General features: G+C 44.9%; 3 protein-coding genes across 7 annotated transcripts; 1 reads left to right on the top strand and 2 right to left on the bottom strand.

Moving 5' to 3' along the window:
- Window positions 1-47,242: 47,242 nt before the first annotated feature.
- MID2 (midline 2) lies at window positions 47,243-205,856 on the bottom strand. 2 transcript variants are annotated; one of them, XM_063313502.1, is made up of 10 exons: window positions 205,721-205,856; window positions 174,260-174,981; window positions 99,388-99,483; window positions 83,968-84,075; window positions 73,153-73,301; window positions 69,247-69,374; window positions 65,720-65,863; window positions 58,984-59,145; window positions 53,059-53,266; window positions 47,243-48,215 (listed from the first exon to the last, which is right to left on the bottom strand). In XM_063313502.1, the coding sequence occupies exons 2-10, from the start codon at window positions 174,923-174,925 to the stop codon at window positions 47,813-47,815; spliced, it is 2,064 nt and encodes a 687-aa protein (XP_063169572.1). In that variant the 5' UTR covers window positions 174,926-174,981; window positions 205,721-205,856; the 3' UTR covers window positions 47,243-47,812. The 2 variants fall into 2 exon arrangements, with proteins under 2 accessions (XP_063169572.1, XP_063169573.1); XM_063313503.1 differs by lacking the exon at window positions 99,388-99,483.
- A 39,233-nt stretch (window positions 205,857-245,089) lies between these two features.
- Window positions 245,090-265,734, top strand: OCRL (OCRL inositol polyphosphate-5-phosphatase). Of its 3 annotated transcripts, XM_063313499.1 has the most exons (24): window positions 245,090-245,269; window positions 246,894-246,964; window positions 248,747-248,826; window positions 249,543-249,581; window positions 252,987-253,097; window positions 253,192-253,284; window positions 253,683-253,803; window positions 253,878-254,045; window positions 254,373-254,474; window positions 255,557-255,671; window positions 255,772-255,888; window positions 255,994-256,181; window positions 256,820-256,931; window positions 257,579-257,688; window positions 258,335-258,470; window positions 258,738-258,848; window positions 259,169-259,334; window positions 259,486-259,721; window positions 260,133-260,156; window positions 261,501-261,620; window positions 262,802-262,886; window positions 263,153-263,280; window positions 264,678-264,789; window positions 264,877-265,734. In XM_063313499.1, exons 1-24 carry the CDS (start codon window positions 245,225-245,227, stop codon window positions 264,999-265,001), a joined length of 2,715 nt encoding a protein of 904 aa, XP_063169569.1. In that variant the 5' UTR covers window positions 245,090-245,224; the 3' UTR covers window positions 265,002-265,734. The 3 variants fall into 3 exon arrangements, with proteins under 3 accessions (XP_063169569.1, XP_063169570.1, XP_063169571.1); XM_063313500.1 differs by lacking the exon at window positions 260,133-260,156; XM_063313501.1 differs by lacking the exons at window positions 245,090-245,269; window positions 246,894-246,964 and adding an exon at window positions 247,522-247,540.
- Window positions 265,735-271,174: 5,440 nt separating this feature from the next.
- On the bottom strand, window positions 271,175-283,190 carry LOC134504338 (uncharacterized). 2 transcript variants are annotated; one of them, XR_010068644.1, is made up of 3 exons: window positions 283,000-283,190; window positions 273,322-273,493; window positions 271,175-272,684 (listed from the first exon to the last, which is right to left on the bottom strand). XR_010068644.1 is itself a non-coding variant. In XM_063313498.1 (2 exons), exons 1-2 carry the CDS (start codon window positions 273,389-273,391, stop codon window positions 272,068-272,070), a joined length of 687 nt encoding a protein of 228 aa, XP_063169568.1. In that variant the 5' UTR covers window positions 273,392-273,587; the 3' UTR covers window positions 271,175-272,067. The 2 variants fall into 2 exon arrangements, 1 of the variants encoding a protein (XP_063169568.1); XM_063313498.1 differs by lacking the exon at window positions 283,000-283,190 and having other exon boundaries at window positions 273,322-273,587.
- Between the last annotated feature and the right edge of the window lie 5,168 nt (window positions 283,191-288,358).

Raw genomic sequence — 288,358 nt, 5'->3', positions numbered from 1 at the left:
AAAACACACTGAAGATTCAAAAAACACTTTTCTTTTTGATGACCCAGTGCAAAACAACCCATTTCCCTGTTTAGAAAGCGATCTGTGCTGATATACCAGCTGGATCCCAGCTTGGAGCCTCACCTGCTTTGGTTTCAGTTGATTTCCTTGCATTAGCACGCAGAGAGGAGAAAAAATGTCACTCAGCAGCAATCAATCAATGTCAGTTCTGTTTGGGATGACAAATGCCTTTCCTCACTTTAACTTGGTCGATTGAACTGGTAAAGCACCTACAGTAGTTTATGTAGGTATTTTAAAAAACACACCAAGGGCGTACAGGTAGTCCTCGACTTATGACCATTTGTTTAGCAACTGTTTGAAGTTACAATGGCACTGAAAAAAGTTACTTACGATCGGTCCTCGCATTTATGACTGTTGCTGCATCCCCGTGGTCACATGATCAAAATTTAGGCACTTGACAACTGGCTCCCACTTACAACAATTGCAGCATTCCAGGGTCACATGATCGCCATTTGCAACCTTCCCAGCTGGTTTCCGACAAGCAAAGTCAATGGGAGAAGCCAGATTCAATTAACGACCATGGTGATTCACTTAACGACCACAGCAAAAAAGGTCGTAAAATTGGGCGTGACTCACTTAACAACTGCCTCACTTAGCAATGGAAGTTCCAGTCCCAATTGTGTCATAAGTCGAGGACTAACTGTATTTCCGGGGCTGGACTGTTGCCATGCATGTTGTTAGGGGTTCTCTGCTAGCACATCTCAAACAATAGCAATTGCAATGGCTATCTGCTAATGCAAATTTTGGATCACATAGCACTGAAGTTCCAGTAACTTTCAGGAATATGTCAGAATATTCACATTTTAAAATGTCATATTTAGGAATATGCCTAGCAGCAAATCAGCTTCTTTCTCCATCTTGCACAGTTTTGTCTCCTCTGATAGACAAAACACCCCAGAGGTGTGGTGTTGTGGAGGTTGTTGTTGCAGACACAACTCTTCTCCATCATCTGCTCCTTGATCTACTTTCAGCGAGAGATGGTGGGGATTTCTGCATGCAAAAGAAATAACCCATCTATTGAGCATTCTCTTAAGGGTCCACATCTTGCTTCTGAGCTTGAACTTTCAGGAATCTCTCCTGCTGGGAGTCTCACCAGCAAAACCGAGCATCTTCTAAAGCATCAGTGAGACCTTGTGTCCAGTTCTTGCTCTGGTTCCCTTCCTGTAGCCAAGGGTACCACAGTGCATGCGTGGAGTTGAAATGTTTGTCAACTTTCCTTTGGTTGTTAATATATTGATTTACACTCCACCCTTTCCCCAAGAAATGTAGGATGGTGTATGGAGTTATCTAATTGTGTTACTGATAGTTATCATTATCCCAACACTCCTCTAAGGCAGAATTGTGCTGAGAGAGACTGATTAACCTAAAGTCGCCCATGGAACAAGCTGGGTTTTGAGCCCAGATAATGATGCAGGTAAGTGCTTCACATCTTGGGCTCAGCAGTTTTCCAGGGATGGCACTTAGGTTTCACTCCACTCTCCACCATTCCAACCTTTACAACTGCTTCTATACTCCTGAGGTTGGAGCAATCCAGTGACTATTTTCTCACTCTAAGGAGGAGAGTTCTGAACAGGTATTTTAATCTTACTTAAGAATCATGTGGGGAGGGGGGAGGGAGGGAGGAAGGAAGGAGAAAGGAGAGGGTGAGATAAGGGAAGGGAGTGGAGGGGAAGGAAGGAAGGAAGGAAGGAAGGAAGGAAAAGAGAAAGGGTGGGACAGAAGGGAAGGGAAGAAAATGGAGAAAGGAAAGGAAAAGGAGGAGCAGGGGGGAAAAGAGATAGGGAGAAAGTAATTTGAAGAAGCAGTCCAAGACCAAATGCAGCTGCCCATCACCTGTTATTCTGAACTATCATTTGGGACTACCTAAGCTGCAGACCCCTGGAATTCAGCCCTCCAATCTGCCCCGAATCTTCCAGTACTTTCCCTGGCAATATCTGTACCTCCCAAAGATTACATTCTGTTCAGGAAGGCCCCCCTGGGCCTCCAACTGCCGGCATCCCAAAAACAACATTATGGTTTTTGACATCCTGAATGCAGCAGAGCAATCTTCTGGTTCCACTCTCTTTGCCTGTCTTTGGAAAACTTCTTAGCTGGTCTTTTTTTAAAAGTAAGAACTGTTGCTGATGGTGGTGATGTTAAGGATCTTATTTCAGAAAATATCAATTGTGATCAACACCCAGTTAGAGCTTTTTACACAAGCTGGCCAGCAGAGGGAGCGGGACACCAATTCACTGACAGCCTGTGTATATATGTGCTTATCTGTGTACGTACCTTTATATAAATATAGATACGCACATATATAAACACACATGCACACATAAACAAACAGCTCTGGTAGAAATTCTGACTTTGCAAGAGCAAGTTGGAAACAACATTTTTCTCCTGCTGGACAATCTCAGACTTCCAGACCTATGGCAATTCCTTTCGTCCTTTCCTCAGCGATGGAGATTCCGCCCCCACCCCGCCACCTTCTTTTATTTATTCTTCTTGTTCTTTCCCCAACGATATCTGAATTTCAACACAAAGTGTTCCAACACTGAAAAAATGGTGCAAGCTGATCCAGTTCACAATCCAGCTCACGAGGGACCTATTTCTTCATTAAGAAGTAGAAAGATCAAAGCGACGCTCCCTCATTTCAGGACAAGGATTGCTTCCTCTTGCTTGCTTCCAGCATCTGTTTACAAAGATATACTATTCCTAAATGTGGAGAATCTGTTCTTGGTTCTAGTGATTAAGAGCCATTGATAAAAGGAACAGAAGAATTAAATGGCAAGAAATAAGGATGGAGGTGAGGGGGAGAGTCAGGAAATGATGTAGTTGTGCATTGACTATCTAAGAGATGTTATCACAAAAATGAAAAAGGAACGACATTTCTTTGCCAAGAGGAACCCTGTGGCACTGTGGTGGTGAGGAGGAGGAGGAGCTGTCTGCTGGGTAAGTCAAAAAATTCAAGATGGTGGCCATGAGGTTCCAATCAAAGCTTTGCCTGTTTTTTCTCTGTGTTGTGTGTGATTAAACACAGACAAAGCTTTGACTATGCCCTCGTGGCCACCATCTTGACTTTTTTTTACCATATCCTGTGTTCAACTCTGTCAAACAAGCAATACAACTTTTTGTACAACTGCAGAAGCCACACTGAGCTTTTGAATGGTAGCTCAGCTGGTCCCACTTGAAAACTGGTCAAGACCAGGACAAAAAAAAGAAAAAAAAAAGAATGCTGAGGTTGGGGGTGGGGGGACCCTACTTTATTCATTTCAGTTTAGCTGAATCCAGTTAATCATAAATGCTGTTGATACAACCTCTACCCACATATTCAATAACTTTTCTCTTTTTTTGACATTAGTTGAGTTTCCATCAGTCTCACTGTCAGCCCTATGAGGTAGACCAGACCAGGAAGTCAGGTCTACAGGAAGGCTAAAACTACTTTTAATGAGATTGGCTGTAATAACAAGTCTTGATTCTGCAGTACCTCCTCCCCTTCTTATTTTCCAGTGAATTAGGGAAGCATCTGCCTGATCCACTTCTGAATGTTATCTTGTTCCCCAGGGCTTAAAAAATGCTTCAGCCCCTTTCACCTCCATCAAGGTCATCTTTCTCACTCTCTACACCCAGACAGCATGGCCAGTGGCAAAAGCTGGGGGGAATTATATTAGAACAGGCATCTGCAGGTGGAGTCAAAAAAGTCAAGACAGAGGCTGCAACTTTTGCAATTGAAAACCAACTCCTTTTTATGGGCATCACACACACACCAGGCGCATAAAACAGGGCAGGGCTTCAGTTGTGTAGTTGTGGCCCCCCATCTTGATATTTTTGAAATTGGCCCCAATGTAAGGGTCGGACATGACAACAACTGAACAACAACAAAAATCTGGCCAAAGGGCAGAACCTGAGCGTGGGTCTCTTGCCAAAGAATTCTGATTTTTAAGTGTTTTTGGCTGATTCTGTTGCATTAACAGGAAGAGGAGGAGAACAATTCTGCTGATGGCAACTGGCAAAAATAAAATCTGGTTCTTTCTCTCTGTCTTTCCGGCAGCATTGACACTGCCTGATCTGTCTTTCTGGATATGGTGGGAGCTGAACTATTCTCCTAATATAGAAACATTTGATGGTTATCTTTCAAATTGAATAGGACTCTGTCAATCCTCATTAGCGTTCAGTAATGAGGGATTATGCAAACTCCTGAAACAGAAAAAGGGTTATCTTTTTTTATTTGCTTGGCTTTTTATTCCACACACAGCCATGCACACACATACACACACACACCAGCCACTGCTTTCTGGCAATGGATTTTAAAAAAATGTTATTGTTTCTGCAATCCATTCTGATTCTATTACGGGTGCTAATTATCTTCCCTGCATCGATCAGTTCCGAAGTCTAATGAATTCTATCCAACATAGCATACAAAACAAATCAAACCCCTTTCCAGCTGACCCATCCATCACAGTTTTCTACCTGTGTGGGTTTAGGGAGGTAATTTTATATATTTTTATATTTTATATTTTATTCTCAGTCTAGATTTCATCTCTGTGTTTCCTGGTGGTTCCTCATCCAAGTCCTAACCAGTTCTATTCTGCTTAGTTTCTGAGATTTGCCAAGGTCGACGAGGGTACTCATTATCTTTGCTGAATTAATCACTTCCAAGGCTTGATGAATCCTACCCAGCATTGCTGTAAAAGAATTTGATGAGCAAATTTCATCAAAGGAGTCGCAACACATCAGACCTTAAAAAAAAAAACAGAAGAGAAAGAGAGACTGATAGTTTGACTTTCAAATTTTGGCCATTATCCTTCATGCAGATCAGACTTAGATACTGTTAGAAGCACCATCTCCAGCATCTTTGTTATTTTGACTTCTCCTCCATATCAACCCTGCAAAGTTGATTCAAGTTTAGAATAACTGGCTCAAGCATACATTTCTAGATCTGTCGGATGGGAAGATGGGAACTGTAGTCCAACATCTCTGAGTAGGGCCTACCTTCTCTGCACGTCTCTCTATATGAACAGGTAGCATTTTGTAGAGAGTAAGGATGATGTCCTTGATGGAGGTATGCAGGAGCTGTTGTCTCAGCAAAAGGGGCTGAAACATTTTTTAAGTCCAGAACATCCAGATAATATTTGAAAGTGGCTCAGCAGACACCTCCCTAATTCACTGAAGTATAAGAAGGGAGAAGAGATACAGCACAATCAGACTTGCAGGATTATTTTATTATAGTCAGTCTCAATAAAAGTAGTTTTCACCCTGTGGAGTTGATTTCCTGGTCTGGTCTACTTGGCAGGGCTGACACATCTATGGAATTTGCCTTGCTGCTCCTCAGTGATTAAATAAGTAGCAAGTAATGTAGTAAGTATTCTAAAGGCTTCTTCTTTCCTCCAGAAGGTCCTATTACAGGATTAGGAATCCTATTCTTCCATCTGTGAAGGTGAAACTGTGGCTGAACTCTTGGGAGACATTGAAATCTCACAAGTTTGTGAGACAGGCCTTGTGTTCTATTTTTACATCATCTCACTGTCTTCTGAGATTTCAACAACTCATGATGCTGATGTCCCTCAGGACTAAACGAGATTGCCGATTCTCTACTGGAGCAATGAAAATCTAACCTGTGCTCTTATGGCCTGCTTTTTCCATGCCAAATGACACTCTGACAAAGATGTTATTATTATCATCAATATAATCCCTTCCACTCATTGACAGAAGAAGCTAAGTCTTACTTGCTTCAGCTCTACTGCTGGGCTCCAGGGAGTCTTTTGAATCAATATTATGAATGTTTCCTCCTGATATAAGATGGCGGTAAAAGTTTAATGCTAATATTAAAATTAATAGCCTGCCCATTTATGTGCTTCACCAATTTGATTACAACACACTGCCATTATGGAGGGCTGGGAAATAAAAAGGGGAGATGAAAAGCATTTCAACTGCCTCTCCAAAAGATCTGTGGCATTCTCACCCACACAGCCTTGCCTGAACTTGCTTCTTGGCCTCTGTCTGGTCAGAAGGAACCACCTTTGAGCACGAGAGACACACCAGTGGTTCTGTGTTGGTCAAGAGGTGTATCTTTTGGAGGAAAGAAATCTTCTGGGGGCTGCATTTGGTGATGCAGGAGGCTGCAGCAGAAGACAGGGCCAGAAGCAAAAGTCAGCCAAGATATCTATTTATCCCTGGGCCTGTTCTCACCACACACACATCACTGGATCAATGGAATACTATGTTATGGAAACACCCCCCCCAAAAAAAGGCCACCAATCTCCAAGGAGTACAATTTATGCACATGGTAAAACAGACTCAGGCACTGGCAACTGACATGTATTTATGAGGTTGCAGCATCCCAAGGTCACATAAGCAACATTTGTGACGTCCCAGCTGGCTTCTGACAAGCAAAGTCAATGGGGGAAGCTGGAGTTGCTTAACGACCACGTGATTCACTTAACAGCTGCAGTGATTCTCTTAACAACTGTGTAAAAAAGGTTGTAAAATTGGGTGTGACTCACTTAACGACTGCCTTGCATAGCAACAGAAGTTCCGGTCCCAATTGCAGTTGTAAGTCGAGGACTACCTGCATGCCATTGCACGTATCTCAAAGGAAGCTCAGAGGGCAATCCGTGAAGGGGTTGCAACTAATGGGTAACACGAGACTCCAAAGAGGCCTTGTTCGCTCTCTGTGCTGCGATTTTCCATCCCAATAAAAACAGCTTCTCAGAATCTGCCCTTTGCCTTGGGCCCAAACAGCAGCTTTGCAAAAGAGAGGTCTCTAAATGTTGCAGGAGGGAAGGTGAGAAAGACTCTAGTAGTTATCCCTGTTGAGGGAATGATTGATATTTCTATGTTTGGTTTTTCTTTTAAAAAGGCTAAATACGAAGCATAAATAAAGCAGTTAATGTCACGGCTAATCCAAGCAACAAAAAAGGAGTGTGAACATAGGACTCTTTATCTCAGCTCACCTTTGTTCACCGACCTTTGTCACATGGGCACAGAGGGGGAGAAGGGTTAGAAAACCCTCTGAATGAAGAAGTCACACCAAAAGATCTAAGGCAGCTGGAAAGCTACTTCCCTGTCCTGCCCTTTCTTCTTCAGCTCGCTCCTTGCGCTGCAGACATCAGCCTGCTGGGCTCCCCATCCATCTTTTCCTCGTCAAGCTTTGGAAAAAAGGGGATCAAACAGTGACAAATGCCCGGCTGGAAGCAAAAGATCAATCTCCTTCTTGACAGCTAATCCCATCAGACTCTTTCAAGGCTTTCTCAGTGGAAAGTTTTCACGAGGAAAGGGAAAGAATGGTCTTAAAAGGGAATGTCTCCTGATACTTATTTTAATAGTTTGTCTGATTCCACTGCTTTATTCTTGAATTATTTAATATTCATCTGAAAGAGAGTTAGCTTCCACCACAGTCCCACTGCTATGCCAAATACTATATTCGAGAGGGTTAGGTTCTGAATTTATTCTGCGGTGCTTGTTTATTTCTGTCAGCCCGGCCAGGTGAACCAGATCAGGACATAGACATCTCAAGTAGTACTCTATTTGATTGAAATAGGCTATGATGACCGAATCTTGAAAGTGTGACAGAGTTTTCTTCCCTTCCCCTCATACCAAAGAGCAGGGTTCCTCAGCCAGGGTTCCGTGGCACCCTCGGCTTTCACGAGAGGTCACTAGGGGTTCCCTGGGAGATCACAATTTATTTAGAAAATTATTTCAAATTCGGGCAACTTTACATTAAAGAGGTCATTCTTATTCTTTATTTTTAGTTTAAGAACACTGTTAGTGCACATATACAGGCCTGCCCATGAGCAAATAGAATAATCTTGTGACTTCTGGCTTACATTTCAGCCTGAATGTGCAGGGGTTCCCCAAGGCCTGAAAAATATTTCAAGGGTTCCTCCAGGGTCAAAAAGTTAAGAAAGGCTGCCAAAGACAGTGAAGGTGGGACAATCTTGAGTTTCTTTCTCACTCCTTCCTGTTTTTCTGAGCCAAGTTCATGTTTTCCTGCTACATATTTTCTGCAAGGCTATCTCTGTCCTTATGTATAATTCCCTATAGATTTGAGGGCAGATTTTGAGGCAGGGGACTATATCAAGGAGGGAAAGAGTTAAACATTCATGGGGCCTGGAAAAAGGAAGAGAGATTACTGGGGCTCAACAGCCATATTGTAGATATTGGGGAATGTTCTTTTAATCTCTTGTGGGGTATTTCCTTGCTAGTGATTCATAATGTTTTATAGCATCATCTAGCATTTTTTTATGCTGACAGAAAGTCTGAATTCATTACTGATTTATTGCCACAGTGGTGGCTGGATGATGCCCAAGCCAAGCTTGGCTCCTGGTGACTACATGAATATATCTGTATACTTTTTCTGGCAGCAATATGGAAGTAATTTCCTAGTGATTTCTGGGATTTGTTTTATAACCCAGAGATTTGCAGATAGGAAGAACAAACCAGGTCTGACCCTCCCTATCTTCTTCTGGGAGCAGTCAACATTGATTGAAATGGCTTGGATTATCCAGACAAACATCCCAGAAAGAAGGACTTTCATCAAAGTTCTGGGCAGGTAGGAATTAATATACTCATGTCACCAAGTCACCTGACACAGTTACAAATAGCTTTGAGGTTTTCAAGGACAATTCTTGAAGTTACCCTTCTTGGGTGAAAGAAAAAAAGAGTTCAAAGGAGAACTTACATATAAATAGGGATAATGAAGTCCTTGCAATGGTTTACTTGGCGACCATAGGTGACCATAGATAGATAGATAGATAGATAGATAGATAGATAGATAGATAGATAGATAGATAGATTTATTTATTTATTTATTTATTTATTTATAGTATTGTTTACATTTTAAATTGTTTTTTTTTATATAATTGTATGCCACCCACCCAGAGTCACTTGTGGAGATGGGTGGCTATAGAAACCAAATAAATAAACTTCCCTATGGCTTCTCTTTATGTACCAATCAAAGCAAATATTTGTAGCTCAGGGTTGAGCTGTGGAGTCCTTGGTGCTCTCTGAGCCTTGTTGTTTTCTTGCAGACGTTTCATTGCCAGACTAGGCAACGTCTTCAGTGCAAAGAGGGAGGGGGCCTTGCTCTCAGTTTATATACTGTGGCTTGCCCTGCTTGTGCTGGTAGGGGTGTTGTTCTCTCCTTGGGAGTTCCTTGATTGGGCTGTTGTTTGCTGCTTGGTTGATTGCCTGAGTTAACAGTTTCTTGATTAGGGTGTCTTGTGCTGTTTGATGGTTCATCTGGTGTTAATCCTAGTGCTGATTTTTGCATATCTGGGTGTTGATTGCTGGCAAGGGAGTGTCCTGGTCTTTTGGCTTTTCTATTGTCTCTTTTGAATGGTATGTAAACGTTGTTTACCTCTATGTGTCTGTTGATGGCTGCTTTGTCTGAGTGCCAGGCTTCCAGGAAATCTCTAGCATTTTCGGATTTGGCTTGGTTTAGGATGCTCACAGTTTCCCAGTTGAAACTATCGTTGAGTCTGTTGATATGTTGTGAGATTAAGAAGTTCTCATCGTGTCTTCTGACTGCTAGTTGGTGTTTGTGGATGCGCTCTGCTAGTCTCCTGCCTGTCTGTCCTACATAGTGGCTGAAATGTCTCCCTACAATAGGAGAGATTCACAACTTCTTAAGATTTTGTGGGGCTTGCCAGAAGATGTTAAGTCCTCCAGTGATTTCTCCAGAAATGACCTTTCTTAATTTCTATAAAATCCTATCTTACCCTTCTAGTGCTTATGCACAATCCATTATGTTAAAGACACATAAATAAATAAAATAAAATCACAAATACAATGAAGAAAGGTGCTAGATGCTCTCTCTGTCTTACAAGATTTTATTATCTTTAAACCAGATATGAATCAGACAGCCCTGTAACAGAGGCACACCTTCAAATAAAGGACTATCTTCTATGAAGTAGGATCCATAGCCTTGTTCAATATCCTGCCAGACAAAAAATGCTCAGGTATATAGACTCACCTCTCAAGGTCAATAAAAGTTATCTTTCCCATCCTGAGCAATTAAGGGTTAAGAGAACACCAGCCCTGGGATGGGGGAATCAAAAACCTGATCAGAACTTATTGAAAAATAATTTCACACTATTTTTCTCTTTCAGTACCAGTCTCCCTTTTTCTGCCTTGCTTAAAAATGTTGATTCCCATTCTTTTCAATTCTTGCGTCACCTGTACTATGCTCTCTAGTGATTCCCACTGCAGGAGCACAATGTTCTGTCCAGCCCCACACCACCCACCCCTGGTTAACATGTGGCCAATGGAATTTTCAGCTATGGAATTTTCTTGGCCTAAAGAAATCCAGATGTGGGTTTATTATTTCCCCAGTCCCTCATCAGACCTACTTTTAAAGGCTGCAGGCAGCCATTGCTTCAATCACAATAACGCTAGCCAGAATGTTGTCTAAATTATGGATGCTGTTTCAAATGTTTGGCTCTTGAGTTTAGGCCCATCCTTTGGTCCTTGACAAGCTACTTTGCAAGGTATTTGATCTGTTGATCACATTTCTATCCAAGAAGACAAGGGAAACTGGTAAATGGGCCTCTCCAGGTACTTTGAATTCCACCACTCATCAGCAGGAATTTGCGGGGGGTGGGGAGAGGGTTGTACTCCCAACACGCTTGAAGAGCACATTTTCAAAACTCCCCCCCCCCCCCCGCCCCAGGGAAGTGCAAAGGCTAGCGATACTTAATTCCCAGTAACATTCCTTCAGCTCTAGACTGGTTGGTCATGAAAAACCCAAGTCTTCTACCAGCAGACTCTCTGGTGAAATTCTTTTACACCCTGAGGTCTAAATTCAGGTACTATCCAATGTGCACCATTCTGCTTCCTTTCTGACGACCCAACATAAAAATAAAAACTTTGGATGGGGGCAGCTAAGCTGATGTGAACTCTCACTGCAGGGAGAGATGGATTTGTTAAAGCTGGAGCTCTGTGGTGCAGCATGAAACATCTTTTGACTAATGGTTGGGTTTTCTGTCCAATTCCTCTGTCCCATTTTGTGGTCTCCCAACCCTGTTTCAGTGCATAGGAATAACACCTTGATATGAGCCTTAATGACAAGGCACTTCTTCCCTGCAGGCCTTGAGGTGAGAGAATGCCAGGCGTAGGCTATAATTACATTATATTGGTAGAGGGACATAATTCTTAAAAGGAGCAAATATCACGCTCCTGAGAAAAGTGACTTTGGCAGCCCAGTCAGGGGATAAATATCACCAGTGAAGTGGATTGTGAAATTCATCAGTGCCACTACCAAGGACGATGGTCTGGATGATACCACCCCATCCCTTCCTAGTAGTCCAGGGGCAGAATTTCTCTAAGAGCCAAGAGACAGGAAGGCTGTCTGGGCATCCAAGACTGCTGAAGGTCTTCTTCAGGCAAAGGGGCTGATTAACAGAATGAATCGTTAAGTCAGAACAGCTACATTCCCTCTTGTGTGGTTGGTTTTCCTCAACACGTTTAGCCACGTCAGTTAAGGACTGAGCAGAGCATTCTGTTGGGTTAATTTTATCTGTGGCTTTACGTATCATGTGAACTCTTTCTATTTCCTTAAGACAGGATTCAAGACATTATGCAAATCCAGAAATGGGTTCATTTTGTTACTAAGTTAAACGTGGTGCAAAAGCCCAACCACTACAAAATGTAACTAAAATAAAGATATGGACTATGGCTGAAAGTCTTCTCCTTCTTTCTCTTTCATTATTTTTTAAACTTATTTTTTTAATCCATTCAATCGTGTCTGATTCTCAGAGACTGCCTGGACAAGTCCCTGCAATTCCCTGCAGTTTTCTTGGCAAAGTTTTTCAGAAGTGGTTTGCCATTGCCTCCTTCCTAGGGCTGAGAGGGAGGGACTGGCCCAAGGTCACCCAGCTGGCTTTGTGCCTAAGGCGGGACTAGAACTCCCAGTCTCCCGGTTTCTAGCCTGATGCCTTAACCACACCACCAAACTGGCTTTCTTTCATTACTTGATCAAATCCTAATCCAAAGATTGTGGTAAACAAGAAGAAATCAGTAACAATAAAGCAAGGAAGCTTCAGGTTTGAGTAGCAAGCCATTCCTTCTACGTGATAGATCTCACCAACTTTGCCAATCTCCAACACCAGCCTGGTAGTTTTTCCTTACAAAATCTATGTGGAATAGTTGGAATCAGAGGAAGTGATCTGCCCAAAGTCTATTTGCTTTATCCACCTGTGGTCCTTTTTCAGTTAAGCCTTCTGAATGATGGCATTTGTTCTATTGTTACAACAGTACCCAGACAATCCTCAGCAACAACAACTCTAAGCAGAGTTAGACCTGGTTAGGTCTGGATGGGAGGCTACCTGGAGACATGTATATCAATAGAATAACCCAGAAGGAAGGCAATGGCCTTCCATTTTTATCTTGTTGCCATGAAAATGAGATGGATGTGTTCAAATAGTCAGCAGGAACTGAACTTGACTTTCTTGGGGCTGTCTTTCTCTTTTGGCTCTAGTATTATCCTGTTAAGTATTATAGTTGTCCTATATTTTCTATTCTGGCTTTCATTTATTTGTTATATATACAGTATTTTATACATTATTGTAAGCACCTTCTGTACTATTTTTATTTGATGGAACAAAGCCTAATCACCTTCATTATCACCATCAATATTCCTTATCCAAACTGGCACCAGCTGGTCAGATGTAATGGTATGTGAGAATGACCTTGAGGGATGAGGAGAAGAGATGCTGCCCAGGGAATGGTCAGATAAAAGAGGGAGGAGCCCATAGCTGCTTAATGGTCAGAAAAAGAAACTTAGGAAGGATCTGCCCTAATTGATCAGGCTGTAAAAGAGACGGTAGGAGATTTGTACTTTCAGACGTGCAAGATTCTGTTAATGTAGTCTTATAATAAAGTAGAATTAGCTCATCTGGTTGTGTTTCCTGTCTGGCTTGCCTGGAAGGGCTGACGTCAGAGGTCTTATGCTGAGACCTTTGGACAAGGGATCCTATGCAAATAATTATTCTTTTTCTTCCATCTGTTATCTGATCTTTTTTACAGGCTATGTTGTGGACTGAATCCTCCTGAGATCTCCTGCATGCAAACCTGGTCTATGGAATCACACCTACCAACATTCTTTGCTCCACATTCAGTAACAGGAGAAAGATGGACACACTCAGTGCAGATGGGCACATTCACTCACTTCTATGATAAAGCAGAGAAAATCAGCCTGAAGATTAATCACTCACAAGCATTATCTACTACCTGTCGGTGAGCCTGAACTCCCTTCATGATCAACCATTTCATGGTGCTCTGGTTTTAAAAGAGAAATCTTCCCTTCAGAGCCATTCCTGGGGGAATTAAAATTCATCCCCTCCCAAGAAAATGACAGAGTTTTAATCAAGCCTAGAGTTTTCTAGGTCCTGGCTGCAGGCTTTTTCTCCTGAACTGTGATTGCCAAACCCTTTATAAAATGCAAAGTCAATATTTTCATTCAACCTACCTGTAATAGCTTGGCAAATATCCCATTATCAATGGGACAAATATTTCCTGCTTTGTAATTCTGTTCATTATTGGCAGTGCAATCACGTCCAGCCAGGGCTCACTCAGCCTGCTCTAATTTTGCCTTCATTTCCTATTGGGTCCAAAGAAGGATTCTGTGAAGCTCTGGGGTCAGGAAGCATTTGCATTAACAGGAGGACATTCAGTGGACTACCTGATGCTGTTGAAGTCCATCCCCAACACCTTCCAGCTAAAAGGTCCATGTTCTCAAAACCGTGAAGAACCAGACCCAAATGTGTCCTGTGGATTTAACTCCTGATCAGATTCAGTTACCAGGAATTAGGAACATCTGAAATGTTTCCTTTGGCTCCATATTGTCAACATGGACTACAAGCATTTCTCCGGTATTTCAGTTTGGAATTTTTCCATCCCTAACTGGGATGTTCAGCTGGGAACTGAACATGCAACCTACTGCATAAAAAGGAGATATTTTACCACTAAGCTATGGATTCTACTTAGAAAGCCAGTTTGGTGTAATGGTGAAGGCACCAGGCTAGAAACCAGGAGACCGGGTGTTCTAGTCCTGCTTTAGGCACAAAGTTGGCTGGGTGACCTTGGGCCAGTCACCCTCTCTCAGCCCTAGGAAGAAAGCAATGGCAACCCACTTCGGAAAAACCTTGCTGAGAAAACTGCAGGGACTACTTCAGGCAGTCTCCAGGAATCAAGGCTGACTTGAAGGCACCCCCCTGAAAAAGGAGGGGGGCTGGACGTTTGGAAGCAGAGATTCTTGTAACAGGGACCAGGGCCAATTTTTAAGCCACAGGCATATTTATTGCTTGAATTTATTTTTTTAATGTCATTATACTAAATGGAGTGTCACAGAAAAGTACAGAAACATCCCACAGGGTTAAAGGATCAATGCAGTTTTAAACTTGATAAGCATAGCAAGGGGGAAAATTGGAACTTATTTTATAAACCCTGGTCAAAACCTTTGACCAAATTCCACTGCTTTCTTGTAAAAAAAAACCTAATTAAAATGTTGACAAACACTTATCAGCAATCCATTGCTGCTTCTCAGGTATATACAGTATTTCTCCTTCAAAAGTTGTTTAATAACTTTTAACCAACCCTCATGCCTGAAAAACCCACAGTTCTTGATACCTTGAAAGACCCCAAATAATGGAGATATAATCAGGAAGATTATAAGTATCTCTGACACATAGTGACTAAGTGAAAGTTATCTTAACAATTCCATTGATGTCTGCCCCAAATGCAACAATAATAGGACAAGACCAAATGGTATGAGTTAATGTTCCAACTCATGAGTTGCATCTGCAAAAGGAGAGTGATTATAACCAACTCTGAACTTTTCCTGAGGCATCCAGGACACATAAAGTGATTTTTGTTGCTGTATTAACCTCATTTTAAGATAATAGGAAACTCATTTTGCAACTCTCCATTGGTTCATGAGGAATTATCAGCTTGAACTTGTCTGGGCTACAGTAGAATCCATCCAATAACATCTGTTGCTCTTCTGTCCAACCAGAGAGCATCCCAGGAACCAGGAGGCATTGATGGGCAACTTTTGGCCATCCATAACTGAGCCTCCTGATCTTAGACTTTTCCATGCATTTGGTAACCTTCTCTGCTATCATGATAAAAATTACAAGGGGGTGCAAATTTTTCACCCCTTGTCTTTACCATAACTATAATAAAAGGTGAAGAGATGATGTTGATCCATAACTGGATGGGAGACTGTTAGAGAAGATGATAGCCTCTTGAGTTATTTAGGAAATGGACAGGAGACAAATGAAATAATTAAATATCAGAGGAAGAAAGAGTTTTTAAAATCCTCTCTGGATCCATTTTGTGCTGTATTTGCTTCATCAATAGCTAGGAATGCAAAGTGGCTACAGATAAATTAGCTACAGAAGATTTACCCCCCACCCCTGTCCCTTGAATTAGGCTTCTAATCCTCATTCCTCTCCTGAGATCTCTGGGACTCCACTGCCTTGACAAGGGCCTGGAAAAACTATAGAACCTAGGAGTGGAGGATTAAGAGAAAATGCCACGCAAACATTCAACAAAAAAAAATCTCAGCCTTCCAAATGTTTTCTCCCAGGTGACCCTGCTTGACCTTTATGTTAAATTGCCTACTCACTAGAATATATTTCATATACTGTACAAAGAACTGACAACGGAAGAAAGGGCTGAAGAAAAAGAGAGATTCTCACTGAAGTGGCTTAAATTGCTTTCGGTGAGAAACCTGCAGAAGATGGGTTTGGTGTATGATATTGACTGTATTCACACCTTGCACTAAGCCTAAGCTATAACAACGTGGTGGCGCTGCAGGTTAAACCGCTGAGCTTGCCGATTGGAAGGTCAGTGGTTCAAATCCGCGTGACGGGGTGAGCTCCCGTTGCTAGTCCCAGCTCCTGCCAACCTAGCAGTTCGAAAACATGCAAATGTGAGTCGATTAATAGGTACTGCTTCGGCAGGCAGATAACAGCGTTCCATGTAGTCATGCCGGCCACATGACCACGGAAGTGTCTACGGACAAACGCCAGCTCTTCGGCTTTGAAATGGAGATGAGCACCACCCCCTAGAGTCAGACACAGCTGGACTTAATGTCAAGGGAAACCTTTACCTTTACCTATAACATAGTTGGTTAGATTTTAGTTTAACATATTGTGCAAGCTGTGCTTGCGCCAGTCATGGCTTAGCACGGTGTATGAACCCAGCCCATATCTCTATGCCCTTGCCTAGGGAAACTTATACATCTTAATAGCAACAAAAGAGACACTGATTTTCATGAAAGCACAGATGCTAATTTATACCAAAAGATGCAAATTTAGAAATGGCAAATTTAAATCGAAAGACATATCCCCATAAGGGAGAAGTTTGTGAGCAGGTGACCTGTGACGTCTGCCATCTGGTTCTCATTCCTGATCAGCATAAGGAGGATGTTGCTAGATCAAGCCCAGAGCAGTTAGGAAACATCCAAACAAGGTGACGGCATTCATCAAATGTTGCATCCAGGATTTAGAGCATGCTGTTTTTGATTCTACAGGTAACATTAGCTTTCTGAAACAGTAGCCACTGAAAGAATGTAAGGGGACTGCATTGTCAAAGTACAACTTCCACCACCAGCTCATTTTTCATGGGGTGGTGGCTGGGAGGTTTTAGAAGACACCACTGGTGCCTTGGGTCTCCCAAGTTTCCAAAGACCTGGAAAAGGGCTCAACAGTTGTGTTTCTTTGCACCTTGAGGAAGTTATTGGGGGCACCAAAGGACACATTTTTTGCACCCTGAAACAAAAGGATTCCTTCAGTCCTTCAATCCAGGGAGTGTTCACTTGAGAGTGGGGAAAGATTCATTTTCACCCTACCATTTGTTTAACTTGAAAAGTTGCTTTAAAAAGTTTGAGGTGGCCGTGTATTACAGTGGATCAGTGACAAGTAGGCTCAAAATAAATCATATTCCATGGAGACAATCTTGAGTTGGAAATCTTCCCACTTAGGTTCCGGAGTTGTAATTGCTTTCCAATCTCACTGATCCCCAAGCAACTTCAGGTTTTGCAACAACAATGAAGATACAATTGGACACTGCCATGTCTTGGGTGTGAGCCAAACAACATTAGAGTACATTATTCTTGCTATAGTCCAACAAGCCTTTCTCAAAACCAGATAGTTGGGATATTTGCAAGTCAAGCAGGACAGCTGTTTGCTTTGTTTGGCAAAAATCTGCTGGTGGCATCTTCCTGCCCTTTATTTGTGTAATGAGCTAGAAAATGAGCATGCAGGAAGGGGAAGCAGCTCATGACACCACTAAGCTAGGTACAATGAAGCACATGGCTAAGGAAGATAGTTAGAGGAGTGCCTGAATCCCCGATAGGCCATGGAATGTCTGGGCACCAGTCCAAAGCTCTTAGGCATTTCTAGGTGGCAACTCTACACTTACTGAGTACAATGGGATGTACCCTTGGGAACGAAATAGGAACTCTGCCTATCTTTGCATGACACATGGAACCACTAACTAGTCAACCACAGTTTGCCTTAGTGTCATAGGTGAACCTGGCCTGCAGTTTATGGTCTAGTATCTTGCTCAAACTGAGGTTGGGATGAGCAGACCACATATCAGGTAGGCACATCATGTGGATGTGCTTACCTGAATTGTGGCCTACTGATCCCAAACTTCCAAGAGCTAATCTTTATGTAGATAAAATGGCAATTCCATGCATGGAAGGCAAGCATCTGCATCTGCATGACAAGCCTAAAGTTTGCAGAAGTTCAGCACTGGCCTAAAGAGGACTGAATATGCTCAGTGGACACAGTCAGCTGACCAGCTATTGCAGGATGGAGCAGGGTGGAATGAAATGGAATGGAATATCTTAGGAAAGGTCCTGGTTGGCTGGAATTCTGAAAAGAACCATTTGTTGTACAGCCATTTGGGTAGGTGGGTGAAGAGTTGGAGTCCCATTGTTTGAAACAAAATTTTCTGTACCTTGATAGTTTTAGATTCCTCAATTCCTCTGAAGGTAGCCATAAGAACATGATGTGAAGGAAACCTACTTTGTGGTGGTTGCCTTACTTTTTGAACTCTAAGAAGAAAATGTACCTTATCAAAGCAGCGTGGGAGAATTTTCACCTTAATGGAAGAGGATAATGCATGTATATTAATAGCTTTCGTTGAACCAAACATTTTAAGCTTGACAGATCCACTGCACTAATCACAAAATTACTATTATTATTATTATTATTCCCCCAAACCTTTCCTCCTCCTGCAGAATCATGAGCTTAGATGCCAGAAATTTCATACTTAGTGCAGGGAGGGCACCTTTGTTCCTGGAAGGAACTATTGCATGAAGGTGTCGCAAATTGTCCAAGACTCAGGTTAATGGAGGGTATCAAAGTCAATTCTCAACCTTACATCTATAGGCCAAGGACACTTGGGTGACCTAGTTCATCTTGTAGTTCCTCTTCCATACAAAGCAGTTTTTATGGCAGATTTAGTGCACCTGTCCTGATGGCAGTTTAAAAAAAAATTCTGAGAGATCAAAAAAAGGTAGACAGGAACAAATCAACTCTTCATAGTTCTCAGTGACAAAGGTGGAACTTGGGTCCTAAAAATGATGGCATTATTAATTCTGTACTTCTTAACTCCACACGTACTATTTAGTAATATTGGCAGAGATCCAGTTAAAGGTCTAAATTCAATGATGTGTCCTACTTCACAGAAGATGGTTTGTTACAGCCCTTGCCCTACAATAATTTTCATGTCGCCGCATGGCAACCAGGAAAAATCCTTATCTATCCACTTGTTCCTGGCCAGTGCTCCTCTCAGCCTGTGGGGAGAGTACCAAAATTACTTGGCCAGGGGCATCCTGCCACCTTGCTCTTCACCCTACTGCATTAGCTTTAGTGATGAAGGAACAGCAAGGCAGCTAGCTGACCACGGTTGCTGGAACAGTAAAGCTGCTCATCCATGCAGAAGGAAAGGATGGGGAGAAGAAGCCATGGCATGTTGTCTTCTGCAGGGAGGAAGAATTCCAGAGGTGGGAGTTTGCAGAGGATGGGAGTGCCTGCCAATGGGAAAACACTCACCATGTGGTTCCAGAGAAGGCATCAGGAAAGAAGACTTCCTCCCTGTGGAACAAGTTGATCAGCTCAGCTTTCCAAGAAGGCTGGATCCTTTCTCACATCGTCAGAGGGACACACAAAAAAGCACTAATCTTAGGTGCATCCCTCACATGTGGAATGGGCCAGATTTGAGTTTGGATCCACCATTGAGTTTCAGCATTGTTTTAGATAAGTCTCTACTGGCACCTAGTCAAATAATCAAATGAACTGTGCGCAAATAGCCCAAAAGCATGTGGAAGGCATTAGAAAGAAGACAAAAGTATATTTTTAATATTATTATTATTATGGTTGGTTGTACAGTTAGCCAGATGTTTAGACTGGATTTGGCATTTTTGTCCCCCTATCAAGTCCCTCCCAAGGACCTGGGATAGACAGATGTTGTTTAAAAATATTACAGATATCATCGCTGGAGGTAAGCTGTTCCAAGTAAAGTTGCCTTTTGCAATTGACTGATGGTGATTTTGTCAATGCTGATGGTGTCAAGTGGTGTTCCAGATGTTTTGAATTGCACCCAAGATGCCTATTACTATTGGTACTATCTTTGCTTTCTATTATTATTATTATTATTATTATTATTATTATTATTATTATTATTATTATATAAACAACAATGTGAATCTGCCAGTTCTTTTGCTGGTGTTGGTCTTCATTTGCATCGAGTTCTTCCCAAGAACCTAGGATGTCATATTATTATTATCATTATCATTATTTGTTTCCCTCATTAATAGGATTATAATTCTTTCAGTGTTGCCCAAATCTGCCACCAGTTTGTGAACTGCCTTAATGATTTCCAGCCTTTTAAGGTGGTTCCTGGGGGTAGAAATTTGGAGCAGCCCTATTTCCACCTGAAAGGATCCTCTGCTTGAAAGGCTGGTCAACCCAAGTCTGGTTTAAAGATCAAGAACCATACTAAGGGCGAACAGGAGCTCTGGAACTGCCCATTGCTTTGTTATTCAAATTACAGCCATCATTTCACCCACTTCTGGCTCTCCCTCAAGCCACTCTTCACTATGTTCTTCTCTGCATCCAGAGCCACATTACAACTCCTGCAAATTATCCTCAAGGGGCTCTTAGCAGAAAAAGAACTTCCAAGTCTACCATAGAGAGAATATCACAGAAAAGGAGAGGTTACTGAAACACTTACTGGCAGAAGAACTAACTTCACTGATGGTTTCCTATGGTGTAGGGCAAGGATCTGCAAGCCATGGGCTGCTTTGTTTTTCTCCTTGATCCCCATAAAGGACTTCCAGGGTTGCACTGCTGAAATTCAGCATTACATTGTGAATAAAGGTAGAAGGCTTGGCTTTCAGTCTTTCTTTGGAGGAGCAGGTTTAATAAGAGAAGAGGGAGGGAGGGAGGGAGGAAGGAGCTAAGGGAAGGGAAGGATGGTGAAAAGTGGAAGGTAGAAGGAGGGAGGGGAGGGGAAGGGAGGGGAGGGGAGGGGAGGGGAGGGGAGGGGAGGAACAGCATAACATTGTAATCTCAGGAACTGCAGTCTTCAGTGTGCAAAGATATAACAACAAAAGGGCAAATCCCTATGCCCATTCCAGAAGTGCTCACATCTGGCTTGGAGAAGCAGAGACCATACAATATAGACATCTGGTGTTTTATGCTCAGCCATGACCCTCCAAATCTCCATTTCTCCTTCAACAGCAAGAGACCAAAAAAAATGTAATTTTACACATACACACGCACGCACACCATGGCTCTTCTACTTTGCAATTCTGAAAAATGAGTCAGCCCAGCAATGCCATTTTTGTCTGGTTAAACGAAAGCTGAGCTGCCACCACCACCATCCACCCTTAGAGTGATCTGTTAACTGGGACAATTCTGGGACAACTCTCAGGAAGGGCCTTGTTAAATCTCAAGGATGCTATTGTGCGTTATAGTCCACCAGGATGATGAACAGCTTCAGCTTGGCTCAAGATGCATGTTGTTGTAAACTGGGAAATTATAGAAAGGCAGGCTTGCCATGAAAGTTTAAGGTGATCTTGGGTAACAGTGCCTCCCCCCCCGCCCCAAAAAAGCTCTTTCTCCAAATTATGAAACCAGCTGACATTTGCAGCATATTTCTAGATTCTATCCTAATTCTAACACTGGAAGAATTACCTTGACAGTACTCCCATCTGAAGTGACTGATTTATTCATAGATGTTTATCTCAGTCATTCAGTTTTGTAAAAAAAAGTAATCAAGCTGGCTTACAGAATATTCAATTAAAACTTCGTCATAAAGTACAATGAAATATGACAAGGAGAAAAAAAGGTAGGTGACAGGGCAGCTATTCCATTCAAACTCAGAGCTAAACGTTACAAAGAAGGAAAAGGAAAATAGATACAGTTTTAGTCATTCATTTTAGCGTCCCTGTTCAAAACAGAATTAAGCCTGGATCCAACCCTATAGTCAAGACAAGCCCTAATTTTCTTTTGCTACCCAAAGCAAAAGTTCTCTGGTTCCATTTACTCTAAAAAAGTGTTTTTTTTAAAAAAAATTGGCAACTTTAAGATAGAGAGCCAATTTGGTGTAGTGGTTAAGGCATCAGTCTAGAAACTGGGAGACTGTGAGTTCTAGTCCCACTGTACGCATGAGGCCAGTTGGGTGACCTTGGGTCAGTCACATTCTCTCAGCCCTAAGAAGAAGAGGACAATGGCAAACCACTTTCGAAATCTTGCCAAGAAAACTGCAGGGATTTGTCCAGGCAGTCGCCCGGAGTCAACACTGACTCGAAGGCATCTTAAAGTTGCCCAGTTTGAAAAACACTACTCTGAAAGGTCTGTCACCCCTTGCTTCCTTTGGCCAACTTTCCCTAAGCTGGCACCCTTCCAGCAATGCTGGGCTTGCAACTCTCAGAATTCCCAGATAGTTGCAGTCATGGCACATCTGGAGGGCACTTGCTTGGAGAAGGCAGACTTCGGTCATGATGTAACAATTTGAAGAGAGGAAAGCACACTTTTAAAAGACTCTCCTTGGAAGGGGGTAGATATTAACTCAAGAAGCAGATCCTCAGGTAGCCACTTTGCTGGCAAAATCCCAAAATATCAAGAAGGCACCTTCCAGAGATATTCTAACTCAGCTTTCCCCTCAACAGTTGAAACAATTTAGCTTATCTTGTAAAGCCAGCTGCTCTTGCCTGCATGGCCAATATCCCATTCACACTGGGCTTTTTGTTTGAAGAGATGGGGAAACATACTTAACAATCAGCACGGGGCATAATGAGAAGATCCAAGTGTCCAGATTTAGAATCTGAGTAGCAGATGAACCATACAGAGAAATTCTGCATCAAATTGGTGACATGGACTATAAATGCTGCTGAAAATGAGGCATTCAGAGACTGAATGAAAGGAAGAGGGATGGAGCCAAAGAAAATCCTGCTGCTATAGTCTTAGATGGTCTAAGGGTGTCCATACATCAGCTTTTCTCCCTTTCCATCATGACTTCAAGCTTAGTTAGCAACCCAAGTGAAAGACCCAACACCCAGCCATTTGCTAATTATTAACCTGGCTGATGGATATTAATTAAATTGGCAGAGATAGTTCCCCTTACACTGGCCAGTGATTTTTGTCCGCACCTTTAGATGGGTGCAAAAGGCATGGAAAATAGACAGAGGCTTTCCAGCCACAGAAACAAGCACCTTCTGAGCTACGTAGCCAAGAGAACTGTCTGTCTTTCACAGGAGATCATCCTAATTGAATTATGAAATTAACTGAAGGGCAGAGGAAGGAGAAATTCCAGGACATTAATGATAACCACCAGTCTCAACCATTGAGTATTCATTCACATTTTGGCACATTCTTCTCTTCACTTTGGACTGTGGGAAAGCTGACTCCTTATCCACGTAACAAAAGAGCCATGCATGCAGGATCTAAAGGCCCCAAAAAAATGTGGCAAAAGCCCAGCTTCCTTAATTGGCAAGCATGATGGCATGAATGCCTGGCCTGCTGGCTATATGCGAGTAATGATCTAATCAATCTCAACTCAACTCAGGTATTGAAGGCATATTGAAAGCGTGTTCTTCTTCCATGATTAAAGCTCCCAGCCGTTGCCCAGCAGATTTGCGCTGAGGAAAAATAAGGGAAGGAGAGGGATCTGGCTGAGCACCCAAGAGTCAGAGATAGTTCAGTGGGATTTCTGGAGATTGAACAGTGAGAAAAGACCCTTGGGTAAAGGGAAGCAGGTTGCACTGGAAACAACCCAATAACAGGATCTCTGCAATACAGAACAAAGCCAGGGGAGGCAGGTTCAAGTCAAATATTAGGGGGAAATTCCTGATGATAAGAGGAATTCAAGGAAACCAGTTCCCTAGTATCAGCCCCACTAGGGACTGTAGATCAGACCAGGAAATCAACTCCACAGGAAGGCTAAAGCTACTTTTATTGAGATTGGCTGTAATAATAGAATCCTGCAAGTCTGATTGTGCTGTGCCTCCTCCTCCTTCTTAGACCCCTTAGGGAGATGTCTGTCTGAGCCACTTCTGAAATCGTCTTCTTGCTCTGGACTTAAAAACATTTCAACCTAGGTAAGTTCCTACATATTTCCATCAAGGTCATCTTCCTTGCTGCAATGGGCTGTGAGAATAACCTTGAGGAATAGGAAGAAGAGCCTCAACCAAGACCATGGTCAGAGCAATCTGAATCCAAAGTAGGAATGGAATTTGAGAAAGCAACTCAGACTTGACCTTCCCTAGTTCTCTTGAACATGAAAGCAGGGAGGGGAGAGGCACCTTCAGACTTGCAAGAGTCCATTACTGTAACCTTATAATGAAAGTAGTATCAGCATTCATAACATTGGTTTCCTGGTCTGGACTACCTTGAAGGGCTGACACTCATTGTCCACACCTAGGGAGGTGATGGGCTCCCTACTGTAGGATGGATTCAAGCAGAGGCCAGACAGAAAAACTGTTGGGGATGTTTTAAGTTGTGGTTTGCTTGCAGATGTTTTATCACCCAACTAAGTAACATCATCAGTACTCATGATGTTACCTAGTTGGGTAATGAAACATCTGCAAGCAAACCACTAAGCTCAGAGAGCACCAAGAATTCCACTGTTCAGCACTGAGCTACATATATTCTCTTCTCCTGGGATATTTTAATTTGGATTCCTGCCCTGAGCAGGAGGTGAAACTTGGTGATCTCCTTAGCTCCAGCTCTATAATCTGGTTTACACAAAAGGGTAAGTCATGGTTCATTTTACCATGGTCTGAGAAAGTACAGGACTCCATATTTGCATGAGTAAAGCAATAAATCATAGTCTACAGACTACAGAGGCTGGGTTCATCAGCAAGCTAAGCCTCATTAAAGCTCAGTGCGTTATGTCAAACTAATCTGATTTTATACATGGGCAGCACAGAAACCCAAAGGAGGCAAGATAGACCTTCTATTGCTCACAAAGTCTGATTTTTTTTTTAATCGTATGGCATAGCAGTTCAGTGTTCATGCTGCTTTTCTTGCTGGGAAATCCTTGTGAGGTCCAGCAGCCAGATGTCTGATGGCCTGCCCAGGACTTAACAATAAGATTCACAACATGGTTTATATCTCACTGGTAAAACAAGCACATCACCTTTTAAAAAGGAAGCGGCAGCTTTTAAAAACATAGGAGTGGTGTTCAGTAGCATTAAACAAAATAAACTAAAAGGCTTTGGGGCTTTATTTCATTTTCAAATGCCTTTGCATCTGTTTTTCCCCAGACTTCATCCAAGAGATTCAAGGAGGCATACACGGCGCTTGGCCTCCTCTCCCAACTACGACCCTTTTATTCTCACCTCAGCCTAAGGAGGCAAATAAGTTGAGAGATATTATGGCCACCTACTTTTGCCCCAAAGGGCTCCAGCTTAATGCTGACTCACTCTCTGTTCAGTCTCTTTGGCTGAGAATTATTTGACCAGGCAAACAGCTAAATTGTGCAACTGCAGGCCTCCAGATGTTTGTTTGTTTGTCCCTCAGACTAGTCAGCAGCCATATTGGATCTTCTAAAGCAGTTGCTGAGGTTGAGAAACACTGTTCTAAAGTGACTATCAATGTTTTCTGAATCCTAACTATGTTGGGCACCAGGCCAAAACAAACCTCCCATTTTGGACGAACATGAGCAAACATAGCTTCTTGCCATCCTAGTTACCGCCTCATTAGCATACACAGCATAGAATCCTATGAGTTGATAATTGAGTTATGTCTTTCACGTTACAAGGAATTCCTTTTCCAATTAAGTGAGTCGTGTGTTTTCAGCTTGTTATTGGGGATAATTAGCACCTTTCTCCAACCCAGCTTAATTAACTTCTCACATTTGCTTCTACGTTGAATATTCTAGCTTTTGAGGTTGACAGTCCTAAAGCTTCAAATGATGTTTAATTACCTCTTTTTCCCCTTCTTCACAACGTGGCCCACTAATGAACTACGTCCTTTGCAGGTTGCTCTGCTCCCCATTATATTCTTGATGCATTAAGCTTCTCTTCTCATGCTATAAAACACCAGCGTGACATGCCCAGGAATTTATACACATGAAATATTGGGACATGCATAATTTGAGCCAGTGCGACATATTCATGGCAGCTTGCAAAATTAAAAATGAAAGCTTTAAATGTCTTCAAACATAGTGTGTGCTTGAGACAATAGCTCAATTTCTTGATTCGTTTACATGAGCCTTTAATCACCTTGTGACTCATGTACTGTAAACAACTCTTTGACATTCTAAATCAGGGATGCAAATGTAACTGTAAAAGCCAGCACTGAAAATTAAATTAATTCCTAGCAAATGGTTATCGCAAACCTTTCATTTCTAAAGAAGCCAATCCTGTCTGAAAGTTTTGCTACACATAGCTCCATTTGGTATTTAAATGTTGGAGCTGTTGATTGACCAGAAATCTATTCTAGTTTAATCAGGAAATGGTATTTTAAAACTGTCTTAAGATAATGACGAGATCCAGAAAAGAAATGTCTCCCATTAGTCTTACCTTAAGGAGAAAATATTTACACTAAGCCAAGAGTCTGCAATCGAAAATATACAACTAAACATAAGTCACTCCCTGCCACTGCAGAATTTGTTATTTTCTTCACATGCAAAATCATTTGATCAATCAAGGCTGTCAGTGAGGACATCTAATGAAATTGGCTGTAAATCTATTGTTCATAACATAGACAGACTGTGCTGGCTGCATCTTTTATTAGAGAAATTATGAGTAAGTAGCCCAAGCCATGTGGTAGATGCCTGTTTATGATAATCAATTGGGAGAGTAATGTTTTTATTTATTTTATTGTCCCTGCAATGCCAGTACCATTTAGGAAAGATAACATGGGCTTTCCCTACCTTTGCAGGCATCTTTTCTGACTTCAAGCTTGGGACTTATCCAGAGGTGTAATGGGTAGGATGAATCCAGGAGCATGTCCCATATACTACTTTTTGGTTATCCATTCAATCACATCCAATTCTCAGTGACTACCTGGATAAGTCTCTGCAGTGGAACATGTCCTCCCTCTGGAAATTAGTGTGATAGTGACATCTTTCCCATTCATGTCTCATTTTAGGTCTGCCTACAATTGCAGGAGAACTGAAACATGTATCTAAAGTCAGTGAAGAGAGCAACAGATACAACAAATTAAAGAAAGCCAGAGGTCATCCAGGAAATATCCCAGCAGGACCTTGGACAGTTCCTCTCTCTCATTAGGACTTGAAGATGTGTGGACTTCAACTCCTAGAATTCCCCAGCCAGCCATGCTTGGCCACACATCTTCAAGTGGCCAAGGTTGAGAAACACTACATTAGGACAACAGAAGGAAGCTGACTCAGAAAACAACCAGCACCTAAGATGCTGGCCACCTGGACTCATAAAGGACTCTCATCTGATTTTCCAAACTTGAGGAAGAGGGTTATTCTCAGAATTGAAAAATCATAGAGCATGTTCCTTGGCCAGAAAGGTCCTATAAAGCTTACCTTACCCTGGAAATTGCTTATGAAAATCTTCTGTCATACACTGAAAGGCCCAAGGGCTCAGAATCAGGAACTGTATTCCATTGAGCAAAACTTTCCTTTTCAAATCCTGTGATCAAGCATCTTTTGCAATGCTACCACCACACTCTTGTCCCTTCAACACCCATTCTGTGTCACCAGCCTAGCTCAGCCAGCAGGAGCTGGCTATATATAGGAAATATAGTTGTCAATGGATGTGCAGGACTTAACAGCCAGGAGTCATGGCTACGGAAAGAAGAACTTTTGCAAAAAATAAAATAAAATAAAATCAGGAAGAACAAACAACAGTGGGAGTCAGTTTAATGTATGAAGGTTTTCTCTGGGAACCCCTGCATGGAATATTTGAAGAGTAATTGTTTTGAACAGATGGGTCTAAACAGGGCCCAAGGACTTAATGAGACATGGGGCATTTCCAGCTGTCTCTTGCTTCCACAGCCTATTCTATTTGCTGTGCTAAGTGTGAGTTTAATTACTTTCACAGGTTTCTCTCTCCCTGTTCCTTCGTCTGTAGGAACTGTTCTCCTTAGTTCTATTCTGTGGCCATGCTATTTTGAATGCACCAGAGATTCTGGCTAGGGAATCCTCACAAAATATCTCTGAACACTAGATTGAAGACAAAGTAATCAGGGGATGGCATAGGCCTCGTTAGTGAGCTCCTAGTAGTCATGTGGCTGGCAACAGAAACTGGAGCTAGTGATTTGTATTTCTATTGCAGCCAAGTAGTAGAGCCCCCACTTTGCACAAAAATGATCCCAGCCCCTCCAGATAGATTGGAAATATCTGCTCTGAACTTCTGCACAGCTGCTTCTGGTCAGCCCCAACAACATTGGCCATCTAGTCAGGAAGGGATGGGTGGGCTCAGCCCAACCCAGTAGTGCTCAGCTGGCAATATCAGTTCATATGAAATCCTGTTGTACTACTCCCTTTTGAACTGAGTTTATTTCACATATTCATTTTCTTCTGGAAGTCTCGCTGATTTTTGCAGATGCCTATCTTCTTTTAAATTGTACACCAGTTGTTTGGAACTCAACAGAGGGACAACAGAAACAGATCTGGTGCTCTTAAGTTCTAGGATTATGGAAGTGAAAGCAAAATGAGAAGGAGGGTTTGAATCTGTAAGTGCTCTGAAGTATTATATTGGTGGTATGTCTTCCTGCTCACATGCTCTCAAAAATGCAGCCCTTTTCATTCTCTGGATCTGGAACTAAGTAGGAAAGTCACTACTGTGATATTCGTTTCCAGACCAACCAATCTGAAGAGCAAGCAATGTAATGTAGTCCTCAAGGGTGCAAGGACCCCCATCCAAAGCTTTGGGCCTGCCCCTGGCAGCTCCTCCAGAATCACTGTGGAGCTATCATTTTTAACACAGAAGGAGGTGCTAAAGTATTTTGAGCATAAGCCTATTCACCCTCTTAAATGTCACCTTTTCAAAATTAAACCAATGTTATATTTTTTTTCCTCTGGATTCTAGCACCAATCTCTGGCCTGCTATTCAAAGGTCAGATTTGTTCTCTACTCACCAGCAATACAAGCTTTGAAAACAACCCTACTTTCCTCCTGATTATTGGATCTACAGCATCCTTTGCTCTAGTCCTTCTTTGCTATATTTAGCTGGCTCACTCCAGAGAGAAAGGCTGGACTTCAGGTATGCCAAATGGCTACAACTTAGACTGGCCACTTGTCAAGATTCAAACTCCTCCCTTCACCATCATAAGAGCAGTCAGGACAGAGATGAGAAGAATCTAAAGATTCAGTGGCATATTACTAAGAAAGATACCAACATCCTTTTACATTCACTCTGCACAGCAGACATCTCCCAGATTTCCGCAGCATCCCATCTGTGTTCCAAATATTCCTGCTTCTGTCAGTTATTCATTCTAATAAAAGCTTCCATCATTAACTTTAAGTACTTTTAATGAGACCTGGTCAATCATTCCAGATGAAGCAAAGAGATGTGGTCAAGGTAATAGGCTGCTACCACATCTGAGGCCATTTTGGGGGAACTGGTATAAAAAAGGGATCATGTTCAATACTAATATTCACTAGGAGTGGAGCGGAGTCTTTTTCACAGAGTTGTCAAGAGGACAAACAAGAGGCAAAATGCATTTACTTAGCTATCTAGAAAAAAGTCTAGGGATGTAAAGTTAAGATCTTGATCTAATAGTTTCTTTGGATAACACCAAGGCTATTGATCTTGAATAAAGAAACAATAGTCCTCAATATAGTTAATTTAGGGTATTTAGTAACAATGGTCTCCCAGAATCTTTCACCTAAGGCCATTGTTCCACTTTGCCTCATGGTAGGGCCTCTGCATCTTATACAAGCCCAGTTCCCAATTCAAAAATTCCACCAAAAATCCCAGTAAGACATATTCCAGAAGCTGCCAGATGGGGAGTCCCTCTTGTAGCGAAGTCTGATTTTGAAATCCTGAAGCTTAAACAATCCACTTTGGGTATGACTTCCTTGCCCTCACCTTGTGCACAATTCTATTAAGTTAATGCTCCCTTTGCAGCCTGCTGGCTAAGGATGACATGCATTTAATGAACAGCTGCAGGCCCCCCTAATCACATTGGCAATTAGGGTTGTAATTAGAGCAACTTGCAAATGGTTTTCATGGTGATAAAACATGACAGAAAGGAACATTTTCACTCACTGTCAGCTGCCAGACAATCTGCTACCAATCTAATGGCAATTCAATTACAATTCCAGCACTACCTTGCCTGTTTTCAAATGCCCTGCTGTGTAACCTGGTGAGCCAGACTGAGCACCGTCTTACAAATCTAATCTTTGAATGAACTGGTTGGGTCTCTTCTAAAAGAATACACCAAATCAGCAGTTTAGGTTGGAGGCTGATGGTCAGATCTATCAAGAGGTCTTCATTCTAGCATATACAAGTCTAGTGGAATACAATGTTCAGGAAGGACTCAGAGACTAGGGTGGGGTATCTAGAAAAGTCCAAATTAAGCTCCTTAATTTTACTAAGCTCATTAAGGCAAAGTGAAGTTACTAATAAGTTACTCTGCACATTTTTAGGAAGTGAACCTAACTTTTGGAATAGACAAGTCCTCATGATTCAATGAGCCAATGCTGAGGGCAGTCTTCATATGATACATTTGTGTAAATTAGGAAGCAAGGCGAATAAGGGATGGCTTCTTAGCATAAGAGAACTCCTCAGAATCTGAGAAACAGAGTTTTGAAATATGACGGAAGAACGGATGGACATTTCAGTCTTACTCTTAACAGAGGTGTTAGTCTTTCAGTTAAGAATTAGGAGACTGTAGCATCGTTTCCGACTAGCAAATGTCAGTAAAATTTGTTAGTCAGAAAATGTGCTACCAGATTCCTCCTGATTGTTGGCTGCCATAGACTAACACAGAGTCTCCTACAAAGTCTGTCAGTTAAGGAATCTGAAAGAAAGCCATTTAAACAACTCACAAAGACCTACTTTAACCTTAGGCACCAGGCTGGGGTAGATTTTACTACCCCTATAAAGCTGCTCCTTACACAAGAGGGCTGGAGTTTTCCTTATTCAGTTTCCAAGGTCCTGTATCCTAACTCTTCCCCCCACCCCACGTTAAACTGGTTACTCCCTATGAATCTTGCTTCCTTGATCATAAGCTGACACTCCGCTGGGGTCTTAGCAAAGTGCACCCCTGGGGAATTGCTATTTGCATTAGGATGCAGTCTTCTATTTACATGTGAAAAGGTGAAAGGTCCCCTGTGCAAGCACCGAGTCATGTCTGACCCTTTGAGGGGACACCACTTTTGGTTTGCCATTGCCTTCCCCAGTCTATTTACATCAGTCTGTTTATTTATTTGTGATGGGGGCAGGCGGGGAGAAGGGTGTGGAAAGATGTTCCTTCAGATGCTTATAGCGACCTCAAATGTAAATGTTTATCAACTCTAAAGGAAAGTACCAAACTTCTGCCTTGCCTCTTTCTGCAATTCTGATCATTAACAGTCCCATCAAGGGCTGCTATTTGCATTAAAAAGGGATGCAAAGGGGGCATTTAACTAAGTTAAGACCGCACATAAAAGGGATTCTAGGGATTTATTCAACTCAAAACATTATAGCTAAATAGATTTGCAATTTTCAGCAGCTGTGGATGTTTGACTATCTGCTGCTAGAAAAACCTAGCAGGGGGCATGCCTGTTCTCCTGTTTTGCTTGAAAGCATCCAGCCATTTAATGTTGGAAACGGAATACTGATTTAGATAAAACTTTGATCCACTGCACATTCAAAAGTCATAAAATTTAGATTGTGTTTAAAAAAAAGGTGGGGGAGGCAACATTGTGATAGTTGCCTTAGCTTTTCCTTTGCAGAATGATTTTTTTTTATTGAGGTTGACTGATCTATCTAAGGAACAGAGCTTTCATTAGAAAAAAAATATTGACATTAGGTTGTTTGCTGTGGTAGTAGGTTGTTTTATAATTATATATATTGTGAGCAGGGGTTCACACACTCTGCTTTGGAAATCACTTGCAATCTCCCCAACCTTTGGCTTCCACTCTCAAATCCCTTTTTATTTATAGTTAGTTTTATTTTAAACATGATGTATCACCCATGTTGTGCCTCTGAATATACCTACTATATCATACTTCTTCATGGAACAGAAAGGGGAAGGGTTAAATACATAGGGTCTATTAATTGTATTTAGTGGAATTCATTTTAAAATAAATCAAATTTAGTTGGCCTGGCCCTGCTCACCTTCTGGAATGCAGCCACCAGCATGTCACTCAGAGGCCCAGTGTGGGCTCTTGGCCTAAACAAAGTTTCCATCTCTAATATAGAGCATAAATAAAAACACACATTACATTTGTTCCTGTTTGGGATTTGATCTAGTCTCTCCCATCAGATCTCCAAGAAGAGGTAACTGCTATCCCAACGCAAGCTCTTCTAAACTTTTGTATCAAGTTTTCTTTGATACTGACACTCAAAATGAAGCTGTCCTTCTGTCTCTTCACCAAAGCATATGTACTCTCTATGCCAAGACTGTCAAAAAAATTAGGGGTCTGGTAGCATCTTTTTCTGACTAATCCATTGGATTAAAAGTCCTAAACTTTTGTGAGCTGCATCTCCCTTCACCAGCTGCACAGAGTGGCTGGCTCAGAGTTTCTCAACCGCAACAACTTTAAGATATGTGGACTTCAACTCCCAGAATTCCCCAGCCATCATGGGGAAGACTGATGTACAGTCCTGGAGTCTGTGGAGTCTATGCATCTAATGAAGGGATATGCAGCAAACAAAAGCTTAGGGTTTTTTTTTTAATAAAATGGATTAGTCAGAAAAGGGGCTACCAGTCTCCTGGTTTTTTTGCTGCCATAGTCTAAGATGGCTCTCCTTCCATTATATCAGGGCTGGGCAACTTTTTAATGGCTGGGAGCCATACTTACTTAACGTTTTCTGGGTGACTAGGATCACAGTGGACAGGGTGATCATCCAGAGTGGGCAGGGCAGGATTTTAGGGAAGGATTTTTGGAGATTAAAAAAAATGTGAATCCTAATTAGAGATTACCCCACCGTTTTTGTTGCTTCCATCACAAAATGGCTGGAAACTAGGTTGTGCATGTTCTGCATTTGTGTCAGAAGTGGTTCCAGGGCCAAATAAAAGGTTTGGGGATCCACATGTGGCCATGGGCCATAAGGTTACTGGCCTTACTTCATGCCATTTCATTTAATTTGGGGTAATAGAAAGGAATGGTGGAGTCCTTGGTGCTGTCTGAGCTTGGTTGTTGGCTTGCAGTTGTTTCATTAACCAACTAGGTAACTGTCATGTTCACTGATTCAATGTAGTTTATACATCATAGCGTTTCACATGCCATGGCGCTGACGCGCGTTTCTGTTTGGGAGGGAGCTGCTGTGAGACCTTGTACCAAGCTCTGTAGGTGAAATCAGTACAATGGAATGTGTTTGGGTTATGTTCTCTGTTCAAGGACTTTTCCCGCAGACTATCAGAAACCGTTAGGAGCACCTGGGATTGTGAACTTGAGAAGATTCCACGGGGGAGGGATTTCACTTGCACCAAGGGTTTTTAGTTTGTATTTGGCGTGCTTTCATCATTCTCAGCTTTCTTTGTGATCCTGCACACTATTCTTTAATAAATCAGACATCTTTGAATTCCTGCTCATGAGTCTGATAGTGTTTTAGAATAGGCAACCATTACAGTAACACCATCAGGGTACTGCTCAGTACACTAAATAATCAGTGCAGGTAACAAAACATCTGCAAGCCAACAACCAAGCTCAGACAGCACCAAGGACTCCACAGTTCAACCGTGAGCCACTTATATTCTCTTCTATTAGAAAGAAATGGCATGCTCAAAGTTCTGAAAGCACCCCCTTTAAGACTTCCAAAACTTCCCAAGCTCTGCCTGATTGAATTTTTCAGCTGATGATTTTTGATGCTTTGAGGATGGCACTCAAATGATGTTTTTAACAGAGCTGTTGCACTCTGGAATCTGATCTGCTTGCTTAGAAAAGAGGTGCACAGTCGATTCTCCTTCTGCTTGCCCAAATGATATCCTGTTGATGAGAACTCAAAAGCCTGCCTAATCTAGAAAGCAATGAACCACCAGTCTTTAAAGATGATGTCAGCCCACTCTCAGCTGAGCTGGACCCTGACAGTTACCCAGAACAGTTAAAAGACCTGGGTGTATGTTTTGTTTGGAGAAAACATCTTAAGGAGGCACGATAATTATTTGCAAGTATTTGAAGGGGTGTCATGCAGAGGACAGTGCAGACTTCTCCAGAGAGCAGGACTAGAACCAAGGGATGAAAGTAAGATGGAAATGTAAAACAGAAAATGGATTTTTTTTTAAAAAAGGAAAACATTAGGAGAGCCGTTTTAAAATGGAACAATCTGCCCTTCCCTTAAAATCTTTCAGTAGAAGCTGGGATGGTCTTCTGCCATGGATATGGTAGCCTCCATTTTGAAGTGTTGATTTTTAATTAATCAAAGAGTAAATTATCTTCAACATTCCTTCCAATTCTACCAATTCTAAAATGCAACAGTTTTAATGTATCTAAGGATAATGGACAACTGATTCTTCTTGATATCTGAACCACACTTCTTCCCTGTTGTTCGATCTCCTATACCATTGTAATGCAGTTAGAAGATGTGCATGAACCAGGTTTATCAATGAGCTGAAGTTTTTGTGGTTTTTACTATAAGGCAGGCTTTCCCTGTCAGGGCATGAAGCTGCATGGCATTTTTCTTCTGTAAAACTTGCTGCTAACAAACGTCAGACCAATCCTTCTATTCCATTGAAATAGGATAGGCCTTATGGGGCATCTGTCACAGAAGGCAAGTTAAGTGGAAGGTGTGAGAATTTTTTTTTTTAATGGAGAGGTGAAGAATTCATAAAGAAAAAGCTGCAAGAGAGGTAAACAAGGAGTGGGTCACATCAGCACCTTCACTATAGTTTCTATTTTGAATATTTTGGCTTTACACCTTCAGAACTAGAATGCTCCAAGTTTAGTGAGCAAAAAAATTGGACCTGGAGTTATTGAAACAAAATAAGAGGTATGAACTGATATAATACAAAAAAGCTCAGGGTTTTTTTTTCTTATATTCACATTGCTGTATTTTGTAGAAAAAGCTGCCTTATTATCAATATTCAATGGATGCAGTTCTTATACTGCATATGCATAAAACCATATCCTGAGCACAGAATTCTATCCAGGAAACCTTGGTTCCTTACTAAAAAAAAAAAGTTCCCAATATTGAGATATTGACCTTGTTTTTGTATCATGCTAAGCCACAGTTTGTTTAAGCATGATTTGTTAAAAAGGAACTACTATATTGGCTGGGTTGCTAACCCACAAACCATGGTTTACAAACCATAACATAATTTCTGAATTGAGAACCTTCTGAAAGGCAGGTACATCATCTGCAATGTAATTGAGCTATTTAGCATTTGGCCAAGATCCAAAAGACAACAGGCACCACTCATAAACCAGGGTGGCTGGTTGTTTCCTGACACATTTTAGTAGTTTTGCTGGATGACTCTGATCTGTTTGGCCTTTGTCATGGCACAACAGCTGCTAATTGCTAAAACAGAATGTTAGAAGCATAAAAAGAACACACTTTGTTTTTAGAGTAGCAGAAAATGAGCAAAGCACATGAGCTGAATAATTCATGCCGCACTATTAAGTTGCCTTGAGTACCGCCTGTCAGAGAAGGACATACTTTACCTCAAGTGGGAGGCTGGGTCTGGAACATCTCAATAACCACACAGGGAAGTTCATACAAAGTTGCCTTCTACTGAGGCAGATCTTTGGTTCAGCTAGCTCAATATCATCTTCACCGATCTTCAATTTGGAATCATTCTCTCTTGTGACTGCAAGTGTCTTCCATGGTTGAAGGGAGTTGCAGTTGAGTCCCAACACATCTGGAGAACTCTAGCTTGAGGAACATGACTGGCAACATATCTCCAGTGTTTCAGACAGAGGTTTCTACCTGGATGTGCTAGAGATTGAATCTAGGACTAGGCTACATGTAAAGTATTTGTTCTACTATTGAGCTTTAACCCGTCCTGTTCCCTTCCTGTTGGATCAAAGTGAGAGCCCAACTATTGCAGAATCCTGTTTCACACAATGGTCAAAAGAGTTGGGCACCATGCCTTCAACCAAGGCTTGAGCAAAGCACCCCTTGAAGTTATTTACTATGCAACACAGCCCCTTCCCTTTTAAGAGTGAAATCAAGTGACTTCATTACTTTGCTTCAGCTGCCTCAATTGGCACTTCTGGGAAAGCAAGTGACAGCCATGGCATGCAAAATAATGCAAAGCACTTTGTTGAGACAAATCATGTGGCCACTTTTCTTTGCTGAAAAGAATTGCCTCAGCTTGGTGGTGCAGAGTTCTTTATCAAGGTGAATCTAAGCCACTTTGCAAAAAACTAGTGCTCAGCCAGATGTCAGAGCACAAGATCAAGAACCCCTAGAAACGCAGCAGATCTGAGGTGGAGGTGGAATTAATCCCTGGTATTTAGAAAATGAGGCCATCCATCTTGGTTTCTGTGGCTCATCCAAAAATCCCAGGGAGTTGCTGCTGCTCTTCTACTATGAGACACAGATTTCAAGATTCATGCAGTGACCTAGGAAATCCTGACGGAGTGCTGACTCTAAAGAAACAAACAAAAAAGGTGCAAGACTTACTAGAAGGCTCTCCTGGCCAGTATACAACTCTGCCAGTTTCTCAGAAATAACTTGTTCTACCTTGGCTGGAAAATTCCTGCATTTAGTTCTGAATTAATGGTAGCTGTCCAGGGTCCTGAATTTGTGGTCTCTATCCAGAATCCTGAATCTCTGTGTCCCAGGGTTTCTTGGATTAGTGTTCTTACATGCCTCCTATTGTTTTTATTTTTGTTTTTAAGCTATCTCTGCTTTGGATGACAGGAGCTCTGAAGGACCAGGGCGCTAGATGCCTTGGAATCTCACATGCAATGGATGAAAGCAGTAGCTGATCTTCTGGGAACCTCCCTTCCATCCATTCAGATAGTCCCTGCTTCCAAACATGGAGATTCCATTTGCATATACAAATGCATTCTACTAAGGCAGGCTATTGTCTGTCTAGCATAACTGACCCATCTGAGGCCAGAGCTGTGGTCTGAGTAATGCACAATCCAGCCTCTTTATACAAGTCAAGCAGTTATTGGTTGAATCAGGTTTTGGAAGACAGATTCTTAGAAAGCCCATCCAAGTTCTCTGGAGCTCCATTAAAAAATAAAAGTGCAATGTACATGCAATTCTTTAATACATACATCTCCAAGGACAGATTACCACCTCCAATGGATTTCTGGCGCATTCTCTGGGCAAGACCGCATGATGTCTCAAACTGAAGATCCACCCAAGCTACAGGAATGGGTGAGTTTTAAACCTGAGAAACTGGGGACTTGAATTTTTTTTTCCTGGCCTAATGCTGTTAATCTATGTTGGTCAACTCTGTTGCCATAGGTTTTCAAACAAAGAAAACTGCTTTATACCAAGTCAGACCACTAACTCATGTAGCTCAGTATTGTGTATAGTGGCTGGCTCTGGCTGTCTAGATTTTCAGACATGTCTTTCAGCTCTACTTGGAGATGAACCTGGGACCTCCTTTGTGTAAAGCATAAGTAAGCTAAGATCTCCTGGGTTTTCAGTGGAGCATTCAGTCTTCTGCAACAACTTGTAGAGTGGGCTTGCTTGAGAGGGTATGACTTGCTCAAAGTTACCCATCAAGAATCATGAATCTCTAGAAATATGAAGTGTGGAGATGGTGGTTTTAGTCATCCAGTCAATACTCTGTCCGTTGCTGTCACATACATTCATTGAGATGAAAGGGCCTCTGAGTGTTCCCCAAGTCCCCACAATGTTATCACAGATTCCTCCTAGTCTCGTGCAATATATAACCATGGGGCCAGCTCCTAATTCTGTATTTTTTCCCTGTCAGCAGGACATGATCCTGGTTGATATTTGACATGGAGCACATATATAACCAAGGACATGGAAAAGAAGTGTTTTTGTTCCTGTACTGCAGTCATCAAAATAGTAATGCTTAGCAGTGTTGTTGAACTATTGTTTTCAGCATCCCTTACCAGTGGTAAGGCTGATCAAGACAGGTGTAAATTATGGCTCAAAACCTGGAGGACCTGCTACTCACCCTGGTAAGTGACTCCACTGAATCAGAATCCAGTCTCTGTCTCCGTTGAAATGCAATGCAGAATTTTAGCTAGAAATGAATGAAATAATAGATATTCTCAGAATTTGTGCAGGCTGCCTTTACACCTCTCAGCTGAGTAACCCTTGATTGCTAAATCAAAGTAGGGGATGGGCTTCTGCAGCAAAGAGAGCAGGTCTCTTACCTCTTATTTTTAGGAAGGAAACTTTGGGAACATAATGTCAAATTTTGAGCATTAAAATTAAGAATAATTAAGACAAACTGGACCAGGTTCCGGGCAGCACATGTTAAGGACTATCTGGATAAATTGCATAAGGATGTTCAAGAGACTGGAAATTAGAGTCTGTGATGAGACTGAAGTGATTATGTATGCTGAACTTTGAGGAGACTGAGAGATGATGCACTTTTAAATGTCATCCAGAAGAAGAAGGCCAATGCCTGTTCTCTATCACAGTAGAAGAGAAGATACAGGATAATGGACTAAAATTAGAGAAAGGCAGATTCTGGTTCAAATGTTCCTAACGGTAAGATCAGTTTGATGGTGAAAACAACTGCCCAGAGAAGTGGTGGGTTGTCCTCTGCTGGATATGTTCAAGGAGAGGCTAGTCCTCGACCTCTCATGGAGGCTTTAGTTTAGATTCCTGCACAAAGCAAGGGTCAGTTTTGATGGCCTCAATGATCCCTTCCAATTCTATGAATCTATGAAAACACTGTGAGAAGCATTTATTTATTTCTCCTTGCCTGTCCATCCCAAAATACAAGAGAAGCTGATGGCCTTTCTCCTATTAGCTTCACTCAAAATTGGTGGTTGATGTCTATCAGAAGCATGCAAACATAGTTTGCTCTTGGCCTGATCTCAGCACTATGTTCAAGCTTTGAAAATGCCAGAGTTTCACCCTACTGTCAAGATGAATGTTTGACAGGAAAAAGCCCTAAGTAAAGGAATAATAAAAGAAAACATTTAATTTTATGGTATTGGCCAGCACTGTATTTGCTCTGCCATGAATATTTTACAAATGTACTGTATGTCGAACTAAGCTCTTGTTTCATCAAGAATCTTCTTTCCTCAGAGCAGCCTGGACATCACTCCTGCTCTTGCCTCATTTTCTACGGAGGGAAAAGAGAACCACAGCTTGCTCCTTCCATCAATATCACTTGATGCTGAGTGTGGTGTATTAATGAAGCTGTTCATCAATACTAGGAGTGAGGAGACCCAGGTTCTACTCAGCCTCTGCCACAGAAGCTAACGTGACTTTGGGCCACTCTCTTAGCCCAACCTACCTCACAGAGTTGTTGTCATGGGGAAAAATAGGAGAAGGGAGCACCTTAAGCTCTGAAAAGACATGTGAGATACATAAATAGCACATAGCCAAGTCACCAACAATGGCTTGGGAACAGTATTCTAGAATAATGGGCCAAGTTGGAAGGACATCCAAGGAAACTGATAGCTACTTTCCCAATATCCAGTATAACATCATACCTGGGTCTGCCAAGTCAGGGTGAGGGGACAGAATCATATGAGCAAGGGAGTTGGCAATAACAGAAGCCAGCTAAATCCCAGACTGACTTGGAATCTTATCACATCTACCCCAACTTGATTTATGAAATCTAGAGCTTAGTGTTCTAAGTGGATGGTTGTCCAATCTCCATTTGGAAATCTCAGGTCCAGGAGAAAGCAATGCCCTTCAGAAAAATTGATTCCATTGTTAACTTACTCCTTGATAGGAGAGATTGTTTATGGACTCAAAATGTAGCATTTTCCCCCCCAGACATATGCTTTACAATGCTTGGTTTCATTCTAATTTGACCTCCTTCTGGGTACTTCTGTCTAAAGCCAGAGGGATGAGATGTTCTGTGCTAATTATGTACCTGGGAAGTTTCAGGAACCAAAGGAGAGCATTTAGCTATATGGAGACACACAGTTGCTTCTTGAATAAGAAGTGAGTGCACTTACACAACTGTTTAAGTGCAGCTATTATTACAGACTTGGTGGCAGACATATTTTGACACTTTAAGAATCCTAAAGCCTAATGCTTTCAGTGCCATCAGCTTTGGTTACTTATCAATCAGTTTCATCCCAGCAGAAAATCAACACAGGATGTACAAGCAGCAGACAGACATTTCAACAGCGAGCCAATGGTGGCAAGGCAATTTCTACATCTGTAAAATGCATGTCATGTTTCCCCCACCCCCCAGACAAACATTAGCAGAAACAGAGGGCTCCATGGAAGCAGCATAGAAAATAGCTCCCTTATAGCATAAACAGAGGCAATCAAGTGTAGTAGAAACTGCTTTGAATTGCAAGGTTCTGTGGCTATCAGTGAGAGCAAAGATACGGAAAATGAAAACATTGCACAGCACAAATCCCATCTTTGTTTCTATGATATTCATATCCTCAGTTTCTGCCCCATGTTTTTCTTGGCAGAAGACCAAAGAGTAGGCTTGCTTGGAGCTTGAATAAGATTCCAGTATGGCTATAGGGATTTTTGAACTTACCACTCTTCTTGTATCAATGTGCACCAGACCGTACAGCAAAAGGACCTTTGAGCCTTTAGAGACCTCCAGGATGACTGTACACAATGAACATTCAACTATGGATAGCACATGCAAAAACACAGTGCCTGAGGGAAGCATTTCCTTTTCAAAAGCTGGAACTCAAAGAGGATGTTGTAATCGCACATTATGATACACCATTCTGAACAAGTGAGTTGCTAATTTGAGACAAAGGATGAAGATGTTTTCACAGCCTGCCTGGAATTCCCAAAGGCATCTGGTTAGCTACTGTGTGCAAACAGGATGCCGGACTTGGGAAATCTTTGGTTTGATCTAACTGGGCTCTTAAAGCAAGCAAGTGGAAGCTGACAACTGAGTTTGAGGTGTCACTGTAGGAAGGGTTGAATATTTCCCCCCACATTTACACTGAAATAATGCATTGGGATCTCTGTAGGCTGGATGCACTCCAGTTGTATCTACTGTGGTTACATATTGGAGGGATCAATGTATGTTCAACAGATGCCAGGTTTATACAACTTTTCCAGGGGTAATGTAGCCACCAAGAGCATTGACAACAATGGATGGCTTCATTCATGTGAGTCAGTTCAAATGTTCTTTCAAAGCAGAAGATCACTGAACCTTCTAATTGTGGATTACAAAGGAAGCTACCTTGTTCTTTGTTCAGGCGATTGGTCCATTTCAGAACACACCTGCCCACACATTTCTACCATCTAGTAAGCTCCTTATCTAGCACAATCTGTACTTCAAACAATGTTTCTGCTCCCCTTCTTTAAACACCAACTATTCTGTGAAGGTTGCACCCAAAATTCCAGATGTGCATATTGGGCCCAGATGGTTAGGGATCCTGCTCCTCTCCTGTATCTTCCTTTCTGCTGCTTCTACAACAGCCCTTTGGCATTTTAGGCATGGCTGTTCACCATCACCCCTGCCTGATTCTTTTTTTCTTTTTAATTGGAGAGACCAGATACTGAACTTTGGAACCTTTGGGATGCAAAGCCAGTGCTCTGCCATTAAGTGATGCCTCCACAAACCTTTGTTCCTCTTTGACCCCAACCAGAAAGATAGATAAAACAGGAAACCCTTTTCTAACTAAGAGGATGGGGGTCTGCAATGTCCCATTTAACTCTGTTCTGATTGTAACCTTCATTGTCAGCACTAGAATAATGTGTGGCAGAAAAACAACTCTGTGGCTTAGCCAGATGTTCCACTCTACACACACACACACACACACACACACACAGAGTAGCTGCAAGCTTCCAATTAGGTTACACATGAAAAGATCCTCTGACAGGTTTCATGGTAACCAAAATACCACTGCATCCTCTAATTCCAGCTACAATGCAGCTAATATGATACAGGTAGCCAAGCACTGCATGTTGAGGGTGTCACAAAGAGCCAACCAATGTTTGTAGAAGAAAAGGAAGCACCACAAATGCTTCAGCTGAGGACTCCAGAGCTCTCTGACCCATTGAAACAGACAGGAAGGAACAAGGAAGTGCCACCATCTCATGAGCATGAGAGGAAACCTGAGGACCTCCTGACTGAAGGGGCTACACTATATCTAACATCAAATTGTTTTCACCACCTTGCTAAAGTTGACACATTGCTTGATTCTTGGATCATTTATTTGGGCTGGAGGATGAGGGATGAATCTGAGTGGCCTACGGAAACTCCACAGAACCAAAAGGGTTTCCATCTCAGGACATAATCAGTACACGGTCCCAGAAATTTGTTTTATGACAGACAGTATTTCACCATGACGTCTCCCCACTAAGGCATCACATATTAGTTGCAACGTATTACTGTAGGAAAACTGACTTAGCACATGGACTTACCAAATCATGTACAGAGTGAACATTAACACGCTGAGGTTCAAAGGTGGCATAGAGTACCAGAACATGCTTGCCAAACTCCATTATACATTTTTAAAACCTGGAGTGGAGCGGGGAGAGAGGGGAAGAGCCCTGACACAAGCATCTGGCTGGCTTTCTTCATTATCTCCATCAAACTGCTGATTCAGAACAAGGGCTGGACAGGAAAACGAAATGGCTATTTCCCTCTCATTGGATCAGAGCCGTTCTGCTACAAAGCCCTGCTTTATTGGCACCTTCCCTCCGTGGCTATTGGGGGACTTTAAAAAGTGCCCCTTGAATCAGCTTGAATCTGTTAAGCATTACCTGAAATGACTCATACACCTTATAGTTAAGAGACTGCTGGGTGGCTTGCACACAAATATTTTGCTCAGTGATGGGTGTAGTCAACTATGCAACTTGGGATCTCTGACCAATGCATGAGCCAGCTTTTCATGGAAGCCCAGTTTACCTATTTGCACTACCTTTGGCTGCATAGTAGAAGCCAGGATCCAAGTATTCCTCGCTTAACAATTCATTTAGTGACAGTTCAGACTTACAGCACTGCTGAAAAAACCAACTTGTGACTGGTCCTCACGACTGCTGCAGCATCCCTGCAGTCACATGATCACAATTTGGGCGCTTGGCAACTGGTTTGCGTTTATGACCGTCACAGTGTCCCGTGGTCACATGTTCGCCATTTTTGACCTTCCCAGTCGGCTTCTGGCAAGCGAAATCAATGGGGGACCTCATGATTTGCTTAACAACCACATGGTTTGCTTAACACCCACAGTGATTTGCTTAACAACCACCACAAAAAAGGTCATAAAGTCCGGTTGGATTCACTTAATGACCACTTCACTTAGCAACTGAGATTCCGGTCCCAATTGTGGTCATTAAGTGAGGACTACCTGTAACGAGGGCCTTATGCTTCCAGAGGCCAACCCTGGTGTTCTTCAACTACAGCTGGAATGGCTGCTTCTTTTCCCAAAAGTGCACACATTTTCTGTCTCTTGCCCAGACAAAGAAACACATATAATGTTCTGATTCATAAGCAGTTGCAACAGCTTACTGTGCCTCCATTAAAGAAGGCAACTGCCCAAACTGTTAGATGGGGAAGGAACAGTTCTGGTTCCTTCTGATCAACCGTTCCTGCGAGTGCAGTCAGAAAGGCAATTCAGTTGATGAAAATGCATCCTGCAGCATCAGATGGTGCTGGGACATGCTTGCCTTTTGCGCAAGCTGGACTCAGCTGATCCTCTCCTCTCAAAGCTGGACGCTGGACCCCTGGGAAAGCGCTCAGACTCCTCCGCAGAAAGCCCCAGAAGAAAATGAAGCGCAGCCCAGAAGCAGCAGCAGCCTGGTCAGGGCAATGATGTGACAAGTGAAAGGAATGAGAGGACGGCCCGAGGCCAAGAACAAACATCTGCCAGCTGGAATCAGAGGTCAACACAAGAGGGAAGACAGACAGTATGAGATAGCCCCAGCAGGTTGCGTTGGGTCAAGTCAGGACACTGTCTCAAGGTGTCAGACCAGAGAAAGATACAGAAGCAGCTGTATTGTGAACCCCTGGAAGACTTCTGTTCAAAGGCGCCTCACTCTCCCTTCATTAAGGTCATTGCCTGGAGAGACTTCATGCTGCATAATATTTATTCAGCTCATAATAATTTAGCAGAATATGCCATGGCTCTCTAAACAGACTTCATTTCCATGCCATTCTCTCCCAAACACCCATCTTTTCTTGGCAGATCATCCAAACCTGGACTCATCCAACTTTTGAAAAATATTCTAACCCCTGGACAAGCTCCAGCTTTGCCTCCAGACCCCTTTTGGACATGTTTGTGTCTTGAGATAAGCCAGGCCAGACCGATTAAAAAAGGAAAGGGCAATTTTTAACTCATTTGCCTCTCTAGGGCTGGGCTGGACTACATGATGTCCTTCCTGGCCAAGCTGCCTGGATGATGATATGCTTGTAGAATATGGAGAGAAAACATGAGCACTGGTGATGGGGGAGAAAAGAGCCAAGCAGACATACGTGGTAGAAGAAACAGGAAAACCAAAAGGCTGCTGCTCGGTTCTCCAGATGAGGAGTGGAGAACGGAGGGAAGGCAGCAGTTCTTCCCCACCAGAAGAAGGCAACTTGAGGTCCTTCCAATATTTTGGGTTGCAATTCCCATAATCCCCGGTGTTTAGGATTTATGGGCACTGTAGCCCACAATGTCTAGAAAGCATCAAGTTTCCAATTCCTAACCATAAACTAAGCCCTGGTTTTATTTCCATCTGGAAGTGTGTGCAATGAGGTAGTTCTGATGTGCAGCAGGAAGGAAGGAAGGAAGGAAGGAAGGAAGGAAGGAAGGAAGGAAGGAAGGAAGGAAGGGAGGGAGGGAGGGATTTAAATGTTACAGAAGGAAGCATCTATGAATAGAACAATGAAACTTGTTCAGTGTCTCTCCATGCTGTAGGAATATAATTCCTCCCAACTCAATATCAAGAAACGGCATCCTGAAATTAGAGCAAATCATCAAAATACATTGTAGCTATATTTTTCATCTTGCATAATGTCGCATCTCTACTGGTGGAATCTGAGCATTGTTGCAGAACAATGAGGAAGGGAGGCTGGTTGGTAAGAAACAAAGAGAGAGACCTGGAGTGGAGATACAAGAAGAGATTATGGGGATAAGGAGAGGTTATTATGGGTACAGAACACAATTGAGAGATGTGCGTCAGAGAAAGGAAAGTTATGAAGTGTACATATTTTCCATCTCTTAACTGCAGGGCCTTCTGGAGATGTTTTTGCTTGTACATTTTCAAGTCTCTGTTTAACGACAAAGGCTAGTGATCTAAGATACTCTTTGTTTGCTTTTTAAATGATGGCTGAGATTCTCAGAAGTTTATGACAGATTATTGAATTCTGTGCAATAATGTGTACACAAGTTGGCAGGAAATAAAACAGGAACACTACTACCACATCACAGTGATCTTGGACTTTGATATTTGGGCACAAGGACATTGGTGGTGGGGGTGCCCTCCCATTTATTTCAGGTCACCTCTTCAGACTGAGCCGACCAAAAACCCCTCTCTCTAAAACAAAGAGCCATTTCAGTCATGCAATTTGAAGGCAGTTGATCTTTGTAGCCATTGACCTTACATGTTTAGGGGTGACAAATTTAGCAGCAATCGTAAAAGTCTTGGCCATTGCTGTAGAGGAGACCCTGTTGGGTACCTTCCTGTAGCTACAGAACACCAAATACTGCGGCATGATGGCTACTTCTTTGTAACAGTGGCATCCCACTGAAATCTTCCAATGGCATTACATTTGACCTGCCAACATCTCAATTAACTTCTCCCTGCATTGTATGACAGAACCTGAGGGCAAATACAATGCAAACCTGAATAATATAATGCTCTCCAATGTTTTTCTTTGACCCCTAAAGCAACAGAAGCCACATTCCCCCAAGGAAGAAAATGCCCAAATGTTGAGCATACTGAGCAAAGAAGGAAGCCAAACCATTTCAAGCTTTCTTCCATATGGCAGTTGCTGCCACTCTGTCCCCAGACACCAAATGGTCTGGTATGACTTTCCCGGAATCCACAACAAGGGGCTGCAAACTAAAACAGCCTTCCCCAGTCTGGAAGACCATAGTTCCGATCTTTTCCTGTATCACAAGCGGGCATTTCATGGGATCCATGCCGCCCCCAGGGCTTGATCTGAGGTACCCAAGCCATGCCAAGAAATTCAGCAGTTCAGATGGCCTATGTCTGGCAGTGCAATGTTTAGCAATTTAGGGGATAGGGTTAAATTAAAGGCCAAACAGATGTGTTACACCTCTGGGAGGTTGACTGCATCCATTTTGGACCCTTGCAATCCCCCCCCCCAAAATAGGCTGAAGTTTAGTCTGCCCCACCAGGTGACATAACTGAATCACCTGATTTGCTCTCCCTAAGACAGGAACGACTAGAGGTGGGAGCAGCAAGGATGCCTTGTCCCAGGAAAATGAGGGACAACCAAACCCAGATCTAATGATCTGCACCAAGAGATGGGGCAAACTGAGGGACATCAGCAAATAGAATGGAGGAATCCTTTTGGATTCTACCAGTCTGGAATGCTAACTTCACAAAGTAAATTGTTGGTTCAGAGATGGTCCTAAATCTAAATCCCTCCTCTTATGTTTCCTGCCCAGGGTTGGGTTGGGGGGGGTTATTGGCCCCTTTTCCCCTAGTAAAGTTCCAGGCAAAGCACAGGTAGTCCTTAACTTATGACCATTCATTTAGCGAATGTTCGAAGTTTTGATGGCGCTGTAAATAGTGAGTTATGACTGGTCCTTGCACTTACGACTGTCACAGCATCCCTGCAGTGATGTGATCAAAATTTGGGCGCTCAGCAACCAGCATGTATTTATGACGGTTGCAGCATCCCGGGGTCACGTGATCACCATTTGTGACCTTCCCAGCCAGCTTCCAACAAGCAAAATCAATGGGGAACCATGTGATTTGCTTAATGACCGTGGCAAAAAATGTAAAATCGAGTCCAGTCATGCAATACATTGCTTAATGACCATAACACTTAATGATTAATTTTCCAGTCCCTATTGTGGTCGTAAGTCAAGGACTACCTGTATGCTGTGAGCCAAAGAAGTGAATCTGTTGCATCTCAAAGGCCAACTTCCTGAAGTTATTATAGCTTTTAGGCCAGCACCACATCACTCATTTCTGAATAAAATGCATTCTCATGACTCTTTGGACTTTTCACTTGTTTACAAAATTCCTGACCCAGAAGGCACTTCTGGGTAGGAAGAAAAGTTAGTCTGCCACCAGCAACAGTGGGCTCCCACTGTAAGTAAAAGTGCATGCGCAGAGCTTCAGTTAGCTAAGCTTTTCCAACATATTCACACTGGGTGCATATAATAGGTCTACACGGATCTCATCTCCATTCATTTAGACTGTGTTTGGAAGGAAGTGGATTGCACTCACAGAGCACCAAATGCTCTCCTCATGCCTCTGCATGTTCAGTGCAATGCCTGCCAAGGGGAACTGATGTACATGCAGCAGTTGATGGGCCAATCCTTGTGTATAACCACTGTGCTTGAATGTACTTGATGAGAAAATGTTTGGGACAGGGCTGACTCACTTTTCCATGTGTCTGCTAATGTGCAGGAGGAACATTTGCAGAGTGCTAAATTCATTCTGCCCCCTCCCCCATGCACAATTGTCATGGGGTAATAGGTGACCCAGACCTGTGCTTCCTAGGCAATAGCTTGGGTTCCAATTTGGTCTGGTTCCAATTCTCCCAAAATGATAGGTTAGAGACCTGATGGGGACCCTAAGAATGCTCTGGCTGTAGACAAAACAAAACTCTTGTTGGCCTTTTGATTCCCTTGCAGCTGAGATGGTATGACCCACCTCCATACCCTGCCATGGTGCCCTTCCTCTTGTCAGGAACAAACAAGACATGCCAACTCCATTGGAGACGATTCAGTAGTGCTATCAAAAAAATAAAATTAAGTTGTAAAAATCTGGTCCATGAAACACCACCCACACTCCTTGAACAGGGTGCACCATGAGTGGTGGAATTTCAGTAAGCAATAAGCTAGTGGGCTGCCAACTGCCTCCCAACACATATGAGCCCACCTCCCCATCTGGTTGCACAGTAGTTCCCGAGACTTGGCCGGAAAGAAGGGACTTCATGGATCCTCAATGGCAGGTTTTCATTCCTGATACATATGGGGATTCTTGGGGTCGGCAGTTGCATTCCTGCTGTTCTGGGTAGTCTATAAAGTCTGGGGCAGGAAGGCCCGTGACCACCATTAATGACTTGTTCCAAATGGTAAAGGTAGGGCAGACAGGCAGGACAAAAGCAATCTCGAATGTATGGAGATGGAGAGAGTTGGCTGGGTCATAGAAGGAAAGCACGTTATTGTCATAGTCCAGGAGAACGCCCAGGCGCTTCATCTGGGGGTGAACGTCAAGCAGCATCTCCTTATTGTTATGCCGCACGACAAAACTGTTGTTGCAGCGGGAGAAAACCCACGAAGAGGAGTTCTTGCCGACCCACTCGTTCTTAGGGGCTGATTTGTAGGCAATGCCAATGGCGTACCTGGAGAAACAAGAAGGGGACCAAGAGTCACTTATGGGAGATCACCCATTCATCCGTGTGGCAGAGTGGCTTCAATGCTGGGCATCCACAGGGTTCAAACATTTGTTCAACGACACTGCTCATTAGCTGACTTTATTTTGGGGTGCCTTCAAGTCAGTCTTGGCTTATGGCAATTACATGGACCAATCCATGCAGTTTTCTAACCAACATTTTCAGAAGTGGTTGGCCCTTGTCTTCTTCTGCCCAGGACTGAGAAGGAGGGACTGGCCCAGAGTCATCCAGCTGGCTTCATGTCTAAGGCAGGACTAGAACTCAAGGTCTCCTGGTTTTTAGCCTGGTGACCTTAACCCAGTATTTCTCAACCTTGGGAACTTTAAGATGGGTGGACTGGGGAATTCTGGGAGTTGAAGTCCACCTATCTTAAAGTTCCCAAGGTTGAGAAACACTGCTTTAACCACTACATCAAAGTGGCTCTCAGCTGACTCTACACCCACTGCTATTTCTTTGAGTCAAGTCTATCTCACAGAATTGTTTTGCAGATAGATCATAATAGGGAGGACAGACACGCATCCCACCCTGACTTTCTGGGAGCAAAAATGAGCAAATCAAGTAAATTTTATAAGCAAGGTCTACTTGGAGTTCCCCAGACTTTTAAATACCCTGCACAGTTTTTGCATGGCTTAGTGTTTGTCATTCTGCAGCACTTCTACATTGCACTGGTGGCTTCAATTTCCCTGTTTTAGTTCTTCTTTCACTGTAATGTTTTGTAAGCTGCCATGGGAATCTCTTGGAAGGTGGGCTACATCAATCAAACAAAATGAAGTGTGGTTCTGCATGCACATATAGGGGTGTATGAGAGAGGGAGGGAGGGAGTGAGGGCAGAGAAATCTCTCATCACAAAAAAGTAATTGCCCAGCTATGCCCATCAACCCCTAGTTGTTGTTAAAGCAGGTGTGCAGAATTCTTAATTTCATGCTGCGTCAAATGCAAATGATGGGAAGACAGTGAAGTGTGCTCTCCTATTTCACAGTCCAGCTATTACGGTGCATTTCACTATCTTCAGCTCTTGCCTTGCTAAGTTGGGTCTTTCTCTACAGGGCCTCAGCACAGAAGCTCCTCCTACCTTCTACATCCACTGCATATATCAGATGAAGCAGACACCATTCTTGAAAGGGGTTGTATTTCTATAACAGGGATCCCAGGAAACTTTTTTTTTTGTGAGAGATCTTATGGTTTGACATGAGAACTCTGTCTCTTTGCCCTGCCTTCTTCCTGCAATTCCTTTTGTATTGTGTTGCTTAGCCACAGTCATCACTGCCTGATGTCCAAGTCTTCACAAAGCCCAGAATCCTAAAGTGCTAGAATCCTAGCACCTCTGGGGCCCAACATCTTCCTGAATCTGCCTCCAGGATTCCATTCAAGGTGGTATTTATGACCCATAAGCCTAACAGGCATAGATTCTCGCTGCAATTTCTAAGACTGAAAGTGAGAAACCTACTCTTTGCTACCTATGCAGCAAAATAAGATGATCAGGGATGCCCACAAAGGCCTTCATGCTGAATGCTGTCCTTAGGAGATGTTTCAGAGTCCAAGCTCCAGCATTTTTCTCCATGTGTAATAACAGACTCTTACGTGGTCTATGTTATAGCTCAGCAATTGGAATCCTTTCCTGTGTGAAAATCTTATGAGAAAAATAAAAATTTGCAAGGAGTTGCATTCTAAAACTCTCCTCAAAGTGCAAGTCTCAATTAACTGATACAATCAGGAAAAGGTCTACTCTGGAATGTGCTGAACACACAGGGCCATAACACTCCCTGTGTGAAGACATCAGTTTTCTAGGGCCTCTCTTGATTATCTAATTCCAAAGAGTTGCCCAGCAGTGAGAAACAGGGCCAGTGAATCTCATAGTTGAGAAACCTGCCAGTTTGGACTCTCCTCAGTCAGTCAACTAGCTAGTAGCCATGTATGATGCTATTTGGCCTGCTTTGATTCCAGCTAGTCAAGATAAGAATTCATGTCTAGTCTTGTGTCTTCTCCCTCTTTCCATATCCTTTCCCCTTGTGTGCCCTATTATCTTGCTTGTTAGCCCACAGAAAGGAGGAATTGTCTCATCACTTGCATTTGTAAATTGCTTCTTGGCAAACCACTTCTTATAATAATAGTAATAATAACTACTACTACTACAGCAACAAGGGAAATTCAAGTCCTGAATGTCCAAAGGAATCACAAAAGGCCCTTTTTTTTTAATAAGATCACAGGAAAAAGTGGAAGAACCACTTTTGGGCATTACTAAAAGTTTTGTGTTTATCAAATGTTACAATACGTTCTAAGCTTTGGGGCAAGTGAAGCAAAGCAGCTGAACCTTTGATTCAGCTGCTCCGCTCCTCCAATGAAGGAGCTTTTCACTAACATTGTTAAAACATAATAAAAGACCCAAGGAATTGATAAAGTATTTTAATGGACACCTGATTTGAAGTAACTAACTGGCTCCATGGGCTAGCAAACAGCTTTCTCTTTAAACAGAACTCACAGGCTTTGTGGGAGGAAGACAAAAGAAGAATGGATATTGGCTTAGAGAAGGGCAACAAGAATTGCACGCAGGAGATGGGGGCTGATGACATTTCAATTGCAACTACCGAAAGCCGCAGGTCCCTGCTGTGCCTTTGATCAGTGAATTTCTGTATGACACACGCCTGAGGGTAGCTTTGAATCACAGCCATAGCCCAGCTCAATTATTTGTGCCCTCCTTCCCTGCAGTGCAGAGTGAGTGGGTGCATCGCTCATGAACCCTGGGAGAGTACGCACAGCCTATGCTGCTCCTGTTGCCAGTGCACTTTTAAATGAAGCCCTCCAGCAGAAGAGGCCGAATGGAAATGGCTTTCAGAGAAACACGAGTTTCCCAAAAGAAAGGATAGCTCTTCCTGAAAAACTACGTACCAGTGACATATCTATTTGCAGAGAATGTGTGATGGACTCTTGCTGTTACTCTACTGGGCAAGGGTTCAACAGCCTCTTCTGCTCCCTATAGACTTTGTAAAAGGATCTTGCCTATCAAGGGATGGTGGTGAAATATCCCTAAATTCAGAAGCCCAGAAAAGTCCTAAAGAAAAGTGAGTCCTAGGTTGCCCCAATTCAGTACCCCCTTTTGTGTAATCCCAGCTTCCAGATATAGCCATCCTACTATTAGAGAGCTCAGATTCCAAGGATGCCATCTTCATAGCCATGGCAGCATTTAAGACTTCAGAAAGGGCCACAGCTTTTATCTTGAACCAGCAGCCAGCAGGAAAGGAATTAAAGACTCGCCAGCTTTCTTAAAACCATTGTGGCCAAGGGCCAATGCTGAAACAACAGCTCTCTTCAAAGTTAAACTATTGTAGCTTACATTTCCATACAAAGAGCTCTCCGTGGTCCTGAAATGATCTTGCTCTGCAGGCACCTATTATTGGCATGTCTTTTCTCTGGGGTTATTTGCATGACACACTGAGCCACAAAGTAGCCAACCCTATTTCAGCCTGGTGTATTGTGCTAACCCAGAAAATAGAGTTAATTTAGTTTACCATGATTAAGCCCATCATGCAAACACTGTCAATGAGTACCAATCCATAGCTGGTTTCTTTGAGGTCCATAGCTGGAGATGAGGGGCAACTAATAGAAGATTTCTTACAGGTCAGCACAATACATCAGGACTCCACATCTGACTTTGTGTGGGAACTCTGCTTTTCTTGGCACCAAGATAATAACAGACGCACATCATATAGCACTTTAGCACAATTATTACATACTCTGTTGTCAGGAATGAGGCAAGGAAACCAGGCTGAGTCAGGAATGAAGCTCTAGTCTTTATTGTTTCTACCCTATAACAGAATCTTGCCAAAAATAAGCAGAACTAGCAAACTCTAAGGGGAAAACTCCAGAAACTCTAAGGCAGGTCCTCTCTGATCCTCTTGGCCAGGTGCCCAAGGCTTTCTACACTGTGCATGTGTTTTTCCCCCTGGAAGGGGCCTCCTCCTTCCTCACCAGCAATCTCCATAACATCTATTGCACTTTTCTTAAATCTGGGTGGGTTGGTAGCTAGTGGCATGGTTTACAAGGATGGAGCAGGCTGATGCTATAATGGGTTGAGTGATCACATGAAGAAGGCAGGGCCCTGTCATATACCTGGGAGGTGCTGAAATGTCCAAAATTGAAATATCTAGAATAAATAAATAAATTGTGTCTCTCTGTGCATGTATTCTACTTTAATGCTATGCTACAATTTTCCTGCATTTTGTTCCTCAAAATAACAAGACACCGTGTCAACAATGAAATGCAACTGCCTGGTCAGGGGGTGCTCCAGGAAAGATGGAATTAAGGAGCCACTAGCCTTTAATAGTTCATCTCTTTCTTAAGAATCAAGACAAATAAGCACAATAAGCCCCCCCCCCCTTTAAAGATGTCACTTTCTGGGATAAAAGACAACGTACTGATTACAAAAGGGGTTCAAGAGTTAATGGACCATTGGCTTGAGAAGGGCCATTAACCACTACCTTAGTGTCATTTTTTTTTTAAAAGTCATACTAATACTCAAATTATCAACCGCGAAAGTAGGAAGGGTCTCATGGCCTCTGAAAAGCTAGCATTTGCTTTCTCACATCAGCTTTGGTGATCACAGCCCACTTAAGGAAGCCTCCAAATTCAATATGTCTTCTAATATTTTGGAGACAGAAAACAGGGATACCAACGGGGCTAATACATTGATGACGTCTCTTGCATTGAATTGACGAATGGTGAGAAAGAACAGGGCCTTGACCTACCCATGCAACCTGTTAGGATAGCCCATTCTTACCCAACGCGGCCCACTTACCAGGTGGAGGTTCCCAGGGTCACCTCCCAGTAGTGACATCCACTGTCAATGAACACATTACCCACGACCCCATAGCAGCCTGTTCCACTGAATCTCTCAGGGGTGTGACTCTTTTTTAGGGAACTTTCGTCTTTCTCCATCTGGAGCCCATCGTTGGAGATCTTCAACTTCTTATGAGCCATTTTAGGGTCCAGCTTGAAAGGCTGGCCTGCAAGAACAGGAAGCAAGGACTGAAGGCCAACACAACCCAAAGGCTTTTTTAAAAGAGTTACAAAAGTTCCCCAACTTCCTGTACAGTTTACTGATTGGTCAATGTCTACGTGACTGATGGTTCTACACTGGCTTTTGAGTTTTAATTACAGCTATTGTAGCAGTTAATTTAGCATTTTGTTATTTGATACCTCCCATTTTTTATTATTATTTTCCCCTCAGATTCCAAGGGTGAGTATTCCTTCTAAAGGGTGGGAAATGATTGGTTAAACAATCTAGAAAATATGTTCCCATGTGGTTCTGTGGCACATGGAAATCACTCCAGAGGAGCCCACTATGGATCATGGAAGCTCCCAGATCATCATGACTAGAAGGATGCTACCACCAAGGTGTACATTTCTGAAGTCATCAGGTTCTCTTGAGGACCTGTTTCTGAACTGGTGCCTACCCTTGTCTGCAACATGCAATTAAAAGGAACTTAATTCTGCAAGCAACCCTTTGAGATTTCAGCAGAACTGACCCCACTGGAAACCAGGTTTAGTTTCCCCATTAACCATTGTGCCTTGTATTCTAGATCTGCTACAAGACAACCCAGGTGATGTTTCTGAGAGGCAGAAATGAAACATAAGATCTTGCAGAGCAGGAAAAACAATGAAATCTAAGTGGTGCAAATTCCTTGCAGCCTTTATTCTCTATTAGCATTAATATGAGTTACCCAGGCATACTGTAGGGGAAAGCACACTCCCCTTAAGTGCTGGTATAATAGCCTTGTGGAGCTGCAGAGAATACCAGGATATTGTTTAGTTTTTCTCTCCACATCCACAACCAGTGCCAGTCCTTCCCCACAGCAAAAATACTGTTATTACACTGTACAGGAAAGCACGCCCTCGTGGCTTCACAGTCATTTTTCCACCACTGATGGAAAGCCTCAGCTTTGAGGGCCTTCCCCTCACATGGATGGCTCTGGCTGCAGAAACCAATCAAAGGCCGAAAATTAGCTTTGTTGAATCCTGCTGGGTGGTGGCAATGAAATGCAACCCTCACTCATCGAAGTGCACAATTCCCAAGACTGGAAAAACTTGAGGTGCAGGGAGAGATACCCTTTTGCTTCTCCAAGCAGTCCATCAGTGTCTGATGCCACTTAACTGTATCAACGCTGCAAGCTATACTGAATCATCAAAGTCCAGATAGGTCTATAATGTGTGCAAGCAATTCTTAGATACCCTGCAAGGTTTTCTCAGTGGTCCAAGATTCCTTGCACCACTGTTGGGAGAAGGAATTACAGAGAACTGAAATCCAAAGTCAATCACCTTATCTTGGACATCAAGGGATTTTTGAAAGTCATTCCTATGTTGTGCCAAACAGACTGAGCAGCTTGTTGCCAGCAGATGTAACAAGCTGTATTCTCTTTGGGTTCCCACTTACTAAAAGCTGGACACTGCTTGTATTTCAGCTCTGCAGAAAGATCCCTTCCTGATTCATTGCACGCTATGATTTATTTCACAACCAAAGGGCCAAAAGAAGAGGAAGAATTGTCCTGGCTGTAATTAAATAATTGCAAGCAACAGACGTGGTAAGCGTTAATGGCCACAAACTGCAATAACTCAGTGGGGCCATCCATATGCCAGGGGACAGTCAACAGAGGCACAGTTCAACCATGAGTTTCCCAGAGCACCTGAACAGCTACTGCTGTGATAAGAAGATAGGACTTGATAGATTTTGCACAGAATTGGAAGGGATCTTGGCTTCTACCTAGTTCAGTTGCCCTTAACCTGGTAGTTAGTACTGTATTAGCTCAGTGCAAAGGAATATGGAATATGACTTCTCAAGGCAGGGGAGAACAATCTATGTGCTCATGGTTACCATATTCTTCCCTCCCCAAAGTCTTGGATAGGACCCATAGGGCCTCTCAAGATACGAGCTTCAAGCTATCATTTTAAGGTAACCAAAGTGGGTGCAGGGGAGAGTAAATGCATGGGAAAATAATCCTACAAAATCTACTGATTTTTTTTTAACACTGTTTAAACATTGACATTCAGGAAGACTGTCAAACTATCTGCTCTGGAGTAGTTTTGGGCAAGAGAGCTCCTGCATGTTTATGTATCCTTCCCTCTTTAATTGCTTTTTATAATGTTCTGGATTTTCTAAATGTGGTTATAAGCTGCCCGGAGTGCAGGCAAACCTATGTTTTGCAAATAGATGGGAATATTGCTCAACAGTGCGACGTTTAGATAATGTCTAAATTACATTAAAATTAAAGCCATCTGATTTCTTTTCCCCATCTCATCCACTGCAGGAGAAGGAAGGATTTAGCATATCCCTTACAAGGCCAAGCTCAGCCCTCAGCCTGAAAAAGTTTGGGGCGTGTGACTCCCTGACCTATGTCCATTAATTTGCCTTCCTTATTTTGATGGCTGCCAGAGGCCAAGAGATTGCAATTCACGTAGGCACATTTGGTCCAAGCTCCTGCACAGTGAAGGATCTGCAGGTGGTTTTTGGACCAATCCAAGAAGGCCACTCCATGCACTGCCGTTGGTTTGGGAAAGTTGTGCTATCTGATAAGTAAAAACAACAGAGCCACCCCAAGAGATGGGTACCCACCGTTGATTTTGGGAATCTGTGGTTGCAGTTGGCAGTTCCTGAAAAACAATTCTGGTTACCCTGCAATGGACAATGAACCTGGCTGAACCTGCAGTGAGCCAAGCTCACCCTCCAGCTTGGCAGAGTTACGGACTTGGCCTCAACCAGATTTAGGAAAATTCTGAACAGTATTTGACAGGAACATGTGTGCTGGGAAGGGGGAGGAATGACATAACCAATCAATTGTTATTCCCCAGCAGAAGCAGAGCTCAGCTGAAGTCTGTCAAAGCACATCTTCGTTGGCATTCAGGAAGGCTGGCAGACTATCTGCTCTGGAGTAGCTTTTGGGCAAGAGAGCTCCTGCATGTTTATATATCCTCCCCTCTTTAATTGCTTTTTATAATGTTCTGGATTTTCTAAGAGCGGTTATAAGCTGCCCGGAGTGGAAGAGAACCTATGTTTTGCAAATAGGTGGGAATATTGCTCAACAGTGTTGATGCCTCAATATAAATGGGTGAAATGTTGCAGGATTTTGGCAATCTCCCACCCAAAATCTCAGATGATTTCCTAGAATCAGCGTTGGAAGGGGTAACTGAGACCCGCTCTTTAGGGCAGGAGCCCAAACGAAACCATGCATCACAAGCATCTGTCCAGCTTCTCCCTGAACATGTTCAGAGGAGACCACACCCCTGCTCTGGGTGACAGGTCCCTAACATTGCCACAGGCCTCTTCCTGCAATTTAAGGCTCTATTCTTTGTCCCACATTCTGAGAGGCCACAGAACACATTTTGGACTTTGGATGGGATATGGTAGCACATGGAAGGACATTGACTTGCTTTCACGTGCTACCATATCCCATCTTCCACCTTCCTTTCTGAAGACCAAACCTTCCCAGCTCCCTCAATTACTTTTCCTAGGTGAAGGTAGGAGATCTCATATGAGAATTCAAAAATATCATGCATAAAAAGTCTTAAAGTCCTGTGGGTGTCATTGAGGAAGGTAACCTGCACGGGCCTTGCTGACAATCCCCTGTTCTAAAATGTGCCTTGCTGAGGAGCCACTCCATCTTTCTGTCCCAGCAGACTGGTCCAAGAGAAAGGATCATGGAATCTGGGATTTCAGACCTTCTTTTCCAGGTATCTCCCAAAGAAGCCTCTGGGGAACCTTAGTTCCCATGCTGGGCGACAACTCAGCACCACAAGTTGTGAATGGAGACTCCCCTCGTATTGCTCATCCCACGCTGGAAGATGCAAGTGGCTTAAAAGCACAAGCAAGCTACCCAACTCCAAGAAAGATGGTGAAGTCTACTTTTGCTAACAGGGTCTTATTACAAATTGGCGATACAATCAGAAGCTCCCCAATTTCCTAGTTTATGCTCCTTCTTTGACAAACGTAGCTAACAGGTCAAGAATTCTCAACTGGGTGTTTGGTTAATTTAACAAATGGAGTTTCTCTGCAATGTGGAGCATTTTGCCACCTCCTAATTACTCGGCTGACTGACAGACAAGGCAGTCCATCTCATACCCTTTTTCCCCCTACAACCCTTTCTTGCTAGCAATTTATTGACACAAGTCAACACCCCTCCAAAGGAGCGGTTTTTGCCAGGGCTCAGCTTATCCATCAAGCCGGCAATTCATCCCTTTTTTAAACCCACACAAATCTGTGAGCGCTGCATTTTCCTAACAAACAAACAAGCAAACAAAAAGAGGAAATTTTCATCAAAGCTGAGCTGTTCTCCTCAACTCATAGGCAAGATTTGATTTGGTTTTTATTTTGTCACACACTCTGCTTTCCAGGGAGTGAAGGGAGCAGTGGAGGCAATAAATCATTTTAAATGCCCAGTCAAACACTGAAGATAGGCAAGACTGAAATATCAAAGCGGGAAGGATCCTGGCATCCATAAAAACACACTTCCTACAGGCCAACTGAAGTTGGGTCTAAATATCCTCTAAAATGGGTTTGCAATAATAGGTTTTTGGATACAACTTTGTCCTTCTTCCTCTGACTCCATTCTTCCCATACATCTGGCCTATCTCTCTCACCTCATTCAAGTTAACTTTGAGATGTTCACCAAAGGAAGGTTTCTAGCCCTCCTCTCTTCTCACCAAACCCTCTTTGGATGGTCTTCCTGATGGCAGTAAGTGCTACTGGGGTAAGGGAGTGGCAAATATTTATTCCATAAATTTCCCTGTGTTATGGTAGGATTCAGGACTTTTAATACCCTCTGATGTAAGCTCCTTCAGCTTCAGGTTCCTCAGAAAATTTCGCTACAGATATCATAGCCCTGAGTGATGGGAAATGCAATCCATTATCTTGAGATTCAAGATGGAAAAGGTCTGCCCTAAAGCTTCTCTCCAGCCAGTTTTGAAAATGTGATCTGCTCTATTCATTGAAAAGTTAGCCAGACCTTCTAAGAAACAGCATTGCTTTCACTGTCATTCAAAGTGGAATACAAATGTCAGACAGACGTCACTAGGGATTTTGCTTTATTTTGGAAATGAGGGCCCCTAAAGTGCCCCCCCCCATCACTTTTTGCACTGTCTTTCATTTGGTTTCAGCAGTCCACACAAACGTTCTCGGTTTTGTCTTCATTGTTCCTTTTTCCCCTGCTAGAATAAAAAGCCAGATAGCAGCCTGCCATCAGGAGGGCTGAAAAAGACTAAGCGGCTGTGTTCAGACAACATTCTGAACTCTAAAGCCAGGTTAGCAAAACACAATGGCTATGTTCCTATAACATGCAGTGCCCAAACACTGACACTATTTTGTGGCTTAACATGATGACCCACTTTGCACAACCTAAGGGGGTGGCTAGGTTTCCCACAACACACTGAGGAACAGAGTACTTAACTCCATTTTAGTTTAGTGTAACACGGTGTGCAAACCCAGCCAGTGTTAGCCGACCTTTGTAAACAGTCTAGCATTCTCCATTCAAGCTTGACACCATTCCAGGTTCTGAACGACTAGGATCCACCCCCCTCTGTAGAAACTGCAAGACATTCTTCTAGAAGGCAGCAACACACTACAAGATTTCTCTGTTCTGCTTCCATGCCCCACGCATTTGCTTTGCCATCCCGCCTGTATTTTCCCCTCCTGGCTTTGGACCAGGAAGAAAGGCCCAGCCATGGAAATGCTTACTGTTAGTCTTGAGTCGTGCGGGCTCACTATTCCGGCTGCCAGCCTGATTTATTGCCTTGACGAGGAAGATGTATCGCGTGCCACTCTGCAACCCATGCACTGTGTAATGGTTCTGCTTGATGTTGGGGACAATCATCCAGCTGTCCATAGAATTGTAGAGGCCTGGGGAAAAGAAAGAAGCAGAGCACAGCCACCCTCAAAAAAAGTGTGGCCAGATCAAAACAGCATCTAGTTTGTGCCAAAATGGAAAGCCAGATCCTTTCAGAGGCCAATGAACAGGGTAAAAAAGGTAATATCCCTTCTTCCTCTTCACCTCAGCAACTATTCCTTTGAGGCATTTAGCCTCCATTGGGCTTATCTGGAACCATTGCCACACCAGGCCACTTCTACAGCTCTTTGGAATCCAGAGAGAAGGTACATCAATCACTAGACGCAACAGGAACAACCAAGGAACCAAGAGGAGGAGGGCGCACATATTTTCAGTTTCCTTAATCTCTCACCAGGCAGTTTGGAGAGTGTATGGGTTGAAAGGAAGCAGGTGTGAAAAGAAATTGTTGATTCCAATAGAAGAAAATATCTGTAGCTCAGGCTTGAACTGTGGAGTCCCTGGTGCTCTCTGAGCTTGGTTGTTTGCTTGCAGATGTTTCATGACCCAACTAGGTAACACCATCAGTGCGAATGTGTGTGGTGTTTGCTCCCTGTAGGAGATAATCAGATAATTTTGATCTGGCCACACTTTTTTTTAGACTGTATATAAACTACTGTAGATAAATATATACAGTAGACTGTATATATACTGCTGCATATAAACAGGGAGCAAACCCCACACTCACCAGCACTGATGATGTTACCTAGTTGGGTAATGAAACATCTGAAGAAAACAACCAACCTGAGAGCATCAAGGACTCCACAGAAATTATTGCTGATTGAATCAATTTTGCATAGAAATCTAAGCTCATGAAGGCCTATTTAGACTGCCAAGAGAATCCACCTATGAACATCTTAGTTGGAAGGGTCAGTTGGAAGTCCTAATCCTGTTTTCATAACTTTTACCCAGAGGGAAAGTGTACAGGAGAAGAACTCTGGGGGAAAAACAGAGGGGGGTAGTTTGCTCAAGCGTGTCCCACAAGGAACTGCTGGATACATATGGGTTAGGTGAACCTATAGCCTGATCTCAAATGGCAGTTCTTTGCATATGAAAAATCTACAGCAGCCTGAGATCTCAGGGCCATATGTATATCCTCACCCATGGACCTCCAAAAGTTTTCTGGAGTTCATGTTTAATGTGACCCAAGGAGAAAATCATGAAAAATATCATAGGAGAGTAACCCCATTTACTATACTATATATAATTATATTGTTATACAAATTAAACCAAAGGGAACAGAACAGAACAAATAAATAAAAAAATGCTCTGGCTTTCCCTATTGCATTTTTAGTGCAACTCCCAGCAAGACACTCGGAGGCCATCGGCTGCCCTTGGGCCTGAAAAAATGTCACACCTCTCCTGTCTGATCTAAGGCCAGAAATCAGCAGAGAGATAACAAAGCCAGTAAGGAGATAAGATGGACAACCTAAGTGCAGGAAGTGGATTATCTGGCTTGCTTTACAAGCCTTATAACACTGGATAGCTTTAGTACTAGAAACGGGAGATAGCATCTCTTACGAATTGCCAGGGCCCAATTTTACACCTACTTCCTTCACCCTGTAATCCCAGTTTAGAGAATGTGGTCTTCTGGAGTGTCCAAAAAGAAAATGAACATTGCATACAGAGGAACAGGAGATTTTGTACTGGCAATTCCCAAATTACAAATTATAGCATGCGTGCATGTGTGGTGTGTACAGGTGCCTCTGAGTCAGGGTGATCCTAGTGAATGCAAATATTTGCCATCCTGAACAATCTCTGTAGCTCTTCCAGTGACACCTCAGAGATCTTCTTGTCCTCGTCCATCAGTCTTATCTGCTTTCTTCTCCTTCTCCTTCCCTCAACCCTGCCAAGCAGAGTCATTTTTTTCCTAGACTATCATCTGTTTGCATGACAAGTCCAGAGTATGTGAGTTTCTGCTTGCTGATCACTGCCTTAAGGGAGCAGCTAGTCTTCTGTAGGCCCAGCATTGAGGAACTGATTCTTCTTGCAGTACACAGTACTCTTAGCATCCTTCTCCAAATCCATAATTCAGAAGCATCTCCTTTCTCTTGTTCTTTCACAAGGTACAGCTTTACACAAACGGAGACAACATGCAACTTTACACCAAGCAGACCTTGAGACTCCTCTACACAGTACTGTCTACCCTGCTGGCATTCTGTCCAATCCACAACCTTTAGTCCAGACCTTGGATTAAAACATGAGTTTGGACTGGACAGATATTTTAACTTTATCCAGAAGGCTTTTCATATGGAGAACCATTTTTGGTGCTTAAAAAATCCTATGGTCTAAGCAAGCTTTTTTTTTTTAATCCATTCAATCATGTCTGATTCTCAGAGACAGCCTGGACAAGTCCCTGCAGTTTTCTTGGCAGATTTTTCAGAAGTGGTTTGCCATTGCCTCCTTCCCAGGGCTGAGAGAGAGGGACTGGCCCAGGGTCACCCAGCTGGCTTTGTGCCTAAGGCAGTATTGGAACTCACAGTCTACCGGTTTATAGTCTGGGGCCTTAACCACTACACTGGGAAATAAACCCCAAGAAACAAAACTGGACTAACTTCTGAGTGTACAAACATCAATTGTCCCAAGGAGTTTCTTTTCTCATTGGTTAGACTTGAAGTCCAGTCCCTGGTCCCCAAAGTGGAAGATATTCCCCATTGCAGCTTGTCCAACAGACAAAGCAAATCTGGAAATGATACCAGTCAAAGCGAATATTTGTAGCTCAGGGCTGAACTGCAGAGTCCTTGGTGCTCCCTGAGCCTTGTTGTTTTCTTGCAGACGTTTCATTGCCAGACTAGGCAGCATCTTCAAATCATCTTCAGCTGAAGATGTTGCCTAGTCTGGCAATGAAACATCTGCAAGAAAACAACAAGGCTCTGGAAATGATGCCATGCAGTATGCTCCCTGTTCTCCCCCTGCCCACCACAAGCAGCAAAGATCTGGATGGGGAATAATGAGCTGCTAATTTTTTGCTCTCAGAAAGTGTAGAATATCAAGGGTAGCCTGTTTCAGCCGGAGCCCCTGGCTTTCTTTGAATCCCGCTCCCCCCTCCCCCGCTCTCCCCTTGCCAAATGAAGGTTTGAAATGATTAGACAAGACAGGCAGTTCCTGAAAGAATTGCCTGGAGGCCTTTTATACTATGACTGGGGAGAAGCAAGGGAAGAGGTCAATCAATCCCTCTTCAATTATTAGCTCTCAGGGCAGCGCCAGCCCCTCTCCTGTTTACATCTGTGTGTGCAATGCAGGGAGTGGCAAAAAGAGGCTACTGTGGCTGGCCGCTGCAGCACGTTTCTGAGCAGCTGGTGCCACCAGAGACTTGACTTTATTGCATGGGATGATCTGCTGGAGCACCCCCTACGATTCGGTTGCACTATGATTCGAAAAGCTAAGGAGCTCTACAAAAACCTCGGAGGCTTGTTTTACTGTTTCCATCCCTCTCTACTCTTCAGTCTTCCTGCTGTCTGCTTGGAGACACAGCCTTTCTAACCTTTCTGGCAAAGCTCAGGTTCTGCTAAGGCTGGCAGAGAAGAAGGAAATACGATTGTTCCTCTCCTGGGTGGAAAGAAGAGAAGACCAAGGAAGGGCATAGAATATAGAAGATAGCTCCAGGCTGAGCTATGCTCTGTCGGGTTCCCAGGCAAAACCATGGCAGAAATTCACAGTGTGGAACAACGTAACTGCTAGCTTTCAACTTGGCTTAAGGGTCTCAGAGACACAGCAGTGCTATATAAGAAGCTTCACTGCATGCTAGGATGAAGCTTACATAACAGTTGATTGCCCTCTGTCAAAGTAAAGATGCAAAATCCTTCTTATGCCCCAGGGCAGTTCAAACCTATTGCTTCTTCCTCCTGCTACATTTCAACAGACTTTAAGCTCCATGACCTTGAAATGGAGTGATTGTTGATCATTCATATCACCATCATCTTTGCCCTGGAGGCAGTGGGCTCTCAGCTTGACTTTCATCCACCTCTGCCTTTCCAGAACTGTTGGGTCTACAATCTTTACTGTTCCTAATCTGCAAGGCCAACAATTGGGGAAAAGTGATCCAGGGCCACAGATTAGGAGCAGGCAAACTCTTTCACTTATGCTTTTGACTGATGTGCTGGGGACCAAACCTGGAAAAGCAGGCAGGGTCAGACCAAACCTAACTTTCATTCCAATCACAACTGAATTCCATATAGCGAACCTGATTGTTCCCCATGAATGTAATGATCTTTCCCTCCCATTACATTGACTATTGCCATCTAGCATCCACATATCCAGGAACTCCAGCTCTGGCAGAGAGGGCCTATCCTCATGTGACATCACCAGTTGTGCACCAAGACCATAAGATGAGAGGTTGTGCCCCTTCCTCCCTAGCACTGAGCTCATGTATGCTATGCTGTATCATCCCTTATCTTCAGTGGGCCATGCTTGGCCAGAACTGCTCTCTCTGCCAATAACAGATTAAACCTAGTGTCTACTGAATGGTTGAGATTTCTCAAGAAAGTGCCATTTGGAAGTGTCCAAAGGGAGGTCATCTGAACTTTTCTTTATGCTAAATCCCAGAGGAAAGCTAGCACATAAGGGTGAAGCTAGAACACTGTCCCAGCCTTGCTTTCCACAGACAGGGTGGGGAAGCCACCATAAGAATTCTTTGCTCTCTAACAGGACTCTGCAATGCATTCCAAGCTGACACAAACAAATTGCACTGTGCTCTTTCTCTGATTATCTGAGTTGGCTTTTAGCCAGCAAATGAAATCATGGAGGCTTTTGTTGCTGGAGGAGGAAGGTTTTAAAGTTGATGCAAGCAGGAGGTAAGAGGTGCAGGATGACAGAGTCTGAAGCTGGGGTTTTGCAGCCATGTCTCATTGCTTACAAACAACAACTGTCTTGGACAGCCAGCATCTGTCCCTTCTTGCTTTCACATCAAGTTAAGCAGTACCTGCACAATTTGCAGCTTAACTCTATTACCTTTCTGATGAGTTGTCTTCCAGATGAGCCGTTAGAGCGACCAGCAACCACCAAGCCACTCTGAAGGTTGCTCCCACAGTACTGAGTTAAAATGCTTGCAGTTGACTCCCTCCTTTTCCCTGTGCTGTGATGGTATTGTGCTATTTCTGATGTTGCTAAGGGTCACCCTGAGAGTTCAGGCTGAGTCCAGAAGTCAACAGGTTGGGGTAGAATGGGCCCAGTCCCTAAGTATAGACTGAGCTACAGGTTTCACTACAGCAATCAATTTGAAGCATATACAGTAGCCACAGAGCAAGTGGCTACTTCTGACATCTGCCTAACCATGGGTTCAACTCTGCATCTATCGCCCAGCAAGCCAGATTTGCTCCTACGCCTCATACAATTTATAGTAAGTCATAAGATTTTTTTTAACATCAAAGTAGTTCCATAGGACAATAATCCAATAAATCTCTTAGCATCCACAAATTGTCTTCCAGGAGCCTTGAAAGAGTTCAGTGGCTTATCAGGGAAAGCTTGATGGAGAGATTAATTACACTGCCTGAGAAAGCGCTAGAGAGGATGCAGCTTCTCTACGAGGCACTGGGGAGACAAGGATAATTCTTGCTGGACAACTGTGAAGGCCAAGATCCCTGATGGATTCATACTCTACATCCCACAGATCACTCAACCGCTGATTCACTTCTGATGAGACTGACTAGTAGAACTACCTATCTTCTCTAGCTTGGAGATTATATTCTGTTCTGTTCTATTTACTATCCCGCCTTAATTATTTTTTATAAATAACTCAAGACAGCGAACATACCTAATACTCCTTCCTCCTCCTCCTCTCCCCACAACAACAACCCTGTGAGGTGGGTTGGGCTGAGAGAGAGGGACTGGCCCAGGGTCACCCAGCCAGCTTTCGTGCCTGAGGTGGGACTAGAACTCACAGCCTCCTGGTTTCTAGCCCATTGCCTTACCCACTAGACCAAACTGGCTCTGGTTTGGGCAGGTCTGAAGCCCAGCAAGACTAGAGTTCTGCATCTCCAAGCTGGGCAAGGAATGGGCTAAACATTCAAGTGATGCCTCCATCACCCACCATCTAAATCTTTTTTTAGGAGCTGATGGAAAACTAGAGGGACTCTCAACCAAGTTTGGAGCTGGTAGGAAGCAGATGGGTAGAGATTCTAAGCATATCTAATCCAAACATTTTAATGTGCTTCCCCCAGAAATGGGGAGCATTGCTTACATATTTGCCCAATTGAGCGCAGAACAGAATTCTTTTCCCTCTTATGGAAAAAATCCCCCATCCCACAACACAAATAAAATAAAATTGCTTTTCCCAGCCAGCAATTTCCAGTGATGTCTAAGTATCTCAGTGGACTCGAAGTACATTCATGAGAGATGCAACACTTTCTTCCCTGGAAAACCTTCCTTCAGGTCAGCAAACATTTGAGCCCACCCCACTTCCTTCCTCTCCAACCTGTTTGGTCAGGAGATGAAGAAGGTGAATCTGAGGTTGCAAGCCATGTCTCAGAAGAATTCATTCAAGCTAGCTGCGGCTCTGGCAACCTACACTGCCGTGGGTACGGTTGAGTAGCAGCCTACATCAAGCACGGCCTCAGAGAAGCTGAAGAAACAGGCTAGCCCTCAGTGACTTACTGATGAAGTTGGCCTGGCCGGTGAAGATGGTATACTGGAGCTCATATGAGCTGACGCTGAACTCATCGTCTGAGATCCAGTGGACAGTAATGGTGTCGTGGGAGGCAGTGCAAAGTTCTTCTCGGACAGAGGGTGGGTTGGGCGCTGTAAAAGCAATAGCAGACAAGGTGTTAGCAGCTTCGTGTCCTCTTCACGAGAAAGCATTCGGGGAAAGCAGACTGTATGCACCTTTGTTCTATACTGCATGGATTCGCTGCAGTTTACAGCCTAGCCGTGACAGAATGTGTGCTTGACTCGGAGAAGGGGGAGGACAATGCCGAGCCATTACAGAAAGATAGTTGAGTCTTGGGAAAGTAGAGAGTGGGGAAAGAAACTCAAAACGTCTCTGCCTTGATTGCGTTAGGTGTCAGTTAAAGTGGACAGGAGCTGTGGCAGGCTTTCAAGGTTCTGTTACAATACCCTAGCTATATTAAAGTACATGCTCCAAGACTCCTAGCAAGTCCTGTTTCCTGACCATGCTGACCTCAAAGGCCTGACACTACAGGAAGTCCTCACTTAACGACCATTCGTTTAGTGATGGTTCAGACTTACGACAACGCTGAAAAAAACAAACTTGCAACTGGTGCTCACACTTATGGCCATCACAGCATCCCTGTGGTCACGTGATCACGATTTGGGTGCTTGGCAGCCAGTTCACATTTATGGCTGTCGCAGCATCCCATGGTCACATGATCGCCATTTTTTACCTTCCCAGCTGGCTTCTGGTAAGCAAAATCAATGGGGAACCACGTGATTTGCTTAACAACCACATGGTTTGCTTAACGACCATGGTGATTCACTTAATGACCGCCACAAAAAAGGTTGTAAAATTGGGTTAGATTCACTTAAGGACCACTTTGCTTAGCAACCGAAATTCTGGTCTCAATTGTGGTCATTAAGCAAGGACTACCTGTACTGCAAATTGGCTAGAACTTGCAGCCTAGCAGATTTTCTGGCAGTTGTACTATACCGTTAAGAGCCGGAATCTGCAGTGTTACCCTACACTTCCAAATCCTGAAGCTCTTTTGAAGTATTTATTTCCTCCAAAGACATTAAATGAAGTGTTGATTACATATTAAATGCACCCAAGAAGCACTGTAGAAAAATTACAAGGCACAAGTCCAAGTGAACTATGTGGAGAAAGGATAAGGCAGAACACTTAATTGTTCGTTGTCCAATATTCATTTGGTCTTTAACTGACCTGGTCAAACTGCCATTGAGGTTTTTAAGGATATCCAAGTGGCTTGAATGACGCATGACTTCTCCAAGTCCACACCTATCTTTTATGTTCCATCTCTGGGTAAACCGGTTTTACAAAATGCTGCCGAGTCTCTTGTTAGAGGTTGAAATGAATATATGCAGCACATCTATCTCTCTACCTCTCCATTCATCCATCCATTTGGATGACCTTCAAAATAGAATTATTTATTTTTATTATTTTATAATGCTTGTAACCTGCCTCAGTCAGAAGAGTCTCGGGGGCATACAACAAAGTATGCATAAAAAGCTGGCCCCAGTCATACCACTGGTTCATCTAAACTTGAACATTCCACTCCTGGATGCTACAGCTCGGTACCTGGTTCTTAGAGATGATCAAAGTTTGGTGCACAGCAAATTCAAGATTTCCTCTGCCATTCACCATCACTTCTGCTCAAAACAGGGGCGGTCCTTTTGCGAGTATGAGCAAAGGTCTATCCAGCTTTGTAATTATTCAGGGTCTCAGGAGAAGAGTTACTTCTTGACCCTCTTTGCCCTAAATCTTTTAACTAGAAATGTTAAGAATTAAAACTAAGGTTTTGTGCACACAATATCATATGCAGTTATTGAATTAAGGGCTCTCCTTTAGCAAGGACAGAATTGACATTGCCCAACGAAAGACGGTAATATCTCTGGCAGTAAAGAAGAGACCAGCAACCTTCAGTGGTTGGGAGGCCACATTTTAATAGTCTGGAGGTTGGGTGGAGCTGAGCGAAGTCAAGATGCAAAATGGGAGAAGCCATGGGTAGGGTTCAATGTTCATTTTTTTTCTCCTGGATTTGAGACTTTCTTTGTTTAACCAAGAACCCTACATCCTGCTCTGCATTAACAGCTTACATGTCTTGTATGCTTCCACCCTCAACATGGCAGGAAACTGTACCATTGATTTTCAGTAATTGTGGCTGGAAGCAGATCTGGAAGTTGCCAAAAAGAGAGAGAAAGAAAGGGTGTGTGTGCAAGTTCAAAGACCAGATTGTCCACCGCTGCACCAAAGAATAGAAGAAAGCAAGAGATGTTCTGATATTGGCTTCCCAGCTTTCATTTCCTGCAGAGCAAATGGTTTTATCGCAATTCAGTGCCATCTTTTGTGCCTTTCCCGGCACAACACAACATCTCTTAGATATTTCGCTCATTTCCCAATCCCTGCGTCATGGATCTGCTGCCACTTTTCATTACTCCAGACAGTAACACAAAGCTAATTCTCTCTGCAGCTAATGTCAATCAGGCTGGGTTTTTTGTCAGGGCGTCTCCATGGATACATGCACAAAGTGATACAGGTAGTCCTCACTTAATGACCACAATTGAGACCAGAATTTCGGTTACTAAGCGAAGCCAACCCGATTTTACAACTTTTTTGCAGTGCTCATTAAGCGAATCACCCCAGTCGTTAAGCAAACCACGTGGTCGTTAAGAAAATCACACAGTTCCCCTTTGATTTTGCTTTTCAGAAGCTGGCTGGGAAGGTCGAAAATAGTGATCATGTGACCATGGGATGCTGCAATGGTCATAAATGTGAACAAGTTGCCAAGCACCCAAGTCATGATCACGTGACTGCAGGGATGCTGTGATGGTCATAAGTGTGAGCACTGGTTGTAAGTTGTTTTTTTCAGTACTTTCATAAGTCTGAACCATCACTAAACAAATGGTCATTAAGTGAGTGCCAGAATTTCCATTGCTAAGCGGTGCAGTCACGTGACATTGTGCTTTACGATGTTGCTTAGTGACGAAAATTCCAGCCCCAATTTCCATCATTAAGTGAGGACAACTTGTACTTTTATGCCATGCTGATGTGAACTTCGCAGCAGATACCAAACATCCCCTGCGTTTGGGATATGGCAACCGGTTCACATTTATGACCATCGCAGCATCCCATGGTCACGTGATCACCATTTTTGACCTTCCGGGCCAGCTTCTGGCAAGCAAAATCAATGGGGAACCATGTGATTCACCTAATGACCATGTGGTTTGCTTAACGACTGCAGTGATTCGCTTAATGACCACTGCAAAAAAGGTTATAAACGTAGTCCTTGTTTGCCGTTGTCCGGAGCTGATAGAAATGAACCCCCCTTGAAATACCAAGTGGGCTGTACTCCCGATGCTCCAAGGTGCAAATGGAAAGAAGTAAACTGCACCCCCTCTACCCACCCACAAAAGTCCACAACCTGGGGGGGAAGCCGAACAAGGCAGGGAAAGGAACCACAGAAGACCAAGACTGCAGAATCGGCACAAACCTGTTAGATAATCCAGCCCCTCCAGCACTTTCTTCTCTCTGGAAAAATCTAAAGCAAAGTTTTCAAAGGCATCGTTAAAATTGATATCGGGTATCAAAACTTGAGAGGATGCAGTTGCCATGGCAACCCTGAAAGACAGAAAAAAAAAAAGCATGCTATCCATTAGGTGGTGCTTGTCATTCCCAGGCGGCACTTTGATTTTTGATGAAAGGACTGGAAACAGCCTTGCGATGTTGTAAACTCTTGTAGCAAAGGGGATGTGGGGGACGGGGGGGGGGGGAGAGACCAGCAGGAAGAGGATGGGGGAGAGTCATCCATGAATTTGGAATGGAAGACCTCTGTGGTCTAGGCAGGACAGAAGACTGGAAGCTGGATGAGGGTATTCTGACCCACCTAACCCAGTTCCTGATTCATTATTTCACTCATTCATTTATTATTTACTTATTACTGGTATTTCTATGCCACTCTGCTCCAAAATGGCTCCAAGAAATATACAGCAGAAGTAGAAGTTAAAAACATGAAAACAGTGACAATATAACTAATCAGCAAAGACAGATCGTTCATCTCAGCAAGAGTTACTTGCCTGAAAGGACGGTTGGAATATGTTAACCACATACAACCACGTTAATTACTAAATTGTGTATCGGTCTATAAATGCCAGTATATTGCCACTGGCCTATAATGCTGATCTTCATACAATGCCATTGCACGGTGACTCCGTGTAGCTTTATGCTGTGTTGTTTTGAGAATGGACATGCTTGGAAGATGGGGTGAGATCTGCTCAAAGCAAACCCAGAGGGGAAAAAGTTTTGCTGAGGAAGATTTCAGTTTATGCAACACGTGGGAGGTGTGTGGCATAGGGGTTTTAGTGGCCTGCTATGGCTGCCAGCCAGGTCCCTCCTTCCCATTCTTGGGCCTTGGGTGAGTTCTTGTCCCTCTGGGTCTACACTTCCCTTCTTCCAAGGAAGCCACCTGGACCCTTCTTCTCCCTTCCCAACCAGGAACCAACAACTGCTCTGTATACTTAACTTCTCTCTCCAGCTTTTTTCTCCAGACCTTCCATTCACTCCATGCACAGATCTCCCCTCCCCTGCCCTCCCCTTTTTAGGTTAGACCAGCAGCATGTCCCCCAGCAACTGAGGAGGTGGGTGTCCCCCCAGGGCTCTAGTCCCCAGCACCTGTATACAAGGCTGGACCAATGAGGCTGCTGTCTCAAAATCTCACCACACCAGCCCTGGCTAGCAGCCAGGTCAGCTCAGCAGGACATGGGCAGCACAGCTGCCCATCAAGGCCAGAACTGAGCTGCTTTTTCTCCTTTTACTCACTCCATATGTCAGCAGAACAGCAGCAAGCCAGGCCACTAAAACCCACAAACCACATAGGGTTGACTTCAAAGAAGACACAAGTTACAGTTCCTCAAATGACAGTTCCTTGTGAACTGGATGAGGTATGGTGAAAAAGTACCAGGAGGTGTGAGAAAAATGCCAAGACAGAACTGGCCAAACTTTGCTCAAGCCTTGTTGGAAAGTGCAAACATGTATCAGAACAACTTGGAAGCCATCATGAAGAACCAGTGTTCTACCTAGGTGTCCCACCTTAATTCTTCTGGAACTCAAATGTAGCCTGGGCAGTTAGAGTTTGAGGTGGGTAGGTGTGCATGGGTGCACGAATGAGTGGAGCATTTCATTCAGGAAGTGAACAGTAACTGTTGTAAACCTGGATTTGTTTCCATGTGTGAGTCTCTGGATAGAAAAGAACGCATAGCACTGGAGGTGCTCTTTGGCCTTCACTGTGACATAGTGAAGACCAAACACTAGAACAAATTAAGGGTGTGAGCGTGCATGCTAATGGGATGTCAGGCTTCACCAGGCAGGTTAAGCTGGCTTTCAAGCATACAAGAATATATTCAATAAAATTAAATATATTTATTGCAGGAAAGCTAAAGGAGTCATTATGGAAGAATTCCAGTGGCTGCATTGATGCAAGATAACACTAGATCTATTTGTATTGAAATCAAAGTTCAGATTCTTGCACCTCTTTCTTCTGCCTGCATGATGTAATGGACTAGAAGCCAATCTCTTTTGGACAGGAGAAAAAGTTACCATCGTCTCCTGTTTGGTAACTGACTGACCTAGTACTGACCTGTTTGTGACTGTCTTAAGCACTGGCTCTCCCACGGAGGCCGGGCAAACCTCTGCAGAAGATGGATACCACTCCAAAGAATCCAGTAAGACAGTGCCTCCCAAACCTGGGCAAATTACCCAAAATTGGGTAAATGTGGTTTTTCTTTGGGTAACGATGCATGAACCCATTACTCAATCTCAGCAGGGTCATTTAAATTGACTTAAAGTGTTTTACCTACATTGGGTAAAAAGGACTTTCTGAGAAGCAGTTTTGGGTAAAAAAGGAAAAAGTTTGGGAAGTGCTGTGGTAAGGTTTTGGGATGGATCAAATAATTGTTTTTTTCCAGAAAAGGACACTTCTAGGATTTCCTAGTTTTCTAGGGTGAGTACTTTACAAGAGGAAAAGATGGTGCATGCCTTCCCAGTCTTTAACTGGAAAAGTAAGGGCATTACAGTGGATAGCACTTCCAGCCTAAAAAAGTGGAGTAATTGAAGAATATTGTGGGCATATAACTTTACTGGGAAATTAAAAAAAAATAAATTTGCAAGCTGCTCAACAGGGTTGGAAAAGTGGGGGGGGGGGACTTCACAGGCAATGTTTTGTGTGTGTGTGTGTGTGTGTGTGTGTGAGAAGCATCTACCAAGGCGCTTCTGTATTGAAAGGATTTGCCTGTGAGGTCACCGTTGCCCAGGGGATGCCCGAGGAAGCTCCTTTCATGTCCCTGTTATTTTCCCACCGAAGTGGTACCTATTCATCTACTTGCATTTGCATGCTTTCATACTGCTAGGTTAGCAGGAGCTGGGACAAGTTGATGGGAGCTCACTCCGTCATGCAGTTCGAGCTCTCAGGTTTCGAACTGCTGAGCTTCCGGATTTAGTGGTCCTCTGACTCAGCGTCTTAACCACTGAGCCGCCGCAGCCCCTTTCGGGAAGTGTTCACACAATACCTACAGTCTGGTTACTGAATTAACTCAACTTCTGATTTGCACAACATACCAATAAAATGGGCACACTAAGCCACAAAAAGCAAACCAAGTAACATTAATCAGGTTTAACATATTGTGCAAATTCAGCAATCAATTCTTCACCTAACTTGGTTGACTTCAGAGTGAATTTAAAACTTTTTAAGCCAGTGGGCTCCATCCCTCGTTGTTTTTTCTGACCCAGCATAGTTTCCCAGTCTTTACATGAATGAGTAACTGGATGTCTGCTCAGGGAAGGCCCCCCTTAATGAGGATGAATGAGTTGTGTGATTCACTACTATTGATGCTTCCCATTACACAGTGCTTCTGCAACCTCTAGGTCCAGATCCCTCCTTTCTCCAGAATCTGGAAGCTGCACAGAAATGGTTGTGTAGTGGCAGAAAAATACTCCTATGTTATTTGAAAGAGAATCCAAAGCACTGCACAGCCTTGTGAACAGCCTGAACATTCTGCTGATTTCTACGGTAGATAGAAAAGCCTCTTTAATGCTTTTGAGCCATATTAGGAGGCCAGAAGTTTGAGCCATATTAGGAGGCCAGAAGTTCCATGAGATTAAGGGCAGTAGACCATCTTCGAGCCTTGTCAAACACGCTGACAGTCAGCTTCATTGTATGGCATTTATTGCCATGCTATCCAAAAGGATGAACAAATCCTCATTCAAAGCACACTCAAAGAATATTCAGGAGCTTACAAAACCTGGGATCATGGTCCCTTGGGAAGGACAGCAGCTGGGGGGGGACACTCAGAACTCCTAGCAGAACCACACCTGACTCACTGACCCATTATCTTTGGAGTACTACCTTTCTGCCACATTCTTTGCTGTTTGCAGGAACCGCGCATGGTCGCTCTCTTTCAGGATGTGCTCAGCTTGGTTGATGAGGACCGTCGACCGCTCCAGGCACTGTCGGCAGTTGGCTACCTGCTGGGCTAGCTTCCTCAGCTTCATCACCTTAGAGAAGAAAAACAGAGGATGCTACAGCAACAACCGGAATCTCATTAGCGTGCACCACATTGGGAGGAAACAGCAAGGTGCCGGCAAACACTTCTAAGGCATCCCTTTAAAATTAAGGGATAGGGGAGTGAAGTACATGAATGAGCAAGTACATGAAAGAAAGCTGATGGGGGGTCAGATCCCACAGGGAGCTGTCATTGCCAACTTGATGCTAGGAAAGGAAGTGTTGCAGCAACTTCAGGCAGGGACCTTCCCAATGGGGTCCAGACTTTCAAGACTGCAGGATAATCAGTTCTTAACAGCTCACAGAATCCTTAGCAGGTTCCACAATGCTTCAGTAATGAACGTATGGAAACATTTTTCACTCTCTGTCCATCCCTCCATCAGGTTTAGCTAGTCCCTGAGACAGAAATTCTTTTTTTTTTTTTAACTCCCACAGTTTTTCTCTGAATTTCAAATTTGCTTCAGAGGGACAAAGAGAATTTTATGGAAATACTCATGGATGGCCTATGGTTTTCTTGCACTAATTTGACGAGAAGACAGCTAAGGAGTTGATGTGAATACCCTCACTTTCACTGAACACCCGCAAGTCACTCCACTTCTTTAGCTTTCCCTGCTTCCATTTGATCCCAAAGGAAGACATCCAAAGGACAATAAGGAGGAAGGGTCCCATCCTTGAAAAACTGGAGACTTTCTCCTTCTCTTGGAGTAATCTGGGGAAGCTGTCCAGTCAATCTCTGTCTGCAAATCTAGTGTAGAACATCAAACAGTCACCTGTGTCCAGCTATACTTTTAGCTTGTTTGTATTTACATCCCTCTCCATCATTTCTGTATCCTTCAGCTCTTTCTAAATACAAGTGATAATGTAAAGTGGTCACTCATTGAGTCTGGTCATTGAGTCCTGGTGCCTCCTGGTGGTCAGTGTCACTGAGACTGACTATCTCTTTGTTTTTCTAGTTTTATTCTACTTGGTGTTAGTGCTAAATACATTGAATTAGAATGAGGACGGACACAAGACACCTGGTCCAAATTCCTCCTTGATGAGTTTGGTGAACTAGGGAGGTGTCTGTCTGAGTCACTGAATATTATCCGGGTGTTCTGGACATGTTTCAGACCCTTTTGCCTAGGCAACAGCTTTTGTAGAACCTCATCAAGATCATCTTCTTTATAGCACTCTCTACAGAAAGGCCAAAACTGGACATGTTTTGCATAACCAGTTCTGGGCCAAGCTAAGGCAACATTGGGAAATCTATATTTAAGCACTGGAAAAAACCACAGATGATCTCCCTCCTCCCAAATGTTGGCTTCTGAGATTTCAAGACGTTGAACCTCAGGAGTTGGACACTCTTCTTTGTTGGGGCTTCGAGAGCCAGAAATGCAGTTCTTGGAAACAAATGACTAGAGTTCACCTCACATTTCCCAGTTTCTATTCTTCTTAGAAAGCATTCTTCTGGAAAGCCAGTGAGGTTTAGTAGTTATGGCAGGCTTGCAAAAAAAAAAAATGCAAACATGGAGACACATGCCAACCACCAACCACCCATTTTAGGCACCCCCAGAGTCACTGGAGCCCCAAAGAACAATGTATAAATTGACTGAATGAGATCACAGCCATCTGGACTTTACTTATATTTAGTAGCTATGTGAAATTGTTTTAAAGTGCACTTTTATATTGGAATTTTATTATATATTTATTGTTTTTTTATTATTTTGTTGTAAACAGCCCAGAGTCCCTCCAGTGGGAGGAGGTGGGCAGTGACAAATTTGATAATTAATTAATAAATAAATAAATAAAACATTCTGCATTACTTTGCACTCCTAATGCAGATACTGTATAACCACAGTGCATTATCCCATCTCTTGTGCAATATGAATAAAAGGCTTGTGTGTGGGGTGGTAGCTTTTTATCATGGCTGGCCTTCCGAGAGAGAGACAGCCTGCACAGATACCTCAACCCAATGCCTTCCCTGGGATTATTGGGTTATTGCTATGCTTTGCAGGGAACAAGCCAAGATGACAGCAGCTCTCCAAACGCTTCTTTGTCAGTTTCTAAATCAGAGCTGAAGTGGCAAGCTGTCAGTCTCAGCCCCTCTCTGATAAGTGATGGGAAAGTAGAAGAGACCCACGCCTGCCACGGTTGAAATGCGGCAGCCTCTCTCTCTCTGTCTTTCTCTCTGGGTGCCTGTCACTTCCATCAAAGAAGGCACAATTCACCCTTGCCCCAGTGTCAGCCTCAACTCCACCATCTCCACCTTTCCCTGGAAGCTTCCTCTCTGTTCTGCTCAAACTTTTATGGATTTATTTGTTTGATTTTGCTTTTTGCACTCCTGCATTCAGAAATCTACATTCAGGCAAACGTCTGCTTACAAAAGCAAGAATTCACAGCTAAGCATTCTGCTCCCCCAAATCTCAGACACAGGGGCTAGATTTCCATGCTACAGCAGACTAAAATGGGGCTGAGTAATGGGTTCAGTGGATTGTGGAAACCCAGCCACTATCTCAGCATATTGTGTGAACCAGCCATCACTTTAAGACACGATGAGGTTGATTTGTTTGTGTATTGCATGTTCTGTACACACCTGGATTTAAGAAGAGTGTGGTGTGAACCCAGCCACCGTCAATTTTTTCTGTTCTCCCCACCCCACAAGCACATTGGAAAAGAAATTGAATATTTCAAAGTAAACTCTTTGTTTGTAGTTCCTTTACATAAAGCACCCATTGCTTCTGAATCTTGTGCTGAACCAATTAGAGTTCTCCCAGATGCTCAGAATACTTTCCAGTCCCTCCACCTCGATTGTCCCCAGTAGATGGAGGTGGAAAGTCAAAAAGAGCTGCTGAATGCAAAAAGCTTGCCTGAGTGGCTTAAGGATTTATTTCAGAATTCAAAATAACAAGCAAGCTAACCCTTGGGTCCTTGAGGCTGTAAGTGTAGCCACCTGTGTATTAGACCATGTCCATCCTGCCTAGTGAAGGCCTCTGGAGTGATGACATGTGGTTGGATCCAGGAGGGATGGATGCATCCTTGAGGTAGATATGCAGTGGACCACCTTGTTCTCAAGAAATTATCACTGGATCCAATGTACAATTTTTGTGAGTTGCACTAGCTTCCACTAGGCTTTTGGGTGTAATTCAAGTTGCTGCTTACCACTTCTAGAACACTTTGTAGCACAAGGTTGGGCTATTTGCAAGACCGCCTATCTCCAATTGTTTTTGAGTCCCACAAGATCTGACAGGGACCAGGAATCAGGAGATGTGCCTCCTCTGTCACAGTGCCTGCCCTTTGGAACAGCAACCCGCCTGAGGTTCAGTTGGCCCCAACCCTGTTGGCCTTGAAAACCTGGCCCTTCCTCTACTTTGGGCCAGGGCATTGAATGAGCATGTCTGAAATAGCCAGAATGTGGTTTGGCCTCATTTGGGCTCTATCTTTTTTTTGCGGTTTTGATTTTTGCTGGTTATATTTTGTTCTTGGTGGTAATCATATGTTAGCCACCCACTGTCACAAGTTGCAAGTTGGGTGGCAATATAAACTGCTTAGAATAAATAAACCCACCCATGCTAAAGATAGCTCAGTGATCTCTGGATTACAGTTCCTTTAAATCCAGTTTTGATGCTCAGATCACCCAGTTTCTGCACCTGGAAAAGCAGAGTTTTGTGACCCATATAAACTCTGAAATCTGTTTATTTCATTTCTTATGGATCCAGAGATAGTGATGGTCAGTGATCATGGGCAAAATTAGGAAAAGAAGCAAAAGTGGCATGTAGCTTGAAGACCAGCTAATCTAACCTTCTGGGTAGCACAGAAAGTTATAACTATATCATCCATGAAGAGGTCCATCTAGAGTTGGCCAGCTCCCAAGGAAAGTTTCTTCTACTGCTAAGTAATTCTTCACCATCTGTGCATTTCTTCCCAACAGTTAGGCAAAACCTGCTTCCCTGTAATTGCCCACTTGCTAATGGATCATTGAACAAATCAACCCAGAGTTCTCGCTTGAGGCACAAATGACCAGGCTCAAATTATCCTACTTCAGACACATTATGAGAAGACCCAGCTCTCTGGAGAAGGCTCTGATGCTGGGAAAGGTGGAAGGAAAGAGAAGGAGAGGACGACCAGCAGCAAGGTGGATGGACTCAGTTACAGTGGCAATGAGTTCACCATTGGAAGAGCTGAAGGACCAGGTTGGGGGCAGATTGCCCTGAAGAAAATCTATCTATGTGGTCACTAGGAGTCAAAAACAACTTGATGGCAGTCATAATCGTTAGCAAATCTTTAGGACTGAGGATGTATTTTATAGTTTTGTAGGAGAGAGGAGAAAACACAGTGAGAGAGGGGATGATGCAAAGCAGCTGGGGCAGGCAAGACTTTGTGGGAGCAAGAGACTTGAAGAAGGTTGCAGATTTTGCATGTGTGTGCACGTGGTCGTTTTTATTGTGTTCCGTCTATGTTGGCCACTACAGCTTTCATATGTTTCCCACCTCAAATAGCAAGAAATTTAAGTTTGATCATGTAGCTGGAGGGGATTGCAAGTGTTGTAAAAGGAGGCTTTCGGAACTGTATACAAAATAGGTGCCAGTAACTGTCCACCCTTGATTTAGCTTACTTTGTGCACTGGAGTTGGGCAGCTAATGAAATGAAATGAAATGAAATGTTTAGGGAGAAACATACCAGGTCTTAGGCAGAGGTCTCTTTTACCAGGTATCTACAGATTCTTTTGAAAAACCGAAGATGCCAAGACCTAGATCTGAGGAGTTCTCCAGGCAAAGCAGTTGCTCTATCACCAAGCTATGATGCCTCTTCAAATTCTGCCAAGCATCATCTCCAAAACCTGTTCAATCATCTAAAGTCATGTAAAATCTTGTATATAGGGACATGACGCAATGAAGCATCCATATCTCTCTCCCCTGAGAGCTTAAGGGGAAGGTGGACTCTATATACCATTGTGACATATTCTATATATATTCTATATTATACAAATAAGTGTGTGTGTGTGTATACACACATACACACACACACACATACATACTGTATATATCTTCCTGCAACACCATGAAGCACCAGGACCTGGATAGCACCAAAAGCCAATGCCTTGTATATAATCAACTAAAGTGCAATGGTCCGTGAGTTCAATTCCCAGGAGAGGGGCTGAACCCATACAAAAGATCTGGCTATGTATGTCTGATGAGTCCCCAGAAGGATGAAATCAGTCACCTACTGCCTCCTAGTGGTCAATATAATCAAAAACCACCATACAGGATCCATTGCATAAAAAAAGAATGAGGAAATTCCCCTCCTTCCAAGGGGGGTGGATAGAACATGACCTAATATAACATTCATATCTCTCTACTCTGAGACCTTAAGGGAAGATGGACTGCACAGAAGAGTGTTTCTCGATCTCAGCAACTTTAAGATATGTGGACTTCAACTCCCAGAAAGTTGCTAAGGTTGAGAAACACTGGGATAGACCACTCTGATAAACCATGAACGCAAAGTTTTCAGCCGCAAGGACTAGAACCTTTGTTTTAAAATAGAAGTTGAGCTTCTCAAGATGCTGCAAGGTGCAGCTTAGTGGCCATCTTCCAAACCCAATCCTCCTGTGGCCATACTCCAATTTCTAACCGAGCTGAGCAACAGCGGCAACTCTTTTTCTCCTGCTGCAGCCGCTCCAGTAGCTGTTTTCCTTCTACGCAATGCTCCAACATCATCCCACCTGAAAACTCTCCCCAGCACAAAGGTCTCTTGCTTACACCCAGGGAACTGTCACTGAGCAAATCAGAGCTGAGGTATGAAAGAAAGCACTCCAAGAAAAATAGTATGCCTGGCAACCGGCAACTGAAATAAATTTTTAAAAAGCCATCACGCTCTATTGTCACAATACCATTAATGAGCGGGGAAATAAAATGCAGTGGACGTTATCAAAGATAAAACAGCAAAATTACAACTAGTCAAAGAAAGTGGAACTGAATGTGATTGCAAGCATATCTTAAATAGTCCTGTTTCAGCTTCAAGCCAGAAAGAAAGATGTCCAAATTACTATTTGGGTTTTCAAAAAAAAAAGTCATCTGATGGGAACAATCAGACTGTAGACATCTCATAAGCCAAGAAGCTTTAAACGTACTGTAACCACACATGGGGCAACCCAGGCCGGCAACTAGGGTCTCTGTCACCCGGGGCAAACATGGATTCTGTGCTCATTTTGGCACCCCCCAGCACGGCGCCCGGGGCACATGCCCACTTGCCCCCCCTAGTTGCGGCCCTGGGGCAACCCCTTTAATTTCCTTGCACTGATCGAACTGGAGTCCCTGAGTTGCCCTCGAGAAACAGGCACTGCCAAATTCCAGGCTCTGATGAACAAGCAAACATCATCTTCCCCAACACCTTGCCTGGATTCTTCTCTTTCAGACTGATTGAGGCAGGCGAGAAGTCTTGGGCCAGGCTGACGACAGACACATTTTGCAATGGAATTGTACATTTACAGCCAGCGACAACTTGATTGAAGTCAGATGTTTTGCTCCAGTCTAGACTAGTCCTGCTCTCTTGTCATAGTTTGCCAAACATAACTAACAAAAAAACAGAAAAGGCATTGGCCAGGAGCATCATGTTACTGTTTATTCCAGCAAGGTGGTGGAACCAAGTCTGGTTTCAAGAACAACGTGAATTTCAAGCTGCCCGGTGCTGGAAGTTCCAGACTGACAATGGAGAGCAGATTGACAACTTCCCCAAAGGCCCATTTGCTACTGCCTGAGCAGACAGCAAAGAGAATTCCAACAGAGAACAAGCAAAGATGGTGGAGGAATTCTAACCACAGAGAGGGGGAATTTTTGCTCTGAGGGCTGAAGGTCTCCAGCTCAACCCATGACCTCTTCACTGCCAAAACAAGTTCAGAAAGGAAGTGATGGAACAGATCTAGAGAACTATTGTGAGTTAGAGAGACCTGGAGCCCAACAATGGGGCCCATGGATGCTCCTTCAGCACTCACCACAGTCTTGCTCCATCGGAATTTAGCATTTTGAAACAGTTCTTTTCATTTTAAATCTGAAGGTTGCCTGTTGCAAAGTAAGACTAACTCACAGGGCCAGCTTCTAGCATCACCCTGATTGACAAGAATGCTTCTGGGTCTTGAGTGAGCTCTAGAAAGTAGTAATTGTGGGCGTCTATATGCCCCTCTTTGAAAACGTGTCCAGAAAAACCAGCAAATGTAGGCAGGAATAACACAGAGCATCCTGGAGGCCTGGAGAGACAAGGAAGAACTTTCATCAGTTTGCTTCTGGTAAATCTGGGTTTTATGGCTTGCTACACCCAATGGGACAGCTGTCTTGTGAATGGGTAGTCTTCCCATGATGCCATTTTGGGAGAGAGATTTTAAAATGTCAAATGTGCCCCCAGACCAAGAAGATTGGGGTCCCTGGAATTCATGGATAAGCAGTCCAACCTGGTCCAAGAATGACACTTGTATTCTTGGGAAGGATAACAATATCGGGGATAGCTTTGATGGTGTGGTCAGTGAGCTAGAGCCAGACATCCTGAAGAGTGAGGTTGAATGGGCCTTAAGAAGCATTGCTAATAACAAGGCAGCAGGAGACGACGGCATCCCAGCTGAACTGTTCAAAATCTTGCAAGATGATGCTGTCAAGGTAATGCATGCTATATGCCAGCAAATTTGGAAAACACAAGAATGGCCATCAGACTGGAAAAAATCAACTTATATCCCCATACCAAAAAAGGGAAACACTAAAGAATGTTCAAACTATCGAACAGTGGCACTCATTTCACATGCCAGTAAGGTAATGCTCAAGATCCTGCAAGGTAGACTTCAGCAGTTCATGGAGCGAGAATTGCCAGATGTACAAGCTGGCTTTAGAAAAGGCAGAGGAACTAGAGACCAAATTGCCAATATCCGCTGGATAATGGAAAAAGCCAGGGAGTTTCAGAAAAACATCTATTTCTGTTTTATTGACTATTCTAAAGCCTTTGACTGTGTGGACCATAACAAATTGTGGCAAGTTCTTAGCGGTATGGGGATACCAAGTCATCTTGTATGCCTCCTGAAGAATCGGTATAACGACCAGGTAGCGACAGTAAGAACAGACCACGGAACAACGGACTGGTTTAAGATTGGGAAAGGAGTACGGCAGGGCTGTATACTCTCACCCTACCTATTCAACTTGTATGCAGAACACATCATGCGACATGCTGGGCTTGAGGAATCCAAGGCTGGAGTTAAAATCTCTGGAAGAAACATTAACAATCTCAGATATGCAGATGATACCACTTTGATGGCTGAAAGTGAAGAGGAACTGAGGAGCCTTATGATGAAGGTGAAAGAAGAAAGTGCAAAAGCTGGCTTGCAGCTAAACCTCAAAAAAACCAAGATTATGGCAACCAGCTTGATTGATAACTGGCAAATAGAGGGAGAAAATTTAGAAGCAGTGAAAAACTTTGTATTCCTAGGTGCAAAGATTACTGCAGATGCTGACTGCAGTCAGGAAATCAGAAGACGCTTAATCCTTGGGAGAAGAGCAATGACAAATCTCGATAAAATAGTTAAGAGCAGAGACATCACACTGACAACAAAGGTCCGCATTGTTAAAGCAATGGTGTTCCCCGTAGTAACATATGGCTGCGAGAGCTGGACCATAAGGAAGGCTGAGAGAAGGAAGACCGATGCTTTTGAACTGTGGTGTTGGAGGAAAATTCTGAGAGTGCCTTGGACTGCAAGAAGATCCAACCAGTCCATCCTCCAGGAAATGAAGCCAGACTGCTCACTTGAGGGAAGGATATTAAAGGCCAAACTGAAATACTTTGGCCACATAATGAGAAGACAGGACAGCCTGGAGAAGATGTTGATGCTAGGGAGAGTGGAAGGCAAAAGGAAGAGGGGCCGACCAAGGGCAAGGTGGATGGATGATATTCTAGAGGTGACGGACTCGTCCCTGGGGGAGCTGGGGGTGTTGACGACCGACAGGAAGCTCTGGCGTGGGCTGGTCCATGAAGTCACGAAGAGTCAGAAGCGACTAAACGAATAAACAACAACAACATTCTTGGGAAAGTTGACTCTTCTGCATAGCTTAGTCTTTGCTCTCCTAAGAGGTGACCTCCTCTTTGATATCTTCTGGGTTTCTTCAGCAGGAAAGTGACTACAATGCAGCTATGCAGAACAATTAGCAGCCTCCTTTCTTCCACCTGCCAAAATCCACTGGTAGCTCCACTCCTGCCAATCTCTCTCTGCTCCTCTTCCTTCTTCATTACTGGGAAACGTCACAGCCAATGCCATGCAAGAGAAAGGTGCTCATTCCAGCAAACAGCAGGCAGACCAGGCTTCAAACAGCTGTTTGCACAAGGAAATGACTCTCCTGCTGAGATTTAATGGGTTGATGGATGGTTCATTTATGCCCAAACTCATCAAGAAGATGATCAGGAGACAGAAAGAGGGAAGGGAGGGTCAGAAGGAGAGGGAGCTACAAATACCTGGTGAGAGGAAAATAATAAAATGTCAAGCAGTTTCTAATCCACCCCCCACACTCAAAAAATGCTGCATTGGTTAAATCCTCCAAGGAGGAAGTCATCAATGAAGAGTTTTGTCTTAACCTTTCTGGAGAAACATCAGAGTTCAAAAACCAAAGTAATTTCAAGCCAAAGGTCCATATTGCCATTGAAACCAGAGCCAAGACAGAACACCCTTGCAGGTGTTCAAGTTTCCCTCCTGTTTCACCCCTTGATGCCAAGTCTAAGATGGCACACAAACACTGCCCAGACCTTTGCAGAAATCCATAGCTTTGACATTAGAATGCACAAAACTCCTTGCTAAAAATATTCTCCACCAATGGGGAAAAACTAAGTCTGCAATCATAATCGCTAGCTGTCTTCCTCTTGTTTATTTTTTGAGAGGGGGGCTTAATAGAATTTATTTTAGCTTTATCAGTCATGCAGGTGATTGGAGAACACTGAATTCTGGCCAGGAGCACTGGGGTTCTTCTTCTGCTGGTCCTCTAGCTTTTGAGATTTCAAAGGGTAATTCTAATTTCAGGCACATCTTGGGAGTTTTAAGGAGTCAAAGCAATGCAAGGATCAGCCCTTGCTGCAGCCCATCCAGAAGCAGCTGCACCCCTGTGGCACAGAAGTAATAGTCACTTGGCCATGTTTAACTGTCTGGTTCACAAGTCAGAGAGATTTATAATACCCACATAACACCTTTTTCCATTTGAAAACTAACAGCCTTGGTATCCTGTATGTTGTCAGGCCATCTTGATGTGGTCACTGAAGGAGCTGCTAACTTTTCCTCTAATGGCTAAGTTCACATGGCACTGTTCATGAGTATTAAGTTCATAGTGGCATAAGTTTCCTTCTTGATTTGGGAATATATTTCCGTTGTTGCTAGTTCGGGGAATCTGACCATAACATCGATTCTTATTGTTATTATTGCTATGCTGCATTTTGAAGTGGAAACCGAAAAGTTGGGCAACAGAAGAGCTGATCTTATGGAAATTAGGCTATGAACTCATAAAGGGAGCAGGCCTGCCAGCCACAGAGAGCACTGAGGCTCTGCCACACCAAAGAACAACTGCACAGGAGGAGCACCCAAAAAAAGCAGTGGATTGGACTTCCCACTCAATCAGCAGCTTCTCTTAACAACTCCAACCCACCCAACTCCTGCCAGCATCACTGTCCTACCTTCGTCTCCTTGATCTTGACAGCAATTACTTGCTTGCGCTGGCGGATGATTTCCATTAACTCGTCGCACTCCTCCATCAGTTTGGCCTCATGCATGGCTGTGTTTACCTGAACAGGAGAGAAGGCAGGGAGGAGGAATGCATAAGAATGGAGCAGGATAAGGATTCATTCTTGTTTATAGCAAATACTGTATGGCAGAAGAGCTTATAGTGGTTGGGTTGGAAACAGGTGGTCTTCCCGACATTGTGGGATTACATCGCTCATTGTCCCTCACCGCTGGAGGATGAGAGGTGAAGCTCAGCAACATCTGGAGAGCCACAGATCCAGCAACCTCTAGAATAGACACCTGCAATCTTGAGCAGAGGAGAGATGTCATGTTTTCATCTGCCATGTGTTTTCCCAAACAAAATTATACCACCGCCGATTCCTATCCAAGTGAGACTCCAGATATATCTGTAGGGTGACTGGACAGACTGTGACAATTAAAATAGCCCTTGGGAAAAGGAACAAGTATCAGCTCTTCTCCTGTTGCTTGCCTGCTCTCAGCACTGCCTCCTGAGTCTACTCTTCATCCTGAAAAATGGTGCTCCGCTGCCACTGCACGTACACACACACTCCTGCATCATATTTAATTTCTCCACAGCAACCATATCTCACTGGTCTACTCATCAAACCCCAAGCATCTGCTGGGTGGGAAAGAGAACACAAGAGTTACACAAAAAGGTGTGTCTTTTCTGTAAAATTTGAGAAGAGGGCTTTGGGGTTGTGTGCGCATATGTATGCTTGTGACTTAAGTCTACGTCATGGTGAATTCCTCAGATATACCCAGATAGGCATCAGTGCCTGTCTTGAAATCTGTAGATTATTGAAACATGCTAAGAACACGCTCATTCATTCTTACCTTGTCAGTTTTGCAAGAGGGGGTGTGTAGCAAATTTGGCTTCCATCTTATATTTTGTCCTGACGACAGAATGCAAAGCCAAAAAACAGTGTCTGGATTAAAATCATTCCATGAGCTTCATGGCTGAACACATTCACCCCTGCTCCCCATTCAAACATCGCAACACACATACAATGGAAGAGTTCCATGAGTCAATCGTGCGTAAGTTGGTTTGTTTTGTATGCCATGCTGGTCTTCCTGGCACCTGCAAGGCATTTGAAGCCAGCTGAGCAAAGGATCTTTAAAACAGGAGACATTTTCCTCCATGAGTCACCAGCATCGCATTCCATGTCCTTAAAAATGGGCAGCATTAATCTGTTCATTTTTCCCCCAATGCAAAGGGCAGCCTCTGGGGAGGAAGCATAACGATCATGAAGATCAGAGAAGACAAAAAGAGGCAGTTATATCTCTTTTCACTGCGCTTCTGACAAAATGCTAGCATCCCTTAGAAGATGCTAACATTTTGCATTAGAAGGAAATCCTCCTATACTGTATGGTGCTCATTTAACTGCTCAGGAAAGGGAAAAAATGCAAATAGAGGAGGGACAACTTGCATAGTAACTCTTCAACTCCGCCACTGCTGAAGCCTTTTCCCTAAAGGCCAGCTGAGTTTCAGAAATGCTAGGTGTCATGAGTGCCGTTGAGCTAAAGTAATCAGCGCAATGGCACTCATGACAATGACAAGGAAATAGGTGAAGGGGTACAAGTTAAGTAGCCATCAACCCACAACGACTAACGGCTAACAAACAATAGATAAACGGATCACGGAGCCACCCAAGCCATCAGCAGCAATACCACGGGGATCGCCCAGCTGAAAGCAATCAGCAGAAGAATGAAAACCTGAGGATGGGCGATCCTAGAAACCCTCAACCAATGGCAGGGCAACGCATGGGACAAAGGGGGGTGACGTGACCGAGAGCGAGGGGGCGCTGACCGGCGCGGGGTATTTAAACCCCGCACCGGCGCGCTCCTGTCACTCTCAGCTTTTTCTAACAACGTTGTACCTATCCTGAAATAAACCAGAGCCTGCTTTGCAACCCAGTGTCTGAACGTTATTCAGAGGTAGGCAGCGCATGACATAAAGCTGAGAGTCATAAACTCAGCCTCGCCGAGCCCCACCGGACGACAACGAGCCGCGGGAGGAGTAGACGGCGAGAAGACCAGCAAGATGAGGCCGGAACGGCGCGGGCAAGGAGGGCGAGCCGCGCGGCAAGAGACAGAGGAGGACCGACCGAGGCCAGAGGCACCGCGGACTCCCGGAGCCATGGACGCCCGCCCCACCCGACCCGAGCCTCAGCTCCAACCCCAAGGGGAGATGGCGACGGAGGCAACCCGACCGCGGGAGGGAGCAGCACGACTTCCGAAACCAGCGGAGGACCCCGCGCCCCACATCGCACCCCAGCAACGGGCGTGGAGCGACAGCCCCACGGTGCTCGACACGGAGGAGGACGACGGAGACACCCATCAGACGGAGGAGGAAGCGGACCCGCGGCGGAGGGACGATGAACCCCCCCCCCCCGAGGACGCGCCAACGGAACCGGCCCCAGCGGCGGTGCGGGCTGTGGACGAGGAGGCACGAGCTGAACTCGCGGCCATGCGGGCTCAGCTGACGGAACTCCGGACCATGCTCCAGGCGCTTATGCCTCCCGCGCCACCCAATGACGTCCCCGCACAAGCCCACACCCCGAGCGAAGCACCGAACCCACACGAGCCAGCGGAAAGCCAGCAGACGGCACAGGCGGCCGACACCACATCCCGGGAAGCGAGAGGCGGGGCCGCGCAAAACGCCCGGGCCCCAAAGGACTTCCCCATCTTCTTCGATGGGACCCCCTCAAAACTCTCGTTTTTCGTCACCAACGCTAGGGAGTTCATGGGGAGGCACGGACACTCCTATGACTCCGAGGCCGACAAGATCGGCGCCGTGGCAATCAAACTCCAAGACAGGGCGGCGGACTGGTACGTCCAACTGTACGAGTCCAGCTCCCCCGCCCTCGCCACCTTCCCTGCTTTCATCAACGAGATGAAAAACTATTTCGAAGACCCCCTAGCCAAAGTACGGGCGAAAAGCGCACTCCAGAGACTTAAACAGGGCGCACGCACGGTCCCTGACTACGCCCTGGAGTTCAAAGCCCTCGCGGGAAAGGTCTGCGACTGGTCTGAGACCACCCTGCTGGAAATCTTCAAAAAGGGGCTCAACCGCGACGTTCTCCAATGGGCCCTCTACCGCGACGACCCAGAAACGTTACACGGGTGGATCCACCTCGCGGGGAAAGCCGAACACGCGCACCGCACCTTCCTTATGACAACCACGGAAGACACAAACTACGTCGGGAAAAAGGTACCCGCACCACACGGGGGGATGGCCGGCCCCATATACCCTAAAAAGAAGTTCAACCGGGAGCCCTGCGGGAGGTGTGGCAAATTAGGGCACAAGACGGCGGACTGCTTCGCCAACCGACCGCCGACCAGCGCGCCCAAGCCCGCCCCGAAAATTAGCCCCAAACCACCCAACCCGGGGCCGCCCCCTCACCGCCGAATGACCGTGGCCACAGCGACACCGGAAGAGGGCTGGGACGCTTACTGGGGAGAAGAGGACAATACCGACCCCGACCAGCCGGCGGGAAATGCTCCCCGCTTGCCCTGAAACGCGTGGCGAGGCAGGCGGCGGGACAGCAACGCGAACCACCTCAACGAAACGACAAAAGCTCCGTAATATTGGCAGCAATTCAACTCTCGGCCGGCAACGGAGCCACCACGGCCGCGGCACTAGTGGACTCGGGGTGCTCAAAAAACCTTATCCACCCCGACCTAGTCGCCAAACTCGAACTCCGCTGCTTCCCCCTCCCCACGCCGCTGGCATTCCACCAGCTGGACGGCTCCACAGCGGGGGGGAAACCAGCCACGCTACAAACCGAGCCGGTCACCCTGCAAATGGGCACTCACACCGAGCGCACATCGTTCGTAGTCACGCCCATCGGACGGCCCATTGCAGTCCTGGGGATGCCATGGCTCGCGAAAAACAACCCGCGGATCAACTGGGCGACCCGCACCTTCACATTCGGCGACGGCGAGTATCGAGCACCAGTACCAGCTGGCAAAAGCAACCCCACGGTAGGACGAGCGGAGGCGACCACACAAGACAACGCCGCTACCACTGCAGACCTACCGGAACAATACGCCGACTTCTCCGAGGTCTTCGGAGAAGCAGAGGCAGACCAACTACCCCCCCACCGCAAGACGGATTGCCGAATCGACCTACTGCCCGACGTCCCCCTACCTAGACCAAAGATCTATTCGATGACCCCGAAGGAGATGGCAACCCTCCGGGAGTTCATCGATAAAAACCTAGACAGGGGATTTATAGAGCCAGCATGCTCACCGGTCGGAGCCCCCGTCCTATTCCGGGAGAAGAAAGACGGGACCCTACGGCTCTGTACCGACTACCGGGGCCTAAACGCGGCTTCCCTGTCCAACAAATACCCCTTACCCCTGGTGAAGGACATGCTCGCCCACCTGTCCACGGGCAAAGTCTTTTCCAAATTGGACCTGCGCGAGGCGTACTATCGCATCCGAATCAGGGAGGGGGACGAATGGAAGACGGCGTTCAACTGCCCCCTAGGCGCTTTCCAGTACAAGGTACTGCCCTTCGGACTCGCGGGGGCCCCTGGGGTGTTCATGCAGCTCATCAATGAGGTACTGCATGAACATCTGTTTAAAGGGGTCCTGGTCTACATCGACGACGTCCTTATTTACACAAAAACATACGAGGAACACGTAACCTTAGTCAGGCAAGTCCTCGACAAGCTCAGAAGGGCGCAGCTCTATGCAAAGCCCACAAAGTGCGAGTTTCACAAAGACCGCCTAGACTATTTGGGGTATCGAATCTCCGGGGACGGCATCGAGATGGACCCCGCAAAAGTCGAAGCGGTACTAAACTGGGAGCGGCCCCGCAACAGACGGCAACTACAGAGCTTCCTGGGATTCGCGAATTTCTACAGGTCCTTCGCCCGGGGGTTCGCTGAGATAGCCCTACCCTTAACGGACCTCCTCAAAACCAAAGGGGTGGGGGACACCAGACGCGCCAAGAACCCAGGCACAGTGCTGAATTGGACTCCCGCGTGCCAGACCGCATTCGACAAGCTGAAAGCGCTGTTCACGACGGAGCCAATCCTCGCGCACCCGGACCCAGAACGGCCGTTCGTGGTCCAAGCCGACGCCTCAGACTTCTCCCTGGGAGCCATCCTCCTACAAAAAGACTCCACGGGGCTCCTGAAACCATGCGCCTACCTGTCAAGGAAGTTCTCCGAGACAGAGAGGCGATGGCACGTCTGGGAGAAAGAAGCCTTTGCGGTGAAATCGGCACTAGAAACATGGCGTCACCTACTCGAGGGAGCCACCCAACCATTCGAGGTCTGGACGGACCACCGGAACCTCGAGGCCCTACGAACGCCTAGACGCCTTAGCCCAAAACAGGTCCGATGGGCACAATTCTTCAGCCGCTTTGATTTCCAGTTGAAGTTCATGCCGGGCAAGAAGAACTTCCTGGCCGACGCCCTCTCCCGGCTGCCCCAAGACGAAGAGCCCGCCCCAGACACCATTGGGACGGTCCTATCCGCCTCGCAACTGGGGATGGCCGTGACCACCCGAAGCGGCGCACGGAGGCAGCTCGACGCTACGGCGCAGCCGACGGCGGGACAACCGGCGACGGAAAGAAGGCAACCGCAACTACCAGGGGGAATGCGCACGGACCTCGCCGCCGCCCTCAAAACCGACCCCTGGTTCCTGGCAAACCCCGACAAGGTAACGATGGCGCAAGACCTAGCATGGGGGGAAGGCAGAATCTACGTCCCGGACTCGCAACGCCAGGCGATCTTGCATAGGTCACACGACGCCAAGCAAGCGGGACACTTTGGGTTCCTCAAGACCCTACACCTAACACGGCGGCAATTCTGGTGGCCCGCGCTCAGGCGAGACGTAAAAACCTACGTGGCGTCCTGCCCAACGTGCGCTCGGGCCAAACGGGCACCAGGCAAACCCGCGGGGCTATTGCAACGGGTGGCAGAACCCTCCCGCCCATGGGAGGAAATCTCTATGGATTTTATAGTGGACCTCCCACCCAGCCAGAAGAAAACGGCCATTTGGGTGGTGAAGGACTACTTCTCAAAGCAGGCCCACTTCATCCCCTGCACGTCAGTCCCATCCTCACAACAACTAGCCAAACTCTTCCTCATCCACGTGTACAGGCTACACGGATGTCCCGCACGTGTGGTGACCGACAGGGGCACACAGTTCACCTCCAAATTCTGGCGGGCCTTCTTGAAGCTGACGGGGACCCAACAGGCCCTGTCTACGGCTTGGCATCCGCAGACGGACGGAGCCACTGAGGTTCTTAATGCCACCTTAGAGCAATTTATACGATCCTATACGAACTACCACCAGGACGACTGGGCTGAACTGCTCCCGTTCGCCGAAGTCGCATACAACAACGCCGTCCACACGAGCACGGGAAAAACCCCGTTCGAAGTGGTCTCGGGGCGCGACTTCGTCCCCATACCGGAGCTACCTCAACCCCCGGAACCCCAGGTGGACGCCAGCGACTGGGGACGGAAGATCGCGGAAGCATGGCCAGTAATCACGGCGGCGCTGAAGGAGGCACAGGCTGCTTACAAAGAGCAGGCCGACAAGCACCGGCGCCAACAACCGACGTTCCAGGCGGGGGACATGGCCTATCTCTCCACCAAGTTCCTAAAGTCAACCCAACCCTCGAAAAAACTGGGGCCTAAGTACATCGGGCCGTTCCGAGTCACGCAAATAGTGAACCCGGTAGCAATACGCCTGGACCTGCCACACAACCTCCGGAGGCTCCACCCGGTGTTCCACACCAGCCTCCTAAAACCGGCAACCACCTCCCGATGGCACCCAAGCACGCCTCAGCCCGCACCGCTTATGATCGACGGGCAACACCACTTCGAGATAAGGGACATCCTCGACTCACGCAAGCAACGAGGAACCCTACACTATCTGGTCAGGTGGAAACACTTCCCCCACCCGGAATGGGTGGCGGCGCACAACGTTAAAGCGCCTGACCTGACCAGAGCATTCCACCGGGCATACCCCGACAAACCGCAATCAAGGTCAGCAAAACCAACCCCCCCCCCCGCAGGCCTCCCCCCGCCTCCCGTGCCCCAAGGGAAGGGGCCCCCCCCAAGCCCGCGACTTGGGTGGACCTTCCCCCCCCCGGGACTCACTCCCCCCGCCCCGGGCCCACGGGGTGGTGACAAACGATCGCCAGCACCCTCCCCCCGCCCCCTGGCCGCGGGGGAGTGGCAAGCAAGTCAACAGGGCAACCTGGGGGCAACGCCCAGGAGACACAACAAAGGCGACGCACTCCAAATAAGCAAAAAAGGGCCCTACCTGGAGCTGAGCAGCACCCGACCAGCCACGCCTCTCGCCTCGCCGAACTGAGCCAAACAAACAGGGTGTGGTTGGAGCATGCGCACGCCAGGTCAGAACCCGAGCATGCGCACCATGGACACACCCTGGGAAGGCACGTGGTAGAGGGAGGAGCAAAGGGAGGGGCGACAACTACTCCGGCGGGAACTTTGAAAAAAAAAAAAAAAAAAAAAAAAAAAAAAAAATGGCGTTTTGACAGCTCCATGGGGGAAACCCAGAAACCCGGGGGAGAACACTATTCGGAAAGGGGGCAGTATGTCATGAGTGCCGTTGAGCTAAAGTAATCAGCGCAATGGCACTCATGACAATGACAAGGAAATAGGTGAAGGGGTACAAGTTAAGTAGCCATCAACCCACAACGACTAACGGCTAACAAACAATAGATAAACGGATCACGGAGCCACCCAAGCCATCAGCAGCAATACCACGGGGATCGCCCAGCTGAAAGCAATCAGCAGAAGAATGAAAACCTGAGGATGGGCGATCCTAGAAACCCTCAACCAATGGCAGGGCAACGCATGGGACAAAGGGGGGTGACGTGACCGAGAGCGAGGGGGCGCTGACCGGCGCGGGGTATTTAAACCCCGCACCGGCGCGCTCCTGTCACTCTCAGCTTTTTCTAACAACGTTGTACCTATCCTGAAATAAACCAGAGCCTGCTTTGCAACCCAGTGTCTGAACGTTATTCAGAGGTAGGCAGCGCATGACACTAGGTATGCTAAGAGGGAGTCATCTGTCCAAGGGAGGGAGCAGAGAAGAGGAGATAGTGGAGTATCCCCTTAATATTAAAACTCTTCCCTGCTGCATCATTTGCTCTTTTTCTTTGAAGACTGGTTAGATGGAAGCTCAGTAAAATGGGGGGGAAAATGCATTTTCTTCAGCTGTGCTGGAAGGGGCAATTGACAGAGCTTAAAACTTGTAAATGAAGTGGAAAACTGCAACCCTGAAGGGAGAATTCTGAAGCTTCCCAATTGAAAAGAAAATTGCAAATCCCATTTGACGTGCCCATTACTGGTTCTGGGTCTATCCAGAGGCATCTGGTGTGGGAGGGGAGAAAGTAAAGTAAGAGATTGGTGGGGAGAAGAAGAAAGAAAGGATGTTTATGAATGCATGCACTTATAAAGAAAAAGCTGAAGCACACAAATTGCTGAGCATATTACAATGAAAAAATAGCCCTGCTGGATATTTAGCAGGCAGTCTGCTGAGATCCATGCAGCAAATGGGATTGGGGTTATGTCCCTGTCTCCAACCCCCAAATGTCTTAGGCTAACCACAGAGGGCAAACTCTGTACTCCAAATTGTCCCAAATCTTTCAGGATTCCTAAATTTCAGTAATACCAGTAATCTCACCCCAAGATCCCATGCAAGAAAGTCAAAATCTTGTGAGAGCTCTCGTTCACCTTTTGGCATGGTGAGATTTAGGATTTTTCAAATTGTTATTTAATTTGGGTTGCAGGGAGGTTCACAAGCAATACTCAGGCACCAGTGGAGGTTACATTGCCCCTGCTGTAGAGCAAGGATTCTGTAGCCTGCCCTGTTCTCTAACCCTTTGCTTTCACTATTTTAAAGATGAGTAGAAAAGCAAGAAGTGAAATGCTACCCAGCGGTGGGTATTGGAGCCGAGCAGCTGATTCAGTTCTATTCATGATGACAATTCAGAGCTGCTTGCAAAACCTTAGATCTGATCTATACAGGCTTCCCTGAAGTGGTCTACATCGACCCCCAAGGGGTCAATAAATGTCTGGGGGTCAATAGGAACAGACTGAACATGGAAGAGCATGGTGACTTATGACTAAAACTCACCAATACCAAATATCAGTGCCCTTGTTGATGCTCATCAGGTGCATCCATCCCATTACTGATATGAACAGTTTCAGAAAAAAAACTAGGGTTTTTAAATCTTAGATTTTTTATTGTTAAATCTTATGTTTTTCATATTTTAAATATTACCTATTTTTATGTCATTATTATCTATTATGATTATTATTCATAATAATATTAGTTAAAGTAGAATTTATTAAATTATTTTCATATAATAAATGGGGGCTGATGAACCACCTGAAACTTCATGAAGGGGTCGATGAGCTGAAGAGCTTGAGGACCCCTGATCTAGCAGCTTCAATTAAATAACTCATCTTCACAAACAAGTGAAGTTGTTATGGTCTTGTATAGAGTTCAGCTTTAATCTACCCAGATCAGCTTCTACTGAACAGATCAAGATCCAAGAGCTGGTCCCAATGGATCACAGCAAAGGGCATGGCAATGTTGCTCAAGCTTGGGAAAGAAAGGGTAGGGCAGGATCATGCATACATGTGTGTCTGGGTCTGTGTGTGTAAGCTAATGATCATACAAAGAAGTCTGTCTATCTTGCCCTACGCTGAAAAAATAAACTCCAAAGAGTCTAAGAGATGAACAGATGCCTGCTTTGATCTAAGAGTCTCAGCTGAGAGATGAACCTCAGTTACCAATCATAATGTTAGGATAGGCAAGGCAACTTCAAGGCAAATATAGCATTTCAACTTCAAAAGGAGAAGAAGCCTGTAAAGCAACATCCACCTGAAGTGTGACCATTTGGCAGATCCAGGGGTTTGCAAATTTGCAGTCAAACCCTAGCAACTGACTGCAACACCTGCAGTTAAACTCTAAGAGCTCTAGAGTGGGGGGGGGGGAGGCAGAAAGCCAATGGCTCAGGGCAGCCAGACACTGTCCCCATTATTACTCTGTAGTAATCGGAAACTTGGAACGAGGGTAAAGATTTCCTGAGCAACAGGTCAAAAGGCGAATCTCTGTTTCTTTGACTGTTTGCATTTTCAACATTAGAAACGCGCTTTGCTCAAGCCCTTCTCTGTTCGTCCAGCCCTGGCTACTAAAATCCATGCAGAATAGCCGCCAAGGCAAGAAGCAGCTGCACTCGGTACGTGTCAGTTTCAAGAATTCCTGTGGATGATTTGTCATGCTGTAATTAAAACCACAAAAATGCAGAAATCGCAATCTAACAGACGGAAAGAGTATTCCCCCAAAGACTGACCCAATTTTACTACTACATCAAAACACCATTTTCTCTTGGCATTCTGAGGCCTCGCCTCTTGCGTCTTGCTTCCTTTCCCTGGTCCATATCATCTTCCTAAGCTACCTGACTCCTGATCATTTTAAAACGATGTTTAGAAGAACCGAACTCCCTGCAAATTTTATCTGGACTGTTGACCTCTTCCTTGTGTCAGTTTTAATTAGCACGGCTTGCTTTCAAATTGATCTATACACAGCAAAAGAATTGCAATGAGAGGGCCATTTAGCAGATGGAAGGATGGAGAGATGGATGATTATTTGGGTGGGGGAAAGAGCAGAACACCTTAAGTACCAGATCAGCCTAGGTAAGAGCTAAGATACTAAGCATCAAAAGGCCAGGACAAATACCAGACATGTTGCCTAGTACCAACTGAACAGTCTTGGCCTTCAGGCAGACCTGAGTAGGCTGAGGACTTTTTAATCATGGGTGGGGAAAAGACATCCTTTTGGAGGGTTGCCTTCCTTCAAGAGGCAAAATTACGTTGATGAGTGGGGCCATTCCAGGGAATGAAGCTGGAGCCTTTCTTCCAGAACTCCATTCACACACACACTCATGCCTTCCTCTACCTTCTTCATATTCCATTTTCTCAGTTCACCCTCTGTCAGCTTTCCCAAGTAGACCAGACAGGAAACACGACCAGATGAGCTAATTCTACTTTATTGTAAGGCTACATTAACAGAATCTTGCAAGTCTGAAAGTACAGTTCTCCTGCCATCTCCTTTACAGCCCGAGAAACCAGGGAGGGTCCCTTCTGAGCCTCTTTCTCTGCCCATTATGCAGCTGCGGGCTCTGCTGTCTCTTATCGGACTGTTCCCTAGGCAGCAGCTCTTCGCCACACCTTTCAAGGCCTTTCTCACATACCATTGCACTCTCACTGCCTCCCACGGACAGAAATTCAGTTTGGCCAAAACCCACCCCTGATGCAGATTTCAGTGCTTCTTTTCTACACTTTTATTGCCACACAGGATCCTTTTATAGAGAGGGTTTCACACAACATTCGGGGACAAGAGAGCCATCCTTTTTTGTTTCCAACAACTGCCTTGAAAATCCCCACACAGACACTACCCCCATATTATACTTTTAAAAACACCAAACTCTTGATGACTTAAGCCCTCACTGGGGTCGCTTCTACTCCTTTCTTTGGTCCCCTGACCACCACACACAAATATCAAGTCTCCCCAGAGAAAAGGTTCTACCAGAAATGCAGCTAAAAGCCAACAAGCAGCTAGAGCGAAAAACGTTTCCGTTTGCCTTCACAGAGAGGTTGGGGAGAAAAGTCACCTTGGATCCCTTTCATCTGCCTTGCTTTTTGATCAAGGGGCAGGGTAAGTGAAAGGAATACGCCACTTTCACTGGCATTTCATAGGCCGGGACCCTTGGGCCTATGAAACTGGAGAGCAGATGCCTCTGCAAATCTAAGATTAACCTTGTGGAAGAGTCTGAAAGCAGAAGGTGAAGTTGGGTGAAACACATTCAACGGCAACTGGAGAATGGAGAAACCAAGGGGTTTGAGGGACAAATGGGCCTTACTTTAGAAGGGAGGAAACAAGGTGGAAAGATCTGTGCTCCTGCTTTGCTTCAACCTAGCTTAAACTAAAACCAAGGACCCCCATCTCTGCATGCTGCTGTCCTACATGAAGAGGAGCCACCAGAGTTGTGGCTTGGAGCATCTTCCACAACAATGTTCTCGGGATACCCAGGACAAGCCCCATATCCAGGACTGGTGTTGATCGATGTGAATTCATCACAATGGATGGATTCAAATCTCTGCCTGTCTGAGGCAAATCCCCGACGCATCTTGCAAAGCTATTTAAACAATCCTTACTACTGATTCCTTAAGCTGGTTGTCTCCAGATGTTTGGAGACTACAGCTCCTAAAATGGCCGGAACCTGAGACTTTTTGAGAGTTGAACTCTCAACTCACCTGGAGTTGGGAAAGGCTGTTGTTAAATCAATACAGAGCACAAACGTTATATTGGGCACCTAAACCTTGAGAGTAACATTTCAGAGAGCAGCAGCCACTTGATGTAACCAGGCTAGTAAATGAAGTGGCTTTTGGCAAGAACAGTTCAACTCTTCAACTAAACTGAGTTCTGTGAATAGGGAACCAGCAGGTTGAACACAGCATGACTCCTGTGTGCATTTCTATGGAGCATGTTACTGCAACGGCACACGGTCATCTTCTAGTCAATAGGCTCCAGAGGACAATATATTCTTTGGTGAACTTTAAATGGTCTGCTTCTTCCTGTCACTTCAGGCTGGTGCTGCTGCTGATTTTTCATTAGTTTCATTAGTTTACAGCTTCTGCTCAGGCCAGCTCAGGCCACACACTGAGGCCATTTAATGGCTGAGAAGTAGGCGGCCAGTGGGCGGGCGGAGGGGACGAGATCAATCTGTCGTCCACAATGAGTTGTGTTTGGAAATGAAATTGCTGCAAACAAGGATCAAATCCATTCCTCAGCAGAGAGATCAGCAGACCAGGGCATTTGCAGGAGAAAGGGGCGGACGCTGCTGCTGCAATTGACAGAATACTTTCTCCCAGGGCAGCAATATCAGCAGAAGTGGATAAAGACATTATTAGTGGGATACCATGTTGAACGTCTGTTCTCAAAATCCCAAGTAACATCCAAACCTGAACCTTGAGACTGCATACTGCCTATTTTAACCTGCACTTCCTCCATTCTAAGTCTCCAACCAGGGGAGTTTCTAACCTCAACATTCACCTTTTTCCTTGCCCTTCCTCCTTCTGCTCTTTGATGGAAATTTGTCTGTTGAAAAGATCAGGGGGTTGTGCAGATGGCGCTCCTGGTAAAAGGGCTGTCTGCAGGTGGATTTATCCACCCCCCCGCAGCCCACCCCCATGTATAGACCTTAATCTTCTCAATTCTTCATGCATGTACAGGTCGAAATGCAACTATGAAAAATTGGGTTTGCTCCCAGTTAATTATATGCTACCATTTTCATAAACCAATTGCTGGAATCAGGTTATTTCTGGTTTAGATAAATCATGGATTGGTTCAGAAATAAAAGAACCCAAACAATTTCCTTTTAATTACTGGGGGGAGCCCAGAGCTAGAGGGTAGAACTCATGTTTTATGCACAGATCACTTCAAGGGTAATTCCTGACATTCCTAGGTAAAGCTCAGAACAACAAGCCCGCAACCAAAAACATTGAAAATCTGCTATCAAGCCAAGCCAACTTGCCTCTCTTACTTGAATGTCCTCCAAATGTGTGGATTTGTAGCTCCTACTTCTGTATACTATGGATTATGAGAGTTGTGGTATATACACAGCCATCCCCATACCGTGGGAAGTGGTAGGATAGACAATAGTGAGTTAAATGGACAAAGGAGCTACATGGCAGTTGAAGAGAAAGTCTAGCCAGCTATCTTCTGGTGGAACCAACCATGATAAGCTGTTGATCTTGGAGGCTTAATGTGTCCTACTTCAAAAATATTGAGAGGAAATTTACATTGCTGGTGGCTGCTATTACTGCAAGATAAGCCAGGAGTGCGATATAGGACAGATATCAGCAGCAATGGTAGTCCATACTGGAGTATCAAACTTAGAGCAATCTCCAAGGATACCAAGTGTCCTGTTTGGAATGAATCGTAACTGCTGCTAAAATAAAGTCCAAATTACATAATGTAACTAACGAAATCCAGCAAATCAACAACTAACAAACACCTTTTTCCAGAAATGGAATCCTGGAACTGAAAGCTCCACTCAGCTTGCTTTGGAGTGTTTCTCCTCATGAGGACAGCCTTCCTCATGAGTAACACTTAAGAAGCTTCCTTCCTTAGATGACCAGTCTTTCGCTAGTCTTTCACTTGACCAATGCTTAAGTCTAACGATTCCATCTCATGGCTTCTAGGAATACTTTGGTGGTGGCCATGGTCTTCTCTCACATGGCCTTCTAGATCTTCCTCCAAAGAGAAAATACAATGGGAAAGGGCGGGTGGGGGGGGTCTCTGATCTTAACACTGGACTTCTACCCCTCATTCCTGCAGCTGTGTTAAAATTAAAGTGTCTGTGGGAAATAGGGCTGGAGAGAAACTTGTATGAGAGAACGAGGGTGGTGGCAGGAAGATGACAGAGGGAGGGAGGTTCTCCTGAGAAATAAAGCTAAACAACGTATCGACTTGGTTTTTCACTGCCCTAAATCATGATCTCTATTTCCATTATTAAAAAAAAAAAAGAAGAAGTGGTATCTTGTTCAAGGAACCACTTCTTAATTTAGTAACTGAACATCAATAACCCATTAAGAAGAAACTAATTGCCATGGCTTCTCCCTGGGCATTGCCTTCGTAAACAAAGCAGTAAGATAATTCACTATTAATTGTTCTGCATTTGAAAGAAGTAAGGCAGTATATTTCTGTCTTGCTTTCCAACGCGCTGAGTGAAAGCTTCGTGATCAGGAGGACTCCATTCTTCTTGCTTCAAAGAAACCAGAAAGCATTAAAAATCTGGTTTTCAGCAAAGGAAAGGAAGGGATTGGGGGGGGGGGGTGCACAGGAAATTCAAGAAGTGGAAAGAAGGCAGTCTTGAGAACACCCAAAAAAATGTTTGACTGGTATCCTTGAAGATCACAAGGCTAGGTTCACACAACATTCTAAGCCCAGTTGTGTTAACAAAACACAACTACTGCATTCCTAGATCTTATTATGCCTAAACAGATAAAACCATAGTATGGCTTAACATCACGGCTAGTTCACACAACATACTAAGACGATACATGGCAAACCACAAAATACACAACCCCAATTAGCCCAGCCTGGCATGTTGTATGAACCCAGCCAAAGACTTTCAAAGACCACCTGGCCAGAGAAGAACATTCTTTCCTCCTCCTCCTCCTCCTTTCCCATTTCTACATACACATACCACCTGCTCTCCCACCCCATCCAGACACAAAGTACCAACACACCCTCACCACCACCACAAATTGGTAGCCAACACGTACCTCCACCTGCTGGCAGATCTGTATCAGTTTGGCCATCTGGTTTTCTAGCTCACTATTGCGCTTAACCAAGTTGGTGAGGTTCATCTCCAGAGTTTGCTGCCAGCATCAAAAGAAGAGGGGAGACAAAGGAAACAAAAACAAAGAATAAATATCAACATGCCGCAAAGACTGGATAAAGCTAACCAAAGTTTCCTAACAGTTCAAACGCAGGGCAGCAAAACTAGGGTAGCCCCTGCAGTAGAATAAGCACCTTGAACACAGCCCTGTAGCTGGACTCCGTAGATTTATGCTCTTTCCAGGGAACAAGGTTGCTTTCAATTCATCTTATGCAGCACAACAGCTCTTCTGTACATTTCCCTTACAAGGCTCATCCTCCACCATGATTGGCTGAACTACCATGATGCAACGAAATGTTTCCAACTGTGCTCACTTCAGAGGAGAACATGGTAAGAATGCTAGGCACTGCTACGTTTTGCCAGACCTGAAGGATCATAATTGGCCTGGGCGGGGAATGAAAGACACATACGCTCAAGTAAGATTTGGTCGAAGACCTGGGAAACCATCATGGGAAAGTCAAGGACAAGGGAACAAAGAGGTCAAATGCAAGGAAAGAGAGAAAGAATAATCAAGGAACTGGGGAAAAAAAGGTTCAGTATTGCCTATTCTGGTTGACAGTATTCCTTCAAGATGAAGGCAGAGTTTGTTTCCCCCCACCCCGCCAGTCCTAATAAACTAGGTTCCCTTAACTGGGAATAAGCTTGGGAACTGCACTTCCAGTGCTGGTCTTGCATAAACAAGCTGTAGCCTGCTTGATCTACAGACCTTGGGGACCAAAAAGCATGGTAGAAATGCTGTAAATAAATGCAAACGAAGAAACGGATCCAAAAGGAGGTCATAGCCAGGGAGAAGAGATTAGGAGCCGAGATAGTGTTAAGGGACAGAGGAAGATGGGCTGGGACCACGAAAGAGAGATGTGGCCTGTTTCCAAAAACAGGGCAAATCAAAAAGCTTCTGTGCTATATGGATGTGGCACTAGCAGAACTCAGCTGTTAGGGGTCCAATGGACGAGTCCAAAAATTGTAGGGTGGGGCCACCTCAGCCTTCTTTTAGTTGCCCCCCTGGGCGCCTTCAAATGGGATAGGCCAAAGTTGGAGGCCTTTTTTTCTGCATTTGGGGGATTTTGCAGGGCAGAATGGGTGCTTTAAGCCTTGCAGATGCACCCTCTACCTTGGTGTTGCCACCTTGGGAGGGCAGCCTTTCACACACTAGATGAAGCCTGGGGCATCCCTCAAGCCAATGGAAATGGCACACCCCTGGCACAAGGGAATGAACAGAAATGTGCATTAAAACAAACTGGGCAAGGGGGGGTTGAAATGCTCCCAGATACACCCATTGCAATGAAAAAGATCAAAAGACTAAAATACAAGAACCTGGAAGCTGCTTAGCCCAACGTACTGTGTTCCCATGTTTAACTAAAAGATTACGTGCAGTTCTATTCCTCTGGAAAAAAACAAAAAACAAAAAAACAATAATAATAATAAAAGCCTCCCATTTGTTGCTGCAGAAATTGCTTGGTGTTCATGGCTTGCTGCACCAGTAAATATTCCAAACGCACATTTTATTCCTCTTCCCTCCCCCACAAGCTACCAGACTGTGGACTCTGCATCCTGGGTTTCTCCATTTACAGTGTGTTAAGCAGGAAAATAAATACAGTTTGTGCCACAGCTATCTCACTTTTAGCTTTCACTTTGCTAACTTCATGTATTTCCCCTGACCTAATAAATCTTGGGCTGGTACCAACCAATTCCTTTCTTCTTTTTTCCTTACATGCTATTAAATGGTGATCCTTTATCACAAAGATGCCAGTTGGATACAAAGTTGTCTGGGACAGTTTTTTTACATGCATCCTTTGACCACCCATCTTTTGAATGCTGGCTTTCAACTGCGATCTCTTCCATAAAAGTAATAAATGTATATGTATGTGAGGGTGAAAGGTCCCCTGTGCAAGCACCGAGTCATGTCTGACCCTTTGGAGGGCGTCGCTTTCACAACACTTTCTTGGCAGACTATAGAGTGGGGTGGTTTGCCATTGCCTTCCCCAGTTGTCACCTTCCCCAGCAAGCGGGGTGCTCCTTTTACCGACCTCGGAAGGATGGAAGGCTGAGTTGACCTGAGCCAGCCACCCGAGAGAGAATCCAGCTTCCGCTGGGATCGAACTCAGGTCACAGGGAGAGTTTCGGCTGCAATACTGTCGCCTACTCCTCTGCGCCACACGAGGCTCATATGTATATGTATATGTATATGTATATGTATATGTATATGTATATGTATATGTATATGTATATGTATATATATTTCAATACAATAAAAAGAGAAAGGGAAAGGGAATGAAAAGAAAACATACAGTTATGCTTTCTGCCCTTCTTTCTATCAAGTAATTATCATCTTATTCTTTTTTCCCATCCTTTTCATCCCTTTTTAATCCCCAAATCCAGAAATCATCGATCTTTTCTTCTTTCGACAAAAAGTCCATATAAGGTTTCCAGTCTTTCAAAAAATTCTTTTGTCATTTTTTCTCCAACCAGACTGGTCAGCTTTGCCATTTCTGCAAGTTCGGCTAATTTTATAATCCAATCCTCCAGCGTAGGTATTTCAATGCTTTTCAACCCTATTAGACACTTTTGATTGCTACTTGGCGATACCCTGCCATCCGTTCACACATCTAGGACATGCAACAAAAGGGAAAATCTGACATGCAGAAAAGGAGCATACGCAGATGCACACATACACACCCAAATGCCAGGGAGGCATAAAGAAGCCAGCTTTCCCACAACCCCACATATGTATCACTGTTTGAGAGATGGACAAATAGGATCAGGAAATCTGGTTTAACATCTGTGCCAGTAGGTGGGCCTCAACTTCTCTGTTGGCAGGGGAAGAACAATAGTGTAATTTATCAGGAAACCGAATGCAAGCAAATGCCAGGACCTTGTCTGCCAAGCTTCAGTCACAAATTTAGATTTCAAGGAAACAGGAAAGATGTTAAATAATGAAGTCGTCATGTCTTCATTGCTTGCTGCAATCAACTCAAACTGTTGCCCCCTTTCCATGCTCATATCCTTCCTGCCTCCAAGTCCTATGCAATGTAGCTCCCCGAAAGAAAGTGGACTGTAAGCCAGGCCTGATTCTGGTTGTTAAGGTGCCTTAGACCCTCATTCTGCAACACAGCCCAGTCATCTATGTTATGAGGAGAGATGTAGCCCAAAAATATCTGGAGGATCACAGGTATGCCACCCTTGTAACAGAGTGTGAGTAGGCAAGCTGGTGCCCACCCTTTACTCGGGATTTCAGCTCTTACCTGTCCAGCAATGACAAAGGTTGTTAAGCAAACCACGGGTCGTTAAGCAAATCCAGCTTCCCCAAAGGTGTGTTTTTTGCTGGAAAATGGCAAAAAAGTCACAATACGCAATCACATGACCACATGATGCTACAACTGGTCTTAAATGTGAGCCGGTTGCCAAGCACCCAAAATGAGATCATGTGACCACGAGGGGGTGGTGCAACATTTTGCAATGCTCAGAAGTGCTTTACAGGCTGTAAAGCACCCTTTCCAAGGCTGTCATAACTTTGGGCCATTGTTAAACAAGCGGTCGTAAGTCGAGGACTACCTGTACATGTAGATGCACAAACTTACACAAATACACACAGTAGAGTAGGAACCAAAAATGGCTTAAATGACTCCTTCTAATTCTATAATTCACAGCCCTTTGCTAGGAAAAGGATATAGGGGAAGTTTCCCCATTTTCACTGAACTGAATGTGGTCTTCTAAACAAACTAATGCAAACCAGCTGATTACCATCCTTTGCTATCATGTTTTCTTACAGCTCAATGCTATTAAGGGTGTAATTCAGCTAAAAACAAGGAGTGCTTCATTCACTAATTATCTCTCCCATTTGCCAGCTTGGCAGCTCAAAAATTTCGAGCTTGGAAGTGGGGCAGATTCTCTTTAATGCAGCTAATGAAGGAAAATTAGAGAGGAGACTTCCATAGCAAGCAAGTTGTCAGACACGTAGAAATTTGCAAGACTGCTCTTCAAGGAACCAGCTTTTCTTCCCAGACAACTTAATGCATGTTTCTGTTTTGTAAAGGACTATTTTGTGCAGAGCATCAATTCACGAAGAGCCAACCCCATGTCAATGAAAATCAAAATCTCCTAAGCGGACTAGCGGTGCCGAATGTTTTTTAAACAAATCATCATCATCTCTGATTTCTGTTGTGGGGCTCTCAAATAAAGGAATTCTCTTTTTCCTGGTACAAGTGAGAACGTGTTCGTCATAATTGAATTACATCCTAGCCAATCACAAGTCGAGTGTGATCACATACAGAGAAACATTAGGCTTCTCTGCCACTGATAGCTATCTGGAAGACAGCTGAAAACCCCTGGTGCCATTATTTGATTGACTGATTGATTGATTTCTATGCTGTTCTGGCTCCAAGCAATGCATAAGACAGTGAAACATTAAGAACTATAACACCTAACAAAACCAACAATAATGCTGTGTTGATGGTTGTTGTTGCTATTATTCTTGGCAGTGGTCTGCATTCATTAAACTACAGGAGAAGTGGAGGAAGCCAAGAGTCCTGGGGGAGGCATGGAGAACTGGAGATGTCTCCATGAAAGCGGAAGCAGTGAGTAGACCAGTTCCTTGGAACCTCCCTGGGTAAGGAGAGGAGGGAGATTCCCACATGTGCTCCAGATGGCTGCTCCTCACAAGGAGACCACAGGACAACAGTCTTCCATGGGTTTGTGCACCAGGAGACGAAAGGATTAGCCATCTTGCTTGCAACCGTGGTGGAGCCTTTTAAAGGACACTAAGTTCGCAAGCCTCATTTTCTAATCACTTTTGGAAATCGCCTATTAACCATCTTAAAGCTATTGGAGATCTTAGGAATGACAAGTCTGAAAGGTTACCAGGTGAGTTTAGCTTCAACTTCGAATAAAAGAAAAATTAATTACAAGCTCGAGAACTTAGAGAATTTGAAATCAACATAAAAAAGCTAAATAAAATTTTTATCTAAGAAAGTTACACATGGATTAAGGGTCCAGTTAAATTTGGAATATTGACTTTTAGTATAAGATCTTGGAATTAACTAAAAATAAATAAATAGTTTCTCATGGGAACCAGTTATTTTGGCTATCTTGGCTCATAACAAAGATAAGCAACTTTCAGATGTTAGAAACTGGACACTAAAGGGGACTAAAGATTCTATGTAGAATGGAAAAAAAAAACAAGCCAGTTTTGGTATCAGTTAACTGGGCCTTACAAAATGACACAAAATGTCTTAACATTGGAAATATTAAAGAACGGAGTCAGAAATTAGTAGTTACAATATCAACAGTGTTGGTAATGATCTCTGATTCTATGGATAGATTATGTCCAAAAGATGTCAATGAAGGAATGACAGATGTGGAGTAAATTTGTCTGACAAGACAAAGTACTGAAAGTGAAACTACAAATGCTGGGCCAAGAAAATGATTTGGAAAAGGATGCCTTATTGGATATACAAAACAAACTGGCTGAAGTTTTAAAAATTAAAGGGGAAATACAAATGACAAACCAAGAGAATGACCTGGAAAATGTTTTCTTACTGGATCTGCAAAAGAGGCTTGTTAAACCCTTAAAGAAGTCTGTGAGATGGGATAAAGAAGAATTGAAGAGAAATCAAAACCTATGACAATATTTGAATGAACTAAAGATTAAGAGTGTTAGAAGTAAAAGGAAAGAATATAAAGTTGGCTTATTTGATCAAGGATTCTGGCAACCCTTTACAGACTTTTTGCTGACACCAGGATTGAAAAGTTGATGTTTTATGGATTTGCTTATAGATAAGGGATGGGATGTGGGATGAAGAGATATCTGTTTGTAACCTTACAGGGGGTGAAGAGTTACTAAATTTGTCTAGACTTGTTGCAGTGAAGGTTGGAATTCACTTCTTTATATATTTCTTTTCTTTTTCTTTATCATATTCTTTTTCTTCTCTTTTCTCTTTTTTCTTGCACTTTTTATTCTTTTTTACTATTCTTTTTTAAGTTTAGTTTTATTAGTTTCTACTATTGTAATCAAAATCCTTAATAAAAAAGTATATGTGAAAAGTGGAGTTGGCCAGTATGATTTTAAAGTTAAAGGTGCTGGACTGGGAGTGGAGGGATCTAGTCCTCCTTTATTCATTCATTCATTCTTCAAATTTTGCCACAGTCCATCTCCTCCGAGAAGAAGGACTCTGGGCAGTTTACAATAAAAAATGCCTCTTTTAGGCATGGAAACCAGCTTAACTTTAGATCAGTCTCTCCTAGCCCAGGGAAGTTGAAAAACATTCCAGAAGAAGGCAATGGGAAGCCACTTCCCAAACTGTTGCCAAGAAAACTACATGGGTCTATCCAAATGGTCACCAGGAATCAAGATTGACTCAAAGGACCATAACACCTGGAATACTGGCATCTGCATCAGTACCAGGGACAGCTGCCTCAGTCAATTTCACAACCATGACCAATTCACATGCAACTTTTACCCAGTATCTGCCTCTACTTCACTTTTTATCCATAAGTCCTTTCACTTCATATCTACACAGATGGGTTAATTTTTAAAAACAAGAAGCTTAACTGAACATCAACATGTTAAGGTATCATTATATGCTTTCATGAAAGTATTTTGGGATTTGTTTTAAGCCAGGTGAAAAAGAGAAAAATCCAAGGATAATGATGCATCTATAAAATAGTTCAGGATATGTCAGTCAGTTCACACTGGATTTCACAGGGACTGAATTCCATAAGCATCTCTAATCAGAGCTGTCAATTCCTACTGCTTTGATGCTGATATGTTTCCCGATGCTTCTTTCTAAAAAAGAAGAAGAAAAGAAAAAAGTCCAGATTTTGTAATGATGCAAGTCAACGTTTTGGTTTTTAAAAGATCCTGGTTCACTTGATTGCAGATAAAAGCTCAGAAGCATGGTTCCAGTATGCCTGAGGGCAATTTTTTTTAAAAGTGGTATCTATTTCTCAAATCTCATTATTTTAGGCAGGGCATGGGAGTCTGCCTGAGGGGTTTTGAGTATTCAGGACTGATCCTTGTGAAACATTTCTCTGCATGCTCAGAGGAGGTGAAAAGAGAAGAAAAAGGCATTCCCAGAATGCATTCAGAGTTCAAGTGAAAAAAAAAAATAAGGGCCTACTCAGGACCTTAAGTAAAAAAATAAAGGCTTGGTTTCTCTTACAGGTAGTCCTCACTTAACAACCAATTGTTTAGTGATGGTTCAGACTTACAATGGTGCTGAAAAAACCGACTTACAACCAGTACTCACGCTTACAACTGTTGCAGCATCCCCACGGTCATGTGATCACAATATGGACGTTTGGCAACCAGTTCGCATTTATGACCATTGCAGCATCCCGTGGTCATGTGATTGCCATTTTCAACCTTCCCAGCCGTCTTCTGGCAAGCAAAATCAATGAGGAACCGCATGATTTGCTTATCACATGGGTAACTTAACCCCTGTGGTCATTCGCTTAACAACCGCCACAAAAAAGGTTGTAAAATCAGGTTGGATTCACTTAATGACCACTTGGCTTAGCAACCAAAATTCCGGTCTCAATCACGGTTGTTAAGTGAGGACTACCTGTATGGGGACATTCTTACAGATTTCTTGGCAACAATACTGTATGAAAAAAATTGCCACTGTCTTCTTCCAAGGCTGTTTTTAACTTCCTAGCCAAGCCTAAAGCCCTAAGATTTCTTGGTCTCCCGTCCAAGTATTAAGCAAGTCCAAACCTGCTTAATTTTGAAGATCAACCAAGTTTGGCTAGGTGTTGCTATGTACTGCAGATGTGCAACTTTTATTGCAAAGAAGATTGATAGATTATTGGGTCATTTCCAGGCTCAGTTTGAACTTTATAGAACTTAAAATAGTTTGGAAAACAGGATACCCAATGGCCCATCTTCTCCCTGATGATACATCCATCCCTGAAGAAGGCTGCAGGTGTCCTTTTGCCTACCTTGATGGTATCAGAAACACGTTTGCAGAAATACTGGAGAAAATGTTCTATGTCTGACCTGACACATAATGTAACTTGTTTGCCTTTGGCTTAGTGTGTTGCCTAAAAAAATAGCCAATAGGTTTTACATGCTATGGTTGATGACTTAGATGTTGTACAATCTCAGCCAATTATGAAATAAACCATGATTCGGAGTGACGCATGAATCTAGTGTAATTTGTACATGTTTGCATGATGTTTCTGATTCTATCATCCTGGTTTGATGGTCAGAATGTTCTCTCTGGCCTGTTTAGCTCCAGCCATGAACGCTTCATCAAGTATGAATTCTGTTCTCTCAACATATCTGACACCAAACTTTCTGTCCTGCAACATAAAGAACATCTCAAACACCAATGTTTATTTATTCATTTAATCAATCAATCAATCAATCAATCAACCCCTTCTTCCACATGCCTTCCCATAGAATTTTCCAAACTTTTCATGCAAATCAATTGTATTTAGCATCTATACAGTACACCAGGTGCATTTCATGTCTTCAAAGCATTTAACTGCCATTATCTCAGTATCCTGTACCTAATCATGACCAATAGCCTTCATTGCCACTAGCTTGAGCCACCATCCCCAGCTGTGGGCTCCTGGATTTTGGGCTTACTTCTAGGAGTTTACTGGTTCACATTCTTGCCAATAGAACAATAATTTTGGCATAGTTGCCAACACCCTGCTGATTAATTTCTGGGGATCAGCTTGCCTCTTGACACTACAGATTGTTTTAGACATTGTCCCAAGCTTACTTCTAGTTCCAGCAGATCATAATCTCCCCCAAAGCACAAAACAATGGCTGAGTTTCTTCACAAATCTGGATCAAATTGTGGGTTTTAATCCAGACACTGAAGGACAATAAGCAAAAAACCTGAAATTGATTGTTTCCAACAGACTAAGAAGGGATCATGGTATGTGAGGAATACATGAGTCCTAAAGTATTTGAAGGCTCATTAGTTTGATGTTTTGTCTGAACCAGTCCCGGAAGTATGTTATGTGTTGCAATATTAATCTAAAACAACATGCGTTTGGCAAATCTAAGTGTGGTTTCCCATCAATAGCAACCTCTGATAGTCCGGGGAAACATCTGAGACCATCTGGAGAACTTGTATCATCAAGAGCTCATACTTATAATGGATCGCTGTAGCTGTTGGGTGTTAAACACACACATTTAGCACCTTGCAGCAAATTATTTAGAAGAGGAACTATGCCCTGCCTCACCGCTCCTAGTAGGAGACTGATAGAAGGGATCACCATGAATAAGCTGCGAATGACCAGAAGTGATGGAGGTTAAAGCAAACCAGGACTGACACTGAAGAAGACTGCAAGGAAACCCTCAGACAAGCTGTTTTGTTAGAATTTCTGGGAGGGAATAGCGAATCTAAATGCACTTTATGCCAAATGAGTCACCCTAAACCCATGCCCATTAAAAAAAAAGGTAGAAATATACGTAGAAACACAGGCAATTGAGTGAAAAATCCCAAATGAGATTCAAATTGAAGTGATTGTCTGTGATAGGACGAATTTGGAGAAATTAAGTGGAAGATTAAATTGTTTTCAGATATTGCATCACTTACCCTGCTTCTTGCTAGTGATAGGAAGGTGGTTTAATATGTATAGCAATTAAATAACTCTGCCTTTGAGCCTCTCTTTGGTTCCTGGGATTCTGGGTTTTGAAGCTTATTCGTCTATGGTGTGTTTCTATCTTACCCTTTAATTCACTGGGGAACATCAAACATCATGCACGTGGTTCCCATCTGGTCTGTTATTCTGTCATTAACTAAGAACAAATCTGAGCATCTTCTATAAATGTCTGTGCCAGATGCTCTCATTCCGCACCCTGGAACCCAGCATTAACTTGCAGATCTTCAAGTTCATTACTCTGGAAAATCGGCAAAGAAATAAAATACTAGCAGCAGGATAGAGCATAATATAGCTGCTGCGGAGCGTGGAATGAAGCAGATTTCAGTCTGGTATTCTCCCGGTTCTATTAAAACTGTCAGGGCATTCTCCCTGCTGTCGTTTTTGAGGTCCTATAAAGGGACAACCAAGGCCATGGGTTTCATAAAGAGCCAGAGAGGTCAGCCCCCAAAACAAGGCACTTCCCCAAGAATGTGTGTTAGAAAGCAAGAGGTTTGCCACACCCACGGTGCTGCCATCAGATAACCCGGGTGTGAAAGCACTCCAATCCCGTCCACGCCTTTTCCTAAAATGCTGCTGAAATTTACATGAAAGAAGGCACTTGGGCTTTTCCTGTCCCAGTGACAGCATTGCCCGCATTCCCCACTGAAATACGTGGCTAATTAGCTGCACGATTCCCCAAACAATGTCAACGAAAACAGATGGGCTAGGAGAATTAGACAGAGCAGGTCCCAAAACACAGAAGCACCATCTCTCTCTTCATTGCATGGCAGAGAACTAAGCCATTCTCTTTAGCATCCTTCCCCTTTCCTTCTTCCAAGTCTTTCCTTGAGAGATTGTGCAGGGCAATTCCCGCACTCTCTCGTCCTCCTGTCCAAATGAACCGCAGCCCAAATGACATATTGATCTTGGCTCCATCTGAGTTTCACAGATGTTGGGGTCAGTCCAACACAGCTTATTCTAACGCCCTCCCTCCTTGCTGCCACCACACCCCTCAATCAGATTCCCAGCTTCTTGGAAGACTGCCAAATGCAGGGAAACTTCAGCATCAATAATGATGCTTTTTTTCCTGGTAAAAACCAAACCCAGAGCAACAGTTTGCTGCATTAATTGGATGCTGCTGGGGTTAGAAAAGAGCCTCAAAACTTAGGGGGAAAAATAAGATGAATTCTCATCTATAACGACACTACAGATAGTGCTCGACTTATGACCACAATAGGGACCAGAAAATTCATCATTAAGCAGTGTGGTCATTAAGCGAGGCATCACATAACCACACCCAATTTTACAACACTTTTTGCAGTGATCGTTCAGCGAATCATGTGGTCGTTAAGTGAATTATGCGGTTGGTTTTGCTTGTCGGAAGCCTGCTGGGAAGGTCTCAAAAGGCGATCACTTGACCCCGGGACCCTGCAACCATTGTAAATACATGCTGGTTGCCAGGCGCCCAAATTTTGATCACGTGACCATGGGGACAGTGCGATGATCGTAAGAGCAAGGACCAACCATACAGTCAGTCTTTTTTTTTCAGTGCCGTCCTAACTTTGAACGGTCATTAAACGAATGGTTGTAAGTCGAGGATGACCTGTATTGTGATGGGCTCCCACAGAGACACAAGGAATATTTACATTTGGAGAAAGCCACAGAAAACTATTGCACTAGGAAAATCCAAAAGGAGAAACAGGAGAAGCCATTGGTTTGGGGTGATATACATCAAGAAGGCTTCAGCAAAGGATCGTTACCTTGTCGTGGTGCTGGAGCTTGAGCACCTCAGTGATGCCATGAGCTAAACCATGAAGGGCCACCCAAGACGGGAAGGTCATGACAGAGAGGTCAGACTAAATGCGATCCCTGGGGAAGGTAATGGCAACCCACCTCAGTATTCTTGCCATGAAAACTAAATGGATCAGTACAACCAGAGATATGTCGGTATACCATCGGAAGATGAGACCCCCAGGTCGGAAGATGGTCAAAATGCTACTGGGGAGGAACAGAGGATGAGCTCAACTAGCCCCAGACGTGATGACGCAGCTAGCTCAAAGCCGAAAGGACGGCTAGCGGCCGACGGTGCTGGTGGTGAACGGTGAATCCGATGTTCTAAGGATCAACACACCATCGGAACCTGGAATGTAAGATCTATGAGCCAGGGCAAATTGGATGTGGTTATTGGTGAGATGTCAAGATTAAAGATAGACATTCTGGGCGTCAGTGAACTGAAATGGACTGGAATGGGCCACTTCACATCAAATGACCACCAGATCTACTACTGCGGACAAGAGGACCACAGAAGAAATGGAGTAGCCTTCATAATTAATAGTCAAGTGGCTAAAGCAGTGCTTGGATACAACCCAAAAAACGACAGAATGATCTCAATTCGAATTCAGGGCAAGCCATCTAACATCACAGTGATCCAAATATACGCCCCAACCACAAATGCTGAAGAAGCTGAAGTAGAGCAGTTCTATGAGGATCTGCAGCACCTACTGGACAACACGCCTAAAAGAGATGTTATTTTCATCACAGGAGACTGGAATGCTAAGGTGGGCAGTCAAATGACACCTCGAATTACAGGTAAGTATGGCCTGGGAGAACAAAACGAAGCAGGACACAGGCTGATAGAATTTTGCCAAGACAATTCACTCTGCATAACAAACATTCTCTTCCAACAACCTAAGAGATGACTTTATACATGGACTTCACCAGATGGACAACACCGAAATCAGATTGATTACATCCTTTGCAGCCAAAGGTGGCGGACATCTGTACAGTCAGTAAAAACAAGGCCTGGAGCTGACTGTAGTTCAGATCACGAACTTCTTCTTGCACAATTTAGGATCAGACTAAAGAGATTAGGGAAGACCCACAGATCAGCTAGATATGAGCTCACTAATATTCCTAAGGAATATGCAGTGGAGGTGAAGAATAGATTTAAGGGACTGGACTTAGTAGATAGGGTCCCGGAAGAACTCTGGACAGAAGTTGGCAGCATTGTTCAGGAGGCGGCAACAAAATACATCCGAAAGAAAGACAAAACCAAGAAGGCAAAATGGCTGTCTGCTGAGACACTAGAAGTAGCCCAAGAAAGAAGGAAAGCAAAAGGCAACAGTGATAGGGGGAGATATACCCAATTAAATGCAAAATTCCAGAGGTTAGCCAGAAGAGATAAGGAATTATTTTTAAACAAGCAATGCGCGGAAGTGGAAGAAGACAATAGAATAGGAAGGACAAGAGACCTCTTCCAGAAAATTAGAAACATTGGAGGTAAATTCCAGGCAAAAATGAGTATGATCAAAAACAAAGATGGCAAGGACCTAACAGAAGAAGAAGAGATCAAGAAAAGGTGGCAAGAATATACAGAAGACCTGTATAGGAAGGATAACAATATCGGGGATAGCTTTGACGGTGTGGTCGGTGAGCTAGAGCCAGACATCCTGAAGAGTGAGGTTGAGTGGGCCTTAAGAAGCATTGCTAATAACAAGGCAACAGGAGACGACGGCATCCCAGCTGAACTGTTCAAAATCTTGCAAGATGATGCTGTCAAGGTAATGCATGCTATATGCCAGCAAATTTGGAAAACACAAGAATGGCCATCAGACTGGAAAAAATCAACTTATATCCCCATACCAAAAAAGGGAAACACTAAAGAATGTTCAAACTATCGAACAGTGGCACTCATTTCACATGCCAGTAAGGTAATGCTCAAGATCCTGCAAGGTAGACTTCAGCAGTTCATGGAGCGAGAATTGCCAGATGTACAAGCTGGCTTTAGAAAAGGCAGAGGAACTAGAGACCAAATTGCCAATATCCGCTGGATAATGGAAAAAGCCAGGGAGTTTCAGAAAAACATCTATTTCTGTTTTATTGACTATTCTAAAGCCTTTGACTGTGTGGACCATAACAAATTGTGGCAAGTTCTTAGTGGTATGGGGATACCAAGTCATCTCGTATGCCTCCTGAAGAATCTGTATAACGACCAAGTAGCAACAGTAAGAACAGACCACGGAACAACAGACTGGTTTAAGATTGGGAAAGGAGTACGGCAGGGCTGTATACTCTCACCCTACCTATTCAACTTGTATGCAGAATACATCATGCGACAAGCTGGGCTTGAGGAATCCAAGGCTGGAGTTAAAATCGCTGGAAGAAACATTAACAATCTCAGATATGCAGATGATACCACTTTGATGGCTGAAAGTGAAGAGGAACTGAGGAGCCTTATGATGAAGGTGAAAGAAGAAAGTGCAAAAGCTGGTTTGCAGCTAAACCTCAAAAAAACCAAGATTATGGCAACCAGCTTGATTGATAACTGGCAAATAGAGGGAGAAAATGTAGAAGCAGTGAAAGACTTTGTATTCCTAGGTGCAAAGATTACTGCAGATGCTGACTGCAGTCAGGAAATCAGAAGACGCTTAATCCTTGGGAGAAGAGCAATGACAAATCTCGATAAAATAGTTAAGAGCAGAGACATCACACTGACAACAAAGGCCCGCATAGTTAAAGCAATGGTGTTCCCAGTAGTAACATATGGCTGTGAGAGCTGGACCATAAGGAAGGCTGAGCGAAGGAAGATCGATGCTTTTGAACTGTGGTGTTGGAGGAAAATTCTGAGAGTGCCTTGGACTGCAAGAAGATCCAACCAGTCCATCCTCCAGGAAATAAAGCCAGACTGCTCACCTGAGGGAATGAGGCAAAACTGAAATACTTTGGCCACATAATGAGAAGACAGGACACCCTGGAGAAGATGCTGATGCTAGGGAGAGTGGAAGGCAAAAGGAAGAGGGGCCGACCAAGGGCAAGGTGGATGGATGATATTCTAGAGGTGACGGACTCGTCCCTGGGGGAGCTGGGGGTGTTGACGACCGACAGGAAGCTCTGGCGTGGGCTGGTCCATGAAGTCACGAAGAGTCGGAAGCGACTAAACGAATAAACAACAACATCAAGAAGGAGAAGGAGAAGGCTGTTCAATAGGGCTGGGCAGCAAAAGGTGCTTCAGACAAAGGCACACACACATGGCCCCAGCTGGCTGTGCAACCCAGGACAAGACTCTTGTTTCAAAGAGTTAAGGAAAGATGTTCTCTGAGTGCCCCACATGTTCCAAAGCATCTTTTTGCCTTCAATCCCAAAGCACTGTACAGCTTTCCTGTTCAATGTTTGCTTTTTTCCAGGCTCCAGGGAGATAATGCTACAGCATTCAAAGACAAAAAATGTTACAATGGCCCAATTAATGTCTCCCCTCCAGTGGCTGACGGTGCTGTTCTGAGATGGATAGCTGAAAAAAAAATACTTGGGTCATTGGCTCTATCGGAGAATTTGGTTTCTCCGCCTCTCTGACTGATCTTAGAGCAGACACGTTCACAGGAACTGCTACCCTGAGACACTTGTAAATGAGGATGCTAGAGACAAAGGAACAAAGTGGTCTACCATGGTCATGGGTGGCCCACTGGATGCCATTACTTGGAGGTGGGGGTAGTTTACAAGCCCTTTTTTTAAAAATGTAGAACGCATAAATGCATGCTATTCTGACAGCAGAGGGAGAAATCTTTATAAATAGGTAAGCACAACAGTAAATAAACCCAGATTAAATATTACTCTGAGTCCAGCAAAGCCTCTGGGTTCACAGCAGCAGAGCAGAGCAAAGATGGCAAAAGAGAACTAAGGGCAGCTTTCAAGACTGGAAAAAAGTTTCTAGATCCAAAGCCTGCTCCAGGGTGAATGCTGGCATTCTTGAACCAGGATTGTGGCTCTCAAGAGGCTGAGCTGTCACTTTCATTAATAAGCCATCCTATCAATGGGCCCCCAAGATGGGACTTCTGCTCTTCAATCAATTAAACAACCTGTGCATGCTTGGAAGACAATCAATTGATTGATTCTTAAAAGCAGCAGCTCTCTTGGGCCCCAGCACCTGACTCACAGAGGCTGCTGTGTGACTCAGTTGTTTCTGCTGAAATGCACCACCCTGAAGAACATGAGTGGGAAGGGACTTCAGGAGTGGCTTGTGTGTTGTGTTTGTAAGAAGATTCAATCTTCAGTATCTACAGACCAGAAAGATACAGTACTGTGCAAAGAAAATCACCTAGACTTGGGATTTATTGATTTATTAAACTGATTTATATAGCCGCCCAATCGACATGTGACTCAGGGTGGTGTACACAGTAAAAACAACTCATATTTACAACAACAACCAACCCACATGAACATATAATGTTAAAGACATAATGTGCCAAGGGCAACTTTGTCTACCTAAAACAATCCCCAAACCATCAAGATGGGCACAAAACTCCTCACTCTGTGTCTGGGGGAAAATCCAGGGCTAGAGGGCCTTCCAAAAGACAGAGAGGGTCAGGATCTAGCAAATCTCAGAGGGAGCAATGTTGCATAGGTCAAGTGCAGTGACAGAGAAGGCATATCTCCTGAGTCCCACTAGACCACACCGCTAAATTAATGGGACCCAGAGCATGCTCACTTATCAAATGGGCAGACCTAATCGGAGACAGGCTGTTCCACAGATAACCAGGTCCTGTGCAATGAAAGGCTTTGTACTTCAGAACCAGTACCCTGAACTGCACCTAGAAACCTCCTGGGAGCCTGTGAAGCAGCCGTGTTACATGCTCATCCTGAGATGAGCCCAGCTGGGAGGCTGTTTGGTCTGGTGCCTGGTGGGAAGGTTATTTTGGTTTCTATATTGATTGCTGTGAGATGCCTAGAATCGTGATGCGATTATATACATTCTGTAAATAAAATAAATACTCATGCCATGGCATTTTGGATCCTGCAAGGGCATACTAGGTAAAGGTAAAGGTTTCCCTTGACGTAAAGTCCAGTCGAATCCGACTCTAGGGGGCGGTGCTCATCTCCGTTTCTAAGCCTTGGAGCCGGCGTTGTCATAGACACTTCCGGGTCATGTGGCCAGCATGACGACTCGGAACGCCGTTACCTTCCCGCCGAAGCGGTACCTATTGATCTACTCACATTTGCATGTTTTCGAACTGCTAGGTGAGCAGGAGCTGGGATTAACAACGGGAGCTCACCCCGCCGCGCGGTTTCGAACCGCCGACCTTCCGATCGACAGCTCAGCGGTTTAACCCGCAGTGCCACCGCGTGAGTTAAATGGCTTTGCTTATAAGTCAGCTCAGGACATTCCTGTTTCAACTGAAACCTCTGAATCTGCAGTATGGCAAGGTGTGAGCATGCTCTAACTCCCTCTCCCCCTAAGTTTCCATTAAATAACTCCAAGCTGTCAATGTTGTGTCTCCCACCCATTTATTAATTTGCAAAGCAGGAATGGAGAACCTATGTCCCTCCTCCTGATATTGCTGAAATCCAGCTTGGATTCTAGAAGTGCCTGAGAAGTGCTCTGGGCTTTCCAAAAGCTCAAGAAAGATGGAAATTGTCTCTCAATTTCTTCATACGTTTTAGAAAACATCTGAAACTTTTGTTCTCGGTATGCTGTTTCTGGGAAAGGACAAACACCAGCCAAGCTTTATTTCTGCTAGGTTCTGATCACCATGGAACTGAAGTGAGACACCAACACTGGCTCCCAGCAAAATCCATGGTGAAATTCTTTTTCCTCTGGGGATGAGTTTGGGAAAAAATGGAGGCAAAGACCCTGGATAATGTTGGTGTGATCTTGACAATACAGATGTGCTTCAGCATTCCCACAAGGCACCTAAAAGGATGAACTCCTAAAACAAGCCATTTCAGATGGGATTCTCATTTCACATAGGGTGATGATGGTTGGGGGGCATAACATCCTGTGGTTCTTTGCTGAGCAATTGATTCATGCTCCAAAACATGTGGTAAGAAAGAAACAGATTTACATCTTGAAGGACCAGAATTGGAAGGAGCCCAGAAAGCAGCCCTGTGCTTCAGAAGTTTTTGAGATGCTGAGCTGGCTTCCGTTACCCTGTTTTAAAGAAGAAAGGGGGAAAAATGATGGTTTAATCTCCCCTGCTACCACAACATGTGCTTAAAGGGACTTAGCTAAGGGTGCTAAAGCACCTAAATGTATCCATAACTTAAGAAAATGGTAGCAAATCCCACTTCAGGCAATGTTTCTGTTACATGTTTTGGACTGAGATAGCATTTGAAGAACATAGTGGAGCAGTTGTCCCCAGATGCACACCTCTGGCAGTTAGCCCAAGCAAGGAAAGTTCCATCTATTAACTCAAGAGAGAGAAAGACAATGATGTTTGGCTGACTGGCTGCAGCACAAAGGGACCAATTATGCTCCTCTTAAAGTCTGCTCATGCTTTGCTTTATTGGGCCACACTTCAGGACTCAGAACACCCAGAAGACACTTCGTAGAATCTCATTATCCAAAATGTGGCCATTCAGAGAGCAAGGTCTTCTGACCTCCTCCTTCCCTTAAGACAGTTGCTATTTTCTTTGCATTCTGGAATACTGTCCTGCTCACTGAATTTTGGGTTTGAGTTGCAGGTTTTCTTTAAAACCTCGGTAGGGTGGGGAAACGGGGGATCCAAATTAGCTAGGAGGGAAGTAAAAACACAAGCTGCTGAGCTGTGATAAGCAGAATAACCAGCCCACCATCACAACAGCTTTCAGAGGTTCTGGAGAACTTGACAAAACATTAATGTTTGTCAGACTAAAGAAACTGCTGATTGACCAAAGGAGGTGCTGCTTGCACAAAATTAATCATGTGGAAGAGACAAAGGCTGTAATTTCTCACCATGCATCCCAAATAGGATGCGGGAATCCAAGTGGCTTGGCAACTCCAAAGTTGCCTTTAGGGCTTCATTTTATCACACCTGCTTTACTTTCTGTCTGCAAGTGAGTTTCTTCCAAACTTGTATCTTACAGATGTACTGGAGGATAATCCCTATATATTCCAGCTATCACCAAATCATTACATTGGAATAGGCTGCTGTAAGATGAAGAGGCTATTGTTCCAAATTAACAAAGCCATTGTGCAATTTGCAATGCTGAGATCTCTCAAGATTGTTAAATCCAGGGACAACATATTCACCATCTGAACTCTGTGGACAGATTTCTAAAGAGCTTAAGGATCAAAGTAGGAAGCAAGGGATGGTGCAGCTGTCAAACTATGGATCAGGTATTTGTCAAATATGCCACAAAGCCAAGCACTTAGTCCTAGGTTTTGGGGGCACTCAACAAGACTTCAGTACTACCATTTGCATGAGTCCCTTGTCTTATTTTAAACTCATTAAATCTTGGAGCAAGACTTCAAGATCACAAAATCATTCCACCAGACTTCCATGGAATATTTTCAGGCACACATGGCTGACTGATTTACTGAAATGGTAGAAAATTTATTCTTTCTATAATGTTCCTATTAAGAAAGGTCCTAAAACATTGAAAAGTTGTGGAACTGAAGGTTATTGCAGTTTTTAAAATTTTTTTTAATAGGCCTAGAGAATGTCTGGAGACTTTAAAACCAGAGGATTATTTTAACGAAGACAAAAAATGGAAAATTAGCAAAAGAGGTCAAATTTCCAATTCATGTAGTTTCATATTCACAGAATGAATGGGAGAGTGTGAGATCAAAGGGAATGTGTAAGACAGCTGGAAGGGGCCAGTCATCGATGAAATGATCTTAGTAATCAAAATGAAACTCATCTTGGCAAGTCAATAAAATATTTAAAAAGCTTCTAACAAAATTCTCTGAATAAGAAGCTATCCAGAAAATAGGGGTTGCTTTTAAAAAAATCATCACTGTTTACCTTTAAATTATACTTCTTTGTCTAAACGTGGGGCCTCCAGATGTGTGAACTTAGTTCCATAATCACTGGCTGGCACAGTATTTGTCATAGTGGTTAAAAGTCATGGGAGCTGAAGTCCTAAACATTTGGAGAACACCAAGCTGGGGAAATCAGCTTTATAGCCACAAAAGTTCCTAGTTAGAGATCCAGCCCTCTGGGAAAAACTTGGAGATTTCCTAAAGCAATCAGAAGATGCCGTCTGTGGCTCTAATTAAGCACACGCAAAGAAAGATTCATTCACTCGAGAAAGCAGCCACTGATTAATCCATTTGGGAGTCTTGTGTTATGTGCAAATCTATTTCCCAAACTAAAGCAGATTACACAGCAAAAAATCTAGAAGATGAAGGTACTGAAAAGGCAGCTTGGACAAAAGCAAAGAAAATATTTAAGTTTTATAGCAGCAAAACAAACATGAAACAGTGCACATGGAAGTGGGAAGTATTTCAAGCAGATGTTTCAGTTAATAAAGGCATACTGGTGCATGTCTACCTGCACAAAGACAGAAACATTTATCAGCAGAAACAATGATCTTAATCCTTTCAAAAATATGCTCTGCTACAGTGTGTTGATGTATGCTCTTATTATCAAGCTGGGAACAGATCAATTAATTCTGAAGCCTATCCATGACAAAGGCATGCATACTTGTGTGCATAAGCTAAAATACAACAGAACTGTTTGCAAGAGGGTTAGGTTAAAATTATGACAATGCTAAGCACTGGTTCTCAGGATGGTAAGAATCCAAGAACTCTTCTATAAACCACCCACAACTGCAGATTATCAGACAAGACAGCCATCCTTTCTCCAGTGCACCACAAGGCTGTAAATCAAAAACTCAGAAAGCCACTGTGCTATTGCACATGTAATGATTGGATCTGCCCAACTTTGATAGTATGAACACTTCATGTGCAGGCCAACCACTATAAGAAGTTTCTCAGCCAGCTGTAGCTGGCCATGCCATCCGAGGCACCGTTGTTGAGTGAATGCTTTATGACATGCGCTGATTCTGTCCTGAAAGTCTCACCCACACTGGGTCATCAATGTTGCAAGCAAAAGTTGGTACCTGGCATTTCGCCCTGTAACAAATGCTTTTGGCCTAAGAGCTGTAAATATTTCAAAAAGTCACAGGTTGAATGCTGCAATTATGTCCAAGGGGACATTTAAAGCAAAAACAAAACCCCTAAACTCTGCTGTTCCAGCTGTGAAAATTTGCCAGAAATTTGGGCTAAAGGAACATTCTGCAGATTAATCAATCCCTGCCCTACTTGGAGCTCCACTGACATTTTTAGAGCTACAGCTTGGCTTTAAAATATGAGACTGAATGACTGAGTTATTTAGAATATGATTTTGGCATTTTTCCTGCCCTTTCAGGTTTTACTAGATTTAAATCATACGTTATTTGTTTGCAAATTGCCACATTTCTTCTTTTTATGCTATTTTTAATGAGGTGACTTCATGGTTCAAGCATTAATAAATGGAAATGGTCTGTGCTCTCTATGGGCTTGGTCTCCCTCTGTGATTGCAAGGAGCTATGCTAGATGTGAATAAGAGGTTTTTATTTAATCATTGTCATTACATATATTTTTGAATTTTTTTTCCTAATACCCACTTAGGACATATTAGCCAACAAAGAGTTGTTCATCCCTTCCATAAGTACAGTTAAATTGTCTTACTTCATCTAATCAACCTTATCTGGTTGTTAAAAACGTGGAGGAGATATTGGCTAAGGATCTCCCAAAATTTGGAAGCAGCATGGATATTTCATTTCGGCTGACTATCACCCTGGGCTTTGTGTTTGCTGCAGCACTTGCCCAAGACCTTCGAAAAAGAACAGATTTTGCAGAGATTCGTACTGAGCCCTGTAGATCAACAAATTTGGAAGAGATCAGTTTGGAGAAGACCACTGTAGGCAATGCCTGCTGAAATCCAAAAGAAGAAGCCAAAATAAATCCAGGATGTTGGGGTGAGAGTTACTTTCAGTGGCATGCATTTTGCACCCTCCCATCACAAGCAACACCAGAATTAATCAAGCATCTTTAATCGAACCGCTTTTATTTTGACTCTTTGCAGTGCTAAAATTTGGGGCCATCCAATGAAGCCAGTTTCAGGAGAGAGATACAAGGTTCTTTTTTCACAGGCCACAGCATTGGGGAAGGGTAGGAGGGTGTGACTCCTCCTAGTCTTCTTGGACAACAATGTCCTTCAAAACTGGTCATGCTGGCCAGAGTGGCTGGGACTTGTGGTTCAGCAGCATGTGGGGAGCTGCAGGTTGTGTATTTCAGGAAGGTTGACTTCAAATAACTATGATATGTACACCCTCTCAGTTATAGCATTTGGCCTCCCACTCTTGCCTGCCTTTAAAAAACAAAAGATGCTCTTTCCAGCCAATAAGTGCTAATTATTTTGAGATTCATACAGGTAGTTCTTGACTTATAACCACAATTGGGACTGGAACTTCTGCTGCTAAGCAAGGTGGTCATTAAGTGAATCACGCCCAATTTTATGACCTTTTTTGCTGTGGTCATTAAGTGAATCACCACATTGTTGAGTGAATCACATGGTTGTTAAGTGAATCCGGCTTCTCCCAATGATTTTGCTTGCTGGAAGCTGGCTGGGAAGGTTGCAAATGGTGATCATGCAACCTGGGATGCTGCAACTGTCATAAATACATGCCAGTTGCCAAGCGCCCAAATTTTGGTCACAGAACTGCAGGGACGTTGCCGCTTGTGTTACTTTTGGGGAGCATGGCTGGCTGGGGAATTCTGGGAGTTGAAGTACAGACATCTTAAAGTTCCAAGGCTGAGAAACACTGAATCTCCCATTCCCCCACTCCCCAAAGCATAGGAGCCCTTCAGCATAAAGCTTCCCCATTCTTCCTCCCCATGCACATTTCGCAAAGAGACCCAAGCTCACGTATATGCTTGTCAGTGAAGATCTGCTGACAGTGCTTCCCTAAAAAAGAGAAGGGAGGGGGGAAAAATCCGGAAGATGACTCAGAAAAGACAATCCTCTTCTAAATGGTATGAATTAAAATCACAATTTTAGAACGCGAGAAACAGTGCTGGTGCATTTTAAGTAGATTGGCTGAGCAAGGCAGAAAGCAAAAAGTAAAAAGCTCCCTCTTGTTTTATGTGGTAATCACAGACAGTAGGAAGGAACTATCCTCAAGGAGAGAATCTGGACTCTATTAGCCCCCTCCCTCCAAAGTTCACCTTTCCTGGACTCCGCTTTGCATACCTTAAATGAGACATTCCTCAGCTAATTAGCAACTGATGGCACCACCATAATTCCTACCTCCTTTGCATTATTACTCTTTATTAACTCAGAGTGAAGAGTAGAACCTCCCTTTTGCCAATAAAAGTTATTGCTTTTATAACTGGAAATGGACAACTGTGTAACCAGACAATTTAGAAGCAGTTGGATTTTCTGCAGTCTAAAGAAACTGTGTGGCATGGGAATCACCAAATGGTTGAATCTAGGAATAGAAGATACCACCTTCTTCTTGAGCTCAGTACTGTCAAATACTGTCAAAATTGGCCAGGCACCGAGCCACTCTTTGTTGGACAAGCCAGGGTGGTCAGGTTCACACATTGCATTAAGCCATAAACAATGGGTTATAAGCAACAGAGATGGAGTTGATGAAGTACAATAAACCCAAACCAAAGAAATGGTATTCTTTGGGGAATCTAGCTATGGAAGGGCAGTGGCCCTTCAACATTTCTGGCTATCTTTTCCAGCCCCTTCTTGAGAATGAATTGGCCTCTTTCTTAGTACCAAGCAGCTGCCCCAGCCCAGAGATCCTGCTTTTGTTTAGTTCTAAAATTGATTGATTGATTGATTGATTATGCACCATCAAGCCGTTTTTGACTCCTAGTGACCACTTAGTCAGATTTTCTCCATGACCATCTATCCCTAACCTGGTCTTTAAGTCTCCCAATGGGGTACTTATTGCCACTGTAACTGTCCATCCGCCTTGCTGCTGGTCGTCCTCTTCTTTTTCCTTCCACCTTCCCAGCAGTAGAGCCTTCTCCAGAGAACTGGGTCGTTGCATCATGTGTCCAAAGTAGAATAATTTGATCCTGGTCATTTGTACCTCGAGTGAGAACTCTGGGTTGACTTGTTCGATGATCCATTTGTTTGTTTTCTTGGCTGTCCACAGTATTCTCAGGAGTCTTCTCCAACGGCAAAGTTCAAAGGCATCAGTACTCTTCCTATCCTGCTTCTTTAAAGTCCAACTTTTGCTTATTGGACCACAGATGCAGCAAGACAATTGTCCAATATAAAGCTGTGGGGTGGGAAACAAACATCTAGGGAGACATGTTTCTTTGCACAGCCAAAAGTAGTTTCTGAAGAAGAGGGATTTGCAACAGGGACCTGTTGCAAAGGAAGTGGTTAAAAGCTTCCACATTCACAGTCATGCACACATCAGGGCTCCAGTCCAACTCAGCAGCCACCCTCTATCATTCTGGCTTTGTTTTTTTTAAAAAAGACATCAGATGACTCAGTGACAGATCATCTGCCTCACTCATGATCACAATACCATCTCAGTCATGACTGCCGTTCTGAAAATGTCAGAAAAGGGGAAAGTTATTAACATTTGCGCATTACTATACGGGTCAATATTCCCCCAGCCTGGCACTTTCCATTTTTGGGACCCCCATCCCCAGAAGTCTCAGGCAGGAGGTTTTGCCTTCCAAATAAAAAACACAAGAGCCATGTGATTGGCATCAACAGTGGGGTTGGAAGTGGAAAGAATCGTACACCTACACCAGAGGAAGCAAAATATATTTCAGCTGACATTCAGTTCTCCAAACATGGCTGCATTTCTCAAACCATATTAACACAGACCTGTGAGGGAATACCGCAAGAAATCTGGGGATGCCCATTTCTCAAGCCATGGGTTATAGGAAACATTATTGCCAGTCAGAGAAGGCAATACCAGGGCAAGCAAGGAGGATCTGATCTTGTAGAAGGCAGATAGCTATACGTTAGCAACACAGGGGCAAGCAGTCCTACAGAAATGTCTACAGCACACTTCACAAATGGTGAACTGTAAAATAATACAGCAACAGAGCAATAGACCAATAAACCAACATATCAAAAGCCAATTGCCAGAAAAATTACATCAACCATAGAACAAAACTGGTATGTATAGGTGCCCAATGGGGGGGGGGGTGCATTTACTGCCTGGAGGACCAAGGTCCATAAATAGCAGGCTAACAAATGCAAACCTGGATGGATAATGCACATTGGCTGCTTTTCTACCCCTTCCCAAATTGGGGTGTGGTGGTTGTCAAGATTTATTTATTTATTTCAGTGTTTCTCAACCTCGTCAACTTTAAGATGTGTGGACTTCAATTCCCAGAATTCCCCAGCCAGCATGATTTACTTTGTTAAGGCTATTTTAGGGTTTTCATTACACTTTTCGTTCATTCCCCACCCAAAATGGCAGGAAATGGGGCCAATCATTTTCAGCAAGTAAAATTAGAGAGGCCTGCCTGGGGTCCCCCAAAAATAGGACTCAGGATTGCATCCAGCCATGGGGCTTCTAGCTGCCGACCACTGCATTGCCTACTTTCTCAGAAGTCATGTAGGCATCCACTCTCCTTCCCCCATTCCACAAATGAATTAGGTAGAAGTAGAAATAATGGCAGGTGAAATTATGCTGATTTTTAAACAGCACTGAGCATATGGCAAGCAGACACTTAATTACCACTGTGGAACCTTGATCAGATTATTAGTGGGGCTAATTAAACTGATATAAATAGCAACTTCAGGCTCAGCTTCCTGGGGCGGGGGGAGACAGGAGGGGAACCCTTCCTTCCTTCCTTCCTTCCTTCCTTCCTTCCCTCCCTCCCTCCCTCCCTCCCTCCCTCTTCTTCCCCACCCACAACCCCCAGCCTTGATGCAGGGTGATCCCAGCAATGGTTTGCTTAGTGAATATCAAAATACCTGATAATTAAACCAGAGAGGGACCATGCCAAGCACGGTCTGATAGCAACAATGCCCTCCAGAAGATATACTCACACAACCATGTGCCAGCTCAAGATCATGTATTCTAGCAGCAACAATTAGCCCTTGGGAATATCTTGGCCTCCTTGCCCCCCTCCCCCCAAGATGTTGCTACTATAATGAAGTAGATAATAACCTGATGTGGTCTGGCACTCATAAAGAATAGGAATTCTGCCCAGTAAACAGAAAAAGCTTCAGTTGGCCACCTATTTGCAGGGATGGTTGAAGAATCTGGGCCTTCTCAGCTGTACCCATCCCAGCAAGAAGATGCCCCTTTGCCCAAGGCAACAAACTATTGCCTTAATGAAGGCCATGAGAAGACCAACGCAAAATATTCATTTGCCCTTTGGCGGCACCTGTAAAAAGCATCCAAAAGTGACCGTATCACTCAATTAGCTAACTGCTATTAAATTGCAATCCCTAGTAATAGAATTCGCATGCAGAACATGCATACATTGGGCTGCTATATACTTGATCGTTTCCCAATCAAGACAGCAAAAATTTTGGCAAAGAGGGAAAATCCCAGACCTGTGATGTGTCTTTGTGAGGCCCGCCTTTTTCAAGAATGGGGTCACAAGCTCTTTTCAAATAAAAATGCTACAGAAGCGTGTACTTGCCTTCCTGCTGGCATGCGCCAATCTCCCAAACTAGCCTTACATCCAGTAACAAACAGATCGCCACCAAGTCTGCTGGCAGAACTTCAACAGCGACAAGGTCCAAGTGACATGGACCTTTTACTGCATTTACACCCTGCAGGTGTTAGAAGTATGCCAAACCAATGCAATATATGTAGAGGCAGGGAAAATTCAATGCCTCCCGTGCCGCATTCTCCTCACTCTCAGCAGCATTTTACGAGGAATATCACATGAGACGCAACAGCCGCAATCAACCGTCAGATCTGCAAGTGCCACAAACAGTTTGCTCCTTCATCAAACAAGCCTGATGCTCGGCAAGGGGAAATCAGGACGACCAGAACTCTATTTCACATAGTTCCTCCTCCTTGGGAGGAAGCTCAACTGGCTTTCTGGGTTGCAGACTTGCAGCAAACCAACAAACTTATTTACAGGAGGACAGATCTTTGATTTACAAAGACCAGCACGCCCAAGTTTCAAGAATCTGGGCACGTCCATCTATTAACAGGCAGCAGGCTGGCCTGAGAATTTGTTGACTCTTTCACCAAAACCTCTTCCTGTACTTTGACAGGTAGCCAACTTTTGAAACGTGTTCTTTTATGTCAGCCTTGTCCAACTTAGTGCACTCTAATTGTACGTTGGACAGTTATGCTTGGTGGGGACGATGGGAGTTCTAAAAGAGGCTTTATGCTTTCAAAATGAGCTTGCTGTGCAATTGAGAATGTTCATCCCTGTTCTTCCCAGGCAGGAAAAGGACTTGTAACAGAATATGAGATACCAAAATATCTGGGAAGACAGTTTCTAATTTCCCAGACCGACTCTCGACTTCTCCTCCAAAAATTGAGTAGATGTCATCTCTGTGGTAGGTGCATTCAGTTCCCCCCTTGCTTCAAGACTATTGGCACTCAACATCAGAGACAGGATCAATAGCCAGTTTCAGCCAAGTCTTCCAGGAAGCATCTCACCCAAAAAGTGGGACCAGGTTGGTTCATCCATCAGGCAGATAAGGAGCCGAATAGAGAGATTTCTTCCTTCAAGTATCTCTGCAAAAGAACCTCGGTTCGACTGCAAAGTTGGGCTGGACTGCAGAAGGAATGGGGAGCATGCTTTGCTCCAATACATCACCCATGGGTTTAAGAAAAGTAGGACTGGCGCTTTCCAGTGGATATGGAGGCTGGGTATTTTTTCTATCAATTGCCAGCCATCTGTACCAGCAGATGGACAGGTGGCTTCTAATGTTTCCAAGTACAAGATAAAAAGCACACTCTTTCCTCCCATAGGTGCAGCATGGACATCTCTATGACACGGGGCACCTCTTTTTTCTCCATTCCCCTGCACAGATGGCAGCACTCCAGGCAAAACGCAACATCCATAAAATTCCAGAGCCGTCACTTCTTATCCTTGTACCTTGTGGTAGTGACAGGTGGACAGGTTTGCCAGAGGCGTGAGACATAACTAAATGTGCCTGCTCCCTCGTGTGCATGACAGGAGATTACTTATTTGTTTTCTGCTGCAGAAAGGACTCATCAGAATAGAAGCTGGAGACCAGGAGAAGAACCCCTTGGGATCAGACAGAGACTCCATCTTTCCCAGTCTCTTAGCAGATTGTTGCAAGAGCACAGTCTAAGCACACCTCTTATTGGGGGGCGGGGGGAGCGGGGGAGTGAGATAAAAGCTCTCTTTGATCAGGAGATGCAGAGAAAGAAGCCCTTGGTTTTCAGCCAACATCAGCAAGATCGTGTTAGGTTGAAACCAAGGCAGTGCTGCATCTGGCAAATCCAGCCAGCATTTGGATGATGCTGAGATTGCGACAATGCCTGGCAGCTGCAGTCAAAGCTGGGGGAAGCACTCCAGAGAAATTGAGCCCTCTGCATAATCAACTGCAAATCTGAGGCTGAGGGCCAAGTTGCAATTTAGGAGGGAAAAAAAAAAGCAACAGAGTTCAATTAAAATGTACACTGCTGGTGCATCTGAACAAAAGGCCTGGCAAATTTAGCGTATCATATACATTTCTGGGCGTAATGCCTCTATTTTTATTTTCCCAAAAAGAAAAGAGCTCTTTTAATACTTGCACAGGGCCTGCCTATGCAACAAACTCCAGGCCACAAAACCCACAACACAGGAACCGCCAGTATGTTAAGGAAGCCCTTTTGGCAGATGCAGAGAGTGAGGACCACGTCTGCACAAGCCACTTTTGGATCTGCAACCATTTATTCGGACAAAATCTCTTCTCCCCAACAGGGAAGCATAAACGCCATCTAATTTATGCAATGTATGATTCACGTTGCCATAATGAACTTCCAGCAATGTAATGAAGGAACTGAGCAATAGAGAGAAGTGGTGATCTCTTTAGACTTTCTGTTCTTCCAGGCTTAAGTCCAAAACTGGTAATCTCCCATATAGACTACTGTAATGTGCTCTACGTGGGGCTACTCTTGAAGAGTATCCGGAAGCTACAGCTGGTCCAAAACGCAGCCGCGCGGGCGATCTTAGGTGCTTCAAGATTGGCACATATAACTCCTTTGCTCCGCGAGTTGCATCGGTTGCCAGTTTGCCTCCGGGTCCAATTCAGGGCGTTGGTTATCACCTTTAAAGCCCTACATGGCATGGGGCCAGGTTACCTGAGGGACTCTCACCCACCCCACCCAATCATGCAGAGAGGGCATGTTGCGGACCCCGTCTGTAAGAGAATTCCATCTGGCGGGGTCCAGGAGGCAGGCTTTCTCTGCAGTAGCTCCTGCCCTCTGGAACATCCTTCCTCCAGAAGTGAGGTTAGCCCCCTCCCTCCTGGACTTCAGGAAACAGCTGAAGACCTGGTTTTGCCGCCTTGCCTGGAGCGGGGAGGGGAAGAGCCATTCTTGGGGCTGGTTGGTTCCCTAGTTCTGCCGGGACCGGTTTTATTCCTTCATGGTTTGAATTAGATCCACCATGGCTTGGACTTTATTGCATTTTATACTGATTGATTATTGGTAGTATTTATGATTTTATCGAAATTTGAAATTGTTTTTATTGTGAACCGCCCAGGGTCCCCCGTGTGGGGGAGACAGGCGGTGATAAAAATCTGATAGATAGATAAATAAATAAATAAATAAAACAAAACATTGAACTCTGAAGTGTCCTTCCTGAGAGATCGCTGGGGCAAGTGTGGGCTACATGCAGTCCCCAATTTTTTTATTTTTTTATTTTTGCATGGGAAGGCAGAGCACCCTCCAACCACATCAGTGTGGCAGCATCACAAATGCATTTTGTTCCTTCTGTGAGTCAAGGCTTAAAATAGCTTTAAAACATTAATACGTATGCATTAATCTGTATTCATTATTCATTATTAATATGTATTCAACACCCCCAAAGGCCAGAAAGTTTTTAAAAAGTCATGTCTGGCTCACTGGCATGACCCACCCTGTTCATTGCCCCAGACCACTCCAGAGCTCAGGACTGGGGAAGAAATGCAGTTCTTGAACTTAGAAATGATGTCACCTCTTCGCAATACAGTGGGGAGAAATCGGCTATCCATTGACTGCTGTGTATAACTAACTGTTCTATCAACAAGCCTTGATAGGAAAACAAGGTTTCCCCCCTTCTGCATTAAGCTATCATTCTAAGGCAGAGGTGCAATACCTGAAATTCTCCAGATGTTGTTGGCCTACAAGCCCCATCTTCCTTGACCACTGGCTCTAATGGGCAGTTGCTTTCCACAGCTGAAGGCAGAAGAGATACGAAGAACCGCCAAACGTGTCATATTTTGCTAGCAGAAGGCGCTGAAATATCAGCAGCAGAACACAAAACCACTAGGAGAAGCTACTGATTCTGCACTGAAGAGCACCAAGTGGCGCTTGGCCAGCTTCTGTCAAGCAGCCAAGGCTAGACTCAATGAACCACGGACTCTTCCTGTGAAATGAAGCTTCTGCTGTTGGCAGCTGTCAGTAACAAACAGGCGTGCCTAAACCTTCAAGAGGCTTGGCTGGAGAAGGTGAGAAAGCTAAGCGATCCGTCCAACTATCAGTCTGGACGTTTTTGTTCTCATAAGCTCCCAAGCAAGTCTACCAAAGCTCAGCTCCATCACTGGCTGTCAGACTTCTCTCACTGCAGTCTAGACTAGAAATCCAAGGAACAAGAATCTGGGAGTTCTGATTACTAATATTTATCAGGAGGAAGATTAAGGTATGACACAAGAATTCCAGCAAGTGCTCTTCTTTCAAGTGAAACACTTATATATAGGCCAATTGGCAATGACCATATTCTTATTTATTTATTCGTTTGTTTTTCAAATTTCTATCACTGCCCATCTCCCCCAAAAGGGGACTCTTGCCTGTTTCCTCCCACTTTTTCAGTGACAAGGGGAGTACGCCTACCTCATTTGTGAAGGTGGAGGGATCTGCCTTCGCTAATGCCTTCTTCATTATTTTAGTAACTGTTTTCATCTTATCAACATGAGAATAAGCACTCATAGTGGTCAGCCTCTCCCTTCTTCTAAGCCACCAAGCCAGTTTATCCAAGATTATCTCTGCCTCCCTCATCATCAAAAATTGGAGAGAGCCAGTTTGGTGCAGTGGTTAAGGCCTCAGGCTATAAAACTGGGAGACTGGGAGTTCTAGTCCTGTCTTGGGTATGAAGGCACAAAGTCAGATGGGTGACTGGGCCAGTCACTCCCTCTCAGCCCTAGGAAGCAGGCAATGGCAAACCACTTCTGAAAAACCTTGCCAAGAAAACTACAGTGACTTTTCCAGGCAGTTGCCAACAGTTAAGACTGACTCAAAGGTACAGGGAGAGGGGGAGGATTGGATCAGGGAGAGAAGCCACTGTTTCATCCCAAAGCTTTGCCCTGGGTTCAAACATCAAACTCTCCAAGAAGAAGAGCTGAGAAAGGCTTAGGCTCCAGACCACCACATACAGACTGTATTTAAGCTGGACAAACCAACCATTTAACCCTGTATATGAAGTTGTGATCTGTTCAGTATCTTGAGATGAAAGATCACAGTAGCATCAAACAGAATTTTTTTAAATATAAACTGCTGTTTTCTCTTTAGACCAGTGACCAGGCACTGACCAGTGTCTGTGCAAACTAGGTGAAATGCAGCTTGGCATGTGGAAGGACCGTCATTTTAAGACGCTCTCCTCTTCACTGCCTCATGAAGCCCTATAAGAGCCATGTATTTGATCCTCCAGCAGAGAACTCAATCAAGGGAATTCTTCTATCTGAAAGCCTCTGTCACACCGCTGGAGCTAATCTTTGCTAACAAAGCTTTTTTTTTTAACCTTGCAGACAGCAGACATTAATGCTTGCAGTGGCAAGCAGGTTCGCAGTTCTCCCTCTAAGAAAAGCCATAATAGTCATACTTTCTGAAAGCCCAACTAGGCTTTACAAAGCAGCCCCCTGTGCAGAAATCCGTTTTTATTTTCCTCTGAGAAACATTGCCAGGCCTCTTTTTCAAGCAGATGAAACAGCACCACACATCTCTCCTGCATTCAGAACACATCCCATAGCACAGATTTATTGTGCTTTCCCTATTTTAGCTGCTCTAGGAAATTGGTGCTACAGGGAAAAAAGAGGGAGCTTTTTGCCTTTAAGAAATATCAGGAGCTTCTCTATCTCCCCCTCCTTGTGTTTGTAATAGGAGGTGAGAAATCTTAAGGCTCCTTCAACAGAAGAATCTACAGAAGAGGACCACTCTTTATAGGGCAACTCTTCCGTGAGATAAATTCCAGAATCGGAAGAGGGCCAGGCTCTGAGTTCTCCAGCACTCTTTGTGGGATGTGACCCAGAGCCTTTTTGGGAAGCAAGTCAAGCTAAAGTCACAAAGCTCACAGAGCTGGTACCTCAGGGCTCCAGAATAAAACAGCAAATAATCCAAGGTCAATTGAAAACACTCATCTCCATCCTCCATGGAAACTCTCGTGTTCCATAATAAATGGAATCCAACTCCAAAGAGAAGCAGATTGTTTTGATATGAACAAAACTGGGGACAGTTTTAGATGGTCTAATAGATGCAAATGCCAACAGAAAACCCAAACCAGTGGATTAACCAAAGGACTGGAGGATTCCAAACTCAATATATTAAGGCAATATATTGATTAGATCAACAACAGTTAATAACGTAATGTGCAAACTTTCAAGTTCCAGTCACCTTGACCTATGGATTTTTATTGTTTTCTTTCCCCCCCCCCCCCTCATAGCCAATTTAGCCATCGCTGCATTTCAGGTGCATTAAATAATACCTGAGAGCCAGTTTGGTGTAGTGGTTAAGGCACCAGGCTAGAAACTGGGGGACCATGCAGTGTAGTTCTGCCTTAGGCATGAAGGCTGGCTGGGTGACCCTGGGCCAGTCACTTTCTCTGAGCCCACGACATCAGTCTCGGGTAACAAGCTGGTCAGTCAATTCTGTCACAACCAATGGATCAACATTCGGTTGATCTAAAAAGCAGTCCCTGCACCCAGAGGAAAAACACTAGGAAGAAAAAAAAATCACCTTCTCTTAAAATACAACAGATGATCTTCCTGTATCCCATCTCTTACCTATAAACAAATTCTTAAAGCCTTGTCATTCAGTCCTGGTCAGCAAAAGTCCATTAAGGGTTACCAGAGATAACAACATATCTAGTTTAACCTTGATCAAATAAACCAACTTTGTGTTCCTTCCTTTTAGTTTTAACAATCTTCTTCTTTAATCCCTTCAAATACCAGATCTTGATTTCTTTTGATTTTTTCTTTGTCCGTGCTCACAAAATCATTTACTTGGACCTCATTTCCAAGACGTCACAATGCCCAGCATTGCCACGTAGGCTTTATCTGGAAACTCCAGCCTGGGTTTCCTTTCCTATCCTAGAAACTGGATGCAGCCCAGCTGGCAGCTATTAAATGTGAGCTTTCCACGTCTTTGTTTCAACATTTTTTGACTGATGTTCCTCATCAGAGCTGAAAAAAACTTGGAGAGCATGGTGGGCTAGAAAGCAGTGGCATTTTTAAAAAAAAAAAACCTAGCTGACTTTCCAAGCAGGGAAGTCAACGCTTTTTACCAACATTCTTGGGTTTGGACAGAATGACAAAAAGATGGGCCAAGAAATTAATTTCCTGTATTCAGCAAATTTTTTGCAGCCCTAATAAAATGTTTAATATTTGAGACAGCACTCTCTTGGGAAGCCTATTGTACTTCTATTGTGTTTTGAGAGATACATTGTCTTTCATTGTTTCCTGGACTGGTGGCCTTCAGAAATGGTGGGGTACAAGTCTCTACCCTCCAGCCAGTGCCACCACAACAAATCCTCTTGTAGATTAACCATTTGGTTCCAGACCTTTGTTTCATTTGATGGCTTCCAAAATTTCAGTTCTGGTTTACAGAGATTTAATTCTTATATGTTGACCACATAATGCTGTTGTTCTGTACCAAACAGAATTCTGGATCAAAGGGACTTTGACCAAAAATGGAATTCAGAAGCCAACATTTAGAGAACCTGCAATGAACAGCTGCAGCACAGAGTGTTTCTATTCAATATTTCAATCTCCTGTGGATAACACATGACGTCCTCCCTTCCATGGCCACAGAACACAATGGCTAGATTCCCATAACATATTAAGCCCAAACAAATAAATTCAATGTGATAGATGGTCTAGTTCACACAATGCTGCTATGACAAAGTCTGGGTCACCATATTTGGCTGAGCTACAAACTATCCAATTCCACTTTAGACTAGTCAAAAGAGTTGTATGAACCCAGCTTCTTATTCCTCATGAGGAATCCTTCAACCATTATTTTTCTCCTGAAGAAATGTGCTTCTGAAGACCTTGCCATCTTATGGGGTTCCTCGCCCTTTCTCGTCATGGAAAAATGACCCAGCTTTAGCAACCAAGCAAACACTAGTCTCTTTCAAATACAGGAAATAGAAGGATGACCACAAGTACTTTGCATCATGTGCTTTGAAGCTGAGATAAAACAAAAAAATAGATGGCTGCAATTTATCAGATCCTTCCTCTAAAGCACTTCTCATTGTTTCCCCTCACTCAGTAGTGACTCTAGGAGAAATTATGCCTAGAGATTAAACCTCATGGATGAAGGAAGATTTGAACCCCAAACTCCCCTCTGAATACAATGCCACACTGCCAGCCTCCACAAACATGGAGAATGTGCCAGCCAAGTTTGCCAACCATTTCAAGCAACTGTTTTGAAATCTCCCTTCAACTTGGCTACCTGGCCAGGAAGGAAGGAAGGAAGGAAGGGAGGGAGGGAGGGAGGGAGGGAGGGAGGGAGGGAGGGAAGGAAGGAAGGGAAGGAAGGAAGGGAGGAAGGGAGGAAGGAAGGAAGGAAGGAAGGAAGGAAGGAAGGAAGGAAGGGAGGGAGGGAGGGAGGAAGGAAGGAAGGGAGGGAGGGAGGGAGGGAGGGAGGGAGGGAGGGAGGAAGGAAGGAAGGAAGGAAGGAAGGAAGGAAGGGTTCTACTGATAATGTATAAAGCAATTTATTCCAGTGATGCAGTTGACTGGTGTTCCTCACAGAGGGCTCTGCTATCAGAAAGCTGGGAACCTCCAAGCCTGAGGAATAAAAGCACATCAACAGGAATTAAGAGGTCAAGGAAGGCATTGAAGATGAAGTCAGTAGACATTGGTTCCTTTTGTCTGGGGATCTGTTCTGCTTGGAGAATTTTAGACAGCTCCCCATGCAGAAATCTTGGAATGGTAAGCAGAGATGCAAAGTTGTAACTGGGAATTGCAAATACACCCTGAATTTTGGATGGGCGCCCTCTCTCCCTACTTTTTGACAGGGGAAGGAAAGAGGAATGGAGAGAACCTCTGAGCTCCCTCCAGTTTACCTGCATGGACTCGGCACATCAGAAAAACATTCTCTGGGGAATATCTGAAGAGGCAGCAGGAAATTCTGCACAGCAGAGAAAGAAAACTCAGCCTCCAAGCATCAGAATGAAGGAAACTTTTTCTGGCATTCAAGAAGCCCAATGCCCTCAAAGCAGCTCCCCAGTTCTTTGGATGCAGAACTGATCATCACAGCAAAAGAAAAAATGAGATTTGACTGTCCCTCTAGAACAGTGTTCCTCAACCTTGGCAACTTTCAGATTTGTGGACTTCAGTTCCCAGAATTCCCCAGCCAGCCATGCCAAGGTTGAGAAACACTGCTCTAGAAGAACCCCTGTAAGACAAACTTGCACTTCAGTTTTACTGGTATGAAGATGGTGCTGCTACTTGGTTTTCTGCTCAGTGCTAGACCAGGAACCAGTGAGCTTCACCCACAGCAGGAGATGAACTAACGTCCTCTCAGTTTTCAGGGGTGAAGGGGGAGTAATGGGTTTTCTCTACTTCTACCTGCTAGATCTTCCCAACACCAACAACACTGACCACTATCCTCAACCATTTTGGCCTAGAGGGCACATTTGGAATTTTGAGGTCAATTTAGGGGTGCTTGTGCAAGATGGCTCCTTAGCAAGCCACGCCTGTTCCCATGATGATGGGATCCATTTGTGGCCCATTTTGCTTTGTAGCATGCCAACTTCCTAATTTATTTTAATTCAAAGAGAGGGATGGTTTTAAGAAAAGTTGGGTGAGGCAGGAAAACTGGTGGGTGCCAAGGGAAGTATCCACAGTCATACTGGCATCCTAGGGGTAGGACGGGCGTATTGTGTTTGTAGACTAAACACAGGTAAGACCACCACCACCACCACCACACCTTCCCAGTAGCATTCCAGAAGGATTCATGTGCATGTTAGCTTGAGTTCTCTGCTCTCACAAGCCTGACTTGCAGAGCAAAAATTTCTTCCGTGTATCACTCTTGCATATCCCAAGAGCCCAACAGAGCTTGTAGCTGCCTATGATAGGAAGTGACAGGGTAAGTCACCATCTGCCCCCAATGCACACAAACACTGCCCACCACAGTCTAATCCTGGAACAAGGCCTTGCCCTAGCTCTGGGTTCTTCCTCTGATATTTATTTGAGAGGATGCTTGGCTGAACAGGCAGAGAAGACAGAAGAATTCTTCAAGAGAGAGAAAACACTGTTTCTGGATTTCTTTTTACTAGGCAACCACTTTTAGACTACTTTCTTGTGTCAGAAAAAAATGAAGTTTTGATTTTAGGTTTTTAATGATGAAATGGTTTGATCTGATAGAAATAATGTTATTGAGGTTCAACTAATTGTAGGAGATCATATTTGTTAATGTACTCATATCTGTACTGGAGAAGGTCGGAAGTCACTTTCTGTTTCTATTTTCTGTCTGTTTTGGACTTTTATACTTTTTCTTTTTTCTTCAGTTCTGTACTCTAGCTTTTCTATATTCTATATTTTGTATTTTAACTATACTCTGAAAAATAATAAAGTTGTTTATTTAAAAAAAAAGAACTCTTCAAGAGAGAGCCCCTTGGTATGCTAGGCTGAGGAATGTGGATGTGTGTGGCTTCCAAAAATGAAACATCAATTCACCTCCTGCAGATTTAATCCAGACCAAGTTAGGGCAAGGCATGGAACCTATCCTGGCCATTTTGATGGTACAGGAGAATTGCATCTGAAAGGGCATTTCTACAATTGATGGGCAAAAGGTATCAAAGGTATGATAGGCTGGTAAACATCACCAGAATTTAAATCAGAGCTTTAGAAAAAAACCTTCCTCAGCCTGGTACCCTCCAGATGTTTTTAGACTGCAATTCCAAAAATGCCAACACTACTAAAGGCAGGGCATTCTGCCAATGGCAGTCTCCACCCATCTGGAGAGTACCATGTTGCAGAAAGTTGTTTTAGAAGGAAACTGCCAATATTTTATATACCATATACCAATTTCCATGGAGAAACAGACACCACTTTTAAGCACCAGTCTCCTTTTCCAGGATAAAAATATAAGCAATGGCATTTACAAGAATACTAGCTCTGTGAGAGCAGCTCAGGACAATAGAACTTCTTCTCTTTGGAAAGTTGCAAGCCACTGCAGGAGTCTTTCCTAGGTTACTCACAGAGATTCTTACAGAGAGCAATAGACTATGCCTAAGAAAATGTCACTTAACTCATGGGAGAAGACCATTGAACGCTCTTCCCTATGGCAGCATTTTCTTTCTCCTTGAAACGGAAGTGGCCTGGGTCTTCTTGCATTAATCAAGAGTGATGGGAAGCATTACACTGCCCACACAATACACTTTAACCTGAAATCACAGGTAAGGAAAGAGCCTTTTCTTTTTAAATAATGGGCCATGGGAAATCGAATCCTATGGATCCCTGCAGGAAATGATCTTCACAAGTCCTATTTCCAATTAAACAAAGAGCTGGACAGACTTTTTTTGGGGGTTATCAGGAGCCATCCTCCTGTTGATTTCAAGAACTGGACCACCCAGTTTGCAAAACTAAATGCTTTTTCAAACAAGCTGATAGGAATTTGCCCACCAAATTCCTAGATACCAGAATGAAATCTCAACCAGCTTCCAGTGGTTTTCCCAGTCCTATCCATCATGGGCCCCTCTCTACATAAAGGCACAGACCATGTGGAAGGGTCCTGCAGTTGAGTTAACATTAAACCCTTGGCACAAGACAATGAGAGATGCCCTTAACAGCCCCTGGTCTGTGGACAGGGGATGAGGGAGCTGCAAAAATGGTTTCCTCCAATATTTCACATCAACCATAGTCCTCCTAAAACATAACTGCACAGCTAGCTAACTCAATTGTTTACAACCAAGCAGCCAGGCAACAAATGAAAGCTTTAGGGACCGGTGTGAATTCTTCTCACTTATCTGCCTTTACAACAGAAATAATAGGGAGGAGGAGGAAAGAAAAGTATCTGACTAGACTTCACCATCCCTTGATTTTATTTAGTTTTTCAGATGGATAGGTATTTCCCACTAGAACAGCAAGAACAGCATCACAAGACATCCAAGACCCATTGTCCCTGCATCACTTGAAAGTGTACATACACAGAACAAAACTCTTGGGAGACTTTTTTCTGCATTTCCCTGCTGGCCCAGAATGAGTACAATGGACCAAATATAAAATTAATCAGACCAACTTTTAAGAGGGAATGATAAAAAAAGGGATGATGAACTGTAAAGATACTGCATTTTGAATATTACGGTAGAAGGGGGAATTAGGGAGAGGAACAATGCCAGATTTTCCATGACTAGCTGAATAGTTTATATCAGATACTGCTCAAAACCCTTTTCAATGTTATTTATTCCCTTGACCTCCCCAGCAGAATTCTTGCAACTCTTTGCTCCCCCAAGTGGTGAGCAATTCCAGGGACTAAACTCTTAGATTTGGCTTTCTTTTGGAGAAGAAATTGTTGGAAACGTACAGGATTTCTGTCATGGCTGGTTAATCCAGAAATATAAGACATAACTGGAAGAAGGCAGCAGACTTGCAGTTGGCAATTCAGGTACCAGCAGAGAAATACCTCCCATCTTCCCTCAGAATATTTTCAGATGCCTTCTGCTGATGCTGACCCTCTTCTCTGTCTTAACCTTCTTCTGCAGTTACACCAAGTCCCTTAATTTGAAGAAAGGGTCATCTTCTCTAAATGAGTGACCCCTTTTTTTTAAATCCTACACCAGAGAGATTTCTGATCAAGAAACCAGCTTCTAATAAACAGCTTTCATAAACAGAAATAGCCAGATATAGTAACCAGAGAAAGCTGCTTCAAACTGTGATCACTAGTCAATCTAGTTCAAATACCCCTACCCAGATACATAGCTTTTCTCCAAGTTTATGGTCTCCTAGTCCAACCTGGTGAAGGGCTTTCCTGTGAATCCTTTTGACTACCTTTTTAGCAACTGTTCTATCAACATCAACATCATCTTTCTAATTTTAAGTTTGAGAGCCATGGAACCACCAGCAGCACTGTATTTTCTTCCTAATCTGAAGATGTCTCTCTCCTCAGGTCAGGATTTGCCTCCCCAAATATGATCCACATATGTATATATTTTACGTAGGACTCTTCCTAATGCCTGCATTTTTGCAAGATTTTTTCTTCTGTCTCTGCTCTAATGGGAATGGTTGCTGTGAACTCTTCCCCAACAGCAACCCCCTGGAGATCCTGATGACCCCAACCTTGTTAGCTTTTTGGAAGGCGTTAAAGACCTGGATGTTTCCCCAGCTTTTGGGCCAGGAGATTAAGTCAGCCCCGTTGGCTGATCTGCTTGGTTCCAGTCCTTGGACCAGAAGTAGAATATTCTTTGACCTTGTGCATACATTTGTGCTTATTTTGTTGTTTCTGGATGTTACAGTATATACACTGTGGTTTTGTTTCAGTTTTAATCCTTGTTCACCACCTAGAGTCACCATATTGGGAGAGGCACAGCTATATAAATTGTTTAAATAAATAAACAAACAAAACACCCGAGTTGCAGACTATGTCGTAATTTTCTGAAAATGGCACTATTGCCCTGCAGTTGCGCTCCTGCTGACAGACAGCATCCAAGGCACAAATTGGGGTGCCTGCATTAAAACGTGAACTGAACGGATTCCTCCCATTTCCACACTGACAGTCTTCCATCTATATGAAAACAGCTATTGTGTCTTTCCTTCAATCTTCACTTTCCTGGGCTGGGAAGATAAAGAGGGTTGGGAATTAAAGGAACTGTGGTCTGGTCTATCTAGAGGACTGCCAGGTTCAGAAAAGTGAGCTAGATATTAATCTGCTAAATTTATGGATTTTTCCAATATACTGAGAGCCATGTAGAACAAGGAGCTGGACCAGTTCAACTGTGTGTTAACTGTTCTTTTGCCTAGACATGTTTGGGTCACAGACATGGTGCTCAGCTCTCACCTAAAAGGCAAAAGGACATTGCATTTCTCCATCTCCTGTTCTATCTGGATCTCAAAATATAAAAGGAGGATGTTGCAAAACAGCCCAGTTACAATATTAGCCAAGGCAAAGATAATGGTGAGTTTGAATGACAGGAATCATTTTGATGCCAGTACTTCAGGACATCTTCAGGCCCACTGGAAAAGAGCATCAGAGGTACAAAAATGCTACCTAACAGAAGAAACACCCCCTTCCCCAAATAGTATCACATCCTGTCTGAGACTAAACATCTGCTGAATGTAGAACAAACCCACCCATTCAGGGGGTGGTCTTACAACCAGCCAGTTCACTGGATAATACTTAGCTAAAGGGCGAATTGCAAGCAAAGTCTCACATCCTTGCTTGGAGCAGCTAAAATAAAATGCAAAGTTGAGACCAATTCTTGCAAAATGCAGGGTCACACACAGGATACAAGTGGGATTTGCAGGAAAAAGAGACAAGCTACATGGAAACTAGGAGGCGGCAGAGAAAACCATGCAGGGCTTCATTTATAGCCCCATCCTCTTCCATGGAACTTAGGGATGCACGTCACAATTTATTGGAATAGTTTAGCGATGGTGTCCAGAAAAGTAATTTTAGATTATGGAGTTCATTGCCTTGTAAGTCACCCTTTCTTTCCATGGAAATGAGCACTGAAGCTTTCCCTGACCTGATGCTCCCCAGATTTATGAGGACCACACAACCTGTAGAATCACTTCCACCCAGGTAAACCTCACCAGGTCCTCTAACATTCTCAGAGGAGCTTTGTTTTTTAATATACTGTATTCTTTATTAAAGATTTTTTTAAAAGGAAGATAAGAACTAATACAAACTAATATAAAGTAAGAAAAAGAAAAGAAAAAGAAAGCAAAGAGAAAGCTAAAAGTACAAGAAAGAAAAAAAATTAAAAGAAAAATAGAAGAGAAAGAAAAAAAATACAAAGAAGTGGTTTCTGATCTTCTTTACTGCAGTTATAAGTACAATTATAAATTTACCTCTTACTCTATGGTTACAACATAACTCTCTTCTTTGTTTAATCTATCCTGTCTAATCAAAACCATAAATCATAAGTTCATTTTTTTCTGTTTCACATAGAAAGTCCATAAGGGGTTTCCAGTCATCAATAAACATACATATTGTCTTTTCTCTGATCAAACAGGTCAATTTAGCCATCTCCACAAGTTCCATCATCTTCATCAACCATTCCTCCATGTTTATTAATGTAATGCCGAATCTTTCCATCTTTGTGCATACAATAATCTCACAGCAGTTATCATGTACAAAAGTTCCATAATTTGTTTTCCAACCATTTGTCCATCAATCCCAAAAGCAAAACCTCTGATCTCAATGGTATATTAATCTTTAAAACCTTCTGAATCAGTTATGTATTCGAATCCAGAATTTTCTGGCTTTCTTACATGTCCACCAAACATGATAAAATGTCCTTTCTTGTTCACATTTCCAACATAAATTTGAAGTGCCTTTATACATTCTAGACCAGTGTTTCTCGACCTTAGCAACTTTAAGATGTGTGGACTTCAACTCTGGGAGTTGAAATCCACCCATCTTAAAGTTGCCAAGGTTGCGTAACACTGTTCTAGACAATTTCTCTGGTGACTTATACCAACTGTACCCAGAGCAGCTTTTTCTGATGGCCCTCATCTGTGGAATGCTCTCACCAATTCCATTTTACTCTCTTTATTTTTTATTTTATTTTGCTAGGGAACAGGGCCTGATGAAAAAACATTTTTAAACCCCCTCAGGCCTTTTCAACTCTTTAGGAATCTAAAACTGGTTTAATTCATACTATTGCTGGAGCATTGTTGGCTTGTTGTTACACAGTTTTTATTCTCAGCTGGCAAAGTTTTTATGCTTCATTAGCGTTTACTTTCATTTACAGCTGTGTTTTATTATAATTGCAAGCCAGCAAGAGAATTTAAATATTGGCTGGTGTATAAATACTGTGAATACATAAATATGCAACCTCAGGCTGTAAACTGGCAATGGGGGCGAGGGGGGTGTGGGAGTTGAAAGTGTTGTGACACTTTCCTTCCCAGGATAACATACACACCCTTTTCTTTTGCCCTCCAAACTGGTCCAACAAGTTTTCAAGCTTGTTGGAAGCATCAAGCAAGCTTCATAAATGCACTATAAGCAGAAAACTGTCCAAAAACATTGTTAGCTGGGGTGGGTGGTGGGAGGGAGGAAATCTAATCTACTTGTAAAAAGGTTAAATTTCAAAACATAAGTTTTTTGTATTTCTTTTTTTTATAATCCATGTATCTTTGTGTATTGTTTCTTTTTGTTTTTTTCTGTTGTATTTTTAAAAAGCAACAAAAATTAGTTTTAAAAAAATTCAAAACGTAAGTCTGCTTCTAGCATAAATAAATAAGTAAACCCTGAAAGTCGCCAAAGCCCACACATCTTAACGTTGCCAAGGTTGAGAAACACTGGATTAGTGGAATTCTGGGAGTTGAAGTCCACCCATCTTAAAGTCACCCTGTGCCCACTTTTGCCTTTATCAGGTGATACCAAAATTCCACTAATCCAGTGTTTCTCAACCTTGGCAACATTAAGATGGGGGGAATTCTGGGAGTTGAAGTCCACCCATCTTAACATCGCCAAGGTTAAGAAACACTGCTCTAGTGGATCCTGCACTGAGTAGGGAGTTGAACTAGATGACCTTCCAACCCTCTGATTCTAAATGTATTTTGTTCTTTCCTTGGGTGAAAGACAGTGCCTGGCCCAAAATCACCCAGGGAGCCCCATTCCAAGGGGGGGACTTGAACCCAGCTCTTCTTTACTCTATTACACTCATTCTAGCACTTTAACCACTATGCTACGCTGGCAGAGCCTACAGTCGGATCTAGCATTCCTTTGCTTCATAAAAACGTTCCTTGAATTTTTGGGGATTAAAAATGAGACGAGAAGGTGGGGAAAAGTTTAAGATGACAATTACTCAATAGAAAGAAGGACGGAAGGCACAATTGTATGGGCTTTTTTTCCAATTTCTTTCTTCTTTTTCCATCTCTCGTTTTCTCTCTTTGTTCTTGTTCATTCTGTAGGTTTTATTACATTAAAAATTTCTAATAAAAGAAAAAAAGAAAATGCTCCTTGAATTTTATGCTTCCGACTTAGCCTCCCCAGTGCAGAGAGGTAAGGAAACATGTGTGCACAAATGCACAAAGTCCACATTGATTTCTGTTTATTTGCTCTGACCAGGGGCCATTGAAAAAACAAAAAAATCCAGAAAATAAAGATATCAGCTGAAAGCGCTATAAACCACAAAGGCACCCCACAGAGCAAGGATGGTCTGACCATAAGCAATGCTCCTTTATGATAAACTGCAACCTAACTATGAATTGAAAGCATTTTTCAATTTTCAAATTTTCACCGCAGCCAAGACAAGAACAGCCTGTTACGATAGCAGGAGATTTCCAGTTGCAAACACCATCAAGACAAAAGGCCAGGATGGTGTGGGCGATGCAATCAATGCTACCCCTAACCCCCATCCTCCTGCGATGGAAAACACACAAAAATGGTAGTGTAGAAGTGGCAGCACCTGGCTGATCTCAGAAGTTAACCAGGAAGCCAGGAAAATCTGGCCCCACCCACATGTAACATAGCCCCACCCACTCTGCATCAGTCCCGCCCCCAAATTTTTCAGCCTCCCAGCTACCATTATCGATTTGTGACAGCTCATGCAAAAGTAACAAACTGCATGGTTTAGCTTTGTACAGGGTAAAAAAAATATATCCTTTGGCTGAATAGCGATAAAGTAAAATAGCAAACTATTTCATTGGCTCATGTTCAAAATGACAAGTGGAACGATACCCAGTTCCAAGGCTTAGATAGGGCAGCAGACCACAGCCAGTAACAGTCTGATGCCTTCTCCATTGCGACGCAAGGCTGTTCAAGTGCAGAGAGAAAAGTCAGGTTTAGTGGGTGGGAGGGGCATTAATGGCAGTTCTGTATAAAAAGAGTCTCACAGGGCAAACTGTGGAGTCCTTGGTGCTTTCTGAGCTTGGCTGTTTGCTTGCAGACGTTTCGTTGCCCGACTAGGCAACATCTTCAGTGTGGAGCGAAATGTCTGCAAGTAAACAACCAAGCTCAGAAAGCACCAAGGACTCCACAGTTCAACCCTGAGCTACAGATACTCTCTTCTAAGGGCAAAAAAATGCAGCTTTCCTGAATTGAAGACCTCCAGATGTGCTGGACTACAGCTCTCATCCTCTCTGGTCAATGGCTACGTTGCTGTAGGTAAAAGTCCAAACATCTGGCTGCAAAGAGGAATGCTGCAGATCAAGCCTTCACAGCTGCCTTCCAACGTCACACCGCCAGTTACCAGGAAGCCAAGGGGGACATTGCAAGTCAGGGAAAGGAGAAAGAAGGAAGAGGCATCAAACCATCAGCAAGTAACAGCAACCGTGTTGAGTTTCATTGACTGAGAACCCCTTGAATTGCATTAGTTATTGTATGCTGCTCAGAGAACAGAGCAGTAAAATGCTTTAAATAAAACACACAAGCTTGTCAACAGCATGTCAGTGGCTGAGAAGACAATCATAAAGCCTATCCTCGTTTTCGAAAATGCTGGAAAATTAGAACAAGGCTTTCCTGGAACATTTTCATTATAAAGACATTCTCTCTTCCCTCCCTCGCCCCGCCCTGACCCCTTTCTAATTTGCAAGTGGTCAAGTTGCAATGAGAAGGACAAGCAAAGGTCCTTAAAAGCATCGAGGGCACTTCATAAAAGTAACATTAATCAAGGGGAGACTCTCAGAAATGCACCCATTCACAGCACCTCAGGGAATCCTGACAATTAAGCAATACCAGTTAGGTTGTCCAGTTAGGGGGTGGATCAGCAAGATGTGCTGGGGAGCAGAGGGGGATTACAGAATAAACATTGCTGTGGAATTTATCTGTTTTGGAGGACAAAAGAGACCTTCTCCAAGACATTATTTGTGCAAAATCCAAAGGGACAGGGCCCGTTTGCGCAAAGCAGTAAGCTGAAAATCTTCCCAACTTGGCATGGCCCATGCAATCATCCCTGTGTCCAGTGTCTCCTTCAAAGCTAAGCTAACCAAGAATTTACCAGGATAGAAAAGTTTAGCATTCTACCCAAACCCAGATCTTGGAAGCCAACTTCCATAACAAAATGTGGATTCAGAAGTTTATTTCATATTCTGGCTTGTTAGAAGACTAGCAGGACAGGGAACTGGGCCGGGTGTGATGTTAAGCATTTCTTCTGTAGGAAGTTACTCTTGGTAAAGTAGCAATGAAGACCCTGGAAAATGTATTCAGATGCCAGGATGTGTCTATACCTACAAAGATCAGAATCATGCAGGCAAAGGTTTTCCCTGTTAACACTATTATGGAAAAATCTGAAACCATCTGGCTACTTTGGGGACTGAAACAGCCAGCACTCTTCCAAGTGGGAATTCTGGAAGAAAGCAGAATGAGGTTAGATGACATTCCTCAACTGGTCTTAAATGTCAGGGTAGAAGCAGATCCTTACCAGAATGGGGTAAGCCCATCTGGGCACTTCCAGTAGATAAACAGAAATCAGTCTCTCAAGGTCCATGGAAGATAGCAAACCTCCCACCATCCCAAAAGCACAGTGTGTATCTCAAGGGCTAGACAACCATTTGCCATGGATGCTTTTGTTTGGGGTCCTGCACTGTCTGGGGTTAAAGAGCCACAAAGGCCTCTTCCAACTCATGATTCTATGAAACTTTCTGAATACCTGCATTGCTGAGGTTGATGGTTCCCAGACCACCTCTAGCCCCCAACCCCCTCTGTGCCATCCCTAAAGTTCCCATGGCTGAAAACTAATGGCAGACCACCAAACAGTGGGGCACCCTTTCATGATTCTTTTACAGATTACGAAGAAAAACAGTGACACCAATGTCTCTGTTGTGCCCCCAGCAGTCCTCCCCGGTGGAAAAAAGTGCTTTAGTTTAAAAAAAATGAGGCAACACTAGTTACCCACCACTTGATATAACAGAAGGGGAGAGAGTCGACCAAATCTTAAATTCCCCTTTACCATGTTCTGCTTTTCTTAATCCTCCTAGGCATCATTCTCAATAATAACCAGCTTGATTGTACCAAGCCACTTCTATGGGTCTTTAATGCTCCATGTGTTCTGGTACAAACTCTGAATATTTTTATTTACTCACTCATAAAACAAGAAGGGACTGAAAAATCATGTTCCCTTGGGATGTTTTCACATGCAATTACCCTTTCATGGATAGGTTTGCAAAGGACAATGTGTTTCATGTGAAATCTTTTCTGCCTTTTCCCAACACTTCCATCTTTTTTCTTACTGAAGGAAGACTTCCATTCAGGAAAGGATTTGTGGTAGTGATGATTGATCAGTAGGGCTCTGAGCAGTCAGTATAGAAACACTCCTAGCCCCTGCTTCAAAACAGGATCAGTTTCTCTCCACCCTCAGTTCCACAAGATCAGCTGAAATGGTCAACCAAGAAAAAGGATTTAACTGAACAAACTGCATGGATGAACTTTAGCCACATGTGGCCAGGAAGAGGGAGCAAGCCAAAAATAAGCTGTATAGGGACAAACTGATGTGATTCTGTCTTAGATGCTTAAAATGAACACTTCAACAAACCCAAATTCAAATGGAGAAAGGGGGCCCACCTGCCAGTGAGTGGAAAGCTGAGATTTTGCCTCCTCGCATTCTGCACGGGAAGTCTTAAAAAGCATGTCAACGTTTGCACTGAAAGTGACATTCAAATTACACTTTTGAAAGGCACATCTCACTGTTAAGACAAGTCCCACAACGACATCTGCAAACCTGTATGGCGAAAGGAAGAGCTTGCACCGGCATTTCAAAGCCCGAACACGAAAAATGGGCCCCGTTAACAAGTGACAGAGAGATGGAATCGCTTAACAATGAGGCTCGCCCTTCTCTTTCTGGTGAATACCAGTCCTAGGCGCTCAACACCTTGGGAAAGCTTCTCAACATCAAGATGGGTTCAGAAAACTCTCGTGTTGCACTCCATGCAAAATTCACTGCAGTATGCTAATCCACGAGATGAATATTCATCATGGCAAGGAAAGAGCATCTTGAATATTAAACTAACTCTAGTTATGGCAGGAATATTAAATGCTTTATGAAAAGATGAAAGGAAGGAGGCAGCCCAGATGCCTTTTTCCACTTAGCCTGTAGAAGCCAAGGATGCCCTCTGTTGTAAAATGGAAAGAAAGATAAAATATGGCCTTCATCAATCACTGAGAGTTCTTCACTCCAAGCTGGGAATCTGGTCTTGCAATTCATTTTAAGTCAACAGTGAAGGAACTAGCAGTCAAGAAATACACTGCAAACTATCACATGGTACAGTAGTAATGAAGGCCTTGGAAAAGAATATTCAGATGCCAGGATGTGTCCATACCTACAAAGATCAGAATAGTGCAAGCCACGGTATTCTCTGTGACACTCTACAGAAGCAAAAGTTGGACTTTGAAGAAGCAGGATAGGAGGAGTATTGATGCTTGTGACCTTTGGTGCTGGAGAAGACTCCTGAGAATACCATGCACAGCCAAGGGGCGGGGGGGAAAGGATCAATGAACCAATCAACCCAGAGTTCTCACTCAAGGCACAAATGATCAGGCTCAAATTATTCTACTTTGGACACAGGATGCAAAGATCCAGCTCTCTGGAGAAGCTTAATACTGGGAAAGGTGGAAGGAAAGAAAAGATGAAGACAAAAGATGAGGACAACCAGCAGCAAGGTGGATAGACTTAATTACAACAGCAATGGATGCACCATTGGAAGACCTGAAGGACCAAGTTAAGGAAAGATCATCATGGAGAAAATCTATCTATATGGTTAAGAGTCCACACCAGCCTGATGTCACATAGTTCATTTTAAGGCAGGGCTCTTTAGTTAAGGCAAGGTGAGGATCACAGATGTTTTTAGAACAATTGCAGATACTTTGGAAATTGGGGAAGGGAGATATAACATCGCAGACATCAGCCAATAGCCCCCTAACTGGAACTGAAGAATCTCCATAATAAATGCTAGGACCTTTTTTTTAAAAAAAATTTAAGATTATTATTATTATTATTTTGAGAAAATGTGCAGCTCGCTCCAGTACATAAAAATGTCTGTGTGAAAAAATAAGCCTTTCCTGTCTCTTGAACAAGGAAGAGCAAGGGAAGGAGAAAGATTGGCGTTTTCAGCACAGCCCCATGGAGGTCAAAATGTTGTATTCCTCTGCATCTTCATTTTAGTGGCTGGCTCTGCAGAATAGAAAAATTCCCTCAGATAGTTAAGGACTTATGCCTACCTTCAGTTTCCTCACTCAAGTCTGCCAAGAGTTCAAAGATGGGGGGGGGGAGAATTTTGTGGCACCTTCAAGAAAACACCATTTTATTATTGCATAAACTTGGGTGGCAACAGAAGAACGGACTAAATTTCTGTGAGAGATGTTTTTAGGAGGACATACAGTTTTGGGAGGAAGAAGGAGAAAAGGGAGATGGTGTGAGGAGGCCACAAGATCCCGAGGGGCCCATGAGATACAGAGACAACAATGCTCAAAGAGGGTCTAACAGCTTAGTGCAATGTGTGAACCAGTTAACTGTTGCTTATTACACACCATGGTTAAAACAAACTTTGATATAGTGCAGTGCATGAACCCATGCCTTTTTCTACAACACGATTAAAGGAAACCATGTCTGACCCAAGTATGGTTTAAAAACGAAGAATCTTAAAGGACAGGCCAGGGGGTTGGAAGCTGGCAACCAACAGTATGTGAACAGCAGATTGTACAGATGCAAGGGAACCTAATCACATTCATTATTCTGGGGAGATGATTTTCCCCCAATTTAAATTATAGTAATTATTTCTAAAAGAGGATCTCTGCACAGTGCACATGGACATTTCCGGCAAAGCTGTGCCATCTTTAGGATTGTGTATTTCCTTTTTTTTTTTTTCCTTTTGGCTACATAAATATATATCTCCCTTGGTTATATACATTCCCATGGCATCTGTCCTACAGCCTGAGTGTGCTTACCAATCCCTGTTCTCCACTGAATCATCACAAAACATTGTAGGTTGAAGCCATTAAAGTTTCCTTGGTCAGTAATTGGCAGACAGACTCTCGCATTTAACCTGCTTGAATATTACATTATTCGGATGCAAAAATGACCTTCTAAGGATGGCGAGGCTCAGAAGGGCTCAGCACAGCAAGCAACTGCGAGCAAAATCACATTTTTATTTAGCATCTCATACATCAATTTCAAGTCTTTTTTAATCTCCTTTGTCATTTTGAACTTCTAAGGCTTAACCATTCTTCAAATTACTGAATTTGTTTAAAGGGCCAATGTCAGGTTTGTTGTCTTCAAAGCCAGCTAGTGCACATAAAGCATTTATAAACAGAACTGATCTGTCAGTCTTTGTTTCACAGTTATCTTAAAAAAAAAAAAACCCTCAGGACATTTACTAAATAGCACAACCAATTTGTACCAATTTGTGATCCCAAACAAGTTATACCTGTACCCAAAAGTGGGGAGGGGCTACCATTCAGAGCACCCATCCCAAGTTCAACACCTGGCATCTTCTTCTAAAGATGGAAAAATTGAAATCCTGAAAAACTGCTTCTGTATAGGACAATCTTTCATTGGCTGGGTCTACACAATATGCTAAGCCATAATGAGGTTTAGCTTCTCATGTTGTGAATCCAGTCAGCGTGGTTAAAAATCATGGCCGATCCTGTAATCTATTATTTTTTAAGCTGGTAGATAAAAAAATTTAGAGATGGCCCAATGCCTCCAATCATACATGCAAGGGTTATTTGGATGGTTTTTAAAGGAATACTCACTGCTAAACAAATAAGATGGCTTCAAGAAATAAATATATCCTCAGGATGAGGTCTAACAGTGCACTGCAGCATTTGAGAACAATTTGGAAAAGCTGCTTTGAAGCATGTGGGAGCCAAACTCAGCATCCATCTACAACTTTTTAAAGCAGCCACATTCTTTCCCCTGGGGAGTTTCCCACATCTTTTTTCCTTTGCAGCTGCTGCATTGCATCAGGAAAAGACACAGCTGCTTTTAAGAGTTGTAGACAGGTCCATGTCTGTGTTCAGAAGCAGCTTTTTGGAATCAAATCTGAAACACCACACAGAAGTCCAGTTGTGAGAAGAGAGGCAAGTGACATAAGCATCATCATCATCAGTTCGATCTGGCAGGGTTGGTGTGCTCTGGGTTCCATCGATTAAACAGTGCCATATATTGGGGCACCAGAAGTGTGCCTTATCTGTATCAGTGCCTGCCCCCTGGAATGAGGGTCCCCTGAAAATTCGAACAGCTCCCACCCTGCTGGTGTTTCAAGGGGCCTTAAAGACCTAGCACTTTGCCCAGATCTTTGGAGAGGATGACTGATGCCTCTTTCTTCCTTTCTGTTCCCCTTTTATCTTCTTTTCCATCATTGTTCTTTTGTCTTGTGCTGTTTTTGTTTTGTATTGTTCTTTGTTTTTAAATGTTTTAACAACTGTAAACCACCCAGAGTCACTGGGAGTCAGGCAGCATATAAATTTAATATATTATTATTATTATTATTATTATTATGTTTTTGCACCCATGGCATCAATTGCACAATTTGTGACAATTGTGTGATGATGTCCTGATGCCTGCGACATCGTCGTGGCTTCCCACAGATGTTAGACGACTAACTGCAACAAAACCGACACTAGTCTACTGTTGATCAACTGCAAACGAAGCATTTATCTCCCAAAATCCAAAAAACACTTAGCCATATTTAAGCACTTAAAAGAAAGTCAATCAATTATATCGGAAATCAACTCGAAGCCATTCTGTTTGCTGTGGGAAAGAGCATTAAAAACTTGCAGAGTTTAGAGCCAAAGAGGAGGGAGACAAATAAATTTATGTAAGGGGCTCTAACAAAGCTGCTTCAGGCAGCAAAGTCGGGGAGAGTATGCTACTCTTCCCCAATTAGCTACCAGCCAGATGTGTTGAACTACAACTCCCAGAATTCCTAGCCAGCCTGGGTGTAGGATTAAGACCAAAGGCAGGAGGAAACCTTCTAAGATTTTGTTGCTGCTGCTTAAGTTAAACTTCATCCTAGAACTAGAGAGTGGACATCAAACCTTCAGGCAACTCTTGATTTAACCCTGATTTGGCCCTCCAGATCTAAAGTCTAGCCATCCACCCCAACTCCCAGGAAGGTGGGGAGGGGAGGGGAGGGGAGAGGGAGAGCCTTACAGATAAAAAAAAACACTAGCTGTCATTCATAATTCCAGACTGTCCCTACAACTCCAGATATATGTCCTGCAGCGGGAGGACCTGTGCTGGTTATCTCTGAAAGCTTTGATTTGCACCTCTTCTCCTCTCCCCACCTCAGCTGTGGCTGACCCTGAAACTTTGTTAGGAAGTTGAAGCTAGATAAACAAGCACGAGATAGAAGGAAAAACTTCACACAGATCCCAAAATCCTTGCACACATCACCAACCGCTGGCCTTCATGCAATAAGCTAAAATTCCTTTCGCAAAAAAGATCTGGAAAATAAACCCCAAAAATTGTAGTTCTACCATGATCCATTGCCTTCCAAAGATATGGGGATTACAGGTATTTATTGCTTAACGACCATTCGTTTAGCGATGGTTCGGACTTATAACAATGCTAAAACCTGACTTACAACCAGTCCTCGTACTTACAACTGTTGCAGCGTCCTTGTAATGGTTGCCTATTCTAAAACACCATCAGACTCATGAGCAGGAATTCAAAGATGTCTGATTTATTAAAGAATAGTGTGCAGGATCACAAAGAAAGCTGAGAATGATGAAAGTGCGCCAAATTCAAACTAAAAACCCTCGGTGCAAATGAAATCCGTCCCCCTGTAGAGTCTTCTCAAGCTCACAATCCCAGGTGCTCCTAACGGTTTCTGATGGTCTGCGGGAAAAGTCCTTGAGCAGAGAACATAACCCAAACACAGTCCATTGTAATGAACACAGATACAGAGCTTGGTACAAGGTTTCACTGCAGCTCCCTCCCAAACAGAAACGTGCGTCAGCACCATGTGTCATGAGTGCCGTTGAGCTAAAGTCATCAGCGCAATGGCACACATGACAATGACAAGGAAATAGGTGAAGGGGTACAAGATAAGTAGCCATCAACCCACAACGACTAACGGCTAACAAACAATAGCTAAACGGATCACGGAGCCACCCAAGCCATCAGCGGCAATACAACGGGGATCGCCCAGCTGAAAGCAATCAGCAGAGGAATGGGAAACCTGATGATGGGCGATCCCGGAAACCCTCACCCACCGGCAGGGCAACGTATTGGACAAAGGGGAGTGACGTGACCGTGAGCGAGGGGGCGCTGACCGGCGCGGGGTATTTAAACCCCGCACCGGCGCGCTCCTGTCACTCTCAGCTTTTTTCTACCAACGCTGTACCTGCCCTGCAAATAAACCAGAGCCTGATCCGCAAACCAGTGTCTGAGTGTTATTCAGAGGTAGGCAGCGCATGACATAAAGCTGAGAGTCATAAACTCAGCCTCGCCGAGCCCCACCGGACGACAACAAGCCGCGGGAGGAGTAGACGGCGAGAAGACCAGCAAGATGAGGCCGGAACGGCGCGGGCAAGGAGGGCGAGCCGCGCGGCAAGAGACAGAGGAGGACCGACCAAGGCCAGAGGCACCGCGGACTCCCGGAGCCATGGACGCCCACCCCACCCGACCCGAGCCTCAGCTCCAACCCCAAGGGGAGATGGCGACGGAGGCAACCCGACCGCGGGAGGGAGCAGCACGACTTCCGAAACCAGCGGAGGACCCCGCGCCCCACATCGCACCCCAGCAACGGGCGTGGAGCGACAGCCCCACGGCGCTCAACACGGAGGAGGACGACGGAGACACCCATCAGACGGCGGAGGAAGCGGACCCGCGGCAGAGGGACGATGAACCCCGCCGGCAACCCACCCCCGAGGACGCGCCAACGGAACCGGCCCCAGCGGCGGCGCGGGCTGTGGACGAGGAGGCACGAGCTGAACTCGCGGCCATGCGGGCTCAACTGACGGAACTCCGGACCATGCTCCAGGCGCTTATGCCCCCCGCGCCACCCAACGACGTCCCCGCACAAGCCCACACCCCGAGCGAAGCACCGAACCCACACGGGCCAGCGGAGGACCAGCAGACGGCACAGGCGGCCGACACCACACCCCGGGAAGCGAGAGGCGGGGCCGCACAAAACGCCCGGGCCCCAAAGGACTTCCCCATCTTCTTCGATGGGACCCCCACAAAACTCTCGTTTTTCGTGACCAACGCTAGGGAGTTCATGGGGAGGCACGGACACTCCTATGACTCCGAGGCCGACAAGATCGCCGCCGTGGCGATCAAACTCCAAGACAGGGCGGCGGACTGGTACGTCCAACTGTACGAGTCCAGCTCCCCCGCCCTCGCCACCTTCCCCGCTTTCATCAAAGAGATGAAAAACTACTTCGAAGACCCCCTAGCCAAAGTACGGGCGAAAAGCGCACTCCAAAGACTTAAACAGGGCACACGCACGGTCCCTGACTACGCCCTGGAGTTCAAAGCCCTCGCGGGGAAGGTCAGCGACTGGTCCGAGACCACCCTGCTGGAAATGTTCAAAAGGGGGCTCAACCGCGACGTTCTCCAATGGGCCCTCTACCGCGACGACCCAGAAACGTTACACGGGTGGATCCACCTCGCGGGGAAAGCCGAACACGCGCACCGCACCTTCCTCATGACAACCACGGAAGACACAAACTATGCCGGGAAAAAGGTACCCGCACCACACGGGGGGATGGCCGGCCCCATATACCCAAAAAAGAAGTTCAACCGGGAGCCCTGCGGGAGGTGTGGCAAATTAGGGCACAAGACGGCGGATTGCTTCGCCAACCGACCGCCGACCAGCGCGCCCAAACCCACTCCGAAAATTAGCCCCAAACCACCCAACCCGGGGCCGCCTCCTCACCGCCGAATGACCGTGGCCACAGCGACACCGGAAGAGGGCGGGGACGCTTACTGGGGGGAAGAGGACAATACAGACCCCGACCAGCCGGCGGGAAATGCTCCCCGCTTGCCCTGAGACGCGTGGCGAGGCAGGCGGTGGGACAGCAACGCGGACCACCTCAACGAAACGACGAAAGCCCCGTAATATTGGCAGCAATTCAACTCTCTGCCAGCAACGGAGCCACCACGGCCGCGGCACTAGTGGACTCGGGGTGCTCAAAAAACCTCATCCACCCCGACCTAGTCGCCAAACTCGAACTCCGCTGCTTCCCCCTCCCCACGCCGCTGGCATTCCACCAGCTGGACGGCTCTACAGCGGGAGGGAAACCAGCCACGCTACAAACCGAGCCGGTCACCCTGCAAATGGGCACTCACACCGAGCGCACATCGTTCGTAGTCACGCACATCGGACGGCCCATTGCAGTCCTGGGGATGCCATGGCTCGCGACAAACAACCCGCGGATCAACTGGGAGACCCGCACCTTCACATTCGGCGACGGCGAGTATCGAGCACCAGTTCCAGCGGGCAGAAGCCACCCCACGGTAGGACGAGCGGAGGCGACCACACAAGACGCCGCCACCACAGCAGACCTACCAGAACAATACGCCGACTTCTCCGAGGTCTTCGGAGAGGCAGAGGCTGACCAACTACCCCCCCACCGCAAGACGGATTGCCGGATCGACCTACTGCCCGACGTCCCCTTACCTAGACCAAAAATCTATTCGATGACCCCGAAGGAGATGGCAACCCTCCGGGAGTTCATCGATAAAAATCTAGACAGGGGATTCATAGAGCCAGCATGCTCACCGGTCGGAGCCCTCGTCTTATTCCGGGAGAAGAAAGACGGGACCCTACGGCTCTGCACCGACTACCGGGGCCTAAACGCGGCTTCCCTGTCCAACAAATACCCCTTACCCCTGGTGAAGGACATGCTCGCCCACCTGTCCACGGGCAAAGTCTTTTCCAAATTGGACCTTCGCGAGGCGTACTATCGCATCCGAATCAGGGAGGGGGACGAATGGAAGACGGCGTTTAACTGCCCCCTAGGCGCTTTCCAGTACAAGGTACTGCCCTTCGGACTCGCGGGGGCCCCTGGGGTGTTCATGCAGCTCATCAATGAGGTACTGCATGAACATCTGTTTAAAGGGGTCCTGGTCTACATCGACGACGTCCTTATTTACACAAAAACGCACGAGGAACATGTAACCCTAGTCAGGCAAGTCCTCGACAAGCTCAGAAGGGCGCAGCTCTATGCAAAGCCTACAAAGTGCGAGTTTCACAAAGAGCGCCTAGACTATCTGGGGTATCGAATCTCCGGGGACGGCATCGAAATGGACCCCGCAAAAGTCGAAGCGGTGCTAAACTGGGAGCGGCCCCGCAACAGACGGCAACTACAGAGCTTCCTCGGATTCGCGAATTTCTACAGGTCATTCGCCCGGGGGTTCGCTGAGATAGCCCTCCCCTTAACGGACCTCCTCAAAAGCAAAGGGGTGGGGGACACCCGACGCGCCAAGAACCCAGGCACAGTGCTGAATTGGACTCCCGCGTGCCAGACCGCATTCGACAAGCTGAAAGCGCTCTTCACTACGGAGCCAATCCTCGCGCACCCGGACCCAGAACGGCCATTCGTGGTCCAAGCCGACGCCTCAGACTTCTCCCTGGGAGCCATCCTGCTACAGAAAGACCCCACGGGACTCCTGAAACCATGCGCCTACCTGTCAAGGAAGTTCTCCGAGACAGAGAGGCGATGGCACGTCTGGGAGAAAGAAGCCTTCGCGGTGAAATCGGCACTAGAGACATGGCGACACCTACTCGAGGGAGCCACCCAACCATTCGAGGTCTGGACGGACCACCGGAACCTCGAGGCCCTACGAACGCCTAGACGCCTTAGCCCAAAACAGGTCCGATGGGCCCAATTCTTCAGCCGCTTTGATTTCCAGCTGAAGTTCATGCCGGGCAAGAAGAACTTCCTGGCCGACGCCCTCTCCCGACTGCCCCAAGACGAAGAGCCCGCCCCAGACACCATTGGGACGGTCCTATCCGCCTCGCAACTGGGGATGGCTGTGACCACCCGAAGTGGCGCACGGAGGCAGCTCGACTCTACGGCGCAGCCGACGGCGGGACAACCGGCGACGGAAAGAAGCCAACCGCAACTACCAGGGGGAATGCGCACGGACCTCGCCGCCGCCCTCAAAACCGACCCCTGGTTCCTGGCAAACCCCGACAAGGTAACGATGGCACAAGACCTGGCATGGGGGGAAGGCAGAATCTACGTCCCGGACTCGCAACGCCAGGCGATCTTGCATAGGTCACACGACGCCAAGCAAGCGGGACACTTTGGGTTCCTCAAGACCCTACACCTAACACGGCGTCAATTCTGGTGGCCCGCGCTCAGGCGAGACGTAAAAACCTACGTGGCGTCCTGCCCAATGTGCACTAGGGCCAAACGGGCACCAGGCAAACCCGCGGGGCTATTGCAACGGGTGGCAGAACCCTCCCGCCCATGGGAGGAAATCTGTATGGATTTTATAGTGGACCTCCCACCCAGCCAAAAGAAAACGGCCATTTGGGTGGTGAAGGACTACTTCTCAAAGCAGGCCCACTTCATCCCCTGCACGTCGGTCCCATCCTCACAACAGCTAGCCAAACTCTTCCTCATCCACGTGTACAGGCTACACGGATGTCCCGCATGTGTGGTGACCGACAGGGGCACACAGTTCACCTCCAAATTCTGGCGGGCCTTCCTGAAGCTGACGGGGACCCAACAGGCCCTATCTACGGCTTGGCACCCTCAGACGGACGGAGCCACTGAGGTTCTTAATGCCACCTTAGAGCAATTTATACGATCATATACTAACTACCACCAAGACGACTGGGCTGAACTGCTCCCGTTCGCCGAAGTCGCATACAACAACGCCGTCCACACGAGCACGGGGAAAACTCCGTTCGAAGTAGTCTCGGGGCGCGACTTCGTCCCCATACCGGAGCTACCTCAACCCCCGGAACCCCAGGTGGACGCTAGCGACTGGGGACGGAAGATCGCGGAAGCATGGCCAGTAATCACGGCGGCGCTGAAGGATGCACAGGCTGCCTACAAAGAGCAGGCCGACAAGCACCGGCGCCAACAACCGACGTTCCAGGCGGGGGATATGGCCTATCTATCCACCAAGTTCCTAAAGTCAACCCAACCCTCGAAAAAACTGGGGCCTAAGTACATCGGGCCGTTCCGAGTCACGCAAATAGTGAACCCGGTAGCAATACGCTTGGACCTGCCACACAACCTCCGGAGACTCCACCCGGTGTTCCACACCAGCCTCCTGAAACCGGCAACCACCTCCCGATGGCACCCAAGCACGCCACAGCCCGCACCGGTAATGATCGACGGGCAACACCACTTCGAGATAAGGGACATTCTCGACTCCCGCAAGCAACGAGGAACTCTACACTATCTGGTCAGGTGGAAACACTTCCCCCACCCGGAATGGGTGGCGGCGCACAACGTTAACGCGCCTGGCCTGACCAGAGCATTTCACCGGGCATACCCCGACAAACCGCAACCAAGGTCAGCAAAACCAAACCCCCCCCCGCAGGCCCCCCCCCGCCTCCCGTGCCCCAAGGGAAAGGGCCCCCCCAAGCCCGCGACTTGGGTGGACCTTCCCCCCCCCGGGACTCACTCCCCCCGCCCCGGGCCCACGGGGTGGTGACAAACGTTCGCCAGCACCCTCCCCCCGCCCCCCGGCCGCGGGGGAGTGGCAAGCAAGTCAACAGGGCAACCTGGGGGCAACGCCCAGGAGACACAACAAAGGCGACGCACTTTAAATAAGAAAAAGAAGGGCCCTACCTGGAGCTGAGAAGCACCCGACCAGCCACGCCTCTCGCCTCGCCGAACTGAGCCAAACAAACAGGGTGTGGCTGGAGCATGCGCACGCCAGGTCAGGACCCGAGCATGCGCACCATGGACACACCCTGGGAAGGCACGTGGTAGAGGGAGGAGCAAAGGGAGGGGCGACAACTACTCCGGCGGGAACTTTGAAAAAAAAAAAAAAAAAAATGTGGCGTTTTGACAGCTCCACGGGGAAAACCCAGAAAACCGGGGGAGAACACTATTCGAAAAGGGGGCAGTATGTCATGAGTGCCGTTGAGCTAAAGTCATCAGCGCAATGGCACACATGACAATGACAAGGAAATAGGTGAAGGGGTACAAGATAAGTAGCCATCAACCCACAACGACTAACGGCTAACAAACAATAGCTAAACGGATCACGGAGCCACCCAAGCCATCAGCGGCAATACAACGGGGATCGCCCAGCTGAAAGCAATCAGCAGAGGAATGGGAAACCTGATGATGGGCGATCCCGGAAACCCTCACCCACCGGCAGGGCAACGTATTGGACAAAGGGGAGTGACGTGACCGTGAGCGAGGGGGCGCTGACCGGCGCGGGGTATTTAAACCCCGCACCGGCGCGCTCCTGTCACTCTCAGCTTTTTTCTACCAACGCTGTACCTGCCCTGCAAATAAACCAGAGCCTGATCCGCAAACCAGTGTCTGAGTGTTATTCAGAGGTAGGCAGCGCATGACACCATGGCATGTGAAATGTTACGATGTATAAACTACATTGAATCAGTGAACATGACGTACTGCCCCCCCAAAATGAAAAATACATTAAGCAGCAGGCTTCAAAGGATAAGCAAGGTGGAAACGGTTAACTAAATCAGGAGCGGAAACATGGTGGGCAGACACCCATTCAGGATGAGGAAAGTGTTTCCATTGGACCAGATACTGCAGGGTGCCTCGAAGCTTGTGAGAATGAACAATGTCCTTGACTTCAAAGTGTTGTTGGCCGTCAATCATAATTGGAGCAGGAGGAGGAGGTTGAGGGTGCCAACGCGGTAAGTGGTGCACAGGCTTAAGCAAGCTGCAATGGAAAACAGGGTGCAAGCGTTTCAAATTGTGAGGCAGTTCCAATTTAACAGTAACTGGATTGACACGATGAACAGGAAACAACAACATGGCGTCAGCGCCATGGCATGTGAAACATTACGATGTATAAACTACATTGAATCAGTGAACATGACAATCCTGAAGTCACACGGTCGCCATTTTCGACCTTCCCAGGCAGCTTCCTGCAAGCAAAATCAATGGGGAACCACATGATTTGCTTAACGACCATGTGGTTCACTTAAAGACCATGTGACTTGCTTAACCGCCGCCACAAAAATGGTTATAAAATCGGGTCAGATTCGCTTAGTGACCGCATCGCTTAGTGACTGAAATTCTGGTTCTAATTGTGGTCCTTAAGCAAGGACTACCTGTAATTGCCTCAATACCCTCAGGCTGCTAGAATAACCATCCAACTGGTTTTAAAACAAGAGAAAGCTGGATTGTCAGACCTAGCTCACAAAACTGCCAATGTCCTGCAAAACAAAAGTATTTAGGCAGTAGAAACACTCTAGTGACCCAAAACTGTCATATAACTGTCTGGCCTGGCATCATCTTGAGCCATTGGCATCGTGGAAAAGAGAATCTCTAATGCATAATGGTGGCTACTTTGGCCTTTTTTCAAGCCACCAATCATAATATCTTGGCAAACACTGCATGGGCGTGCTGCAGTCTAAGGCCTTGTGAACCACCACCTGATGGGTCTTTTTAAATAATTTTTATTGAAAGTTTTAAGAGCAATAATAAGGACTAATACAAACTAAAACAGAGCAGAGCAAACGGAAAGAAAAGCGAAATAAAAGAAAAGGCTAAAAATGCAGTAAGAAAAAAAGTAGAAGAAAAGAAAAAAGAGAAAGATGTAAAGAAACATATAAAGATATAAAGAAGTGGCTTCCGAGCATCTCCACAGCAGTTATAAGTACAATTTTATTTGAACCTCTCCCTCTAAAGTTACATCATGACTTTAATGACACTAAAGATTCCAGAAAGACATTTTCTTTCTATATTCTATCCTGTCTAATCACCAAAACCATAAATGACGAGTTCCTTTTTTTTTTCATTTTTTCACAAAAAGTCCATAAGGGGTTTCTAGTCACCAATAAAGGTAGATATTGTCCTTTCTTTAATCAAAGAAGTCAGTTTGTCCGTCTCAGCAAGTTCTCCCAATTTCACCAACCGTTCCTCCATGGTGGGTCGGGCCAAATCTTTCCATCGTTGGGCATATAGTAATCTCGCCACAGTATCATATATTGAAATAATTTTCCATGGCTTTTTTCTAACTCTTATCCATCAATTCTAAATGGAAAAGTTCTGCCTTCAATTGAATATTGATCTTTAAAATCCTCTGATGGATGCATTTGAATCTGAAATTTTTTTAGCTTTCTTACATGTCCACCAAGCATGATAAAATGTCCCTTCACGTTGTTCACATTTACAATATCCATTTGAAATGCCTTTATACATTCTAGATAATTTCTCTGGCATCATATACCAACAATACATCATTTTATACAGATTATCTTTAAGATCATAACATAAGGTTAACTTCAATCCTCTTAACCACATATTTTCCCATTGATCCATCTCTATATTATAACCAAAATTCTTAGTCCACTATACCATACATTCTTTAACCTGTTCTTCCTCTGTTTCAAATTTCCACAAAAGTTTATACATTTTAGCAATTACATGTTCATCAGCCATACACAACTGCAGTTCAGACTCTTACTTTGCTCCATACTATAAGTCTTTTTATCCATTCTGAATCTTTCTGATAACCGTAAATGGGAAAAACATTGACAACTATATCCTTCTGCCATGAGTTGCTCTCTTGATTTAATTTTATATTCCCCTTGATGATTTTACAATAATTCCTGGCACATTAACATTTGCCTGCTGTTTCTCTTCTGTAGAATGCTTCTTGTGCTGAGAAAACTAAAATGAAGTTGATGGTTGTTATTTGCAGAGACAGAGGCCATATTTAGTTGCTTGTTTGTTTGTTTGTTTATTAAATTTCTCTGCCACCCATCTCATGTAGAGCAACTTTGGCTGGCTTACAAATATTAATGTCCTGTCCTACATTTCTTTCTTTACTTAGGCCTTTCAAGCAAGGTAGGCCAGCAAAAGCCTTGCCTGAATACAACTCATTATGCTAAATAAATTAAAGCCACTGGGCGTCCTTGTCAATAACTTTTTCAGCTTTTGTTGCTTAATGTCAGTGCTTCTGAGAAAAGGCCAACATTTGAATGTTTTAGGGGGGCAGTTTCACTACATTAACCCGCTGGCTATGGGAAAAAAAGACTCATAAAGTCATTGTCAACTTTAGACAGAGAATCAAGCTGAAGTTGGTGGTTTCATAACTCTCTTTGTTTGTTTATTTTCTATCCCGCCTTTATTATTTTTATAAACAACTCAAGGAGGCAAACATACCTAATACTCCTTCCTCCTCCTATTTTCCCCACAACATATACTTTATTTTATTCTATTTATTTATTCTATTTTATTCTATGCATATTTTATATGCATAGAAAGGTGAAATATATACTATATACTAAGACAAACATTAATGTTAAACAATTTTGTGTACTTAATTCAAAACACAGTACTTAACTTGAATTTTTATATATTATATTATATTATATTATATTATATTATATATTATATTATATTATATTATATATTTTTGAATTTTTGAATTTTTAATATAATAGCTTTATGGCAGTCTGTTCTTAACTAGGAGTTGTCCATAAACCAGGACATTCTTAAACCCAGGACCTGCGGCACTCAATGCTTCTGACTCTCCCATTGGGCAGACATACTTCTGAACAATCCCAGGTAGCCTAACTATAAAATGAAGAAGAGACAAAGCTGTTTCAGGCAGCGAAGCTGGGGAGAATTTTACATTATATGCTAGTCTTCCCCAATTGGCTACCACCCAGATGTTTTGAACTACAACTCCCAGAATTCTTAGCCAGAATGGGCATAGGATTAAAAAGCATGGGGATTAGGGGCTGGCGGAACATTCATATAGTTTGCATTTTCATATAAATTGTCTCAAACCTACACTGAACTAGTGTGTGGACCAGAGGACAATTATCCTTCAAGTGATGGATTCACTGTAGAACATTAAAGCACACACATGTATATCCCTTAGGAAGAACCGTGTATTCAGATGCATAAATCAAGGAAAATCATTTATAAAACAGTCTATATTAGGAGAAACATGCACCAAAAAGGACAAATGTAATGTGGAGTTTTTAAACCCAAATTTACAAGAGATGCAGAATTGTGTTTTGAGGGGAGGACACCGCAAATGGAAGAAAAGAGGTTGATTCTGACATCCTTATTAAAAGCCTGTCATTGGGATGGTTCTTGTCCCTCCACTACAGCACATTAGGAACTCAATTGTCTTGGATCCACCATCGCTGTTTGCAAAAAGCCAAGCTCTCTCCCAACAGCTGTTCTTCTGCTGCAGGTATACCTCCAAGAATATAGAGGAAAAAACTCCATTAAGACAAATCTCTGCTTGGAAAGGCTTTATGGACTAAAATCTTGACAAAGGAGGAAACAAGAAGGAGAGAGGGCATCAGCAGGGCTTCACCTATTGAATTTGGAGCTAGAATGCTGCACCACCGAAAAAATTGGCAGCAAGAGTTTCAGGTTCTCCAGCTGCTCCCTGCAAACATCGATTCCTGCCTCTTCCCTCTGCCAGGATTCTCTCCCTCCAGTTCTTTTATCGAGGTCACGCTATTACTTTTACAGTAATTTACATTCATTTTTCATTTGATCTTTAGTTCCAAATTCTTAGCAGTAACCAGCTTTCGGTTCCTTGCCCGTTGCTTCATTTGCTGAGCCAGCAGAAATGGAACCAGGGCAGAAGGTGGTGGGAAAGGAGTCAGCAATTGTCACATTTGGTGTCCCCAGCCTACCCCCCTCTTTTCTTCCATTAAAAAGACTGAAATGAATCATCTCAGACCTGAAAGGCTATCATTTCCTTGTTAGCTCCACTCACGGAAAAAACAAGACTCAGATGATGGCTGTTGTTTTGAAAACCATAGGAAAAAACATGAGATCAAGAAAACTTTCTCCCACTCTTGCCCAGCCCCCCAAAACTGGTTACCTTTTCCCCAAACTGGCTTCTAATACTACACATAAGACCCGTGGAAGGGAAAGAACTTGATCAACATCTTCAACTACAAGCAGGACCAAGGAATCACAGACCTAACCCAGCTGGAGCAGGCCAAAAAGCAAGCAAATGGAATGAAGAGGACTAAGAAGGAAGCCAGAAGTGAGGGGAAGAGTGCCCATGTGGGGGAAGGTCAAAATCTGCAAGACAGTAGGCCTGGCGTCATGATCAAACCCCACCTCTTTTGCTCATGTGCGCATGCCAAAGAGACAGGGCTTCAGTGGTGACCCCGAGCCTGCCATCTTGAAGATTTTGGACCTTCTTTCCTCCCCCGCCACACCCAACACCACTGAGTTAAGGTCAAAGGATAATCTGGGGAAGAAACTTTCAGGGCCGGACTATTAACATGATAAAAAAAATCCGTAATTTAGGCTCAAGCTGTTTACAGGACCACCTGTTCCCACATAATCTGCCCCATATTCACTATTCTAGATTATCAGCAGGGTACCTTTTAGAGCAGGGTTTCTCAACCAGGGTTCCGTGGCACCCTAGGGTTCCATGAGAAGTCAGTAAGGGTTCCCTGGGAGATCACGATTTATTTAAAAAATTATTTCAAATTTGGGCAACTTCACATTAAAGAGGTAAGTTTCATGCTTTATTTTTAGTTTAAGAGCACTGTTAATGCATAGATACAGGCCTACACAGGAAATGAATATACAGGTAGTCCTCACTTAATGACCACAACTGAGACCAGAAGTTCAGTTGCTAAGTGAAGTGGTCATTAAGCAAATCTGACCCGATTTTACAACATTTTTTGCAGCAGTCATTAAGCAAATCACCATGGTCATTAGGTGAACCACGTGGTTGTTAAGTGAATCATGTGGTTCCCCACTGATTTTGCTTGCCAGAAGCTGGCTGGGAAGGTCAAAAATGGTGATCATGTGACCACAGGATGTTGTGATGGCCATAAATGCAAACCAGTTGCCAAGGGCCCAGATCGTGATCACATGACCGCAGGGATGCTGTGAGGGTTGTAAGTGCGAGCACTGGTTGTAAGTTGGTTTTTCCAGCACCGTCATAAGTCTTAACTACCACTAATCAAATGGTCATTAAGTGAGGACTACCTGTAATAATTTTTAACTTCTGGCCTATATTTGAGCCTGAATATGCAGGGGTTCCCCGAGGCCTGAAAAATATTTCAAGGGTCACTCCAGGGTCAAAAGGTAGAGAAAGGCTGTTTTAGAGATTCCAGCACAATGTCTGACTTCAGTGACTAGTTTACTTTTCACTGTGATGAGATCCATATGAAGAAATAAACTGTGAGTGAAGGAAGCCCTGCCCTTACTAGACTTCAGCTGAGAGCTCTCAATACAGTTTGTTCCCCAGAGCTTTTTAAGGCCACTCTTACAACCTCTGTTTTATATTGATTATATTTTAATGGTACATTTGGTTGGATGGTTAATGGATGCTTTTACACTGAATCTGGTAAGCCACCCAGAGCCATTAAGAGCATGTGCATTTTCTAAATAAGTAAGTAAACATCACACTTGGTTATTTGCTATCTGAAACTTTCAGCTCCAGGGACAACAATGCAAAATAAAAGCAGAACTTTTTCTGATGCCACCACAGAATTATTGGTCCCAACTGTTTTAAGAGACTCTCCAGTCTCTTACTGAACTCTACAAATCAGCCTCAGTTGAAGATTTTAATGGTTCTTTGTCACTCGGGTGAAGGAAGTCAAGAATATGCACCTGCTCAGAGTTTCACAGCCCTGGAATTATCTCCACCAGAAAAGCTCTCCAAAGTTGCCACGGGCTGATCCAAACACTTAAACCAGGAAACCCAGATTGTGGAATCTCTGTAACATTGGTCATGGTACAAATAATTATTCTACTATGGTGGAGACCTATATAAGTTATAGAACCACTGAGTTTTGACTATTGCTCATGCTGCTTGCTCAGTGTGTCAGATCCAGAAATAAGGCCTCCATATTTTCAAGCTTCTTTAAAACCTTGAGCTCTAAAGAGGCTTTATATATATAGACTCTGAGATTCATTATGAATTCCACCCTCAGCACCAATTTCTCCTCCTCCCTATGAAATCACAGAATACGAAGCTCAGCTTGGCAGCTTCCGTAAGTACTGTTAACATTTTTTTTTCTTTTTAATCCTGGGAGCCCTAGAATCACTGTGCTAAAATAACACAGTGCTTATATGAGTCTAATTGCCTAGGTATATTCGAGAATTTTTAATAATTCTCTTTGATTCCAGACACCCTGGTTGGGTTTGTACATGCACAGAGATGCATCTAGACCTCAGAAAGAGACTTGTTATAAATATGAATTAATACATCACATTGCCAGAGCAATTCCCTCAGGGGACAAAAGACATACCCTTATAGCCAAGTCACAGGGAACTCATCCTTAGGCTGGCATGTTCAAAGGCTGAGGAAAGGAAAATAAAAATCAGCTTGCATTGGTAAGAAGATGTTTACCCAGCAAGACTGCCACCTCAGAGAAAAGAGAAAGGGATTTTGTGAAGCCAAGCAGTGCTGATTAGATTACAACAAGATGCAACTGGACCCCTCCAAATTACAAAAGAAATCTTCTCTGTAGGACAACGAAGCCAATGTTCCCCCAAGGCATGTTACTAAACCAGGAATAAACCACAATCATTTTGCCCACTGATGTCCAGCCTCAGCCATGGAATCTCGGGCGGGGTGGGGGAGTAACAGGGCTGGTCACTCTCCCTTGGCCTAACAAACTTCAAAGGGTGGTTGTTGTTGTGGAGATAAACATTTTATTTATCAGTTTTAAATCATTTCTCCTGGCCCAAACTAAAAGACCCTGGGTAAAAAAGGAAGTATAAAAAAGAAAAAAAATACAATGTACCATTAAAAGCTCCACCCCCATAAATTCATTAATAAAGACCAAAGATCTGCTGAGTTGCCTCACAAAATGACAGAGAGGTCCAGGCACACCTCCAGGGGTTGAGTGTTCCACAATGTGGGGACCGTTATAAAAAAGGCTTGTCACCTGGCCCACACTCCTCTTACGTGCCTTAAGCCTTCTCCAAATGCTCAGACAGAAGGGCTGAATCATGTCTGGAATCATGAATGGTGATCCTCATATAAACTGCTCTGAGCTCTTCGGGAAATACTGAAATGTCAATCTAGCAGACACCTTCATTACTGCACCACTGGCTCTCCATCAAAGATCATCTGGCTGCTCTTTTATCTCTCCCCTCCTCAATGAATTTTGTTTTACGGTAAGAAAATAAAAACAGAGAAATATGGCATGGAAGAAATAAGGAGGTTGCAAAGGGAGAATGGATACCAGAACAGATCTACTGTAAACATCCATATTTGAGACAGGGCAATTTCACAATAAACGTTTCACCTAGAAGAGCCAACAAGAAGAGGCGGCAAAATATAGTCTTTCTTTGTAATTAACACCATTTGTTCATCTGGAGAATGCACTACCAGCTGAAGGTGAGGATGGTGGGTATATCCTACCTTTAGAGGCAGAAGTCTTAAAGTAAGAATGGCCTCTGCCAGAGTAAAAAAGAAAAAAGGAAATTCCACCAAGGATGGGAAGAAAAGGCCTGAAGGGCATCTCAAGAACTTTCAGTTGGATCCTGTTTTAGGCATGGTTCAAGCCAGTAAACGCAGGGGCAAAGTTGGATTACTACCATTGTCAGTCTGTTTTGGGCTATCATAAGTGGAGGAGAGATAGTCCAGAGATCAATGACCAAAGAAACACCATGATCAGGCCAACAGCTCCAGGCAGTCATCAAAAAAACATAATCTAAGGTTACAAGGAATCAGGGAGAAAATGTCAGGAACTGGGCAAGTAGGATGCAACAGTAGGATGTAGATATTGTTCCATCAGCTGTTTCACTCTCAAATGAAAGCTTTTTTTTAGCTGCCCTCAAAGGAAGAGTTACTGCTCAAGAGTTAACAGGACAGAAAGACTACTGAGGAGCAAGATCTTGTTCTTAACTAATCTCTTACTCCAGCTGAGTTTTCCCTTGCAGCCAAATACTCCCACCTTCAGGATCAGAATTCTGAGTCATCAGTGCTCCAAATTCGCCTCTATGACATCAGGATCCAGAGCATTACACAGCATGAACCTTCCAAGTCTTGGTTCAAAGAGTTCCTGGCATGCTGCTGTAGCTTCAGATGAGCACTATTCACCTGTGGGTTCCTTGACATCAAAGCCAATGATGCCCAAGATCTACCTTCAGGTTCAGTCTCCTTGTCCAGTTTGATGGCTGCAAAACAGAAGGCCTTCTCCACCCAAGTGCCCAAATGGTGGAGAATCTCTAGCTTCTGCTTCACCCCTTGATTAAACGGTTTGTTTATAGGCCTTTGATTTTGGCCTTCTTCAATTTGGTGCCTTGTTGATTGCTACAACTCCAAACAAATCCAGTGTGTCCTTCTCTAGCCCCCTGTCCTGTGGATCTCCTGCACTGTAATTCTTAGAATTCTCCATTATCTGAAAGGCACCAGGATGGGGAAGGAGAACTAAAAGCTTCCAGTAATGAGTTCTATTGATTTAATCTGGAGATTCTCTTCCAATTCTGCATTTTCAAGCTTTGAGGCTACAAAACTAAGCAAAGGCTTTACTTTATCAGCAAGGTCTTCAATGTATAATTTTCTTTTAAGTCTTTCTCCATCCCTATTTTAAACATTGTAAACGCCTTAGATTCCATCTCTGGGGCTGCTATTGTATGTTTTATATTTATGTAGTTTAGGGCACTATTTTTTCCAAATTGGTCTTATTCTTGCAAAGATAGAATGAAGTGTGGAGAGTGGGAAGGATACTGTACAACTATCCTATGCCAATCTATCAATAATGTGAATTTTGTGTTAATAAGTGTCAGTATGTCCTTTGTATGCTTGAAAGTGATGTTGGTGAGCTACGCTAAGAGTTTATTTATCTGGAAAGTGACAAATAAGTAAGACAACTGAAAACAGTTTACATCTGCAGTGAGATTTGTTTAGACAAGATGAGATACTTTCCAATTCACCCTGCCAGTAACAAATACAATTTCCTAGGTGGCTGGTTGATTAAAGATCTAATTCCTCAATTGAAAAAATATATGCATTATGTGCTTTTAATTTCCCAATTAATCATGTATCTTCTATTAAATCAAACGTATCATTCCATTTTTATCACCAGAATATTTAGAACGATGTTGTTGAATAAAGAAGAGCATTGCTGTTTGTACCACACATTTTTTTTAAAAGTTCATTTTTTTGCTCTCAACTGAAACAAGTCTGTGCAAACTGTGCAAAATATCCCTCTTCTGCATGTGCATTTGGTTAGCGCAGTATAACACACAAAGTAAGCAACATGTACATAGGTTTTGTATATGCTGTAGTCAGAAAGATAAAAATTACACTGTTAGGCACACATTCCTGTGACCTGCAGTGACAATCCAGCATTGTGCATGATGCTTCTTGATGCTTCAAATGACCTTCCTGTTATCTTAAAATCCCACCATGAATGTTGCAGGAAGTGCATTTTGCTACTTAAAGGTAACACTGAATAGAAATGCTTTGAAATTCCAAATCACTGAGATTGAAAAAATCAAACTGAAGACAGCTCAGCTTTGATCTGGCTCCCTTGGCAGTTTTAGCAATTTTGGCAGAGATGAAAGAACCCCAACTATTTGTCTGGGATTTCTCCTTTTTAGTCTTTTAGACTAAAACTCTTGTAAAGTGACACATCACCTTCTAGGTCACAGATACCCAATCTTCTGAAACTTAGTAAATTGCGAAAATTGCATTCCAAACTCTAAATCAGCCTATCTCAATCTGGTGTTCTTCAAATGTGTTGGAGCTACCAATTCCCCAATCCCCAGAGCTTGGGGTGAGAATTATGGCATTTGCAATCCCAATATAAAGTCAGGCAAGGGTTCCTCTAAAGATGTGTAAGTACAGATATAAACATGGTTATGTTTTGTTCTTAAGTTTTTAATAATTAAAAAACACATTCTTAATGGACTTCCTTTTTCTTTTCTTTAGTTCTTTTTCATCTTTACTTCATGGAATCAAATGGGTGTTTTTAGAATTTGGACCATTAACAAATGCCAAGTAAAATTCTCAATGGAATTTGGACCATGAACAAATCCCCAGTGAAATTCTCAATGGAATTTGGACCATTAACAAATCCCCAGTGAAATTCTCAATAGAATTTGGACCATTAACAAATCCCCAGTGAAGTTCTCAATGGCAGATTTGTCACCATCTTCTATAAATCCTGCCAGTAATAAGGATATAGTGCTGGGCTGGGAAAGGAGGTCTGGTTGGGCTGGGAAAGTGCGGAAGTATCCTTCCTTGGCAATTGGTTTTAAAAGAGAGAAAGAAGAAGCTATATATTCCAATTTGCCTCACACAGGCATAGAAGCAGACCTGGATCTGGTGGATCACCCTCCAGATCTCTCACCACACAGGCCAACAACTCTGAAACATCTGCCCCTGTGTCTTACTGTCAGAGAAATTGCGCCTAAAATTTAAAAGCAATTAAGGTTAAGGATAGCTTGCACCTAAGCATGAACAGCCCATAAGTGAGCAGGTGCAAAGTCAAAAATTAACATGCTAAAAAAGAGTCTATAGAAATTCTGCAACATTTCAGACTAAGGCACTGGCTGTCAGCACTGACAGCAATAAATCAAACCTCCCTGAAAGCATAAAATCAGTTTGTCAAAGGCCTCGCGATTTGAAATGGCATCACTTGTCTGTTCTCCACAAGGCAGGCAGCTCAAAACATTTATTACCTTGCGCAGCTGAAATCTGACTTGCAAACAGCCTCAAGCAGCTGAGGGGGAAGGGGGGAAGCAGGATGTCTGATTGTGGTGCAGCAGATTTCAGCCCATTTAAAACATAGTAGCCCCTTAATTAATAATTCTTACCAGGACAGATTGGCTCTGATGACTCCTACAGAGTAGACTCCCTGTCTCCTCCCTTAAATCTACTCTCATTTACAAAATGCAAGGTTGTAATTTGGGAAAGGTTGGGCTCCTGAATCCCGGCCATCAGAACTCCATTTTCAAGTTGGCCAGGAGAAACAAGTCCAACTCATTTGGCAGGCATACTGTGCTTTGGACAGAGGATGGGCACCTCAACTGCTGTTCTCAGATACCCACCAAGATGCAACAAAAGCAGCTGTCATCTACTGTCATTCCACCATGAAGATGCAACAGCTGCTTTCTTTGATTAATTTTAAGTTCATGTTATAATTCATACTTTAAATTTTTAAATTATCTCTCATTAACACACACACACACACACACACACCCTATATACATTCTATCTATCTATCTATCCACCTACCTACCTACCTACACCAGGGGTCCCCAAACTCTTCAGCTCATCAACCCCTTCATGAAGTTTCAGATTGTTTATTGATCCCCAAACATTTATATGAAAATAATTTAATATATACTACTTTAACTAACAGTACTACAAATAACAACAACAATGGATAGTCCCATCGACCCTTGAGTGTCAATATTGACCACTTTGGGAAACCCTGATCTATACCCTATCTACCCTCTATCTATCTATCTATCTATCTATCTATCTATCTATCTAGGGTGTATCCATAGGCCAATCACAATATGTTTTATTAATTAGTTTTGGGTTTTTTAGAGAAAATGTTACTGTATTTAGGAATGTTCAAGAGTCATGCATCAAATGAGCAAGGAACAGTTTAGAAGAAAATGGCAATCCATTCAACCATTAATGTAATTTATATAATGAATTGCCTATGGAGCCTGCCTTTTGGTACCCCACTGTCTGTATTCTTTCAGGCTCTGATCTTTGATCGTAATAAAGTTTTGATTTGGAGAGAAGATGGGCAGGGACTGCTTTGCCTTGGTTCAGAATCAGCCACGTGAACTTGCTTCAGATTAGGCAGATTTTCCAAGACTGCAATTAAAGCTAGTGGTGAAAGCATTCAAGGCCCAGAACTGGGCACAGAGGTCTGCTCACTGCCTGGCACAGAGGTCTGCTCCCAGCCAGTTTTGATCAAGATGGACTTGGTTTAAAAGAGGAAGAGATGCTTTCCTGCCATTCAAAGAGAAGAATACATTGGAAGTCCAACAGAAGATTCTTTTATCAGTAGCAACAAGCAACAGGTGCCTCTTAGCCCCTCTCTCTAAGGATTATTCACTTGGAAGGTATCAAGACAAGCAAGGCCTGGCTAATTTTCTTATCATAATGTCATACCAACAGGAATGGGCAGGCACCCTTACTTGAAACACTCAAATGCAACCCTTCTATCACTTGGATCATCAAACAAGGCATTTTTGAAAATATACATCATTAGCCACTTCTTTCATTAAAAATGACCTTAACTTCAAGTGCAGTTCAACTCTCAGTGACACATGCTTGACATTTTGTTAACAGCAATATGGAACCAATTTGCCATCATCTTCTTCCAGGTTGTGTTTCAACTTTCCCATCTAGCCTACAGCCCCAGAATTCTTCCTTCCAGTCCTGACGCTGCTTAGCTTGCAAGTCCAGACAAGGCCAGTCAAGGACAAAACTGGGGTGGGCAACCTTTGAGAGCCATGGGCAGTTGTCTCACTTTAAAATATATACAAATAATTTTAAGCAGTCAAGGGTTTTATGGCAAGAGTGTAATGACACCACAACATGTACTGATATCAGGAAAGAGATGCAACATTTTCGGTTATGCGGGAACATGTTTATTACATCAACAACAACCAAAGTTCTCTGGTGGTTTACAGAAGAAGCTTCAAACAATAGTTAAAACCAACAATAGTAAAATTAAATAATCAGCAACAGGAAACCTGCTTTAAAAGATGTGCAACACTGCATTGTAAAAGCTAACAAACAGAGCAATCCACCTAACTCAGCACAAAATGCATGCCAGAGAGACTCACCTATTTTGGACAGTAATAGGAGGACTAGAGTCTGGCAGAGGCTTAACACTTTTTCCCTGGCATTTCCTGCAAAAAATGTCAGGAAATTGGACCCTAGAAACTTGGAGGGTTATTTTTGAATTTCAACTGTAATGTTAGAGTCTTTCCAAGGCCATAAAAAGGGACTGAGGGAAGAAGGTTGATTACCTTACATCCAACCTGGTCTTTTAATACAACTGATCACCAAGAGCCTCAAAATAAGTTTCAAGACAAGGGGTTTCTCTCTAGGACATTTGTCCAAGCCTGCTGCTACTTCCTTCTCATACAGGAATTGTAATCATGCTAAATCTTGTTCAGGGTCCAACAGCAAGCAAGCAGGCCTACTAAAGATGACTGTTAGCCACCCAGAGTCACTGGTTTGAGATGGGTGGCTATATAAATTGAATAAAATAAAATAAAATAAAATAAAATAAAATAAAATAAAATAAAATAAAATAAAATAAAATAAAATAAAATAAAATAAAATAAAATAAAATAAAAGGTCAACAGGTAGGAGAAGGGAAAATTCTAAATAATCCTACTCCCTTTATTAGGAAATTCAGTATCTACTCAAGCACCCACCCCAGTATATCTATGGAAGGTTAGCAAGAGGATCAAGGAAGCTCTAAAGAACTTAGAAATCAGTTGGGTGCTAAAATAAACATAGCCAGTTGTTAAGCCTATTCCTTGCAGGACCAACATGTTGGTCAGCAAAGGAAACCGGGAGTGATACAAGTCAGGATACACTAAGCAAACATTCAGGGAAGCTCACAGTCAAAGAGATAACAAACAGTCTCAACCTTCTGCTTATCTCTGGATTTGCACACCACTCTCATTCATCACAAGTAAAGGCATTAAACAAAATCTTTTGTCCTTGCTAAGTTGTCTTTGCCTGTGACATCCTGTGGCAATGAATTCATTGCCATGGGATGTCACAGGCAAAGACAACTTAGCAAGATGGGTTTAGTTCTATAACCTTTCTTCCTTTCTTTCTAAACAAAGTTGACATGGTAATCATCTACACCCCTACCAGCCCTACTCACCCCAGTTTCCTCTGGATCTTTTCTCTGCAGTGCAGTCTTATCCCATCATGCCCCTGTGTAGCAGACCACACATAACTTAGGTAAATACCAGTTCTTCTGCAGTTTTTAGCATAAATGACACATCTGCTGACTTTAACAGCCTGGAGGCTTATTCTGTGTTTTATGGTTAGATCTTACAAAACTGGCCCAGAATTGACCCTGCCAATCCACAAAGAAGGAATGACTAAGTTCAAAACCTTTCACTTGTTTGTCCTGTGGTTCTGGTGTAACTCCCACAAGGCATATAACTGAAACCTTGAAGAGCACTCAAGCCTTCTTTGCTACCAGCATGCAGCGCTAACCCTGGTCACTTCTAGCCATAATCTAGTACCACCCCCAAGAAAAGAACAGCTCTTCATTCATCAAACCATCCTGCAAAACTGGTCCAAGATATTTTTGTAGCAAGGTACTTTGCTGGTTTCTTACCTATACAATAGCTCCCTAGGATAATCCAAGGGCTGATTCACAGAACTGATTCAGCATGGTAAGAATTCAAGGTTGAGTGACCCTTCTTGCTTCTCCAAAAAGCAGTTTATAACTACCGCCCACTTCTAGTGCCAGGAAGGACAGGGGTCTACTAATTTGATCCCTGCATCTCCATTAAAAGACAAGCACAGGGAGGCAAAAGGCTACAATTCTGCAAAGAAACCATTAATCAGAATAGACGATACTAAGTAGATTGAGTCAATGATTCATCAATGTTCATTATTGGGACAAAACATAACTCTATGATACAATACGTCCCCTGTTGAGTGTGAATGCTCCTATTAAAAGGAGCAGTCAGTCACTAGATTGAGATGCACAACCCATCACCCATAGGCAGCAGGTGGCTTACCAGCATCCCAAGACTGCATCACTAAAATTCAGCCACAAAACAACTAAATTTCAGTGGTGCAATTTCAGGGTATATTTCAAGCTTAAGGAAGATGGGCTTTGGGGCTGGGTATGTCAGGTGGGTCTCTCCCACCAGCCTCCTGGTTCCATTTCCATCTGAATCCTGCACAAACTGGACTGAAACTACTATTAATGCCTGTTCCCCATGGTCATGTGTCACCCAATGGTTTCATGCAACCCTCCAGAAGTTTGGGAGGCTGAGTTGTATCTTCCAGCCATTCAGCAGTTGCCTTCTCCTGGAATATACGATAAGAAAGACTTCAGCCTGAAACTCTTGAGAGCTACTGCCAAGAGAAGTAGTGAGCGAGACAGATGGACTAACAGCCTGATGTGGAAGAGAGTGACTCTCTATCCTCTCTAACCTTACACTGCAAACAATACAGAAAGAAATGAGAGTAAGCACTTGGTAAAATTTGGCTCAAGATACAGCTGCTTTCAAGCAACTCCAGCCTTGCAGCACAGATAGGAAGATATGAAGAGAAAGATGCTCCACATGTGAACATACATATAGTATCTTCTGCTAATGTCTTACACCAAACATGTCTTTTTGCAGAATGGCTGTGCAGCTGTTGAGGACAGAACAAGATGCAGCTGCTTTCAGGGTCACCAACAGCTGCTATGTGAACACCCTGCATTTTCGGAAGCACCTTTTCCCCTTGGAATCCAAAGCACTGCATTATCCAAAAACGATGGCCCCAGTTTTGTCAATCCCCATTCACCCTGGATCCTGGTCAGTCTGGGACACAATCACAGGATTGTAACCATCTCCCCCACCCCCAAAGAAGTCCTTCCCTTTGGTAAGAGTGTTGATTTAAGCCCACATGAAAGTCAGAGAGAATAAAAGAAGAAACTTTATTATGATGATTCCATCCAAATCATGTCCGTTCTGCTGCTCCTCATCTACACTGTGTGCCACTTTCAAAACTGAGGCTGGGTTATATCCAAATTCTCCCTTGTTACAAAAAAAAACAATCTGCACCTTTTAACATGGCAGCCACCCCACTTCACCTGCCTACCTCCTCTTACCTTGAGCTTCTCAAACCGGTCACTCAGGGACGCCACTTGGTGATCCCGGTGCCGCCCCACCAGTTTGCATAAGGCACAGATGAGCTGGTCATCAGCCACACAGTACATGTTCACCTTCTCATTCTCGTGCTCAAGGCACGTCAGCCCCCGGAAGTGAGCGTCCGGCACGGGCTCCACCAACCGGTGGCTGGTGAATGGCTTCTTATTGGGGTGGGTGGCCCGCAGACAGCGGTCACAGTAGGACACCTCGCAAGTGATGCAGGTCTTGACGGCATCGCGGGGAGGGTCCTGCTCACAGAACTGGCAGGCTATCCGGTCTCCCACTGTCGACATGGTTGGGCTGTGGCGATAGGGCCGCTCACGATAGTTCTCACTGGGGGAACTGGGCCCGCTCAGGGAGGCCTTCTGGAAGCGGTCAATGATGTTCTGCAAGGTCACATTGCGTTTAAGGCCTTCTAGGCCCCGATGGTTAAGGGAGATGACATGTCGGCAAGTGGGGCACTGGAAGGCAGTGATGGGTTCAAGGTTCTCACCGGAGGAGCAGCTGGAGACCAAGATGCGGTGGGCACAGCTAAAACACAGACTGTGAGCACACGGCAGAAGAAGAGGGTCTTCGAACAACTCTAAGCAAATTGGACAAGTCAGTTCCGACTCCAGTGTTTCCATCTTTAGTTAAAACAATCTGGTTTCAGTGTTAAAAACGAGGGAGGCAGGTCAGTCATCTGCAAAAGAAAATGGGGCATAGAGAGGAAGAAAAATATTTAAAGCCAGACATTTCCCACCCTATCTCCAGGGAACTCAGAACAGCATTTGGGGTTCTGCAACATCCCTGAAATTGTTGGATCAGACTACTCCAAGACTGGGCTTCTCTACAACCAAGTCTAAGATTCCAAGCCTGATATGAGTTTATGGAAGTCCACCAGCTTTATCTCTGCAGCGTCCTCCAGCAGAGCTACCCATCCCTACTTGAAATCAACTAAGATTTTCCCCACATACTCAGGAGTCATCATCTCCCATCAGTGAAAGTACTAAAGAAATCATGTTCTGAATTGCACTCACTCACTTATTCACTCACTCCTATCTTTGAGCCAAGGTTGTAACTCAGTGGTGGAGCATTATTGCCCAAATTCAATGCCTACCATAAGAAGACCTTGCATGACCACAGGAAAAGTTTAACTAGTTTGTAACCTTGCTCCAAATTGGCAGGAGGAAATCCACAAATTGGATATGTGTTTAACTACCACTGATATATAGTACCTGACATAGGAGACAATACATTGTCATCATGATAGGCGCTGTTAATTTCATCCACAATTTGTCTAATCTTCTTCTAATGCATCTTCTAATGCATCCATAGCTAACACTATGTGTCATGTAGCAGAGTTTACCATTTAACCATCCTATTTAATGAAATAGTATTTCTTTTATCCATCCTAAATCTTTTACTTTCATCATATAATGACAGGCTCTAGAATTTCTTTACATTATATATAATTTTATACTCCTCCATCACACTAGGGACATGTTACACTGTTGTTGAAGATCAGCATTTCACACATGTTCCTTAAGAAAGCTGATGGGAATCATCTGATTCTTAATATGTCAAGATGATAATAGAACAGGGTTGTGCAAATTTCAAGGCTGAGGGACTTTTTTGAGAACCACACTCCCAAAATTAGGTAGAACCAAGTTGGAAACTAAATGTTATTCGATATACATTTGTTGTTTGTTTTGTCACATTTATATAGCCACCCATCTCACACAGTGACTCTGAGTAGTGTACACAATAAAATACCCAAATAGATAAAAACCCATTAAAAATGCAACCAAAATAAATTAAAAAGAAACAAAATGGCAAAAAAAACCATACAGAGGGTGCATTCAGTCAACCATCATGTAACCTTCTAGCAGGCTCTGCTCTCTCGTAGGATCCCCAGGCCAGTTGACAAAACCATGTTTTGAGGGCCTTCTGGAAGGTCAACAGAGTTGGAGCCAGCCTCACCTCAAGGGGAAGGACATTTAAGAACAGTTAAGTATGTTTTTAAATCTAATATTACCTTTCCCTGGATTTAATAATGCAATTTCAAGAGATGTTTGGCATTTTTACCCTTGCTCTTCCAAACAAGACCAACAACACGTCATACATAAGCATTCAACTCTTTTATATTTTCATTGACAGGGTCTACAAGCCCCATTAGGGGACTTATGAGTGCTGCTCCATTGTTACTGACCCCTTGTTCATCCAGCAATCGGCAGAACCTTCGTATGATGCTGTAGTGGAATATCTAAAGAACAAAGATAGGTAATGCTAATTTCTAGCTAAATGTTTTATCCTAGAACTTATTCCAAAATGCAGCTTACATTAAGTTTATACAACACATTTTGCTTATAAGGAGACCTCACTGCTAGCTAAGGCCTTATCAGCAGAGAGTTATGAGTTAGTTCTAAATCCCTTTCCAATTTTAAGTTGAATTCTAGTATTAGTTTCAGTAGAGTTTGTTTTACAGCCAGCCAGCCTTCCCTACTACACCAGAGCAGCTTGTTGATTCTCACCAGATTTTCTCTTCTTGACAATTGCTCCTGATCGGTAATATTCAGAAGGATGCGCCCTCCGTGCTTCAGTTCCCTTTGCTTTGAGTTAATACATCCAATGATGATTTAAATCAGGAATGAACAACTTTTTTCTGGCTTACACCCAGTTCTTAGAAAGCATACAAGAGCATTGGCTGAATTTAATTGCATTCAATTTGAAATAAATAGCAGAACTTCTCAATACAATTGTTCATCCTGTAGTTAATTATTCTTCCCCTTCTCCCATATTCAATGCTACAATTTGGGGGCAACTTTAAAGAGGCAGCAGGCAAGGCCACAGGTTGAGCATCGGAGGCATTATTGGCCTTTCTGATCCTGCTGCCTTTGCCCACACCCATCACCCCTTCTCCAAGCTGGGCCCTACAGATGAGTTGGATCCACATACCCATCATCTGCAGCCAGACTGGGAAGGGCTGAAGCACACAGATAAGGAACTTACCCACACACTTTAAAACAGTGCAGATGAATAGAATAAGGGGTGGGGAGATGCTGTCTGACTTTTCCTTCTCCTGAACTGTGCAAATCCAATTTTATCCTTGCACCCAAGAGCGACCAACTGATCACAAGAATCTAGGCTTGCATGTGCAACCCATCAGCCCTTAATGGCATGTTGTCAGACCCATCACGATGCTATAGAGTCAGGCAAACTATAAAACAGATACTGTCAAGGCCATCTATCGAATAAAACTGTAATGTGGTGGTGGGACATCTTCAAATTTCTCACTGCATGGCAGGATGATACTTATTGCTCTACCAGAGACACACAGCCATAACGAATAGACTGAAATAGGATTTGCACTCAGGGTGAGGGGTAAAACAGGGCAGTGAACAGGAATGAAACCTTCTGTTGAGGAAGGAAACTGACAGCACAGCAAAAATTAGACAGCAAGTTCATTTCCTCCAATGTTGCCATTTGTGCAAAAGCTGACAATGAGGGCCAGTGGATGGAAACAAGCAAGGTAGAGGAGGGAGAAATGAAGAGGACTGTTTTCACACATAAAAGTAGCCAAGAATTTGAAGCCATTGTTTGTAACAAGCCAGTTCACATGCTATATTAAGCCATAAAGAGCAGCTTCATGCTCCATGTTAAACTAATGACATTACACAGCTTACAGCAATGTGTGAACTCAATCAGACGTATCTAGTTGGTACTTATGCTTTCTGCCTGACAGAGCTCCCCAGAATCTGGAGTTTTTTTCCATCCCTTGGTACATGATCTTTTTGGTTGGACAATCCCAAAGAACCAGAAGTCAAGGTACAGTAGAACTAAAGGGGAACTGAAAGGACAAGTCTTTCCATCTAGATCTGCCCTGCTACTGCAACCATCATCAGAAGACCTTCTAGTTGTCCCATGTCCTATCAATCATATTTCTCCAACCTGGTGCTCTGTAGATATGGACTTTAACCCACAGAATCATTTGCTGTGATGTAAAGGGATACTGGGAGTTGAAATCCAACTCATCTGCAGTTCATAGGAGCACTTACCAATGTGCGTTGCAGTCTTATTTATAAGGCTGTTGTTTAAACTTAGGTTTAAGTGGTTCTAGCTATTTATACTGTGGGTTGTAGATTGCCAGGTTATGTTATGCACAAGGAACTTTCCAAATACTTCTAGATCCAGAACCATATTATAATAAATAACAATGCTATCTGCATGCAAAGCTAGGCCACTACTTTTTGACCTGCAGTCCCTTTGGGGCAGTGTTTCTCAACCTTGGCGGCTTGAAGTTATGCTGTTGGGTTTTGAAGAACCTCTACTCATCCATGATACCTGAAGATATCAAAGACTTCGTATTTTTAGAGTAGTAGAGAATGACTGAAATGGGAAGTTGTGAAGAGGAAAGGGCCTTCTGCACACCCTAAACCCAAAGGCAAAAAGCATTAGGAGATCTCCCAGTTGATTCATGAAGATTCACATCTACAACACCCAGCTAATGCCTGCTGGTCTGACAAGTCTTACAGCCTTGTGTCGTCTTTGTGCTTTTTCAAGGAACCACTTCCCCATTCGAGTTGACATAATACAACAAACCATGGGGGAAGATATTGCCACCTGGACACCCCTCAATATTCAATTGAGCCAAGTTTTTTAGGGGCTGGGGAAAAGAGTGTCTGTGTCACATAAAGCCTCAACCTCCCTTAGAAGAACCACCAGTGTTCACTTTATCTTGGAACAATGACAAATATTTGAACAAGGAAGGAAGGAAGGGAGTTCTTCAGAAAGATGTCTCTAACTGAATACATCTGAATTTTTCTTCATGAGTCCTACCTGTGAACCACAATAATTCTGTAAGGCACAGAAAGTTGCCCTATATCAAGCCAGACTTGCACCTAAGAGCTACAGTGAGTGGGGTGATTATACTTGGTGGGGTGAGATTTGGGGCGGAGGTGCCAAATTGGCAGAAAATCATACCAATTTTGAGAAGTCGTGGTCAGAGAGGGCTCCAGAAGCTGCAAAGAGGGACATCAGGGACACAAGTTTTCTGTCATCAAGCTACTGCCTTTCTCCTGACTTTCATATTTTTGTTCTCTTCCTAATACTGCACAAGAAGCCAGGATTTCCTAAATCTTCTCCAGCTGACAGGAGAGAGATGACATATCTCCACAAGGTGTAAGGCCAATTTCTCACTGGCAAAGATGAAGTCATAAACTTGATCCCAGGCGGTACTCCATCATACTGGAGGTGGATTGAAAGCATGTCCATCTTCCTCATGCAAATGTGAGATGAGGAGGGAAGTTCTAACCTGGTCTTTGTCCCCCTGCCATGATCCTTTCCAATCTGTTTTTTTTTTTAGTTGGAAGAATCCCTTACCTAGAGACTTCCAAAGACTTTGTCAAGAAACAAATCAACCATCTTGCAAGACATCAGAATTTCATTTGCATCAATTGGTGGGGAAAGATACAGAATAAACAAGTGAGCCCCGACAGAGGAGGTTGGCTTGCCATATTTTGAAGGATGCAAAACAAAACAAATTCTAGTCTAAAGTGGAGTCTCAAGTTATCTAATTGCTTCTCAGAGCTGAGGTTAGTTTTTTTGCTTCAAAACCTTAACTTCTAACCCTGGTGACTGGATTTGGCCCCAGGTTTTTCACTTGTGCTACCAGGGGAAACCCCCAATTAGGAGAGAAGTACCCTCTTCTATTTACAGGGTACTGTCTGATTTAATTCTCATCTCTTTATTCACCCAGGGCACCAAAGCTAGACGCCAGCTGCCAGGAAAGCATCTATTGTAAACAATCTAACCCAGGTTTTCTCAACCTTAGCAACTTTAAGATGTGTAGACTTCAATTCCCAGAATTCTGAGAGTTGAAGTCTACGCATCTCAAAGTTGCTAACGTTGAGAAAACCTGATCTAACCAAATGGCCCAACAGTCAATAATCTGCAGGATCAAAGACCCAATTGCTCAACTTCTGATAAATGCAAGCGATTAGGAAACCGCAAACAAGGGCAGTAACAACCACAAAGTTTGGGAAGAATTTGTGCTGGTTTCTGGGCAGCTCTTGAAGCAGACTTTCTAGTCTCAAGGGGCAGAGATACCCTGTACCCTGTTTCCTTTCAAAAATGCCAGAAGAGGACTTCTTCAAAAGACAGCAGAAGGTGCCCTCCAAAGGTTGGCTTCTTTGCCAAAGATTCCTTGGCACAATTCCAGTTCTGCTAGACCAGTGTTCCCCAACCTTGGCCACTTTAGGATGTGGGGACGTCAACTCCCAGAATTCTTAAAGTTCTTAAAGTTGCTAAGGTTGAGAAACGCTGTGCGAGACCAAGGGATGGGCACCTTTCTTTCTTCTAGAGCTGTTGTTTTGTTTTTTAATTCTTTGTCCTCTAAGACCTGCTGTTATGGCATCTGGTGACATCACAACATTGCCAAAGTGAGCAGAGCGAAGATTTTCAGTCAGTTGGAGGGAGGGATATTTAAGGGACAAAAGGAGATCTTGTAACCTTCGCATTTTTTTCCCTTTAACATTGCAAATAAGGAGAACATTCAGTTACCAGGGGAAGCTGGGGTTAAAAACAGAAAGGCTTTCCTTTTAATAACTGGTGGTTACAACAGTTCAAGAGCAATTAATTAAGATCACTAGTTTGTTTATTTTGAGTGCTCCTATCCCGCTCTTTGAAGGAGGCTGAAGCATTCTGCCAAGGCAGCTTACAGGCATTACAAAAAAGCTAAACTAAAACATCTTGTTCCAGTAAAACTGGAACACTACAACAGCAGTCTAAAAAAACTATCACACGGCTCAACACGTTCATACAAAAAACAATTTAAATGATTTGAAAGGTGGGGGAGCAGGGGGATAATGTAAACCCCACTGCCACATAAACTACAAAAATAATCAAAACCTCCCTGAGCATCTCAACCAAAAGCTGCAGGAAAGAAACGGGTGTTCAACACCACTTTTAAAAGTAATGCAAATGGAACTTCGGAGAAGAACTCCTTGCAAATGGAGCCATAGACAAGAAGATTCTGCCTCTAATCTTCCCCAATACAACTGATCTTGTAGGCAAGCCAATGAACACAATTTCAGAGGCTGGACTTAAGACCTGGGCATGGCAGTATAGGTGCTCCTTCAAATAATTCAGTTGTTTTCCAGATATCAAAGAGTCAACTTTATATTTAAAAAGTCATAACATAATAGTCTACTAGAGTTCACTGGTACTTTAAAAAATGATAAGAGCAAATAAAAAGTCCTTCCCCCAAAGTGGCAATAGGTTGAGAAGAATTAAAAAAGCAGATTGGAACACAATACAGTAGGAGGCAATTTAAAGTCAATTTAAGAAGCCAAATGCCTATTTCATGTCAGCCAAGTCACGCCTGAGCCTCCAGATGGCTTGGTGTCCACCAGCTGCCTGTCCCATTTGAGAGGGGAAGGAGGAGAGTCATCAGCGATTATGCTGCAAAACATAATATATTTATTTGTAGGTAAATGCTTTGTGCAAACAGCTAGGTTTAGGTAGTCATGTCTAGACTGCAGCATACGTATTCCAAGGTGGAAGACAGCAGAAGGAAAAGCCATCAATGGAAGCAGCAGAGAGAAAGTAAGTGGAAAGAAGGGTTGGGAAGATCAGGGAGATGATTCAGAAGGCTGGTTGGGTTATGCCATGCTTGAATTTAAGTTTAGAGATGGTAAAGGGCAAGAGAGGTACTGGGAATACCAGAAGGCAAACTGGTGCAAAGACCATGCAGAGGAGGAAGGGGGAAAGGATCAACATTCATCAGTCTTGCCCTTCTCACCCTGAAAAGTGCATCCAGGATTTGTTTCAGCCCAAACCCAAGATGTTCCAGTTTTGGTTGAGCCAATCTGTGACCCAGCTGGAGTGGTTCAGCTGAACGTCTGAGCCACAGTGTGTCTATTCTGGCTTCTGCTTCATACACATGTCCAGTAGGGAGCAGTCTTGGGGTTAGGACAAAAGGGGCTTTTGTTCCTGGTGAGAAGATATTCGCCACACCGGTTATGCCCATCCTAGCACCACATGCCTCAACGTTGCAAAAGATGCTCTAGACCAAAATGGCCTATTTCTGGCTTACTCAAATAAGAGGCTGTTTTACCTATGGATGGAAGTCCAGCAGCAACAGAGGATATCTGCATACAGCTTCAGGAAAAGACCTACAAAGTCTGTGCACAGCCATCTGTCCTGAGCTTTCCCCAAACACATGTCTGCAGGGACAGAGAGAACCTTCTCTTTGGAAAATCCATATCAGGCTCATAACAGAAACTGTTTACAAACCATTTAATATATCTAATACTTTGATGTATGCCTGCAAAGTGTGCTAGTTGCAACCTAGGAGTCACAAGTCCTCTGTAAAGAAAGCCCAGTCAACAGCCTGGCTGCATTCTCAACTACTAGTTTCTAAAATCAATAACCCCAATTAAAGCATTTTGCAGTTAAGACCTCTGTTGCTACAGGTGTATTTCCAGCCTGGGGCATGAGTGCAGTTGGCTGAGTCTCATGAAATCAGAGGGACAATGGAAGAGGCAATTCAGATTTACTGCCTTGTCCACTAGATATCCAATTTTGAATGAGCCATTCCAGCATAGTGGCACACAATCTATCACCCTTCAGACTTTCAGAAATTCTATCAGCCAGCATCACCAGTAGCAAAGAGTAGAGACTTGCAATCTAAAAAAATCTATAGGACATTAGGTGGCCCTACCCATGGATTAGTGATCAATTGGGACTGCAAGGACCAAGTTCAGATCTACACAACTATAAAGTTCTCTAGGTGACTTTGGGCTGGTGGTCTCTACCTGCGTCTTGTTTATCTCCAATCAGTTGGATTTATGCCACATGCTAAACTGTAAATTATGGTTTACAAACTGCATCAGCTGGTTTCCACAACCCAAGGTCCAAGCCAGCTACCTTTCAGCCCAACCTTCCTTGCAGAATTGTTATGAGAATCCAACTAAGAAGGAGATGATGTTCCTGGAGGAAAAGCAAGATATTAAGGCAACGTCCTTAATAAGGTTTGAGGAACCAAAGCAAATCAAGAGACCTGTCTGTTTTACCCAGGTGCTGCTGAGAGCTGGCAAATCAGCTAAAAAACAGCAATGATAAAGCAAAGGCGGGTTGAAATGAGCATGAGCTGAGTTGGTGTCCTGCACTAGTTTTTCCTGTGAAACTGCTAACCCTGCCAGGCCCTGGGAGCACCATCAGTTACTGGAAACGCCTCTCAGAAGTCCGGGAGTTGGGCAAGGGCAGAGAAACAGGGCATGGCTATTAGGCAGGTATCATTGCAAATGGGTTGCGCCTGGCTTAGAAAGCACAGCAAGGGCTTTCATTCTGAGCTCTTTGATGCTGACTTTGATGTCTGCAATGGACGCCGTGTGCAGAATCACTGATTAGATTAAAACTGCTCTGTTGACAGTAATTAATTCCCCGTATATCAAAACAATAAAATATTAACAAGCCTTACAAGGCTGGGACATGTGCAAGGCACACCAGAGATCAACCACAGCAAAACCCTGGTGAGGGAAAGCATCTTAAAGTCACAGCGGAGCAGCTGGAGGAGGGGAGGAGATGGCAGGGAGGGAGGGGAATCGGTTACAGGATCATTAGGTACATCCATGCAAGAGCACATCTTTCTTTTCAGTTTCTTAATCTGTTGGGTGATATTCTCCCCACCCCACCCCACCCCACCCCACCCCAGGAATATCCACCCGGGAAGGAAGCCACGTTGGGCATACAGTTTCAGAGCAGGATTACGCAAGTCTGGACCGACAGCATGACGCCACCCAGCATTTCGAGCACCACGAAATGACACCGAGTCCATCAAGAGCGATACTGTCTGCTGTTAACAGCTTCCCAAAGGCTCAGACTAAGCTGCAGCTGCCTGGAAGTTTCTTCATCAAAGGTTTTAGAGCCTGTTGATTGAACAGTCCCTCCATCAGCTTTTTCCAATCAGGTGTCTTCCAAAAGTCTGGAATTACAGCCCCCATCATAGGCCATGCCAGATGGGGTGATGGGAGATGCAGTCAGGAGCTGTCAAATCTTTTCATTTCAGTTCCTCTCAATTCCACATTTCCCTGCCCCCCCCATCTTAAACTTGTCCTGTTCCATTCCTGCAGGTTCAATGCCTTTTTAAAAAAGAAATCTGGGTGACAATTTATGAAAGAAGTGCATTTTCCCCAATATACTGTACATATCTCTAGAACAGTGTTTCTCAACGTTGGCAACTTTAGGATGTGTGGACTTCAACTCCCAGAATTCCCCAGCCAGCCATGGGGAGCCAGTCATGAAACCCATGCTGGCTGGGGAATTCTGGGAGTTGAAGTCCACACATCCTAAAGTTGCCAACGTTGAGAAACACTGCTCTAGAATATACTATCATTACCTTTTAATGTATCTCTCCTCACCAACGTGCACACTTTTCTTTTGCATGTCTCATCAACGCACACCCATTTGTTTGAAGACCTGCAGCAAAAGATGGTGTTCCAGCTTGCCTATTGATTGGGGAAGCGCAGTACGTTCTGATCAAGTTCCAAAATGGAAAGAAATTCTCCCACATCTGTGCTGCAGCCTAATTCAGAGGGTACTGCAGATCAGCCACAGAGCATGGCCTTCACGGGGGGCACCCCAAAATGTCCAACTCTCATGCCTTGCTGGCAGCTAGTTTACCCAGTCCGGGATTTCCGAATCGCCCAGCCGCCCAGCCACCCTTCCCAAGCAGCAGCAGCAATTTCACTTCCAACTGTTCAGTGCTCCAGGCCCTTTCCATGACCTCACCGATCCAATTCCCAAGATGGGAAAACAGGACAGAGACTGCTCAGTTGAAGGTAATGAATGCCAATACTGTTTCACTCCAGCCAATAAACAGTGCGCAGCTTTGGGCAGGAAAAGCTTGCCAAAACACACACCAAGAAAATAATAAACATTTATCAATATCTCCCAGAACAGAAAGCAGACTGCGGATCATGACAATCAGGGGCAACGTTGCTTAGTCTGCCTTTAAATTTTCCATTCCCTCTCAACCGTTCCCCAGGGGACCTGTCAGAAGCCTTTGTACATTTTGAAACATGGCTCCAACAGCTGATTGGAGATGTTTTCCTTTTGCTTTTGACTCCTTATGGCTCTTTCCTCATTTGCATCCCTTTGCAAAAAGGAGAATCCTGCTCCCTCCGCACTTGAGCCTTGCTTGCGTGTCTGGCTTGAAAACTCCTCTTCCCCCTTTGTAATGCCAGATGCCCTTTGCTGTAAGCAGCCAGGAGCCTTATGCAACTAACCTGGTTTGCCATGTCCCCATCTCTGCAAGAGAAGCATAGTAATACCAGCCAGACTTAGAGAGTTGTGACAAAAAAGACTGGGAAGCTGTGCATGAAACGCTTTGAACTAGCTAAACCAGAAGAAATTCTGGGGTCATGTGCAGCCCCCGAAACCTTTCTATCAACCTGATTACTAGCTCAGCAGCAGGTTTGTGATAGGGAAATGGCAAAACCTGGAATGAAAGCCTTAAAATAGGCTGAACATTGTTCAAAAGAAGCCAAAATCATCATCATCATCATCCCAAATTGCCCTTCCATTGTAAATCAGGTAAAAATAAAGTTCTTGCAAGACATGGTCTCGCCTGACTGTGGCCTTCAAGCTCGGTTCTGCCTAAGTGCCTTCCAGTCCTGCCTGCCACTGCAAATTAATTATCTCAGTTGAAGTCATCAGGCCTAAGGAATCAGACAGAGAAGCTAGTTGATCTGCAGGTTTCCCACCACCACCTCTGGGAGCCGACAAGTCAAGTATGAGGTTCTCCCCTGTTGCTGTTCCCAGTTTCTCATAGGCTGGGGTGCACTTTATGCACATATGGTAGTGCTGTTCTGCAAAACAGGCAACAACTCCCATCACCCTCCACCCAAAACGGCTTTTACATCTGGAGAACATGAGGCTAAAGATATATATGGGTATGTGAAAGAAAGTCAACTGAAGTTAAAATATGACAATGCACTAAGTCAAAATATGGTTTGCTTTTGGGGAACTCAGCATGTTGCATGAAGTTCCATTAACCCAACCTTTGTGCTTTATAACCCATACTTTATGGCTTAATGTGATAAGAACCAGTCAATCATGGCTTTTTTACAAACAGCATTGTTAAACAAACCATAACTTGGCATGATGTTTTGCTCCAGCTAGCCAAATATTCTCTCAATGGTGCTTCAACTGCCATCTCTCCCAGCATGTCATGAAATCCTTCTTTGGCTTGGAAGTTCTATCAATGAAATATTTTGGGTAATACTATGTTTAGCTGATGGGGTAACAACTTTGAATTTAAGATGAGGAACAGACAGGAAAAAGCTAACAGAAACACAAATAGAAATCCTGTTCAGGCCCAGAACCCCCTTTTGGCAGCCTAGGTTTACCAATTCCAGTGGGCATAAATATAGGAGATCCCCTGGAAAAAAAAATGCACGTGACACACACAACACAAATCTAGGAGTGCAAGCATACATATTTGCAAACATATTTGGCAAATATCTATGTAGATGTCTATACTTGCCAGAAGCTACACTCCAAAAAAGGGTGGGACCAAGACCAAAGAATGCTATTAATTAATGGTTCCAGCCTAAAATTAACTCTCTTGTAAAAATAAGGTACCCAACATAGCTTGTCAACACATTTCAAAAGGCTTCACCACAAGGGTCAATTACAATAAATCTGGATAAATTAAATCTTTTCATCAGGATCAGCCAGAGGTGGGGTAACTTTTTCTGGGGTGACTTAGCTAGTAAAGCCAAGTCAGAAGGTGCTCCCTAACAAGGAAGGGCTGGTCCAGGATGGTAACCAACACTGCTTTTATTTACATTTAATTAAAACCAAATGTAGTTATTAATATGATTTCTCTCTGGCCATATGTTTATTCATTTTCCCCATCTGCCACATTAAAACCTGCAATTTGGAGCACTTCTGAAGCACCTGTGGGAGCTGTCCCGAAGTTCTCAAGAGCTTCTAATGAAGAAAGAAAAATCTAGAGCTTTTCAGAAGTCCTAGAACTACAAATCCCAGCAGCCGCAACCAACCTGGCCAATGGTCACAGGTATTGATTGATTGATTGATTATTGAAATTTTGCTACCACCCATCTCCCCCAAAAGAGGGACTCTGAGCGATAGGTACAGTTCAGCAACCTCTGGGGGGGATAGATGACTTCCCAATATTTTGGATAATCATTGCCACAAGCCTGGCCAACATGAGCCATTGTTAGGTACATGGGAGCTGTGGTCCAAAACCCCTTGGCCAGTGGTGACCTTGCTCCCTTGCATTTTTTTTCAAAGGCTGTTAAGCCACAGGCAGGAAGATATGGGTTAACTCACATCTTTTAAATCACTGAAGTAACAACATTGAGGGCAAACTGTGATAGTTCATTTGGGATTTTATTCTATTTTATTTGCTTTGAAGATAAGGGAAAAAACAGCCAGGCACTGCCATCTCTTTCACCTAAATCCAAGAAAGGTATCACTAAGGCCATGAGGAGGTGAAGAAAGGCAAGGGGTGCAGAGAAAAGGCACACTGCGGGGAAAACATTGTAGGAGGAGAGTTGTGTTAATACTAATCGAAGAGAGTATCTGTAGCTCAGGGTTGAGCTGTGGAGTCCTTGGTGCTCTCCGAGCTTGGTGGTTTTCTTGCAGACGTTTCATTGCCTGGCTAGGCAACATCTTCAGTGGGCACTTCAGATGATGCCTAGTCAGGCAATGAAGCATCTGCAAGAAAACAACCAGGCTCAGAGAGCACCAAGGACTCCATAGTTGTGTTAGTCTACTACTCTATGGTAGTAGACTAACACAAGGGGCAGAATTTAAGATTAGAAAGGGGACCTTTTCTTACCTCCAACGTGCTGCTTCCAATTGGAGCAGAAGGACTTCAATCCTGGATCACTAACATCCAATTTACTGGAGCTCCTCTCTGCGATGACACTTCTTCTGTCCCTGCTGAGCTCTTACGTTCAGTCAAGATATCACAGGCAATTCTTCCCCTGCCCCCACACACAGACATAGGCAGCATCCCTTAGCAGTTGGCTAGATCACAGGAGGTCAACCACTCAATCTTCTTGCATAGGTGAGAATCTGAATGCACTCTATTTTATACACAGACTTAAAAGCATATTTTCATGACCTGTTTGCAAATAAATCATAGTAACTAGAATCCTCAGTCACTAAATCATTCAGACCCTTTAAGACGAATGGTACAAATTAGCTCAGGAACAGCAATTAACAAAATCCAATTGGAATAAGGGGGGGGGGAAATCAATCATTAAAAGAATTATGATGGAGGAAAGCCCATAAATGTAATGCCATTATTAAGAGACAGAAATCCAACTCCCTCTCTTTCCATTTCTTTAAAGTATACATGAAACACATTATAAGGTAACCAAGATTTGTTTGGAAGGCTTGCAGGCATCACAAACAAACCAAAGTTAGAGCAGAACAACAAAGTATGATGCCATTATAAACAGCATGAGTCAGTCAAAACAAAGCCTGGGAGGAAGGCTTTGAAAATCTTTCCCCTGAAGAGGAATGAAAATAGGAAAGAGTAGACTCATCACTTTAAACAATGAAAACTGGGCATGGAAACTATCCTGGGAATCACTGATTTCTGCACCTAGCAATCAGAGTTATTTTAATTAAGATTCTGTAGCAACAATGGTTGCATTCAAAGTTTTGCTGAGCCATAATGTGATTTGTTTGGCTTTGACTTAACCTGTGGTATCAACTCAGTCAAATGTCGCTTCTGCAACAAACCAGAATTTAAAGAAATAACGGCTTAGTCTTACTGTATCTGTATCTTCAGGAAATGTTGGCAGAGGGACGTGATTCGTGATCACAGTACCTCGTTCAGGTGGACCTTTCCTAAGCCACGGTCCAGCCCAGATGACGGGGCACCAAGTCCAACTACCAATTACCCAGCTAGATGTCGGTGTTGTAGTTCAAGCCATTTGGAGATCATCAAATTAAAACGTTTAAGACAGCGACTGATTTAACCCCAAGTCCTGGGCCCAATGCAAAATGCCCACATTTAAGACACATGGTTGCAGAATCAGGGAAATGCAAAAAGAAACACAATCTGTAGGATGCACACACACTGCCCCGGAGGCCGGCTCCCCAGCCCTCCTATCACTTCCAGATGGCCAGGAAACACAACTTTTTATTACTGTCTTCCTCATCATTTTTACATCGGCCGTTTGTCTCTGGGACAGGAAAGCGACAGGAGCAAAGGGCAGCGCTCAAAGCTTTACTTGGACAAAAGGGAGAGTGCCTTATAAACAGACTGGTAAATCATCCAGAAGCCCGACCAGGTGCTAGCTGAGAAATGATGTCGTAAAAACGTACGCCTGAATGGGTAAAATCTCAGTGAAAACAGTTTGTTCCCTCAGGATAAAACACCCCTGTTGCTGGGAAGGCCCACCAGAGAGCGGGTGGTCAGGGGGCAGCCCAGAAGTCCACCATGATGCCCATGGTCTCATCCCAGGATGGTGAATCCTCTCCCATGCTCCTGCACCTTTCCAACAAGTTATGGTCTCATTCCTTGAAGAAGCTCCTGTCATGAGTAAGGATGGCGAGCAGGGGGCTCCCATCCAGACTGTCAAGCGCATGCGTAGCACTGAGGAATTGGTCAGCCATTCAAAGAGACACAGATCGGGACCGCCTTAACCCTTGGGGGTTATATGTCTGGGTTTTTCCCACGCTTCTTCAGTTTGTTAGGATTCCTGTTAAGTACTAGCAATAAATATTAGAGACCAGCTCATTGTCTCAGTGTGTTTCCTGGTTGTTAGGACAGCTCCCCAGTTAACTGGGGTGTCTCATTCTGCCCTTTGCCTTTTCTAAAGTCTTCCCTGGAAGTCACAGGCCCCATTCACAGAACATGCTACAGCATCACAAGACTAGTTTGTCTTTGAGCGCCTAGACAGGTATGGCTTATTCAATAAACCATGGTTAAACAGTCCAAAGTTTAGTGTGATGCATGAAGCCACTCACAGCATGATTATTCTCAGCAAGTAACAAGATTTGGGTCAGGCTTTGGGAACTCACAGGCAGGATTCACCAGAGACTCGAAATATACAGTAAATCTTATACCCAGATAACAAAGTACAATGACTGTGTTCACAAAATATTTAAATCTCAATTAAACCATGTCTGGTTCAGACAACCTGCTAAGAGAATGTCTGGGTTCTCACAGTCCACGGAACCACAAACCACCAAATGCCATTTAGCCTAGCCTAACACATGGTAGGAATCCCAGCTACTTCCTATGACTTGGTTTGCATCCAAAGCAATCGTTTGGCTTGTATTAGTCTGGCTTAGCAGGTTGTCTAAGCTCACCTAATTCTGCCTTATTCAATAAACTATACAAGTAAACCATAGCTCAGCATGACACATAAGTCTAGTCTCTCCCTTTTCTCTGACAGAGTTTGCACACCGTACAAAATTATAGTGTAGTTTGTTTGGCTTTGGCTCTATATGTTGCACCAGCCATCATTCCTTCTTTAGCAAAAAAATAAAGTTCAACTAGCCAGGGCTTAACACAACATATGATCCATTTCTTAATTTGTTATTGTTCCTGTTTTAAAGTGTAAGCCACCCAGAGTCATTTGGAGTCGGGCAGCCTCTCAATCACATAAATAAAATAAATAAACATAGGACCCCACCCTTTGCATTATGATGTTGGCCATCAGCCATCCTTAGCTTTGAGGAATAAGATCTCTAGGAGAGGTTTAAAAGACACACGCAGAGCTCCTAAGGACTAACCTATAGAAAGACTTATTTCCAACAGACTTTCTGTGATGACTTGGAGTCAAATCTCAGCTCTGCTGATAAGCTTCTTGGCAACCTCAAGCACGTTGATTTATTTACAGGGACTTACATGACAGTGAAATCTAGAATGATTCTCTGATTTTTCCCCTTGGATCCAAGGACCACACTAGACTTGTTGCAAAAATAAAAAATATCAATTCAAACATAATATCTACATGTGTTGGGGGGGTGTCAAAAAATCAAATGATGGTCACCATCTTGATTTTTTGACACTTCCTCCCCTCTCAGATGGTCCTGTTGATATATGAACTGAACCCCCAAACCAGTGTTTCTCAACCTTGGCAACTTTAAGATGTGTGGACTTCAACTCCCAGAATTCCCCAGCCAGCCATGAGTTGAAGTTGAAGCCCACACATCTTAAAGTTGCCAAGGTTGAGAAACACTGCTCCAAAATATCAGTCTTGTGCCAAGCTAATCAACAGAGCACAGCAGGCCACAGACCAGCACAGAATTCATTCCTTGAGCTTTGGTACTTAAACACTCAGCTAAAAGCAAGCAGCAAAAATCAGTTGGGGCCATAACTCCTTAAGAAGAGCAGCATATATCTCTCCAACTCTGCTCAGCAAGAAAGGAACATATAACAGATGTCTTTGGCAAGTGGCATTACAGCCTGGATGGTCCCCTCGCCATTAATGACTTTGCTGTAAATCTGAGAGAGGGCAACTAATGGAATGCCACCCCTTTTAACTCCCTGCCCCATAGTGCTTTTTCTACTTCTGCTGCCTGTCTTGCAAAAAACTGAAGGCTGTTTTGTCGTGTTCTGTTCTGTTTTAAGCAAAATTAAGATTTATTTGTTTTAGAGGAAGATATTTAATGAGTTCCAGTGTTCAAGGGTCCTTCCCTCCCTTCCTCCCTCCCTCCATCCATCCAGAGTTTTGTGTGTGAAGAAGGGACACAGAATTAACGCTCTTGTAGGAATAAAGCCATGTTAGTCTACAATAGCCAAAATTCAGGAAGAATCTGGCAGTACTTTTTCCGACTAACAAGCATCATTAAAAGGCATCTGATGAAGTGAGCTGCAGCTGACGAAAGGCCTTTGAATAAAATGTGTTAGTTGGAAAAGATGCTACCAGATGCCTCCAAAGATTAATGCTCTGTCCACTTCTGAGTTTGTTGTTTTAACGCTCCGGTGGTTTATCAGCAACGATCAAGCTATTCTGAGGCTGTCGCTTTAAGAAAGGCAGAAGGAAATTAAGCTTTTGGTTTAACTCCTGTCTCTGGAAAATTGCAAGAACCCCTTGCACAGCTCCTTTCTGCAACACTGCCAGGAAGAACAGTTGTTGGAAAACAACCAAGCTTGTAAAACTGATGATCAGCCCAGCCAAGCAACCAGTAGCAGCAGCTGGTTAATGGCTGGACAATGCCGCTTCTCAAGCGGCCCTGGTCATCACCAGGCATACCATGAGGTTCATAACCCAGGACGGGATGGTCTTTGAATGCCTGGGTCCAACTGCTGCTCCTTTTCACTGCCGGCTTGCCACAAAGCTTCAGAAAGTTTTTCCCTCTGAAAGAAGGGAGACGAAGGCAGAACAGTTCTTCCCTGCCTGTTCTGGGAGGTTAAGAGAAATTGAATTTACAGAAGAAAAACTGAACATAGGACAACACAGAAAAGAGTCTCAAAAGTACTTGTGACCTCCTTGGCCCATGAAAGAGAGAGATGCACGCTTACTGAGAGAGTCCCCCAACCCCCAACTCATGGTCCAAAGACTGCTCCTCAACAGCACTGCCTCTTCCAAAATGTGAGCAAGGAATTTAGGAATGACAGGCTGCTTCCAGAAAAATGAGCTCAGTGGAGGAAACATTCCATAAATCAGGAAACAGACTACTGGGGAAAAAAAAGTCTTCACTGGGTTACTCTCAAATGACTTGCAATGCCAGTCCAAAGGTCTTGGTGTTACTGCTTCATCTTCCCCTCCTTAACAGATCTTTTCTTTTCTGGGGAGGGTGGGGAGGGTGGGGAGGGTGGGGAGGAGGAGGAGGAGGAATGGAAGAAGCAATGGAAAGCATTGGCCATGGCAATATGGGTCATGGCCCCAAGCTGCACACATGTCCCAACATCTGGCTCAGGATGTCAGTCCCATTAAGTGGACCAGACCAGGAAATCAACTCCACAGGAAGGCTAAAACTACTTTTATTGAGATTGGCTCCAATAATGGAACCTTACAGGTCTGACTGTGATGCACCTCCTCTTCCTTCTGAGACTCCAGTGAATTGGGGAGTCACTGCCTGAGATGAGAGGTTACCTCACTGTGGACTTTAAAAATGCTTCAGGCAACAGTTCCTCCACACCTCTGTCAAGGTCATCCTCCTTACTCTCTACCCCGGGTCTGAAGTCGTCTGTTTCAAATATTTCAGTATACTGGGTTTCCCCACACTCTCCCATTTACTGGACGATGGAGCCCAAAAGGACAGAAGTGCATCGACACAGATCATCTGGATTTGCCTCTCCAGGTGCCCTGAAGAAGACAAGGCAACTGAGCAATGAAAGCTAGAAAGGGCCACCAGAAGATATGCTAAGAGACTCATAAGCTTGAGGACAGAAACAAGGAATCTGCTGGTACAGCCTTCTGTTAGATCAGTTCCTGGAGCTGAGACATCTCCCTGTCAACAAGAAGCCTTGTGTGGCAACACAAGTTTTCTCCTCGCTGAAATGGAAAACCAAAATGCATCTGAGAAGATGCTGCAGAAAGGAGACCTTAAACACTAAAAAGGTCAGCCTTCCATTCAGGTATTCTGAGCCTCCTTGATACAGACAGTTGGACGCCACGTAAATGCAATTTCAGACGTCTTTTTTGCTTTTTCAGGAGGGGCAAAGCTAGCAGAACACACGTTCCAAGAGAAAGCTTCCATTTCACTGGAGTTTAAGAAGGGAGGGGGTCAGGCTCAGCCCCGTCCAAAGACAGTCAGAAGACGTTTTCTGGGAAAAACAAGAAGCCGAACAAATCCTCCCTCTCAGCAGTGCCAAATTTGCCTGCCAGGCATTCTCCTCCCTGCAACACTAGGCCAACTTGGCTTGGTAAATGGAATTCCTCTGAGCGTGTTCTACTGTAGGCCTGAACAAGACAAGCCTCTGCTTGTTGAAAGGAACAGGCGCAAGCATTGCCGTAGTGTGAGGATAGGAACGAGCGGGGAGCCCATCCTGACCCTCCCCGCTGGCCGAGTTCAAACTCGGGCACCACCATCGTCACCCCTGTCAAGACCAAGGCTTTTAAAGCATCAAACTCCAAGCACAGGAAGGCGCAGAGGAAAAGCAAAAGCAAATGAAACTGAACTTCAGTACTACAGCACAGCCATCGTGTGTAAGGACACTTTGTCTGAACGAGCTCTCGGTGTTTTCACATGAAAGTTCAGGAGCAAGAGAATGGCCTCCAGGGAGAGCAGCATCAGAATTTGAGAGACACTGCAGTGGCAGCTTTAAGGATGGACACAAAACCCTCTCTTGCAGGCAGTGACTGTCAATCTGCAACAGCTCAAAATGGGGCTGAGAGTTGTAAGTGCAGCAGGTTTAAGAACGTCCCAGTTTACAGAGGACTCCTAGTTAAGAACGACTGCCATAAAGACTATTATATTAAAAATTCAAGTTAAGTACAATGTTTCAGGTTAAATACACAATACTACTTTGTATATTATCATGTTTAAAGTGTTTTAGTGTGTTTGGAAGTGTTTCTTAAGTGTTTTATATGCATAGGTAAAGGTAAAGGTTTCCCTTGACATTAAGTCCAGTCATGTCTGACTCTAGGGGGCGGTGCTCATCTCCGTTTCAAAGCCGAAGAGCCGACGTTTGTCCATAGACACTTCCGTGGTCATGTGGCCGGCATGACTAAACGGAACGCCGTTACCTGCCCGCCGAAGCGGTACCTATTAATCTACTCACATTTGCATGTTTTTGAACTGCTAGGTTGGCAGGAGCTGGGACTAGCAACAGGAGCTCACCCCATCACGCAGATTTGAACCACCGACCTTCTGATCGGCAAGCTCAGCAGCTCAGCGGTTTAACCCGCAGCGCCACCGCGTCCCTTTTATATTCATAGAAAGGTAAAATATATACTATATACTAAGAACATTTGACTACTGATGCTAAATAACTGTTCCAACTTACATACAAATTCAACTTAAGGACGGACTTAGGAACAGATCTCGTTCTTAAACCGGGGATCTGCTATAATTCGAATCACTCCAGCCCATCCTGAGAGCATAAATCAGGCATAAATATGGTCTTGGCAATCCTCACATCTCACAGTGTTTTACTGTACTTTCTCTTTCAAAGTTGTTTCCTAAGAGTTTCCTTTTTTCAGATCATGTTGACATAACCTGTTCTTCCAGTTGAACCAACTCTCAATACACTGCAAACCAAATGTGGTTTGTCCAATAAACCAGGACTAGACAAATCATGTCTTAATGCAGAACGTAGCCATAGCCCTAAACTCTAACTACAGAGGAGAGATGCTGCCCACAAGCTCTCCCAAAACTATGGAGAAAAAAGCTTTAAATGGCCCAAATCTCAGAAAATGAGAGTAGTTTTCCACAACATTTCACCGGATCTTAGCATTCTCACACGAGATCTCAAAGGGTAATCATTACAATATCCCAACATCCGGCAATCACACGATGGTCCTACCAAATTTGGAGGGGCACACTATAAAGCTTGTGTAAGGTGGCATGTGAGCAGTAAGATTAAACGTGTCCTTAGGAGTAACCCAAATATACACAACTACAATTAAGACTTTTCAGGGCTTGCAAAAAGCTGCCTATGTTGGATTACCCAAAAGATTGCCAACAATACAAGCTGTCAAGCTCCTTCTGATACATCTATCAACAAACCTCAAGATATAACATTAACAGAGCCAGTTTCATGTAGTGGTTAAAGCACCAGGCTAGAAACCAGGAGACCGTGAGTTCTAGTCCCACCTTAGGCATGAAGCCAGCTGGGCGACCCTGGGCCAGTCACTCCCTCTCAGCCCTAGGAAGGAGGCAATGGCAAACCACTTCTGAAAAACCTTGCCAAGAAAACTGCAGGGACTGGTCCAGGCAGTCTCCAAGAATCAGACACGATTGAATGGATAAAAAAATAATAATGACATTAACAGCTTCTCACACAATTAGTTTTCATCAAAAATATTTCTTCTCCAATTCCAGATCCTTTCGCTCAATGTAGTGGTAAATTGTTGGCAATTGCCCTTCTTATTCAACCAGGGCATCCTGCAACTGTACTTCATGCACTTCCCTGGCCCATCAGAAGCTTCCAACCCTAGTTATAGAGACAGGCATCCTGAACTACACCAAACTGATCAAAGTCAGTTTAAATCTGATGATTGGATTATACTTTCCCAATGCATTATGCAGAAGGCTATGCAGAAAAAGATTATTGTACAAATGGTGAAATAATGAAAACCCCAAGTCTATATTACTAGTTTAATCCAAAATGACTTTCCTTGCTTTTAGCTCCATGCTAGCTTTCATTTGCACAAGCTTATTACTGTAAAAACTCACCCACTGCTCAGGATATTCTATATTATATTTTTATTAAGAGCAAGAGGTAAAAAAGAACTCACTGTTTTTGTTTTTAAAAATTGGGCTGTGTAGATTGACTGAAGGTTAAAATTCTCCTTTCTGCATGGGAACAAATCATTTTGTGATTATCCCCTCCCGCCTCCCAAGGTTTATGTTTCCAAAAAAACATACAAAGCAGCATCTTTGAGTCACAGCTTAGAAACAAAAGAAAAATCTTTCTTTACTCTAAGACATGATGGCAAGGCTTTCCCTTTAATCTGAAGCTCCCTTCAATGGATCAGAGTGCCAGCAAAGCAGAGTAGGTTAAAACATACCATCAACCTGGTTTGAACCTATAAAAAAAGAGAATTTCTATAACTGTTTGTGAAGTCTAGACCCAAGAAAACAGCCTCTGAGTGTCTTCTGTTGATTCAATGCACCTTTGCCGATTTTTTTATGCCATTCCTAAAGCATTTGCAGCTGAGACATCCTGACGTAAATTTGACAGATTTTTCTCTTCCCTCCTACCCCCAATTTCTGCCTGACTAATTCAAAAGTGGATTTGCTTTATTAAAAAGAGATTTTCTAGACCATTAGTGCTACCACAGCATAGCTAATACAGCCATAAAATAGCAAATCAATGGGGAGACTCTGCGATTAACTTTGCTGTTAAAAATGAGTTCCAGCCATTACAACAGCTCAGAAGCTGATGGAGAACCAGGCAGGTACATTTAATCCACTGGAGAAATTAAAAGAGATAAGATACAGTCAATCACTAACATGGCTGCCACACTGAAGTTGCCTATAGCAGTAACATAAAAACATATATAGGACAGAATTGCCTAGTAAATTTATGGGACCCTCCCTTTTATCCAATCTTAAATGCTGCAAAGACATTATCAAATCACAGAGAATTTAGTAGGATGGATCTGGCAAGTCTTCTTTAATATCAGAACACTTGCTTTTAGAGAGATAGAGAGAAGGACTCCAGAATAACTAGAAGCTTGGAAATTTAATACTCTGGGCCAAATGACCCAACCTTCTCCAGTAATTTCTAAGTTACTTCTACTACTGGAAAGTAAAATAATGTTTCTAGATCTTCTAGGCTGGGTTCCCTGTGGTGGGACATGGAGTTTCTCTAGTATTTACAAGTATGTTGGGTGGACCCAACTATCATGGTTTACAAACCATGGCTGGAACCCAGCTATTAGTGTTATTTTAAAATGTAGTTCAAACAAACCATAGCTTAGCATACAGGTGGGCATCTTGAAGCTTTTGATGGTTCTCAGAGCCTAATGAAACAGATGGCCCAGTTTTCCGCTATTTTTAAGATGAGAAGCCTACAAAAGCAATTGTGTAACCTTTAAAGTAGGATATTATCAAAAAGCACCCATAACCCAGTTCAACTTACAAGTATGATCGAGGCTCATCTAGTTTGTGATTGTCAGACTAACCAATGACTCTGCATCTTTAAGGACCCAAAGAGTGTCCAACCCAGCATCCTACGATTCCCTAAGGAAAGCACTTCATCCCAAGTAGCTGGCAGGAATTCAGGAAGTCACTGTCCCCAAACATTCAAGGGGCGCCAAGCCACGTTTCATTGTGAAAGACCTGCTACCCTCTCAGCTGAGCTGCTTTGTCTGAAAACACCCTTCCCAGGGGAAGAATCATCGGACCAACGGGTTTTCCCATCACTCTTCTAGCTGTGCTGGGGAAGGGCTGTAAAGAGCAATCTAAGGTCCTTGTGCAAAGGTTGACACAGGACTGTTCTATCTACATGTACATAATAATTCAGAACAAAGGACCTTAGATGGCTCTTTAATGGGTCAACCCATTGGGCCGATGATTCACACACCCCAAGCAAAGCCATGATGGGTTGCCTGGCTTCATGAGTTGTATGGACTCAGTGACTGATTTCAATGCCAGAGTTGTGACTTACCATACGGTGGTTTATTCCATAAACCCTAAACCATTGCTTAGCACAAGGCCTGAACTGGCATGTGGGGGAAGAGGACATAAAAAGGATCACACCCGGCTCCCTAGAGCACTATGTTCAACCTCTAATACTTCCGAAGATGACTGTCGAATGGTAATGCTGAATACAACAGAAATTATTCTGTATATGACTGCGGAGTCATCATACTATTTGTCTTTTTTTATATATAATTTTGATTAAGAATTTTTAAAAGGAGATACAAACTGACAAGAACTAATATAAAGGAAAGAAAACAAAGAAAGGAAAAAAGAAAACAAAGAAAAAGCCAAAAGTGCAAAAAGAAAGAATGAAAAGAAATAGAAAGAAGTAGCTTCCGATGCTCTTTTCAGCAGTTATAAGTACAAATACAAAATTACCTCTTACTGTATGGTTACAAAAAAAAAAACACCTCCCTTTTTTCTATTACCTATTTTTTCTAATCATCAAAACCATAAATCATACGTTTATTTTTTTCTGTTTCACGCAAAAAAGTCCATAAAGGGTTTCCAGTCAGCGATAAACGTAGATATTGTCTTTTCTCTAATCCAGGAAGCCCGTTTAGCCATTCTGCAAGTTCCATCATCTTCGCCAACCATTCCTCCATTATACTATTTGAACTAAATGGTTTATGTATATGAAAAGAATAAAACTTCATTTTTATTCTAGCCTCACCCATGACTTTGAGGGGAGTTGGCAAGCCACCCCAAGGCCTCATGTGACTCTTTGAACACCCCAGGCCTATGCAGAAGACATTCATCTTTAAGAAAGCAGAAACTGTCTTTGCTTCACCAATGGCTGAACAGTTCCTCAAATAAGTCTCCATCAGCCTTGTCTCCCACCAGGCATCTACAAGAGGGGAAGCCATAAGAAAAGCCTAGCATGATTCAAACAATCCCAAAAGTCAACAGCCACCTGTTGAAATGCACACTGCGTACCCCCCATCCCACCCCCAGGAGAAGGCAACAGGCATAAACAATACCCTGCCAGGAATTTAAAGCTTCCGGAAATCAGCACAGGGTAAGCTTTGCCCGCGTCTGCCAGGCGGCAAAAAGGTTGTGCCCGAAGCCAAGAGGGAGCCTTGAAAAGAACTTTTGATGGCAGTAGATTTTTACAATGCCTGGTTTCTTTTCCCCCAAGCTGGCAGACCTCTGCTTCCACCCCACCTCCCACCCCGCAGTCTGCGGGCTTTCCACGTTCCAAGCCTCCGCTTTCATGCTTCGCATACAGAGATGCAGCCGTTTCACAAACAGCCCATGCTGGAAAGCACAGCCCTTCACCTCCCCTACTGGGTTTTCTGCTCGTTAATCAACGCAGCTTAATGGAGCTGTTCGCTCAAACAGAATAAAACTGGTACCCTCATTACGGAGAAGTATGCCAGGGCTTTCTGGGAAGCAAAACCATTTAAAAAAACAAAAATGTCAACTCAGGATGCAGCAAGTTTACCCATCTAGGAAGCCCCTGTGGAGCTTCCCTCCAGGGATTTTTTTTTGGGGGGGGGGGCATTCAAAAGAGGTGAAGATCATGCGTTTCAGCGCTTGCTGGCTTTAGAAAACAGAAGGGGGAAGCAAGCCTTTGGCGACCCAAGAGCAGCTCCTGAGCTGGGAAGGCGGTCTTGGCCAGAGCAGGGCTGAATTATGCACAGTCCAACTAGCTTTGGGAGAAGCACTATAGCTCAGTGGTGGTGAAAGCATTCTGCACGCAGAAAGTCGCAGGCTCCATTCCCAACCTTTCTAGGTGAAAAAATTAACCGGCCCTTGGCGAAAAAGACCTTCGCCATACAAAGAGAGAAAGACTGAGAGCTGAAGGCACGTGCAGTCTAATTTAGAACCACGTCACTTGCATGCAACTTCTGGTTTCCACAGAAAGGCTTACACTTTTTTCCTTAGCAAAGGGTGGGGGGCTGGAGAGAAGAGGAACTAAAAAACATGGGCAAGTAGTGTTCTTACTCCAGCATTGAAAGCACCAGGGTGTCCAAGGCCAAACAAGGAGATGCCTCCAGTATATACCCATCCATAAGTAGTCCATGCACTCAGAACCAAAGCATGCCACAGAATTACTAGCTGCTAGTAAAACAACAACAACAGATAAGCAAGTCAAGCTATATCCCACTGAGGAAAGCAGAATCCTTTTTCACATTCGCACTCAGAAGGGCAAATCAAGGCCGCTTCCCTATCCCATCCAATGAAAGTAATGCTACTTCTTTACGGTATTTCATTTTTTTTACCCTTCCAAAAAACTCAGGCAGTGTACGTAAGCGTAGGGACACAAGGGTGCTCCTCACTGCCAAACAATTATTTGCGCTGGTAAGATTCCCCTCTTTTTCCCTTAGGCAAGAGAACAGGAAGAAACTCATCCACCTCCAACTGGCTGGGCTATGCTTCCCCTGCTGGTTTTGAGACTTTTTGAACTCAGAGAGACGTTTAACATGTGGATGTGGACTTCTTGCAACAGTGAGGAAGGACAACAGATCCACCACAGATCCCAGGAAGCAACGAGGCAGGTTTTCTGGATCTCTCCAAAAGATAGCGCTGTTATACTTTCTATACCGTTGCCCAAACCCATGGAGTTACCCTGCAAAAAACCATTCCCTGCCTCAAGGAGTTTACAATCTTAAATTCAGTGGGAGGGGAGAAGAAACTAGGGAAAGGGGCAGAGGCAAAGGTCAACAGGAAAACCATGTTTGTTGCAAGCCAAGATACCAGACAGCATCCCAAGTAGGCAATGGTGGCAATGGAAAGATGTGGAGGGGGAATGAGGCTTTATCCTTACAACCTGGAGTTAGGGAGAAGGTCTTCTTGCAGCCAAGACCCTGCCCTTGCTTGGGAAGATCCATTACTAGCACCAGGTCTAGCTTTTTCTCTAAAACAAGGAGCCATCTGGTCAGTTTATTTCATTCTCCCATCAAGGGAAAGTTGAGCAGGGATTTAATCCTCGATGTCCCTAATTTGTCTGTTAAATTAGGATAGGCACTCCAAGAACTGTACATTCCTGTTGCAGCCAGTTGAAAGGGGAGTAAGGTCCAGTTTGGTGTAGAGGTTAAGGCACCGGGCTAGAAACCAGGAGACTGGGAGTTCTAGTCCCGCCTTGGGCACGAAGCCAGCTGGGTGACCCTGGGCCAGTCCCTCTCTCTCAGCCCTGGGAAGGAGACAATGGCAAACCACTTCTGAAAACTTTTGCCAAGAAAACGGCAGGGACTTGTGCAGGCAGTTTCTAAGAATCAGACTGGACTGAATGGATTAAAAAAAAAAAAGGAGAAGAGAACAGGACACTTTTGATTGTCCCAAGGAAAGTCTTTGCACTGAAATTCAAATTCATTCTTTAAAAAGAGGCAGGGACGTGCAGCCTTTCTAATGCTACTGAACTACTGCAACTCCAAGCCACCCCAAACCGATCAGCCCAGGCGTACTTCAGCAACATCTGGAGGATGTTGCATTGCAACACTTCCAATATTGCATCCCAATATTTCCAATTCCATCTCAAAGTGGATCGAGTGGCCATATTGTTTTGGCTGCCTCTTAGGAAAATTATTCTGGAACCCTACCTTCGAAGAAGGGCTCATTGGATAGAAGCTAAAGAAGGCACAGGCCTGGTTGACACATAATGCTCAGCCATAATGTGAGGTTTTTGCTTTATGCGTGCCCTCGCATGATGTACGGGCCCAGCAACTGTGATCAGTAATTACTTATGGCTTAGCCGTATGTAATTTTAAAAAATCCTAGCATAGTGCCAGCACTTAAGAGCCAAAAAGAAAGAGGGAACAGAGGAGAGAAAGAGAGAGAGAGAGATTAAAAAGCTAGTGATGAGCTGCTACCATTGGTATGGATAGGCACATAGATTTATACTTATCTTTCACCACGAATTCAAATCTAAGCATTTACTGGAAGCTAAAAAGCAAAGATCTCAGGGTCACTGAAAGATAGATACCAATATCCAGAGGACCCCCCCCCCATCTCTTTTCCAAGGCTTTATTTGAAAGCTTAGTCATCTCAGAAAATGAAAGCTGCTCGGTGCTCTTTTTTACCCCAAAGGAAGATGATCCTGGATTTAAGGCCATTCCTTCCTCCTCAAAGGAAGATTAGTCAGAAAAAACCCTCATCTGCCTCTATTGCCACATTGTGAACTCCACTAAAGACAATCTTCTCATGTTCAAAATAAATTATTGGGGGGGAGGGGAGAAGAAAGTAACCCTCTTTTCAGCTAAACACAACTATTGAAAGCATTATTTTCTCCTGAAAAATTCAGCTCCTCTAAACCTCGGCGCAAAGGGAGCCATCAGGAAATCTTGCCGGAGGCTTGTCAATATTACTCACATTCCCTCGCCTGGAATAATTCAAATCTTCCCCTGCATCCCCCCCCCCCCTGTTCAAAGCACTCCAAGAGCTCCCCCAAGGAAACAGGAAGCTATCCCACCTTTTTGCCAAATTGTCTGTCCTTGAGCTGGGCATGCTGCTGCCAAGCTAAGCCAGGCAAGCTACCCCATCTGCCATCCCCGCCTTCTAAATAACAGGCCGCTGGTCAGTCACCACGGTGCCAAAATACGCACATCCGTCCAGAGGCGCAGACCTACAAGGACAGGGACACACCAGACCCTTAGCTGTCACCTACCCCACCAAACAACCAGCAGGAGCGTAAGGATGAAGTAAGTTGTACTGTTTCAACCCCCTGGAACAACCACCAAGAACAGCTTTTTAAAATAATAATAATAATAATAAACAAACATGCCTCTGCAACACACCTCTTGCCCTAAATGCTAAGTGGCTCTCTCTTTCCACAAGGTACTTTCTGCAAACCACCCCAAACACCCTGCTTTGGTCCACAGAATCATCTTTGCCAGTCGAGGTTCCCGCACATCATGATTCCTTTCTCGATTGCCCTTGAACACCTAGGAAACCAGGCAGCGGTGAGAGCACACACATCCCCGGCCTGGTCTTTGCATCCCATTCCATGTTGCTTCACTATCAAAACGAGAGGCAGGCGTTAAAAGCATTTGACTCTTAAAATAAACAACTCAGAAATCTCTGCCTGCACTGCCTTGTTGCCCTGTTTAGAGCTTAGCGGCCCTTTTGCAGAAATGCCCAAGAGCCAAGTGCAGGGCAGTTGAAACAGTCTCTGGTGCACTACCTTAGCAGAGAAGGATGGGGCCAGCTGGCCTTCAGGCTCGAAGATAACAGCCGGCTTTTTCGCTATGCAGGCGGCAAAAGTAGGGAGTTAGGAGGGTGGCCCTAGAGGTGTTGGCCTCGTCCTCCTCTTGCCATAAAGCTGTCAAGGGCAATGCAAGCAGGGACCAACTAACCCAAATGTGGATACCATCAGAGAAAAAGCTTGGATTTTCTTTACATTCCTGCTATTTATTTTGACCTCAACAGGTCAGAGCTGAGTCCCACAATCCAAATCTTTAGCCAGGGCTTCTCAGCTTAAGTTATCCAGAACCCAACCATGCCCAAGCTGCAAGCAGTGTTAGAAATACCTATCATGGAACAGCCAAGCAGACCGTGAAAATTTGGTTCAAGCTTGTTGTACTGAGGAAGAGGTTGTAGCTCTTTGGTTAACCCCAGAAAGCTCCCCACTTTTGCACGTTTTCTTAAGCCCCCCAAGCCCCCCAGGATGGTATTAGCACTCACAGCAAGCATCGCAGCTAAATCTTCTTGGCAAGACCAGGCCAGTTCCATAAATGAATTAAATCTCAAATTGCCCATGGCAGCCACACATGTCCAGTGCAATTCCCTTCACCATGGTCTCTACTTCTGTTTGCAAACTTCCAGGCTGAACCTCCCCCTCCTGAAAGAGCACCCCTTTGTGGGCAGGGCTGCAACGGGGGCGGGGGGGAAGCGGGACATGTGCCCCAGGCGCCACGCTGGGTGGGGTGCCAAAATGGGCGCGGAATCCATGTCTGCCCCAGGTGACACAGACCCTAGTTGCGGGCCTGTTTCTGGGTGGCACTCCAGTCAAGAAACCACCCCAAGACCAAAGCATCTTGCTGACCCAACTGGGAATTTGCAAGGAAAAGGGAACAGGCATCAGAGTGGCAATTCCAGAGAACAGGGAATGACTGCTGCAGTTCCAGGGCTGCTTGAGGAGGAAGAAAGACACACCACATGTTGCTGGCAGCAGGCTGGTGAGCCTCCCTCTCCAGAGAGAGAGAGAGAGAGAGAGAGAGAGAAGACAGCCAGAGGCAGGCAGCAGTGCTAAGCAGGTGACTTGCAATTAAACAAACCACGGTTCTCTCTCTCAAAAGGGGGAGGGTGAAAGCATTATGCACACTCCAGGCACTTCTGTCTTTCTCAACTCAGCCGTTCCGGCCGATCGTCACACCTGGGAGAGAAAGAACTTGTCTCGACTGGCATTTTCCCGGGCTCTGTAGCTCCCCCCCGGCTGGCAGCGAATCTGGTCCTTCAGCAAGTGGGGCGCCGATGCCGCTGCCCCGGTGAGGGTCGAGATGGGGCGCTCGGGGAGAGCCAGCGGGGGCGCCTCCCGAAGCGGGGTGACCAGCCAGACTACGGGGACACTGGGTGCGCAGCAAGCTCCGCGGGTGGGAGGCGTACACGTGTCTCAGCGTCCATGCAACCTTTCTGCCCCCTCAACGGGGTTCCGGGGTCCAAGAAAGAGGCTGTTCTCCGGCTGAACTTTGGGCAGCAAGCGCGACTTGGCAACGGAGTGAGGCGCAGAGCCGGGCGGAAAGAGGGGGCAGATGTGCCTGTGGGGGAGGGGCGCCCATTTTGCTTTCGGCCCCCCTGCGCTCTCCACCCCCTCCCCGCCCCCGCACAATCAAATCGCCACTCCAGTTGCGCACCTTCCGGAAAGCGCCGGGGGAAAGGGCCAAGCGCCGGGCATGTGACCCTCCTGCTCTCTCCCACCCCCCCCCCCGTCACCGCGTGCCTTTCTTTCCGCAGCTCTGCCCTTAACCCTTTCCTGCACCCTTTGCCCAGTCCGAGGGAGGCGGGTCCCCGCCTGCAGCAAAGCCACCCCGCTGCCGCCGGCTCCCGTCCTGCCGGGCTCAGGTCGACCCCTCTCCGGCTTCCCCCAGAGCGACCGGGGCGCAAAGGCCACCTCCGGGCGCCTCCCGGCGGGTTTCTTCCTCGGGGCGGCGGCCGCAGCCCCCGGCGACCTCTTTCCCCCGACTCACCAGCCGGAGCGAGGAGCCTCCGCGCCGCCACCGCCGGCCCCAGCGCCGCCGCCCGGCTGTCATCTTGTTCGGAGGCGCGAAGGAGGAGCCGGCGCCGGTCGCGGCGGAGAAGGCGATCGCGGTGGAGCTGTCGGCCGGTCGGAGGGTGGGACGGAGGGAGGAGAGAGACGAGGAAGGGGGCGGGCGAGAGGGAGGGAACAGGCGCGGCCGGCCCGGGCGAGGGGAGGAGAAAGGCAGGAAGGCCGCGGGGCTGGAGCCGCGCCGCCTCCTCTTCTTCCTCGCCCGCCCGCCTCTTGACTGGCGAGCCTTCCAGGCTGAAAGCGCGCACCGCGGACGGACCGCCCGCCCGGTGCCAAAGCGCGCGATCCCCCGGGCGCGCGGGTGGTGCCACCAGAGGGCGTCGCGGGCCAGGGCAGGGGGGCAAAGCCGAGACCCAGCGCTCGGCCGGGGACAGGGGGAGAAAAAGGCTGGGGGACCCGAAATCCGCTCCGAGGCGCGGGAGCGATTCTCGGCGGGCCTACGAAGACGGGAGCGCTTCTGCCCTAAGTTACAAATAGGGGCCGCGGTGGGTCAAAGATCCTGGACGGGCTTTCCCGGCCTTTGGAAACAGCCGCTTTCACGCGCTTTCTCCCCGGGACCGCCGCCTCTTTGGGGCCCTTCGCTGCCTCCAGGAGCCCGGCAGACGGAAGGGCGCGAGCAGAGCCGGACCAACGCCTGCCGGCCCGTCTGTTTTGCCCGGCTAGAACGGCTGGCTCGAAGGCAGAATATCGATCCGCGGATCGTTTCCCACACTTTATTAAAGGAGAAAGAACGTGGTTGCGAGCGGGTGGAAATTCCCTCCGGCTTTTCTCTCTTTGGGATGAGACAAAGCACAACCCACGGCATTAGGATGCTTAATTTGGCCCTCGGCCAGGCTCTCTGCTGACCTTGGGGGAAGGTCATTCCCACCAGCCTTCTTGTAAAGGTGGAAGGGCAAGCTGCAAAGCAGGGCTAGCAGATGCCAAAAGGGATGCTGACAGCTGTTTCCATCTTCCCCACCTGAGAATTAGACTTTTTTTTAAAGATCTTGCTGTCTTAAAGGCTGTAAAGTCTCATTTAAATGAAGCTCGACTTCTAACGACTTCAGGGACCTTTCCTTGTCATTTTCTTGGTAGCAATACAGAAGTGCTTTGCCATGGCCTTCTTCCTTGAAACTTATCTGACTACTCAGTGTAGTTTACAACCTGGAGATTTCCAAGTGGTCTCCCATCCAAGGGCCATCCAGGCTTGATCCTGTGTTGCTTCCAAGCCCAAGCAAGATAAGCCAGATGCTGCCACCTACTGAATTCTGTGGGGTACTGATGTCTGTACACTTTCCCCCTGACTCCTGGGGGAGTCCATCCTTTTTCTTGAAAGCCCCATAATTCCCAGCCAACTGGAAGAAAGTTTCTCTGGGAGTGCACTGGATTCCTATAACTTCTACTGCTTCTGATACTGATGCTGCTGGCAGTTGTTCCTGGCAGTGGCACTTCTTCAGTTTTTAACTTGGAGGAAAACCACACAGCCTGGCCCATCCACTGCAGAGGCAGTTCCTTTGGTCCCTGCCAAGTTTCTTCTTCCACCCTGGTTTGATTTGATTTGATTTCTTTAATGGAGGGGCTGCAGCCTTTTTGCTTGGAAGAGGGTGGACACCTGCCTGGGAAAGCAAAAGGTGAAGATAGAATGAGAGGGCAGACAGCATCTCAGAGGAGCAGACAGGATTGATCTGATGCATCCTCCTCCTGGTCTGTGGGGTTTGACATTGGTCCTATTGCCACCCCCAATGCAGCCTTGAAATAACAAGGCGCCCCCTTGGTGCCGATGATTCATGGAGGTTGGGGTCCCTGGGAAGGCCAACTACAGGCTGTCCATTGGAGATTAATTAGCCAAGTATCTAAAAAGGAATAGAGCGTCAGGTTGGTGTAGCAGTTAAGGCACCTGGCTAGAAACTGGGAGACCATGAGTTCTAGTCCCACCTTAGACACGAAGCCAGCTGGGTGACCTTGGGCCAGTCACTCCCTCTCAGCCCTAGGAAGGAGGCAGTGGCAAACCACTTCTGAAAACATTCTTCCCAAGAAAACTGCAGGGACTTGTCCAGGCAGTCTCTTGAGAATTGGACACGATTGAACAGATAATGTATTATTATTATAAAGGAATATAAACTTGAACTGGATTATTATTAAAACTGCTCACTTTTTCAAGTCATCGTGAACATCTCTTGCCAACTTTAGCTGCTGAGCCTCAATGCTGTGAAGTACATACTGATGGGAAGAAAAAAATCCCATCTTAATTCTAAAACCATAATTCTCACTAACCATATCTGATTGATTATGATAGACTCCATAAATGGCATGAGAACCCACTATAGATGGCTTATAGAAAATCTTCCTTCTGCTTTTTTACGTAATTTTTCTGAATGAATTTTTTGTAAAAGCAAAAACTAAAGTGAGCTGGGCAGTCCAAACATCCTTGCCATGGAAAAAGAGGTATCCTACACCCCAGAACTGGCTTCTAGAGTAGAGAGAGGCTGTGGATGGATGGATTCACATCATTACCTAGCAAAGGAGCTGAGTTTTCTTTCTCATGTGCAATTAAAGACTTTAGATGCACTTGAAGCATCAAAGGCATGGTTACAGATTGAAAGAGATGGATCCCTTCAGACCAGCATTTGCAGCCCAGCCTTTCAAATGCATTGAGTGCAAGCCATTACCTCTGATGGCCTGAGATCTTGGGAGGTATCAGGAGCACACCAGGCTTAAGAAGGCTGCCTTAAAGGTTGCAATCCAAAGCACAGTAGTCCACTTGGCTCCTTGTGACTCCAGCCAGGTCCTCTGCCCAGTTTGACTCTGTCCATAAACCATGGCTTGAGAATTAGCATTTGCAACTGTAATGGTATGTGAGAAAGACCTTGGGAGACGGGCGAAGAGAATGGTCAGATAAGAGACAGCAGAGCCTGCAGCTGCATAATGGGAAGAGAAAGAAACTCAGAAGGGACCCTGCCTAACTTCTCAGGCTGTAAAAGAGACAGTGGGAGATTTGTACTTTCAGACCCGCAAGATTCTGTTAATGCAGCCTTACAATAAAGTAGAATTAGCTATCCAGCCGTGTTTCCTGTCTGGTCTACCTGGGAAGGCTGATATCAACACATCCACTTGGGGTTACTCAATTAAACTTGCCAAACAAACCAAAAGCTTTGCGTGGTACACAGCTCATAGAACGTACTCTGGGAAGAAGCTGCTGTCAGTCTGAGCTCCCTGCCAGGGTGACCTCTATGAACAAGGAAGTTGTCTTGGGAACTTGCCAAGAAGACCCTCGTCCCTAACAAATTTCTACAGTGATAATATAATTGATATCCTTCGTACAAGGGCAGGGATGGATTTCTTCCCATTCTAAGAAAGCACGCTGGACCTCTAAAACTCCCTTGAGCTCAGCTTGACTCTGGGTGGGTCTATGTGGCCATCAGCAGGCCGTTCTCTTAGCACCAACGTAGAGAGGTTGCCATTGTTGCCTTCTGGGGGGGGGGGTTGTTTGTTTGTTTTGTTTTTTTGTTTTTTTGAGGTGGGGAGAACTCTACAGACTCATTTACAGCCTTGGGGTTTCATCATGGCATCCAATCCAAATATAACGCAGTCTGATCCGGCTTAGCTTCTTGTGATTAGCCAAGGCTGGCCAGCTGCACTCAGCCAGGCTGGAGGGAGACCCTCTGCCTAATTTGACTGGTTCTGCGAAGAACTGGATTAAGCCAGAGGAGGAGAAAATGTGACAGCTGATGCCAAAGAGAAAAGTTTTGTTCTGAACCCTCCATTGTGGGAAAGCCACCTCCCCATGCTTTTCCAGTGGAATTGCACATTTTGTTTGTATTTTCCTCCTACTGGGAGAAGGCTATTAATCTGAACCTGCTGTGATTGAAGTAGCCTTTACTTCCCCCCAAAAAGAGATTAGTGATGATTCTCAAGGCAGCCCTTAGCATTTTGCTACCTGTGCCAAGCGCGGACTTTGAAAGTGAGCTTTATGGAGGCTTTTATTATTCACCAATGCCGCATCAGTGAAAACATACACGTTGCAATTCAATTTCATTGCAATAAGCCTGTCCGAAATAGGATGAGATGATATTTTCACGTCCACAAGCAAGGAAATACGTTGGGTGCAGTTAAACCCATTGCAGGGAAGTTATTGGATAAATTTGGGTCATCAGTGTGATTGCTGTTTCACATGTGTGGGTGTTGTTTTTTTTTAGAAAACTTTATTAAAGCATTTTCAAAATATACATAAAAAATAAAAAGATTGAAACAGACGCCTACAAAGAAAAAGAAACAGAACCAAAAATGTATGAAAAAACACAAAACTACTACAAAGTGACTTCTGACTTCCTGTAACAAAGATATACATAAATCAATATCAATCTCTTGCTCCAATTCATATTATAGTAAACATTGTTTCTATAAAGCATTTAAATTCTCATTGTTACATTCCCTTCTAAAACAAACTTACCCTCCCATTCAAAGAAAAACATATAAAACCCTTCAAACATAATTTGGGACCTAATAGAGTGACAAACACGACCCTTCTTCACTATAATTTGCTCCTATCTAACGTTAACTAACATTAACTAACAGCCAACTAACAGTAACCAAAAATATAAAAACTATCCAAACAACATAAACATTTACCAAAACCCCTAAAAACCATCCTGATAACATTTAAACAATAACCTAGGCATTTACCAAAAATGTAAGAATTTTCAAAACAGCGTAACCATTTATCCAAACCTTGAAGAAACCATCCTGGTAACCACATTTAGACAATTATCCCACTTCAGAGTAAATCAGGGCATTTACATGTCTCAGTAGTATGTACAGAGCTTTCTTCTTGTCAATTTCAAGATTTAAAAAGCCCAAATATTTGTCCAAAATCTTCCAGCCTCTAGAATTTAATCCTCTTTCTTGATCATGGTGTGGTGGCAACACTGTCTTCCTGTCTTCAACTTTTGACAACTCAATTTTCCTTTGACTATTTAAACATAAGTCACCAATTCTCATCTTTTTGTTTGGAGAAACCATTTTACTCTTAAGATAGTTTTCAGCCTTATCAGTTTCTCTATTCTTGTGACAATTTGGACTCCACAAATTCTGAGAAATGCTCCAAGACTTGAAGAATAGCATTGAAGAGATATTTAAATATCAAATTAATTTCCTCCATATTTCTTAACAGTAAGCTAGATTATGGCGCCCTCTAGTGCCTCAGGAAGGTAAAGTCATCAACGCTGTAACTGAACACTCTCTCCAGCCTTTTTATCTCCCGTGTGGCCAATAAGGAAAATAAAAAGTAGGAACAAACAGCGTTCCCATGGGAAAGTGAAAGCATATAGATCAGAACTCCAATCCGCAGATTCAATGAAGAAGAGAAAGTTTTATGTTCTTCAAAAATCACTTTAATAAAAAAACAATAAAAAAACAAAATTCTTTAAATCTCAATTTAACAAATTATATATAAAAAGCCAAATTACCAAGTTAATAATTTTCAAAAATAATGAGAGTCACCAAGAGATTCTGCATTTCTTTGTTGTAGAAAGCCTCTCTTTGGTAAAATTCAAACAACAACAACAACAAAAAACAGTGCTGTAGAAATGGGGTGGGCAGCTTTAAGTTCTGATATGGCTTTAGAGCAGCTTGGGAAGAAGATGATGGCCCGCCTCCCAGTCAATCATAAAATGCCATTTTGTGGTCTTCTGGCTGTGACCAGCTGTCTGAAGAACACATGGGGTGATTCCTGGAATTCTCCTTAATCTGGAGAATGCCTCTGGGCTCCAAGGAAGCCTGCCTGATGCCAAGAAAAAAGCCACTCTGACAGGTCAGTCCACAGATAGCGGAAAAAAACAGCTCAAACCGCCATTGTCCCCACTGGAAGTCCCGTGTGTGTGTGTATGTGTATACATTTTATGTATATACATTTTATATGTATACATATACATATACATATACATATACATATACATATACATATATAAAGAAATCAAGAATTCAGAACTAAGAAAAAAGGGAAGAAACAGAAAAGCTGGAATCTCAAACCTTCTTTCAGCGCTGACCATGATAAGAGATGTTGCATTAAGGGCTTGTTTTGCTCTGGATCAGAGCCCACTGAGACTTAGTCCTAGTTCACACAAAGAGCTAAATCTTAAGGTGGTTCAAGTCAAAGCATTTTGTATTTCATGACTTATGGCTTACCATGATGTGTGAACCCAGCCGTAGTCCTATGTACTGAATCACAATGTAGCTTGCTTAATTTTGATTTAGTGTGTTGTGTGAAACCAGCCATTTGGCCTGCTTGATAAACCATAATCAAAGCAAACCATGGTTTAGTGTGATGTTTGAATCCAACCTTGTTCTGTGTCTCACCATTTGCAAAATCACAACACAGTTGGCTTGGGTGCTACTGGGGAGCCTAGCTATTGTGGCTTGGCCATTCAACAAACCCTGGTTTTGTGCGATAGGCAAATTAGATCTTAGTAGTCTTGTAAGGCTGCCTTATTTCAAAAGAGTCAGGTACAAATCCAAGCAAATATTTGTACAGTGCAGGGGACCAACCAGGACCACCAGGAGAGGTAAAGACTTTGTACTGCTTTGTCCCAGGTATTTCCCCCTTTCATAAATTGATCTGTTTTGTTTTAATAAGCATTACTGAGCATCAGGCATGTGTGAATGAGCCTTGCATTGCCCATCTGTTCCCCCAGGCATCCACTTCTCACATTCAGCCACTAATCCAGTGTTTCTCAAGCTCAGCAACTTTAAGATGTGTGGACTTCAATTCCCATGGCTGGGGAATTCTGGGAATTGAAGTCCACACATCTTAAAGTTGCTGAGCTTGAGAAACACTGTACTAGTCAGTCAGAAAGTCCTGAGAAGCAAGAAGCTGTCCGCAGTGTTGATATGCTCATGCTTGGGAGCATGCCTTCAACTAAATTGGAGGGGGGTTTTGTGCTGTTCCTTTTCCACCTGCAAGGGGCCCTGTGATCATTTGCCTGGCTTGGCATCACTTTTTCATTGAACGTTTTAACGACCCTCTAAATAATTGAACACATTTCCATAATATATTTAAATATTTTAAATAGCTTGACATGCAAATTGTAGATTGCAGATGGGCAAAGGAGAATTCTGTTTTTAAAGAGCACTTTTAAAATGCAATAGGAATACAGAACGTTTCCCCAATAGACTGGTCCAAAATGCAGGGGTTCCCTTCTCTTCCATCCCATTTTAATTTAGCCAGGGCAGTTCTTCAAGTTTTGTACCCCGACACACACACCTGTGCCCTCCAAACTACTGGACTACAATATCAAGAGCTATGCCGATTGGGGAACATGGGAGTTGAAGTCTGGGGCAACTCGAGGTCATCAGATCAGAGTAATCTGCTTCAGTAAATTTATTTTTTAGAAACCTGCAAATTGCCATCAGGTTTACCACTGTGGAAATGACTGTTCTAGTTATGAATATCCCAATTAGGATTTTTAAATATGTATGTGACTATATTCACCTCCTTTTAACTGTGTTTTAGAAATATCTGTATAGGCCGGGAAAAAGCCATTATGGTTTTTCAGCTTACTGGATTAATTTCTACAATGCAGCAAACGACTTGGCGGCTTGCTGAGACGGCTGAGAAAAAGGGTCAGCAAAGATTTGCTGGCCAGCAACCATATCCGATCCTTTGGGGCTGCCAAGAGGGTGGGGGATAATTGGAGGTGGTTTCTTCCTATCTTTTGGCTGCACTGGAGAAAATTCTAGGCTTTCCATTGCCCTGTTTCATCTCTTCCCCACTCAAAATAGTAGGAAACTCTGTTTTTAGCACAAGTGGTCCAAGGAGGCTCGGAGAGTCCCAAAAAGAGAACTTGGAACCACAGGAGGTCAGAAAATCAGAGAGTAGTTACACTTGCAATTTTCCAGAAAAGCATCTTTCATTTGAAGTGCTATCTTTCCTCCCGGCCACTTCCCAGCACCCCCAGCTATGTTAGATCCCATATTCCTAGCCAGCAAGACCACCTGCCTCAAAAGTCCTAGGCAGGAGCTGCGCTCCCAAGTGTATTAAAATATGTGAAGTATATTTAAAAAGTACATCAACAGTACATTAAAAATTAAAATCGGAGAACCACTGGGGGGTTTCTGGGGTCCACCCCCAAGCTTTTGGGGAGCCTCCAATGGGGCACTAGAATTTGAGGGGGCTTTCACAAAGCAAATGGTGCTCTAGGAACTGCCCCACCATCGAGATACTTGGCAGGGGGGGAGCTCTAGAGCCAGGATCCCTCTCTGAAAGACCCTAAAAGACTTGGTCGTCTCTGCACTGCTCCTACTCTCCTTTGGGGTTCAATCAGCACCCCCTCGCCAAGCAAGAAAGACAGAGGGAGGACACTGCCCAAGAAGCTTCAGCTTTTACTGCAGCTAAAAGAGAAGCAAGAGGATTGTGGCCAGAAGGCTCCAAGGATGGGCAATGTGCACTTTTATGGGGCTCAGTAGCCCTGAATGTAGACCCCAGCCTTGTTGCAGGCCCCGCAACCTCTGCTGTTAGAAGAAAAACCGACTTCATTTAATGTAATGCTATTTAATGTAATGCTATAAGAGCCAGGCTTAGCCTAATCCAAGGTTTCTCAACCAGGGTTCTGTGAAACCCCAGGGTTCCGCAAGAGGTCACTAGGGGTTCCTTGGGAGATCGTGATTTATTTAAAAAATTATTTCAAATTCAGGCAACTTCACATTAAAGCGGTAAGTTTCATTCTTTATTTTTAGTCTCAGAACACTCCCAGTGCATCTATACAGGCCTACCTATGAAAACAATACAATAATTTTGTACCTTCCAGCCTATATTTGAGCCTGAATGTGCAGGGGTTCCCCAAGGCCTGATAAATATTTCAAGGGTTTGTCCAGGGTCAGAAAGTTGAGAAAGGGTGGTCTAGTGGTCATGGGGAAATCTGAGTTCTAATCCAGCCTTAGGCACAGAAGCCAACTGGGTGACCTCAGGTTAATCTGTGTTTCTCAACCTTGGCAACTTTAAGATGTACGGACTTCCACTCCCAGAATTCCCCAGGAATTCTGGGAGTTGAAGTCCACACATCTTAAAGTTGCCAAGGTTGAGAAACACTGAGCTAGTTCCTCTCTCTCAGCCTAGGAAAAGAAGGCAAGGGCCAACCACTTCTGAAAATTGTGCCTAGAAACTGCAAGGAGCTGTCCATGTGGTTTCCAGGAGTTAAGACTGACTTGAAGGCAGAAAATGCAATGCTGTTAATATTGGAGGATGGGGGTTGGGACTGGCAGATGACTGTTAGCACAGAGGGATGTCTTTTCCAGCGTGTGTGTGTGTGTGTGTGTGTTGCATCTAGGAGAGGAATAATATCACAGGTAATTGCATAGCTAGACATGTGGATTCTTTGTTGATAAAAGCCCTTTTTTTAACAAACACAAAAGGCCACATTGTATATTCTCTCGTTTCCATAATGTATCCAAAGTTAACTTAGCTTAAACTGCACAAAAGCAAACAAAGGTGTTTCTGTGGTCGGGAGCTCTATCACTGCATTCCAGAGTCTGAAGTAAACAAACGGCTTTCACCGCTCCCACCCCACTTCCTATAAACATATTTTCTAAGCTATTTGGGTTGCTTTGCATCTTTTTCGGTTACTTGGAATCTTTTTGCATTGAGGGCTGAAAACAAGCTCCCAAGCTTCACAAGCAAATTTCAGAAACAGTTGGGGAATTCAATATCACACCTGCCAAGAAGGCCCACTGGGCCAGCTTCCTTGTGGTTACTAACTCAGCTCCCTTGACAGCTGCACTCCTTCTCCAAAGCTCTGGCTGCTAATACATTGGCAAGCTTAAAACAGATGGGTGAAAATGCCCAAGATCTAAACTGCACAGCACTGCCCAGAATTGCTGCTGTTCCTCTCCTTGGCTTTCACTTGGAACCAGGGGATAGCTGCCCCCATTCTGAATTACAAAAATTACAGTGCAGGCAGAAGCATTCAGGGAGAGGTGGATAGGGTCAAAAAAGTCAAGCTTGGTGGCTGCCACCCCTTTTTAACATGCATTGTGTTAAACCATCTTGTCTTTTTGTGACCCCCCCTCTGTGGACACTCCTGAATGCAGGCCTTCTATGCTGGAAAATGAGTGCATAAGGTTTTTAAAGAGGTGGTGATGGGGAATGGAGCCCAATAAGGTAGATTTCCCCAGTGGCCAGTGGCCTCCTGTTTGGTTGGACTACATCTCCCATTGCCCACAGCCCCAAGGAGGGAGGGGTCTTCCAGAATGTCTGAATGCACCTGCTAGAGAAAAACTTGCTCATTACACAGAATCAGATGATCAGCTTCCCCTGGGATGGATTTGTTAAAATGACCAGGTTGTACCATGTGTGCAGCTACGGTCTGGTTCACACAGAATATTAACTCCTACACTATAATTGACAAGCCCTAATGACAGGGTTCAGTCATTGCATTAAGCTGCAAGCAAGCCAACCAAATTGTGCATAGTGTAATGCATCCTTTCTTTACATGCATGTGCTGGTCAAGCCATATCATGTTCATGCTGGTGGTATTGCTTCCCTGTGCCAGGCTGTGCCCGCCCCATAAAGATCCAAAGGGCATCCTAATTTTACACAACTCCAGCATCAGCTGCTTCTCCTAGAACTTTCCACCTTCTTCATCAAATACCTAATGATGTGATATCACATACAGGTTGGAGAATTAAACCTTTAATTTCCCAAAGATGCCCATAGATAAATGTCTTTGAAAAGGAAATTTAATGTTTTCCTTTCAAAACTAGACCTGTTTAATCTTTCTGCTGTTCAACCATGCAACCCTAGAATCACTGAACTGGAAGGAGTCTTGAGGTCCCCTAGCTCACCCTCTCTTTCTTATTACAGCACTGGATGGGTGCCTCTAGATATGTTGGGCTTCCAGTCCCATAATTCCCAGCCAGATAAATGCATGGGTTTGCCAGAATCAAGTCTGACTTGAAAGCCAAAAAGCAACATAAATTCTGTTAAATAAAGATTTCATGGCCTTCTTCTTTCCTGTTGGCATTTTAGGGAAGACCAGAGCTTTTGCTTTTTCAATCTGGCTTCCAATTTTCCCTGACCATTACAGCCTGTCAGGCAGGTTGAGCTAGTGAGTGGCCCAAAGTGAACTTGGACTTGAATCTGGGTGTCTCTGGTCTTCAACAAACATCTTCTCCACCACATATGAGACTTTGGCTTCCTCCAAACAATGGGGGTGTGCACTCAGACCAGATTATAGCTTGCAGACATAGCTAATCCACTGTCAACTTTTACTTGGCATGGTCCAGCCACCCTGGCTTGGAGTGAACTGTCCTTAAACAACAGGCCCTGCCTTTGTGAGCTTTAACTCATCATAAAATCAGCAAGAGCCGCTTCTTCAGCGTTTTCTAAAAAGTATCTGGCTGGCAGCATCCACTCCAAACTGCCTCTGTGTGATTCAGCTCTTGTGGGTGATGGGAATGAAGCCATTGGTGGGCAGCTAGGACCACTGAATGGAGCAGAGCTTAACACCACAAAAGATGTGCACAGAAAAAGGATATTATCTTAAATAGCATTAATGAGCATGTTAGAGAAATATAAGGGACGCGGTGGCGCTGCGGGTTAAACCGCTGAGCTGTCGATCGGAAGGTCGGCGGTTCGAAACCGCGCGGCGGGGTGAGCTCCCGTTGCTAGTCCCAGCTCCTGCTCACCTAGCAGTTCGAAAACATGCAAATGTGAGTAGATCAATAGGTACCGCTTCGGCGGGAAGGTAACGGCGTTCCGAGTCGTCATGCTGGCCACATGACCCGGAAGTGTCTATGACAACGCCGGCTCCAAGGCTTAGAAACGGAGATGAGCACCGCCCCCTAGAGTCGGATTCGACTGGACTTTACGTCAAGGGAAACCTTTACCTTTTACCTAGAGAAATATAGGTTATTGATCTTACACACTTAGCCCACCCAAGCATAAAGAATTACACACTTAGACAAAGTGGGTTTAAAAGTAAGTAAAAATAGTCTTACTGATTTATTTGGTCCAGTTACATCCATTCAGAAGAAAAATGATGATTCTCCTTATTCTTTCTTTTCCCTAAACTGAATTGACCCTCAGCCCTCATTGCTGCTGAAGGCTGCATGGAAAAAGGGGGAACCTCCTGATTCCAGGGCCGTGCATGGGCCAAGATGGAAAGAGCAGCAAAGCATGCTTCTTCCCAGATGGCAGAGAAGGAGGAAGTGCCAAAGGAATGTGGGAGGGGCAACAAACAGCTTCCTCCAGAAGCACATAGAGCATTTGCATCCTAGAATGAACTCATCCACATGCTAATGAGGCATGCTGATTTGCTGATACCTCCAACAGGGAGTACAGCCTAAAGCATCTGCTCTCAATTTTTATCAAGGAGTTACATCCAATGGGCCAAAAGTACTTGAGGGAACAGCTGAAGCTGCTTATTCAGAAGGATCTGAAGGAGGAGCCTTGGAGAAGACACTGGAGAAGCCCTCCACTGTCTGATCCTCTCACCCAGGGCCTTTTTAAAGGGGAGGCAAGGGGGGAGGGAGGTGGGCATTGGCCAGGAGACCCATCTGTATGATAATTTAGTATTGGAGATGATGAAATGAATCAATACATCTCATTCAGAGCCGCAAAATTCATTAGTGAAAAATATAACATCCAGAGTTATTTCAGCATTTGGTTTCCCTATACCTTCTCAGTTCCTGGGCTGTGGATTTCAATGGATAAAAACCAGTGTAGGAAAAAAAATACTTTGATGTAAGAAAAGCATAAATGCAACAGGAGGGGGTGTTATTGAGCAGGGTGAGGTCACATGGTCAAGAAGGAAAGGGTAGAGGATTGTCAGCCTTACAGGGTAGTCCAGACAAGAAGCACACCCAGATGAACTACTGTAATTCTACTCTATTGTAAGTTACATTAACAGAATCTTGCAAGTCTGAAAGTACATTTCTTACCTGTCACCTTTACAGCTCAAGAAACTAGGGACAGTCCCTTCTGAGACATTTGCCACACCCATGTTCCTTCATGGGCTCAGCTGCCTCTTATCTGACCATTCCTCTGGCTGTGGCTCTTTCTCCTGTCTCCCAAGGTCATTCCCACTTCCCTTACAAGGATAGAAGAAATTGTGCCTGAGTGTAAATATGCAAAGCATTTATTTGCATATTTGCACTCAGCCTCCACTCATTTCTCAGCCTCCACTTCTTGTTTTCCAAAAAGCCCTGAAAAACTCTAGCACTGCTCATGCAAGGACACTCCCTGGCATGCAAAACCACTTGACTACTGAGTACTCAGGCTCAAGTCAGGAACCTTGGCCCAGTAAGAGGGATCGCTGGGCAAAGGAAGAGGGGAAGTTCTTCTGCAAAGGAGTGCTAGATTCTGAAGCAAAGCCTCTGGAGGGGAGGGAGGAGGGAAGAGAGAGAGAAAGATTTCAAACAAGACAGCAAAGCTTTGATGCAGCTGAAAATCCCTGCATTCAGCCCGGAAAAGCAGCAGCAATGCTATGAAATAAAACTAAAAAATGGGAAAGCAAGAAGGTGGCATTGTCTTATGCTTTGCCTCTGGCCATGAAATGTCCTTGCTGCACTCCTAAACCTGAGGCATCCAGACTGACTGTGTCTACTCAATAAACAGTTCCCAAAAGCAAACGCCAATATGGCAAAATATTCCTGCATTCCCATCATCATTGAGAATGCATATCCCCATCTTTAGATTCTTGCATTTCCTATAGGAAAACATGAGTAGCGTAAGACAACCCTTTATTATGGAAACCTGCTCATTTATGTGTGTGTTTTATGCCCAATTGGGTGTTTTTACTCTTTAATTTGCTGTAGTGATTGCAGAACCTAAGTCTCTGCAAAGTCGAACAATGTATTAGGTGTTTGGGGAATGGTCACTATTACTGAAGCTAAACTAATCTACTCTCAGGTATATTCTGAGGATAAACTGGGAAGGAGATACCACTTCAGCTCCCTGAAAGAAAGGTAGTACAAGTAGACCTCGCTTACTGACTGCCTTGTACAGCGACCATTCACAGTTATGATGGTGATGGAACAGTAACTTTGCAGCCAATCCTCACATTTATGACCTTCACAGGTCTGTAAAGCAAAGGAAAGCTGAAGTAAGGTCATGAGCACAGTTGCAGTTTCACTTAGCAACTGCTTTACTTAACACCAAGTTGCCAGTCCTAACTGTGGTTGCTAAACAAGGACTACCTGTATTAACATAGCCTTAAGTAAAAAACTGTGTTTAGTTAAATGTTACTTGAGTAAAAAATTTTTGCTGGGAGGAATTGGCAGTTGCTCATCCTTTGGAAAATATGAGGTGCTGTTTATTTGTTTATTTCAATAATTTCTAGACCTACGTTCAGTGTGCACTACTAGGGCAGCATACAATAAAAATGGTAAAACAGTCACAAACACAGTAATGCCACAATTCAAGCAAGTTGTAGAATGAAGTGAGACAGCAAATAAGATATGTGGAGTTAGTTGGAGCAACCTCTTTTCTTCTTGGGAGCTCTCCCTGGTCCTGAAAAGTTTATTACTGGATTGCTGCTATTGAAAGCCTGCTTCAGCTGGGCCTCATGGCTTCTGATCCCACAACATCCATAACTTGGTTACTGAATTACCCAAGATTTGCACAATATATGGAACCAAAGTTAACAATAACTAAACCTATTCATGCTATTGTATCTACTAGATCTTCACTTGGCTCTTTTAAGCATGTTGCATGAAGAAGCCACTAAGCACCTGTGGAGAACAGGGCACTGAAGGTCAACATACTGTACATGTTTTGATAAGTTGTGTGATTCCCATACCAATGTATGGGGGGGGAGTTCCCCCTTCTTCTGTGCATTTTTGGCCAACAGTGGCCTCCCATATCACAGTTGCCTACAAAGGTCCTGATCATTTAGAAGACAACCCAACATTGACAGACAAGCAGACAATAGAAGTAAGGGTAGTGGTACAGGATTAGCATTTGTGTGCAACTTTGCTCTTCAGGAGGTGAACACTTGGCTTGAACAGGGCTCCTCTTGACCTTTTATCTGCATATCCATCCTTCTCTCTAAGGAGGCCTCATGTGTCAAAATGTATTTCTTCCTCCTGGCTTTACATGTCAAACTATGCGTCTCAGCAAAGCAGAGCTTCAGCCAAGCATCTTTGTCTAACTTCTTTGCATCAACATTATGAATCCCAACCCACTTGGCATCCTTTGAGGTTTCTCTTCATCTCTAACTCTTGACATGCTTGTTCAGCCTTGTCCAAGTCTCCAAGCTGTCAGTTAAAATTCTCATGGAGACCAACCTCTCTCCCCAATGAGTTATTTGGGCTATTTGAAACTGACATTTGTCCTTGTCCATTTTCAAGTTACAGTACATTTATTTTCTCCAGTTCCAATAGCTGTCCCAACATTTTTCAATGGCCGCTGCTGTGCTTGCTTTAACAAATCACATTATTTCTCTGAATGCTGATTATAGCTCCTGGGTCCATATAATTAGTGCACTACTACTCAATTGATGGAAACTTTCAGAAACATAATGGATACTGGAAAGCCCAAATAAAGAGTGGGGTGGGGGAAATGGAGTGAAGATTGGAAATGGAGATTTCTTTAGCTCTGCTTCTCTTGGGGATGCTAAAACTTGCTTCACATATCCAGTCCATTGACAAATCTAACTTCTTCCACTCTTGATAATATTTTCTTACTCCTCAAGTGAAAAGAAACCTGAATTCTTGTTTCAGGTCTCTAAACAAAACTGTCGGCATCCAAGCCCCATGGCAGGGATTCTGCGCTGTGATGGAATCTCACAAAATCTCCCCTTTGTATACAGGACGGTTTTCTTGGCCAGCATACCCAGACCATGAGTTTGCCAACCTAGGAAGACCCAATTTTCTCTGGCCATTTGTTGAATAACAGCAGCATTTTCATTACATTGGACTTTCAACTTGAATTTCATTATTGTGATTGAAATTGGTTTTATCTGGCTGTGGGTTGGTGGGTTGGTTTGCTTGCTTTCTTGTTTTTATGATCTCTTATAGGTTTTGTAAGCTGCTTTGGGGTCCTTTATAACCCATACAGTGGGATTGTCAGGGCTTCTGATGTTTTGGAAGATAAGGCTGCCTTTGCATGAAATGCTAAGTAAAATTCAGTTAACATCCATTTGTACAACATAATTTATCTCCCTAACACATCTGACTTTTTACAATTCACCTGGACTCTTGAAATCCCAGCAACTGGATTTTGTATCCTGGATTCATTTCGATAGCCATGTAAGGAGAGCTTTCTGATGCCAGCACCCGTGGATCGTAATATTATCTTACATCCTGTGACACAGCAGAAAAACAACAGGATTATGTGCAATACTAATTTCAGCAGCAATTCTGGCTGCTGAAAGAGCTGCAGCTGGTGCAGTCATAGCCACATAAATTCATATTAAAACTTAGCAATGTTAAGACTGGAAAATACAGGTAAGGCGGAAAGGGAAGTGAGGAATCAACATCAAAAAAAAATAGGGGATAAAGAGGTATGGATACTCTGGATACACTACTTTTTCCTTTGACCACACCTACTTTTCCCTTGCTCCACCCATTTGTCAGCCATGACACATTCTGCAAGCCCCTTCGTGACTCTTCATCAAAACAAATTGTTTTGATGGAACCCGATGATGGAACCCCTCCCCTTTTTTTTTTTAATCCATTCAATCTTGTCCGATTCTCAGAGACTGCCTGGACATGTCCCTGCAGTTTTCTTGGCAAGGTTTTTCAGAAGTGGTTTGCCATTGCCTCCTTCCTGGGGCTGAGAGAGAGTGACTGGCCCAGGGTCACCCAGCTGGCTTCATACCTAAGGCAGGACTAGAACTCACAGTCTCCTGGTTTCTAGCCTGGTACCTTAACCACTGCACCAAACTGGCTCTGATTCTACCCTTAGCATTTTGCAAAAGATGCCGTGTCAGCTGGTGCTTCATCTCTTTGTGCGCTTATCCAAGAGACTCACATATGTGGGGAGTTGAGAGTTGATGGATTCTCCACACTGCAGCTATGGAGAAACTGCCCTTCTCCTTTGAACCTCCTACCCCACCAGCTGATCAGTGTCAATGTTTTGGGTCTGGCAAGTAATGTATTTAATATTGTACAATCAACTCTGACACTCTGCCCAGACCAACATGGATGGAACGCTGACCTTTTTGCTTTTTATAGCAAGTGCTCAAAAATGAATTCTTAATAAAGGGTCCCTGAAGGCCAAAACATGACATTGTGAAAAATGAAGCATCAGAACCAGCTTATATCAAATGCAGGGAATTCTCAACCTTTTCATTTAGGATTAAAGTAATGACGCTTTGAAGAACAGCCACTGGAGCTTGGCTATTTTGTAAATAACCCCAGTTCTGCTCCTTCCAGCAGATAGTTTGGGACTCTGTTTCATATGGGCGGAGGATTGCCGAGATGAACTCAAATTCTATCACAGCTCATCCTATCGCACGCAGAGTGCAGCACCATGCAAGACTGATTCAGCATGTGTTGCCGTATCTACAGTGGCCTTGGCAATTTGAGGTGAACTGAAGTGCATTCCCTATAGCAGCAATAGGGCTAAGGATTGAAGCCTTCCTGGCTAATCAAGTTTCCAATAAGGAGTTATGACAGGAAAGGCTTCCAGATCCAAACTGAATTGGGTTATGATCTTCTGTTCCCCCACCCCTTAAATCAGTGTTCCTCAACCTTGGCAGCTTTCAGATGTGTGGACTTCAACTCCCAGGATTCCCCAGCCAACTCCACACAACTGAAAGCTGCCAAGGCTGAGAAACACTGCTTTAAGTCAAAATGGGAGCAGAAGGGCTGTTTGCAATAGGAATAAAGCTCCTGTTGATGGCCAGGAGATCTTTACCCCCACTGCAAATAGCTGGGGCCACTGGTCTCCCCAGGATCTTTCTTTCCATTAATAATCACTGATGCCATTACTGCCCGGATGAACTTTCCTCCCATTCTCCAAGGGAGACACTCTTGCACCCCGGGGGAGCTTTTTCCCATTACCAGTAATAAATGTGATTGGCGTCAGAGGAAACTTCACTCCCATTGCCAAGAATGGCCACTGTCGTTATGGGTGCCCAAGGGAGCTTTCACCCCACTGCAAATAGCTCAGTGCCCAGGGGAGTCTTCTTCCCATTTCAAAGAGTAAGTGGTATAACCATGGAACCTCTAATATGGGGGCCTGCCATAAGATCTGCTATCCTGAACTCTCCAACCAGAAAGATAAAGCTGCTGAGAACTCAAATAAGGAAGATGTCAGCCATTCATAGATTGTCCATATCTCTCTTCCTGCAACTCTTGACAACCAAGATAGTTACAACCAGTAGTGTGCTGCTAAGTGTTTAAGAACTGGCTCTTCCAGCTGACTGGTGCACTAAGTGTTAAGGCTCTCCTCTCCTGTCAACCGACTCACAGACTTCCAGAAAATTTAACAATCAGCTCTCACAAGCTGCCATAAGCTGGCTCCAGCACACCACTGGTTATAACTCATAAAGCTAGTGCACTTTATAGAGCACAGTGGCCCAAGAGTTTAGTTTGCAATAGAGGGGGTTGAACCACATAAGCTCTAATGCTAACTGTAATGGCTTTGTGTATCTGATGAGTCCCAGTAAAAGGAAATGAGTGATCAAGGGATGTGTAAAGCCACAGGAATGCATCCTGAAGCAGTCCCCCACCACTGGTGTGGTGAAATCATGGAACATCTAAGATGAAGAGATGACACAGGATAGTAGCTCTCTCCCTCTCTAGTCAAATAGGAAGTTATAAAGCACTCAAAGACTGTTCAAAGGAGAGGAATTTCAATCAGGACCACAGCAGGAGCAATAGATTAAAGCCCTACTCCTCACATGCATCGTGGTGCCCCTCTTCCGTGCCTTGAATAAAAAATAAATTAATTAATTAAGCTGATAATGTAAATTAATGTCTCATCTAGTTTGGCCCTCGACAAAGACCAGACCTTGGCCTTTATTGTGCTCGTTGTTTGAGCCTCCAATATGTTTTTTGTTTTTTTAATAAACTTCACTGAGGTTTCAAAATACAGTTAAAATACGAAGTACAGAAAGCTTGAGCAAAGAATTCAAAGAAAAAAGAAAAACTAAAAAGTGCAAGCAAAGCTAAGAGAAGATCCAAAGAAAATGACTTCCCACCTTCTTCAACCCAGATATAAATGCATATTATGATACCTTAATCTCTTACTCTTAACTAAACCTTAACAAATATTATTTCTTTAAAAAAATAACAATCTAATCATCAAAACCCAAAATCAAAACTTCATTTTTTTTCCAGTTACAAGCAAATAGCCTAAAAGCGGTTTTGGAGTAGAAACAAATCCAGTCACAGTATTTTCTCTTATCAATGCTGTCAGTTTTGCCATCTGCGCGAACTCCACGAATTTCACCATCGCTTCTTCCATTGTGGGAATTCGTGCATCTTTCCATCTTTGTGCATACAAAAGTCTTGCTGCTGTTATCATATAGAAGAACAGAGTCCCAAATTTTCTTTCAAGTTGTTGGTCCATCAAGCCCAAAAGAAAAAGTTCTGGTTGCATTTGTCTATTCACTTTAAGGATCTTTTGAATTATAATACCTATTTGCTCCCAAAATTTCTTGGCCTTCCCACAATTGAGCCTCCAGTTCAGAAGTCGAGTTTTGCACCAAGAGATTAGACAAGATGCCTGCACACTATGAACATCAACCATTGGGATGCTGCCCAAACATCTGCTTCCTCCAGAAGTGAAGAAGCCAGCAGAAGAAAGTATGAAAGCAATGAGGGGTGCCCAGTGATAGACAGACAGTGAAGTCCAAGCAGGCCACCAGAAGATCTCCAGAAGGCATTTCATCTTCATTTGTTATCAGTGAGCTCAGAGTTTTTGGCAAAATGTATAATTCACTTCCATCATGACCCATGAAATAAAACCCAAACGCTGATTAATGAAATATGATGCATGATTTACTTCACACCAGAACAAGAGTTGCTGCCAGTTTGGGGCCAGGGTGATGAAAGCTACTGGGATGAAACATTCATGTATGCTAATTTAGGCTTCCTTTTTCATTCTCGAGGTTGCCAGACCAACAATCTAGGCCAATCACTTCTCAGTTCTTGAGGACCCCCACTATGTGGATGAAACAACTTCAGTTCCAGATTGGGAGGCTGGCAAAGCTGTGATAAGAGAAGAGTCTGCAAGAGGAGATCATCTGCAGCTGGTGATAAGGGTGCTATTTCCTGTTAAGTGCTATCAAATGAACCCATCAGGCAAAACAGGAGCATTGATCAAAACAGGTTTCGTGATTGTGTCTTTCGGGGTCTGTGCTTGCAAAGTGATGATGGAAAGCCATTGTGATAAAAATGCTACCTGTGGGACTGACGCTTTCAGCGTCCTTGACAGACTGCCTGTTTCGCCCCTCATCTGTCATGCTGAAGATTTAAGATGAGTCTTGCTACAGAGGAGGGATAGGAATTTGCTTCACATCTGACTGCAGACTGCTGGAAGTCCCTTTTCTGAAATGAGACTGGTTCAGTTTTTGGTATACTGCAACATTTGCCATCAATCTTCAAATGCTAAACCAATTCAAAGAAGAAGAGAAGGAAGAGGAAGAGGGAGGAGGAGGAGGAGGAGAAGAGCAACAGTAGCAACAAGTGAATAGGCAAATAAAGCTGAAGTTTTGAAATAACCATTCATGCTGGACAGTCCTTTGGGATGGACAAAATTGAATGCGCATCCAGCCCCCCAGCCCTGGTGAGAAGAAGACTCGTCTTTGGAGAAGAGAACACTGTAGCATAAAGCCTTCTTCAGCCCATTTCAGATCTGGAGTCTGTCACCTCTTCTGCCACTGCCCCTTTGAGAATGAAACCACTTCCCAATCCAGCGCCTTCCAGCCTGTGATATTTCTTGCCACCATCCTCAAGGGTTAGGATCAGATGTATTTTACTCCCCAGCTGCTCCACGCCTTCAGATTCTCCCCAGCAAGACAAGGGTGGGTGAAACATAAACTAGGGAGACAAAAGAGAGGAAGTAGAAGAAAGAGCAGAAAAAGAAACACAAGCAGACCCACCACCACATACTGTAAGTCATTCCTCAGCTGCCGTCCTGCTCCACGTTGAACTTACTGTCACTTTTACCTTCCGTATCTGTATGCTTTTTAAAACAGAAATTAACTTCTCTTGACAGACTCGCCATCCCCAAGATAGATGGTGCCAGCCACTTAGATTATTTTCTCCAGTCCTCATCCCCACAGTGCTTGGCCTTTCCTGGGCAGGAGAAGAGACAGAGCAGATGTTGATGCCAACATACATGTTCTCACTGAACAAGCACCAACAGAGCTGGGCTTGAAAAGAACCCCTCAGGAGTGAAGAGAATCCTCAAAGGTCATCTCATCCAACTCTAGGCTAATGCATGAAATCCTCAAGTTTCTACTAGATGGACAACCTGCCCCTGCTTAAAATCAACTGGATTTACACATGGTACTAAGTCCTGGTCCCCACTGTGGCATTTGGGGCACCAAGGGTCAGTTCAAGCCCAGTCTTTCCATCCAAGAACACTTCTGGGTCCCACACCAATCTTAGCAGCATTCTTTCAAAGTAAAAATGAGAGGGAGATGCAGCTGTTTGGAAATCAGCCCATCTGCCAAAAAAGAAAGAGGTAGAGCTAGAGCTAGAGGAGTGGTGGGGAAGCAATTTCCCCCATGTGCCTTCACCATTGTCCCCCCATAACACCTATTTTGTGAAAATGGTCATCAGATGCACTCAAAATGCCAACATTTGTACCCCCTCAAAAAGGTTGGAGAACCCAGCACTAAGCCATAATGTATTTTCCTTGTTTATAGCTTACTGTAGTTTCCCTTTGAACCCAGCCAGCTGTGGTTTATTCAATTCACTATGATTAAAGAAAACTGGTTTAATGCAATGGGGGAACTCACACAACTCCCTGTCCTATTAAGCTGTACCTGGTCAACAGGAACGAAGGCCTCAATATAATCCAGGAATCAAAGACAGAAAATTCAATAAGGATGTAAGCAGCTTGTTAGGCAAGGGGGAGAGAAAACAAACCATTGTTTTTCTGACAGTCCCAGTTCCTGAAAACAGAGGGATGTTAAGGTGGATTCCTACTTAAGGATCAACAGTAGAGGTGCACCAATTGGAAATCAGCTCAAGTAAAGACCAATCAGAAGTCAGATCACCTGGCTATAAAGACAGGAGCTCAGTCAGTCCTTGCTCAGTTGCCTGTAATCTGCATACAGACTGCCTTGCCTCTGAAAATACCAGCCACAGTTGCTGGTGAAATGACAGCAAATCTGTTGTCCAGATCTTGGTCACCAAACCCTGAAGCCCAACTGATACCAAGCGTGAAAGCCTATAAGTAATCTGTTACTTCTAAGTTTTATATATATAACTTTTATTAAGAAAAAAGCTTTTACGAGATTTACAAAAACATAAGAAAGAATTAGGAAAAAAAAGATATGAAAAGGTAAAAGAAAAAGTGAAAAGCAGTAAAAGACAAGACAAGGAAAAAGAAAAGCAAGAAAAATAACTAAAGAAGGAACTTCTATCTTCTTTACAGCAGTTACAAACTTAATTATTACCATTTCCGCCCTCCCTAAGTATGTATCATGGTTCCCTTCTTCCCATAAACAACCCTTTTTAATCAGTAAATCACGAGAACATCAGTTCCTTTTTGTCCATTTTCAGCAAAAAGTCCATAAAGGGTTTACAGACTTAAAAGTTGTTGTTCCTTCCCTAATCAAACAAGCCAATTTTGCCATTTCAGCAAGTTCTGCCATCTTCACTATCCACTCCTCCATTGTGGATGTTATTCACGAGTTTTGTTTTTCAGGCAGATCTTCCTCCAGCTGATCATTGACTGGGCTGTGATTTTCTGCTCTTTCTGTTCAGCACAGCTGGGTAGCCATACACAGGATGGTTCAATATCACAAAGAAAGCTATCTGCATCCCAGGGAGGGAAATAGATCCTGTTTTGGTTTTCACAAAAAGCAATTTCATGATTTCAAAAACTGGACACTAGAGGGGACTAAAGATTTTAGGTAGAGGAAAGATATACAGGCCTGTAAAATGGTCCACAATGATGTAACAATAAAAATACTGAATGAGACTTTTGAAGAATGGAATCTTAAATAGCAGCTACAATATCAACAGTGTCAGTAATGATGTCTGCTTCTATGGATAGACTATGTCTGTCCGTGCCTATGCTTCTACGTCTGTCCATCCCTCTGTCCCTCTGGGCATCCATCCGTCCGTCTATCCACCGTCTGTCCATCGCCCATCATCCGTATGTCCATCTGTCCATCGCCCTTTGTCCATCTGTCTGTCCATCCGTCTGTCTGAGCTCACAGTCCTAAGGTCCCTGTCCACTTCCTTGGGTCCAACAGGTTCAAACCATTCCCAGATAACCAGGCAAGACTCATTCCCAGCCATCTCCCCTGGACCTGCAAGAAGGCTGGCGTCCAACTGCAAGTGAATCCGAGCAACTTTGTCCGACAGATGCTGAACAAATTCCTCCACATGATCCTGCAAAAGGTTCTTTGAGCCTCCCCATCGAGGAGGGCTCGTGTCACCTGAAACAGGGCTATGGGGCAGCTATCTGCAGACACAATAAGAGCAGAAGTGATGCTTTGGCACCCTTACTGCCACCAGGTAGCCCTTAATAGCAGCTCTAACCCATGTTCAGTTGAGTTCATCCTTTGCTGAATGCCAGTGATGCTCTAGATGTCTCTTCACTGGTTTCATCTCCCTCAGCTTCTCCATGAATCATGGGAAGTGATGGGCTCCCTAAGAGGAGAGAGGTCAAATGGGTGCAGTCTGATCCAATGCCTCAGCCACCCCCTTATTTCAAGCAGCGACCAAGGCTTTGATGGACCATGCGGCAGACCAGCAGAAGCAACCCCCAGCTCCCTCTGAAACCCATCCAGGTCCATCAGTCACCAGGGGAGACCAATCTAATGGGTCCAGCCTCCCTGCAGTGAATAGTGGTGCTAGAGAATCCCATGGTAATCAGGGTGTGATCTGACCATGACAAGGGAGATACCAAGAGGCCCCCTATTTCAGATCACATAGCCACTTCTCTGACAGGAACACCAGATCCAATGTGTGACCACTGTCTTGTGTCCGGCGCTGGATGATCTGGGATAGGCCCATGGCTATCATGATGGCCATGAACTCCCAAGCTACCTCAGACCCCATTCCTAGAGAAGGCAGATTGAAGTCTCCCAAGACCTTAAATCTGGGGAACCTCACTGCCAACCCGGAAATGGAATCGAGCTCAGGCAGGGAAGCTGCTGTGCAGCAAGGAGGCTGGTACTATGGCAACAATCCCAACTGGCCACCTGGGCATATCTCTGAATGCTCTCAGCACCATCAGGGTACCAGCCAGCACCTCCCACTCCACTACCACACACTCACGCAGACTACAACACAAACATACACACTAACACTCACAGGCACCTTCCCCTGCTGCTCCCACCAGCTGGTAGAGGGCTCCTTTCCATTTATTTATTTGTTTATTATCCTGCCTTTATTATTTTTATAAATAACTCAAGGCAGAGAACATACCTAATACTCCCTCCTCCTCCTCCTCCTATTTTCCCCACAACAGCAACCCTGTGAGGTGAGTTGGGCTGAGAGAGAGGGACTGGCCCAAGGTCACCCAGCCAGCTGTCGTGCCTAAGGCGGGACTAGAACTCACAGACTCCTGGTTTCTAGCCCAGCACCTTAACCACAAGACCAAACTGGCTCTCATTCACTCCCACCCCGCAATTCCTCCTCCTATGCCACCCAGAAGGAGGCATAAGTCTACAAGCAACAGTGGGAAATTCAACCAGCAGATGGAATTGCATTCCCTTCGTCCTTCCTGGGGCTATCTGGGGGGAAGGCAACGTGGCCTCCGTGGGGGAATGGGGGTCCACAAAAGCCTGCCACTCTACTGTAATCCCCTAACTGGCCACCGCCCGCACCTCCAAAGCCCCAGCATCCAGCAAGAAAAGCAGATCGTACAGGAAAGCATCCAGCAGCAAAGGCAGCATAGCCCCCAGCATCTAGCACAGGGTTTCTCAACCAGGGTTCTGTGGCACCCTGGGGTTCCATGAGAGGTTACTCAGAGTTCCCTGGGAGATCACTCTTTATTTTAAAAAAATATTTCAAATCCAGGCCACTTCACATTAAAGAGGTAAGTTTCATTCCTTATTTTTAGTTTAAGAACACTGTGAATTCATATAGACAGGCCTACCCATGAAACAAATATAAAAATTTTGTGACTTCTGATCTATATTTGAGCCTGAATGTGCAGGGGTTCCCCAAGGCCTGGAAAATATTTCAAGGGTTCCTCCAGGGCCAAAAGGCTGAGAAAGGCTGCTCTGGCAGCAAACGTGGTCGGGAAAGCAAGGGCATCCAGCAGCAAAGCCAGCAGATGTGGTGAGCCAGCGCGGCCAGAGAACAAACACATCCCTTCTTCCGGTGTGGCCTGCTCCTCAGCCCACTCCTCCAGGGAAGTGGCCACCACCTCCAGAAACAGCCCCAAACTTCCACCAGGTCAAAAGAAGGACCACCAAGTCCCCAAACGTGGTCGGCTCAGTAGACGCCACCAAATGCCACTAAAACACCAAGCGCTCCAATCCGGTCCCTCCAGGAATATAATTCTTTTTTGGGAGCAACGCTCATTAAAAAAAAAAAGTAGAAATAGGCAGTATATTTTGGACAGGGCTCGTCTCTGTATATTTTCTGCTGTGAATTATTTCTTGTAAGAAACGCAATCCCCATGGTCATCGTACAAATTCACACAAACGATGAATCATAGATGATTACCTTGGATAACTGAATGAGTCGATATGTCTTCTATTGCAGAACATAACATATACCCTTTTTGGTTCAGCAGTGCAAGACAAAGAATATTCTCTCCATGCCAGCTGGTAGTCTTGGGGTTGTATACCCCGCACTTCCATAGGGCACAAAGTTGGAAAAACTGGATTATAAGGATTCCAATAATACTGTTTCATGACTTCATTAGTACAGCCTATTGGAATAATGAGCTGCTGCACCATCATCTGAAAGGCTAGAATCGGCAGTACTAAGCGGAAGATGGATGAAAAGTCAATTAAATTTGGAACACAAGAGGATGCTTTTACTATCTGGTGCTAGCGTCGGGGACGATGATTAAATTTGCACTTGAGTTCTTGGCCAGCCCGGATGATGAAATGTTATCATGCACCACAGGAGTGGGCAAGCTTCAGGCTACTTAAAAACAGACACATACTAGAACCCCCAAACTCATCGATTTCATGCAAAAGTACAGTATATATTAAATATTACAAAAGTCTGAGTTCAAGAACGAAGGTGAGTGGTGAACTGAGCTTGCAATTGTATCATGTAAAAATCTGGGTCACCCCAAGCGTCAGCTCAAGTAGAATCATTTACAGTGTGTCTGGAGGAGTCCTCATCTTGCCTTCCCACAACTGGAATGAGAAATCTACTAAAAAATCATTCACTCGTAGATCGAGAACTTTCTTCTTCCCACCACTGCAAACAAAAGGAACAAGGGTGCTGGCCAGGATATGTGCAGGTACCGGTTTTTCCCCATCCAACACTTGCTCTTGAGCTAGATAAAACACTTGACTGAACAGTAGAACCAACACTGTTCACTTGGCGAACTCTGAAGTGGCCCCATCCAACCTGCCTTGAGCAACATTTTTCCCAGCTCTTGGTTTCCTTTCACTTCTGGTCCTGAGTTGTTCTGTTTGGTTCCACCTTCCACCTTCCTGCTTCTATTCTTTGCCTCTTGGTTTCTCTGACAGTGACTGACAAATGTGTAATGCATCCACACTGAAGAACACTTCCTTTTTTCAAAGGGCACAGTGCAACTTCGCCCTTTTGCCCTTGAGCCCAAACCGTAGGATGCTTTTGACATCATCCTGAGATGCCAAGACCCTCCCACCACCTGGCTCAGCTTCCCTCTCTGCCTCCCCCCATCCACCTGGCCTCAGATCTTCTTCCACACTTGATTTAACCTTTGCTCAGCAGCCTCAAGCCATGCAGGCAGCAAGGATCTCTGAAATGCCAGTCTGTGAGAGGCATACTGCTTTCACCTGGCTACAAAGAACAGTGAGAAACTTAGAGAACTACAAAGTTCCCTTCTCCATCCCTGAATCACAAGGTAGAAAGAACCTGGCCTTCTGCCACTGTTCTGAAGAGAAAGTGAAGGGAAAGTCAATTGAGACATTTTACAAGGGAAAGAAGAGGACTCAGGTGGACCATTTGCTCTCTCCATAAGGTTGAAGTAGGCAAGCTTTTTGGTCCCAATTTGCAGCCAGATCAGAAAGCATGCACACACAGGCCTATACATGCATGTACATGTGCTTCACATTTACCATCCATCTCCCTCCTATTGATCCTGCTCCAGAATGGTATTCTGTCACTGCTATTAAGTAGGAGGAAAGCTGTTCTCTGTTTCTACCATGCCAAGTTCAGGCAAAACAGTTGGATGGGGGTAGAAGTAGGTGGGGCCCCAAGGTCCCTCTGGGTCACAAATAGAAAATCTCAGGGCTACAGGTGACCTGAGGGTTGTCAGGCTGTGCTAAAACAAACCAGTCTTCCTTGAGCAGAGTGGCAAGATAATGCCTTCTTGGGGGGAGCCAGGAGAAGATGAAACCATCTCTGCATGCTTCATATGTTACCTCTCTTCAAGATCAGGAGGAGGACTCTTTCTTTTATACAGAGGGCTGTTAACCCAGGAGAAAAGTCCATCTGAATCTGCAGCCAATTGTCAGTGGAGAACAACCCTCTTCTCTTTCTCCCTCTCCCTCTCCCATCCCTTCTCTTTTCTGTTGATGTAGCTTCTATTGTCTTGCAAACACAGAGACAAGCGACCATGATTCCTCTCCCTTGATCTTTCTCCTTGGGAATCCAGCTTTCTCCTCCTGTTTAAGAACTCCCACTCCCCATTAAAATCCCTTGCTGCCTCCCCAGTCTCACTGTCTAGACTTTTCCAAAAATTAAGGTTCTCAGGTTCATCACAATCACTTTGGGAGATGTTAGAGACAGAAGAAGCAAAAGGGTAAGCAAAGAAGGAATGGTCATAAGTAGGTGGCAAACTGTGAAGGACATCCCATTAGAGCGTTATGTGCAAGCCCCCCCCCCCAAACTGGAACCTGCACTGGGCAGAGGAAGATCAAACAGCAAGTGAAATTAGGTCTCTGCCTTTGTCCACATATCACCGTAAAGCAATTGGCTGGATTCACATACTGCACTAGGCTATAAATCGTGGTTTACAAACCAACATTCATTCATTTTAACCATTCAGTTGTGTCCAGCTCCTGGCGACTTTATGGACGAGAGCTCTCCATGCAGCCTATCAAGCACGGCTTCTTTTAACTACTGGATGTTCATCTTGGTATCTCTTTTGATGGTGTGGAGCTAGCATATTCTTGGCCTGCCCCTTCTTGTTCCACTAACAATTCCTAGCATCACCGACTTCTCTAGTGAGCTTGCACATACAACATGGTCAAAGTAAGTCAGCCATAGTCTTACAGTTTTGGCTTCTAATGATGTGTCTGGTTTTATACAGTCCAGCACTTCTCTGCTGGTTACCCCAGCTGTCCACAGTAAACATAACAATCTACACCAGCACCACAATTCAAATGCGTCAGTCCTTCTTCCATCGTCCATTCTTATTGTCCAACTCTCACACCCATACATCATTAGTGGAAAGAATATTGCCCTAATTAGTCCGCCTTCTGTATTTAGGGTGATATCTTTGCTCTTCCAGATCTTATTCATGCTGACCATGGCAGTGCGGCCTAAAGTTATCCTGCGTTTGATTTCAGGTGTGGATTTGCCATCGTGGACAATTTTTGATCCAAGAAAGATGAAATCCTGGACTGTTTCAATTTTTCAATTGCTTTCAATTTTTCAACTGTTTTCAGTTTTCAGCTGTTTGTTTCAACAAACCACAATAGCTGGATTCAGAAAAATTAAGCAAACAACACGATGCCTAGTGTATCACTGTCTATCAGTACACCAACATTACTCATCATTTCATTTCCAGAACTTGCAGTGCTTTAACCAATAATGTAATCAATATGTTGAGACAGAGAAAGAGAGCACCCAAGCCTTTTTTTAGCAAAGAAGGAGGGCAAAATTAGCCCATCCTTCCACTTTTTTCCGTTTTAGGAAACAGCTCTGAAATGTTTTTAAGAGCACATCGCTTGACACTGTAGACCTGCGAGGCAGATTTGCAATTTTTTTTAAAATTGGGGAATTGGATATTTTTGTTCTGTTTCTTCTTTACTTTATCTGGCATCCTCATGGAGTCGGCTTCCTCCAGATGACCCATTCTTTTAAGACGGCATTTCCCAACTGAATGGCCAGGTTGGCATTGCTCTGTGAAGATTCCTGACAAGTTAAAAAAAAAAAAAAGCAAGCAAACATGGCCCCAATTAGGGCTTACAGTTGCTGAGGAGTCTTCTATAAATAACTTTTCTGATGAGCTGGGTTTCGAATGCACCAACGTTTTCCAATTGATAGATGTTCCTGCAAACCCCTAGTGTACTTTTTTTTTTTTTACGGAGTGTTTGTATTGATTTTACCAGATTCCACCTTCTTTCCTCTGAGAATCTTGCTTTTCCTTCCTGGGAGACAGGCAAGCTGGCAGATTTCTTTAATTAAAATGTTCATGGCTGAATTCACGCATTGCACTAAGCCATAAGGTGGTTTCTTCAGGTCAGACCACCTGGGCTGCGTGAACCCAACCATGGTTTGGAAACTGGGATTTATGATTTGATTGTGCTGGTTAATGACTGCAATAAGGTTGTTTCTTTCTTATGATTTAAGGAGTTGTATGACTCCAGCCAACTATGGTTTATCCAGGAAACCAAAGTTAAACTAAGACCAAAAGGGCCTGAAAGAGAATCTCTGAAGGACATTGCCACAGTTGGCAAGGTTTTGTTCCTCAATGCCACCCGTTTGAAAGTGAGAATACTCAGAGTCAGGTGACTGGCTTAAATCCCACATTGGACTTTACGGTTGGGTGTGGATTTGAACCCTGGTCTTCTCGTTGGAGAGCCAGTTCCTAGAATGGGATTCAGTGGTTGCATAGATTTGAGAGGTCTCTTAGAAGTAGAAAAGAATTGTGGGGATCCAAGATTCATCACCAATAGCAAGTCACGTGGGTCATAGTCATAGGTTATCATTGCAAGCCATGATAACATCCCATTTGGATTACTGCAATGTGCTTTACATGGGGCTGCCCTTGAGCACCAATCAGTCCAGAAGGGTCCAGAATGCAACTGCATGCTCAGTGTTGGGTGCTCCTAGGTTCACCCATGTTACACCCCTGCTGCACAAGTTGCACTGGCTCCCTGGTGCTGGTTATCACCTTTAAAGCCCTACATGGCACAGGACCAGGCTACCTGCAGGACCGCCTCTCCATGAGGGTATCTGCACATCCCACCAGAGCAGAGAGGGTAGCATGCTCCAGGTCCCTTCCTTTGAGCATTGTGGTCCTGTGGGTCGGCAGAAGTGTGCCTTTTCCATTGAACCGCCTGCCCTATGGAACACCCTTCCCCTGGAGATCCAACAGGCCCCCACCTTTTTAATCTTCCAGAGACTTGGCTCTTCCTTGATCTTAGCCAAAAGGCCGAGAAGCCTTTAGGGTTGATGGATAAAGAGACTGAAAGAAAACATGAGACTTTGTTTTTATATATGATAACAGCAGCAAGAGTTTTTCATGCACAGCAGGGGAAGGACTGACAAATGCCTACAGTGGAAGAATGGATGATGAAGTTGATGGAATTGGCCAAGATGGTGAAACTGACTGCATTGATTAAAGAAAATAATTTGTCTAACTTTGTTTCTACTTGGAAACCACTTTTGGACTTTTTGCTTGAAACTGAAAGAAATGACACTTTGATTTTGGGATTTGATGATTGGAACTGCTTATGATTATAGAAATATTGTGTACTATTGTTAATTTTAGAATAAGAGGTTAATGTATTATATATTGTATCTGTACCAAAGAAAGTTGGAAGCTATTCTTTTTCTATTCTTTTTTTCTTTTTCTTTTTCTTCACTCTTAATTTTGCTATTTTTCTGATCTTTTCTTCTTAATTCTTTTTTTTTCCTGTTTCTTTATATTCTATCTCTTGTTGAAACCTAATAAAGTTTTATGGGGAAAAAAAACTGGCTCTTCCCCCAGGCACCAAGATAGGGTGAGGCCATTGGGAGAATGTGTGGTTGTGGTGCCAATGATGCAACCCCAAAACTCAGCTTTCTTTCCAGTCTGTTGGTATGTTCAGGAAACATGCATGTGGGTAAAGAAGATCTGCCCCTCTGTGGAATGATGGGGAGGAAGGTTTGACATCTAAGACATAATCGCAGAGGGAGGCAGTGGGGCAGAGAGGAAAGGCAATTTTCTTAGCATCTCATGAATGAGTTTCTCCCTGATTTATCTTCACTCATGAGTAGAAGCAGAAACTGACCTTTCCTCCTTTCATTACAACTATGGTTCTGGTCTGGCACCTGCCCCCACCTACACACTTCTTTTGAGGAAGAACAACAGAGGATTTCCCACACACAAGATGAAATGATTGTGCAGCAAAGGAAATCAGATTTCCTTTTTTTAAACAGTCTCGGGGATGTCCGCAGGATGTGGTCAAAAAATCACGGGGGTGGCCACAACATTGCACGTCAAAAACAGGCGGAGCTCTGATTGCACCACTGTGGGTGCCATCTTGACTTTTTTGACCACACCCTGCAGACATCCTGGGTCTGGCCCCGCATGTGGAACAAGCTCCAGCGTGAAATATTTGCACTATAAACCAAAAACTTATCTATCCCAGTCTTCTTTTAAATTTCCCTCTGTCGTTTTGCTAGTTGCCTTAATCATCATTTGTTTATTATCCGTGGGTGTTTAAAACATGAGACGAATCTCTTTGATCAGATGATAACAACTCTGTTAATATAAACAGCTTTGTTAATCCTTGTAATGAAAAGCAGGATATGAATCTTACAGAGACACGGGGGAATAATTGGTGTCGAGATCCCCTTTCTCCATCGTTCCTTGAAGATGTCTTGACACCAATTATTAATGATGAGAAGGGTCTTCTGACATTAAATATCACGGAGTCCATGCTCTACAAGTGAGCTTCAGCACCAAGGACTAAAATATTTATTTGCCTGAAGGCATCAGGGCTAATGTCTTCATGCAGGTCCCTCTAACAAGACCCACTGTCAAGCTAAGCCTTGCTATAACACCTTCCCCGCAGCTCTCCAGACGCAGCAAGCTGATCGATCCTTGCAAGATGGCGAGGCTCTGCCCTTTGAGGGAATTGCTGATGAGGGGCAGCATGGCATTTACCCATAAGCGGCGCAACCAGCCCCACCTTCCTGAAGCATCTGTGTCCTAGCTAGGAAGGTGATTGCCTTTCCCATCCCATCCTCACTGTAGCTCTGAGGAAGGAGGTTCAACTGAGAGGATAATAGCAGCCAGAAAAAGTTGCTCAGCAAACCTCCGCATGGGAGTCTGAACCTCCATTTTCCCAACCCGTAGCACAGTATTGCAAACCATAACTCCAAAATCCAGCAGGATGATAGATCCAAGTTTAGGTCTCTCTCACCAGGAGGCAGGGCCAGTCATTCTGTTAGGAGAACCAGGAAGTGGCAACTTCATCTCTCCATTATAACGGGATTTCTGATTTTTTTTGAAAAAGCCATAATGGCAACTCAAAATCTACGTATATTCCCCAATGCCCAGTTTGGTCCAGAAATGTTAATCTGACAATGATTAGACTCTTATTTACTGGGGTTCACCCTGTTCTTCCAGTCATAAATGCGAATTGGTTGCCAAGCACCCAAATTGTCATCACATGGCCATGGGGACACTGTGATAGTCTTAAGTGTGAGGACCAGTCGTAAGTCGGTTTTTTCAGCACTGTCTTATGTCCGAACCATCACTAAACAGATGGTTGTTAAGCAAGGACTATCTGTAAATAAAAAAAAACCAGCTCAGCTATGAAATGTTGAGTAGTGGTTGGGAAACAGAAAAGGGTATAGTCTGAGAAAGGAAGGAAGTAGAGCCACATCCTGAAACCTGACTTTTGGGAGCTTGCTGTGTGGTAATTCAATGGAAAAGCACAAGCTTTGCCCCCTAAAAGTCCACAACTGTAGCCCCAGTCTCTCCAGTTAAATGGGTTGGAAAGGAACCAACAGGAAATAGCTCTTTTTGTAGTCCAGCCACTTGGATAGCTAATGCTGACCTGTTCATACAGAGAATCCTTGCAAAGCAAAAGGGGGTTGCCACGTGCCAAACACATTTCTCTTCCCCTTTTAAAAAAAATATATGTTTCACATGAATTCCTCTTGCTCTCCCGAGTGCCCCGTGATCCCGTAACTTTCTCCCGCATCAATATTGGTTCTCTCTGCACACTTTCCATTCTGATAACATTCCAGATCGTTCCACCCAAGCCCCCACCCTCCCTTAGCAGTTCATATCATGCGTGAAAGGCCACGACCTTGACTCATTACCCTGGAGTTTTACAGCCTCCCTTCCGGCTTCTCTGCATTAGAGCTCACAGTGCATTTCAGCAGCGAGGAAAACGAAGCCGTGCTAGGAAAAGGCAACAGTCGTTCATTCCAGAGATGAACTCCACGTGATTTGCAAAAGGAGTGTGCAAAAAAACTCCATGCTTTCCAGGGAGACTCCCCGCTTCCCAAATCCAGATTCTACCCACCTTATTCCTTTCTGTTTCTGTAAATTTGCACCCAGGAAATATGCATTTAGCCTGTTTTTGGCTTCTGAGATTTTAAGAAGACAACCGTATATTTCAACTTGGCTAGTGGCCATAAGGGCAAGAACCTTACTTTTTATTTTAGCAAGATTCTTGCCCTTTTATTTCTTAAGTCTAAGATTTGCAGGAGGTCAAAGTGAAATCTGCATAGGCTGAAGATGGCACGCCCAGTGAGGATTAACAAGTTTCTAAGAGGCAACCTGTTCCTAAAATTAGTTAACAGTTTTTCAGGGGGCATTGCCTTGGCTTTAAACATTTGGAACACCTGTCCTGGAGTTTCTCACCAGATGCCCCCATCCTCCTCAGACGCCACGGCATTCAACAGCCACGGCTGCGTCTAGACAGATGCCATAAAACTCTCCAAACGCATCTGAACACATCGACTCCCGTCTGCCTGCCTGTCAACTGACAATACAGTAATAAAAAAAAAAGTCGCATTAAAGCTCCATAAAGTTAATTGGATCCCACCTCCTTTAAGCATCCGATGCAGCCATTCTGAGTGAGATTTAATTAAAAGACAAAGGGAAGCTGGAGGGGGGAGGAAAGAAAAAAGAGAACAGCAAGTGGAAACTCTGGGGTGGCAAAACTCAGTGAAGAACCCTGCTAACTTTCAAGGAAAGAGCAGCTGGTAGAATGGGGCAGAAGCCAGCAAAGAGCAAGGGCCATAAAAAATACCCTTTTTTTTTTTCCTCCCCAACAGGGAGGGCTTGTTCCACTACAGAGCAGAAGTAAATATCAGATTCAGGCTACATGACAAGCCAGAACAAGACCAAGGCACAAACTAGCCTCAAACTGGAAAAGCGGGTAGTAATTTATTTAGGCCATACCACGGTCTGGTTTATATCTTGTGCTAGAAGGCGATTAACTTAGTTCTCACCTGCCAAAGGGCATGAACCTAGTCAGTGTCTTGGGCCAACAGGACATAGAGATAAATATTTGAATTTTTCTTTAATGCAGGGTAGATTTCTCATCCAGAGAAATCTCCTACTGGCCATAGGGTAACTGGGAAGAGAGGAGATGAAAGGGGATCTCATATTGTTCTCAATGGAAAGCTTCTTCCTAAATTTAATCCCGTTTTAATGGACAGGAAAGGGGAATGAAAAAGGAGGGAAAGAGAGAGAGAGAATGGGAGAAAATCTCTGGTTTGGCTGGAGCATCATGCTAACCATGGTTCACTTAGCCATGGTTAGCGAAATACACTAATCAGTTGTTTTCAAACATTAAGCCAAAAATCAAAGAAACCACAATATGGCTTAATAAAAAGGGCAAACTTAGTTTATATATTTGGTATTTATCTGAGTAACAGGGATTGGACACCTTCCCCTTTGTGGTATTTTCTCCCTTGGAATTGCCAGGAACCCAAATTTATCAGAAAACTCCCAAGTTTAAAACTATGTAAAATAGAGAAATATGAAAAAACACTAGAACAGAAGAGGGAACTATGACCATTATTGTGGGAATGAGATTTATGAGAACTCCTCCATGTTGTTTTCTGAAGGGAACACCCAGAATTGTTCCCTGTGGCCATTGGGGATTTTGTTTTACTGCCCAGTCTGGCCAAGCCAATGGCGTTGGGATTTCCTGGTGGTCTCCCATCCAAGGACTAATCAAACCTGATGCTGATTAGCCTTTTTAAGATCAGCCAGGTGCTGATGCTGCCTGTGTGACTCCTCTGCCCCAGAGCACTCAATAGTGGTAGAACTACTGAGTGCCACTGTCTGAATAAAAATTGCTCTCTCCAGGGACTGTTTAGTTAGGGGAAGGAAGGGAGGGACAATGACAGGAATATCTTTCTGCAATTTTACTGATTTGGGCCTGCAGGTGTCCTGTGGGCAGGAGCACAGAATAAACCAAAGACCTGTGAAACTGAGGATTGAATGCACTGCTGGTCCAAGTTCCTTTCTGCAACATCTGCAGCAAAAGTTAAACCCCTCTCTCATTTAGCATAAATATTGCTTTTTCATATGAATGAATATACTGCCCCCTTGTGTGGGCCAACTGTCATGGCACACAAGACTTTAGGGGTAGGGCAGAACTTCCTCCCTGACCAATTAGTTAATGAGGCCTCCATTGACAAAATGAAACATTTTAGACCAGTGTTTCTCAACCTTGGTCACTTTAAGATGTGTGGACTTCAACTCCCAGAATTCCCCAGCCAGCCAGGCGAGCAAGAGATCTGTACTTTCAGACTTGTAGGATTCTCTTAATGTAGCCTTACAATAAAATAGAATTAGCTCATCTTGTCGTGTTTCCTGTCTGGTTTACCTGGGAGGGCTGACATCAATCTAGTGAGTCTGAAAGTACAGATCTCCTGCCCTCCCTATTTACTGCCTGAGTAATTACGGCAGGCCCTTCCTAAGTTTCTTCCTCTGGCCATTAGTCTGTTGCGGGCTCCTTTCTCTTTTATCTGATCATTCCCTAGGCGACATCTTTCCCCCATCTTCCAAGGCCACCCTCACATTCCATCGCCCTATCCTAGGACTTGGGGGGAAAGCCAGGTCTTGAGTGCTTTATGGAAGGTTAAAAGGTGGGGGCCTGTCGAATGTCAGGGGCAAAGGCAGGGACTGCCACTGAAAAGCAACACTTCCTAGGTCCCAATTATGACATCCCGTGATCAACAGGGGGCTTATCTCACATGTACAAGTAGTCCTCATTTAATGACCACAACTGAGAGCAGAATTTCAGTTGCTAAGCAAAGCGGGCATTAACTGAATTCGACCTGATTTTATGTCCTGTTTTGTGGCAGTCATTAAGTGAATCACTGTGGGCATTAAGTGAATCAAGTGGTTGTTAAGCGAATCATGTGGTTCCCTATTGATTTTGCTTGCCAGAAGCTGCCGAGAAGGTCAAAAAATGGCATCATATGGCCACAGGACACTGCAGCAGTCATAAATTTGCCAAGCACCCAAATCATGATCACACAACCACGGGGACACTGTAATGGTTGTAAGTGTGAGGACGGTTGTAAATCAGTTTTTTCAGCACCATCATAAGTCCAAACCATCACTAAATTAATGGTTGTTAAGTGAGGACAACCTGTACACCATTATCTGGAAGCAAACTTGCCAACCCATCATTGCTGATTGAAGCAGAGGCCCTTCTGCTTCATCATGGCAGGGTCAAACAGGAGTAGAAAATGCTCTTTAAAAACTCAATACACGCAGCAGAACATTCTTTCAGAATCATCTGCAACTCTGTCCCCAAGAGAGGAACACTCGCTCATAGTCCCGGACACAGCAGTACGGCAGCAATACAGCCTGTGCTTGATGGCACATAATGGAATTTCATTCATATTCATGGAGCAGTAATCTCCAGAGTCTCTGGAGCAAGCAGATGAACTAAAATTTATAGCCTGGCTGCCGCTGCTGATGAAGCACATGGTTTACCCATTACTAACTCTAATTAAACAGGAAATTAAAAATGTTAACTTTGGCAGCTGCCTCTGGAGGGTTCCCCAAGCATAAATTGTACTTCCCATAAGTTAACCAATGCCAAAGAGGAACTCACTGGCAGTTACTACTCACAGCCAGCAACCCTTTTGTGGTCTCTTCCTCTTCCTTCAGCTATGCTCGGGTGTTTTTGAGAGAGATGCTAAAGTAGGGTTCATACAATGTGATAAGCGATCACTTGGTTTGGATTCAGCTGTTCACTCAACAGATCATGGTTAAAGCAAGCCATTTAGAAAATACGAAGGTTTTCAGGACAAAGGGCGCACGTGATACCTATTGTACCCTTTCCTTTAAACATAGGAAGGTGGCTCATGGTTCCATGAACTGTGTAGGCCTTGAGGGAGAGGAGGAATATAAAAGGCAATGGTCAGATAAGAGAAACCTGAATCCAGGGCAGATCTGTAACCAGAGAAAAAGTCTCAGACAGGACCCGCCCCAGTTCTCACAAATATGTGTGTCGGTGTGCATTCAGACTTGCAGGATTCTCTTACTACATCTTTACAATAAACATAGGACTGGCCTGCATGACTTTCCTAGTCTGGTCTACCTTGAAGGACTGGCAATCGTTAATTAAAGAGCAGCTATTGGGAATGCAGAGGAACAGTGATTCTGTATGTTGTTTTATCTCCATATTGCTTTCCCATCTATGTCAGGAGGGGCACAGCACAACTTTTTACTCAGGACGCTCTTCCACCCTCCGTTGTTATCTTTGTTATTTACTGTGAAAAAGATAAGACCCACCCAGTTTCTCATTATGTAAATGGCATCCCATCTAGATAGTCTAGAACTGCTGCCAGTTCCCTTGAATAAGTCACAAGGCCAAAGCTGTTCCCAAACTGTTACTCTTTCTTTGTGGAGATCCTGCCAATCCCGCCCAAGGCCAGCTCACCTACTATCAAGCCCCGTATTAAAATAGCAATTTCCCCATAAATAGATACAGCCAAAATTTAGAACAGCAGCAGAAGTGTATCAGGCTAGCTGCCCCATCATCTTGTACCCCAGATAATCATAATAACATTGCGAAGTTTTTCTTGGAAAATTCTGGCAGGTGGGCATAGTACATGTAACTTCACAAACCAACAAAGCAAATTTTAGCCCAGCTGGTTGTGGGAACTCAGGCCAGGGGGCTTGTGATGGGTTCAGGACTTGGGTTCACCCAACACACATGATTAGGTCACTTAAACCCTGCTGGCTACCTATGGCAACCTGCAAAACTTGGTTAGGTCTAATCTTGCTTAGTTTTTGAAGCTTAAGGAAACTTTGCAAATCCAGCCAGTTCAGTGTGTTTCTGATTCAATATATTGGGTGAAATCAGAAAATAGGTTAAATCAATAATCAGGTTGTTAGTTGTAGAAACCTAACCACAGCAAATGTTTAAAAAATGGACTCATTGAGCAAACCATGATTACTTTATTATGAGTAAGAATTATTTGCAAACATAGCTGACAGGTAGAATAAGAAATTGAGCATTTGGATCAGATTTCATCTTTCCGGTAAAAATGGGAGGCCCACAGTGGAAGATTGGATTATAAAACTGAGGGAGCTTGCAGAAATGGTGAAACTGACCAGTTTGGTCAGGGAAAAAACGATAAAAGACTTTTTTTTAAGATTGGAAGCCTCATATGGACTTTTTGCTGAAAGAAGACTGAACTGCTGATTTATGGATTTGGGGATAAAAAGGGTCAGAGAGGGAGGGGAAAGAGTAAGATGGCAATTACTCGGTAGAAAGAAGGGCAGAAGTCTTAATTCTATGTTTTCTTTCTTTTTTTCACTTTCTTTTTTCTTTTAATTTTTTATACTGTTACTGTATTGAAAAACTCTAATAAATATAAATATAAGGACAAAAGCTAGGGCCCCCTTCCCCATTGCGATGCCGTCCCCCATCCCTTGAACTACAACGCCCACGCGTCCAGCCCCGGGCTTATACTCTGCGCATCTAAGCGAGAGCGAACGGCAGCCGAAACCCCCGCTCTCGGCGCCCGCGCCCTTCGCCCGGCAGAGGGCGCTGAGCGGCGTCCCCGCCGGGCGGAAGCAGTGCCGCTCCCCCCGCCCTCCGGCCCTGGCTTGTCTGCTCCCTTCCTCCCTCTTCTGCGGGCTGCGCGTCGCCGAAGGTCGCCGCCGAGTCGGGAGCGCGCGTCTCCCCGCGCGGTGGCGAGGGGGGCACCGCGGCCCCCCCGGGAACGAGCCTCCCCGCCCCGCCACCGGGGCCCGGCCGCCCGCATGGACCCCCTTGCGCCCTCCGCCCCTGGGAAGAGGACCCTCGCTGTATCCTTAGTCCGGCTGGGGGGGGCGCTCCGCCTGAGGGGCTGGGGGCGCGGGGGGGCGGCTGAGGGAGCCTCAGGGCCAGTGTGGACGAGTGGCAGGCGCTGCCCTTGCCAAGGAGAGGGGGTGGGAAGGGGAGCCCCCCCGCCTAAGGTGGGCAGCTCCCGCTGTTCCCTCTTTGCTTTTGAGTCCCGCCATCCAAAGCAAGGGTTCGCCCCAGATGGGGCACAAGAGGGGGCAGCCACCGCCGTACCCGCCGGCACCCCAGAAATGGGTGATGGCGCGAGCCACTGGCTTGGAAGTCGTCCTGCTCGGCTCGGCGGAGAGGACGTCCTCCTGAAGCGCGGTTCCTGCTGAGCAGGGCCACGGGGCACCCTCCTTTCCAGCCAGGCTGTTTTCCCGTGGCAGCGCCAGGCCAGCTCCGCCGGTCGCTCGGGGTGGGGGAGCCCGGGAGGGGCCCACCAGCAGCCCAGCTCCCTTTGTGTAGGACTGGGGAGGGGTGCCGGAGCGCATTCCCAGGCCCCAGATTTGCTTCTGGAGGAGCTGAGCTCATGCAAACCTTTTCCAGGCTCCTGCTGTTGTCCTCATCTCAGGAGGCTCGTTGAGATGCGAAATGTGCATGTTGTTGTTTCTCCTGCTGATGGGGGGGGGCGGATTCAGACGGCAAAACGCCTGGGGTCTGCCACTAGATCTTCATGCTTTCTGCCCACCCCTGGTTTTAAAAGACTGTTTTTGGAAGGGGAACTGTTCTCACCCCAGCGCAGGGTCAGGTACCAAGACAGAGTGCTACCTAGTCAGGCTGGTTGTCTGGTGAATGTATGGATAGATGTTCATCATCACCTTGATCTATCTCTAGAAATAACATGTAGCTCTTCCAATTAGATTCCAGGATCTTTCTGATCCTGTCCAGCTCCTTTATCTGTTGTCTTCCCCTTCCTTTACTTCCCTCAGCCCTGCTAATCTGTCTATCTATTTTTTCTAGTCCATCATTCTCCCACAATCACGTGCCCAGAATATGTGATCAGCAAAACAGATCTCCAGATTTGGAGGTTGTATATCTACACTCCCTCAGATGCTGTAGGCATTTAGTAGAGAATGCTTTTTTTTTTCCCCATGGGTAAATGAGTTTCTTGGAAACATCTGGCTGGGATTGCTGTTGGAAACAGGATGCGAGATGAGCTGGATCTTTGACTTAACACAGGAAGACAATTCTTCTGCTGGTATATTAGTACGTAGCAGATCTTAGTTCAAAGCATAGAAGTCAGAAACAAACCTGTTTGGTTCCCCCACATACACGCTGCTTTCAGAATTGATGGTGGTGGTCCATGTTTTTCAACTGCTCAGTGGTCATTCTTTGCTAGAGTATGAGAACAATACTTTTTTCAGCCAATTCAGATGTTCTGGCTCACACCTCTCCTGCTTGGGCTTCTGCTTTTGAAATATTCCTTGAGGAGCTTGGAGAGAGGGAAGCTGGCATGGCGAGACTCTGAAGTTGCATCTCTCGGAGGTTGAGTAAGATGGAGAGAGAAGGACAGAACAGGATAGTGAGGATGGAGAATGCAGGCCTTTTGGGGGAAAACTACCCTTCCTTGCTTCTGCTCTTCTTCTTTCCTTAGCTGATCTTCAGGGTGTGGAGGTGATTGCAGGTCGACAAATGCCATGCGAGTTGAGCCTGGTCCAGCGTGGTGGGGAACATGAGTAAGTCGCCATTGAAGTGTGAACATTTCTGTCCCCACTGCTCTCATATCTGTACACAGACCCTTGCACTCTTAGCCTAAGGCAGAGCATCTCATTCCTTCTCTAGTGTTCTGGCACTTGCATGGAGCAGTTAGGAGAAGAGAGTAAGATACAGGATGTGGACAGCTCCATGTATGTCCAGCTGTCTGCCCTGTAGTTCTTCTTTGCCCTCAAGGGCAGTCATCCTCACAATTAAAAAGTACATTATCCTTCACAGGATGGTAGTAATAATATAGCTGGCCATAAAATGAGCCAGGAGTAGTTCTGGTCGCATTTGGAAATTGAAGTTCTGACTGCACAAGTGTATTTCCTTGTGTCTGGCTTTTGCGGCTACTGTTTCTTTCTTGTTCCAGTTCTCTGATTATAACATATCATGCAGTCATGAATAGGTTAAAAACGTTGGCTCAGATTTTGCTCAGCTACTTCTCTTTTACCAGTCCATTTCAGAGGAGCACAGTGAGGATGGAGAGATAAAAACATGGTTGGTGTTTTTATCCTGTCACAACTCTGATCATCTGAGAGACTGACAGCCAAGATGTGTGTATATTTATTAGGGATTAAGCACTTTTGGATATAATTGGGCTTACTCCCTCATAAGTGCATATGTCTGCAAACTCAGTGATGCTCTGAAAGCGATCCTGTAAGAATGTAAGGAAAAGTTTTGCATTACCAAAATAAATCATGCCTTTTGTCATGTTTAAGGCCATCTAGTCCTGCCCGTTCAGTACAGAATCTGTAGCTGCATAAATAGGAGGCCAGCCCAGTGGCAAACAATTCTTATGGCTAAGAAGTTCCACCTACTGTGTAGTTATAATCTGTTTAAAGTGTTTACCTCTGTGTTCTAATCCTGCCTGCTGGAACAGCAGAATATAACTTAATTCACAGACGAAGGTGTGGCTTCCTTAACCCTGGTTTGCAGCATAAAACAGATATGGTACATGTGCCACACTAAGCCACAAACAGTGGTTTACAAACCACAATACTAAGCCAAAACCAAATCTCATGATGGCTTGTCTTGATGTGTGTGTCCAATGACTAAATGTGTTCCATTTTCTTTTAAGACATACTTCCTTGACGCCCATACTTTTTTGTATATGTACAAAAGTATGTAACTATCCTGGGTTTAAAATACTAGTGTTGTGTCTTGACACAAATAGATAAGCAGTGTCTCCCAACCTTGGCAGCTTTAAGATGTGTGGACTTCAACTCCCAGAATTCCCCAGCCAGCATGTAGTCCTCATTTGCACTACAGGAGATAATTGTGTAGTCTGTGGGCTTGGACAGATAATGCCATTCCCATTTTTTGGTGTGAATCATCCCATGTTTAGTATTTTTTTCTCTGAAGGGCAAAATGAAGAATTTTTGCCTCTTCTCCCAGTTTTCTTCCTGTGTCTCTAAGGCAGCCTTTCTCAACCTTTTGACCCTGGAAGAACACTTGAAATATTTTTCAGGCCTCGGGAAACCCCTGCACATTCAGGCTCAAATAGAGGCCAGAAGTTACAAAATTATTATATTTGTTTCATGGGAAGGCCTGTACAGATGCATTCACAGTGTTCTTGCACAAAAAATAAAGAATGAAGCTTACCTCCTTAATGTGAAGTTGCCCGAGTTTGAAATAATTTTTTAAATAAATTGTGATCTCCCAGGGAACCCCTAGTGGCCTCTCGTGGAACTCTAGGGCTCCAGGAAACCCTGGTTGAGAAACCCTGATCTAAGTTATCATGTTTCTCTTTTTTATTGCAGGTTGGTTATAAGCTTCCAGGCGATGGATCCCCCTACTCAAGAATACATTCCGATCAACAGCCGTTTTAAATGCGTGCAAGGTATTCAGAGTTTGTTTTCTTTCTGGTTTGATGACTCAGTTGTTTCCTGCAAGCCAGGAAAGGTTAGTGTCAAAACCAAAACCACAAACAAATTCTGGGCCCTAGTAACTAGAGATGTTAGACAGCCAGTTTGGTCTAGTGGTTAAGGTGCTGGGCTAGAAACCAGGAGTCCGTGAGTTCTAGTCCCACCTAAGGCATGAAAGCCGGCTGGGTGACCTTCGGCCAGTCGCGCTCTCTCAGCCCAACACGGTGCAGTGTGGTGCACCCCGGGCAATGTGCCTGACTTGTCACGGCTAAATAGTCTACCCATCTGGCTGCTGGGCCTCACAAGGATTTCCCAGCAAGAAAAAGCAGCATGAACACTGAACTGCTATGCCATACGATGATTAAAAAAAAAAAAAAAACAGGTGCTAATTGGAGCTTTAAGCAGGAACATAAATCCTACAGCAATAGAAACAACAGGGAATCCCCTTGCTTGACTAATTAGCTGATGGCCCCGCTGTTTCTCTAAGTCAAATGGACTCTGTACCACATGTAAAACATAATCCTGGCACTGAGCTTTTGCAAACCAGCATAAAAAGGGTACCACTTGGTGGTGTGTCTGTTGCCAGATTCTCAACTGAACTGCTCTGTTAGCCCAAGTGAAAGATTCCTGTGATCACTGGACTCCAGCTGCACTTTTCAGTTTTCTGATTCTTGTTTTTTTTTCCTTGCAGAGGCTGAAGAAACTTTGCTGATTGACATAGCGACGAATAGTGAGTCTTCTCTCTCCAAAAACTGTGTCAGAAATAGACTTCTCTAGTGGCTGACATGTCACTTTTCCCACTTGACTCACAGTCCTGCTCATCTCTCTCTTCTGTCTCCTGCTGCCTGTGCAGAGGTTTTCTGGAGAAGATGACTGGGGCTGAAATATTTGGGGATTATTCTGTGGCTCTGCGTGGTACTTCAGAGAAAACCAAAAGTACAGTATAAAATTCAGCAGGATGGAGCGAAACCAGGAAGCAGATGTTTGCTGTAATTACATAGGCACTTCGGCTTAGTCTCAGTCAGGGAGAGGATTAAGAGATGGTGCCGATGTCTTTCTGGAAAAGGCGTTACAGAATGCAGTCCCTGGTGTCACAAGCTATGTGAGAAGGAGGCCAGAAGCACTTGGGGGTTTCAAAGGTCTTTCAGAAAGTTCAGAGTGATGGAATCAGTAAAGGGTACAAACAAGGATGACTTGGGACAGAGGTGGGCAAACTTATGGAGGCTAACAGCCATGTTCCTGTTTTTAAAAAAAGTTGGCCTTCCAAGGACTTGTGGTGGTGATACAGTGGTGCCATGGGCAGTTCCGAACATGTTTGCCCTCTCTTTTGGGGACTGGTATCTATACATTAGAGGGTTGTTGTTGTTTTTTGCAAGAATGTCCCAAATAAGCCTTAAGACAAGTTTTTGCATCTCTCTCCTCTCTCTCTCGTTCTCTGTCCCTCTCTCACCTGCAAAAAGAAAGTAAATTGCTCTCTGAAATCAGCATTTTTCAAGTAAATTCAGCAGTGCAGTTTTGGGCATCTTGGATAAAAAGTAGAGCTGAGGGCACGTGTGGACCATGATTGCCTTCCTCTGTCTTAGAGAGATGAAAGAGTGAGCCTGGATGAAGTCATGGAGCCTTTTGGAGGCCTACTATCACTGGCTTTCTTGCCTTGATTAGTAGCTTATTCTCAGCCTTCTTTGTAACACGAGCCTGCCATCTCCAAACTCTGGCTGCTTCTGAAGATGCCTGCACTTGTAAACTGAGAATTCCAAGAGACATCTATCTATGCAGCATGGCCAACACCCAACATAATCCTTGATCTCCTTTCCCCAGAAGCCTTGCATGGTCTGCAGAAGGGCCAACCCATCTGAGGAAAGGAGACCTGGATCTTCTGTCTTATCAAGAGGCAACCATTTCTGCTTCCTTCTGTTATCAAAGAAGAGAAACCACTGTTTCTTGACCTTGGAGTGGAAAAGGGAAAGCTGTGAAGCTTGATGTCTGCTTGCTTTTTTTTTTTTTTTAAGTGTATCTTGCAGATTACACGCTCTGGTTTGGTTTGCATGCCTCTGCAAGTATCTTTCAAATAGGCGTCTGTAGGGCGGAAACTGTGATAAAACTGCAAATTCTGGCAGGAGTGGAGATTGGTGTCTTATCATGCTCTTTCTGTGGCCGGGGAGCTCCGAAATGATTCCTCTCCCTTTAAGGCAAGGGTGTAAAAAGAACATCCTGTGGGCCACACTGAGGGAGGGGATTTTGAGAGTTTAAGAGTGAAAATGGGGCCTTAAGCCTTGCAGAACCCATTTCGCTGCTTTGAAAAAAAAAATCTCAAAAATAGGGTTTATGCTCGCCAACCTTTAGAAAAGCATTTGAGGTAATGCAAGGTCCGCATAGTTAAGTGTTCCCAGTAGTAACATATGGCTGCGAGAGCTGGACCATAAGGAAGGCTGAGAGAAGGAAGATCGATGCTTTTGAACTGTAGTGTTGGAGGAAAATTCTGAGAGTGCCTTGGACTGCAAGAAGATCAAACCAGTCCATCCTCCAGGGAATAAAGCCAGACTGCTCACTTGAGGGAATGATATTAAAGGCAAAACTGAAATACTTTGGCCACATAATGAGAAGACAGGACACCCTGGAGAAGATGCTGATGCTGGGGAGAGTGGAGGGCAAAAGGAAGAGGGGCCGACCAAGGGCAAGATGGATGGATGATATTCTAGAGGTGACGGACTCGTCCCTGGGGGAGCTGGGGGTGTTGACGACCGACAGGAAGCTCTGGCATGGGCTGGTCCATGAAGTCACGAAGAGTCGGAAGCGACTAAACAAATAACAACAACATGTTGCACATTTTTGTTTGAAGGGATCACATTAATCTACAAACAGCCAGGAAGAAAAGACAAAAGATTAAGGCTAGTTGTTCTCCAGACCTATTTTGTGCACACTTTTCCTTATGTGTTAAAAGCTAACCTCATTTGACTTTCTTAAACCATGTTTTTCAAGCATTCAGAAAATCTCAACTTCTCTCCCTCTCTCTCTCTCTCAACCATTCCTTGGAATTAGTCATTAAGCAAATGTAACCACTGCCGAAGGTCACATGCATACTGTATTATTGTATATTGACTTAATAAGATGACAGATAAATGGACATGCAGCCCTTCTGCTTATCTCTTAGTAGTCTGGGACTATTAAACCGTGGTTCAAAGGGTATCAGTATACTGGTTTACTGCAAAGCTGATAACCATAGTTCCTAGTTTGGACCAAACTGAGAAGGTACAGCTAGTTCAAGATTTTGCTGGTAATTCAAACTATGTGCTTAGGTAAAAGAATTGTTTAGTTCCTGGCCAGGAATTATGGGATACCATCGTTCTTTCATTCATGCATTCGGTTGTTCATTAGATGTACTGTATGTCCCCCCCCATTCCTTCAGTTGCTCAAGATGGCATACGGAGTGCTTCCTGTGTTGAAGGGGTTGAAAGAGAGTGGCTGGCCTAACATGACACTCTTACTTGCCATGGCTAAAGGTGGAGCCTGGGTGTCCGATCCCAGCCCAACACCTTAATGGCTGTGCTGTGGTGGGCCTCTCATGGATACCTGGGGCTTTTCGCTTTTCGCTCAAGTCCACCAGCAATAGACACCTGTCCCAAAGTGTACCTAATTCAGATGTTCCTGTTCCGTTAAGGTTCTCCCACAACGTGTAACTTCTTTTGTAATGGAGAGTTAGATGTCCTCGCTGTACACATGTTTCATCTTAATGTTGTTTTCTTCTTTCGTTCAACGTAATATATAAAACAGCAATATATGTTCAGATTTCCAGCTGACATAGTTCTGGGTGTAGCCACTAATCAGGTTCAAAGTCTAATCAGAGTACAGTTTCGTTCTTTTCACAGTAACGCGTTTTCCAGAGCAGCGCATCAGAGCATGTTTTGCTGTTTGCGTTCTGATCTTCAGGATAGCCAAATAGCAAAGCCGTTCCGATTCTGCACAAAGTTGGTGCTTCAAATGACTGCTGTTGCCTTTTCCTCTTCCTTCTCTCTCTCTCAATAATCCACCCTTCTGTCCTTTTAAAGTAAATTGAGATGAGCTGTTTCAGCTCTTTGACTTATCAGCTCTGCGCCGGTTTCCTGAACATGTGCTTTTCTTGTGTCTTACTTCAAAGCTGGTTGCAAGATCCGGGTCCAGGGTGATCAGACCGTTGAGCGTCTCTTTGAAATTCCAGATGAGGAGCAATGCTTGGAGTTCCTTGCTGAGGTGCTAAGAGTTCAGAAAGGTGATTGTTCCTTTCCTCAAGATGCCATCAGTGAAACCTGGGTTGGGGGTGCCGGGTGACAGCTGAAGGTGACACGGATGTCTCTTTTTTCCAGCACCGCAAAAAACACTTTTCCCTGACTTTGTGGACCAGGCCTCCTGGCACCAAGTGAAAGGCCTCTCGGTGCCTGTTGATCCTCTTCCTGCAGGTAAAGGGCTGCCTGTCTCGCACACTTCACCCTGCGCAGGTTTGTTTAGCAAATGCTTTGAATACAGAAATCCCTCTTAACTTCCTGCAGAGGTGGCCTTGTGTCCCCAGGGCCTCCCTGAACAGGCTGACTCAGCTCTCCCAGTCTGGAAGTCCTCTAGATGTTTGAGAACCAACTCCCAGAATCCCCCAGTCAGCATGGACTTGCCGAGAATTCTGGGAGTGGAAGTTCAGGTTGGAAAAATACGTGCTCAACCCAAAAGGATATTATCAGATGACCATGGTGCTGGTGGGACACAGGAAGTAACCTCCTTCAAACTCTGGGTAGCCTTATTCCGTTCTTGAGATTTCCTGGGAGAGTTCCGAAGACTAACCCTGGACGTTTTTTCCTTGTCTCAGGCCTTCTGGGGTTCGAGGATAACTTCAGTGCCTTGAGCCTGGAGAAGAAAAGGAACCTGCAGAACCAACAGATGAGCGCCCGCCGGGAGCCCCCACCCCCACCTCTGCCTCCCAGCCGGTCGTAAGTCAGCTCAGAGATACATGTCCCGCGCTGGGTGCAAAGGCCGGCTTGACCCCACGCCTTGTCTCCTTTAGGTATCCCCGCGAGAAGGAGAGCATCAGCAAGGATCCGTCCAAAGCTGGCAATACCATGCACACGCTCTTCGGGCCGTCCACCCATACGCAGTCTGGGCAAAGAGAGGGGCTCATCAAGCACTTCGTCATTAAGCGGGAGAAGGAGTACGTCAACCTCCAGAACTTCAGGTCAGCGCTCTGCAGAAACCCCTCCTTGGGGCTTTGTCTTGGAGAGGTGGGGCTTTTCGGCTTTCAGCTCTGCTGGTCCCTTTCAAAGAAAAGATGCGGGGGGTGGGGAGCAGGGGTGGGATCCCCCTGGAGGCTTCGTTCCTGGGCCTGGAATCTTTCGCAGGTAAATAGCTTCTGGTTGTGAGGGCAAAGGTGCCAACATCGCATTTGTTGTGTAACTGCTCTGGCCAGCCTTTTAGCCTTTGGGGGGATGTCTTTTCGTTGCTGGCCTCTGGCCCCTCGGGATTATCCTGCCTCGGCCGCTCAGCTTCCTTCCACATGTTGCAGGTTTTTTATAGGGACGTGGAACGTAAACGGACAGTCGCCCGAGAGCGGTTTGGAGCCTTGGCTGATCTCAGACCCTGAGCCTCCGGACGTCTACTGTGTAGGGTGAGACCCCAAAGACTTAGCGGGGCTGAAGCTTCATAAGGCCTTCCTTGCCTTCCGTTTGCCACCACAGCGGTGCTGTTTGTGCTTTTGTTTTGTTTTGTTTTGTGGACTGAGACCTTACTCGAATTCTCCTCTTGGCCATCATTAGCTTTAAACTTGGCACAGAAAGAAAGTAATCCTGGCAGGCTCGTTACAGGATTTTTAAATGATAACCAAGAAGCAAAGGGCTGCCGTAAGGAAGATTTGTAGAGCATGAGGGAGCAAAAAAGCGTTGAAACGTTTTTCAGTTCCGAGACGACATTCGGAAGTGGCTCGGGCGGAAGCCTCCTGGATTCACAGGGGTGTAAGAAGGAGGAGAAGGCACAGCACGACGAGATGTAAAAGGTTCTGTTGTTACAGCCCGTAAAAGTAGTTTTAGCCTTCCTGTGGCGTTGATTCCCTGGGCTGGTCTACCTGGTGGGGCTGGTGTCAATTCTTGCAAGTCTGGTGCGGCTGTCCCTCCCCTCCTTCATTTGCCCCCATGAATTAGGGCAGGGTTTCCCTGAGTCACTTCAGAATGTTATCTTGCCGCCCAGGACTTAAAAGATGTTTTGGTCCCCTTTTGCCTAGGTAACCATTTCGGAATATCTTGGTCAAGGCCATCTCCCTTATTCTCTGTACAGGGAGACCCAGTTCAAGGCCGGCCTTCGCCATAGACGCTCGTTGGCTGAGTTTGGGCCCGTTGCTGTCCCAGCCCAACCTACCTCACGGGGTTCTTGTTTGGGGAGAAAAATTGGGGGGAGGGCGGAGGGTCAGGTCCACGAACCTCCCAGAAGAGAGGAAAGGGAAGGAAGCAGAAGCAGCAGCCAGGCTTGTAAGCATTAAGGACGTTTTCTTGAGCCCCCAGAGGAAAGGCGGGAGGGAGGGAGGGATGGACAGTACTGGACTGGTCAATGGCTGCAGTAAAGGTTCCTCTTCCAAGAACGATAGCAACAGCACCGACTAGTTTTGGAGGTGGCTGCATCAAGCGGAGGAGGGCAGATGGCGGCCCGGCGGCCGAGTTATTGAGGCCACGCTCAGCAGCTGCCAAACTCTGTCTCCAGGTTCCAGGAGCTGGACCTGAGCACCGAGGCCTTTTTCTACTTTGACTCAAACAAGGAGCAGGAGTGGCTGACAGCCGTGGAGAAGGCTTTGCACCCTAAAGCCAAGTACAAGAAAGTAAGGCCCGTCCCCTCCTCCTGGGGCAGCGGCTGGATGGAGCCCAGGCAGGGCTGGTACGGAGAGCAGGGCAGCCATCCTGGGGTTTCCCACCTTGCAGGTGCAGCTGGTGCGTCTGGTTGGCATGATGTTGCTGGTCTTTGCCAGGAAGGAGCAGATCGGCTTCATCAGAGACGTGGTGGCAGAGACGGTTGGCACTGGGATCATGGGCAAGATGGTGAGTGGGGCACCCGATGCCGGGGTTCCCCAGGTTGCTTCCTGCTCGCCTCCCACCACAGGTTTTCCTGCTCTTCCTCCTTTTCTCCCTTAAATCCTTCTGCAGGGCAACAAGGGCGGTGTGGCCGTGCGGTTTGTCTTCCACAACACCAGCTTCTGCATCGTCAACTCCCACCTGGCTGCCCACGTGGAGAACTTTGAGCAGCGCAATCAAGACTATAAGGACATTTGCGCCCGCATGAGCTTCCAGGTTCCTGACCAGAGTCTGCCGCAGCTGACAATCATGAAACATGAGTGCGTCTGAAGGGCCTGGTATGGCTGGGGTGGGGTGGAGAGAAGCTCAGCAGGCTACATTGATCATCGACTGAAGCAAAACTGAAAGTAATACAGGTAGTCTTCAACTTACAGCCATTCATCTAGTGGCTGCTCGAAGTGACTTGCGATCGGTCCTCACACTTACAACCGTCGCAGCTTCCTTGCGGCCACGTGATCAGAGTTCAGGTGCTTAGCAACCAGCATGTATTTATGATAGTACCATCACCATTTGCAATCTTCCCAGCTTTTCAGAAAAGGTCTTTCTTGGCACAGAATGATACCATGATGTGCATCAGGGGAGTTTTGCCAGAAAGTCTTTTTCCAAATCCGAGTGGGTTGTTGCCCTAAAAAGACGTTTTCCCTGATCATGATCCTCATGTTCTGATTCAGGTAGCAGAATGAATCCAGGGAAGGAGGTATCAGTGAGTTTGGGCCAGACATTTTTCAGATGTTCTGGCCCAAAACCTCAAAAGAATTGTAAAGATCCTTGGAAGCAGACCAGGAGCAGTGTAACGTTCTATTCTGTTGTCTGTAACCCTCTTCTGCTTTCCAGGTGGTAGCACAGCTGTCCTTCTCTGGGCTTACCAGGAATAACAAGTTCTCTGCTCTTTCTTCAGTGTTGTCATCTGGTTGGGCGATTTGAACTACAGGCTTTGCCTCCCTGACGCCAATGATGTGAAAAGTCTAATCAGTAAAAACGAGCTTCAGAAACTGCTCACGTTTGACCAGGTAAGAGGGGAAGGAAGGGAGGAATCGGGGGGGGGGGCATTAGTTGAAATATGTTTCCTCCCCCCCCCCCCTTGGATCGGGGACCTCCCCTGTGAGACAGACTTAGAACTTCTTCATCCAGTGATTTAGTAACGTGACTTGTGAACAAGGGGTAATTGTGCTGTCTGGAAGTGATTCTGATGTTTGTTGTTGTGGCTAGAGTTTCTTAACCTTGGCAGTTTTAAGCTGTGTGGACTTCAACTCCCAGAATTCCCCAGGCAGCATGTGAAGTCCACACAGCTTAAAGTTGCCAAGGTTGAGAAACACAGGGATATAGGTTGGATTAGTCATTGAATGATCAGGCCTTCCCTGCATAGTAGGGCTCCAACTTCTATTGGCTGTTTGGAAATTCAAGCTTCCGTTCATAGTTTTGCGGCTAGCAGCTGTTTCTACATCTATTACACACAAACTATTTTGCTTTTAATGTTCCTGCCCAAAGAGGTGTGTGCCTGTGCGAGAGAAAGAGAGGGACCTTTCTTCCTGCCTTTTGCTCCTGTGACATTGAGTAAGGATGGTTGACAGTCATTTTGCTATGATGTCCCAATCCAGTTTCAACACTAGATGGTCTGGGTGATGTCAGCTGACAGATTGTTGCCTTTTGCCTGCAGCTGAACATTCAGCGTAACCAAAAAGCAGCTTTTGCCGATTTCACAGAAGGCGATATCAAGTTCATCCCTACATACAAATTTGACTCCAAAACGGATCGCTGGGACTCCAGGTAAGAATCTCGCCTGATAGTTAAATCACCTCCTACCCACCAACTCACCCACCCAAATTGACTAGCCTGCCTAGGACTTAGCAATTTACAGATAGTCCTCACTTAACAGCCATTTGTTTAGTGATGGTTCAGACTTACGATGGTGCTGAAAAAATGAGTTATGACCGATCCTCACACTTACGACCATCACAGTGTCTCCATGGTCACGTGTTCACAATTTGTGCGCTTGGCAACCAGTTCTCATTTATGACCATCACAGAGTCCTGTGGTCATGCAGTCGCCATTTTCTACTTTCCTGGCCAGCTTCTGGCAAGCAAAATCAGTGGGGAACGGCATGATTCGCTTAACAACCATGTGGTTTGCTTAACACCTGCAGTGATTTGCTTAATGACTGCTGCAAAAAAGGTCATAAAATCAGTCATATTCGCTTAATGACCGCTTTGCTTAGCACCACAATCCCGGGCCCAGTTGTGGTCATTAAAAGAGAACTACCTATAGTACAAAAAAAAAAAAAAACTGAGAGGATAGATCTCATGGGTGGAAGGATGGATCCCACGAATTGTAATTTATTTTGTCCAGGGATGTGGAGGGTAGGCATCTTGCGTGCTGCCACAGTGTCCGTGATTTTGGTCCTGTTTCCTTCCAGTGGGAAATGTCGTGTGCCAGCCTGGTGCGACAGGATTCTCTGGAGAGGAGGCAGCATCACTCAGCTCCAATACTGCAGCCACATGGAATTGAAAACAAGTGACCACAAGCCCGTCAGCTCTCTCTTCCTCATAGGGGTAATTCCATTCGGTTGCTCAGTTACTGCCGGGCGGTCCCTGCCTGAGGCTAGTTGGTCTTCAGGGCTAGCAGAGCCTTCCTGGCAACAGCCACATTCCTTTCCTAGAAGGCCAGGTTGCCAGTAAGTCTCTGTTAGTTCATAGAGCTGTGGGATCCACTCGGGAAACTCTGGCCGTTGGCCGAGGCTGGGTCAGCTAAGGTATCCTGGCTCCTTTTGGAGTCCTCTCTCTTTCTGTCTTCAAACATGTGATCTGGTTTTCCCAAAGGTGAAAGTTGTAGACGACCGGCGGTACCGAAAGGTATTTGAGGATATTGTTCGGATGATGGACAGGATGGAGAATGACTTCCTTCCATCAGTGGAGCTGAGCAGGAGGGAGGTAAGGGGGAAAAACTCTCTTCTTCCTCACCCAGAAACGGGTTTCCTCTCTGAGTGTCTTCCAGATGCATTGGATTTCCACGCCCATAAACCTCTAACCAGCGTGACTTTAGGAATCTGCAGGACAAATTGGGAAAATCTGTCCCGAGGTGAACCTGCTCCAAAAAGACCCACATTCTTCAGAAGAAGGCAAATTTCTGAAGTGGTTGTGTGACCCAAGTATCCTTCTTAAAATACAAGCCAATTTTGGTCTTTGGAGCAGGTTCCCTTTCCACCTGCTGAAAAGCACTTGTTTTTTTTTCCTCCACTTTTTGCCTACAGTTCTCCTTTGAGAATGTAAAGTTCCGGCAACTGCAGAAAGAGAAGTTCCAAATCACAAACAATGGGCAGGTCCCCTGCCACTTCTCCTTCATCCCCAAGCTCAATGACAGCCAGTACTGTAAACCATGGCTTCGTGCTGAACCCTGTGAAGGTTATTTAGAGCCAAGTGAGTCTTGAGAAATATGTTGGAATCCTACTTTTTCCCCCCACACCCACAATTTTGCCTCAGTTTCCCATGCCTCATGGTGAGAAGACAAGGAACTGAGTCCACCTTAAGTGTTTGGTCTTGAAGCTTCCACGGTCTTCTCTCATTCCAGATGAGACAGTGGACATCTCCTTAGATGTCTACGTCAGCAAGGACTCGGTGACCCTTCTCAATTCAGGGGAGGACAAGATTGAAGAGATTCTTGTCCTTCACCTTGACCGGGGCAAGGATTACTTCCTCACCATCAGTGGCAACTACCTGGTCAGCTGCTTTGGGACCTCCTTGGAAGCCCTGTGCCGGATGAGGCAGCCGATCCGCGAAGTGCCTGTCACTAAGCTGATTGATCTGGTAGGAAGCTGAGGGAGCCTCCTGGGATTTGTATGGTAGCTGAACTCACTGAGCGTCTCACTTCCTTGCCTGCCTGCTTGAAAAGCCTCAGCCCTTTCATCCCTGCCAGAGCTGAGGGACTTCTACCCTCCAAATCAGCCTCTGCAGCTGTGTGCTTGCTTTCCTGTGCGCTGTCCAAATCCTGCCCTCGTATCGGCCGGTTCCTCCTCACTGAATCAGCAGATCTTCTGTTTCCATTTGCCCTTTAACCCAAGCTTCCCTTCACGCATTTGCTTTATTGTGTGCATTTTTCCACCATCTGGCTTCCCTGTACATGGTGGTTCCTTTTTCTACTCTGGACTCCTGCCAGTAACACATTTTGTATCTTTTTTTCTCTTTCTTTCACCTCTTGCCTCATCATTGTGCTCTCAGGGAGAGGACAGCTGCCTAGAAAAGGTAAAGGGCTGGGAAGCATTCAAAATTGTCTTGATAGGTTGGAGAAACGGACTGCAACATAACAGAATGACATTGACTTGAGAGAAATGCAAAACTTTTCGCTTAAGGTGAACCAGTCAGAGGCATACTTATAAGATGGGGAATCCATGGCTTGGTGGTGGTGTCTGTGAAGAAGACTTTGGAATTATAATTGGTGCACAAGCTGGATATGTGATATGGTGTGATATGGATGCTGTAAAAAAAAAGTCATTTTTAAACTACATCAGAATTATAATTTCCAAATCACAGGAAGTAGTAATCCTACTGTGGTTTGATCTCACCCCATCTTGACTTCCAAGTCGAGTCCTGGATTTTTATTAGAATCCAGATAAACTGCAACCAAATGCCAAGAAGTGTAGTGAGGACGATTAGGGGCTGGAAAGGGAAGAGGAGAGATCGCACGAACTGGCAGTTTTTAACCATAACTATTTCTCAAATCAAACGTCATTCAGAATAAAGTCATGCTAGCTGTGAAGTCCAGCAAGTTAGAGGGTTGATGGCCACCTGCAAAGGATGCTTGATTGAACAGACATGTAGACTTTATGTCCCAAAATGCCCCTTCCAACTTTATGATTCAGTGGTTTTAGCACAGGGGAGGGCAACATTCTTGTTCATGCTCTACTTGGAAGCACAAGGGGTATAATAGATGACCTTGTGGTATCTCTAGAGCGGACAGAAATAACGTTTAGGGACCCAGATTCTTCCCCCCCCCTCCATTTTTGTGTGTTTTAAAGAGTGAACTGGGTGTTTCAAACAAAGCAGAGGCTTGACTTCGCTCCTTAAAAGCTCCCCAAACCAGCAAAAGCTACCCTAATTTTTGAGGGATTCAAAGTTGTTATGATGTTCTGGGTGCCATAAGCCTCTACATAATTGAGGTCACCTGAATTGCCCAAAATTGTTTTCTGCTTGATAGGGTACCCTTGATTAGGATAGGAAACTCTTGCTTAGGGTATTGTTTCAAGCAGAAAACCATACCCCGATTAAGGAACTACCAAGGAGACAAACAAGCAGACAGACAACCAAGCAGAAAACAATACCCTAATCAAGGAACTACCAAGGAGAAAACCACAACTCCACCAACACTGGCAGGGCAAGCTACTGTGTATAAACAGGCAGCAAACTCACTCGCACTCACTGATGACGTTACCTAGTCAGGTAATGAAATGTCTGCAGCCAAACAACCAAGCTTAGAGCGGACCAAGGACTCCAATAGAGGCAGCTTATGGACTTTCCAGTGGTGGAAATAAAACAAGCACCTCCAAATCCTTGGAGGTTCTGATGCCAGTCCATTTACTTTTCAACCAGGAGAAGTCTCTTCTGAAGATGGTGCCCCAGGATAGTGAAGACTCTAATGAGCAACCTTTGCACATACCCAAGGAGATCTGGCTCTTGGTAGACCACCTCTTCAAGAATGCCTGTCATCAGGTAAGCTGCAGGAACCTTTTGAGATCATATGTGTTTATGCATCATCATGTGCTTTGTTTTGTTTTGGCTAGTTTGCAAGGTGAACCTGCCATTTCTGGTTAATTCAGTAAAACATGGTTAAAAGTGAGCCACCACTTAGAGCCAAGTATGACTTTAAGTGTGGATTTGGCTGGAATTAAGATTGGTTTGGCGATCTTAATACAAGACGAAAAGCTGCTTTAGAGGGTGGTAGGATCTCAAGGGCTATTTCATTTTTGGGTTCACTGACCTGTTCCTGAAAACTATTAGGACTGCTCGATGCTTCAGATTCAGTTCTGAAAAGGTGCTTTGCAACGCACCGAATGTGAATCCAACACCAGTTGGCAGCTTATTAAAGCAGCTGTGTCTTTTTCCAGGATTATGTGCTTCCACAGGGAGGCTTCTGCTGCAGCTGTATAATCCTGGAAACAGGTGTGATTGCCCTGATGTCAGTCCTTTGTCACAGGCAATGACCAGTATTTGATTACTCTAATACAGTGTTTCTCAACCTTGGCAACTATAAGATGTGTGGACTTCAACATGTGCTGGCTGGGGAATTCTGGGAGTTGAAGTCCACACGTCTTAAAGTTGCCAAGGTTGAGAAACTCTGCTCTAATGAGTTGCCAGCAGGTGCTTAGTTCACATTCCCACACACTCCAAAACACCTTTCTGGAAGTGAAACTGAAACCCAGCCCAGCCTTGCAAACTACGCCTTTGCGTAAAACGACAACCTGAAAAGCGTTTCCTATATACCAGCCCAGGAAACAAAACAATGAGTATATCCATTCTTACTTCTCCTGCAATGTGCTCTCCCACGCCATTTCAGTCAGAGGCAAGATGGTTGCGCAAACTCACCCTCCTGCGGGATGGGGGGAGCAGCGAGTGGAGGAATAGCGAAGGCAGGAAACTTGGACATTCCCGAGGGATGCTTATGCATAATGATGTGGAATCCACTGCCCGCGTTCACGCTGACCTCAGGTGATGGGCTTCTCCCTGCGTGCTCTTTCAGAGCATGGCTAGCTTTGCCCATCGCAACGTGGTTTACAAATCACAATAGTTAGATCTACCCAGCCCGTTAAGCCAAAGGCAAGCAAACCGGCATGATGTCCTAGGGTGTTTCATGCATCCGACACAAGTGTTCACACGGGGCCTCTCTTTGGCAGGAGGACCTTTTCCAGACCCCCGGCATGCAAGATGAACTGCAGGATATCATCGAGTGCCTGGACACCAGCATTCCAGAGTCCATCCGTATCCTTTTAACTGGGCAAGAGGACCAGGCAGCGAGAGTTGGACGGGGCTCCGCTTTTCTCCATCTGGTGCCTCAGGTGTCCTCAGCCAGGGCACCTCAAAGGCCCTGGGAGTTCGGCTGTAGCCTGAACCCACCGGGTAAAATGGGAGGAGGAAGGAACTGCGGGGGGGACGGAGGGAGGGAGGGCTCTGCACCTGCTTGGGAGGAGGCGAAGTGCAAGCGGGGGCGGCAGCGTACAGCCTCTTCCTTGACGGAGGGCCATCAGCTGGCAGCAACCACTCCGTGGCCGAAGCCCTGCTCATCTTTCTCGAGGCTCTCCCCGAGCCCATCATCTGCTACGAACTGTACCAGCGCTGCCTCGACTGCTCCCAGGATAGTCGGCTGTGCCGGCAGGTAGGACCCTAAACGGTCGTCCGTAGCGGTTCATCCTGGCCACGTTTCCCGCTTTCGGCAGTCGAGCAACCAACCGGGTTTCGGTCCCATGTTTGCATCGATCTCTCCGGGGAGCCCAACTCTTCCACAGGCGAGTGGGCCATGGCCAGCGATTCCAAGCTGCGATGCCCCTGCCTCTTTCACGCTCCCTTCAGTCCAGGGATATGCCCGGGTGGTCACGCTCCTTCCTTGACGGGGCAAGCAGAGACCTAGTATTGAGGGTCAGCCCTGCCGATCAGCACCATCTTTCTCGTGACCCTCGGACTCCTGTGATCTCTCCCTCTGCCCACCCGCACCCTGATGTGATTGCCTGCCCTACCCCCATCTCAGCCTTTCCCCAAAGCTTTCCTCCCCTTCCCAGGCCAATCCCCCCCCAACCTTGCACTTCACAGCCAGCCCCCAACCTCAGACTGCAGCACCCCCAAAGCTGCTCCTGCTGTCGGGCACTCAGCAGCATTAGAGGGTTGCGCAGACTCACTTCTCAGTCCATTCCCTCCACCAGTTGCGAACTGCCAGAGTCAGCAGCTGGCACTTTTCCGTTTCTATCTCCCAGGCCCCAAACCCCAGCTTGGTCCAGGGCAGGCTCCAGGCAGCCCGACAGGCAGTCACAGCTGCTGACCGATGAACAGAGATCCACTGGAGTGATCTTGTTTCCCAAAGATTTGGGCGTGGGTTCAAAAGATCCCTGCCTGGACAGCTGCAGGACTCAGACCAATAACAAAAAGTATCCCTTAAACCAGTGTTTCTCAACCTTGAGAACTTTAAAATGTGTGGACTTCAATTCCCAGAGTTCTCCAGCCAGCATGGCTGGCTGGGGAATTCTGAAAGTTGAAGTCCACATATGTTAAAGTTGCCAAGGTTGAAAAACACTGCCTTAAACTGTCCCCATTCTCGCTGCCCAGGTTTCTGACTGCCACACCTCAGGAGATTGTTCTTCACTGGAGGGTGGCACACCACAGGTGCCAAAATTCTTGCCAGGTGTGCCAGAAAACCATCCAGCTGGGCCTCCTTTTTCCTGATGCCAGGAAGAATATGCAAGCCACAGTCCCGAGCCAGGGTCCCAAATCCACCCCAGAGACCACCTGAACACAGCCAGCAGGCCAACCTCACCTCCTGGCACCTTTGCACCGCAGGACTCTCTGCTCCAACCTCTGTAGCAACCCAAAACTTGCTGAGGAAGCCTGGCCAGTGCAGAATCCCATACCCCTTCCTGCCGTTTGGAAACTCCGTGTCTACAGATGTGGCCTAAAGGGGCCTCTGCCCCTTTTTTGTTGCTGCAGCCGCATCCCACCATCAACGCCTCTCCAGCAAAGTTGTCATGGCCACGGTCGTCATCCTGGCTCCTCCTTGCTTTACAGGTCATCTGCCAGTTGCCGCGGTCGCACCGGAACGTCTTCCGCTATGTGATGGCCTTCCTGCGGGAACTTCTGAAATATTCCGAGAGCAACAACGTCAGTGCCAACATGCTAGGTGAGAACCAGCCGGGTGGACTGGCGCCTGCCCCCCTCCAAGTTTTCATCCCAGGGTTTCTCACCCAGAACCTTTGCTTCCTCCCAGCCACCCTCTTTGCCAGCCTCCTGCTGCGGCCTCCGCCCAACCTCGTGTCCAAGCAGACCTTGCAGGATCGCCAGCGAGCCAATGGCTTCATCCTGGGCTTCCTGCTGGGAGCGGATGACTACTGAGGTGCCGGCATGCATGCTCCGAGCCAACCAGGTGGCCAGGGAGGAGAGAGAGGCAGGGCCCAGGATCCTGGGCTCCAGGGCAGTCATCACAGAGAGAAGACACTGTCCCACACTGCGTGTGACTCCCCGCTCCTAAGTTTCATCTGTGCCAGTTGCTGGCTACAGAATGGCAGTGGGTCACTGGTGATTTAGCAGGCAGCCTGTTTGCTGATCTTGGCAGGCACGTGGTAACAGTTCCGTCCACTCCCGTCTAGTACTGTACTTCCTCGCCTTCTGCTCCACCAGTATTATCCTCTAGGTAGCGACGAGGCCCAGGTCTGGCACAAAGATCCTTTCTTTGTTGGGCACGGGGCAAGGCACCCACTGCAGCCCGCTTATTCCTTAGCCTGCTTCGTACAGTTCAGTCATCTGTGCGCATCAGTGGGCCTTGCTCACAGCTCAGTAGTCGCCCCCACTGACCACTTGTCCTTCACAAAGCACCGTGCGCTGCCAAAGCAGAGGTGGGAGGGGAGGGAGAGGGAAAGATTGGAACAGCAGATCCCTGCTTTCAGACTAGGCCCGTGGGCAGAACTGGTTCCCCTTGTGGGTCCCCCTGCCTTGCAGTTCTGCAACTTTGTCTTTCCAGTTGTCTGTTCTGGGTTCCTGTACTTTGTGCATATTCACTCTTTCTCTTTTTTTTTAACTGTGTAATTTATTGGGAAACCTGTTTCAAAATAAATCTGCATTGTGCAAAGGGTGTCCTGGTGTTGGTGGCGAGGGGCGGAGCTGCTGATCGCTCCTCCAGAGGTCTGTCGGGAATCCTTAGCAATGTTGGAATGGACATTTTTGGAAACCTTGCGAATCTTGGGAAAGGGGAATCTTTGGCTGAGTTCACACATTGCACAAAGCCATGCTGTTACTTCTGCAAGGCCAATCTTGCACTTTGTAATGCTGTGGGAACCCACCCAGTTTTGTTTACTCCGTGAGCTGTGTTTCAGCAATCCATAACATAGCATGATTTGCAAATGCGGCTCTGAGATTGGGGCTGGCTGCTGAATCCACTTTTTACAGCAGGAACTGAAGGTGGAACGGGGGGCTATGTTGATTTCACAGAGACCCACCGTAGGAGCCTTTGAAAAGGGATCAGGGCCTCCTTTCTTTCTGCCTGCAGGTACATTGACAGTCTTGACTTTCTTGAATTCTAAACGCTTTTCTTAGCACTATAGCTGAAGGAATCTTGGCACTGTTTTCAGGGCTTCCCAGAAACATGGTGCCATTTCCTTTGCACAGCCAACAGAGCCCTGAAGGAGCCTTCCATGATTCGGATGTAAGATGTGGGACTCTTCAGTTCTGGCTAGGATAGCACCATGGAAGAGCTTCCAGGACTCGGAGCCATCGGGGGCACCGTAGGTGGACATTTGATGCTCTGGAGAGCTGTTCCGCCTGGCCTCTAACCCACCGCCAGGGAGGTGTGGGGTTTCAGATCCGAAACCAGATGTGCTTCAGCATCTTTCTGCCACATGGGTGGGCACCTGTGCATAGGCAGCTGCTTCTCCCAGGAATCAGCGAGGGAGTTGTAATGTAGTAACAGTTGGTAGGAAATGAGAAACAAGAAAGAAAGCCTTTAGTATTATGTGGGATTATCCTATGTAATTCCCTGTCTGCTCTTTCCATGGAGTCTGCTCTAATGTTTTGGGACCTCGCCAGGCCCACTTCAAACGGTGCTACTTTTGTCATTTTCACTTTTCTTTCCTGCCATTTTTAAAACCATTTGAGATAGATCAGTCTCCTTTCTTATGTGGACCTTGCCTATTCTCCCATGGCCTTGCCTGCTGCTGCCAAGGTCTGTTACCTTTCTGTGACCAAAGCCTCCACATTTTTTAGTGCTTTGATAGCCTCGGAGTATGGATAGTGTTGATGTTTCTTGACCCAAGCGATTGTATGGAGGGCTGCTGACTGCAGCAAAATTAATCTGGCTACGCTGATAGGTTCCACGTTGCTGGGCACGTTGGCTTCCTCCAGATAGAAGCCGGCATTTGAATACCCAAAGTTTGGGGTTTTTTCTGCTTCACCAGGCATCGGTCCATGTGAAATGTTTGTTGCGATGCTTGAAGGTCTTCAGATTAAGGAGGATTTCTTGTGTAAGGACAAGGTGAGGCCAAAGGGAGGAAGAGGGTCAACCCATGAGCCTGTGAAACGAGGCCTGGAAGTTATGGGAAGGAATGACAGGTGCAAATCAATATTATTTCTCCCAGTTCTCTCCCTCCCCCCCCCAAAAAAACTTTTAATCAAGGCTCCTCTCAGGAAGCTGTAACCTCCCGAGTCTTTTCTGCATCACAGAAATCTAGGAATTTCAGAGGCTGAAACTGATCTCTAAGATTCCTGATTTGCCGGTAGATGTGCACCCAGTTCCAACATATGTCCTTTTTCAGAGCGGCTTGTCAGTCTGAAAGTAAAGACCGTGTTCCTTTGCAGAACTGCTGGGAGTTACTGCAGTTCCACCAGCAGGACATCTCCTCCTCTCCTGGGCTCTCAGGAGAAGGCGGGGGACAGCTCCCTTGCTGAGCTTTGCTGTCCTGCTGCTGCTGCTCCACGATGAAGTATTCCCTAGTGGGTGGGTCAAACAAAAACACTTAACACACAGCACTTCCGTAGGACAGCTTTCTGTTTGCGGATGCATGGCCGGATGGCGGGCACAGCCCAGTATCTGCAGGAGTTGCTTTTCAGCCTCTTCGGCTTTCTGCATTCAAAGTCACAAGGAAAAATATGCTTCCTCTGGCTTGCAATGTTCTAAGGAGCACCCTGCAGTGTCCGCTGCCTCATCCTCGCCCACTTTCTCATCCCAATTTTCCCAAAACTGATAAGCTCAGTGGTACCAGGTAGGTGCCCTGCAAGGCACAGCAGGAAACAGCTGGGCAGATTTTAGGCTTCTAGGATCTAGCTTTTTTCCTTCTTTCTAGAATTCTAAGGTTTGCCAACTACAGCCAGGTATGCAAAGATGATAATAGGAGTGGAGGAGCCTGACCAGAGTTCTCCATAATCTGACGATGTTCAGCTTGCCTCGTTTGCAACATGTTGCCTTTTGAAGAATGCTCAGAAAGTTTGCTGGTCCAGAATGTGGTCTTAGTATCTTATCTGACAGCCTAGAGCAGTGTTTCTCAAGCTCAGCAACTTTAAGATGTGTGGACTTCAACTCCCAGAATTCCTTGCTGTCTGGTGAATTCTGGGAGTTGAAGTCCACACATCTTAAAGTTGCTGAGCTTGAGAAACACTGGCCTAGGGGATAAATCTGCCTTCCCAAGTGGTGTCCATTTGATATTATGGACTGCAGTTAGCCCCCAGCTAGCAGGGGAAGAAGGCTGAGTAAAAGTGTAAGAAGTTGGATCAGACTGGGTTAAAATCACCTCTGAGCCACTGGACACCGGTTGCATGATGCACTTACTGGTCACTGAGTTGTGCTTTCCCAATTTTCTGAGTTGGCCTCGGACACTGAATCATAAACTGACCACATGTGTTGGCTTTGCACAATGTGATAAGCTAAATTACGGCTGGCAGTTTGTGGTTCAGCGTTGTGAGAACATAGCCTGCCAGGGGCCTTGCGTACTCATTCTTCTTGAATGTAACCTTATCTCGCAGGGGCTGGCTAGCTGCATGAACCCAGTTAACCTTGGATGAGGTTGAGAAAACCGAGGCTAGATATAAGCTGTGATTTGGATTCCTGGCTAGAATTGGATTCAAAGACTCCAACCAATGCTATGATTCTGTGCAGGAATTAGCAGTTTACTCCCTAATGTGCTCTGCATGAATGTTCAGAAGACCTGGAGGCTGTTCTTCTTCCTCACTTTGCCAAGGAGGCAAAGCTGGTCTTCTCATCTCTGCTGCCAGCCATCTGGGCTTCTCCTGTTTGCAAACCCATCAGAATACTGGATTCTAGATGAGGGTGAACAGCCCCACCAGAGAGTTTTGGGTGAGCAGCTTGCGGGAAATTGGAGAGAAGCAACATGGAGTCCCTGCTGTTGCCATGACTGCCTCTTGCAAGCTGTCCTCATCACTGGGTATCTCTGGTCTAGAAACACCATCCTCTTGATGTACCATGTACTCTTTTTATTTCCTAGCTTGCTAAATTGGGGCATTTGTCAAGCAGAGTAGGGACTTCAGTTATTTTTTTATTTTAATTTCAGAAAAAGGAACAGGGGAGGTTCTGGGCCTCCAAGGCAATCAGTCAAGGGGCTTCAGCAAGTTTTTAAACCAACTGTAAAATGGTCAAACCCTCTAGGCATTGCCAGAGTGGACCTTCTTAGCAGCTGCTCCATCTTTTTTCTGAGCTGTTTCATTTTGAGAAAGAAAAAGTGATGAGGCTGGGGAAATGTTGAAGTGGAAGGTGATACACAAGCCCTTTGTAAAGTCTCGTACCTCAAGCAGGTTGAATCCACAATGACCTGGTGATTTCATGGTGCTAAGCCATGGTTTCACCATGATGGGCTACACTATAATTGGCTGAATTCATCACAGAATGTGAACCCAGACCTCTCTCCCAAAGGCTTCATTTGGAAAACTCTGGTTTATCTTAATCCCCAAATTGGACAAAATGTTGTACAAGCTCTTGAATAAAACTTAATCACTACTTGCCACAAGATGGAGCTCTGGGCATTTGAAGAAAGAAACTGACTTCCTATTTTCAGATGGAATTCCCCAAACAACAGGCATATATACACACCAGCCTGCTTTGCAGCAGCTGCTCCCTCTATTTTCCAAACTGTGGACCATTAACTCCACGAATCACAAAGCTTCTGCTCCTCTGTCAAAATCTACCCTCTCTCTGTCCTGGCTGAACCCTAAGACTGTAATAAACATAGAAAATCAGATGGAATCTGGAAGCACCTTTTCTGACTAACACATTTTATGGAACGGCACAAGCTTTTCTGAGCTGCATCTCCATCAGATGAAATAAATGTGCATATATTTCACCCCAGTGAGCAGGGATGGAATTCTTTAAGTTGCTTGAGGATAATGAAGGAGGTCAAATGGGAGGATATTGTCTAAATTTCAGTATTCAGGTTTTTGTTTGGAAATGTTGAATCAGCTTAAAGAGAACCAATGTAGTAGTCAAATAGAGATTAAACTCATCCCTTGTGCTCGTCTCTGAAAACTAACACATTTAAACCCCAATCATTTTGAGGCAGATGCACATTTTGTACACTTGTCCATGTCTGAATTTAGGTCAGGCAAATGTTGAGTTAGGATTTTTTTTTTTGCAAATGACTTTTCCCCCACCCTTTCCCTGTTGTGTTTTAAAACAGCTGCTTAATGGGATTAAACCCAGAACAAAATATTTCCAGTTTCTAAGAGGAAAAAAATTACAGCACTTGAATTGTAAGAAGTTTGAAGTTTCAGTAACACTGCAGTAAAAAGGGATATATTAAGGCAATTCATGTACCCAGCATCAAGCGTGATGGAGCCACATAACTAGTGTGCATAATTCTGCTCCAACTGTTCTTTCAGCTTTTCAAGCTACCAAATCTGGATTTTATTTCTTAAGCTCTTGGCCTGTTGCTACAAGGAATGCCACAATAATACAACTCCAAGTATGTTGAAGTAAGGTAAGTTAGGGTCCATGAAGTCACGAAGAGTCGGAAGCGACTAAACGAATAAACAACAACAAAGTTATGGTTAGCGATTCTCAGTAGATGAGAGGAGTATGTATTTGAAGCCTAGCTAAGCTGTACAGCCTGAGATGGTGGTGAATGAGATCAGCACTCTGGACTTCTTTGAAGAAGGAAGAGGAACACCGTTGGGGACAAAACAGTAAACTTGCATGCGTAACTTAGAAGATTGCGGATGACTTGGCAAAGGGATATTTTACCTGAAATTCTACAGAGCTATTGCTAACCTAGGCACCTGCAGACCGGACTCTCGTTACACTAAGTTGCGGTTTACTCAACCATTATTTGTTGACTGTGACACAATTCATGGGCTATTGCAACATGGTTGGCCAAAGGTTACACACCACAGTAGTGGGTTTGTGCCACACAGGCATCACAAATCAACCATGTTTAGCTGAAGGCAGTGTGTGAACCAGCTATTAGGGCTTCTAACGTGAAGCGAGGCCTTGCAGCTGGGGATTGGCCCAGTGCATCCTTGGCCTCCCTGATGAAGGGAGAAGAAAGAGGAAGGAAATAAATACGGCCTACAGCTCCAGACAAAAAAATAAGATTTTATTGTTTTTGTATCTCTTTATTATAAAGCTATATTTACATAGAACGAAACTTTACAGATACACACACTGGTAACCCAGTACCAACAAAGGTTTAAACAATTAGATGTCCCTGGCTGGTATAAATTAGTGTTCTTTACAAAGCTGCCACAGCACCTCCCCATAACCCAACACTCCCCCCCCCCCCACACACACAAGTGCAAAACAGGAAGACCACAGGCAACCTCTCTTACAACCCAGGGATGCCTTGCAAGTGCTGAAGCCCCAAGCAGATGTCAGGAAGAAGGTTCCTCCAAGCCAAAATGCAGTTGCAACACTAATACCACTTAGAGAGCACATTTCATGCACTGAAAGAGCTTCCACATCTGTTTCAATCATCTTAACCTCCTGGTAAGGTAGGCCCGCATTATTAACCCATCTTGGCAAGAGAGGAGGAAAGAGCCGTTTGCAGAAGGCCACTGACCGCAGCACCTGATCTGAACCTAACTCCTCCCCTCTGACTTTAGCTGGGCTTTCCTTCGGACTGCGAGCAATGTAACTTCATCTGTTCGCTGCAGCTGCTACCATAGAAAGGGGGGGAAGTCAGGCAGGAAGCTGCATCCTGGCTCACTGAAGGGTGGAGAAGACCGTAGGTAATGGGCCCATCTCAGTTGGTCAGAACTTGGTGGGGGGAAAGGCACGTGGATGGTCTTGTGCAGGACAGTTTTTTGAAAGCAGTGTGTGATTGGAAAGGGGCCATGGGCAGGAAGTCCATTTTGCACCGTGAAAGACTCGGCTTGAGACTTGGAAGAAGTCCAGCAGAAGGCAGGCGCAGGATGAGTGCCCCAACTAGGTCTGCCCCTTTCCCACCCCCTGCTGGCAGGCCTCCTGTATCTAAGTGCTGCAGGGCGGGCAGAAATTGAGCAGCTCAACTTCAGCATCTAAGGGAGAAAAGCTGTAGCTGTTTAATGCCGCATTTTGTGCAATCGAGGAAACTCTGCTCTCGGGAATGCTGTGATGGGAGGAATGCGAAAGGGGACACAGCGGGCACCTGAGAGGGGATGCTGATCTGACAAAGTGCTTCTCACCAGCCAAAGGGCCTTGGACTCCAGGGCAGCACTGGTGGAGGAAGGCCTTGCAACCAGCTAGGGGGACACACAGGTGTCCTCCAATATGCCATGCCCTCAATCTAACTTCTGTGCCAGCAAGGCAGAGATCCAATGCTACCCCTTCCTTCCTCTCTACCCTCCCCACATTCTGAGTCGTCCTTGCATCCTTCGAGCTTTCATGGCCGGGAGAGAGAGACAGAGAAGTGTCACCAGCCTGAGCAGGAGGTTCCACGAGACAATAAAAGGCGGAAATGCTGGACTCACACACTCCCCCCCACTCAGGGCTTCCCAGATCAGACAGCTCTGGATCAAGCTCTGCCATGGATGGAAGCCCTTTACAAGCAGAGTTGATCAAGCAGAGAGGACACAACAGGGCAGGTCTTTCCCAGGCAGTCATTGATCCTGTAAAGATCAAAGAAAGAGCAAGTTAAGATCCAAAGCCTTCCTTGATGCATCTGGGCACAATTTCCTCCCCATCACAACACTTTGGCACGTATTGGTTGTTTAGAGAAGACAACTTCATAAATTGTAGTGACACTTATTTTCCCCATGGATGTGTCAGTAGAGAAATAATGACCATGAATGATCTCTTTGGAATCCAAGTCGTTAGGCCAAATCATCAAGCAGTCCTCATTCAGGACTGCCTTGTCACCCAGCAAATGACTTCAAGAGATCTTACAGATGGAGCCCCCAAAGGGAGGGCACGCTTCGTTTGATTTTCTTTTGTAGCAGGAAGGCCATTATAAAATATTGCACCATCGGAGCCAATCCAAGATGAGTAAACTGCCTTGTTGTTGTTGGCACTGTAAAGTTTCCTTTGAGGCATGTTCAAATCTGGGTGACTTTATGGATACTTCCATGTGGGACTTCTTGCAGTCATATGGAATTGGTTTATTAATGGCACCTTCTGGGATGTTTCTTCAACTTTCTACTTTAGCCTACAACCCCGGGATTCCTCGGTGATCTCCTATCCAGGTATTAAGTCCCAAATGCCCACCCTGCTCTTCCATCACCCATCAAGAGTGTCTGCCTTCTCTACCTGTGCTAGAAAGGCATGGGCCCTTTATGCGAAAGACGTGGGCGAGGACGCCGATACTTCCGCCAACCATTGTGCCGGTGCCCCCCAATGCTCCGGATCTCTTTGGGGTGCACCAGATTCAAGGTGTGTCCTTCCATGGGTTCCTTCCCATCAGTTGCTTCAGAGAGTGGGCCTGCAGGAAAAAAAGGAAAGAGGGGATCATGGTTTTCTTGCCTTGGAACCCATCAAGATTGTCTCCCCCAAATGCTGGAATTCCAGGTTTCACTCAAGAGTGGGCCAACCATTGTGTTTCTAGAACAAAAGACTCTAGAACCCTACTCATCCACGTATGCAGTGAGCTTTTATTCCATATGCAAGCATACCCGTCATTGTCTGGTAAACAGATTCTCAGTTATTTTATGGAAGAGGCTGTCCCAAATTTGTGTACATTTTTTTCAGTAATTACAAACAGTTGACAGAGGAGACCGTGTATTGGAAGCACCATCGTACACAGCAGAGGTTGCATTTTACTTTGATATAAAGGTCTCACAAGGTCGCTTGATGCCCAAGCACTAATTGTAGCCCTTGTTGATGCCGAGCTTCAAACATCTGTTTGACCTTAGCAATAATAATTTTTTAAAAAGTAAAGGTGCCTGCATATGCCAGCTTCATCTAGTCATGCCATTTTCAGTCCCCAAAAAGTGCCAATACAGACTGATAACTTGTGAGGCTAAAGGGAAAGACAGGTCTTTGAGGGTGCTAGGACACTGTTACTCTGATTTTTTTTAAAAAATACAACATACCAGAGCACAACCAAAGCCTCAGAAAACAAGCTAACCCCGGGAAGACATTGCCTTCAGTCCAAAACTAGGCTTAATGTTCTTCTGGTGTATCTTTAATCTTTAACTCTGCATTGTCTGGTGCGAGAGTATTTGCCAATGCAAGTTTCTGTCAGTTGCTGACGGCTGACTACAGATTCCTTGCCCGTGTGAAACGGCCCACCCACCCCAAAGGACTCTGAACAGAATTTTTTTTATTATTTATTTTCTATCCCACCTTTATTATTTTTTTATATAAATAAGTCAAGGTGGCAAACATCCCTAAGACTCCTTCCTCCTTCTATTTTCCCCACAACCACCACCCTGCGAGGTGGGTTGGGCTGAGAGAGAGGGACTGACCCAAGGTCACCCAGCCGGCTTTCATGCCTAAGGCGGGACTGGAACTCTCCTACCACGCCTGATTGGCTCTTGGGCTGAGAGAGAGGGACTGGCCCAAGGTCACTCAGCCGGCTTACAATAGTACTCTATCCAATCAGCCCAGCATTTTGATAGCCAATGGGGTAGTTAGCACTCAAAATTGTAAGCCAAGCGCTAAGTAACAAGCCTGGTATGCACAGCTGGCACTTTTTAGAAGGAAAAGAAAGTGATTGTGTGGTCTTTGAGCTACACTGATACAAATATGCATAAATCTACTTCTGTCATGGGGTTTGCAGGGTGGGAAGAGCTACAGAAAGTGCTAAGGTTTGTCTCCCCCTTCACCCAATATTTCCGATTTAGGGATTTCACTCCAACCCTCCTTCGCAGCCTTAGGAATGACAAAGTTGCTGTCTTTAAGCCAAGGAGAGTCCCCGGCATTTGGATTTCACAAAGGATGCACGCAAGCTCCCTTTGAATCCCTGGGGCTCAATCTTTCTATCAGCCAGCTAATTTTAGAGCCTGACAAGGCCTTTCAAAAGAAACTCACTCACTGATCGGAAAAGAGTCTTTGGACCTGGAGGTCACCAAAATTGGTTCCTCGTTGCATTTTGTTGCTCCGGGGGCCACTGATCTTTTTTCTGGAGTGGGAAGGATAGAAGTGATTGAGGATGGAGCGAAAAGCCGTTGGAGGGGGAGTCAGAAACTCTGGTCCCTGGAAAAACCTGTGATTTGGGGGAGGAAGAATTCCTTCACACCATCTCCTTCCCTCTCTGCATCAAAGAGAAGGTATTTCTGAAAGCTCCCAGATGGCTCCTGATCTCACGGGTTGAACCAAGACCCTCCCTTATTCACCATACATCATACTTCCTCTCCCTTCAACCTCAAACTTTGTTGCTCCACGTGTAGTTTTAAGACCAAGCCTACTGCAGCTACAGTCTTCCCCTGAACAGGAAATCCCTGTCTCTTGCTATGGGACCAGACATTGGCAATAAACGTGCATGCCTGATGCACAGTGCGAGTTGTGCTTTTCCTGTTTTGGGAATCCAGGCAACAGGCCTCCGCTTGAGATTCTTGAGAGCTTCTGCCAGGCCTGAACTGCAATTGAGCAGCAACCTGGGTGTGAAGCCCCTCCTTTTACCCTTACACTGGGCAAAAAACAAGCCAAGCACTGCCAACGTGCAACACCTTTGGCTCCTAATGCAACACCATTAAGAAGCTGGCCCTCGTCTGCCAGCAAGCCCCAGAACCTCTGGTCAAGATAGAAGAGTTGGTTTCCTAAAAACAGGGATGGGTAGGTTTAATGGGGATCGCACCCAATAACCCGCAAAACCATAGACTTCTATTGCAAACATGAAGATCGGAGGCCGTATTTCAAGGAAAGCCAGAAACACGCTCCACCTAATTTAGAAGCCTGGGTTTGTCATTACCTGTCCTACACTGGTCCCCGCCATGAGATGGGAATGAAATGAAGCTCTGCTGAATGAAAATTATAATTTCCAGTTCATCAAATCTACTGGGGGAGGGGAGCAGGACAGGCCTCCTTCAGCTATCCCAATCATAAATGTAAGAGTGGAAGTCCAGGGAAACTTTCTTTGCACCAGAGAACGTTCTAATAGCTTCTTTCCTCAAATACAGAAGTGGCTGTCCCCACAGGATCTCAACTACTGCAGTCATCATCTACATCTACATCTGACATCTCTTACATAATCTTGCATCTACATACTGTAGTATCCTTACTCCGAAAAGTTTGGGGCATTGTGTGTAATTCTCACCCCACCACCCTACTTTGTCTGTTTTATTCTCTGCCAACCCTATGAGGCAGATTAGCCTGAGATACTGCAGTGGTCCAAAGTCATCCATTGACTGGGCATTCAAACTAGGTGAGATTCCCCAGTCCTTTAATGTGGTTAATCACATTAACCATTAAAACAGCAGTAAGTTGCAATGTGTTTCCTTTACCTTTGGCGAGATGTCCGCTGTGATTTGCATACCATGATTCGGGGTTAGTTCTATGGGTGAACCTAGTCACCAACTCCAGATCTAAGAGATTCCACAGGAAATCTTGCAAATATTCCACCTGCCATCTTTTCCCCTCACTTTCACACATAGTTCTCACACCCAAACCAGTGGGATTTGCTACATCCTGAACCCAAACCCAGCTGCTTCGGGCTGTTTGAGAGAAACCTTCCAGCAGCCGTGGCAGGAGGCCCAAGCCTCCTGGTTTGTTTCCTGAATTGCCCCCAACCGGACCAATTCAGCGACAAAGTATTTCCTGGAAGTCTTTTACTCCCCATCAGACAATATTTTTCAGCTTCAGCCCTCCGAGCACTGGATTTCCCTTGGCTTGTCCGTGATGTGCCAGCTATGTAAAATGCACATGAAATGCCAGCGCTGCTATCTGTTGATCCAGCTTCATAAATATACCCGGCCTTTTCCAGAGGTCAAGGTCTTTACAATCACCGCTGAGGAAAATACAGATAAACAGGAGGGGAAGCGAGGCCGGGCAAGTCAGGGAAAATACACCAGATTGCCCCAGCTCCAAAGGAACAGCCTTCTCCAGCCTGGAGCTCCAGACCTGCTGGAGTTCAACTCCCCAAATTCCCAGCCAGGAGGGTGTCCCTTTAATTCTAGGGGAGCCATTTCCCCAACCTGGGCATCTTACTGATGCATGGACCCAAACGCCCAGATTTCTCAGCAATGGCTATCCTGGCTGGGGAGGTCTGTGGCTGTTCTGTGGTGGAGATGGTACTTGTCTTGGCTCTGCTTCTCAGGCCTTGCTGCCTTGACAGGATGGGGTTTGTTACTGGCATGAAAAGCGCTTTGTCCAGGCTGTTATTGATGGTGGAGGGAGAGGAGGAAGAGAATCAAATTCCTGTAACAGAGGCCTGTCGGCAAGACCTGTGTAGCGGCAAACATCTGCCTGACACACAGCCACATTCAACATGTTGCTGACAGCACCATCAGAGGCTCTTTCTTTAAATCAGGACTGGCAGGAACAATCTCAACTGAATCAATGATAAAGGAGGTGAGAGGGACGTAACTACAGTGATACAGTCCTGCCTGCCTTTGAAGAATACTTTGTCAATGAGCTATGTAATCTTCTGTTCAGTGCAGGGAAACGGTGCTCAATTTCTACAGAACAGAGGTTTACTTTCTAGAGTCGAACTTCCAATTTCTTTGGGGGTGGGAGGTTGCTCACCCTTCCTTCTTTAAATTCTCTGAAGGCAGACCTTGCCCTTTTAAGCCTCCTTACTAAAACCAGACACTGATTCTTCATCCAGCAGGAACAGGTTCTCCAAATTCTCTCAGGGAGAGAGAAATTCTCCAACGGTTCTTGAGGGCGGGAATCCCTTTTAGGCAGGGCACAGTACCACCGAAAAGCCCTACAGGAGGAGGTCTTCCATGGGAAGCCAGGAAGGCTGCAGACCACTGGAGGGAGGGAGGGAGGGAGGGAGGGACTGGGTAGTCAAACACAGGACATTCACACAGGCTCCTTGGCCACCTTTTGCTGAGGAAATGCTTCCAGAGGGATGAAAGATACATAGGATATTCACACACATACCTTGGCCACACTGTTAGACTCTAGGCAAGACTTTTCCAGCCTTGGCTGGCGATGTCAAAGACTGACCCTGGAACTTTCTGCATACCAAGCACTCATCTTCCACTGAGCACCTGCTCCTCTTCACACAAATGATCCAATCTCTCTTTTAAAAATTGAAATCCAGCTGTTTTAGTGACTGCTCTGCCACAAGCCGGTTGCTGTAGCAGCTAATGCTTTCTGCAGGACTCTTAACTTCAGCTGCCAAGAGAATCTTCCCCCCAAGGCAGTGTTTCTCAACCTTGGCAACTTGAAGATGTGTGGACTTCAACTCCCAGAATTCCCCAGCCAGCCATGAAACCCATGCTGGCCGGGGAATTCTGTGAGTTGAAGTCCACACATCTTCAAGTTGCCACGGTTGAGAAACACCGCTCCAAGGAGACACTAACCTGGAGAGTGGATTTTCTCTGGATGTAATGCAGAAGTTGGGGAAAAGTTTCCATCTCCTTTCCCTCAACCTAACTGGGATTAATTCCCCTCACCCAGAGCTGCTATTTGAAGCGAAGCAAAGACCTATCCACAAAACGCAAGGTAGCCTTGCACATTGTTTAGTCCCAAATCTCACTCTTGCAATGAACTGCAAAACACAACTCTTTAATTTATGCAAACCTGTTCCTGTAGAAAAGATTCCCCTGCTGTCTTTCCTCTGGGTTGAGATTGCAAGCTTCTCTGAAACATCCTACATGTGTTGATGGCCATCATAACACAAGCTTCATACTAGGATTGAAGTCTATGGTTCAAAAGACTGACAATAGGATGGGGAAGACCATTTCTTGATTTTAAGGGCTTATTACTGAGAACTGGCAATCATCTTTCAACATAATAAGGAAGCATGAAAGCAAGCATGTCGCCTCATATACAAAGACTGGGATCACACTAAGCAAATGGCTTAGCTGTGGTTGACTGAATAAGCCATTACCTGAGTTCGCCCAACAGGTTTTCTGAAAGCCCAATAAACCATATTAATGTGATGTGTGACTCCAATCTGATCGACTTCAATCTGCTCATCCTCTTGTTCCATACTAAGCCATATTAGAATGTGCAATTCCAATTATGCACACTTTAACAATCCAAACTTTTAATTCTTGTAAGCTCCCTTGACAAAAGCAGCTTAAAATAACAAGGGTTGCAACGCCTTAAAGACTAACCAGTGTCTAAAGGCATTAAGCCTTCATGTGGATTAGACTCCACCACCTAGCACAGTGTTTCTCAACCATGGCAACTTTAAGATGTGTGGACTTCAAGTCCCAGAATTCCGCAGCTGGCATGACTGGCTGGGGAATTCTGGGAGTTGAAGTCCACACATCCTAAATTAGATAAGGTTGAGAAATGCAATCCAGCATCTTTCCTGTCTTTAAAGAACTACAGATTCTTCATTGTTTTTCCAAACATGGCTGGAACTGTGACCAGAAGTCAAGCCGACAGCCTGTGCGTCCTCCTATGGTTGAAGGCAAGCCGGGGCTCCAGTTTGGCGTCCCTGAGCAAGCTGATGCCCTAGAGTGCGCTGACAAATTCACAGCCAATGCAGCCCATCAAATTTCCTCCCTCCCCTCCCAACCCGTCTGGTGCAAGCCATAGTGACGGCACACACATCGCATCATGCCAATTACATAATTTGTGTCCTCTGTGCAATGACATGAGAGGTGGGGCATCATTCACCCTTCCTTGACCCCTGCAGATGCCTGTGCCCCGATTCACCCTGCTCAAATGTGCATCACACCCAAACGCAGACACTTGCTGGGGAGGCATTCTCCCCTCCATCCGGAACCACAGGGGGAAGCCCCTCAGTGCAGTATATCAGCCCATTTTAACAGGCAGCCTTAATACACCCAGGGCCGGCCCTTCCCAAACAGACACCCCCGATACTGCGGAAGTTAGACTTCAATGCCCTCAACCAGCACAGCGGCTGCTATTTGTGCTGGAGGGAAGGCTGATCTGGAGAATCAGGTGTGACCTAGTCCAAGCCAGGTCACAGATACCAATTGCTGTTATTCCGGCTTATAGCAGGCTTTGCAGTCCAAAGCTACAGGGCAGCTCTGCCGAAATACAGAGGCAGGCCCATAACTGCACCCCAAGGGAGCACGGCAAGAAAATGCAGGTTTGCACAAGCCAGGGCCCTTTCCGCGCAGGCTGACCTGCAAGATTTGGGAAGCCCGTTGCAAGGGCCTGCCTATACAAATGCCTGCTGTCCCCACTGCCTGCACTGTAAAGGCATCCAATTTTTCCTTGTTAAACCGCACAGTTATATCACTTTCTTCCACCCTGGCCTATGCTCAGCCCTTTTCTCCTTCTCCTTCAGATGCTTCCACCTTGGTTTCTTCATCCTAAGCAGGTGATTCCTGGCAGCAGTTACTCTGCATCACCCAGTTCAAATGCTGCCACTCCCATTCTTTTGTTCCAAAATTCCAAACTGCCCCCTTTCTACCTGAGCAGTGGCCATAAGGAACCAGTGAAGGACTAAGGCTAAGTGGCCCAATCGCTGAATCTGGTGGAATTTACACCCAAGTAAGCCCTTGCAAGAATGCAGTAACCAAGGAGGCCCTGAGTCCAGCTCTCACTTCTACCATTCCTTAACTTCCGTATTTGCAATATAGGGATCATAATACAGGTAGTCCTTATTTAGCAACCACAATTGGGACCAGCACTCAGTCGTTAAGCAAAGTGGTCACTAAGCGAAACACCACAAATTTGCTTTAGCTTTCTTTTGCTTTACAGACCTGCGAAGGTCGTAAATGCGAGAATTGGCCATAAAGTTACTTTTTCATCACCGCCGTAACTGCGAATGGTCGCTAAACAAGGCAGTCACTAAACAAGGATTACCTGGTATGGACATTCTTAAACAATCCAGGACACATCAACATTAGTGCTATTTAATTCTAACAATGTTCCCCCCTTCCCTCCCTCCCCCGCATGTCTTTGGCTTCACATACACAGCCCAGTTCAGATTATCTTATCTCAGTTTAACATTAAGAAATAAACACAAATCTTGCACGGTTCAAACTTTCCTGTCTTCGCAGGACCAGCCAGACAAAGCTGAAGTCTCCAGTGCAGTCTCCAATTAAGTATTAAGTATCCAAATAGTATTCTATTTCACTCACACTAAAAAATTGGTTTCCATTGGGAACGGGCTGAGACTTTAAGCCAACTTCGAGCAGGGGTTGAAAATCGTGACTTGTTCCAAATCTGGTAATTTCTCACTTGGGGCAGAATGATAAATTGTAATCAACTGAATATTAATTTTGATTCAGGCTGAGTAGAGAAACAGAAAAGCAGGGGGAGGGGGGTCACCTGCACAAGCTAAATCATAGCTCAGTTTTTAAAGCTAACATGAGAGGGATCAAACTGGGTTAGTGTGAAAAATCCACAGTGACTGTAATGCAGCGTTTCCCAACCTTGGCAACTTGAAGACGGGTGGACTTCAGTTCCCAGAATTCCCCAGCCAGCGTGGCTCGCTGGGGAATTCTGTGAGTTGTAGTCCGCCCATCTTCAAGTTGCCAAGGTTGGGAAACGCTGCTGCAACGAGTTAGATTCTAACTGCATTCTAACTCAGCACATTTGAAATCTGACACACGGGCATATTCGACGAAGGTTTGCGATCCATCCTGCATGCCAGCTTGCGATCCGCAACCTTGATTGACAAGAGTCAGTGGAGGAAAAGGGCACTCAAAGGCCTTCCCTCCACAAGGGTGCGTGACCCGCAAAACTTTCCAGCCCTTCCCTTCTGGAATGCGGGGGGCGCCCATCTGGTGCTCCTCCGTGGCTGCTGCTGCGAAGCTCCGGTGCCTTGCGAAAGGATCGCCGGGGACCCCCACACAGCCGCCAGGGGAGGGACGGAGAGGTCGGCGAAGGGATTTAAGCTACAGCGTGAAGGTCACAAGAACAGAAAATGAGCGAGGGAGGGAGGGACAGAGGGAAGGAGTAGCAAAATCTGGCGTTCACCCTCGAATCACACCTTCGGCTCCACCGCCTCCCTCCGGGGCATGCACGTGGAAGTAACGCTCTTCTCAGGCTGAGAGGCACCGTTTCTCCGCACGGGAAATGGGTTTCGCTAAGGTTTCAGCCCGGCGGCCTGCCTGAGATTCTCTTTGCCCCGCAACCCTGATATATGAACGACGGATCCGGACGTGCAAAGTCTTCCCACCACTGACAGCTTCCAGCTGCAATGACAGCGAAGGAGAGCCGCCCCATTTCTGGCCCCCGCAGTTCGGCTCGCTAGGAGAGGGACGGGTGCGGCTCCGAAGGGGCGGCGCCGCGCGTCCCCCCGGAACGGGCTTCCCTCGCTACCTGGCTGCGCCGCAGGTGCCTGCTTGAGTCCCCGCCGCCCGCTCGGAGATCCCGCCCAGCCCGGCCCTCCTGGGGAACCCTTTGCCCGGAGCAAGCATTTGCAGCCAAGACCCAGACCCGTCCCAGGGCCCTTCCCGAATCCTGTGCCTGCGAAAGGCAGGCATTCAATAGGTCGAGCGTCCCCTCCAGGCGCGCTCGGAGCGCAGCGCCTCTTGCCAAAGGCGCCTTTGAAGCAGCGAAGGAGGCAATAAGGGGCGGGAAGCAGGACGATCCCCCCCCCGGCCCGGCCCTCCAGGGGTCCCTCGCCCTTAGCAGGACGGACGGAGGAGGAGCGCGCTGGGCTTGGGCCAGGGCTGGAGGCGTCGTCCACGTCTGGCGCTGCCCTCGCTGGAGGGCAATTCGGCCGGGTCGGGCGCTGCTGCGGCCGCCCGCCTGCCCGCCCGCCCTCCCGCTCCGTCCCTGCGCGAGCCAGGCCGCTGCCGCCGCCGCCGCTTCGCCCCTCCTGGCCGCTGGAGGAGGCCAGGCGCGCCTGGCACGGCCCCGACGGGCAGAGCGCCCCGACGGCAGCGCGAGCAGGACCCGAGCGCGCTTCCTCCCCTGGCGAGGCGGCGAGCCACCCACCTCCGGAGGCCGAGCCGAGAGCCAACCACAGCAGCAGCAGCGCCAGCAGCCAGCGCCGCACGCCCATCGCGGCCACGCCGCCACCACGGCAGGGCTCGCGCCAGCGGCGGCCGCAGCAGGGGCAGCAGCAGCGGCGGCAGCAGCGAGCGAGCGAGCCAGCCAGCAAGGCGGTCGCTCTCGCCGCGGCCAGCCCGCATTTGTAGCAGCGCGGAGGTGGAGACGGCCCGCCCGGTCATGTGGCTGCCTCCACGCCCCCCACCCGCCCGTCCTCCCCCCCCGCTTCCCGGGCCCCACGCGGCAGCGCCTCCTGCGACCGCCAAGGACGCCCCCGCGAGGCGAGAATTCCCTCTCGCCCGCCCAACGGGGGGTGGCCCCGCCCCTATGCGGGCCCCTGCCAGGCGGGTTCGGCTCGCGCGCGCACGTGCCCGCCGAGAGCCCGCACCCTCCTCCAGCCACCCCCTGCCCAGACTCCCCCCTTCCTAAGTCCCCCTCCCTTCAAATCTGCCCATTAGGGGTACCTAATCTGTTCCTGGCTCCTGTGGGGGGGCAGCTCTGCATTTCCTGCGGTTTCCCGGCTCTACCCCTTTTTATTTCTCTGCTTTTCCTAACTATGGACCGCTAAGCTGCTCCTACGAGTGATGTGCCTTCCCCACACTTCTTTGCACCCGTCCCATCCGTTGAGCCTCTCCAGGCCAGGAACGTTCTCACCTATCCAGAGGTGAGCCTCAATCGATAGTGCTCTGGGCCAGCCCCCTTCGCCCCCTCCGTCCTCCCCTCGACCCCACCAAGGCTTCCCCAGAGCACGTGGGCTGGTAGTGTAAGCGGCTTATGTATTGATCCCTTGCCCCTTGCAAAGTTCTGCACTCTCCCTTTACCTCCAAAGATGCACACGCTACAGGTTGTGGTGTTTTTTTACAAAAATTCCCAAAAGAAGCAGAGAACCCCTTTGCAGATAATCCCGCTTCTCCTTGGTTCAGGACAAGCATCAGCGGGAGGCAATAATGCCTTTTCCTTAGCCTGGGAAAATAAGTTACTTTTCTCATCTTTGGATCCAGCCAAGCATCTCTCAAATGCAGCAGGGTGGAATGGTTTGGAGTTTGTACCAAACCCAAGAGACCTCCATGGAAATCCTCAATCAGTCCAGACACTGGCTGAGCCAGCCTCTGCCTCTCAGCGTTATCTGCCTCACAGGGTTGTTGTGAAATAAATGGAAACAAGGAGAGCATTTCATGCCTTAAGCTCCTGGAGGAAAGGTGGAAGAAATTCTTCTGAACGCTGGGGCAATCAAATGCAGAAATGTGCGATAAATCAGCCCTGGGGCTAGAGAAAAGATGACTAGCTCTCCTGCATTCATCATTCTTGGTTCACATTTCCTTTTTTTGACAGCATCATGATTTTTCTTCTTTTTCCTGCTCTTGTTTTTGGATCCCCCAGAAGACCCAACACTTAAGCATCACACCTCCCCATCCTCATCTTCCTATGTGGAGACCTGTTACGCTCACCCACATCAGTTGCTGTGCTTAGCAGTGAGAAGATTGCCCCAGCGAGGACCAAGCAGAAGGGCACAGATGCACTGTAAAGTACATCAGGACTTACTTCCTCTGCGAGCCAACTTTCAACATTCTGTGTCTCCTTGTGACCAGCAGGTTGCCTTTAATAAAAGAGAGCAAGGGGGGAGGGGGAAAGCTGCCAGCTTTTAAAATGTTGCCAGAGTGAGTCCGACCATCAGATTAGGGATGTACGACCTTTTGGTGGTTGAAGTGGCATTTAACATGGGGTTAGGAGGGAAATAAGCTGCAGTGAATGGGGCTGGGATTTTCTTTTTTCCCATTTTTTTGCCAGGAAGGACAGGATGTAAAAAGCACATTGAGGCTGTTTTAGGATTTACATTCTTATTTTCAGGTGCTCGTTGCAGAAGAACAAAAATCCAGGCTCCCAGTGTTCGGCTACTTCGCTGCAATAATTTGATGTTGTTGGAGGGCATTTCAAGATTTGCATGCTGTGCAAATCACCCACTTTGCATTTGACGGGAGGAGGCAGCCACACCCAGCAGCAGATCTGGGGATCAAAGAAAAAAAAAGCTACTTTTGTTATTCTTGCATTTTGTGCAAAACAACAAGAGGTGAGAAGATTTAAAAGGTCATTATAGCAAAGGAATGATAATAGGGGGAAAATCCTATTAATGGTATTGTTCTACATTGTTCCTCATTTCTTAGGAAGATGCAAATGGAATACACTTATATAAATGTTTATTGAGCATTAACTGCATTTACTTCCAAGGAACTGGGTTAGGTTTTGCAACATAGCAACACACTCCTTTATAAGACATTTTAGAAATAAGGCTCATTATTTTCAGCAGAGTGCATAGAGGTTACTTTTCATCTTTGGGAAATAAATATTGATATATTAGAAATGGATTTAAATCTCCCATATGGATTTTGGTGTCTATAACGTCAGGAGAAGCATCAGTATCTTCCCCCCAAATATCCATGATTATTCCTACTGGCTGAAAGCAAATCTTAGGCTTCATCAGCCTTCCTTCAAAATCCTTCCTATCCCCAAGTTCCTGAACTTTCTGTTTCCAGGGTTTGGCAATCTGCATCTTGGCAGCTCCAAGCAATTTTGCCATTTGACTCAGGTTCTAAGTTGCTGAACTTGGAGGCAAAGTCATTTTGTAATCAACATTTTTGTTCCAAAGATTGTCTCCCGCCCCAAACCTCTACATTTGGTGCCAACACCACAAAACATGTGAATACGTGCAGGCTGCAGCCACATCCTCTCCAACCGACTTCTGATTTGACCTTTGTAGAGTTGATTTAGCCAGTCTGGTGTGAAATACCACCTAACCAGGAATTTACATGAAGCTTCTCTGTTTTCATAGATGAGCCACTTGTAAAAAGCAATCTAGAGCTAATTTTGGAGTTCTGACGTTGGCTATGGAGTGTGGGTCAAGTTGCTTCTCATCTTCACCATGATGAAGGTGCAACTCAGGAGGAAAAACCCATTTCTCTTCTTGAGGTCAAGCACAACTACTGGTTATCTACCTATTTCCAACTTCTTCCTCTTAGCTAACTCCAGAGTTTGAGGAGACAGAAAGGACAAACTGTAATTTGTATCTTTAATTTTTAATTTTAATTTTAATTCAATACTTAATCCGTAAGTAATGTCCCCATTAGATTTTTGAAATAGAAATTTTCCATTCAGATGGTTCAGAAATAGGGGACCAGGACATGCTGCTATTCTCCCTCCCAGGAATATGCATTCCGCACTCCATACATGCACAGCCTACAGTGTAGAAATGTAGCTACCTATACCATCAAGAAAATATTTAAAATCCCCCTGTTGTTTATGCAGTGTGGTACTGCTCAGGCCTTGCAAACCTGGAGTGGGTTACAAGCCCCTTCATTCCATTCGATGTGGAGTTGGCTGGAATGATGGGCAACCTTGTCCAGTGCACGAGGCAGGCTCCAGACTGCAAAAAGCAGAGGTGCTGCTTGTGGACTATGCTTCCCCACCTCCCAGCAAATGCTCTCACAGCAAATCGAGCCTTCGATAAATGTTTACAGTAATTCAATTCTTTATCTAAATGCCGCTGAAGTTCCAAGGCAGACAGGAACCAACAGTCACGCCGTCAAGCTTGGATTGAAGAGAACCAGGGCAGAAGCAGGCAGGCCTCAGATGATCTCCAGGCTAAAATATGGTGCTTGATTTTAAATTCCATCCAAACAGCTGCAGTCAGCAGGGAATGAAGTTGAGATGCAATGACCGGAGAGAGAGCCACCAGTCTCCATGGGCTTTGTTGACCAACTGGTGGAAAAGAAAGCTGAGCCCCCAATCCTTATCCCAGTGTTTCTCAACCTTGCCAACTTTAAGACAACTGGACTTCAACTCCCAGAATTCCCCAACCAGCAGTTGAAATCCAGACATCTTAAAGTTGCCAAGGTTGAGAAACACTGCCTTATCCCAATCATATATCACCAAACAGAGAAGGTGGATTTTGAAAGTGAATTAAAAAGTGACTTATGACCAGTCCTCACACTTATGACCATTGCAGTGCCCCCATGGTCCTGTGATCAAAATTTGGGCGCTTGGCAACCCGCATGTATTTACGACAGTTGTAGCATCCCAGGGTCACATGATCACCATTGGTCACCTTCCCAGCCAGCTCTTGACAAGCAAAATCAGTGGGGAACCATGTGATTTGCTTGACGACCATGGCAAAAAAGGTCGTAAAATTGGGTGCAACTCACTTAACGACTGCATCGCTTAGCGACAGAAGTTCAAGTCCCAATTGTGGTCATAAGTTGAGGACTACCTGTACTACCTTGTGGACCAGAGTCCACTTCATCCATGGTTTGCCCAAAACAGCACCTGCAATGTATTATTAAGATGTTGTTGATATTACTGCAGTTGACAGCGACCTCCCTGGAAACAGACCGCAAATCTTTTGGAAACTCTCTGCAGCCTAGAAACCAACGTTCATTCACTTCTTTGTCGTTATGCTTCCACTTTGGGAGAACAGTGCTGCTGCTGTTATGCTCATCCATCCATTAGGCAGCCAATTAGATGCATTGGGGAATATGCATCTTGCAAGACGCACCATCTTTTGTGTATGGAAAATAGGAAGAATGCCTTGTTTAAGATTTGTAATGTGACATTTATAGATAGTAATACTAATAAGAAAGTGAATGGCGCTCCAGAAGAGTGTGAAAAAGCGAGCTTGCAGGAGCTGCAGGAGGAGTGGAAATTGCCCAAAACAAAAGGAGGGGAGCTTCTTGTTCTGTTTATGGAAGCTTCCGCTAGATCAAAACCTCATCCAAAATTGATGCACACCACTGCATGCAATCCAATGGCTAGATTTCCACATTGCATAAAGCCAAATGGGGGGTTGATGTGTGTGTGATGTGGTGTGAACCCAGCCAATAATGATGGGCTAGTTAAACCATGGTTGAATAAATCATGACTCAGTGCAATACGTGGGGAAATGAACTCACTTGAAAAGCTTGCGCTGAAGCCCAGCTTCAGCTCTGCTATTGTTCCTCGTGGATCTCAGACGACAACGTCGATGGTTGTTATTTTTGCATGCAAGACACCTGCCCGCCATGAAGAGAGGAAAGAGGTTATTGTTGTGAAGGCATTTTTGCAAGCATAGCTGGCAAAGGCTGGCAAGTTCCTCCTGTGATGCAAACATCTGCAGGATGGCCAGAGCCAAGACAGCAGAAGTTGGGGGGGGGGGGGAGAGAGAGAAAGAAGAAACAGCATCATTAAGGGCCTCGAGAGGTCTCTCCAAGTGGCCCAGCATCTGGGGGATAAACAGGAAACTAAGAAGGAAATAGTCTTGGAGGAAGGATGCAGGGCA

The sequence above is a fragment of the Candoia aspera genome, chromosome 12 (genome assembly GCF_035149785.1).
Source record: "Candoia aspera isolate rCanAsp1 chromosome 12, rCanAsp1.hap2, whole genome shotgun sequence".
Lineage (NCBI taxonomy): Eukaryota > Metazoa > Chordata > Lepidosauria > Squamata > Boidae > Candoia > Candoia aspera.
Note: the sequence above shows the minus strand (reverse complement) of the source record. Positions and strands in the feature narration are given on the sequence as shown.

Coding starts and splice junctions, on each gene's coding strand:
- MID2 (XM_063313502.1), bottom strand. CDS start 174,925: ATGGAAACACTGGAGTCGGAACTGACTTGTCCAATTTGCTTAGAGTTG. Junction 84,076..99,387: donor AGATCTGCCAGCAGGTGGAG/GTACGTGTTGGC, acceptor TCTCCTGTTCAG/GTAAACACAGCCATGCATGA. Junction 65,864..69,246: donor GGGGCTGGATTATCTAACAG/GTTTGTGCCGAT, acceptor TTGCTTTTACAG/CGCCCAACCCACCCTCTGTC.
- OCRL (XM_063313499.1), top strand. CDS start 245,225: ATGGACCCCCTTGCGCCCTCCGCCCCTGGGAAGAGGACCCTCGCT. Junction 256,182..256,819: donor CTGACAATCATGAAACATGA/GTGCGTCTGAAG, acceptor CTCTTTCTTCAG/TGTTGTCATCTGGTTGGGCG. Junction 257,689..258,334: donor ACGGATCGCTGGGACTCCAG/GTAAGAATCTCG, acceptor GTTTCCTTCCAG/TGGGAAATGTCGTGTGCCAG.
- LOC134504338 (XM_063313498.1), bottom strand. CDS start 273,391: ATGGTTGGCGGAAGTATCGGCGTCCTCGCCCACGTCTTTCGCATAAAG. Junction 272,685..273,321: donor CCCATGCCTTTCTAGCACAG/GTAGAGAAGGCA, acceptor TGATCTTTACAG/GATCAATGACTGCCTGGGAA.